The 253396-nt window shown below is 33.5% G+C and overlaps 11 protein-coding genes and 5 long non-coding RNA genes across 33 annotated transcripts; 10 read left to right on the top strand and 6 right to left on the bottom strand.

Moving 5' to 3' along the window:
* Positions 1-24047: 24047 nt before the first annotated feature.
* Positions 24048-85880, bottom strand: LOC140666602 (GAS2-like protein pickled eggs). Its single transcript, XM_072893952.1, has 8 exons — positions 85421-85880; positions 74188-74377; positions 62367-62864; positions 37986-38187; positions 37804-37888; positions 36607-37009; positions 34989-35358; positions 24048-28772 (listed from the first exon to the last, which is right to left on the bottom strand). The coding sequence occupies exons 2-8, from the start codon at positions 74356-74358 to the stop codon at positions 27829-27831; spliced, it is 2673 nt and encodes an 890-aa protein (XP_072750053.1). The 5' UTR covers positions 74359-74377; positions 85421-85880; the 3' UTR covers positions 24048-27828.
* A 1632-nt stretch (positions 85881-87512) lies between these two features.
* Positions 87513-90051, top strand: LOC140666742 (uncharacterized). Its single transcript, XM_072894259.1, has 6 exons — positions 87513-87739; positions 87847-87950; positions 88216-88473; positions 88791-89430; positions 89635-89856; positions 89930-90051. Exons 1-6 carry the CDS (start codon positions 87513-87515, stop codon positions 89997-89999), a joined length of 1521 nt encoding a protein of 506 aa, XP_072750360.1. The 3' UTR covers positions 90000-90051.
* A 791-nt stretch (positions 90052-90842) lies between these two features.
* On the bottom strand, positions 90843-116050 carry LOC140666738 (Nipped-B cohesin loading factor). Of its 3 annotated transcripts, none has more exons than XM_072894250.1 (3): positions 116029-116050; positions 103813-103995; positions 90843-103593 (listed from the first exon to the last, which is right to left on the bottom strand). In XM_072894250.1, exon 3 carries the CDS (start codon positions 103585-103587, stop codon positions 96913-96915), a length of 6675 nt encoding a protein of 2224 aa, XP_072750351.1. In that variant the 5' UTR covers positions 103588-103593; positions 103813-103995; positions 116029-116050; the 3' UTR covers positions 90843-96912. The 3 variants fall into 3 exon arrangements, with proteins under 3 accessions (XP_072750351.1, XP_072750349.1, XP_072750350.1); XM_072894248.1 differs by lacking the exon at positions 116029-116050 and adding an exon at positions 104822-105563; XM_072894249.1 differs by lacking the exon at positions 116029-116050 and adding an exon at positions 104822-105563 and having other exon boundaries at positions 90843-103995.
* On the top strand, positions 106122-140171 carry Tgo (Aryl hydrocarbon receptor nuclear translocator homolog tgo). 6 transcript variants are annotated; one of them, XM_072894256.1, is made up of 13 exons: positions 106122-106330; positions 107206-107254; positions 123447-123527; positions 132103-132263; positions 136612-136929; positions 137136-137339; positions 138412-138603; positions 138690-138848; positions 138928-139078; positions 139233-139390; positions 139477-139655; positions 139730-139874; positions 139954-140171. In XM_072894256.1, exons 1-13 carry the CDS (start codon positions 106294-106296, stop codon positions 140169-140171), a joined length of 2052 nt encoding a protein of 683 aa, XP_072750357.1. In that variant the 5' UTR covers positions 106122-106293. The 6 variants fall into 6 exon arrangements, with proteins under 6 accessions (XP_072750357.1, XP_072750354.1, XP_072750356.1 ...); XM_072894253.1 differs by lacking the exons at positions 106122-106330; positions 107206-107254 and adding an exon at positions 109132-112358 and having other exon boundaries at positions 139248-139390; XM_072894255.1 differs by lacking the exons at positions 106122-106330; positions 107206-107254 and adding an exon at positions 109133-112358 and having other exon boundaries at positions 138451-138603.
* Positions 140172-140808: 637 nt separating this feature from the next.
* LOC140666741 (U3 small nucleolar ribonucleoprotein protein MPP10) lies at positions 140809-144706 on the bottom strand. Its single transcript, XM_072894258.1, has 4 exons — positions 144510-144706; positions 142907-144242; positions 142586-142694; positions 140809-142498 (listed from the first exon to the last, which is right to left on the bottom strand). The coding sequence occupies exons 1-4, from the start codon at positions 144581-144583 to the stop codon at positions 142128-142130; spliced, it is 1890 nt and encodes a 629-aa protein (XP_072750359.1). The 5' UTR covers positions 144584-144706; the 3' UTR covers positions 140809-142127.
* Positions 144707-145930: 1224 nt separating this feature from the next.
* Positions 145931-209303, top strand: Kst (spectrin beta chain, non-erythrocytic 5 kst). 4 transcript variants are annotated; one of them, XM_072894247.1, is made up of 30 exons: positions 145931-146319; positions 168951-169201; positions 169464-169631; positions 188900-189125; positions 189434-189711; positions 190188-192791; positions 192877-193193; positions 193468-193845; positions 194015-194680; positions 194831-195116; positions 196066-196284; positions 196469-196911; positions 197250-197303; positions 197733-198138; positions 198215-198415; positions 198526-199126; positions 199227-199570; positions 199699-199983; positions 200511-202244; positions 202583-202951; positions 203077-204159; positions 204270-204496; positions 204602-204702; positions 204831-205061; positions 205143-205420; positions 205570-206050; positions 206310-206459; positions 206565-206639; positions 207142-207173; positions 207477-209303. In XM_072894247.1, exons 2-30 carry the CDS (start codon positions 169082-169084, stop codon positions 207717-207719), a joined length of 12600 nt encoding a protein of 4199 aa, XP_072750348.1. In that variant the 5' UTR covers positions 145931-146319; positions 168951-169081; the 3' UTR covers positions 207720-209303. The 4 variants fall into 4 exon arrangements, with proteins under 4 accessions (XP_072750348.1, XP_072750345.1, XP_072750346.1 ...); XM_072894244.1 differs by lacking the exon at positions 145931-146319 and adding an exon at positions 164070-164294; XM_072894245.1 differs by lacking the exons at positions 145931-146319; positions 197250-197303 and adding an exon at positions 164070-164294.
* A 471-nt stretch (positions 209304-209774) lies between these two features.
* On the top strand, positions 209775-211000 carry Thoc7 (THO complex subunit 7). The gene is made up of 3 exons (XM_072894458.1): positions 209775-210082; positions 210303-210727; positions 210824-211000. The coding sequence occupies exons 1-3, from the start codon at positions 210073-210075 to the stop codon at positions 210998-211000; spliced, it is 612 nt and encodes a 203-aa protein (XP_072750559.1). The 5' UTR covers positions 209775-210072.
* Positions 211001-211132: 132 nt separating this feature from the next.
* On the bottom strand, positions 211133-212473 carry LOC140666903 (alpha-ketoglutarate-dependent dioxygenase alkB homolog 6). The gene is made up of 5 exons (XM_072894456.1): positions 212224-212473; positions 211960-212136; positions 211705-211812; positions 211470-211568; positions 211133-211390 (listed from the first exon to the last, which is right to left on the bottom strand). The coding sequence occupies exons 1-5, from the start codon at positions 212269-212271 to the stop codon at positions 211133-211135; spliced, it is 690 nt and encodes a 229-aa protein (XP_072750557.1). The 5' UTR covers positions 212272-212473.
* Positions 212474-212506: 33 nt separating this feature from the next.
* Positions 212507-218994, top strand: LOC140666902 (lisH domain-containing protein ARMC9). Of its 2 annotated transcripts, XM_072894454.1 has the most exons (16): positions 212507-213074; positions 213197-213358; positions 213456-213585; positions 213662-213735; positions 213912-214142; positions 214275-214516; positions 214588-214960; positions 215029-215202; positions 215280-215528; positions 215691-216002; positions 216162-216292; positions 216549-216633; positions 216693-216934; positions 217866-217933; positions 218418-218448; positions 218720-218994. In XM_072894454.1, exons 1-16 carry the CDS (start codon positions 213042-213044, stop codon positions 218838-218840), a joined length of 2658 nt encoding a protein of 885 aa, XP_072750555.1. In that variant the 5' UTR covers positions 212507-213041; the 3' UTR covers positions 218841-218994. The 2 variants fall into 2 exon arrangements, with proteins under 2 accessions (XP_072750555.1, XP_072750556.1); XM_072894455.1 differs by lacking the exons at positions 218418-218448; positions 218720-218994 and adding an exon at positions 217117-217219.
* Positions 218995-219378: 384 nt separating this feature from the next.
* Positions 219379-221512, bottom strand: LOC140666780 (uncharacterized). The gene is made up of 3 exons (XM_072894318.1): positions 221403-221512; positions 220898-220952; positions 219379-220712 (listed from the first exon to the last, which is right to left on the bottom strand). Exons 1-3 carry the CDS (start codon positions 221409-221411, stop codon positions 219511-219513), a joined length of 1266 nt encoding a protein of 421 aa, XP_072750419.1. The 5' UTR covers positions 221412-221512; the 3' UTR covers positions 219379-219510.
* Positions 221513-224191: 2679 nt separating this feature from the next.
* Positions 224192-229166, top strand: LOC140666986 (C3 and PZP-like alpha-2-macroglobulin domain-containing protein 8). 3 transcript variants are annotated; one of them, XM_072894553.1, is made up of 6 exons: positions 224194-224362; positions 225255-225421; positions 225584-225723; positions 225900-226024; positions 226153-226298; positions 226497-228965. In XM_072894553.1, the coding sequence occupies exons 2-6, from the start codon at positions 225412-225414 to the stop codon at positions 226985-226987; spliced, it is 912 nt and encodes a 303-aa protein (XP_072750654.1). In that variant the 5' UTR covers positions 224194-224362; positions 225255-225411; the 3' UTR covers positions 226988-228965. The 3 variants fall into 3 exon arrangements, with proteins under 3 accessions (XP_072750656.1, XP_072750654.1, XP_072750655.1); XM_072894554.1 differs by lacking the exon at positions 224194-224362 and adding an exon at positions 224782-225139 and having other exon boundaries at positions 226497-228966; XM_072894555.1 differs by lacking the exon at positions 225255-225421 and having other exon boundaries at positions 224192-224362; positions 226497-229166.
* A 3384-nt stretch (positions 229167-232550) lies between these two features.
* On the bottom strand, positions 232551-237054 carry LOC140666743 (uncharacterized). 4 transcript variants are annotated; one of them, XR_012046832.1, is made up of 8 exons: positions 236830-237054; positions 236423-236596; positions 235687-235785; positions 235145-235480; positions 234828-235017; positions 234333-234631; positions 233601-233734; positions 232551-232991 (listed from the first exon to the last, which is right to left on the bottom strand). It is a non-coding gene; the product is annotated as an uncharacterized lncRNA (long non-coding RNA). The 4 variants fall into 4 exon arrangements; XR_012046829.1 differs by lacking the exon at positions 235687-235785; XR_012046830.1 differs by lacking the exon at positions 235687-235785 and having other exon boundaries at positions 234562-234631.
* A 319-nt stretch (positions 237055-237373) lies between these two features.
* On the top strand, positions 237374-239627 carry LOC140666524 (uncharacterized). 2 transcript variants are annotated; one of them, XR_012046770.1, is made up of 5 exons: positions 237374-237425; positions 238047-238130; positions 238223-238269; positions 239306-239389; positions 239537-239627. It is a non-coding gene; the product is annotated as an uncharacterized lncRNA (long non-coding RNA). The 2 variants fall into 2 exon arrangements; XR_012046771.1 differs by lacking the exon at positions 237374-237425 and adding an exon at positions 237735-237796.
* Positions 239628-241731: 2104 nt separating this feature from the next.
* On the top strand, positions 241732-242903 carry LOC140666434 (uncharacterized). Its single transcript, XR_012046754.1, has 3 exons — positions 241732-241834; positions 242036-242082; positions 242852-242903. It is a non-coding gene; the product is annotated as an uncharacterized lncRNA (long non-coding RNA).
* Positions 242904-243403: 500 nt separating this feature from the next.
* Positions 243404-244551, top strand: LOC140666433 (uncharacterized). The gene is made up of 5 exons (XR_012046753.1): positions 243404-243478; positions 243663-243745; positions 243930-244013; positions 244198-244280; positions 244465-244551. It is a non-coding gene; the product is annotated as an uncharacterized lncRNA (long non-coding RNA).
* A 2714-nt stretch (positions 244552-247265) lies between these two features.
* Positions 247266-248666, top strand: LOC140666426 (uncharacterized). The gene is made up of 6 exons (XR_012046751.1): positions 247266-247325; positions 247510-247593; positions 247778-247860; positions 248045-248128; positions 248313-248395; positions 248580-248666. It is a non-coding gene; the product is annotated as an uncharacterized lncRNA (long non-coding RNA).
* Positions 248667-253396: the final 4730 nt, after the last annotated feature.

Raw genomic sequence — 253396 nt, 5'->3', positions numbered from 1 at the left:
TATAGACTTATATTAAATTAAAAATATGTTTTAAATATATAAACATAATGCCTTCTTTTCAAATTATCTTTAAAACATAAGAAACTTGTAAATTGTTTTTATAATGTGCATAAGAACATATTTTATCTTATTTCACAGATCTTTTTCTAAAAGAACTTGTGGAAAGAATTTGAAAAGTAAAAAATTTAGTACAATATATTTTCCTCGACTGCAAAATTTTAGCATAGATTTTCCTTTTTTTAAGTTAGTTATTTTCTTCTAAATTAAAATATTTCTTTCGCATTGTTCTCGCACTATTTATCTTCGTCATGTTAAAGTACATTTGAACAAAAAACGAGTAAAAGTTAAAGTATATAATAATGCGTTAGTGTAATTTAAACAGAAAAACACTATAAAAAAGTTATTAGATGAAAAAGCCTTTCTCAAATATCTTTAAGATGATTCAAAAGTCATTGTAAATTTGACTACCAATCTTTTACAATTAGAAAGACCGTAAAAATAATTATTTAATACACTTATATTAAAATTGTCTTTTAAAATATGCATTTTATAATATAAAGGAAAAAAATAAAGTTATCCTGTAATTTATATGTAATAAACAAAATTAAATAATTTCTTCTCTCTCTCTCTCTCTCTCTCTCCCCCCTAATAAATCAAAATTTGTTATTATATAATGTCAGATAATATTAGTTGGTCGCTAAAATATATATAATACCTGCATTATATGTGTGTGTATAAAATCAAAAAGGTGAGATCAATAAGTTTGTTACTAAAAGCAAATTTTTAAATATACAAGAGACATATATTATTTAATAGTTCGTTTTAAAAATTAGAATAGTTAATTAATCATTTAAAAAAAACTAATAACTCTAAAATAAATAATAAAAATTAATAACTCTAAAATAAAATTTGCATAGAAAAAACAAAATTTTTCTTGGTCTTTTATCTACAATAATAATTATATAATTTATCATTTTTTTCCTTTTAAATTATTATGTCTTGAAAAAAACTCGCATTTTTTAAATAAAATGTCAATAATATACCTTTTTTTAAAGAGAAATTAATTTGAAATAAAAAGTATAGACATATACAGTGTATGTTATTGTTGTCACAGGTGTTTAGCGTGTTGCCATTTGTACGGCGGCACTCAAGCAGTAAGATAATGATATAAAACATTCCAATGAATTTCTTTTCTAAACGCGACAAATATTAAGAAGTAATTTGCTATAATTAATAGGATTAATGATTAATTATCATACATATACGTCAAATAATATATCGTGATAATAGATCTGGAAATGCATATTTTGTAAATTTTATTCATTTAACAAGTAAAAATTTTAATGATAGAAATACTAATTATCAATAATCATTCTGTTGCGATCTCTTTACAAACAATAATTATTTCTATAATGATATATAGAATAAAATATATTTCATATTTTGTTAAAATATATAAGCATATTTTGTTTAGTTAATTATCTTATTTTTCAACTATTTAAATATAATTTGAAATAAAAACGTACAGTTCCTAACAGCACACATGTTCAAAAGATGTTTACAAGCTATCCATAGAATGTAAAACATGTTTTAACATACACGTTTATACGTTTTGGTCAATCTATAATTTGTTTAATAAATATTTTAATAATTTTTATGCATAGAACTTTTTCTAGAAATTAAAAGTGATTACAGACTAATACAAAATTTCATTAAAGTCGATAAAACTATAAGTTAAATACGACCAGTATCTCATCTTGATATTCATACATTTGGCGTTTCGAGAGCGATCTGATTTGTTTAATAATATTCTAATAATTTTTATGTATAGAACTCTCTCTCTCCCTCTCTCTCTCTCTCTCTTTCTCTCTCTCTCTCTTGATCTCTCTGTAAATTAAAAGTGATTGCAGAATAACACAAAATTTCATTAATCAATATAATTATCAAAATATGACCAGCGTTTAATGTAATTTTAATATTCTAATAATTTTTACGCATAAGACTTTTTGTAAAACTATTGAAACTTTCAAGCATTTAAAATCTGGCAAGAAATAATTAAAAAATCGTTGGCAGCCAAAGTGAGACATATCGTAAACTTGGCGTCTCAGTTTGTCTTGAACAATTTTTTTTACTTAATGACCAGAAATTTTTATTTAATTTGTTTAATTTATGAAGAACTTTAGGACTATTAACAATAAAGCCAGAACTCTCAACAATTAGTGAATTTTCACAAAGTGAAACGTCAGCTTCACATCAGTCAAAAAATTATGCGTTTAAAATACATATATCATAATATATATATATATATAATATGTAGCTTAAAAGAATCAAGTTAGAAAGAGTGTAACTAGGAACAATGAAAGGTAGCGCGAACTGACCTGAAAAGTGAATAGATACATATAAGCTTCGCAAATATAGTACATGGCCTTCGTTTCCTATGCATATACCAGTTCAATTCGTTTGTACTTGTGCAGCTACAAATTGAGCTATTCACATACCGAATCAGTAATGAGCCCATCTCATTTTTCTATTCAGTTCATTTTACTGGCGACAACGGGTTTTTCTTCAAGTAATGTCTGTTTTTGCTTCAACTTAATGTGTAAGAAATACACATGTAATTATTTTTATTCGCAACAGATTTCAATTTAATTGAACAAATAATCTTATAAAAATTATAAATCTATACATTGTGTACTATATACTGTGTGTCCTTCAAAATTATAATATCTCTTTATTAATCTATATTTTTAAAGTTTACGTTTCTTTTTCATTTACATTTTTATTTTACACCGTACCATTTGTCAAACTTTTGAGTTTCCACACATCTCATCTCCTCTTGATTCTTCTCAACGTTAGATAAACTTGCGTTAAATTATTAATGCATGCATTACAAATGTATGGATGAAGAAACGCTAATAGCACTCACCTCGTTGTTATCATATTTAGCGCTAAACGATGATGATTTCACAACTCGTGCGGAAGGCCAGCAATAAATGATTGTCTGCCGCTTTGTAGATTGTTAAAGCGCAAGCATTTTCCAGCATATATCGGTATGCAAGGCTACAAACATTTCTTTACAATTATCCGCGATTTGATACGTAATAGAAACATGTTAGTCCAGCTTAGATCAGATCGTTTTAAAAAACATATTAAATTAGATATCGAGTGAAAAACGGTAATGTTTGAGATTATGGTTTGACACGACTATAATTTTCTGGGCGTATATTTAAAGAACTATGATTTCTATAAAAACATTATTAGAAGCGCAAAGTGTAGTAACATGTATAGACAAACCACTTAATTAATGTTAATTAAAGCGATTGAAAGATTAATATGATATAATATTAATGCAATAATAAAATTACAATAATTACATTTTTTAACTTCTAAGTTTCTTTAGTTTCTTATATTTTGCTTACATAAATTAAATGTTAATTTTAAGTCAACCTTTTAAAAAAGCTTCAACGAGATAAATGAAACTATTGATCAATTGATTCGGCTAATTTCACGGTCAATTCTTTTCAGTTTCTTTACAACACATATTCTGGCTTATCTCTCAACTTGTATACGAATATTTTTACCGAATAAAAAAACTGGAAGACACGTTTCTCCGCACTCTCATGTCTCTGTATACGTATAATTGGAATTTAAAGACATTGGCAGACATTGCCAAAATGCGTTAACATAATAACATTATAATATTTTTAAGAAACAAGTTTGTTACTTTTTTTTAACTCGTTGTCGAGTCACTAAACTCGCCGATCAGAGACATGTTAAACGGGATAAGACACGTGAATCCGATTATGGCAATATACAATCTTCAAATGTCGCGTTTTCAAATTAAAGATTGCCGTCGCGCTCATTAAGACTCGGCATCAGGTGTACGCCGCAATTACATAGTATGACAAAAGCGAAATGTCACCTCTGATATTCTTTACACAGCAACAAAATTCTTTTCACATTCTATGTCACTATCTTTTTCTCTCTTCAATATTTTTAAATAATTTCTAAAACTTTTTTCAAAGTTCTTTTAAATCGCTAATTAACTCTTTCGTCACTAAATTCTGAATATCAATAATATATTAATTCATCTTATATAAATTAGTATAACGTGTGTTAAAAGTAATAACAAAAATGTATATGTACATAAAATCAAATATTACCAAATTTCTAATCCTACTTGATAAATATAAATTTCCAAATTAAAGATTGCCCTCGCGCTCATTAAGATTCGGCATCAGGTGAAATTACTCCGCAATTACATAGTATGACAAAAGCGAAATGTCACTTTTGATATTCTTTACACAGCAACAAAATTCTTTTCACATTCCATGTGACTATCTTTTTCTCTCTTCAATATTTTTAAATAATTTCTAAAACTTTTTTCAAAGTTCTTTTAAATCGCTAATTAACTCTTTCGTCACTAAATTCTGAATATCAATAATATATTAATTCATCTTATATAAATTAGCATAACGTGTGTTAAAAGTAATAACAAAAATATATATATGTATATAAAAAATCAAATTATTTATTACAAAGTTTCTAATCCGACTTGATAAATATATTAATGAATACCTTGCCGACCAAAGAGTTAATTGAGAGTACATCGTTGTGTAGTCAGCTAAAGTACAAATACTAGAAGTTTGTTGTAAAGAGAGAAATTTCTGGTATTCCTTGAACACTCTATATAGTGCTTTGATTTACCCTAATCCTCCTTGGAGCAGCTTATAGAGTATATCGGCGCGCGACGTGACGACGATCGGAGTCGGCGTTCCGATATCGCGAACAGTTTCGCGACATCAAGGCCGCCTCCTTACCCGAGATCTTGTCTCGCCTCGATGACTCACGTCTTAGCTTGGCCGCTTCCTTCCACCTTCGAGGTTGCCCGAGAGACCGACACCGCTTCTTGCGCTTAGTTTTAGCGTACCTTGTAGAACGACGGCGATTGCGGTGCCGTTGCCGCCGCGGTCACTTTTTTATCCGAGGAAACGGAGCCCGCGATGGGAAGAGGAAGCAACGTTAGCCCTGCATCACCACGCGTGCGCGGAGGTCTTGTTTTTCTCGCGATACATTTACCACCCTTTGGAGGATCGAAAACAGATAATAATAGTTCTACCCGGAAGAGTCGCCCTTCTGAAATTCTATCTGGAGTCGTTAGTGCTCTGAGATTAGATGGTTTCACGTTGATACTTGTCGCACTTTGAAGTAACAAGTCGGTAAACGTTGCGATGAAGCCAAGATGACGATCGATGACATTTAACCTTTGACACTAAACATACAGCTGTGCAACTTGTATTAAGTTAGTCAAGGATCATTGTGCAACCTGTCAAAGAATAACGCAGTGTTTTCTGTAGCAGAATTATTACAATAATAAAATAACTGTCACAATAATAATAAATACAATTGCGATGTAACATAATCATAATCTCTTTCATTGATATAACTTTTAACAATTAGAAAGATAAAGAAGAGCTTATTTATCACTATATTTTTATAATAAATTCGTTGAAGTTAAAACTTTATATATTTTTCATATTTTCTAACAAAATAAAATAAAATAAAAATTTTATCATATATTTTTTATCATTGCCTACAATTATATCACAATAAAATAAAATTTGAATTAACCGAATAAAAATTTCGGTTTAATTTTTCAATAAAAAAAATTGGATTTGCACAAAGAAATTGATGATATTGTGTTTTGAATTATTAAGTAAAAGAAAGAGTAAGTGATCAGACAGGTATTTTATTTTTAATTTTTGCGAATTATTAAACAGAGAGCGATTGTGCCAACATGTTGGTGTAACTATCTAGACACAACTTTGCGTATACAATACGAAAGTAGACTTATACCAGTGGAATAACGTACAGAATGAGAAGAGAAGAGAAGACCGACAGGCGAGTCCTTCTCGTGTGCACGTTCATTCGTCATAATGCACGCGCCGCGGTAGGTATAATAGGTACACCCGGAGCTATAGCGATGCTTAAAGGCATCGCCAATTATCGCTGTGCATCCTCCCGACGAGAAGCCTGCCCATGAAGGCGCACATACAATCCTCCCCTCTTTCATGTTCCCTTTTTTATTTTTCCTCCCCGACCATACAGCATAGTCTGTCCGCGTCATGATGACGGCCCGTGTGTATCCATTAATCCGTCCGGTACTGCTGCGGTGAGCGCTCCGGAAAAGGCAGGATGACCGGTTTCTTAATCCTTTCATGTACTCCGAAAATATGTATCTACTTGCGGATTATGAAAAAAACTGACCAAATGAAAAATCTGCTAATTGTTTTTTGTTTTGTATCGCTTTCGTATTTTTTGTTTTCATCGCGTAAACTCAACTTGTAACTTTGTCATGCTAGAGATTCTGTTATATTAGAATCATAAAAATTTTCCTACTGAAACAGAAGACTTAGTTTCAAGATACACAAGTATTTTACATTATTATGTTTATTTTTTATTGTGACATTGTTGTAGAAAATGATAAAAAATATATGATATAACATTTGATGTGAAAATTATCAAGTTTTTTAACTTGAACTAATTATTATAAAAATATGATACAAACTTTCAAGATCGTGTTAAAATCGATAACGCTTTAATTTACGCTTGTGTAGAGATTTGTAATATTCTAACACTAGATACATTATATTATTTTAAAAATATATGGTTCGCTTAATGATTACGAAAGAAAGGTTTGAAATGCACGAGCGTGATTGAAGAGTGCGATTTCTGGACCTCCCACGAGCACTACCGAAGAAACTTGTGCAGGTGCATGTCTTTCCAAGAGCCGATGCAGGATTAAAGCAGATCATCTTCTCTCGGCAAGTTAATTGGCCGCTTGTACACGCACGCGGAAGACGATATTCGCACGCCAACGGTACGGTGACACGCACGTGGCAGTCGTTTCACACCGCTTCCGGCTGTCTGGCGGATGACGCGGTTTATCGTAATAATCGAGTGTATCGATTCGTTGCGATGCTCGAACGCGATTACGTCGGGCAACCGATGGAAACCATGAGGAAAATATAACGCTATTTGCAGGTTCATGCGCGTAAAAATACGTTGCGACGTTTTTACGGCGATTTTCCTTTCGTGACGAAGAATTCTAATAGCTTCCGGCGGAAAAATTCAAAAGAAAGCCGCAGAATTACGCGCGGTCATCCGCAAAGACGGAAGAAGAAACACACGATATCATATTTTGTGTAAACCGACGATATAATAATCGTTTCTGCGAAATTTGATTGGAAAATTTTTTTTTATTATTTAATTTTTAACGCTCAGTTGGTTAACTAAATCTGAAATTTCTTGTCTAAAACAATGTAATATAATTGAAAAAAATGTAATTGAAATTAATTTTATCTTTTTTAACAATATACTCAATGAGTTTTTTCATTCAAAGATTTTTGGGGAAAATTTTTTAATGTAATATTTGTACTATTAAAAAGCAAAGACAGAAGAAGAAACATACGATATTTTGTGTAAACCGACGATATAATAATCGTTTCTACGAAATTTGATTGGAAAATTTTTTTTTTATTATTTAATTTTTAACGCTGAGTTGGTTAACTAAATCTGAAATTTCTTGTAAAACAATGTAATATAATTGAAAAAAATGTAATTAAAACTAATTTTATCTTTTTTAACAATATACTCAATAATTTTTTTTTTTATTCAAAGATTTTTGGGGAAAATTTTTTTACCTAATATTTGTACTATTAAAAAGCATTATTACTCAGTAATAGAACCTAACTGAATCACATGTTTCAGATATTTAAAAGGTTTGGCCGAACTTTAATATTCTTTGAAAGTGCTTTTTATACTCGAATATAATATCGAAATTTCTCGAGAGTGTCGGTCCCTGTACTTGTTAGGAAAACCGACGCAATGAAAGTGCACGGTGCGCTCAGCCATTTGTACAGTAATCACTTGCAGCGAGCATTCCGCAGTTGCAGCCGCATATGCAGTTTCGCATTCTTATTCTTGGGTACCGCTTTGTCCACCACAGCCGACGTAAAGCGATTACGGCGGACGGCATACGTTATTTCGGTCCAAATTGCAGAGTTTAGCGAAATGATAATAACAGGGAGCGGATAATCACAGCGTTACGCGCGAATGAGTGATACCCGAAAGCGAGCATTACGATGAAAATCAAAGTGCCAATAATCAATGATAATCAGCGTATAATGATTGGCGAAAGCATGGCCCGCGAATAAGTAAACAAAGATGCTGAATTTTATCAACCTGTCTCTTACAATTAGCTTTGACAATGTTAAAGGACACCTGATTCTTCTAATATAAAAACTATTTAAACTATTTTGTTAGAAAAAATCAGTAATTTTAAGAAATACAAAATACATCATGTTTTTATCTTCCGTAATGTATGAAACAAAACAAGAAAGAAATTTCATTTCTTGTTTACTGATTAATAGTTTAATGAAAAAATTATACGACATCTCTAATGTAATATTAATTAATATTTCTATTGCAATATAAAGTGCAGTTTAAAAGGTTTATAATTTCGTTTAAAGAAAAAAATACGTAGCGTCAATTACTCCAATTAAAGACTTATTATAAGCTAAAATAGGCAGCAATTATTTAATGATCAACAACACTGCACTGTGATTTATCTCATAAATGAATTTAGTATACGCGATTGAAATCCCTTTTGCGGTACGATAGCGAGAGCGGCGATTCTTTTCGCGTTTCGAAATCAGCAAGCCGGATATTTCGGAAGTGACCTTGGGATTGTGCGGCCAATGCGAATCTCGCTGCGACCGGTTAACCCGCGAGCCAGAACGCCTTAAGCCATATACGGCGAGTCATATGGTGGTGCTAATAGGAAGTGTATCCTTGCCGAGTGATCCGTTCTCGCGGCCTCCGCGTCGGATAATTCCGAATAAAAAGTTTTGCCATCTAAGGGAGTCCTAAGGACCCCCGCGATCGGCCGCATCTACGGGTTCACGGCGGTTCTCCATAAGTCGTATTAACGTTGTCGGCCCAAAAGCGTCGCCGCGAACCTTAAAATTAGTCATGCACTCTCGACAATGAAGGACAATGTTGATGACTCGCGCGAATGTTCGGACGATTGGACGACAACTTGGCTCCTTTGTGAATTATCTATTTTTCTTTCTGCCTTTCCCGCACGATAAAGACGTGCATTGAACGAGCCGCATTATTCGCATGGTAGATAGCTTTGAAATAATTCAATGATGAATTGAGATAATTTTAAGCTCTCTTTTGGTCTCAGATGACTTTTAAATTAATGAAAAGTAAAAAAGACGAGCGTTACATTGAAGGTTCTAGAGAGAGATTGTGGGGAGATCTTATAATAATTATAGTGAATGCCGCAAATGGTTATCGAAAGAAACGGGAGATATAAATCATAATATCAACTGCAGTCCTTGAAACCACGATACTTAACAAAATTTCCGTATAAAATATTTCAAAATATTTAATATTTAACGTCTTTCCTATATCTCTCTCTCTCTCTCTCTCTCTCTCTCTCTCTTTTCCTCCCTTTTTCGAAAGGATCTTTCACATTTAACGCGCGCAATCTCAATTTCCCTCTTGCAAAAGCTGCAGCAGGAAGCTGAAACGTCGCGTCGCGTCGTGTGCATCGCGCACCATTAATTTCCCGTAACATCCAGAAGCGGCGAGCAACCGCTCGTGACATCGTCGTCGCGCCTTCCTCTTGAGCGATTTCGCAAAAATCGAACACCTTACATCGCCCGATCGTGCGCGAAGGCGACAATGCTCGTAGCCGGAAATGCACGGCGCATAGATGCTTCTCTCCCTCTTTCAATCTCCGAACGCGATAAACATATCCCTAATGTTAGACGCGACTTGTCAGAATCCGTTAGAAAAAAGTCTCAGATATGTCCTCCTACACATGTATATATGCATACACGAGTAACACACCGTTACAATAAACTCGATTTTATTACTATTATTAAATGTTGCATTCGCAAATATTGCGGCTATTTATATACCGACTTTTGCTTTTTTCGTCTACTATACTTGAGTAGATTCACGTATATGAAATATGCTCGCTTGAAAATTGTCTTTCTATTTTTGCTTTCTTTTAAGATTGAAGAGAGATAATCATGTAGATTATCATTAAGTGTTCTCCATTATACGTCATATGTCTTCCATTACTTCTATCATTATCGTCTCGTCTTTTATTAATGTGTAATGCCAGCTTTTTTTATTGCCAATGTAAATAAAAAGAATACTGTCTTTTCTCATAACTAGCTATATAATTTGGAATGTTCGATCGAAATCGATTTGATCTATAAACGATTAATCCGTGGTAGTTGAGTCTCAAATTTTTTTTTGAAATTATACTCAAGAATTGACTTTAAATTTGTAAATTTCTTTTATTAAGCTGTTAAATGCCAAATAAATTATGATGATAATTACATGAATTTATTTTATATTATTAGCACACAAAATAATTACTTTATTTTATTAAATATTTAATGTTCTATTATTATATAGATGTGTAATGCGCGTAATTATTCACCTAGGTATGCTAAAACTGCGCTTGTTCCGGGTTGAAAATAATCGACATCAATCGTACGAACTTTCGACCTGCGGCGTATGCGGGGCAACTAAAATCAGAGAGAGCCGAAAGCAGGCCAAAGCGTGACTGCATTCTATGAAAGCTTACAGAGCTTTCACAACTTTTATGCACTTTAAATGTATTTAATCGCGTTAAACTCTGAAAGAAAAATGTACCATCTCTTAGAAAAATAGAAAAATAGAATTAAAACACGCTGACAATAGACAGTTGTAAAAAAAAAGACATTTACTTTAAGAAATAAATCTACGTGACAGTATATTTTTCTCTTGAAATAAATCCCTTCATTATAAAGAAGAGTTTTATTTCTACTGGCAACACACAAGATGACCATTATTATCGATTTCTGGTGGGTTATTTGCGTCGATATACGCGTGTCGGGCCTTATATGTTTCCGCAAGGTTGCTGGACCATTTTAAAAAGTGACACGTCGATACTCGCTCGAACCAAGACTTAATATGCCCGCTTTACCCTTATCCCTCGGATAATATAATATAATTCTTTCACGATGCAGACTTCATTCATCCTCATTCTAAAAGCGGCGCGCGTCTATCTCGGCATGAGTCACATCTCGCTCTTGAGAAAGCATAGGTGTCTGCTCTCGCGTGTCTGCGTAAATCAGCCTATTCTAAAAGTGTTCACGACCGCCGAAATGCGAGTCACGCTCGCGAATCGTGCGGTTTGCGACAAAATAACGTACGACTCAGATGTACATTCAGACTACATTCCGCGAAGAATCATTATCAAAGCATAAAAAGATCTTTTTTTCAAAGAAATATAAAAGATATTTCTCGCATGTCTCTTTAGACAATATTGACAAATTATGACGTAAAATTATAGTGTACAAAATAAATATATCGGGCGTATTTTCTCGTATTTAAATATGAACACCAAATTAAAATCAATGGATAATAAAATAACTGATGTACCTAAATAAAATAAATATAATTAAATAATTAGAAATAAAATAAATAACTTATTAGCACTCATTTTTCTTTGACAAAAGATCACTCAAAGAAGCATAGCTCTTTATAGATCACGATTATTTGTTATCGAGTATAAATCACTAGACATAAGGAGTTGTATTTGACAATGTCAAATTTGCATAAAAATTTCTGAATTGTACTTTAATTATCACTTGTTCGCTAAACACGTTCAAAGTGACACAAAAACTACGTGATAAACATAGTTATCGAATCGGTCGAATCCAAAAAAATGGAAAGCCCTAATCGCGATTTGCTGTGACGTTACATCGAATCTCTATTATTCGCATACAAATTTTTACGTTCTATTGCGAAAATGTTTATTCATGACTCGCATCGTTTTCTTATGCTGACGCGATTTATGGCTCGCTATCAAATTACTCGCCATGTAGCTTTGACAGCGTCGTGTTTACGTGCGCGTGCATTGATCGATCGCGCAAATTCGATCGATGGAGTAGCGCGCTTTATACGGAGCGATACGAGGACTCGTCCCAAAATGGCAACCTCAAGGCTCCTCATTTCCGCGTGTGTGTCTCTTCTCTTTTCTTTCTCTCGTTATTGCTTCGCTGCTGGCGCCAATTCACTCGTTCTTCCGCATCTGTGATTTCTGCGCATTTATCGTAGTGAACGTTATTGATAGAAAAATGATTTCAGTTTCTGCGTCAAAAGATTTGAATTTATTAGCTCCAACAAAGTGGTTCAAAAGTCAAAATTGCATTTCAAATATTTTAAATGTGAATCCAGCAATAAATCAATTTTTTCCAATTATGAAGTAAGTGCTTCTGCCTTTAAATTTTAAAATACAGCAAATAAAGTATTTATTTCTCCAAATAACTCTCGAATAATTATATATTTTACGCAGATATAAAAATGCACGATTTTATATATGTAATAAGACAGACAATATTTTCTCATATAATCATTATATACATAAACGAAAATAATTAAATCATTGATCAGGTTTAAAAAAAACAAATCAATCTTTCTCCATTGTATTTACTTAAACAAAAACTATCGCATTTCTTATCAGTTGAATTCAAAGACTTGTCGCGACAAATGCGTCGGAATACCATTAAATCGACATGGTACAAGTGTCGCCCACAAGAGTCAGAGTTTCGAACAATATACGACCAGGATGCAGAACGGAAATGTCGTCGCGCAATACGGTTGTTCCGCATGTAGGTATATAGAGAGATAGCCGCGGCTATATTTATATATCCGGAATATATCCGGGGGATAAATATCGCGTCATAAAATCGAGGCGCGCCGCACCGCATTCATCGTCAATCAAACCATGCAACGCGGCTGCGGCATAATTAAATGCATTGCCTTATACGGTTATCGAGTTTATATCGTTAATAAGCAATCGAACAGAACGCGGTAGGAAGTCGCCTTTTCGTAGCTTTCCGAGTGCGCCTTGAACGAGCATTCGAATAAAAGTCATTATTATTAATTAGTGTATTGATCATTATGTGCACGCGGTATTTCTCATACATATATACCCAGTGTCTTTTCCGTTCCTGATCTTTCCGACAAATTTTAAATCAACTTTCAAAAGGAAAAGAGCAAAATCGCGTCTGAAAATTGTTATATATCGAAACATAACAAACTTTTGTGTTTTTTTAAATTTTAGTAGAAGCTAATAAACATCAAACTCTAATAGTTGATAATTTTGTTCTTCAAATAACTTTCAAATAATTATATATTTTACGCAAATATAAAAATGCACGATTTTATATATGTAATAAGGCAGGCAGTATTTTCTCAACAAGTAAACGCTTCGTCATTAAAAGAATTTTACATAATTATCTTATGACGGATACGAAAAACTTTTGTCGCTTTTTATTGTAACATGACTTGCAACAATTGATCAAAAATAATTTATTATTTGGATAAAATAGCATACTAACACGATCTCTGTAAATACTCGACACTCGACAAATCAATGATTCAATTACCGCAGCTTGTTAATTCCACGCGTCACGTTCGATTACACGTCGACCGCCGATCCGCTGGCCGCGTCGATCTCTCGATCGTGGAACATACAGGAAAACGATCAATGCGAACTAAATCACGACATTGATCGTCGTTTGAAAAATTCTAATCCCTGCGTGGGTTTTGTGGCCTGCTTGTTTCCGTTATTACCGATTCCCGACGTTTGCAAACAGCGTTCACCATTGTTCCGTCCGTCAAGTCTAATTGCACGTAAGGGACGTCGAACGAAATGTCCTACGTTTGGAACTTGCTCGCTTGTTCGCTCGCTACCGGCGGCGATCTCGCGTAATCGCATGAGCATTTATCGCGCACGTAGCGATTAATCATTCCCAAGCATCTGGCGAGAGTAAATCACCGTGCGAATTTTGCGACCAACGAGTAAGTCGAATTATTTAACCCTTTCGCTTTCAGCATTCTCGATCATGAATACGTTTTTATCTTTTGTCTGCGATGTATACATTTATATGTATAATTTATTGTTGTGAAATGTTTTTCAAACAGTTTATCGTTCTTTGTATTCGTACAGTCATATGTGTTCTGAATTATAACTTAAATCTTTTAACATTGTCCACAATTTTGAAGCCAAATTTTCTTGATGCATATTTTATAAAATACTTGATTATTTTTTAATATCCTTTTGCGATCGATTGTTTAAAATTTGTTTGCACTTAAACATACCGATACATTAATATATCTTATCTAATTTATTATTATAGATTCTATATATATATATTTCCGATTTTATGATAAAATATATATATATAAGATATAATATAAAGTCCAGAAATGAATTTTTCTAATTATGTTGTGTCGATTATTATCTGCCGAGGCTATAAAATTTGTTCGAAGAAAATTTCGCAAGATATTCCTGAATTGTCTAGCAAGTACATGCACAATTTGTGTGCTTACAATTTAACTTCTCTCTTATTAATTGTAAGTAAGAAGGCTAGTTATTAAAATAATTTATTTGCTTATTTTACGAATTCTCCTCGGACGGCTTGATTACGGTCGACGTGTGCGGCGTTTCGTTCTCCGCTGACTCGCTTGTATGCTCGGCGATTTATGTTTATTTAATTTTACGTAATGACGAGAGGAGAGCGCGCGGTAAACGCCTAACCACGTGTCAGCGCCAAAGAAGTCGTGTTGTGCCGTGAGGTGTTTAGTAATCCCCGAGACTAGTTTCTTCCGCTGCGTTTTTTCTCTCTTAACGAGCTCGTGCGAGCGGGAAACACCGTTCGTGAACGATAGACTCACGAAGAAACGTCAGGGTTCATTTTGCGTCCAACTGAACTTAATCGCACTACCTATGTGGAATATTTCAGTAGCTTAACATTCAGTAAATTAACACAATTTCAATTATTAATATAATGCGCATAAAATAGCAATTTTAATTCACGTCGATTAATAAAATTATTATTTCGCGATTAAATAGCATGTACTAAAGATAGTCTCTTCCCCTTTCCGCGAGAACAATTTGGAACTACCATCATTTCGTGATTTTTAGAAGCCGAAGGAAGATGGTGGTACAATCTTGAGATCAGCTGTTAACAATTAAAAAAAAATTTGAACTATTCAGTGAGAATTGAAAATCAAATTGTTTTTGTTTTACTTTTCGTTCGACATATTAAAGTCCTCCAATGTTTCACACATAGTTCACTACGCAGAAGAGACGCGTGAATTAATGTTAACGAGAAAATACTTTCTCCGGCGAGCCAATTTCGCGAATGCCGACGACTCATCCATCTTTGAATTAAGAAAGAAACGCGGAGTGTGTGCGGCTCCCTTTGCGTTACGCGGCGAGGAGCTCTTTAGCAGCTCGTGTCTGAAGACACCCCCTCCAAAGTGGTAACGTCGCTTCCACTTCAGACAGACACCGGCTGTACCATTAACTTCTCATTAGCCGACCGCGACGATGGGCGCCGGTGTCTTTGTCTTTCGCGAAACGTACGCCGGCGAGACGCGTGGGCATTGTATGTATTTACCAGGGATTTTTCGTAAGTTCACTGGGGTCAAGAACTTAATTGTAAGGTCATAAACTCGGCTTTTGTTATACGAAGACGTTCGATAAATCGATTAATAAATTCGCCAAAGGATATATATAGATCTACAAAAATAATGCGATAATTATATTTTTTTTATGACAAAATTTAAAAAGTTCTCGCGTGTAATCAAAATTCTAAAATTAAGAAATGCGATGATGTGTAAATAAATCAACTACGGTTTTTTTGAACTCAACAAAATCTTTGATCAAATATTCTTTTTTCAGAAGAAGCGAATAAGAGATGCGTATCATATGTTCTTATTTTAAATCCATCGAAATTATGCACGCCGTGAAAAGCGACGATGTTTCTCATTATCTTTATCGCCGACTTGACTTACGAAAAAAAGAGCTCGCGTCGATGCTCCTCTTCGGCTATTAAAGTAACATTATGCCGTCGTTACACATCTGTCTGCGCAATTCAATCTTTCGCACGTGCGTGCACATATTATTATATCGTAATCAATTTTAACGAGTCCGCCGTTTTGCTCCGCGCGCGTCATAAATTCTGTCTCGCGACGAACGCAGTTCCCCAACGAAGGATCGTTACCTGAAGGTCCTGACGGGATGCGGGCGATCACGAACGATAACCATCCATCTCCCCGAAACAAGGACACCCCGGCCTTATTCGCGCGGCGAAAGAATGCGACGCCGCTCAATAAAATTTCGAATTCGCAGTATTATTTCTCGCAAACCCACATATACACATATTCGCATGTATAATTCATGCATGGATGCTCTCGCGAAAGGGTTTAGAACGCCCATATTTATACATGTATCTCGCTGATGCGGTGGGCGTACGCGATCCACCTTACGAATCTTCGCGATGCAAGGATCTCCAAGGTTATCTACCGTTGTTATTTCGACCAATATGGCATGCACGTAACCTACTAAGTCTCATCCTTCAGGACCTGTCATCGTTGGCCCTGAGAACGAATGCCCGAACTGGTCCTGACGAATCTTCTTTGTCTCTCTCTCTCTCTCCTTCAATTCTTCGTCTTGCAAATTCCATTTCGATATAGATACTTGATAAAAAGTGCAAGAGAAGTTACGTACATAATGTAAGTAGTATATTTTTAAAAAATGTGGAAATAAAATTGTTACAATTTAAATTTCTAAAGCTTGTCTAGACATAAATGTTTTCAATTAATATTTTCGAGAATTATGTTCTCATATTTAAACTTGGTTCAATACAACAAGATCTGTAAAAAAAAATAACAGAATGTGCGTGTGCAGTAATACGATAAAATCTACATTGCGCAAAAAGTATACACTTTTCGTAATATCGCATGCTTCCACGATAATCTGTTAGTCTTGTCCTCGATAATGTTTCTGGATCTTTATTTTATTTCCCTTTCACTACCTCTTACTTCATCTCGCGTCACACGTAGCTCACTCGGACCTGATGAACGTAAATCGCGACGCACCGCAAAGCAGGTAGTATTTTCGTACAAGTAATTAAGAGAGAGTCGCGTCGCGACGACTGCGGCAAACATGTTTTTCCTCGTACGATGACTAATGATTCGTCGCGCCTTTTGTAGGATGATAAAGAGTCAACTTATCCCGTGTATTTCTATGGGACAATTGTAGCGAATTTTTTTGTATCAATTTTAAAACGTCGCTATTGTGTTAAAATTGATCGCGACCGCTTTCTGAATTAATTGCAGCGCTAAAATGAAATTGGTTATTAATTTATTGTTATCGACGATCGTACATGTGTGACGAGGCGGCTCCGACAATCTATTTCGGCTGCGCTTTATGCCCTTGTACCGATTATTGCTTATTAACGAAGCGACCGGTCGAGCGTTATTGGAAGCGCGTCGTGATTGCATTTAATCGTCATTTAATGAATCCCGAGAATCCATCGTTGCGAATGAGATACACCTAGCAATCGGAGAAAACTATCAATTTTGTCGCACCTAACATTCAATACATATTTTAGTATTAGTGAAATACAGAATCATATAAAAGAAATTATCGAAAAAAGATTAACAGCAAAAAAATAAAAATGTACAGAAATTTTTATTTAATATAATTAGAACGTTTGCGGAAAATTATTTTCGTCCAAATTTCATTGAATTTTTTTCTTTTCGAAAAATTACCAAACCACCAACTCTAATTTTCTTGGACTATTCCTTTTATTTTTTTATATATTATTGCATCTGCTTTCTTTCTTCAAAGAGTCCTTGCTCTCGATATTGGCGAATCTCGATTTTCCCAGACCATGTTCGACAAAGATGCAGTACCGGGAAGATGCAAATCGCGCACGACCAGCCGTCGCGTCCCGTTCCCGCGGCGATTTGCATATTCTGTGCTTTTCGATATCTGTCCAAGCGCGTACCACATCTGGCGTTTCGAGGTCAGTATTACACTCTCCGCGAACGTAACAGGTCCAGCGGTGCCATTTCCCACTGATCTGTCTACATCACAGTTCGCGATACTGGCAATTCCGCGTGTAGCACGGCGATTTTCCGACAAATGCGCCGCAGCGTTTTTCCCTCGCAATTTTTTTTTTTTATACACGCAGAGGTCACGTCAACGAATAATTTCCCGTCCTAAATTAATCGCGCTAACGATGAATTTTCATGTGAGATTTTCCGCACAACGCACTCCCGCTAATGATAATTTCACACGCGAGATTTTCTTCGCGATGATTTTCTATGCGAATTCCTTTCTTTTTTCACAGAGCGATTGTCGATGAAACTGAATGTTCAAATTGAATAGAATTTGGCACGCGAGACTTTTCTTCGGCAACAATCGCGCCTTAATGTTGATACGACCCGCTGAATTTCTCGCGCGAAATTTTCCGAGCTGCGAATTTTTCGCGATCTCGCTCGCGAAAGGTCGTCAAGCTAAAAGACCGCGCGTTGTCTATTCGAGCACTAAGAACGGAGCGAAGTCAACGACCGGCGTTAATCGACTTTACATGATAATAGGCCGAAGAGAATCGTGCCACGGTTGCCTCCTCTAGAAAGTTCGATTCGTGTGCAGGAAAGTCGATTACTCCGAGAGACAAGAGACCGCTGCTTGAAGACCTACGACATTCCGATAAAGTCCCTTTTAAGCCGTACTTGCCGCAATGAGTCTTGGAACGAAGGAACGCGAGCATGTCTCACGTTCTCCAACTTCCTACTTCTCTACATATCGAATCTTTATTTATCAAGTGCCTAAGTCATTCACTGATTCTTGAATTTTTTTAATCTATATAATAATTCCGTCGATATTTGATATTTTTAAATTTTATGATTTTATCAATTTTTTATCAATTTTTTTTATAAATTATAGTAGAAGCAAATATATATTGAATATAATTTGTGTTTCTAAAAAATACCAATTATCTAGTTTTAAGATTTAATCTATAGTTGACTACGAACAAAATGTTTACAAAAATGATTGAGTTAATAAAATAAATTTTCTGACACGTTTTATATAAATTTGCTTTATGCAATAGCACCTAATTCACGGTAAAAAAATTATTTACGCAAAGTTGCAGAAAAGTGCCATCGTTTATTTTTTTTTACTTCTAACGTCATAAACCAAGACTCTTAACTCCGACGAAACGAGGTAGCTCGTAAACATCGCGTAAGGAATAAATTTGTAAATTAAGGGGTAGGTACTAAGTGGAGATCTTCTCTCGAATGTATGAAAAGCATGCGTTTGCGTAATTTTGCAAGGCCGCTGTACCATTGTGCTACAGAAAATATTTTTTCTTTCTGATTTTTATTTTTCAGCTTGTAGTTTTCCATAGCAATTAACAGTTATGCGCGCGTTAAAAATACATTTTTTATTAGCGTAGCTAAAGGAGCTGTTCTCGACGATAGTAAAATCATTTAAGTTACATCTTATAACATAGGTACTGTTAATAAAGCAAAATTTATTAATAATTTTTGAATAAAAAGACTAATCGGATAATAATTTACATATCTCTAAATATTATTAATTTTATTGACAATTACATTTTTATTGACATTTATTTATATTATTATTATATTATTATTATTATTAATAAGATGTAAAAAGTTACTATTACATAATATTGTTACTAATATTTTTAACACCTTTTATGATTAAGATTTTTTATCTTCGAGATAATTATAAACAAAGTGCGCGGCGTTCACGAGACAAGGAACTTTGACGTTTGAGTCAATCGCCGATCTCGCTAGTATTCAGTCTGTCAGTTACTGGACCGTGGTGAGCACCAAGCATCAGGTGGGCGTAGGTAGTGCGTACCTACGCACTCTCGGGAGAACCCGGAGGCACCTGCGTGCCGCCCACGAGTCAGTCAAGGCACATCGGGCAAGAGAGTCCCGGACAGCCGTTATCCATTCGATTCGATTAGCCGGCGTGCGATGAAGATCTTAATGTTATTCGCCGCGTAATCGCCTATCTGAAATCTCTGCTTCTCTGCGGAGATAGATAAATGGGAAAAGCGCGCGCGCAGATAATGAAGCTTCCGTATAGACTGTGACAGATGGCCCATAGAGAATGACAAGCCTATCGTCATTTCACCTATTTGTCCTTTGAAAGAAATATAATTCTTGTATGCAATGTTTTACTTAAGATGCAATCGTCATGTAAATCATTTTAATATTATTACAATTACATTTTGAAAGCATTTAAATTTTTTAATTGACGGATTGAGGTTTATCTTCATATTTTCTCCATTTACATAGATATTTAAAGAAATACATAGATATATATTTAAACAAATTATTTACTACAAAATATTTAATCTCCAGTACAGAAATTATGTTCTAAAATATTAAAAAATATTTAAAAATTATCTTTATGCTCTATTATTTGTGATTTATTAATAATTGGAATTTACAAGTAGTTTGCATTTTTTTATCTATCTATATATATATATATATTATATGTCATTTTCATGTAAATCACATTAGTCAGTTAAATATGAAGAGAAAAGTGTCCTAAATTTTACGGGTTTGATTAAAAAGAAAAAATACGATTAATGCATTGATAACTTCGACTTTCAAAATACATATAAATTCATAACAACTACGGGATGTAGTATTACAACGATTAAACTTTGCGTGCAGCTTTCGCGATTTTTGACGACTTGCCGTTGGTTTCGGTCTTTTAGATTCTTTCTCGTGACTATTATTGCGCGAAGAACGCCTATCCTATCAAATTTGATGAATGTACGATCGGCTACTTAAGCACAGATTTCACTTCTTAATAAAGTTTCTATGCAAACGCAATAAACATCATTGAGACTTATGAACTTTTCTAATTTCACACTTTCCAATTTCTATCGTCTGTTTCGATGAAATGTCGCTTCAAAAAAATTAATAACGAATTTTTTGCAGCTCCAAAATTATATCATCTTAAGATTTTACTTGTATATTATATTTATATATGTATGTGTAATATATATATATAATAAATTTATATATAAATTTATATATAAATTTTTTTTATTTTTTTGTTGATGATTTTTGTTATTTTATAACTATTGTTAAATATCTTATCTTATACCGAGACATGAAGAACTCTATTAATATATGCATCATTTTTGAGAAACAAGAAAAATATTCGCATACAATGCATATACGGATGACATAAGATATAATGATTCCAGGAATCATCTTTCTAAAACCAAGATATAGCATCTACGTCATTTCTTTAAATTATGAATCATATCTTCTGTGATAGCTTTAGAATCGTAAACCGCAATTGGATATTTCAAGGTATTTTGTTAATCGTGTCATCGTTTACTTCATTATCTGCCGCGTATTACATAAGTCTAAAAAGCCTTAAATAAATAAACAAAAGAATGACTGGTCGTTTCATACATGTGGGCTGAAAGTCCCCGACAAAAATCACGATTACGCTATTTCTCGAAATTACAAGTGTTTGAGTAACCTCGCGTCTTTGACTGGTGAACGGCTAACTCATATCGTCCATTAAAAAGATGTTTAAACTACACCATTAATATGCACTTTGTATTCTAGAGTCTGCCTTTTTCCGCCCACCTTTGATTATTTATCGGCTATTGGTGTATAAATTTGAAGCGACGTTCATATCAAGGCAATAGTGCGTTTCAATCATATGTGTTTTATGCACGCATTATGTTCGTTCCTTGAACCTGAAGATACATTCAGCATGATAAAATGTAATGCAAAATCTATTCACATAATATTATATTTAATATATCTCCTTCTAAATATTTTTAAATTTGCGTAAATAATTATAAATGTAATTACAATAGATAAATATTGTTAAACCTATTAATAAAGAAATTACGAAATATCTCTTTTATTCCATCAATAAGAAATGGCATTTAATAGTAAATTGAAAATTAAAATTTTGTAATCTTTACTTATAAAGAATATATATATATATATATATATATATATATATATATATATATATATATATTTGTTCAACAGAATAAAATTATCAATACAAAAAAATAAAATTAGAATAAATTTCATTTTCTTTTAAATGTAAATTTTAAATATAATGATTGGCATATTTGTAATTTTATTTGCAACACACAATACAAAGAATTTCATATTTTTAAATATTTAAATTTTTATCATTGTGTATTTTATATTTTATATTATTCAGCCTTTCATGGCACAAGGATATCTCTCTCCTCTCTTTTTGATATCTTATTTTTGTGTATAAAGTATAATATATGTGAAAAAGTTCTCTTGTTAAGAATTAAGATTTGCTCACGCGTCGTCGCGTAAATAATTCTCCTTACGACGAGCTGCATGCGTGAGCGTGAATATGTGGTGCATTCTATTTATACGCAATCCGCGTGTCCGCCAGCAATAAAATCGTGGCGCAAATTCGGATGAGGTAAGGTCATCAACGTGGGAGCGTGGGAGTACTTTCACCGCGACATTATTACAGCTAAAAAAGAGAAATATAATACTGAAAGTGCGCTGGCCTCTCTGCAAGAAGGATCCGTTAAAATTCCACGCATTGATAAATCACTTGTTCTTTCTGTGGTATTCGAGATAACGATAAAACACGCGATTCGTGGCCTATGGACATTAATCACGATTGAGCGGCCAGTCCAGTGCAAGTATTATCAATTAATTAAATATTACAATCGTTTGTCGAGACTAATTTTTACATCCTATTATGGGTTTTACATACATCCTCGTTTAATTCCCCTGTGTCTATCTAAATTTTATGATTTATATTTATTATTGTAATATTTACATAAAATTATTATTAGTCATAAAATTATTCGAATGTTGAAGGCAATTAAATCTTTGATGCTAAAGTTATTTTATCAAAAGATATATAACATATGCCTCCAAATAATCTATAAATAAGTTGTCTCCTTAAAATAATTAAGACTAATGTATATAAATGTGACTTTCATGTGACACCATTTAATGATCCTTGAGCCATTATTAATATAATACGCGATAGCTAATTAACAATAATAAAATTTTATAAATGACAGAAAAATATTATATGACCTATGCAAAAGTACATGTAATAGTCATAGTAATTAATAGTTAGACACATAAATTTCTTATAGTGATTATAACAAATGTATATAAATAATAATATTAATTCTAATTAACATCTGATATTCATATTTCATTATATTATTATATGTATATTAATGTGTCTATTATTACTTCATATATAATTTAATCTTCAAACATTTGGGTGACTATAGATACATATCATTTAAACTTATAAAAAAATTCACACGAAATATATTTTTCGTTTATTTAAATGCGAAAAGAGTCTATGAGTATCGCTTCGAATTGACGAAAGGAATAAGAAGGTTCATCGATCAGAAAATACGCACGTGCAGCTTTTATGCTAATACCTATAAACTCTGGCACAATCGTCGCTGTTATTATCGAGGCTACTACGACTGATCGTAAATCTCACGCGCGACGGCTGGACATTTCAAAAATGGCTCCTTCCGAGATTCGCACACTCGCTCGTAACCGAGAGGAGAAGCGTGCGCATGTTGAGATGCACACACGCACGCCGCTCGTATACAGTACACCATTGTTGGTCGTGTTGTGTTGTCGGTATTCTCGAGGAGAGCCGTCTCGCCATATGTGGCAAGGCCGCTTGTCCGTGTGGTGTACTGGACCTCATAACAGGCCCCTCTCTCACCGTCGTCACGTGGAAAAAAAAACGGGAAAATACGGCAAATTTTCACATCTTACGCTTCGATTACTTTGTATGCAAATACTTAAAGAGAGAGTCCTGTTTTTTTAACGAGAAATTTTTTTTATACATAATTACTTCTAAAAAATATAAATGTAAATTACAATAGTTAATTAACGGAAAACAAAATTCACAAAAAATATATAATTCAATGATGATACTTTATGAAAATCAGAGTAATATCCATTTTTCTGTCATATCGTAGAATCTTGTATAAACGAAGAAGAAGATAATACAAAGGAAAATTGGCATGAACGACGTGATGCAACGCTTCTTGTTAAGGTCTTTTATTAATCTTTTTATATAGTTTTTGGTCAATTTACAACTGTTCGTAGATAAAATGATAACGTAACATAGGCAACGTTGCGTATAATAATCATAGCAATTAATCTTTATTAATCTTGTGATGATAATAATAATCTCGTAATAATATAATAGAGAATAATCATCATTATCATCATAGCAATAGCTGTAATAATAATATTAATATTGATAAATCGTCGATATATTGCTTAATCATTAACGCACGGCCGTGATATCGTTGGGGTTACAAAAAGCTTAGGCCTAAGAATTAGTCGCCCGGCGCCTAAATTAACGCGCAATGTAACGGGAGAACTAATATTTCTCTTATCTTTCGCTACCAGATCGTTCTGGTAAACGTTGTTATACCTGTTAAGAAAAGCGGAACCGAGCGCAATATTTTTGAACAGAAAAACACAGAGTTTTAACAATCGTGCTAGATCATCGAATTGATACACGAATACTCGAGACTTTACTGCATCATACAATTTTTCAATATATGAATATAAATATTTATATATTGCTCATTCATGAATGTGCACTTATTCTTAGGATTGGAAAATATGTAAGTGATGAGATTATCGATTAAAATAATGGATATTTTACAAAAAAAAAAAAAAGATAAAAAAAAATAATGTTATGTGGGTTTTGAATCCTGCATATTCTGGAGAAATATGCTGTGGTTATGTGCATCATGCGATCATGCGATATGTAAATTTCTGGAGCGATCTATCTCTGATTTTCGCTGAAAATGGTGTTTGGTGATTTAGTCTCTCGACATACTTAGCCCTTCAATAAAAAGTAAGTGTCGGGTAAAGACAAAAAACTTTGTCACGTAATATCGATTATTCGCAATTTTTTTCATTCAAGTAACGATTTTAAATTCACGTGATAATTTTCGAGAAATTTTTCACACATTATCCTAGTATTTTTCATACTACGATGACAATCCAAAGATAAAAATACGCGTTTTATCGCGTGAATGAGACGCAACAAATAACTCGCGTTAATTGCGACGATTATCGAAGGGTTAAGTTAACTTAGCTTAACTTAAATAGAACATGCTTTACATGATAAAAACGAAGATATGCTTCTATAACAACGTACTCGTTATATTTACAGAAGATAAAACGCTATATTTGCGCAGCACCGAACTTCAGTAGCAAATCCGTCGTGTTTTCTCGGCCATCTGTTTTGTGTGCATTTATTTATTTAAATGTCATCGCGAACTATTTCGAAGTAAAATAAATGGTACAACACCATGGCCGTCTAGACTAGAGATCAATTTAATTGCAATAGCAGAGAAGATTTTTCACCGAAACTGCTCGCGAATATATTTACAGGCAATGTTATATACTTGTGTATCTATGTATGTGTACATATGTGTGTGTGTGTGTGTGTGTGTGTTGCGTATGTGTGTAGAAAACACGACGATATTATGTATACGCGTAAGACGTAGGAAATTGTTCGAATAAGGCAAGGTGGCTCGAGTTTATCGCGACTAATTCTCCGCACTTTATATCAGGAGATTCGCCATGATTTTCGCGTACTGTTTCCTACATGATTGACGTATATAACACGCGTACAACGTTAGCGAATTAAAGAAGACTTTCCTGAAAGCTCCGGCGACGAAGAAACGCGAACGGAGAAGGAGGATCGGCAACATAGTGTCGTCCGAATATTCGTAAAACGCTTCTACTCGCGGTTGTCGTACATTGACCGTTTACTATCTAACACCACGGTACTAAAAAATATCCCTCTTTCATATGCTAATCGCGTCGACAAAATAAATCCTTTTCTCTCTGTCTTAATCCGTTACTAAGACACTTGGTACAAAATTTGGCGCTACGCTCGCGTTTGGTATAAAAAACAGTTAAACACTGGAATGGCATTTGTTCGACGTCACATGTCATTATCTACACAATGCAGTCTGTTTCAGGTTGGGGGAAACTGAGGGGAAAGGGGTCGTTTGATTTTATATCCGATGGATCCGAATGTGTGAGATCTTCCCGCTTTTATTCGATCCTCGATTTTTCATCAATTCTTTCTCCCGTATCTTTCTCGTTTCTTTTTCATTTCTTTCCTCTCCTTCGTGGCGAGGCCGTAACGTATAAATAAATTATCTTTGATAAATATAACCGATAAACTATATAATTAAATAAAAATGATTAGGCGTTACCGATCGGCAACGGTGAAACGCGTGCAATTGCAGCGGTCTCTCGACAATTTTCCACGATATGTGATTTTGAAAATCGACATCACTAATCGTATTAACTCTTTAAATACCACGTTCGTTAAATTATTTAATTAGTATTTATATTGTATGTCAAAAAATTTAAAAATTTAAAGAAATTTTATATACAATTTTATATATATAAAGAAAAATTAATTTTTATAAAAAAAATATCACAATACATGCACGAGATAAAAATAAAAATAATTTTTTTTTACGTTTTTAAAAAAGTTTGCATGGTAATTCAAAGATAATTATTGCGAACTCAGCAATTGATAAACATATGATGCAACTAAATGATTGGAAGTGCGAATCGATTGGGAAGCCATTAATACGAGACTCACTGCATGTAATTGCACACTTTTGATTCCGTATTAATCAATTGAAAACTTGTCCGAAACGAGTTTCCCTTTTTTTTTCTCTCTCTCTTTTTCTTTGTTGTCTATCGTAAACGTCATCTCGTTCTTCAGCACCATCTAAGCACCACCCCGATACGTGACTACTAAGAGCTACTAACTGATTGACCCCGTACCGTTAAGGCCCGTTAAGTTACTCTCTAGTCGGACGTCTTCGATCTACAACGTCGTTGAAGGCGTAGGCGAAGAATAGAAATAGAAAGCAATAGTCCAAGCGTCAAACTGTTTGTCATGATGAAACGCATACAACAGTAAAACAAACATTTAATGTAGAATTCGAATTTTTTGAAGGTTAGATCCTAGAATTTCAAATAAAAAATTCAGATTTTACAATTAAATTGTTTGCTTTTGATAAGTATAATTTCTCTAAACTTTTAAAGTTTTAAATATTACAACTTTATAAATGTGTGTTTTCCAGCATCAAAATTTGTCTTTATTTAATAGACGTTGATTTTAAATCCTGGGGTAAACTTTAAAAATATCAAGTAGTTGTATACTTCAAATTTATAAAAATAATTAATTTATAATTTTGTAAATTTCTGAAATATTTAGAAAAGAGCATCTTATAAAAAGCATCTTTCAATATTAAAAAGAAGAAATTTAAAACATAGTAATTTATTAAATAAATTATATTTTAACAATTCCTTCTTAATTTTATGGAAAATGCTTTTTTACGATACTTTTCGAAAGTAAAAAAAATTTTATTTCAAAAAGTGATGCTTTTAGTATGGAATAATTTAATCTTTATTATTATGGACTCTTTTTTCTTTTCTTTCGCCTTTAAAAACCTATAAACTTTTTAAACTACAGATCTCTTTTTTAAATCTCCCTTTAAATACTATCATTTTGAGTCAATTATAAAACATATTTTTAACTATAAAACATATATACACTCCTCCATTTTTTATCGTGATTAAGACGTCCGACTTATCAATTAAATCGAATCAAGAAATAAGCACAGTAAGAGGCACGATTATTCGCGTGCGCAGTAGTTGCTCTCGCTAACGTCAGCACTGACCCGTTCAGCCTAATTTAGCCTAACACAGGAAGGCTACCTGATTTACCTTGATCCTCAAGACTCGATCGAAAAAGAAAAACCACCCTCAAACGGTATCTGACGCCACAGACATCGGTCTTTTATAGGACACGGTACGAGGCACCGGTATCCTCGAGCAACCTTCCTGAGGTTTCGGATCTTTTCGAGGAGTAACTGATACCTGAACATCCTGGGGCACAGTCATCGTCCCGTTACTGTCCACCCACATTTTGGCGAACTCCATATTCGCGGCACCGTCGGTCGAGCTAGCCTGATAGTCTCTCAGAAGGCCCTGTAGTTTCTGCACCATTTGGCGCTCGTCCTTCAAATCACCCAGTTTCTGTAGAATCTGATCAAGCAGTGGATTCGTCACCTTGGTAGGCGATGACTGGAGGGAAGCGGTTCCCGTAGCTGTTCTGATTCGCCTGCCGTTCCTATCGTACTGGATCCCACTATTCAGATTCGGCCGCGACTGCAGACTTTGCCTACCTGGACTCTTCCTCGAGAAACTCGGCGTCGTGGCACACGTGGTCGGCGTCGATCTTGGATCCAGGAAGGTATCTGTCTGAATACTGGCTCGCCGCCTAGTCTGACGACCGTTCCACGTGGCACTACCGCCGACGGACGTTTTCGTGGAATTGTGTATCGGTACTGGTGACAGCGCTTTGCTAAGACTCCCGGTCGGCGTTGACTTGCGTACCGTCCCGTAGCTTCCGTTGCCCCTGCGTATCGAACCACCTCGGTTTAACGGGCTACCCTCCGGGCTAGAATTGCTGTCTTTGGGCGTCTTACTACCGGACGACGCCTTGGATAGATTGCTATTCTCTCGCACGACAGAACCGGCACGTGGCGTCCTGTCGCCGGTCGACGAGGACGCCACGCTCCTGGACGGGGATGAAACTCGTAAAGGACTCGCCAGTCTATCTTTTCGATTTACCTTACGCAGTCCGGTCTCAATACTGTCAGTCTCCACGCCAGATCTTTCCTCGAGCTCCGTTTTTGGCGGTTGCTCTGAAACAAAAAACGGAAAGAACGCGCGTTCTGAGACACTGGATTTGACATTTGTAACTATTTGTTTCGACATTGCTTGCTATATGTCATATGAGACCAGCATAAGAATAACTTTGAAATATTCATGAAAGATATAGCAGAGACAAATGCTTAGTAACTTCTTTTTCAGAGTTTGTAAAGATGAGAGAGAAAGAGAAATACATAAAAATTATATATAGGTATTATAAATATAATTGTAATTAACAATTTTAACAATAAAGAATACTGTTATAAGAGCAGAAGTAATAAAATACAGAAACAGTCTATCACACAGTCAATTTTTTTATATTTTTTCTTAAAACAAACATTTGCATTTTTTATCATTCTTACGCAAATGTAAATCTTTATAACATATCTTTTTAATTTATATATGTATATATATTATACTATTTAATCGTTATATATAACATTAACATTATTACCGTAAATTTATTGTAATTTTGAACTTAACATGTACATGTCTATTTCAATTAATACACTTAGCGAAGTTTATTAATTAACCACGACTAGATTTTTAGAAAACATCATATAATGCCATATTCCAAGCATTAAAAATCATTGAATTATATAAGCAAATTGTTATACAATTATGTAATTATCATTCTTATATCTCGGTTTCCCGTTGTGTGACGATCCATTAACATTGTCATTATAGTAACAGTTTCGACGACGAATGCATGCGTGCAGCAATCAATATTATGGGGCTCAAGTTTTTGTTTTTTTTCATCATCACGAGGTGTCAACTTTCGCGAATATATGTGATTTAGAATCCAAAAAATATTTCGACAGTCACCGAATTGGTCGGTCGCGTTTAGCATAATTAGCGTAGGCGAAGTGAAGGAACGGGCCGTGACACAATTGAAACCGAATAGTGGGTCCTGTTGTGTGATTTACATCGGCAAAACGACAATTCTGTAAAAGGTCGAAGGCAACTATCTAATCCAAAGACAAATGGATTCCTTCATCGGAAACTTCCGCACGAGTTGTAATCATAAATCTTCTGCTGCTTTATATAACACACAAGAGCTTGAATTTTTCTACATAATTTTTACGTAACCAATTATGTAAACCTCTTTGTCATATATATATATATATCGTACAAATATTCATTTCACGTTATTTATATTCTATTACATAGTAATTATTGATCATATATTTTATATTCATTATACAATTATTAATATTATTATTGATCTGATCGAGAGATATATTATCCGGATGATTACATAAAAAAATTGCTAATTATTAATTTCCATAAAAAGATGGTAATATATTTAAAAAAGAAATATCTCCCGCGCGATAAACTGAACAAAAATTTCTCAATAAAATTGATACAATTTAATATTATATAAGAAGTGCATATATTCAACAACATTATTAAAAATTATACATTTATATGTGATAATTTTACGTTTTTATCCAGTTTTTGATAAATTTAACATATATGTGCATATATATTTTTCTTTTCTTTTTGCCTTAAAATTTATATCTTGATGTTATGAGCTATGTAATTAAAGTATCGATTTTCGTGTTTTTTCCAATCAGCTGCTCCTTCACCAAAACGTCGCATGTCGTTTCATATTTCGTTTTTGTGTATTGCGTACACACCCACGTATAAACCACAGAGAAAGCCCAGTCTTCGCAAAGAAGAGAAATTAGATTTTTAAATTCATGCATCGATGTCACGTGTATACACGCGGGAATGATAGAATAGCGTTGTCTCCATCGGGACAAATGTAAATGAGAAAATGTTCATCAAATTCGAATTTAAATGAAGAAGGACTCCTCGAAATACGGCTCACTGATCACATTGAATTTAACCCTCATCAGTTTAAAAGAGTCCATCAGGTTCTCAATAACATATTGCGTTTTTTAATCTCGTCCGCGAACGCAAAAAACATCGCATAAATATTATGGCGTTTGATTATAGATTTATCGAGTTATAGCAGATATGCATACATTTACGCTCGAACGCAATTCGTAATTAAAATCTGGGAATCGAAAATCTATTTCGAGATCTCGTCCTAATAACGTGCTACTGGTCAAACCGGATTCAGCCTTCATCGATCTAACGAGAACCTTGGAACTTGTTATTAAAATTACGCAAATGAATTACGAATTAAATTTGTTGCAAAGAAACCTACGTTGACGTACTTGCTAATATTAGATTCGATATCATGATTTCGTATTCGTTCAATATTGTATATGACATTTATGGCATAAAAAAATAAGTATATATAATTTACTAGGTTTATAACGAGAAAATTATAGATTTCCTTCACACCTAGCTTCTGAGCTTTTCATATATATCATTGGATTTATAATTCTATTTTTGTAAAACATATTTAATCCGTTGTAAGTGAATTTATTTTTGTTTTAAAAAGAACACTAACAAGATATACATATGAATCGATGAAGGAAAATTTCTATTTATAATATCTAAGAGAATAACTGTAGCATAAAAATAAGCATAATAATATAATATAATATATAGCATTATAATAATATAATTCCACTTACACAAAACAAAACGTAACAAGGCAAATTAGCCGCTTCGGCTAATTTATCTTATTATAAGAACTACTGCAAAGGAACTACTGCGTTACGTTGAGCATTGCCAAATAATGACGACACGCTCAGGAGCGCTGGAACGAATCCGGTGAAATCGCGAAATTCATTTCGTTGCTTCAAAAAATTGCACGTCGTTGCCAGGCTCAATTCTTTCGGACGGTACTTCATTTACGACGTGACGAATGAACATACTTCAACAAAGTTAAAGTAGTTTAAGCCTTTGCGAGATAATTTCTTTATATAATTTTCAGTCTTTCTCTTTAATCTCCTTCTCAGATCTGATTTAATTTGCGATATTTAGAACACTTTACTACATATCTACAGAACGTGAGAATTATTAAAATAATTAAGAAATGACAAATTTAATTAATTATTTACATAATTCTTTAATCAATAATCGATTCTTGATTCTCTAAGGATCTAAAAAGATTTCGTTGATGTGGTTTTAATGTAAACTCTTTCACGTTTTATTTCAACTGGCCAGCAATCTTAATCATCGCGCAATTTTATTTTTACTCTCGACGCCAACAAGAAGTTTTCTCGCCTGACTGAACACAAACCTCTCCCTCGAAATCGAAGCAAGACGCGCAGCATCATATAAATGTGCCGACACGAATCGGAAAGCAGATCGCATACATCGTGTTAAAACAAGTCAAATACTTCGATGCGCATCTTTGAAACATATACGCGCTCTAGCGCCATTGAATAAATTAAAGATATCAATGTAAATGAGTGAGTCATTGGGGATCGCCTTCGGCGACTTTGCGTAAATCTCGATAGGATATTTGTTGTCTAGAACGCCCCCAGATCGTCCTTTCATTTCTCGCGAAATGTAACATGAAAGTTCATCTCGACCGTGAACCAAGAATGAAAGACAGAACAAGATGCATGTAATAGCATGAATCGATTTTAACAAGAGAAAATAAATTATTATACTCTGTAAAGAGTAATTATAGATAGAAATATACATATACTGGATATAACAGAATATAAGTATATAAGTAAAAATATGAGAAAAAATAAATATAAAATGTACAAATTAAAGCAAATGTCATAAATGTTTCGATATAAAAATGTAAATTTTGATTCATAAAAATCTAATCACAGATTTCTCAATGATTCTAATAAATAATTTTATTTGCTCAAAAGAAATATTCAATACTGCTAAGTATCTGAATATTGCATTTATCATTTATTTATGATCTTTTTCTCTTATTTAAGCATTTTTTTATATTAATTATATATGTATTTAGATAGAGGATATAATTCAGAAATCTGACAAAATTAGAAATTTTTATTTTCTATAAAATATAATATTTTAAATATTTTATAGAAAATGAAAATTTCTAATTTTTTCAGATTTCTGAATTGTATCCTCTATCTGAATAAATATATAATTAGTATAAAAAATTGCTTAAATAAGAGAAAAAACCCATAAATAAATGATAAAATTATTATGACATTTCATTAAAAACCAATAAATGGTGTGTAAAATAAAATAAATAATGTGATAAAATGTGTATTTTAGATGTAACATATACTTTATATATTCTTGAGAAGATTTAAAAATACATTTTAATTGATTAATTATACGTAACTCCAATTTTAATCACAATGGAAAAACAGACGCAAATTCTGCTATATATCAGCATGTTTTCGCACAAATCCTACAAGCTTTAGCTTAAAGCAAGTTTCTTCTTGAAAAACTTGTTATTTCTGCGTCACTCTAAGTGAAAAGCGTTCAGGTCACCGGGTTATAAGCTAGAACTATTCCAGTCCGTTCAACCCATAGAGAAAAGCATCGGGACGATCGAAGCGAGTCGCGTCGAGCCGCGGTTGGCCGCGGCAAACTTTTTCCACTTGCGGCAATGCGTCACAACCGCGTCAAGTGAGTCGAGTACACGGATGCGTGCTTGCGTGTGTTCAAGGCGAGAGCGTACGACGAGTGTTATCGAGGATCGACCAGCGGCGATTGTTCCGAGGACAGGTTGCTGGAGATCGCCCACGCTTCGAGCGATCTCCCTCGCGTATAATCGACACAGCGGCTAAATGTCAGCCCGACCCGATGCGGAGAACGCGATCTTACAACGCGTACTGCGTGCCTGTATACTTGAATATTTCCTGCCACTTTGAATATTTAATCGCAATATTTAAAGTGATCCAAATGTCCGATCTTAGGCACCCACGCCTTGTACGATTTGTAGAGAGACATGAGAGATTTTGCTAGGGACAGTTTGTCCTCGCGCGTTCTCAATATACGAGACACGATCGACATGAGCTACCATCGAATGTCGAATGCGACGCTTTTGTCATGTTTGATTAACAGGACGGTTTCGATGAATCGACAAAAGCCCGCCCGACCACCATGTCAACGGCGCGTAATTAATGCGAGACGTTCAAATAGTAAACGCGCGTATATGTGTATGCGTGGATTCGTATAAATTCCCAATAATTTGTGCACATTGTATGTAAATCGTATTGGAATTTATACGACAGTTCGATCGAGCTAGAGATGCAAACTAGACTTTCATCGCAGGATCGTAAGATTGCTATTACCAGCTCATTTAAAGCGTGCGTATAAACTAACGGGACTTTAAAATCTCTATGATTCCTGTCATCGTTGAATCATTTCTCGACTTAACAAAGGCATTAAACATTTTTTTTAATCGTGAAAATACACAATGAATATGGATTGCAACATTATATTTAAATCAAGCTGCTGTTCTGATGAAATTTCTATGGATTAAATAAATATAATATCTATAAATGGTTTTAGAAAAAAAAAAAAAAATGGTTTTTTTCGGAAAAGATAAATTAAAGAAACAAAAACATTTCGTATCTTAATAAATAAAAAATTTTCTACAATTGTGATATTTCTCTCATTACAGTCAAATAATCGATGTATACAAAAGTTTATTATCTCGATAATTCTATTTCTTTCTTGCGAAATAACTTTTCCTTTTGTATACGTACCTATTACGTTTTTTTCTCTGAACAAAGAAAATTTATCGTCTCCATCTATCGTCGCGCAAAACATCGCCGCTTCAACGGATGAATTAATTCGTCGTTGTCGATACGCACGAGATCGACAGGCCGAGATAAACGTCACTCGCGCGCGCCAAAGTATTAAATTCCGCTCGCGCGTGATCTCGTTCTCTCTATTTTCACGGACAAAGCTCTCCTTCTCGCAATCCACCGCCGTAATCGAATTTAATCTATCGATTCGCATCGGCACACGGCCGAGAGATTTTCTTTTCCGTCTGCCGTACCTCGACACGCGACATCGTCCCGATCGCACAATGCCCGCGTTTGTGCATCCACATATCTCTCTCCTCCTCTTCGTCATCTCGCATTCTCTTATTAAATACGATGACTCGCTCGCTGGCAAGCGCACTTTAAATGCTGGACACTCGAGAGTCTGATCAGTGTGTCACCACTCGGCGGACAATAAGTCGGTGGAAATAGTCGCGAATTTTTATCAGTTTTTTTTTTTTTTTTTTTCAACCGATTTATTTTATCGTTGGATAATGTCTCAATTTTGGAATTCCATTTAAATTTCACGCGTAATTTGCATACGGAATATATACAGCGTTATTACACACTTACTTTGACAATCGGCAACCGTGGGCGAGCTCTGCGTACTGGCGGAATTCCCGTTGGCGGTGGACGATTGGACGGCACCGAGGCTTCGGTAACCCTCGTCGGACACCTCGCTGCAGTTGTCCGAGTGCTCTCCATCGCCGTGCGGTGACTTCTGGGTGTTCGCTGTGGTGTCCTTGCCGAAAGTCTCGATGGGTGGTTGCTCCTCTTTACTCGGTGTGGGGCTTCGACTGCCGCTCGAGTCCTCGCTGCACTTGTAGTTGTAGATGGACGGCTCGTACTTCGGCGTGTCGTCCTTCTCGACGGCACGACGCGCCACGCCACCCTCCACGATGTATCGTTTCGTAAACTCGCCTGGTACTTTAAGACCGCTCTCCTGAACAAAGCAAACAAATCCGGTTCCGATTACATGACTTCTCCTTTCTTCTACGTATTTTTCTGAGTGACTCATAAAAAAGAATCGTTATTTCGTTATCGAATTAAAAGATCGTCAAAAGTTTCGCGAAATGTTTAAAAACATATTATTATTAGTTCAATAACATCATTAATTCAGGGCTCGTACTCTCTATTTTTTTTTTTATTATAAAGGAAAAGAGGAATTTTTTAATGAAAAAAAAGGAAATTGATTTAATTGATGGAAAAGTCACACATATATATAAATCAAAGAACTTTAAAATAATAAAATTAATGTATTATTTTAAAAATAGTATTTATTATTGAAAATAAACAACATTTTAGTTATACAACTTTGATAAAATCTATATTAGATTTGTTAACGTTTTAACGTTTTACATAACTGTTTATAAAACTGATAAAAATATGTTTCTTTACTTTAATGATCTACAATGCAATAGATACCTAGAAATGCTACATTTTACATATCACAGAATTATACGTACACTGCTCGCTATTCAAATTACATTTATTTAATAAGAAAAGCAGACGAGATAAGAAAAATAAACGAAAAGCAAAAAATTAAAAATTATATATTTATAAAATAACTAATTAAGTAATTTAAAAGATGATAACTAACTCATATTATATTACTCAATACATATGATAAACAAATTTTTTTTTTTATAATTATTTTTTATTACTTATTCTTTAATTATTTTTAGACCTTAAGCCTTTTGTTTACTTCAGTCTCAATAAGTTGAGATTTTCTTTTTTTGTACTTTTTCTCTTAATTTCTCAACTTTGATTCTTTGTTCTTTTTCTTTATTTCTGAAATTTTCTAGACTCGATATCAATTCTTGAAAAACTATTTTGCTGATCATAGATTTAGCTGAATCTTTCAATATTGTTTGCATCAATTCAGATTCTTAAGACAAATATACTGATCATGTTAATTATAAAGGAAATAGAGGAAAAAGGGGAGAACAATAAAAAAAAAGAGGAAAAAGAGGAGATAAGGGAAAGAGTACGAGCCATGTTAATTTCGACAAATTAATAAAAATAATTTCACTAAAAATTTGTTATAATGACTATCGCGCTGGAATCGCAAATACCTATCTTATGTTAAGTTTAAACTCTCAAAAGTTATATTAATATTTGTAATATTTTTCCATAATTCAAGTATTATACTAGTATTTAAAAAATATATAGAATAAAAGAGCAAACTCACTCGGCCATTTTCATGAAGTTTTCCGTGATGAGTTGGCGATCTCGCCTCCTCGTTTCTTCTGGACGAATCTATATTCTTTCGTGGCGTCGGGCTTCTCGATCTCAGGTTCGCCCTAGGTGTCGGCGACCTCGATCTCTGTTTCGCCAAATCGCTCTGATGCTGATTCGGACTCGCCAATAGTTTCCTATGTGGCGTGGGACTCCTCGAGCGCTTTTTTAGCTCGTCGTTCGATTGCGGCTGATGCTGTTGATGTTTGCTGCCGGCCGTTGGCCGGTGAGGTGTGGGCGATCGCGAGCGATTGCTAGAAATGCTTCTGGGTGGTGCGTGCAGCTGCGCCGATTGTAGATTCTGCACCGAACCGACGCTCGACGCGGAACTCCGCCGGGTTCTCGGAGGTGATGATCTGAAGGTGGAAACAACGACCGCGGGCTTTATAGCAGAATTGATGTCGGTCGTTATATCGGGTCGTGTTTACCGGGTGTGCACCGGAGAATTTCCAGTTTCCGTATTCGCGACGAAATGTCACGACGTGTATAATACCGTACGTAAGAGTTCGCAAACGTAGATAAGATTAAAGAGATTTATAACGAAAATCGTTGACGTTAATAAAACTTCACGCTTGTTTAATAAAATTAAAGATGTAAAATGTAATATAATTCCTATTTTAAAAGAAAATGAGAGAAAAGTTATTTTTCTCGCGTAAGTCTAATGTATTTATGAACAGTGCTGTGCACAATGTTTGTGTGTTTATGCATCCATATATTTTACTATCCTATACAAAATATCTTGCGATAGAATGTCCATAACAATATCGCTAATGTCATACCGGATTTACGCACCAGCTGGTATTTATATTCAAAATATAGAATAGCGACATAGCGATTAATCATAATGATTAACACTAAATATCAGATAAAAAATATAAATTTGAAATAAAATTCTATTGATCAATTATTCAAAATTAGATTTAAAAATAATTCATGTAAGATGAATAATTAATTAAAAATTAAAATAAAAAATTAGCAAAAATAAATAAAGCTCTGCAAAATTGAAAAGAAATAATAATATACAATAATAACTATACAATATTCTATATATTATAATAGATCCGTTTTTATCGCCATCAAATGTATTTTTTGCATTACATCTGTATAATTAAAATTGCGCTGTAGTAAAAAAAAAAAAGCATGTGCTCACCGTTCATAATGCACCTGCGCATTACCCAGGTCGAAGGATCCGCCGGCCTTTTGAATGAGCTTCGCTGAGACCATCGAGCGATGCGCTAAAAAATTCGAAAAAAGATTGATCGTTAGGATCATTAAGTTGTGACTTGTCTAGAAAGAAGGATTCGGTAAAAACGTGATGCGCGTGATTCTTACAGTTTCTGCATCGGCACGGATCGTGTTTCTCTAAATAATGACTGAGAGTATCCCATCCACCACCAACACGCACCATCACGTGACTACGTAGGACCCGGACATAGATCGTGACCTTGGTGTCGCCGATCCGGTACTTGCCCTCAGCCACGTGAATCATCGGAAATTGCGTCGGACACGTGCACTCCTCCACGATATCGCGAACCTGAAAGCAAAACATAATCAATTTTAAAATTTAATGTAAAACATACTCTTACAATTATTGATTACTGTTTGAATTTTCCCTACATTTATGATATTAAAACGAATAGATTTCCTGTAAGAAGAATTCAGATTAAATGTGAAAAGATTCTATTTCGAATATTTTTTTTTTTCTACTTTTAGAACTCAACATTTATTTAAAGGCAATGAAATGTAGGTAAATTTTCTGGAAATTTCTAAACTAAATTGCAAATCGCTATTTTTCGCGTTGCATTCTCCGCAACTGGAAAAAAAAAATATATATATATATATATATAGAGCTTTCTCGAAGAAGAATATAATATATAACGTGAACAGAAAAGGTATCAATGTATTTTCGGATTCAATATTAACTAAAAATACTGGGAGGAATACATTTATTACTTTTTTTAACATGAAACCTGGACCAGTTTCTGGTCAAGCGGTGCATTGTTTCGCGGAGAGAAACATCACCGAACCGAAAGGCGGGAGAATATAGGATCCGATAATTAGTAAGAATGAAACAGAATTCTCGGAAGCCGTGCCATGGTTTCAAACGCACGCTCATCGTTTCGTTAACAAGGCCGCGGAGAACAGGTAAAACTGTCCGACTTCGTCTTCCGAGTCGCTTCCAGTGGCGATCGCCCGCTGAATCACATTGGACAAAAAAACACCACAGATGCATGCTCGTATAAGATCAATTACCAACTCGGAAAACTTTGTTTTTCCTCACGAGAAAGTCGCTTCTGTTACCGGCAATGAAGAAAAAGTTTGCATTTATTTTGCATTTTGCTCCGATTCAACGAAATCGTATCCATGTAACACGAGTTGCAACCTCTCATCAATTTTTTTTTTTCATTCAATTAAATAGATACATCTTTCAATAATTTCTCGTAGAACTGACGTTGAAAATGGAATAATAAAATAATTTTTAGATTGTCCATTGATTCCTAGCTTTTTAAACTTATTGTTAATTAATTCACAAATATTTGATTTTTATCCTAGCGACTTACATTTCATTTTATTTCTTTATTAGTACGTTTAAAATTGAAGATTCGAAAGTCTCTGAGATTATAAATTCCAGAAAGGGTTATTCATTTAATAACGCGGCGAAAGGGACCATTTTCACAAGCGTCTTCGCAAGCGCTCGAATTAGAAAGCAGAGATAATTGCGCGCGAGTTGTTCGTATTAAAGTCGATTCTCTTCAGCATTGAAGGAGCGGCCCTTATTATGAAACAAGTTCGTTTCACCTCTCTGAAAGAGAGACGCGTGCGACTTCTTTTTCCCTATCTCGAGCGAAAACTTTCGAAACGTCGGCGAAATCAACTTCGGAAGGAAGAGATAGGCAAGCGTGTCGAGAACCTTTTGCGCGTCTTTGTCGCCGAATAATAAAATAAAATTGTCCATGTAAAAGATTACGCAACGATTCATGCTCGTAGTTTCAGGTCGATTCATCTCGACATTTCAAGAACGTTACACAATCTCACTTAATTTCCGAATAATTGCAGGTCACGCGTGTGCATGAAAAATGAAGAATCTACTTGGTAAATGATTTTTAATTCAGCAGATTACTGATGCCAGATATCGACTCGAAAAAAAATTAAGTAAACATATATCATGAAAAAAGGTGTATATATTATACCATTTATTGAACTCATTTACTTTTATTTTTAATTTCTTTTTTAGATGAGAGAACCGAAAAAAATATTCAACATAATCTTACTTTTTTTTTAAATTCGATAAAAAGTCGAGAAGTATTATCGACTGTAGACTGTAATTTAAAAATTATATGTCAACGTACGTGTTATTCCTACACGTGCTGCGATACTGGCTGCAACGCAAAAAGTTACAGAACCACCTGGTAGCATACACACGAGCCCTTCTACCACTGACCGATTCAATTCCTCGACACCGTCGAAGTGACGTCGCCGTCGGCGGTTGACGATTTATCGGCCCGCCGTGTAGGTAGGTACACGCCCGCGGTTCATGTGGACCGATCGCGCGAGACTTCCTTTCTCTCTCCCCGCGCGCGCATTATCGATCGGATCGACCGATAAACAGCCGGTGGATCGATCGATCCGCCGGCGTAATGTCGCAGAACGAGTGCCCGGTGAACGAGTGCACGGCGGCTTTCGCTTCATATTGATCGCCGGGCCAGCCCGGCGGTATCGCGGTCGCGGATCTCGCGGCGATATAACACGCGAACACGCGTGTCCTTCACACGAGGCGGCCACCCACCGTAGCCCGCGACGTCACTAACGTAATCATTTATCAATGAGCGCGCCGATAGCGTAGAGCCCGCCGGAAGTGGTCATTAACCGGGGGTATCGATGATCGAACTGCCGATCGCCAAGAGATCAGCAGTTTATCGCGTTTTTACATGCTCGCGCACGTGCTTATCGAGTCATCGAGAGCGCGATTTACGATGCCGAGAGTATTCCGTTCTGTTTCTTTAGCCGCCAGCGGTGGCACGGGGGGAGGTGTTCTATTTCATTGTTACTTTTCATTTTTATGTATCTCGATGACTGAAGGAACTGTCTGTTTAGCAATTAATTATATTTATCGCGAGAGAATCGTGAAGCGTTCGTGAAAGACTTCGTGCTACTTCCTGGATCTTTTAAGCAGAAATTAGCTATGCTTCCTTGGAAGCTGAGAGATATTTTTTTTTCTTTTCTCTTGAACTGACTTACACGTTTAATTTTAACTTTTTCTATTCCAATGTCAAGAAATTATTATTAAATATTAATATTAATTATATGTAGTTAATCATTATAAATATTAATATATATTATATATAATCATATTAATCATTAAATTATTTCTTATAATTTGTTTTGAGAGAAAGATAAACTTGATTAAGCCTTGCAATTAATTTATTAATATTTAATAATTTTATTATTACTAGATCTCCCATTTACTATAATATTTAGTTTCGTTAATCTACGTGCCATCTATTTACTAGTTTTTTATCAACGTTCTTCATCATCGTCTTTATCAATAACTTCGTGAGTCGGCTTCGTTTTAAATTGCTTCTCGAGTTCGAAGATCGAAATTTACTCTATGACGGGCGTTAAACCGACCGTGTTATCGATCACTCTCTCTTATCGCCGAGTCGGATCATCTTAAATATACAGAGTGTTTATGAGAAATATCCAATCTAAATCTGAGAACGTGTTCCATTGGCTCCTAAGATCGACCCAGATCCGAGAATGCATCATGTACCATGTCCATATTTACAGTCAATTACGACTGTTTGAAATTTAACGCTTATATGCCAAACAAATTGTTCAGACAGTTGAGAAACAAGCGGTAAAGCTATGTCCGTTCGATTTATACGCGCTTTGATGCCTTCCAGGAATTCTAATGAGAAAGTCGATTTATATTTAAAGAAAAATATATTTATAACGAGGATACTGACAAACCGTCTCTACGTCATAAAATATTAATTTAGACATACAATTTTAACTGGCAAAGATGACATTGTCAAATTTACTGTTGCTTGTTATTTTATCAATCAATCAATAAAGTTTTTAAAGATTTCTTAGCTAGAGCTTAAAGGCATTTCCTATACCGTTCGCATGTATGCATATAATAAGTGGTATGCTTTTGACACTTGGTGAAAATTATTTATCGATACCGTGCCGTGTCATGCGTTCGCAATGTATAACACAACACCAGCCATGCTATGTGAAATTCTTAGTCACGGACCGCTGAGAAGCGCGGACACGTGGCCAGAATACCGCGTTTTCCTCCGCAATTGCCGGTGACATTTTTTTTTTCAGCGGACGATTTATATGAACTGCTCGATAAATTAACAAGCATATACGGCGTGGTTATGCTCGTAATTGTCACGAGCGAAATTTTCTCCATGATATAAGACGACGCAAATTTTTTGCTCGTTGTATCTCGAGGTGTTAAATAATCCATCGTACAGAACATTATGTCGCACCAAACGCGGCAAGAATGTTCGCGGCAAAGATATAATATCCCGTAGTTGTGTGATATTGCACGTGATGCATAGCCGCAAGTTTACGGAGAAACTATATATCGTAGATATATCGCACGTGTATTATATATACATGTATATATAATATAAATAGATTTAGAAATGAAGAAGAATATATAGGTACGCCGTTAGAACATGCCTTGTTATAAAATATTCTGTGTGCGTTGGCTAAAAATAATCTTATACACATTTTATTATAAATTAATGATAATATATTACATAGAAAAATATATCCAATTTAGATTGTCAAATATGTCAGATGAATATGTTCTCAAAAATACGAAGAACTACATTAAGTCATCATATTATAGCAACGAGTTTATTACGTCTTCTGTCCCCTAATTATCATAAAATATCGATCGATCTCGTCCCTGTCCTCGATTTGTTATGCATTAAAAGCCCGCACGCGTTTCTGATGCCACAAATCTGATTTAAATTGCGATTGACAAATTGATACGTTACGTAAGATAAAAATAAAAATCTTTGCTCGAACGAGATCTTCGTGGAAAAGCAACGATGGCTTGGTAAATCATCGTAAACAAGCGTTTCATTGCGGATTCCGAAGGCATTCCGACTGACGTCGATCGTGAGCTTCTACTTACGTCACGTTGTCTCTCCTTTCAAATATTTAATCAGGTCGCGCAGTCGATTAACGAATCCAGTCGCATCGCAACGGCCGTACCGTTCGATAATTAATACATTCTACCGTAGGAGGATATCAACAATCGTACTGTGCTCCTCATGAGTCATACATTTCTCACAAAACCCGTTACACAAATGTCACATAATTTTCTAGAAAATTATTAAAATTCTATTTATTTAAAGAAAGATATTTTAACATTTATTTTCTCACTGTATATTAATATATATTATATTAAATATTTAAATTATCATAAGGCTAAAATAATATTATTTTTAATTGAATTCTTTTCTCTTTTTTGAAATCTTGAAGGAAAATTGCTAGTATTTTTTATTCATTTCGTGATATAACATTTTCGTGACGCAAATTTAAGATAATAACATATATATCTGGTGCTAGACAGTTATATCGGGTGCTTTTAATGCAACGTAACACGCAGGGGGTTTAAAGCGACCAAGAAGCACGAAAGAAGATAAATCGAATCGAATTATGCCGAGTGACTTTTGCGTGAAATAGTTGGATAATTCGCGACAACTACCAACCGATATATTAGCGGTAAACATATGGAAAAATTTGTAGTTAGGCACGTTAACGAAGTACAATTTCACTGGCTTACGATGAATGCCTTGACACAACCAATCGGCTCATTGTCAGCCCTAATGGCACATTATAAGGCTCGACGCGCGGATTTATTTACTTCGCCGGTTGCGTTATCGTTCTCGTCAAGAAGAACCCGTTCCAAATGCTATTTTAAGAATTAATTATATGGAGTATTAACTCATCGTCATTCGCGTATCATTAACGCGTCGCATTAATTGCGCCGTAAATCGAAACGAAGAAAGGCATAGCAGCCTTCCAAATGAAGGAGCGAATGGCCGATCAAAATTGTGAAATAGGCTATAAACTACGCCCATATAGAAGATTGCGATACATGAAATCGTTTAAAAATATGATGTAAAATAATTATTTTTTCGGGTTGCAATATATGTGTAGATTCCTTTCGACATTTTACAGCATATTTTATTATCGTAATTCTGCCGATTACTTAATTTTATACTCTTTGAAATAGATAACTCACATTAAGTTACAAAATTACAGTTTTTAAAATTAATAAAAAGAATAGAAATCTTTTATTATGATATGTTACTTTGAAAAAATTCGCATTAAATTATACATTTAATGCGAATGTTAATATAACATGCTTGTTTTACATTAGATACACGCCTTTTGAGAATAAAACGCGATGCTAAGCAACAAAAGATTGCTTCGACTGACACGTTGACGGTATTTAGCTCATCTCAATAAATGGAGAAATTATCATTAGACGTTATTGTGTTTATGAAACTAACGCATCGCAATGCATGGCCGCGTTTGCGTAACATTTCCAAGCCTTCGTTTACTACAGAATAAGTATCAATGACGATAATGTAACCGGTTCGACAACGATTTTCTAATGGCCATTAATGTACGTTGCGGCGACAGGCGAAATTTATAGCGTTTATCAAGCAAATCCAAGCTTGTTGTCCTTTTAGTTGGCAAATGTTATGGCAGCGAGACTAATGGCGTGATATTAACACTCGTAACGAACACCAAGAGTCGAGATTGCGAAGAAATATATCGATTGATTATGCATTTAATTGCGCTACGATCGAGTTATTAGATGCGGAATTATATTAATAATCGTCAATCGCGGAATCAAATCCAGGACATAATCGTCATCTTCACCGACCTCTTTCGTCGTCCTCGACCGTTTTGCGACAGACCAATTGTCTACGAGCTACTGAGTTTGTAGGCTACGCGTTTCCGGTTTGTAAGTGCGCTCAGGCATTAGCGAACTAAACGCGATTTCATTTCTGTCTTGCAAAAGTGACGAAAGACGAAGAATTAATTCTTCAATATACAACACTTTCCACTTCCTTTGTTTTCTTTTCTTTTCTTGTATTTCATACACTTTTAAAATGCTTTTATTTAAAATTTTTCTTTAATTAATATACTGAAAGTACAATATATTCATTTTACAATTTTAGCTATAATTATAACTTTATTAGATTTTAAAGTTTTGTAATAATAATATGAAGATTTGTAACTAAATTCATAAATTGTTACATTTGAGTTCGTTCATTCGATTAGAAATATTCTCAGAAATCGTAAAATATCAAATAACGCGTTGTAAATTGAAAATATCTAGCGACGATTAGAAATCAATAGATTGATTTTATGAATCCACAGCATTTCTCTTACATTTCTCGAATAATCCGCGTGTACAGAACACTATTCACTCACCAATAAATACGTATGATTAGATATATATGGTGTCCCCAAACAATATGTAGCTCTTGTCACATATTAATCAAATTAAGAATCGACTATTAATTCAGAAACTATTAATTCAGAAAACTATTATCTCTCGGTGTTAATTAATCTTTAAATTAAAAATTTGTCAATTTTTTAGTTCGGAAAAAGCGTAATTAAAACAAAATAATATTAATAAATATTATTAGAAAAAAAAAAAGATTTATTTTTATAGCTTGTATCTTAATTCGCGAAAGCAAAAGTGCTTTCATATTTTAGTTGAAATCATTTAAGATTCAAAGTTATCGATTTCTCAACATCGAGAAGCGACGCTTTTTTCAGTTTGTTCTCACAGTTAAAAAGAAAGCGCACATGATCGGGACGCTGTATATCTACATATGCATATCTATATTAGTATATCGCTCGCTCTGGGACAAATTGTGTGGCGCATTGCAGGTGAACGGACAGGATGAATGGTTATGATGCTATAATGCAAGGCCGCCATGGCTTACGTAACGCGACCCAACCTACCGATACGGAATACGGATTATTATCGGTGTATTCGTTCGGAGAGAACTAGGGGAGGGGGCGAGAAAGGGAGAGATGCGAGCGATATCTCCCACGCATATCCAGATTCGTTGCGATCGGTTGCGACAATTTTTTTGGATATCCATAATCCGAAATGACTTCGCGATGTATGCTGCGAGCGATTCTTGTAAAGCAACTTTCTCGCGCAAATCGGATGCAGATAGAGATCTTTGTGCACGCAGCGTGCGCACTAACGAATTGCATGTAGTGCATTTGGATTTAAAGTGTTTGCGATAACATCGCAAAATTTTGTTAATCTCGTTTACGCAAGAATCGTACATAACAAGAAACGTCAGTTTTTATCGCTCTCGTGAATTGATAGAGAATTTCATTAATTAACAAAAGTCATGAATCACAGAAGTATTACTATTACTAAACAAAATATATATATATATATATATATATATATATATATATATACATTATTTATATATTAAAATGCAAAGTTAATATTATTAAAATTAAAATATCATCAAAAAGATATACTGCTATTATTCGTTGAATTGTTACAAATTGGTAGTTAAAACTGACTGTGTGTGTGTGTCTCTCTCTCTCTCTCTCTATGTATGCTGTAGTATAAAACAACCTATATAGATAAACGGATAATTTAATATAAAGTATGTAAGTCTAATCGTCCTATATCATCAATCGATCATTTATAATAATTCGTATTACATATTTATTCATTTGCCCGCAAGTAATATACGAGCTTTTTCATGCACATTTGTTCAATTATTATTGTAACTGCGATTATTCTGTTATATAAGATTTCCATTAGCAAGTCATAAATAAACTGTAGAAACGAGATATCATAATTGTTATTCGCAAATCTAATGAATTAATTTGAATTCCTTACATGTTTACAACAAAAGTAACGACGTTACTTTTATATTTACTAATTATAATATATATCGTAATTTATGTTATCTTAATAAACAGCTGTGTGCGAATCACTCTCGTTTAATTGCTTCTGTACGTTCTATTAAATTTCGCATCTTGTAACTGTTGTACCACTATTCCGCATAGGAGTTACATTCTCTTAGAAGGAAGTAAAATTAATTTTAACATTATTATAACCATGCACGTTATAATGGAGTTCTTGGAAAAGTTAAGGAATTTGATGAGAAGAAAAAATGACAACCCTGTGAAATAGCACTTCTCTTTTCTCTATTGCCTGCAGCAGCTCGATGACTTTCTAATTCCAATGGCAAATCGGCGCGACGTATCAAAGAGACTTACAGGGCGACGAATTAAAAAACTGCGCGACAGGTGCACTTCCTGCGATGAAACGCGCCAACGAAAGAGCCGACAGCGATCGCGGCAAAAATCCTTTCCTTAATTGACGACCATTAAATCTTTTCACGGCGATCGATCAACCGTCCTACCCTAACTTGCGCGACCGTTTCTTGTGACACTGATATGCTCCGCGTATAACGTCGAACGACCTAACAAAACATAAAACCAATTTCGTTGGGCTCATCTTATGTATTCAACAAATGCATTCTGACGATAAGAAATTTATGACAATTTTATTACATTATCAGATATATAATTCCAGTGACATACCTTATTTCTTGTGTCATCCAATATTATCACTTCGATATAACTCAATGAGGAAAGCAAATAGAAATAAAGTCCACGTGTAAAATTAGTAGTAATTTTCCATTGATTACGTAATATTTTTTTAACAAAGAAAAAAATTTTTTTGACAAGTAATTGCAGTTATTCGAGACGATTCTGCGATATATGCGACGAAACGGAATATGCAACATGGATAGATTGTCGAGCAAAAAGCTAGAAAAACATGTCTGACTCGGAAAAGGTTAACACGCGGCGAACACGTTTCCTCTATGCGGAAAATAAATCGCTAATTGCCATAGAGTATCTTCTTTTAGCGCAATTAATTTATAGGCTTGCATAATTGCCGGCTGCCGAGGTGCGATCGTATATTTCTTTAGACAAGCAGAATGATACCTAATTTTATATCAGGTATGCTTTATTGGCATGCGATATTAATAATCTTTCTTTATTACCCTGTATTTTAATGTTAACTAAATGTTAAATATAAAGAATAATTTGTCTTGCTTGTCTTAGAATGATTTAAAGCTACAATCTTGATTAAATAGCTTATATCAGCAATTCTTTCGTAAATTAAAGTTGCAGTTGTAAACCGCAAGATACTTTAAACAAGGTAGTTAAATTAAATATAATATAAATTCGATATGCCTGTACCTAATTCTTAATATGCACGTATTTATTTATAATTAGTAAAACATTAAGATTAATTCAAGTATTTTGCACGAATGGTAATTAGGAGGATTTACGTCAAAAAATTACAAAAATACAAAACGCAAAATAAATAACAAATATCTGTAAATTATTACAAAAATACATAAAATATTTTAAAATTTTTATGACATGTGCCATTTTTCTGTTATATCGATTTAATTATTTTACAAAAAAACGACGAATAACTTTTTGAGCACCAAAGTCTGCGTCCTGTGCGCGCGTTCTTTTTCACGGGAGTTGCTTTTGCACGGGACGACAGTAATTTACTCGCAAGACCAGGAACGTCGGCATGATCTGCGTAGATTGCGCTGCGGATTGCGCGGCATGCGCCGCCAGTATGCAGTATGCAGCTGCATTTAAGAGGACGACATTGCATGCGAAGGAAGAGGCACGCGCGCCGGGGTCACGTGAACGTGAACCTCTCGAAGACGATGGTAGAGGAGGAGAAATGGTAGAGGAAAGTTTCCCCGCGGGCCCCGGTGACGGCGGCGGGATTAATTTTCCTCGCGTTGTTATGTTAATAGATACGTCGGGACACGCGGAAGTATTGCCGCGGTATACGAAAGGTTGTGCTGAACAAACGAGAAGTGTCCCGGGGCCTTTTAATGCGCTTGTCAGCGACGTTACTGCGCTCCAACTGCCATCGATTTTACAATGTTACGCGTTCACGAGGAAAGTTGCCGCGGATCGAATGTACAGGGTGTTCCAAGCCTAGCGCGTGGTCCTTGAGAAACCATGAGAAACTTGGTTTCCACGTAAGATTTATAAATTTATCAGATATAGAGATAATCATTTTATGTATCTCTCTTGTTTTTTCCTTCGAATACATAAATATAGACCGATTTTTTTAATTAAGCGCAAATAAATTTCAAGAAAAATCTAATATAACATTTGATAGATAAACTTTTTGTTATAAATTAAAAAATTTTAAATGAATAATGTAAAATCGATCTCAATCTCGCAAAAAAAAATTCCTGGCTAAAACTACTTATGATTCAGTGGATATCAGACATCTTATGTGTAGGTATTGGAATAATAAAGATATAGGATATGGTTTCGTGTAATATGCCGGAACTCTCTCTGAATACGATTACTGAAACGTGATGCGAAAGACTTAATTGCGTGGACATAGAGCAATACATTGAAATACGCGAATTTGAAGTTTGGTGACTGAGAGAAATAATAGTCGGACAGGGCATGCAAATACATAAATAAAACGTGAAAGTTAACAGTGTTCTTATTTTTGTGACGTGATATAATAGTATGTATTGTATATTTATGGTTAGAAAATATAACTGTGTGTGATAGAGAAACAAGTTAAGTATTTATATATACTAATCATATGTGCGTGCATAAATTAAGATTGATACTTTAGGAATAAATACAAATTCGCAGAGACACACATGACGATGCAAAAGAATCGAGCGGCGAAAAGATCGTAATGAATTAGCGAGGTGTCGAGAATGATCCAAGTTGCAACATGATTATCAGCTTCGCGGCTCATTTGCGATCAGTCGAAAGACTTGTCTAAGAGACTCGAAACGCGATCGAGCTGAGTCGACTACTATAATCGTGACATCGCTATATCATACGTAGGAGTATCTACGCGAGCAAGCGAAAGTGGTGGAAATTTCATTTATTTCTCGCGGTTTTGCGGACTGACCTACAACTCGAGGAAACTCGAATATGTCGTGGTAGTCGTTTGCAAATCATCTCAGTTGTTTCTATTAATATGCGTCTGCAGCTAGAACTTGCATCTTTAATATATGTAGAGAGAGTCCTAGAATAGCGTTAACTTTAAAGACAGAAATATATATTTTATCAAAGCAGTCTTTAAAATAAAATAAAATTTTTTATTTAATGTAAAAGAAATGAAAAAGATAAATTTATTGCCACTGCAGCCAACTTTGATATAATTTAATTATTTTAAGATCAATGTTAAATATATATAATTATTTGTTTTTTTTTTCTTTTTATTATACATCAATAATTCAAATTGCGTGACGTAAGTACTTATTATCTCTTTCACTAATTAGATTCGCTAATAAATATAAGATAAATTTTAATGTCTATTTATCGTCAAGTAACATGATATCTCGTTTATATAAGAGATTAATTAGATTAAGTCAGTTTATATTAATAACCAATATTATTCATTTCTAATTCTGTGTCATGTCGATTGCTCTGTATTACAAATTCTTTTAGCCTCTTTATGGCATATAAGATGATCTAAAAGAAGAGACTGAATATGATCATAAATAAATATAATCAATATAGAAATTTTAAACAGGATATAACTAAAAGATTTTTTTAATTAATTTTATGTATGTGTAAAAATAATTTAATATAAATCCTTAATTAACAGTTAATATACTATATCCTTCAAGAAAAATTTCGTCATTAATCTGGTAATATCTTCCTAAAAAGGAATAAGATTATATTCGATAATCACACATCGCGCGAAGAAAGTAAGTTGTACCTGAATTCCTTCTCATCATTGCTGTCAAGAAAATATTCGTGACACTATTTAATATAAAGTTGCACATCACACAGTTCCATCACCGCAGAAATGCAATTATACGAACTTTTTCTCCGAAACAATATCTTGTTGCTTCCGCGTATATGACACTTCTTCCTGAAACACTGTATAATATAAGTGTATATAGCGGAGAAAGTGATGGAACCTTCGGTCAAGATACGGATCGCTTTATCGTGACATTATCATCGCCGACCGATCTTCCCAGGGTCGTATGCGCGGAGGAGACCCTCGTGGGAAGGAGACGAGCATAGACGAGACGAAATCACAATACATTTCAACGACACTGGATCTTGATCGCGAAAATAGTGTCCGATCTCATCGTGGAGCTATTTCGCTTTTTGTCCACCAGTAATGTTTTGTCTACCAGCAAAAATAAGAATTTGATTTCCGTGAAACATGGATTTATTTACAATTACGCCTTCATTTTAGAAAACTAACTTCTTGTGATTGTAAATACGAAATTAATATTTTTTAAAATCACTTATCCCTTAAATGTGTGTTAAATAAAGCGTTAGAAAAAAAAACATTAATTAAATTAATATTATAAAAGAAGTTTTCACAATACAGAACAATCGACATTCGAATTTTCACAATACAGAACAATCGGCAGAAACAGAAACAAATAATGTTAGCTTGATATAAATTGACCTAATCTATTTAACCTCTTACATAAATGGATTTATCTGCTATTATCGCAAATTCGATTTATATAGCTCATTGAAGAAATTAATGTAGCTACCAATTTATGCTGTCCATAAAATAAAGTCTGTAATATTTACCAAGATGTTTAAAGTTTCATATTTTAACAAATTAATAATAATTAAGATGTCAATCTTATACAAAATAAATACTTTTCTCTTGAAACATCTTTAAAGTGAAAATGATCCGACGTAAATGAGGCCTTAAATAACCTCATGACTATATGAGTAAATTTCCCAGGAGAATAACACATTACCGCGCGTAATCCATTGCGATTTATGGCAACGCAATTGTTGATCGCCCATTACGCTTTCGATACATTGTCTCGTTTCCGTCTTTTGCTCCATACATAATCCAGAATGTGAAACTACGCACGGGTGAAATTTATATCTAGCAAACCCGCTTTATAAACGGCCGCTGTATGTATTTACCGAGCGTCGATTAGAGGCGGTTACACGATCGAGGAAATCGTTTAATGAAACGCTGTGAAATATTTCAACCTATCGCCACGCTTATTCTCGTAATTGATGAACGCGCTTATCGCGCATAATGTTAAGATTCGCGTAACACTCGTAATGCCCTGACAGTTAACTATGAATTAATCCTTTTCGTATCAGGCCTCTATTTATCGAGAGAAAATCGTGCATTTTTATAAATTATATTTTTATATAATTAAAGATATCTTAGGCATCTCTAAAATTTTAAATTTTGTACTGGCGCTAATCATAAACAAAATAATATAAAATTTATTTTTACATACTTATATTCCTACAGTTTAAATTATACAAAGTTAAATAATAAATAACTTTATACTAAGTAATTCAATAATTTTTATAATAAAATACTCCCAATTATATAAGATGAAAAATAGTGAAAGTTTTTCATCAGGATTTGCTTTGTTCGATTATCTTGTTTGAAAATCGTGGACTATGCTAAATGACTTCAATTAATTCAAAACGTGTTTCTAAACTGGGACAACAATGCTTTAAAACTGCATATAATGACTTTAACCAATTCAAAACGTGTTTATAAACTGGCACAACAGTGCTCTAAAATTGCTAAATATTTGCGCATTACAAATGAAGAAAAAGTATGTCCATGATTGAGGACACTGGTAGCGAGAAAAGATTAATTAGTGAGTCAATTGATTCTCCCGCGATTATATTCTACCTTCGGCAAATACTTGCGGTTTTCACGATGTGTAGTTTGCACGTCATACGATATGCATAAGTAGTATGAATGTAATCTCTTGACATTGCTATGCGTATTATGTATTTGCATAGCGATGTGACATTTCAAAATAAACATTGTCATATGCTCGAGATCTGTTAAATTTTTCTATCCGTGACAAGCTATATATTTAACAATCTTTACGAAATATTATTTCGCAAGAAAAGAGGTATAATCTGAAAAAATTTTCATTCGTTCAAGAAATTATTAAAATACATCTCAAATAATCCTTTTACAGAAATTACCTAAATATTTACCTATGCAAGCAAAAATAATGTGAAATCAACTATAAAAAATCGCTTTCTCACTCTTACATCTATCGTTGATTTTTAAATAAAAACGACTTTGACTCAAACCATTTTCGTTTAACGACGTCATCTTTGACATTGACCATTTGTTGATAAAAAAAAAAAAGATAAAATTCGATTAAAGATATATGTAGACTTTTCTTATCTCTGAGCGTTCTCGAAATACATGCGTATCACTAAAAAAAAAAAAAGATAAAATTCGATTAAAGATATATGTAGACTTTTCTTATCTCTGAGCGTTCTCGAAATACATGCGTATCACTATCAGTTGTCTATATTAATTATATTTATGATACCACCTACAGAAATATCTTTTATAATATTAATTGTATCGTTAATATTAAATATATCGAATCTAAAACTGGACAAATATTAATGATCGTTAAATAATCAAAATAATAAATATCAATTCGTGCTCGTTCGACGACAATCAATCGATCGCTAAAGCAGATCGAAGCAACACTAACTCAAATGTCCCAACGGCAAAATTACATAACCGGTAATGTGTAAAGAGAAAAAAAGACGAGAATTCGAAAGGTGATTGCAAACGGGAAAGAAAACAGTTACGTGGGCGGTCCGCTTCGTCGTGTTCGCATGACTTTTAATAATCGCGCCGATTTGTCAGTGCACCGAATCCTAATTAGAGCGTCTCCTCTCAAGATATGCATTGTGCTATCTTCTTTTTTTTTTTTTGCAAACGAAAACGAGGGAATCAGCTCGCCGTGGTTCTTTTCAACGGTGTCGCTAAATCAAAAAATACCGCATCGCGCGCCCTTCTTGTCGCCGAAGGCGCATATTGAGTTACTCGGCTGAAAAGTGCATTGAACCATCGCGCTTTCTCGCAACTATGAAATGCAGTAAATTACAAGTACCGAATTCCAGTCGATGATTGATATTAAGCAGTCCGCTACGCGACGTTGCAATTTGAAATAAATTTAAATTTGAAATAAACTCAAGCTGATATAAATATTTTATCAGTTTACCAACAAAAAAAGAGACAAAGACAGGTTCTGTGATGCTTAATGTTATTGTTATTACGTTATTATATAAATAACGTAATATTATTTAAATACTAAAGGAAAAAAATGTTTTGATAATTATATTATGTAAAAAATTATTATACATGTTAAAAAATGTTAGCAAGAAATATTGAAAGATTAATACGCGAAACGTCAGAATTTCTCTCTTTCTTTAAAAGGATGTCTAATTAATCTCAAAGAAATTATATAAATAACGTAATATTATGTAAATACTAAAGGAAAAAAATGTTTTGATAATTATATTATGTAAAAAATTATTATACATATTAAAAAATGTTAGCAAGAGATATTGAAAGATTAATACGCGAAACGTCAGAATTTCTCTCTTTCTTTAAATGGATATCTAATTAATCTCAAAGAAAAATCATGTAGATTCAACATTCTAATTAAAAATACTCGACAGCGTGAATCCTCTCTCCAAGCAACATTTGCAACTCGCATCTATCTCGAGACATTCCGCACTTCCCAAAGATCTCTGGAACACACCCTAGAGCTATCCAATTAGCCCAACGAAAGAGCATAACACGCGGCAAGCATCATCCAGATCTCACGTCGGCGCGTGAACATAAACACACCGCTCACGCGAAAGGAAAGGAATAGAAAATGCGCGAATTATTCTGTTGTGAGCAATTCTCGACGAGTTGAAGCAGCGATTCTTCTACACACATACACACACGCACACACACACACACACATACCCAGACACACACGTGCACGGCAGGTGAATTCCGGGGAATCGCGGCGCTTTGAAGGCGCAGCTTTTACGGCGGGCGTCCCGACGCCGAACCGCGCCGGCGTCCCGGGAATCAATACACGAGAGAGACGACGTCCCATAGAGCTCTCAGCTGTTCCGTCCGCAGTGATGGAACCACACCGTCCCCGCTTTTCCGTCCTCTCCCCGATAGTTTATTTTTGTGATCCCCGTGATGCGTGATCCCGCAAATGTTTACGATAATTGAAAGTCTCGGAGAAACGCATGCTTCGTCGAAGTCGCCTCATCGAGCTGTTTCGCGGGAATGACTTGTCACGCCCTTTATATAGCGAATCACGTCTGGTCTTGTGCTTTAAGAGACTGCCTAAGATCATTATTACATTGAAGATATAATTTAATTAGTAAATAAAATAGAAATTATGAAGTCATTCCACAATTTGTTGTAATTTCGTAATTTTTATACAGTGTTTAATTAACTAATTAAAGAACTAGATTTAATTATTTCAAATCCAAAAAATATAATATGTATCACATTCAGTCTGAAAGATATTTTAAAACATCAAGAAGAATAAAATGAGATTTTTAATAACTCATGCTCTTGTTATATATAATATGTATATATAGATTTTGATCCGTAAAAAATAAATCAATGATGAATAAAAGATTTTAAAGATCTGAAAAGGAAAAAAATATTTTGTTATTTTTGCTTTTATATATAAAATTTTAAAATACTCTCAAGGAAAAGAAAAAAGAAAGAATTCGAGACTCGGATTGTGTATCTTTGCGATTATGACGTGTGATTTGATGGAATTGCAACTTTGGATCGATATGCCCGACATTGATATAGTGCTTCGGAGTAATTGACGACGTTTAGAAGCACTTGAAATGCATTTTATCGGAGTAACCTACATGCATTTTTATGAAAGTCATGTGAGAAACCATAGCTTAGGATCCCCACAAGGATTTCTACCGAGGCGAGATTACTGAGGCGTACGCCCCGAAATTTTCTTTGATCTCCCTTCCGTGCAAAGCTTGATTATTGACATATCGATTCGACGTGGTACGGTTCTCGTCCAAATTTAGGTGACTTGTGCACGACCGTGGAAGAATCATCTATCCGGAATCTTGCCGAGAATATCTTGCCAGCAAAATAAATGTTCCGAAATAACGAAATAAATTCGATATAGAGCATTATTTGTGTATTATAATTAATAATTAATTAAACAAATATATAAAAACTCATGAAATAAATGATTAGAAAGAATATTATTTAGCATATAATATTTAAATATATATACATATATATAACATTAAAATGTATACTAAATACATACAAATAAAATATTAAAATAATAAAATATACAAAATATTAGAATACACAAAATTTATATTATTAATATTAAAAAATATATAAAATATTAAAATATATTTAAAAAATACAAATAAAAAAATTCTAGATTTAACGTTCGAATATCACGATCTTAACTGCTTGTAATATAATTTGTGAAACTTTCGCATAATTTAATCTGATATTTTATGATTTAAAATTCTCACAGCTCTCTCGAGAATTACCTTAAACCCTTCATAAAAATGCGTTCTCTAGTTGTTAACCAATGTCAATTGCCCAATAGATCAACGACCAACCATCGCTACATCTATAATCTCGACTCTCATATACATATGTATATCAGATATCCCAGTCTAGAAATGATCAATTCACCTACATTACATGACCATGTATAATTACTGACCAAAGTGCTACCGACCTCGGTATTAAATTTCTAACCCATTTCTTTGCCTCTCCCTGTCTCTCTTTCTGTTTAATCCGTGCTCGACAAACAGTGATTAGCTAAGACTCGGACCGCAGGCAGACCTTGCGCGGCTTCAGCAACCATCTCTCCCGTCAGCATCTCGGCTAATTGTACATAATAACTGACACGGAGACTCGAAGGAGAGCTCAACGCCATTTATGGCAGTTCTATGTGAAGGCGCGCGAACGGATTCCTCTCTTGCTCTTCTGGATAAATAGTAACTCTTTCTCTCGAGTCGTAAATAAATCATACGATGATCGAAGGTTGATCGAGCAATCGGCGGAGAGGATTCTATCGAAGGGATAACTATAGAAGAATCGGTGAGAAAGACACTCGACTCCGGCTTCCACCGTATTTAGTTAATAATATAATATTAGTTATTTTCAATAAAGGAAAATAATAAGAATTACTGACTGCATTGATTCTGTCGACATAGTGGTTCTATCTCATGTAAAAAAAAATTATTTAAAAACGCGTGACTAAAATATCGTTATTCTTTTGCTATAAATTAATTTTATTAAATTTTATCTTTATTTTTAAATATGACGCGACTGTGTAATATCATATGTATATAAATGACGTGTATGCAAATATCGAATACGTTAATTACTTTTGGACAATTCGAGGATATATCCTGAATCATACCTCTTTGAAACACACGTCACTGTCAATAGCCATGCGTACTTAGAAAGTAGCTTTACTATCTGATCGTATATCAAGCGAAAGATAAATATAATATAAAATTTGCTGAGTAATTTCTGCATGATTCCGATAAATCTGCTAATTACATTGCAAACATAATATCAATCATCATTAGATTAAGAGGAAACTATTAAATATTATATATGCCTACATATACATATAGAAATGTGTATCGAAAAGTGAAACGTAACCAATGTTTTTTCTTGATAATGAAATTTCTTCTTATTGTTAGTATAGCAAGATTCGACAGTTAACGCTCTAACAAGCGATATGAATGACGAAGAATTATCTCGAAAAAATGAAAAAAAGTAACCGTACGTCGGTATAGATAGGAAAAGGACTTTGTCCTTCGGTGAAGTAACTTCATCGTCTTTGCTCTTGAACTTGATACGAAATGGGCTAACAGCGATCAATACAAGCTTTCGGCGCTCGCGAGGCGAAGCTCCGTCTGGCACGGTAGAGGTAACTTCCCTGAATAGAATCTACCGTGGACCTCTTAAAATATTTGCCTCAATGTTCTTTTTCCTTGAATGAATTTATTTGCATAACTATTTTACATGCATATGTAGGAAAATTTTTTACTTTGTCCGATTTTTGTATATTCTTTCGCAGTAATTAAAAACTTAATTGTATAAAACAGAAAGTTAAGCAAAATCTTTTGGTAAAAAAAATAACAAACGTAAAAAAAAAAAAAACATAATTAAATATACTTATTTATAATCAAAATTAATGGAATTGATTAACATGTGCGTAAAAGTACATAACTTTTAAATATTCCCTCGATAGATATATAAATAGAAAGGAAACTAACTATATTCTCTGTGCAAATTGCATTGATGAGGGATATAAACGCGCGCTAAAATTGCACGTTTGTTAAAGTGACACGAACAGCGAATTCGTGGTGGGCGAACGGTGCGGCTCTAACTGTTTTGCAATATAAAAAAAATATTACTGAATATAAATTTAAGAAAAGATAAAAAAAATCTCGTCTTCGTGCGTTGCTAATCCGCTTCCGCGATAACTGAACATGCTGGCGGCAACGATTTCGCATTGCGCCATTTACGGCAATCGCCTGTCGAGGGAACGAAACACACGCGTGGTGCCGCACCATGGTAGAATTGTACAGTTTACCTCGACTATCGATTAGATTCAGCCTTGTTAAACGCGCTATCTTATCGTGGACCGCGGTAGGACGCGGAACGCATCGACCCCAAGTCATTATGAATCAAGGAAATCACCCGTATGAGCCAAAGTTCCACACAAATACGTCATTATATACGATTAGAAATTTTATTTCTCAGAGATATCAAGAAATGATTGCATGAATAATCGAATGACGAAAAAAGATATAAAATTAAGAATAAAATTGTAACTTGATAAATAAAAATTTTATATGTTATCGATAAAGAAATTAACCAATTTCTCTGGAATTATCAGCTGACTATTGTCATAAATATCAATGACATAAAGGATTATGTAAATTTTGTGTAAAATCAGGAAGCTTTTCAATTACTCGCTCTAAAAAAACAATTAAAAATTTATATTTTACTATAAAATATTAAAAGTGTTTGATTAATAATTATTATTCAATGACAGATAAGAGTTATTTGACAAGTAATTACTTATCGTTAAAATTGATGCAACAGGCTCACACGAGTATCATGTGTTAACCAATTCTTGCTATACAATTGGCCATAACAAAGTTCGTGATAATCGCATCTTGTATACGATTAGGCAAATCGGTCGCGGAGTTGTTTATATCAAACGCGGTTAACAAAGTCGTAACGCTCGCGATAAGATAACGCGCGTGACAAGAGCGAATCTAATTGATAGCCGACGTAAAACACGCTCTTATACTCTTACTCGGTCTTCTCTTCTCTCTCCTTGAATCACCGCCGCATCGCCGCGAGGAACGGCTTTAATGTAAAAGCAAACGCTTCGGAGAATGTGCCTTCGTGTCGTGGTGTCTCACGGCGTAAAGAGAGATTAGATTAATTATCAATAAAGCGGCGAGTTGCCGCTTTGAACACTCCGACATTTGACACGAGACGACGTAATCGTCACCTCGAGATTCATATCGCGATTCAACACATATCCCTCAGGATTGACTCTAACGAGCAGGAATCGCGATGCAAGAGTATTAATTTCTTAGTAATTCAAAGATTAAAATCAAATTAGTGAGCCATTTGGCACTAACTGTAAGTCCTTTCTATTATAAATCATATATAATTCTTTTTTTAATCTTCTAAAATTCTAAGATACATTTTAGATATCTAGATAATTAAAAATTGCATTACAAAAATCAAGAAAGAATTTTATTATTATTCGACATATTTAAAATTTTTACAGTGACAACATGGAAAAGCCAGATCCGATCCTGGTACGTTTTGCTACTTTCGTGGTTGGGACGCGATAAATATTTCCGTTAATTACGGAGCCGACAAAGCGGCTTCCCTCAGCTCGCTTCAACTCGCCTCTACTTTATTGGAATCGGTGGGCAACGCTTTCACGGTATATTACTACTTGAGACCGGCGCGCGGCGTCGCTCGGCCTCCCCGCGGCGCAAAGTGAAATTTATCCGGCGATATCGGCGGCCGATCGCGAAAATCGACGCACAATACGCTTGAACGGCGGCTGTAATCACGCTCCCACGAGATTTACGGCGGTAACACGCGCTCGATTCAACCGCAAACGCTGGCAGCGCTTACGCTATCTACTAGGGGTGTTAATGATATTACGATACACAATCCGCAAGTTATATTGATGCCCTCGCCTTGATACTTCCCGCTTGATACCGAAGGCTACAAATAATTACTTCTATCAATATCGTAATATCAATGTTGCGATTGCATAAGCTTATTATCATATTACATGTATCATGAATGATATCATGTTGTTGTTTTTTTAAAACAAGATATCACTTATTTATGAAGCCAGTTGCGAATTATCATTTTATTATTATCTTTGATAGATTTCGAAAAGTAATTTTTAAATTTTAATTTAATCCTATTCATTGCTCATTATTTCATTTGTCCTTGTTTTATCGTTATTAGAAAAATTAATGATCTTCATTAAAAGTATTAATGTTTAAATTGATGTGTAACGCGATATGGTTATTTATCTAAAAAATATTAACATCTCTATCAAATGTAAAATCTGCATATTAATGTGATAGATTTTATTTCTACCAAATGGTTAAAAAATATTGATATTTTACACTGGTAAAAAATAATATTTCAAATTCGTCTTTTATTTTCTGCATCACATCCGTCTTGGAAAGCAGTCTTTTATGTCATGAACGTATGTGTAAGTAGTCTCGCGAACGAGTTTTTCCCATAAAAAAAAAAAAAAAGAAAGGATTTATCATAAGGAATAGATTTATCGTAACATTCGATTATGTCGAAATTTTCTTTCGGAACAGATAATGCATTCGTATACCTTCCGCGAGTGTATACGCCACGAGCTTCGACCTCGCGGGAAAGCGTCCTGGAATTTCTATACGGCGAGAAGCCGCGCGCCGCGACGTTATCGTTCGCCGTGGAGCTGTAAGCCCTGGGGAAGGAATTATTCCGCTTCGTGAAATGCCGCGATTTAGCATCGCTTACACGTATACCGGTCGCGTGTATCGCCACCGGTAATCGCCGCCGTTAGACACACTCGCGAGTCGACTATAATCCGATATTTTTTAGTCGATCAAGCCGGTCGCTCTCAGTCAAATAAAATTTTCATTACTGCCTTTCAAAAATAACACGCAAAGATAATAAATATATAAGTAACAATTAAATATGATTTATTAGGCAGTTTATTAAATAATAATTTACTATTATCATTATATGAGTAATAAATATAAATGTTATTTGTGTATAATAAATATTATTTTAATATACACAAATTTAATATCAAATATCTATATTTTTCATATTATTTTTCAAGCCTAATAAATATTATAATTGAAATTGTTTGCAAAGATAAAGACTAAAGCTCCCTTAACTTCCTTCGTACGAGACCTTCCTTAGTTATGTCACTGCTATTGTGTATCATTGCGTCTAGAACGGAAGTGTAAGGAAGATATGAAATGTCACCACGAGACCGAGAAATATAGAGAATATTATATTTACACCATCGAAGAAAGGGGAAAGTGTCAGTCGATGTGTCGCGTTCTCCGCCAGCGGCAGTACAATTAACGGCGTGACGAAGAAATTATCGCGACGCTGAGCCGATTCGCGCGCACGACGGGACATTTAACGCGCCACATGCGCGCGTGATCGTTAACCGTTAATTTATAATAATCGGTCGATAATAAAATGCCGGATAGGTCACACATACCGCGACACGGTGGGAGCGGTCGGTCCTTTCTCTGCCAAAGACTCTGCCATATACGAGCGCAGAAAAAAACAAAGTAATAAGCTGTGACGGTTTATGATGTAAAGTGATTTAAGAATAATTGACCTATTTATTCCATCATTTAATAAATCTTTATCTTAGCGTTATATTCACACGACCTTTGGCGTAACTTGAGTTATGAGTTTGTCGTTGCAATATATAAAAATTCGAAGAACATAATAAGCATTAGGAAAATTAAAATTAATAACTGAAATTAATCAGCATTATAAATTGATTATGATTTTGCGATATAAAATTCAATTTAAAACAAATCACGTAATTATGTTAACTATTGCAAAATCCATTCGTCTTTTAATTATCTTTCGTGATATTAACATCAATAAGTCATTGCAGTATCGACATTTTGCGATATCGAATAAGTAAAACTATCGACGGTCTATTAGATTTAAGTATCTCGCATATCCATTCTTCTATTCTCGATCGCGTGAGATTCACGGCTCGGCATGAGTTTGGGACCGCCATAAATACGCCCGGATGTGCACCGAAGGGTGCGAGTTATTTTCATAGCTGTGGCACGTTTACGATCACTGTTGGCGATGATACGCGACGAAACATGCCATTGGAATACATACGAAGCCGCCGAGATTCGTTGAGCCATCGCAAAATCGACGCCGCGAATCGTTGAGAAAAAGTTACTGCGGAAAGATTTCGAGATTTCGTCGCAATCACACATCAGTTCTTATAACAATCGTTATGATAAAGCTTCGGGAAGAACTGAATTCAGAAAAAAATAAAATTGACTTGTATTCAAAGCTTAGATATTAAATGAAAAATTGTGTTTCTCTTAACAACATAATTTTTGCATCGCGTGTATCTCTCTCCAGCCATCAATGACGAAACTTAATAGCGTTCTTTCTCGCGAGAGCCGCTTAAGCAACACAAGATCGTATACATTTTCACTCACCAACTCGTGGAGGGTCTTGAGATCGTTCGTGACGATCTGCGGCTGCGGTCCGTATATGAGACACGGCTCTTCCTCGTATTCGTCGTCGCTTTCCTCGTTGTCCGCGCCGTTCGCCGCCTTGTTCTCGGCGGCGATCTCGCGATCGATCTGCCTCTCCATCTGTACCAACAACGGTGCGAGCATCCCGAACTTGGCGCCACGACGGGCCACCTCCAGCAAGCACAATATCACGTGTCGCTCGTTCTTACGCATTATCAGGTCCTCGGTCTCGAACAGCAGGCACTCGATGATACCGAGACTGTTGCGGCACCAGTCGATGAAGTTTGAGACGTTGTCGCGGGCGAAGAAAGTGCCGGCTCTGGCATTTGGCAGGTAGGGCACGTCACCTACCTGGCTCATCGGCAGCGCCAGGGAGGTTATCGAGCGTGTCATCGGCATTTTACGGGCCTGACGTCGCGCAACATAGTCGCCCGCATATTTCCGCACGTTGTTTGCATGCTGGAAGATGAAAAAGAAATCATTCCGGTTAGTGTATCATCTCTGGTGCAGAAGCAGAGGTATAATTCATCGCCGCGAATGGACCAAGTCAGTAAAGGGAAAGCAAAATCGCACTTTTGCCAATTCCAGTAATCTAAGAGATGTGTATAATTAGGAAAAAAATGTTTTTTTAATTTTATAAATTTCAGGTCAAATTTTCTGAACTTTATTTTTAATCTGCTCGCCCGGTTAGGTTCGTAATTTGCAGTGGCTTGTCAATTTTAATTTATAATAATAGCGATTTAAATGTGTATCGTGTAGCCTTGTGTACATCAATGTTTCATGACGTTTATAACAAACGTCGATACTTTATATCCGACGCTTAGAGAGAATATATATATGCGTTATACGATATTTCATTTCACGCCATTCAACACTTTCCCACACACGTAGTCTCCTCTTACACGGTCGTGAACACACATACGTTATTCAGATACGAGACTCGACGCGGCATCAAAATCCTGGATTTACCATGAGTAGTTGAAATGACAGATGGCATCTGATGACCGTCATCCCCTCAGAAAAAAAGTTTTAATACAATATCACACTATTGATTTAGATGAGTGTACCGCTTAAGAGAGATTCGAGATGCGTACGCCCTTGTATGCCAAAGATCAACGGGGACCATTTTGACAGTTCAAAAGCGATGATGGACAATGAAGGATTCAGTCTAGTCGCGTAGTTCACAATGTGAATTAAGTGAGAATGACATAATTTTCTTTTTTTAAATTTCTACAAAGAATTTGATAAATCGCAGTTTAAAATAATATTACAAATTTTACTAAGATTCTTTTATTGTTTTTCAATTAATTTTTGACCTAAAACATATTTAAGATCTACATAATATAAAGTGAGAGAAAAGAATAAAGAAACTACGTAGATCCCTTTCGTTTGCCGTATAATTTCTTTCGTCCAATTTGACTACGATCATTCACCAAGACACATATCACTGGCGATAGTATTTCATCCCTTCAATCCCTTTCTGTTTGTTCAGCGCTCGTTTTCCGCCGAACATCTGCTCAAACGATTGCGCTAGCCTAACTGGGTGCTCGTTTTAATGACAGTTCGTTGAACCTATATGCTGCTCAAACAGAGTTGACACGAGAGATGACTCGTCAGGAGGATATTTGGGTTAACATTGGAAAAAGAAGCTGCTACGTAGTATGACCCGGAACAGTCGGTCCGTTAGAAAGTCGCCGATGTTTAAATAAAATCGTATTTCGTCTGAACAAACATCGCGTTGTATGTGCAACGTGCGTTTGCTCGCGTGCGACGCGACGCATTAAATTTCGATGTCACGTATAGTCGGAGTGTCTTGTCATTAATAACTCTTATTCTTTAGCTACAGCTTTATTATCGGAAAATTTATAAAAATATTCAGAATTACAAAAAGCTTGATTATTAATTTTTCGATCTTATCCTCATAAAACATTTTATGTAATATCTACAGAAATTTTAATCTTGAATTTCTTATTAGCCTCGATACGATAGCCTTTCCTTTCATACGACGTTTAAATTTTATTCATTTTCTGAGAAATACGAAACTCATTAAAAATAATTATCAGATTAAAAGTAGTATAAAAAAAAAGCCTTAAAGATTTGTAGGTATAATGACCGGTTGTATCAGGATCCTTGTATCCCTTTTCCTCTTTTGCTTTATAATAGCCAATTAATTGTATCATAAAACTCTGAAATTGTTGCATTGAGCGGTGGCTGTTCTAATCTTTATCATTCTTAATGCATGCTCGAAATCGAGCCTTCTGAAAAGTTTCTTTCCAGGCTCCAGCAGGACAAACGACACATGGTTTTCTAGGGCTCCCAACAAAATATATATGTCGTCTACACGTGGACGCCATAAGGCTGTTTACGCGCGCACTCTTCCCTTGACGCACACTCGTAAAAATCATATCTAACGGCATCCGGTTATCTCGTCGGCCCGTTTCAATACTTCCCGAGGGATACTTTGAGAGATTAGACGAGTCTACCAACAAGCAGTTATAACTAACGCGAGCGACGACGATAATGACGATTCAACGACTGGAGTGTTTTGTCGAGAACACTTAAAACTGATGGAGAGAATTCTCTTTTCATCGGGAGATAAAAATGGCGAAATTGGTCTGAATTTGAAAACAAAAGTGATACCAATACAATTTTTTCTTTCAATACTATTTATGACAAAAAAATAAGATAACTTGTTATACTACGTTACATTGTTACATTTTGGTCACTTGTATAATGGCGAGTGAAAATTGATAGAAAAATAAATTTTAAAAATTGCACCTCCGTAAAAATTAAACAACATCCTGATTTTATCCTATTAATATGATAATTCTCTCTATTCGGTTTCTTGTATCGGATATTGAAAAGTGATTTTTATTAGTGATCATCTCATTAATATATTATACTTATCTCTTGCTGATCAACTGGCAATACTTTTTTATTAAATTGGAGCATATCAATCAGGCAACAAGTCTCCCGATGATGTGCATGATTGAGCGTCACTGTGTACGAGAGGAAGAGTCGCACTTATAAAAGACGAGAAGCGGCGCATATGGTAATACGGTCGACAGATGAGGCGACGGCAGGATGTCACATTACGTGGCCCCTGACTCCCTTCTCACTATCGTCGTTGTCGCTTACCATTACGGACGAATGTGCCTAATGAAAATAGCCGTTGCACATTCTACGTTTATAAATTGCAGCGTTTGCGAGACGTTTCATTGAGCTCGAGGGGAAAAAAAAGCTTAATGCGTATGAGTTAAGCGTAATGCCGACACGATATGGAAGCAAACCAATGAGACGTAAGCAACGAGAGCAAGTAATCATAACTCACAACCGTGTAACTTAATTTAGTTTCTGGGGCCGGGCCTACGCGATAAACCATTGCCGAAATTTATGACTTACTTACGACGCTCGCCGCTGAAGCAACGAAAACGCATTATTGAAAGCACGCGAACACGCGTGGCGAGATTTCATTTAAATAAGATTATTAAAGTTGCCCGTTCGAATAAATGTTGTCACAATAAGGAAGCATTATTGATTAATAAAATAAAGATTTTATAAATTTATCTTCCTACCGTCGCGTATATCATCGAAATAACTGTTAATGAATGATCTTGCTGTCAAACGGATCACACATCATACGCAATTGACAAGTACGCATTTTACAACGCAATGGAATTTAAATGCCCGCAAAATCGAGGAAAATTAATTATTATACTTTCTAATGTCATTCTTACAGCTGTGGAGAAATTTTTTTGCTCGGCAGAAGCGCGAAGAAATTCCCCGCTAAGATTGTTCGCGATCCTGTCGTTCTTGTCCCCGCTAGAGGTTAATAAACCTCGACCGCGCGTTTGTACTGCTAACAGTAAGACCTCGGCCGACACAAAAGCGTCGTGAATCACGGCGTGTTCTACGCGCGTTGTACGATACCTTCCAAAGCGTCGCACGCGCGAACAAGTATGTAAAATCGTGCGAACGTGCTTACAGTATCTTTATATATTCACAGTTCACGACACGTCACAAAGTACTTTCCAGGAAATGATTCGCGTGTCATCGTTAAGACGCACAAGAGTGATGAAGTGACTTTAAACGTTCCGCGTAATGAATACTTACAACTTTGAGTAAAATTAGTCTCAACAAAAATAGAAAAAAAAGATACTTTCCGAGGAATAATTTTTATAAAAATAATCGGTTAAATGATTATGTTTGTAAACGTTAATATAATATTAGTATAAGATGCAATCTAATGAAATACCAATATCCGTAAATAGTATAGATCTATCAGAGAAAGCCTATCAGGGCATTCATTACAAGAGAAGGAATATCTTTCATAATTGTCCTGAATTGCTTAATAGACACTTAATGTTGATTAACTAATGATCGATAGCGAGGGAGAATATCTACAACTATTATCTCAATGAGTTATTATCTTGTTATCATCATCTATACTGTAATTTGTCTAACAGTTATTCCAAAAATCGTAAATGAGAATCGATCTCATTTTAACGTTAACATATGATTATTTTGTATCTTGCTTAAGAATAATTATGTTGAATTTTAATTATCTCACATGATATTTTATATGTGATATGATATGATATGATATTTATTTTATATTTTATTATTTCATCAATTTATTTTATTACATTCTTTTTCGCTCCTAGAAAACAGACGTTTCGCCGCCTATGAAGTAACCCACAAAAAAGTACAATGAACCTTTTGAGATACCGCCAGTTACGTCAATGGACGTCGACATTGGCATTAAAATGCGTCTGGACTATAAAGGCGATCCCCGAAGTAAGATCCTAGACCGCCCGTCGCGTCTTGTGGTCGTCGGCGTCGCGTCGCATCGTGGCGCCCGCTCGATTTTTCTCCGTCTATTTCCGTTCCGTTGTTTTTATAACGCACACCCCTGGCATCGCAAGTTTCGGAAGCACTGGCATGCGAGAGTCACGATATATACATGCATATATATATATATATATATATATATATATATATATAGATAAAGAAGGATGAAAAGGGCCACCCCCGTAGCACTCCGATTCCAAGAAATTATGAAAAAAAGCATCCGGCTGCTGCATCCATTGACATCCCTGAGACAAAAAGGGACCGTTGATTTATAGTTCCCGTTGCTTGCGCTCAAATGCATCGGAAAGACCTTTCTGTGTCTAATATTTCCGGTAAGACCGAAAGATGCAGAAATATAAACGCTCTGTTTTAATTAACTCAGATTCGCAGATATACAACTCTTTTTATTTTCTTCATAATCCACAATCATTTATCGATTTTTATTAAAAACATCTCACATATTTTTAATATTATTTATACCTCGTATTTTTTATATTTTATGTTAAACTATTTTATTTTATTTTAATTTATTTTATTAAACTATTTTATATTAATATTTTTTATATTTTAAATTAAATTATTTTATAAATTTAATTATTCACTAAATTATATGTATTTTTAATTTTTTTAATTAGCATTTAGAAGAATAATAATTTTGAGATCAAGGTACTCTCTCGATTGTAAGCGAACAGACACTTGTGTGAATAGTCCTTCGTGCTCTCTACCATCATTTCCGAGTACACGCAAGCTAGATAAAGGAATAGGAACTCTCAATAGAAATGCTAATAGAAGGCGGCAGGAAACGCTCTTGACCTGGCATACGTAATGTGTTTCCTTGGTGTAAAATACGCAGAAACATACACAGCGACGCATTCATTTTTACAATCAACCTTCCCAAAAGGATATCAGCTTGCAAGGACACGCAGGCTATTTTTACATGTGTACCTTATCTTACTCGTATAGACATTCATCTTTAAAGTGTCATATGAACATGTAAAAACAAATTCTAATTTAATTCACGTTAAGGCAGATTGATATTTCTCTATTTTGTTCTATTTCTCTCGTGTTTAACAATTTTATTAATTAATGTAACTTTCTCTAAAAAATAAAAGTATTGGACTAATCATAAAAAAATAAAATTAATTTTTACAGTCTTTATAATTATGAAAATTACAACAGTTTATTTCATAGAAATGGAATGAATAGAGATCCAACTCCTTCCTCCTGTCCTTTTACGCTTTTCTACATTTCTCGACGTCATAGAACGGTACTAGTCATCATGCCATTTACGATAATTCAATGGCGGCATCGAGTTTCATCAGCTTTCCACTCGATTTCAATTAACTGCAAGAAATTTCAAGGCCGCCGACCTTGATTCCACTTCCTTCTAATTGCTTTCATATTTATGTTACGCATTTGTATTTTCTCCTGTGATTTCGATTAATATAACCTGAATCTTCTTCAATTTCATTATCGTTACAATAACGTAAAACATAAACATGTTTCTAAATTAATTAATGTGCATATATATATATATATATATATATATATATATATATATATATATATATATATATTATTATTATTTTTATATTAGTGAAATTTTCTACTTGATTAATAATAAGAAACTTTTCTGATACAAAGTTATTTCTGCAAATACAATTTAACCATTAAAATTATATTAACATCCTTCAATGCGTCAACAAGACTTAAAAGATTCAAATTATTCATCACGAGATACGAAATTTATTTTCATTTAGCAAAAAGGATTAAATCAATCATGCGTGCTCGATCGTACGCATGACACAAAATTGCCGATCGGATTTGCATTTATCACAACGTGACCGATAACGCCAACTCACTCGAAGGAAATTGCCGATCCTATTCGCGTTTAATAGCGCTTTAAGGTAACTGATAGAATCGCCGATAAACTCACTTAACGAGCAGACTCGTCGCCGAGAGGTAACTCGCTCTGCCACGCGCGTCAGAAAAGTCGACGGACAATCGTGTTGTCGGGAAAGTCGAGCTCCTAACTCTCCCATTAATTCGCTCATTAATATAGCCAGCTTCCTTGGATCCCCGGGATCGACCTCGATCGCGTGCGATCTCGACTTGACGCATTTGATCGCAGATCCAGTTAACAAGTAAAACTCCATTTAAACATATCGTTTTAAAATTGTGCCATTGCTTTTTACAAGAATACTGTCTACACTTCCGCACGATAGAAAATTGTATATTTTTTGTATAATTATAGAATATAAATATAAAAGCAATTATGCATTAGAGTCAGCATAATTTTTTGACAAGCTTTAAATAGTGCGTTTTTTACGTAAAATCAACAATGTAAATATTTCAGTTTTATTTAGGGTCTATATATACGAAAAAAACATTTTTATTATATTTACGAAAGAAGAATTTTATTATCCTAAAAAATTCTAGGTAGTCCTAAATTATGGTTGTTATCCACTTTTTTACGATACGATATTGCTTGTCCAAATGAGTCTTAAACTGTCTCGTTTTAAATAGGCTTTAAGGTCTGCAAGAGGCAACATAAATTCTAATTCCGAATGAGAGAGGAGCGAGAGAGAAAAAACAGATAGCGACAATTGCGGTTAATTAATCGCGCACGCCGCGAATTCGCCTGGAATTCCACGACATAATCCAGAATCCGCGATATAAGAACCGCTCTTCTATTTATGTAAAGATACCTATGCATATAATGGGATTACCATTGAAATGACGATCGGTGCGAAGCAATATCGACCCGGCGTCCTTGCGAGGAGAACATCGCGAGGTCTTTTTTACCGTGAATTTTTGCGTCGCAAATAACTATATTTTTCAGAAATAACATAGATGATTATATATACTATTTTTAGGAATAAAAATCTCAAAATTTTTTACCTCTAGTATATAAAATAAATGAAAGATTAAAACTTAAAAGATCTTTAAAAAAATGAACACAAAACGGTGATTGAATTATTTTTACTGAATGACTGTAACATAATTGAAGAGTTAGTATTTTAACTTGATATTATGTCTGGTGGCAATGCTCGAAGATAGTGCTAACCGACTATATAAGGCCTACCATCGAGGCGCCCGGTATTTGTCATTTCCGACAGGAAAGGCCATGTGCCGTCGCTCTTTCGAGATATCATGATTAATACGGAGTGTCTGTCAACCTTTAACCGCACGCATGACAAGTACTATTCTCTCATTTGTCTTAAAAAAAATGCTTTTCATGAAGCTATAATACTTCAATATCAAAAGCCTTCTTTTGCGCATCATAGAATTCATGGTTTAACAAATTGATTTTCGGATGATTGAGTGAAAGATACCTTTTAATTGATTGTAAAATTAAATTATTATTACTATAAACTAATCAATGTTGGCAGAAATTAATGGCGTCAAAATGTAAATAATTAATGATAAATGCATATTATTTTTTTTATGATGAATTTTCGCTTCAAAAATTTGATATTTTTCGGAAATTAAATCTGTAATCTACAAACTAATCTACAATCATCTATTAAAATCTTTTCAATTCTGAATATTTAAGCTTGTATTTACCATATTTTTCTTCTGTTGTCATTTGAAAATATAAATAATTCATGATGAATATGCAAATCATATTTATAGGCTGCCGATCATGTACAAAGATATGTAAAATATTATGTAATACTATTTCCAATTAAAGAGAAATCAAGTCAATGTAATGAAATTTTCAAGAAATCGAATTTTTATTTAACGGCTATAAATTAATATTCGCGAAGATAATACTAGCGTAAAAATTATTATTAAAATATTATTCAAAGAAAATATATACAGAAACTCCACATAGAGTTAAATATTTCTTCCATCGCTGCATTTCATTTACTGTTAAACTGACGCGATGCATATTGCATGTAGACGCCTGCGCGCCTCCCAGACCGTATATAAACAGAGTGAAAAAAAAATCATAGTCTGTAAAAACCGCTGCAAACGATAGAAAAGATAAAAAATGCAGAAAAGAGCTCCCAGAAGTGCCAGTATCGAGAGCACTGGGGTTCCTTATCGTTTCTTGTCGCGTACCTTATTATGCTCCCCGCTTGGCCACTCGTCACGGCTCGTAAAGTCGATATATGCAAAAGCACTACTGCCTCGCCCTCCCCCTGTTTCTGCTTACTGCTACTACCCAATCTACCCCCTGCACAGGTAAGAAATTCCAGCACCTCACTTCGAGATTTGTCGTAATCCTTAAACCGGATTCAGACTAAAGTGCGTTGCGCTTCGTTCTATAATCCAAACATCTAATACTGAATATTGAGGCTCACACATGTTCATCACCCTTCAATCTCACTTAATTACAATGTTTCAATTAGACTTAAGTATATAGTACATCATATATCATCGATACAATCTGCATTATTTAATTTTTTCTGCTTTCATTATTTTATTTTTGTACAAGATTTAAGCTGTGAATTAATCCACGAAAAGAATATCTTAAATATATTTCATCAAATCTATCGAATGAAAATAGATGAATAGAAACTAGTATTTATGTATAAAACATGATTTTTCGCTTTTAATGTCATAATTAAATATCCAAAATCAGAGGCATCAATAGTTTATAAAGATTCGCGCAAGATTCGACACGATCGTCTTACCGTGGTCTGAATCCAGCTTTAAGGTGCATACCCGATGCGCCGCGAGCCAGTGACTTTCTCCGGGTTGGCATATAGGGAATGCACGCACTGCATCGCGAACGAGCTGCCGCGATTTTATCGTCCTTGCCTGCCTACTCTAAATATTTCTCTGGCATGAATTTATAACGAGGACGCGGGCCGGCGCGGCGCGTTTCTAATAACGAGCGCGATCCGGCCGATACTTGGGCATTTATACGAGCATCGCACCGCGCCGTTCGGATACTTACTCGTCGCGAATCCGGTGGGCATTATGAGCGCGCGCGATGGGGCCCGTGGCGATGAATGGAGCTCGTTTCGGTGCCCGACTCGAGCAACTGCGTTGGATCGTCGTCGTAGATCAGTGAAAGTCGGCCTGATCCGTTCCGTTCCACGATCGGCGCTGGATCGCGATCGATCGCGCAATATCGTTCCGGGAAATATTATATCCGGCGTCACGTTGTAAAATACAACCGATAAAAATTTAAGAATCTCTACCTAATATATAACATATGATCCTAGTGTTAAATGTATCTAAAATTTAAGATTTCTGATATTAGATAAGATCATGTTATTGAGTACATTTTAATTAACGAATCAGTAATGATATTATGTCATTTTGGTGATTGTTGATTTTTTTTGTTTCTCCAGTAAAAAACTTAGGTACTTGATGATATTCATAATCGCGTTCCTCTATATGCCGTGACACTTATCTCGGCTGGTATAGTTGCCTATAAAAATGCACGAACCTTACGCTCGTTATTTCCACGCGACTCTGGCCTGACATGAGAACGTCACGATTTCCGACCGCATTAATCGAGTAATTAAAGCATTATTCATTGTGTCCCGCATTTTTTTTAACGCCCTAATTTGCCGTGCCCTTAATGACTTGTTAAAATTGCTTTAATAATGCCTGAGCTAATAAGCTGACCGTGTACACCGTCGACAGTCGATTGGTCATGCTAAGAGTGACTACTCTATTCATTGTTGCAGTCGAGTAGTATAGTCATGTGTGGGAGGTACATTGTATGTACATTCCTTTTTATTTTTGTTTCAACATCATGTCCATAAAAGCCAGTAACTTTAACATACGAATTTTATTTACTTGCTTGCCGACAAAAAAAATATGCATACTGTCACAAACATGTAATATCAATTTCGCTCAGGCAGACATCTGTGTTAGTCATCGAGCATTTCACAATCGAACAAAAATACAATCATAATCATAAATAGAAAGAAAAAAAATGAATATATTTTGCGAATCAAATGTGTGTGAAACTCACTATCGAATTATCATTAAATATGTCGATATTAAGTTTAATTCGTTTAATTATTATTTAATAATTAATTGAAAATTGATATGAAGTTTTTTATAAGATCGCAGAACGTTAACATTAGAAAAAAAAAATTAATTTATGTTATTTATGTTTGAATTTGTACAGATGCATTAACAGAATAATTGCGATAATGGCATATTTTAATGTAAATTTCAAAAGAGCTCTTTTATAATACTACTCTTCCCACTTTCCATTAAGCTCAATCGTAATTCACACCACGCAGGACGAAGAGCTTCCGCTGGATGTCATACACATCCTTCTTCCTCCTCGTCATAATGCACACGTGCACCTTTAATGCGTTTTTAGCGCATCATGTACGTTCGTGAATGAGGAAACAATTTTGACAGGAAATCGAATTTTCAATTTGTCTAGCATCGGAACTATTTCTACATTTTTAATTTGTAATCAAATTTCATGCTTATACTATTAATATAATAATGTTCGTTTTATTTAAAATTTAATATTTTTAATTTGTACTCAAATTTCATGCTTATACTATTAACAGTAATGTCTGTTTTATTTAAAATTGAATATAATATTTTAATGTATATAAAATATTTGAATATAGGAAAAAATTTTTGCAAGTTATATATCGTTTCGAGTAACGACTTGCCATAAAATGTACGACGGAAAAATTATCTGCGCATATTCTAAAAGAGTTTTATTACTTTTTGGGTATGCAACCATACTTTCACGATACTGTGTATAGGCGGATGTTTACGAAGCGGCGAGAAAATAAACGCGGAAAGAGCCGGAGAACGTGACAATCGTGTTCTAGAATTGAGGCCAATGGGTATCTCGATCGCGGGGGAATTTTTCGACGATGATAGCCGCGCGATAAGGATCGCCTCGTTATGACTGTACGAGCGCTTAACCGCACGGATAATCGTGCTTCCGCGATAGTTATAGCTTAGGCAAATCATTCGTGACACTTACTTTGCATAGAGCGACGCCGGTGTCCAGTCTGTCCATAAAATTGTCCAGATTGATCCTGAGCTCCGGGTACAGGGCATTTAGCCATTCAGCCAGGTCCTCCTTCATCGCTATCAGATATTCCTCCGAGGACTTGAACGGCCTGTACGATCTACCTTCCAGTAGCACCGACATGATTTCAACAATTCGAAAACTGAAAGCACAGAGATGTTACATTGTATTAAAAATTTGATATAATTTATATATTAAATTTAAATATTGAATTTAAAATTAGAGTCCTTTTGTTTTTTATTTAATGTTGACTCTTCTCTGATTTTACTTTTGTATCTAACAAATATTTATTTCAATAAATAAAAACTTGTGAAAAATTTTTCCAAATTATATTATTAATTTTATTTTATCTACTACTATTTAAATTTAAATATCACCTAATAAATCAAGTTATTCATTTCATTTTCAATTTTATATTGACACGTTTCATATTAATCAAGTTAAATTTCCTGTAATTTTACACTTTTGATTTACCCGGAATTCCGCATCTTTTACAATATTTTTCCACTTCTGCTTGCCTAGAGCATTCGGAGAGAACTAACGTAACTGAAGAAACTTCGGTCCTACTGTGACAAGGGAGAAAACTCCCACCCTTTGAAAGTCCCAAAGGACTAGGTTATTCATAGATATAAAGTGGGAAGCTGCACTGACAAGTAGACACTGAGTACAATTCGTAGAAATCTAAATTTTTTAACTCTGAAATTTTATTTATTTGCTTCCCTTTACTTTTATATTTTAACCAACATAAAAAATGTTCTTGTATTAATTTATTTTTCTCTATTTTCTTTCAATTTTTCCTTCTTTCGTTTTCTTCTTCTCTAACCATCGCTTGACTATATTTTATGAAATACATCTGTTGTAAAAAAGAAAGCAGGGAAAAAAAACTGAAAGAATATAAAACTGAAGAATATAAAACACATACATGAACAGTAAGTGAACAACTTGTTTGTTGGAATTAAAAGTGCAACAATAAAAAATGTTTAAGTCAAAAAATGCAGATAATACAACAATAAATTCGTTACTTATTAAGAAAAAAATAGGTATGTATTTCATAAAATGCAAAGAATACAGTACAGTTAAAGAAGATAAATTATCTTATGTCCTAGTTTGCAATATACGCATTCAATTAAATTCTTATAATTCTTCGTAAAAAATATCGCGAAATGATCGCTTGAAATATCGCGAGAAGATCATGATCAACATTATTTATCGTCCCGATGAAAGCTACATTCGTTATACTCGAGAACTGCAATGCCGCTAACGGAATCCCGATTCGTTTTCTCACGCGATATTTCCACGTCCAGATACCGTTGCGTATGCAAATCCGCAGGCATTATTTCGCGATGCAAGAGGCAGATTATAAACATCCGATGAATAAAAAAAAATACGAAGCCAGACAATAGCCACTCCGGGTGTCGTTGTCGACAATGGCGCGGTCAACCCCATGATATTTTCCCCATCGTCGTTCAAACACCCTGTATATGTATACATATCAATATGTGTCTATTTCAGTTACATTCTACTATATTTTTCATATATGATAGAATCTCGATTATATACGCGACTCGGATTAGTCAAATATAAATAAATGTTATTATTTTGAACTCAATTGTGAACTTAATTATCAGGTCACGTAATTTCTTTGATTTACTTTCTGTCGATTTTTTTTCTTGATAAAAAACGAATTTATTGTTGTATTATCCGCATTTTTTGACTTAAACGTTTTTTATTGTTGCACTTCTAATGTGTATTATATTCCAGAAAAATTTTATTTACAGATGTGTGTGTGTGTGTATACACATAACATCATCGATAATTTCGAGCAAAACAAACAAGTTGTCCACTTACTGTTCATTTATGTGTTTTATATTCTTTAGTTTTCTTTCAATTTTTCTTTTCCTGCTTTCTCTTTTACAACAGATGTATTTCATTTTTAAATATATGAATGCTTATCTTTTTTGTCGTTCATTTAGTCATTCAGTCCCTATTTCGTGTCAGATAGTGACGCACATAAATCTCCATCAGCACCATGTGTACAATTCATCGAATAAAGCACAGGTTAATAGTATTGAGAGCTCGCCAAGTCGCGCAATGTCGCAAGTGAAATCACTGTAAGATAGTGCTCGGATGTACTTTGAATAGCATCGCGTCAATCACAGAATGACAGCCTGTTCGGCTTACATTGAATGAAATCTCAGTGCAACGCGACGTAACAAACTTTAATATTTGATAAATAAACTTGTATCGCGCACTCGAATTGGTGAGCAAAAAGTCGAATAAGTTCAGATAAATACGTCTACATTATTGGATTTAATAAGAAATTTGGGACAATTAAATATAATTGTTAACGAATAGAAATTTATTCCACAAACATTTTTAACAAGTAATATTATTTTATTATTTGAAAACAGATAGAACAATGAATGCATTTTTCTATAATTCTGAGATCGTTGACCGGTGTGCAAAAAATTAAATACTCTCTCCCATCCTCCACATTTTATTATAACTTTCCAACTGCATGTGTTAACCCGAGAAAATAATCGTGAGAAATGATCCACACACACGCCTCGCTGGGATAATATCTAACAACGATAAACTGTTCCATTCATAGAACCCCATGAAGCTTCATTTCGATGTGGTTTGAGCCCCTCCTCTAATTCAACGAACCTTCGTCAAGGGTTGGACGTTGGCCGAAACTGGTTTGAAAATCATGGTTCAATAATATGCAAACACATGACGAAATTTAACTTGGCAAATAATTTTAATAGTTTAAGCAAATTTAGAAAGTGAAATATGATGACAACTAATCAACTTTTCGTCAAAAAGTTCGCTATTGATTTCAATTCTTCAATTATAAAATACTTGAAAAGAAATTTAATGACTTTCTGGATTATCGGACTCTATAATTATTTAACTATATAGTATAATTTTTTAACTACACATAGATAGAACGATCAAAGAGGCAGAGAAAAATAAAAAGATATCAAAAGAGATCAAACAAAAAAACCGACGTACAAGTCGAGGGAGTCGATCGTGAATAAAAGATTCGTGCGCCAACAGCAACGATCACGGATTATGATTTATAAAAGATTTCAAAATGTCATCGTATCGCGTTTCCCACGCGATGCTCGCCTCATATATCGTTGGCGCCTATTAGCCGCATATTATGTATACACTGTTGAAAAATGCTAAAGTTTAAATCGATAACGAATAAGTAGAACGATTCGTCGAAACGGTTCATTTGGAGTAAATAGATTGAGTGTAGCGCTCTATCGATTCTCCTTCGAAACGGTAGTTAATAGTTTACGATACAATTATCTTATATCTGGAATGTTATGTTCCGGATATATAGGCTATAGACTTATGATAAAATGTGTATTATAAATGTATGTAGATTATACGGATATAGATATTTAGTTTGACAATTTTAATTAAACGCAAATGATTCAAACATACTATTTTTTATGACCTTAGACGTTAAGATAAATATTATAAAACCATGTTATTTTAAAATAAAAAAGAAATTAAAAACGTTCAGCAATGTACACAGTGAATGAAAAACGAGGGTGCGTCTGTCAACGGCTGGTGGCTAATTTACGGGCTAAATTACAACCTTTATCGCCACCCGCGAAGCCGAAGGTCGCTAAATCACAGCGGGGTTGCGAGCATGTAAAACATCGTTACACTCCGCCGGAGTCCGCCGTGGGTTTTATAAATGTCAGTGCAGCGTAAAGGAATCTATTAGAGATTCACGCGGAGATGCACCGTGAAATTTAATCCTTAAACACGCGCGAATTCCGCTATCCTTTTCGTAGTCGCGAAAGATGCGTTCAGAAATTGATAGCGTCCTCCTTTATTTCACGTAAAGTGAATTTAACGGGATTTTGTGTGTATTTCTTCTTTCGCGCGATCCTGTGATAAATAATCGATAGCTTTACGTGTTGGAAAGCGAAACGCGTTTCCGCTTTGATACCGAAGTAACACGGGTGCCGATTACAATTTATGTTATCAACGTATGTGTAGTAATATGTGTAGTATTTCATAATTTATGACATAGCTACTTTTACGATTATATTACATTACCGTACAATTGCATTTTACAATTGAATTTTATAAAATTTATGAAAAATCTATAAAAAGATCATAGACTATTAATAAAGAGATTATATAATACGTTTTCGGATTATATTATACATAAATATTTTTCAAATTTTTTGTAAAAGTATAATTGCATTTCCGACATACGAAACTTTTCGTGACACTGCGTACAAATGTCATGATGCACCGTTATGTCACGTGTAGCGCGTCTTTAAAGTACGCTCACGTAGGTAAACTTACGAATGCGCTTTCATAGGGAACGAAGCGTGCGCGCGATATCCATAGGGCAACCAACTCTTAATATTCCATCTCTTTCGTGTCGCTCGATGGAATAATAAAGAGCCGACGGGCTCGTGGAACCCTTTCTCGGGATATCAGCGCGAATAATAAAGTCGCGCATTCGAAGGAAAATACAAGCGCGGTTGCGCTTGTATCGTGCGAGGATTTTCAAGAAACTTAGTTGATACTCGCAGTAAGTTACACAAAGTGAATTCAATCTTTCGAAACACATCTTCCTACGCTAAAATTGTAACAGATACGATAGAGCGGACAAATGGGATTAAAGATAAGCGCTGAACCGGATTAAATGAAAAAATAAAAAGTTTACTTTAAAATCGAAAGTTACGAGAGTCTCGGCAACGTACTTTATTATCTTACGAGTCGTCCTAATTTATAGACACGCAAACGCGTGTACAATTTTGATCCCCACGACTTACTTAACCAACTCTCCTGATCGCCAGGAAGCAGTTACTCTTACGTTCTATTGCTGTAATTTCTCTGGGGCGCGCGCGAGTTTACTTTAATTCGATTCTCATCCTCCACTCAGTCTCATTCATCGCCGGTTACGACGAACGTTATGCATGTCGTCAGCAATTATGTAAATAGGAATAATATGTAACATAATATAAACAGTATAAATAGTGATGTTTTACAGTTCTCCATGTTTTTATTGCGCAAAAGTAACATTTCTTTATATATAATTTATTTATATCAGATTCTGTTTTAAATCAAGTTTTTTAATAATTATGAACACAATTTCCAACGCTCTTTTCTCTTTACATTACTTTATGTCCTCGTAATCTTATCATATTTTTTACAATTTTGTGATTTATAAATATGCTGATATATATATAAATATATATATATATATATATATATATATATATATATATATATATATATATATATATATATATATGAGAGGATACGTAAGTACTGCTCGGCTGCCGCTGGCCGCAATTTAATCGCGCACGTTAAAGTAATGTTACGTTATGCACGCTCAATGCGACGACAACATTCTTGCGTCGGACCAAAGATAGCACCGATACGTTATTATTAAAGAAAAACAAGATCGCGATAAATTAAAAGTCTCGCTGCGTCGTAATTATGGCGATGGTCGATGTGATAATTTCGCGAAAGGTAAATATAGAAAACAAATCCGCTCGGGACGTATAATGCTCGTTTCATACAAACGCAATGAGGCGCGCCACGCAATTAATGGTCATTTGCTCTTTTACAGCCCATTAAATATCAACTATCATGTCTTTTTTTTGTCGCAAGAGTCGTCCCACGACAGGATTCCGCATAATTATTTATGACTCGATAAGACGTATCACAATTTCATTTTCAATAAATGTATCTAATAACAGAAGTATCTATAAAAATAATAGTACAAAAAATGCTCTATAAACAATAAAAAAATTGCAAAATATCCATATATATGCAAGCTCCTCATTAAGATAACGAGAAAAGCATACGAGTCATAGAGACATTCAAGAAAAATCTGTTAATTTTGACAGGCTTGGCAAATTTATTTTTGTAATTAAATATAAATACGTCAAGTACTTTATAAATACGTATTTTTTTTTTTTTTTGCAAAAAAAATATTATGAATTATCTGTTCGCGTATCTTATGCAGTACGCGAACAGAATTTTCGCAATAACATGTAACGACTTTCGCGCGAGTAACATCTCGCCATATAAAATATCTTCTCTTATATTGTTAGAACATTTACTGTAGCATAACTATAACACTCTGCTTTTATTGCATCGTAACTGCAAACATTCTACAATTATCCAAGTGCTATTTCAATGTACCAAGAAGAAATTTTCAGCGGAAACGAAGAGAAGGCATAATAATCACGTCGTGAGGTAGGAGAGAGATTGAGATTCGAGATATTATCGTTGTCGAGATATCAAGAACCCACTCACGCGTATAAGAACGAGAACGTCTCTTTGTCCGCACGAGAGAAAATTCGTTTTAAAAATTCTTATTAATATAACGATGTTTAAAAATATAAACATAATCCTCTATACAAAACACATCGGTTTATAATGGCATCTATCTTCAAAATAAATAAACACAACCAACTAATATGCGTCATTTATGTTTTCCTATCTAAAGTTAAGTATTCTCCAGGACGTACATTATATTAATGATAGATTTTCCTAAAATTAATTTTTTCAGACTCTAAATATCCGGTAAATATCATAAATTATTTATTCATAATTATATATTTCGTAAAAAAATCATCGATAAATAACTCATTCCAATACATCGAAAGAGATACAAGTATATTATTTTTTACATTCGATAGACAATATGACAATTATCCCGATAGATACTATATATATCTATATCCGGGAAACCGGATGCATAAGCCGGCGCCTTCTCTCTCGCGCGCGCACACGCATCTAGTTGTTACGAGACGCATAATTGCGTTCGGGTGCGCGCGCAGATAAACGATCTGGAGCGCAGAACGTCGGCGTGTCGTAACGCCTAACGATTTCATTCATTTCGCGTGCAAAATGAACCTGTTCCCGACGACCACGACGACGATGATGGCGACGACGAGTCCGATCGCGATCCGACTACGCCCGCGCGAATGCAAATCCGTGTCGCGCATGGTCGCCCATGGACCACGGCGTTTCCAACGAGAAACGCGATATCTCGACTACGAGCGGTCCGATAATGTCCGGAACATACCGACTCCGAAGTCGTTTATCATTACGCGCCGGCCCGTAAAGTTCCCTTCGAGCGCGCCGAGATTGATCACCTACCGCCTTGACTGGACTTATTGCCCACTCGCCTCTCTCCCCTCATTCACCATACATCTTTCGTCTCTATTCCTTATTCTACTCCTTTCGTGGAGGGCAATTTCCATAACTGTATCGCGTGCGAGCTGTGTACTTGAGGCCGAATATCGAGAAAAAAAGATATTGCGTCAATTAAAGATAAAAATCGATAAAGAAACGTCAACTCTACATCAGATTCAACATGATCAAAACAAGATTGGCAAATGAGAGAAACTTTGAAAATTTAGTTCAAAATCAGTGTAAAACCATACGCTTCTGACATTATAATTTCTCCTCCTGGGGCAATTCGCGTATATGCCTAACAAAACTAGCGGCACGGTTAATTCTCCTTCGTAAAAATTACATGCTTGTTGATTGCTCTAAGGATCATGCTGTCATCGGAATATCAGAATGTATGTAAGCGCTGAAATCCAACTTAATCCGATGCGCAAGAGCGCACGTCTCTCAGCGAACGCATCTCGACAGCACATATAGCTCGCGATACGTGCAACTGATTTTCCGGCGATGCGATGACAGCCGTTCATTAATCGCGACGTTTGCAATGTTGCAATCGTTGCTGGTCGAGAGCAAACGAGAGACCGAGATTTAACAAGAGAAATGTTTCGACTACATTATCGCCTTGTTAACGATATTAAACCTTTAACAAATTGCATAAGGGCCGCATGTTCCTTCGCGAGATAAATCTTTTTCTCCCTCTCTCTCTCTCTCTCTCTCTCTTTTTTTTTCTCTACTTCTCTACAGCTCTGATTTGTTGCATTATCGCGAATTTACGATTCGTGTATTCTCGTGCATATACACATTGACGAGATAAAGCCAGTTTGCGAGTCGGCTGTCTATTAATCATTTTTTTTAAATATGTCAGTCAGTTGTTAAATTCCACTGCTTTATTTTGTCGTTTTTATATAAAACTAATCCTGCATTTAATTATTATTTAGAAATCTAAAACAATGTAAAAAGATTATTTTTATAATTCCTTGTTATACATAGACGACGAATCGATAAAAATGTCTGCGCAATCACTAAAAAAGTAAATAATAATTTCGTTACACCTTTTAATATTCACTGTTATTACCAACATAAAATTGTTACCCATTTCTCTCAGTCGTTATTGAATTTATTCGCTTCGCGTAAAGTAAAGTAAGCGAAAAAGATTGCTAATAAAATATTTATTCGCAATCTCCTTTTTCGCGTGCTTCGCATCCTTCGATCGAGAAATACTCTGCTTTAGCGGGCAAGTGATAAGTTGCATATCCAGTCGCTGTATGAAGTGCATTTGCTCTGCCGAGGCAAGTAGCGAGCGTGCAGCTGTTTGCTGCCCCTCTCGGAAGAAAATCTTATGAATGAGCGGGTTCCCCATTCACTTTTAACCGAGAGAAGTCGTAACGAGCAGCACGCTATTCTCAAGTCTTGATGCTCGCGCAGCACGCAGCAAATCCTCGCATAAACGCGTGTGTTGGCGCAATAGAACTCATCCATGATCGAGCAGTAGAATAGCAATGGTAATGCAAATACTGATTGTCGATCGCGTAATTTTAATCCTGTACCATGTGCTAGCGTGATAGTCATTTATTGTATTTATATTACCATAGAATAATAGTGACGCGAGAATAATTGATACAATTTACTGACATAAAAATATATCGATTATTATAAAAATATAATATTATATTAAAAATGTAGAAATTTTTATAGAAATATTAAACGAAAAAAAAAAAGGGAATGTATTTCTACGACTTTTTTCAATTGCTGCAAGAGATGTCTCTCTACTTAAATCAGATCAGTATTATTTTTCTTTCAAATGTGTTATGCAAATTTTTTTCTTACGCAAATGTATAAATAAAAATGCTCTTAATATGTGTAATATTTTGCGTATGCAAAATCGATAAAGATTAAAAAAAAAATCAATGTCATTCAATAGAATAGTCGGGATACGCAAATATCGTCATGTCCGCCGTTTATTATGCATCATGCCTATGTTTATTACTTATTACTGAAACAAAAGAGTAAGAGACAGAGAAAAAGACGTATCTTGTTGCGCATCGCGCGTGGTGTACAGTTCGCGGGACTGACTTATCTTACGCGACAAAACGCTTTGTCTCCATCCACTTATCTCGATCATCTTCGCTCTGAGGATGTACTCGCGCCTCCGGCGAGTAATTGCATCGGCAATTCAATCGCCGCGAAATTATCGCGCCATTTACGCGCGCGCGAATCATCCCGTGGGCGAATATTACTCGTCAATCGCGAACAAACTAATCCGTGTATCGTCGGTCTAAATTCTTCAAATTTTCAATCTTCATTTTCTGCTCTGCCTTCCAATATATTTGCAATTTAGTATATAATTAATATGTAATTATATACGTAGAAATTAAAATATGTGAGACGTAATTGATAATAGTATTGATTTTCTTATTAATTTCTTTGAAAATAAATCAGTAACTTTAAGAAGTCATAAATGTCAACAACTTATTCGCTCTACTTCATTTCTGTAGTATACAATGTGTTATTTAATGTAAAGAAAGTCGCACGATATATGATTTAATTGCACTAACGACTTCTAATTAGTTACTATGGTGCAATATTTCCTTACAATTGCTAGAACAATGCAGCTTTCTATGTAAAAGTGATTTTCATAAGAGATTAAATAAATGGAATGTAAAAAATATACTATATGTGAATGGTATAACATAAATATTGATTAATTATTGTTAATTATAACGTACTATTTTTTGCGAATAATTAGTTATATTATCGTAAGAGCAATCACTTATAATTAATGTGATTAAATGATTATGAAGCAGAACTTCCTTATAATCGAACAATGAAACTTTCTCTAACAATACTATTCTAACGGATGATTAAGTAGCCAGAATAGGAAGGTATAATGGCACAAAATTATATAAAATAATCTTTTAATTAATTATTGTCCATTACAGCTCTATGACGAGATTAGCGCACTGTACTCTGCGTAGTATCATAATGCGTTATTATTTAAATATAATATTTTAATGATTTTATGATACACATGTGCGATAAGATTAATAATAAAAATACTTGATCTTATATACGATAATTTTATATTCAATAACTTTTCAAGAAATTTATCTATTTTTTATTATTTGAAATCATTTTGTTCGCTTGATTATTGTCTGGAATATCCACATTTCAAGTTAAAGTATAACATTAATATCACGTGCTATGATTCCTTATCAGTGTCACAGCAAATAAGCAAACTTGCCAATGAATCATCTGTGCTATGCAACAGATGTAATTCAGTTATTCGTGTTTTTTTTTTTATATTTCTATTTCTAATTTAAATGACAACTTCCTAATTATAGAGAGTGCGTTGTAAAAAATTTTGTAGAAAATTATATATTACAACAGGAAATCCTACACAGTTATCAGGTGATATTTATATCTCTAGAGAGATAATTTTATTCAAAAAAACATAACGATTTAGGAATCTGAAAATGTCAAAGTTTGTATAATAGATGAGCTACAGACTTGTTTTAATAAATACTTAAACATTTAAAGATAAAAGAAGAATAAAGATTTTTTTCAAAAATATTCAAAAAATTTAATTTCTTTTTAAAGTTTAAAAATTTATAAATAAGAAAATTATATAATATAAACTTTCTTATGTTAATATTAAATATAAATCTGTTTATTAAGATACATTCCTTCTTAAAACGTTAATCTTTCATCGCGCATAAATAAAACAGTTCGAAGTACATCAATGACAAATGCACCTGCTAATTAATTCAAATCGATCGTTCGCCTTTAATGTACTTCAATGTCAATTGAAATGACGTATCTCGATTTCCTTTAAGGATTCGTCCGCGGGACGAATCAATTGATACGTATCTCCAATCGCATTCGTAATAAGCGTCGCAAAAACGCAGTGTCAATTTTACATATCTGACCGTTCAAGCGCATATATATATATATATATATATATATATATATATATGACATCAAATTCGGTACTTACATTTACTTCGCGAAAGGAGATCTATCTTTCTTTCCGAGTCACCAACACCGGATCACCACAATCGCGGAGAATCCCGCCAAGATCCCCGATCTCGTTTCACGGTAGCGCTGCGAATCTTTCACTCATCGAGCGCAAAATCGAATCGCTGTCCGGAGCCGGTCGGATTTCCCGGCGACATACGCGATTAGGCGCGCTCGCGCCACGGACTGCGTTGTCGAGGAGACTTTTGTACGAGGAGCGTATATCGAGAGGAGCGATTTTGTAGCCGGGGACGGGGGAAGAGGTGTGTTTGTTCTTCTTATCTCTCGTCGAAATCGTTTCCTGTCGGAATCGTCGCGTCGTTTCGTTGCTCGTCGTCCAACAGTTCAAAGCGCAATGCCATACGATACGTCTCGCGGGGTATTGCGCGCGCACCCCATACTTACGCTGCCGCGTCTCAATCATAGACTGAGGCGCCTAGAGACAGGCTGCCCGTATAAATGCGCCGCAACGCGAGCGGTCGGGGATCGGGGAGCCGCGGGCGGAAAGGAGAGGGAAGGGATCGAATTGATCCGCGAGGGGTCGCTAACGGTCGGAGAACGTACCGAGACACATGACGACAAAATGTTCTTTTCTCGACGAAATTTATTTCTATTATTATTTGTATAATATGTAAATTATATTTGGTAATTTTACATTTTATACTTTTTGTATAAATAATAATATGAGCTATCCCAGTAAACGCTAGATATTCCTGAAATATTTACAAAATGTTCCTAAAATCCAAAATAAACATCCGAAGATTATTCCAAAACATTCCGGAATATTTAAAGAATATTCAAATAAGCACGAAATGTTTTGATTTTTTATCATTTTGTATACTCTGTTTATTCTATTTTTTATTTCATTTTTATGTTCCATACATATATCAAATTTTATTTATTATATGTTCCTTATTAAACATACAAATAATGTTCATAGAATATTCTGAATATTTCACAATTATTTGACCGTTTTATGAACATTTCTCTACTATTCCAGGATATACAGAACTTTTGGAATATGAATGGAATATTTCAGCAATATCTAGCGTTTACTGGGATTGTTCAACAATATGTATATCTTTTAATTTTTCGAAAACATAGAAACGTGTATTTTTCTTCAAGTATTTTAGCTTTCTATTATTTATAACAAATGAGACATTATCTATAACAAATTAGCAATTTTTTTTATTTAAAATATCTTTATTTTTATTATTATATTTTATATCATTATTTATTATATTGTATTATATTTTATATCATTATTTAATATGATTATCGACGAAAATATATCTTCACTTTTATGCAACAGTTGATAAACTTTTATTTATAGGTATCAATCTAATCGACTTTAGGTAACAATGGATATATTTTTGTATCTATATCTTTATATTTTCTTTATATAGTATTATATATAGAAATTTTATTTTCTTGAGAGAATCATTATTACATATACACAAGATAATTGTTGAAGTAATGTAAAAATAATTGCAATACATTTTCATTAAAATCCCACACTAAATAAGAGTTACAAATATATAATTTTAATTTGAATTATAATAATATGATAATGAAATAAATATTACTTGTAAAAGTTAATAAATAAATAAAAATTTGATATATTATATTGAATCAATTCTAAATCTTTTATGATGTGAACATAATATGTATTATGAAAAAAAGATATACTTCATATAACAAAACTTGAAATATAACATGTTAGAATTATAAATATATGTAATACTTTTTGCGTAATACAATGTTTATACTTGAAAAAATTATGTAGTAAAATCTTTGCTTTTTGCATATTACACAATCTGTGTAATAATTTCCTATGTTTCAATCAGCAGGTGCGATTACATGAGAAGGGAGACAGTTATGTGGTGAATTACTATGGAAACCCACATGCGAAACTTTGTCAGGACACAATGCCCACAACGAATGTAAATCCTTGATAGAACACACGAAAAATCCATAAAACTAATTTTTAAAAAATCTTGGATTTTTACATTAAATTATTTCATTATAACAAACTTTGATTATAATAATTAATATTGCAATTGCATGTAATAATGAGTGGAATTATTCGCAAGGAAGATAAGAAAGAAAAGCGAATCCCGTCATGTGGAAAAATTTCTACTGAAAATACGGGAACTCAATACAAGAAGTCTCTATTGAAGTTAAAGCAGCAAGAGTATTTGATGGAGAAAAATCTCGCTAACTTGATGGAGAATATGAAACTGGAACCAGAAGTTCTACAACCCCTTTTGCATAAAATGAGTGACATCTCGAAAAACAGGTAAGCAGAGAAAAACGAATTATTCGATCTTAGATTGCGTTATACATATTAAGTTGAACTCACGCGATATTTTATTGTACCGATTTAATTCGTATATTTTTTTAAAGACACATTTTTCTGGGTACTATACGAAGTCGTTTGGATGAAATTGCCGAAGAACTTCGATCGGTAAAATCTGTCACGAATTGTCCCGAAAAGATCCAGAAGTTAGGTAAACTTTTAAATTATTTTATTTTCAATGGATAATGTTATTCTCGTATTTTTTACAGAATTATTCTTGCATACCCAATTCTCTCTTGAATTGCTTCGGATTTAAAATTTTTATTCTTAGTTAATTCTGCCGCAATTTGTATGTTTAAAATTTATTTTAAAATTTGAAAAAAAGATCAATTTTTTAAATAAATATCAATTACATGCATTTTGACATTAGAACAAGAAATTGTTGTTCATTATTTACAATACCAATTTTTATTTAGACACAAGTGCGTACAAGCAACGGCTCGTAAAATTGTCGCAAAAAATTCGAGATTTCAAGAAGTCTTGCCAACTGGAGACTTTGTCGCAGGAACAAACAACTCTCGAGTCTGAATTACGCGAATTTGAATCGAATTTGCATAAGTATGAGAGTGCAACCGGTAGCAAACCGACATTTGCCACATCTTCTAACAAGAAAAATAAAAAATGCGACGATTATAAGGGGATCCAAGATTACCACGCGTTAATTGCTAAAACAGGTACTCGACACATTTGCATTCGCCTGCGCATAATTAAAGTATGCTGCTAAATATAATTCATATGACGTTATTTTGTAACGCAACATGTTTGAGTGTTAAATGGTGTTCTATTACTTAATTAAAAATTCATATTAATCGAATGAAAGAGTAATAATAGTAATATAAAATATCTCCTTTTCTTAATTTTGTTACTAAACTATATTTCTTGTATGCAAAACTTGTGTACGACTTTTTCTTATTACCATAAGTAATTTATTATAATTTGTTAAATTATGCATATTTATAAATATACGCAAAGTGACACGTACCTTTTGCAGGCTATACCGATAACTGGAGCAATAAGGATCACTTGCTATTCCTGAAAATGCGTAAAAAATGTAACAGCATCACCGCTCTTGTGAACGCTCTTCAAGTCAAATGTCCGGATTTAACTGTGGAAACCATAGTGAATCATGAGGCCTGGTACAAAGTTTATTTGAACCTACGTGAGAAACAAAAATCAAGTATTAAAGAATGGCGCAAACAGAAAGAAATGGAGAAGATGAAAAACTGCGAGAGCGAAAAAGAGATCAAAACCTTGGAAGACACTTCACAAGAAAAGAGAACTTCCGATACCATGGAAAAACGCCCGACACGTATGACTGACAAAAGCAAAAAAACAATAACGAAGACTTGCGATTTCGTTGATGTTAATAACACGGATCAAAAGAAGGAATTAATAAAGCAATGGAAAATTGAGAAAGAGACTAAACGTTTGATTGAAGAAAAGCAATCGAAGATTCTGACCGAGTCGAAATTCGCCACACTAGAAAAACATAAGAGAGAAAGATTGAAGAGCATTCAAGAAGCTTTAAAGGAGTATCGTGAGAGAAAATCGATAGAAATTTCTTCCAAAGCTTCGAAAGACAACTTAAGAACGAGAGTAAAATACAATCCGATGTTGATCAAGGCTTTTAGGTAATATCAATTATTTTCAAAATTAAATGGAGGATTTGAAAATAATAATATGCTAAATAATGAAAAAATTGCAATTTTTTTCAATGTTTATCGGCAATTAATAATATTAACAGGAAAATTCTAATATTTAAAAAAATTAATCTCAATTTTAATAAAATAATTTAGCTTGTAGAGTTGTTAATATGTTATGAATATAACCAATAGGAAACAAGATGAAGCGTATACAAGCAGAAAGAAAAATTTATTAACGAGACAAAGATTGGCCAAAAATCGAATGGTGAAAATGACAAAATCACGATTAATGGAAAAGCGAGATCACTCGACTCTGTTGAATTCGACTAAAGTGTGGACAGAACGATGCAGAATACAAGATCTTAACACAAATGGGCCGAAAAAATTGCAATATATTAAGGATGTTCCTCGTTTGTACGTTTCGTAGGGGAAAGAATATTTATTTTTATGTATCTAAAAAATATATCTAATTGTCCTTACTTTTCAGATATGTTCAATGGAGAAACAAAGAATCGATAGAGATTAAGGATGTCCTAGAATTTCCTAGAAATCGATAATATTCTTCTTTTAATCAAAGTACAATTATAGCTTGACGAAGAAGAGGAAATACAAAACTAAAATATTGGTATATACTTATGTTTATTTTTCTTTACGAACGTACCTTTCTGTTTCTTTCAGACGATGTACATAATAAATTATGAGTAAACGAGTGTTGATTTTATCCAGGATCGTCCATTGCAAGTGTATATTCTTGGCTTTACAATTATATTATAAATTGCTCTATAAATCTCGTTAGTTTTTTTATTTTCAAGAGCAGAAAGAGGATGAAAGAAAGAGAAAGGAAAAGAGACTATCATCAACGTCGTCTCGGATAATTCCAACCCTCGAAGCTTTTATATATATATATATACTCAAATATATATAATATACTTTCTATTAATCTTCTGTTCGTTCGATAATTCGATATTTTTTCGTTTTTAGATTACCAAATACAAAAACATAGGTGATAATATATATATATATATATATATATATATATATGTATAATTGCTATAATACACAAGTGTGTCTCGTATCGCGCCGAGTACGATAGTCTGTTTGACGGTTCGCCCGCTATTTTATATTTTTAACTTCTCTTCTTATCAATTATTTTACTATTATTAATTACTATATTTGTTTACATGTCACGGGTTAATCTTACGCGACGCGATATGATGGCACTTTTCGTTCTTTGTCAGAATACGCGCAAAGACCTTAAAACGCACTCTTCTTTTCATCTTTCTTAAACAATATTTTATATATATATATATATATATATATATATATATATATGTATATACATACACACACATATATATATATATATATATATATATATGTGTGTATGTATATATCTATGCTTTTTATTTATTTATATATATATATATATACGTAGAAATATAATTATTTAGAATTTATAATGCGCACCGCCTAAAAGAGTTTGTTTATTATAACAAACAATAATCATATTTAACTCACACTCTCTTTCAATTACATTCTTCGTCTCGTTCGACACACGTGTCATTCGATTACTTATAACGGCTGCTGTAATTTCTATCACTAACTCTTCGAAATCTAGACGATAAATATGTACATGTGTGAACATTTGTACAGCAGAGCAGAGTCGTCTTTTCGTTCTCAGTAACGTATTCATTCTAACATTCGTTTACTCAGTCAACGCAAAGATGTGTAATTACGCCCGATTTTATGCGCTTTCTAATATTCTTTGTTTCATTAATGATACTTTATCATCCTTCTGAATAATAGTGATTCCTTTCACAACGCGTGTCTTTTCTTCTCGACAATTAGATACAAATTTTGACTTTGAAAATCTAAATATAGATTAAGATTTTTATAGAAAATAATTTTCACCGAATAAATCAATAATACTTCTTTTTTAACGAATGTTTCGTAAGAATATCTTACAAAAAACGAAAGATTGTTGTGAATTACATACGCTGATAAAATAAAAATTTGTAATCTATTCGTAAACGAACAAAATATTTAAATTCTTCCGACTGTATTTAGTGATAAAGTTAAGTAAATGTTAAATTTTTTGCGATAACACGTAAAAAAGAGCTCTCGGCGCAGGAAAGTTTTCTTTCGTGAGAGGATTTTGAAAAACGCATAAATTATTGATAAATTTTATTAGAATCTTTACATTCGTGAATTATTTACAGATATAATTGCATATGTATATTATATACTATATATATATTCATAATCATAGTTATATCGTTACGGTTTAGATTTAGAAAAGAGACTTTCTCGAATTTTTCGTGACAATACTGAGGAGGCTGACTTCGGAAAAAACTTTCCTACTACCGAGATCGCATCAAAATCATACAACTCTCGGTTTAGCTTTTTTTACATCCATAGAGAGTACGCTTTCATATAAACGCGCAGTAGAAAAACATATAAAAGAACCACTAATATTCTTATAATCAATATCATGACGGATACGATACTATATTTAAAAATCTTCTTCATATAATTGCCGAGTAAACTAATCTCTTGTCCAGTTTTCTTTTTCTTTCGTCAGTAATTTAATTTTATTACTTATTAATTTGTCAGTTTTGTAAATATTGTTGCAGACTTTTGCTATTAGATTTTAGAGATAAGCTATTACAAAATTCAAAAATAACTTAAGGGAATCGAGTAATCTCCTGCTTTTCCTCTCATAAGACTCGCCTGTGCATATTTCCCGAAGAAAAACAATTTAATGAGAATGTGATGAATAAATTATTTCTTCTGAGTTTTCTTAAAGGGTTCTTCCTAAAATTTTGGGAAAGAAAATTGTACAAGAAACAATCCTCGCTTAAATTCTAACATTGCACGCTTCGGAAACGGTACAAATTTTAAAACGAAATCTTATAGTTTATGTGTGCAGATGTTTTATATGTTGCGCGTTTTACAAGAAAATTTAGTTCCTTTGCGATCAAGTCTCTCGCGGCAAAAACTGATTTTTTAAACTGATTAATAATAATAATAATAATAATAATAATGAAATAACGGGAGTAAGCGAATCTATCCCCTTATAAAGCTTGATAAATTATACGAAACTAATAAATTATAATATTATTTTTTAGAGACCTCTCATGAAGCAGGATTTTGGGTTTTATTCACACCGACAGTTTCTAAGATAAGCGACACTTTCTTTGCAAATGTTTAATCTTTAGCGAAAAAAAATTAAAGAAATAAATTGCGAATAATTACAAACGAGAGCAAAATCAAATCAAGTTTCAAACTCTCAAGAATTGGGAAAACAATTGTACGACAAATCATGATTTTATGCCATATTTGCATACATTGCTTGGAATAACGTGACGATTATTATATCGATTTGTTCACGTTTTTCGAATTCAACAGTCATAAAAATCTGGTGTGCTACGCAGTCTTTTATATCGAGTTTCGCGATATTTCAAATTTGCAGCAAAGACGAAGCAAGTTATTTCTTTTTTCTTTTTAAAGCTAATCCGAGAAACACAGTTAATAACCAATTTTATTAATCTAAATGTCAGAAACGCACGTGAAATTTGTCTAAACACATCTGCATACACAGATAAACTTTCTTCAAAATATAATCACATTGTACAAAAATATAAATAACAAATTCAATCATTGCACTTTTTGTTTGTAGAACATAATTTTGAAAATTGTCTCAAAATAAGAAAAGTGTGAAAAAACTGTGACAAGCTTCTTTTTCTGCAGAATTTCCACGTGCGCTTCTAAGATCGGCGCATATCCTTAAAGCTAGACGAATGAATTCATACAATCTTTTACTGCCAAATTTATTGACGTGATATAGACGAGTGTACATCTGGGCCTCGGTAAAGCGCAAGTTAAATTAAAGTTATGAGAGAATGTACTTTCTAAATTCTGCGTTCGTTAATATAAGTTATCAAATCCGCACAATTGTAAAAATTTACGCCTCATAGTCTCTTGTGATCGAATATAAATGCATCGCAATATCAATGTTTAAACTATTTTCTCAAAACACAAAGGAATAATGTTCTTTCTATGGAAAATCGCGGGAGAAGCTCGTAATTCATAAAACTCTTGAAAAATTTGATAGTTGTATGTAAAATTAAAATTATAGTTTTTTTAATTGAGACAATTTGAAATTAAAGTAAACGTAAAAGTAAGAAAATTGAATAGAATTTAATACAAGTTAAATTTAATACTTTTCTTTTATAATTTAACGAATCTGTTTCTTTTATTCAGAAATGAAAATATTCACAAATATTTATGTAAAAGTCATGTGTAACAAATATTTTCTTCAATATTTCAAATATCTGAAAAAAATTTTGATAGATAATATAATGAATCGTCGGTCATATTTTTTGTAGAAAAAAAGAGTAAAACTCATCATTTTTTAAATCATATTTCAATGTGTATTAGTATTAATTCATTTTCTTCTCTACGTATTTCTTCTTCTTTCTACTAAGATTTTCAAAGCGTATACTATAAAAAAAAACATTAAATAAATTCGCAACAAGAATGAGGCGTTTATTTGGTCGAATCGTCGTAGTCTCCATTTCCAACTCCAATTTTCTGGTCGGAGATGCGTGCGCTCAACTAACGAGCTAAGATAAATCACGATTACTCCTGCTACATTCGATATCGATAAACAGGTACCAAATATATTTAAGTGGTGTTCAAGTTTGATTTAGATGGATAATGGAGGGAGAAGAACGATCTTGGATCAACACAGTCTGCGCTCGCATCCCATCCCGTAAGAAGAATGCGACGATATCTTGCCTTTCTTTTCATTTTTTTATCGTATCTTGTGTACGTATCTTGATAATTATAAAACAGATTAATCACCTTGCAACGAAAAAAATTTCATAGATCCTTTATAATTCTCGAAATTATAGCTGCCTTGAGTCTAGTCATATCGTACATTTAAATCATATATTTGGATTTCTATAAATATAGAAAAAAAAGATATTTCTCTTGTATTCATATATATTGAACGACTGATCGTATTTCTTTTCAGGTGTAGCAAGAACTGTCATACTGGCGATGGGAACAGAAACGAAAGGGAAGAGTGCGATCTCAAAATTCAATCTATTCATAAAACATTATACAGAAAATAATAACTATGAATTTTTCAATTATATTTTGAATCACGATGTATTATATATATATATATATTTATTTATTTATTTAAATATATTTAAATATATGTTTAAATATGAAAATTTGTTCAGATTGTAAAATTTTCAATGTGATTCGTATAAATATATATTATATATATTTAAGTATATTTAAATGTATATTAAATTTAAAAATTTTTTATATTCTTCAAAAATAAATTTATGCAAATTTTAAGGATTGACAAATGCAATTCAATATTATTTTAAATCATTACTTCAATTACAGAATGAAATATTTAAGATTGCACTCTTCTCAAGTGTATCACATCGCGCCGTGAATTTCTCCCGCGTTTCTTTCATGTTAACAAGAGGTCCCTTTTCTACCGTTTACCTCTATAAGTTTGTATAAAAAAACGATTCCTTTTTTTTATTTTATTCCGTTCTTTTTTTTTATCGTATTCGTACATCAAGGACGACTGAGTGCGTGTATGTGAAGCAAACTATATTGGGACAACATATGAATTCTGAATAAATACTTAATATTATAACAAAATTTTAAGTATTCTTCGTAAATGTCACCGCTATATAGTTTGTACGAAAATAAGATACTTTACTTGAAGATTTTTATATGTACAGATATTACAAACAATGTTTTTTTTTCGTAATGCATAGGCAATGCGTCCTGCTACACACCTCTATTATTATACATACTGCAGGAGAGGATCTATACGGGTCCGCCCTCCATCGAAGTTCGTTTCGTATCGTTTGCCGAATTTTGTGGACCTTTGATATTTGGTACAGTTCCTTCAAGGCGAGTAATTACCGCTTATATCGATAACACTCTGGCCTTACTTTTAAAACTCCCGGATATGCTTAAGGATTAATCGTGTAATTTTCTCTAATTACTTTTGCGTATCATTTATAATTATAGTGTAATTATTTTTTAAACGTAAGTTTTGTATTACACTTTTGAAAGCACAAAATAATTTCTTTTGAGCCTGTGTGTTTTTAATAAACGTTGTAATTAATATAAGTAATATTTGATATCACATCCTTTAAACTCTTTCTCTTTAATATTAGATAAATATTAAGCTTGAAACATTTCTCAAATAAATTTTATAATAGATTTGTTGTTTGTTCTTTTAAGTAATCTCTTTATTAGATTAATATTAGACCATACATTTAAATTTATTTTCTTTTTTTTAACTTTGTTGTATTTGTCAAATGTCTTGAAGCAGCACTTTATTTTTCTACCTTTTTATTACAAAGATTAAATTATTACTACAGAATTTACTATAAGTATTATAGTAATCGTCGTGGAAATGTTATTCTGTGCACAGTTACATGTGTGTACATACTTTAATTTCAATAAACTTTAAAGCACAAACACAAAATATTTTTAATGTTTACCTATAAATCACCGTTAGCATATGTATCTAAATTTTAATAATTTAGCATTATCGAAATAAGCAGTGCTTACTTTTTTCAAATTCAGTCTGAAAAAGGAAAAGAGAAAGCAACGACGAATCAATTTGATATTTTGCGAATCTACATGTTATTTCTTTAATGTTTTTTTTTTCTCTTTGCGCTAATTTCTTTCTCCATGTAAAGAAAAGAATTAATCAACAGTTATATTAGATGTCGTCGTCGCTATGTGATATTATTTACAGATGAATTTTGTTCGCAACATAATTTATTGTACTTGATTTCTCTCGGGAAACTTGTTCATAGTATCTTTTCGGGGATCATTCATAATCTCTCGCTTTCTGCGGAATCGCTATTTCGGCGGAATCGAATGAATGATCATCTATAAGCTCCCTAATCGACGGGAAGAAAGCAGAAGCTAATTTTCAAGTGAATCAAGTTCCCGAGTCGGTCGCACGAAATATTTAACGAGCCGATCTCACTAACAACGGCATGGCGGATCGATAAACCTCGGATGCCCGCCGCTTCGGCCAACAACACGCTAATCCTACCTCAACGTTCGATCGCACTTAAAAATCTCTGGCTATCATTCTTCTCAAAGATCTCTCTCTTTCTTTTTTTCTCTCACGCTCACACGCATTCCCATATCATTATTATTATAGTCTCTATGTAGTTTCTTGACCTGAAACAATCTCAGTGAACTGTCTTCAAAGTCGCAGCATAACTTTGAGAGGCTGGGAAAGAGAATCGTTTCAGGAGAAAGGGATCAGGGGAAAGGACTGTCGCGCTGCAATAGCGTCCAAGTATCGGCCGTGCGGAACGTGAGTCATTCCAGCAGGCGGATCACACGCGCACACACTATCACGGATATTTATATGTACACGTAGGATAAGATATACCACTGCACTCACACGAGGAAATCAGGGTCACTGTAATCCTCGCCGCTGTCACTGGTGTCGGAGATTCTTCTCCTCTTCTTCTTCTTGTGCTTCCTTACCGATTTGTCCGTCTTGTGCGCGCGGTGCTTACGATGCGACTCCCTCGCATCCGGATGGGCATGTATCGTCAATTTTGGTACTCGTGGCAACGTCGTCGTTGGTATTGCTGCTGCTGTCGCCGGCAGCGAATTCACCGAATTGTTCGGATGCTCTATCGGAGCGGAGTTTAAATTCAGATTTGATTGTGGTAGTAACTGAAACTGTTGCTGGCCGTCCGTGGCAGCCAGGGTGGCGTCTCCTACGACAGTGCCGTCCGCTATCGTTCTGCTGCCATCGATTACAGGATGCGGCGGTATCCTCGCCGCTTGCGGATTCTCCGCATTCTTGCCACCACTGATATCGCCTGCATCATTACCTCCATCATCATCTGGTTCTTCAGGATCGAATTTGAGCATCAATTGCTTGAAGTCCAAATATTCCTTCACGAGCTTCTTCCTACCGTTTGTATCTAGCTCCTCAGTGGTTACACCTTCCCGCAATTTTTGTAGGGTGGTCTTGGGTTCAAACAACAGATTATTCTTGCGATTAACCGCTTTTTCATAGACCTTGGCCGCTTCCGAAGGTGAATACTGACTGATTTTCGCGTCAGAGAAACCATAAAGATCCTTGAGGTGCTGCCGAAGTGTCAGTAAAAGTAAGAAGCCTTGACTGGCGGTGATATATTCCCTGAGCAAGGTGGTGTTATCTGGTAATCTAACCAAAATAGCTTCTTCATCCTCCTCATCGTCCTCTTCATCTTCTAGAGCCGACAATAGCTGATTTGATTTTGGTTGGCCCTCTGGCCCCGTTGCCGTTGTCTGTACCGATGGCAACGGTATTGTTTGTCCCATCATCTGTCCTGACGTCAGTTCGGATTGCCCGCACTGCGACTGCGTGCTGCTTTCTTTGGGAAGCAAAGCTTCTTTGAAAGACTGCAACACGTTCGTACCAGACATGGAGATAATAATATCAATGTGATGGATGATGAAGAGCGGCTCGTCCTGCACCTGATATGTAAAGTAAGCGAGATTGTCCGCCAAATACAGCATCTGCGACAAACTGGTTTTGGCAGTCTCGTCAAAACGTTTGAGAAAAGACAATACGAATGCCCGCCTTTGCTGTTTCGTGCTCCGCAGAATCGTATAGAGGAAACCGTTGAGTGCGCCTGGAAATTCGCCCTCCTTTATTCGCATGCCTCTTACCGTAATATCATTTTGCAAAATTTTCTGCAGTCGATAGCTCAACTTGATACCAAATTGCGACTTCATATGAATGAAACCCGGGTATTTCTTTTCAATGTCCTGCAGCCATTTGTCCGCGCTGTGACTCACCGCCTTCTCGCAATCAGTACTCATGCATATCAGGTAGGGCACTATCTGAACGGGATGCACCAAACCTTGCGCCAAGATCAATTGGATAACTTTGAGAGCCGCGTGTCGTACACTTATATTGATGTGTAGAAAAGACTCGAGAATTTCCTTGATGTAGAGCTGAATCACAGTGCTCGCCATGCCCGATGACACGTCACCCATTTCTTTTAGATTCTCCTGCTTCGACATTTTCGCCCATTCGAGATCTTGTTTTATCATTCTCTTTTCTTCCTCCTGCAGATATATTTCGATATTATTGAGTACCTGGATTCTCATATTAACCAGTGCGTGTTCAGATGTGAGTAAATGATGATAGAGCTCTTTCAGTTCCGGCAGCATCATAAACTCGTAATGCCGTATGCAGAGAGAACCAATGGCCGACAGAGTAAAATGCCGGATGTCGTCGTTATCTAAATGAACAAAATAGTTGAGGGTCTCGAAGACCTGATCCTTAATATTGTCTGCTAGTCCTTCTATCACCTCCGGATCTGTGAAATTAAAATGACGTAATAATAAACCGACAGTGAAAAGTGCTCGTCGGAAAAATGGCCTGCATTTTAATAGCATAGGATTGGTCGGGTCCTTCTCGTAGAACGATTTGTACTCCGTTAAGTGTCCGTAGTATTTCTTGAAGCAGTCTCGTATCAATTTAAAGTTTCGCGTGACGTTATTGACTATGGATCCCAAACACGACAGACAGCTCGCGACTACCGATCTATCGTGTTGCAAAATCAATTTCACTGAATCTTCTTCTAGTTGCGCTAAAAAGGTCTCACTAGGATGTTCCATCAGAGGTACCACCAATTCAAGAGTGTGTGCGACGCTACTGATGATCTGATAATCACCTTGCGTCTGACATTTCAAACTCAAGTAAGGCTGTAGGGTGATTGCATGATTGACCAGAAGCCGCGGCCGAATCTTTGCAAATAAGTAAAGCGTTGTCAGGCACGCAACCAATCTCTGCGACGAACCTTTCTTTCCCAATTTTTCAGAATCTCCCAGATTTGTCTCTTCAAGTCGCAACACGTTTTCGATTAGGCAATCTACAATTTGCTTGCACGCCGTCAGCAATGTCCGTGGAGGGTCCGCCTGCATCTTCGTACTGTCCTCCTTATCTTCTTTCGGCTTAAACAGACTTACCAAAAGCTGCTCAAACCATTCGAGTCCCATATCCTTGCTAGCCGCCACGACGTCCGTGATATTCATGACCTTTCTTAACAATGATTCTGAGTCAAGAGTGGGACGCTCTCTGACTGGAGTAAACCACATATTTTGAAAAACTTCCATGACGAGCTTCCGGATGCCCTCTTCGTCGTTCACTCTTCTTATCATTTTCACGCATATTTCTGGAATTTTAGGAAAATCTGGGCACTCCATACAAATATCCTTAAGAATCTTGATAACGCGTTTCCGCACGCTGACGCCGGTGTCAAGGATTCTAGCCGATAGCATATCATAGTATTTGTCAATCAGTTCAGGTCTACTCAATACAAATTTTCCTACCAAGTCTACCGCTGCCTCTCGCACGGACGTAGAGTAATCGAGGAACGAATGCTTCACGCCCAACTGCATGTCCACTCTCGCCAGCACGCTCGGATCAGCCTCGACGATCATTGTGAGGCATTTCATTGCCTTGGTTCTAATGGCTATTGACGATTCCGTTAACACGTGAAGGATCTGCTTGAGGTACTTATCAAAACTCTGCGAGAATGGTCTCTTGGATGCGAGATATTGCGAAATCAGTTCCGCAGAGTTGTAATCGATGTACGTTTGAAGGATATCAGGTTTCGTTCCCGTACTGCAAGGTCTTATTCTACTGATAATGTACTTCTTCTTCTCCTCGATGATCCGGTAAGACTCCGAATTCTTCTGTTCATTATTGTCATTTTCATCCGGATCTTGCTCGTCCAATTCGGACTCGGTGTCCTGATCGCTGCTGTGATGCCGGTTTTTCTTCTTTGCTCGTTTTTTATGCATCTTCTTACTTGGACTGTTCTTCGACTGGCCTACCCGAGATTTCTCCAGCGCGCAATCTCGATACCATTGAGCCAGATAAAAGTGACGCGCGTATCCAAGAGCTGAATCCTTCGTTCCGTTAACGGCCAAATAATCCAAAAGTACTTTCTGCAGAAAAACAGTTCTTTCTTCGTCCTCGCTCAGTCCTGCAATCTCTTTATCCTTTATCTGGTCATAATCCGAGTCCTTTTGCTGTTCGAGTTTAATATCTCGTATAATCTGATCGATGGTCGATAACTTGCAATGGGAACTGACTGCATCCTTACGCAATCTAGCTGCTACCACGCCGAGATAATCAATGGAAGCTACTCGAAGTGACATATCGGAACTCTTGTTAGAAAAATGTCCTACTAACAAGTTTCCGAGAAGACTAAGCAGCAACTCGGCGGCGGGCCATTCAGGTTTATTCACCGTCGCCAATAAGTCTTGTACGAAATTTTCAAATAACGGTCTGTAATCGATTTCTTCACCTTTGCTACCGCATTTGTTGAGAAATACCGTTAAAAAATTACCGGCGATTCTGGTAGCAGTCTCATATCTATTAATAATAAAGACGTCGGAGTCTATGTGACTGGGCTTCTTCTCGTCTTCCTCCTTCGAAGATTTAGAATCTGATAGAACTACCACACATTGGATAAGCTGCAAGACTAGCGCGGTCAACATCTGTATATGATCTTCGGAATTGAGTCTGTACGTACGTAAACTCCTTTTGCTACTAGGTAGTCTCGCTATAGACGCCAGGATGTCGTCCAATAGTAGTCTCCTATGCTTCTCATATTTAGTGAATATTACAGTGACGAGTTTCAATGCGCTCAATTGAAGATCGCTTACCGATTCGACGAAAAACGGCGCGACACCCAATGATGATGCGTGAAGAACGCTCGTATCTGTTAGAACCTGTATGTTCAACAACTCAGCCAGTAGACCTACCAATTCGTGCATCTTGTTGTAAACCTGCAGGATACTTTTTTCGCGCACCTCCTTCATGTGACCTCGCTTCTTGCGTCCGCTAGAATTAAAATTGTCAGTCTTGTTCTTTGTATCTATCTTATAGACCGGATCAAATGAGGGATAGATTGTATTCTGCAGTTGAAACTTCATAAAAAGAACTATTCGGTCAATTACGTCCTCCAAGTAGACTGTCTTCGGCATATTGCTAGAAGTCATAATATGTAGCGCGATCAACGATGCGTCTACGGCACGCTGCACTCGTTCCATTGCCAACTGCATCCATAATCGTCCTTCCTCAACATCATCGTCTGGGTCTACAAGCGGCGACACCCTCGCGCCGTCTCGTATATTCTTTTCCAGAATATTCAATAGCCTTACTAATCTATCTGTGGGTATCGATTCCATGGCACCCAGCGTTTTAAGTTTGGCTGCTTCTGTACAGAGATCGTGTAACTGATATTTGGGAATAAGTATTTCAGGCGGTACATCACCATCGTCTTCAAAGTCGGCGTTTGCTATTTCTTCGGTGTTCTCGAAAATCGTCTCAATGGTAGAATTAAATCGCTGATAAGTATTGGTCTCCATTAACTCCTCCACGCTTAGTTTGGCTAACACAGGCACTAGCTTTTTCTCGATCTTGCGTATTTTTGGTTTCGTAGGCGTGTACGGTGCATCTCGTTTATCATCTTCCTCATCATCATCCGTTATCCTTTTTCGCCTGCGGTTCTTATCTTCACTCTTCCTTCTTTCCGCTTTTTCTTTCTCTCGTTGTACTTGCCGCTCTTTCGCGCGAGCTTTGAAATGCTTATTGTTCTTACCGATCTCCTCTTCGCTTTCGGAGTCAGTCTTTGACATGTCGTCGCGATTAGAGATGCCCATTTTCGCAGCACGACTCGGCGATTTTTCCGCAAACGCCGCCAAACTCTTCTGCATAAGTGCTTGATCAGCCAGTGATAATCTATTCAACATAACAACAGGCTCTTTCAACTTTTCCGTTAACGTCCCAGTAAGCTTCATATTCTTTTCCGAATTATTATTCTGCTGATGTTGCACATTAAGCGCCACATTAGTCTCCGGATTTAAAACATTAATCATATCAGTGGCATGTACACTCGGATAAGATGTAGTTTGAGGAGTCGGTAATAAATGTTGTACCGCATGATCAATGCCTTGCTTCACGTCGATATTCTCCATAGGCAAATCAATATCGGAAAGAGAACTCGCTGGATCGAGAAGAAACTGTTGATTCTCCTGCACTGCACTATCGATGTCCAACGAATGATGTCCACTACTTAGCGCATGAACTTGCTGATTCAGCAAAGGATCGTAAAGATTCTGTTGCATACCCATTGCTGGATGCTGTTGCTGCAGAGGTATATTGGTGCGCATGGGAGATGTCATGTGCATGTTGTGTTGCGGAGTCATACCAGCCATGTTATGATGCTGAGGCGTCACATTGCCAAGAGACAGTGGTGCATTGGGGGAGCTCATGTGAGCCGGCGAGTACATGTTCGGTTGAAGAGCTACGTTTGATAAAGGATTTATACAGTTCGTGTCCTCTTGCATATGCTGGGGCGTTGTCAACGTTCTCGTTTGTTCGGTCATAACGTTACCTCTGGGCGACGGGGAAGGCACAGCAAAGGGAGACATCTGCGAGATGTCCGCATGATTTTGCGGGGTGATCGGCATTCGTGGATGTTGCGCGTGAGCGATACCGCTAGCTACCGGTGGCGGAAGTACGGATCTGGCCGCTGCAGGATGAGCTGGACTACCTTGAGGCGTTTGCCTTGACCCTGAAGAGCTTGAATAGGACGGCGAGAAACGACCATAACTTGCCGGCGACTGATTCGCGTGCAACATAGGCGCACCCTGCGCCCAATTTCTTGGAGAATTGTGTTGGGGTCCTCTGAATACATGAGGATTTATCTGTAAGATTGCCTTGAGTAATTCAGGCGTATTTTGCTCATTTTCTAACGACTGTTCGGTATTCGCATAATTATCCTTGAGTTCAATGTGATCCGACGAGGTCTGTGACAGAGACATTATCAACTGCGGCACAAGATTCTCATCGCGAACGCTTAACAATATCTGCGCTTCCTCTGCCACTCGTGGATGAAACAGCAACGACTTATTAGTCAGAGTTTGTGGCAGCGGAGTAGGTAGGGGCATTTCAGGTAACAAGTCAGTGAGACTCGCAATACCAGCGAGGGTAGTTATTGGCACACTTGGTACAACCCCATTCATTTTGAGTTTGATTCGTTCTGGCATTACAGCCTAGACAAAAGAAAGAGAATCAAAATCAACATTCTTAAACTGCGCTAAGTTCGTGAGACAATACAATATGTTGAGCATGACACAAGCATGCTACGAGTACTTGTTCATGATATACAGTAAATATAAATCAATGAAATATGTCTAAATGCACTGTCTCCACAAACGTCTAAATAAATCATTGTTAAAATTTTTTCACTATGCATTTTAAAATATACTAACACAAATATTTCACCGTTGAACAGAATAGTCTCTAATCCTCTTTGAAAGACACTAAGGCAAATATTGGGAACTTAATAGAATCTCGTTTAAGTTCCCATGTTGCACATGAAAGTTTCAACCAAATTTTGATGAAGCACGTGGGTCTTCCAATAAACGATCCATGTTTATCAGTACTTTGATGTCCTGCAACAAAAATTTTCCTTATGTAGTATGTCACTTTTCAAATAAATTTTTATTATTATCATTTTACATTTTAAACGTATATATATATATATATACACGTTCCTTTTTTATTGAAAAAGTCTAAAAAATCTAACAAAAGACAAAATTAGATTTATATAAATAAAAACAACATTATACATCATATAAAAAAGTAATATGTATCAAAATAAAAATAAACTTTAACTATAACCTAAAAGTATGTTATAAGTTAATACTTGTATAATTACATTGTCAGAGTCTAATATATTATTATTCACAAACATAAATATAACGATCAAATAAAAAATATTTTTAAAAAATTACAATTAAAAATTATACATCTTACAAGAATCAAAATTAAATTTATTTTGCATCTCCTTGTTTTAAAAAAATATGTTTTCTAGAATTATGCATAGTACAAAGATAAATATTTTGAATTTTGACATAACACATTTGTATAGAATTTATATAAGATTCATATTAACAATTGATATTCTTTAAATTGTAGTTTTGGTACACTCAAGGTACAAACATTGAAAGATTGCTTTAAAGAAAAATAAAAATATTATTATAAAATATAAAAAAAAATGTCTATATGTTTGCAATTGAAATAACCATTTCTTCTGACAGATACATAGCATCATCAGCTATTACAATCCATATGATTTAATCAGAATTCCTAGCAACACACAGCGAGCCACTGGAGCAATCACACAACATTCATCGCTAAAGTCAACTCTCTGTTGCTTCCAAAGTAATCTCCTAGTCTGAATAATCACCATGGTTTAATGCAGCACATCATTTTTACCTTCTCTGAATGAACGTCGACCATCCAACATCATACGTTGTGCAACATCATATCCTTAGAATGACCGAGAGCAGATGTAACAACACAGTGGGTAGGGGGGAGGTGGAGGGGCAGAGAGACAGAATCCTCCCGTTGACGTCGAGGACGTTGGACTCTACTGGGCGCTTGTGAAAATTCACCGGGAAAACTCGTTCGCGATAGAGTGCCGTAGCCGACGCAGCGCGTGAAAGCCTGCGACGCGGCTACGGCGCGGCAGCTCCGTGTCACCCGGACTATTTACGTCGCCGATCGGTCCGTCCGCTGTCCCCGCGGTTGGCGGTTTTGGCGGGAGGCCGGGCGCCGTTTCGCGTCGCTCGTGGCTGCCGGCGGGATCCTCAGGCACGTCGTGGCGATCGGAGCGGCGTTTGACCGTCGCGAGACTCACCGCGGGTACACCGTCGCCCGGGCGATGCTCGCTCAATTGTCATCCGCGGCGGCTGGCTGTACAGTTGGCCTACTTGGTTGGACGCGTTTCCACGTCGGTCACGGCAGCTCACGGGCACGACTCGCGTACACGACACTGCCCTCACACACGTTTCACGCGGCGTCGCGCAAACATCGCCGCCTCGTAGCCGCTGCGTCGTCCCGTAATCCGTATTTATACTGGGAATGCGAAGAAAACAGACACAAAGGCGTCCATTTTGCTCAGCAGCGAGTTAACGGAAGTGGCGTAGTGGGATATCGCTCCGGCCAGACGCAGATATTACCGGCGGGGCGCTACGCGGCGTCGCGCGATGCGCGATCAGCGCATCGCTCCGACCTTACGACGGGCGTGTTTACATGAGGACGACGAGTTCCTTTTTTCCATGCTATATGCTATTCAATTGCCATTATTTAATATGTACCACTAAATGCTGCAATACAAACAATCTACTGTAATCAAATAGCTCACGTGTGAAATAAAAATCCTTTAATGAAATCACATCTACGTTCGCGTACTAACCAATGAAAACACTGGATATATACATATTTATAAATGTCTGTTGGTTCATTTCTTCGATGTTACAGAAAAGGTGTTTCGCCAAAAATTAATCGAAAGCCAGAAATTATTTTTGCGAATCTAGATATGTAATCGAAAATTTCACGAACGGATATGTGGATCGATCCAGATATTTGGTCATCGGATGTAGATATTCGTAGATTTCTGACGTATCGACGGATTGTTTACTAAGCGGCTTGCGACGCCTCACTGACAGATGGCAGCTCACGTGGTCTTCATCGGCGGTCTCGCGGCGCTCCCGTAGGCCCCGTGTGCGAAAATAAAAGCCCGGAGCGGAGTCGAAACTCCAAAATGGCGCGCCTGCTAAGTGTAAACACCCAGTTTTGATGTCGGTGCGGAGTGTGGAAACCGCTGTTCGCTCGCGTCGATATCCGCTCGCGCCCCGCGCGCCCCATTTTTCCGTCGCACCGTGGCAACAGGAAATTCCGGCTGAATGTTCACGGTATCCACCATCGCCCATTCTATTCCAGGTAAACCAAAGCCGCGCTGAGTTTATTGCCGTCGCTTCGACGTAGGTCTGCCGTCGCTTTTCCGGTCGCGCGACCGAATCAACAATCGCGCCGTGATCGGAAATCGCTACTTTTCTTCCAGAAAACTCGACGTATTTCTCGAAAACAACGTTTTCCTACAACTTTCCCAATACACTCTCTCACCCGCACACGCATACACAATTCAGATGAGACTATTAATGTGGTCTAGGTAAATTAGTACACAGTTTACCTAGTACAGAGTACACGAGCTATAGAATTAATTGTGTACAATACATTTTTCTTCAGCAAATCGAAATATTGATCTTTTGGCTATTTTTGAATCACAATACAATTAGATTGAATGAAAAGCTACTATCATTGGTATGAATTAATGCTAAGTATTTGTTGCAGCGATGGTTAATAAACTGTTGCCAGAGAACAGAGAGAATTCTAATTTTCAACTCAAAACTATAATTATAATATACATAAAAATAGAATAAGAAGAGAAAAAATTGTAGTTATCATATTTATCCATCATTAAAATCAATCAATATTGATATAATTGATATACTAATTATATCAATAATGATTATCTATCTGCAATTATATTATTAATATTAATATTAATGTATATATATTAATATATTAAATATTAATTTTTAAATAACAAATTATATAAGGGAGAGTTTATTCAAAGAATTACAGATACGTATTACGTTGATTAAGGAAATTTAAGTAAAATGAAAACCTTTCCATAAATTCTGTTAACCACTGGTTCATATCTAAATTTTAGGCTATTTTATATAATTAAATTAAGTTTCATGAGAGAAATTCTTTATCAGATACAATACTCATGTGTCTTTTTTTCTGTACAGGGAGTGACCCAAGCAAAATGGCACAAAAGCGTAGTGCTGCCCACATAGGGTAAGTTATCAAAACATACTTAACTTTTGCTTTTTGATGAAAATGATTTTTATATCAATTTTTATATTATAATTCATATGCATTTAAAGTTCATATATATTCCAGTGTTATGTCTTAACATTGCTAATATGCAAATTGAGAACTTAGACTTTCTGAACTAATGATATATATGAATAAAAATTTTGACGTATAAAAAGCATTAAATAAAAATTTAAAAAAAATACTTTTCTCTACATGCGAAGAAGTTTGCTCATAATACATAATTATTATCCATCTATATAAATGATAAAAATATTTATCTACTTAAATAATAAAAAGAAATATATTAATTTTCATACATCATAATTCATACATTTAAAGTTTACATATATGTAAGAGTATCATATCTTAATATTATCCATATGCAAATTGAAAACTTAGACATTCTGAACTGATATGGTTCTGAATGATATATATATATATATATATATATATATATATATATATATATATATATGTATGTATGTATTAATTAAAATATTCCTACATCTAAATTTTATATAAATATATAGTTTGTATTTACACAATATATTGTTCAGTAATATCGAGTCTTCGAATATCAAAGAGAACGGAAAAAAGATCGGGCGGGAAGGCATTTAGTGACGAAAATAGCCGCATCGGTGTTAACGATCGAGGTGAAATTTCGCCGTGCAGTTGACATGCACGGCGAACTTGGTGTCGCGCTTGATTGACGCAGTTCCGAGAAATGATGCAGCGCCGGGATCAGTTACGGCGTTCGCCACACATATAACACGGTAGGCAATTCTCCGCGCTACCTCGGGCTTACAATATACTGTTGTTACTCGGCTAATATACGCCGCGGCGAGAGCAGCCGCGTATTGCGACATCGCTCAAGAAAACGTTTCGTTATCGTGTAAGCGCCGCGTTACTTTTACTCGGTGCACACACGGGTCTCTCTTTCTCGAAAATGCTTTTCTGCCGCGCAGCTTCGGCACGCGAAGCAGCCGCAAATGTCAACCGCGCACATTGTGTTAACACACTCTCGCGCGCGACCCCCTTTATAGCGTGAAAATTTCCGATTTATCGGGCCGCAGCCGGCACGATTCTTTCAGCGCGATAAGCGCACATATCCGCTCTGCATTCTATTACTTCCCCCCTACTTACATACATTTATTTCTTAATCTCATTAATTTTTCTTCGTTTCATTGTATCACGTATATAATCGCATAAAAATTTTCTAAAAGTATATAAATAAATGTGAGGAATTTAAAAATAATTAAAGAATAATATATTATTGGACCGTGTGTGTTCAAAAAAATTTTTAAAAATACTGTGCATGAAAAAATATAAATATATACCGGACGCTTGTAACTGTTTTTCTTGCATTGAATTTAGAGCGCAGTCACTTGGAATATTAAGAAGTTCTGATTCTCCAATTTTGTCCCCTTATTCATAAAAAGAGTGACACGATGTATTTCGAATGAAAAATTATGTAACACACTATATGTAACTTTAAATATATATTAAAGTACTTTTTATGTAATAAATATGAAAAATTAAAACTATTTATAAGGCAAAAGTCTTTTTTTATCTGAATAAAAAAAATCTAAATTTTTTAAAGAGAGAGAGAGAGAGAGAGAGAGAGAGGAATCAGGGCTGAGGAATAAAATTTTCTCTCGAATCATAATCAGAAAAAAAAAGTCCCTTAAAAACCGAAGGGTTCTTGTCTCCCGTCGCGAGCGAGCGAACGGTGCAATGCATCCCGGTTAAAAGTCGTGCTTCGCAACGGTGGCTGTCCCGGGCTCTCTGGTGGGAGAAGTGATAGTCCTCACCGGGGTATACCGCAGCAGCACATTATGCGGCTATGGTGGAATCAGTCACTGGCGAGTTGTGGGTGGTGGCTAGTCGGCGACCCATCCGTCCCCGTCCGTCCATCCCATCCGTCCACACGTTCATACGTATGTCCGTGAAACGTGCTTCCGCGTCAGTCCGCGTCGCCAGCGTCGACAATCTTCATCGATTGTGATCGAGACCGCGCCGCAACGATCACGCGTCATTATCCGCGAGTACATATGTCGCGACGAGGATTTTGGCGCCGAAAATTGGACACCCGGACTGCTTTCAACACATGTGTTACCGAGTAATCTCTCGTTCACCGATTAAATTAAGCATTGGCGATTTTTAAGAATAAAAATCGAACAGAGTTTCATTAAATATAGCTGAAGAAATTCGAGTCGGTTTTTCTTACAAGAAGATCAAAATGTCGATTATTTTAGTACTGGATTTGAATCTGTACAACTTGTTGCATTAAAAAATACAAAAGTTGTCATCGAATGATTTGAATTTTATAATCATAATTTTACATTTTTTTATGATTTTTAAAATACACAGCTTCGACTGTATATATATTATCATAGCGAAGATCTTAATAGCTATTTTATAAAAATTCTTTTCGGATTTTATTATCGGACACTGAATTTTAAACGAACAAGAAAAACACGTGTTCCCAGTGTGATTTTATTATAATTCACCGTTGAAGATCTTCAGAGAAACTCTTCGCTAGATAAGAATATCGCGTTGGAGAATATTGTGGCGCGGTTTTGCACGCGGGACCTCGACGTATCCGTGATTTGCGTGCGTTTCTCGTTACGCGAGCTCAGCCGAGTTGATTTAGAACGAACGACGAGTTCATTTCACGGTGGAAGAAACGTAACACGAACTTTCAACGTCGACTGCGTAAACTAGACATTTCGAAAACGAATAATCATTGTTACGAATAATCGTTGGTCATGTGATTTTCAGTGCGACGAAGATTCCTGCAATTAGTATTCTTCATAATTGACTTTCATAAAACTTTAAAAGTGCAAAATGACTAAAATAATTCTGAATAAAAACTCGCAAACGAATCATGTAAAATTACAAGACTTGGACACTTATCTTCGATTACGCAAAACATTATTCCGTAGTGATTTTGTTTGAAAATAAAGTAATTCGTTTCACTTAACGCGCCGTGCGCTCGATCAAACGACTTTGAACCGAGTTTTTCAGGATATAAGTGATCGCGACGCTTCAGCGATGGCCGTCGCTTTGACAAAACGAAGCGAAGAAAAGATTAGCGCGATTTTCCTGTTGATTATGCACGATAGTGCGACGAAAGGAGCATGGAAAATTCGGCGTGATTGTGACGGCGGTCCAACGAGGATCTCGTGACATTTTCGCAGAGATACATAGCCCGAGACTCTTTCCCGAGACTGGTACCGCGATCGATTCTGGAAGAATCGGGAAAGAAAAACGAACGATAATTTTTAATAGAACGTAAGCATGTTCTTGTTGGGAAATGAATAGAATATAGTTTGCCTCGTGAAAGTGGCCGATCTGACGCTTTCCAAAATCGAAATCGGAGGCGCACTTCCGTAACACATTTTGCTTCTCCGTGCTTTCTTTCTTGGTCAATTAATCGAGCCATCGGTGACTGGTAGAACGATAGAAAAGTGACTCTTTCCATAAATCAAGTGGAATAACAGAGGTAAAATTGGATTTTATGTGTATATCAAGAAAAGAATATATCGGAAAGCTCGAGATAAAGACAATTCCGGGAAATAGAGAGCAATTCCAAATGATAAAGCGTTTTCGCTTATCTGTTTTCGTTGAAAGACTTGAAAAGCTTGATATAATTTTTGAATCAGGCATGCGCAGTACGAATGATTAAATTTTAACAGAAAATTCCACTCACACACACACACACACACACACACACACATACACAAGTACAAAAGATTATTATAAATTATCAATAGGACAAAACGCAACGAATATTTCTTACATCAATTATCATGTAATATGGACAAATTCTCTAAGAGCACAAATAAATAAGCACGAATAACTGTTGATTGAAATATAAATTATTAAGATATATTTCGCTTTTTTGAGATTGGTGAAGTACACGAGCGTACGTGAGTAGAATTCAGATACAAAAAGGCCTTCGAAACTCTGAAGAATCCTTAAGTAACGTTGAAGAGGCAAACGCGAAGTACAAAACCGCTTCGTAGACTGCTTGATAGATCTACATCTTGCTCCAGGTAACGAGATGACAAGATAATTCGGTGGAAGGCGAACGCAACATAGTCGAAGTTTCTATATCAGGAGTCTTGAAATCATACATCCGAGCTATTAAACCATCAAGATATTTTTTTTTTTTCATTTCACCGAAAACCAAAGTACAAAATGATGGGTTGCGATAAAGAAATGTGGATGAAAATCGCGTTTTATCGTAAATCTTGTCACGCGATCAGGATTAGAAGAGATCGACGCGTGCTTTTAACTTGTGTTTTGCTAGTTTGAAGGCTCTAATAAATTACGCTAACGAAAGTAAACATGTCTAGATACAAATTCTTCTTGAATGAAAAAAAAAAACAAAATAAATATTGTTTGTATAAAAAAGTTCATTGAAATTTAAAACAGATCATAACAGAAAGAATCATTTAAAGTACAAGATGACGAGACCAACTGATTAACTTGGACAATGGTCGCAAACAAGTTATTCTATGAAGAAATATAAGAGCGCATCAGCGGATTATCTCGGAATAACAAGACGACATACATCAGTAATTTAAGAGACCGATTCGATAACGATATACAAGAGTGTGCAGCGATACGTCCGTGAAACTACGATAGTGTATCGACGAGTAATCTCGGGGCAATAATATGACGAATTAGCTCTTCCACCGGTGACTCAACGGTGACTGTTCGAAAGAGTGTGATACGTTTTATTTGTCGACATAATCGAGTGGTTGAACCGAAATATATACACGTACCTATACAAACACACCATCAAAATAGAGTATCCCGGTAGCAGCGGCATGTACGGGGGCGGGTCGGCGGGAAGCGCGGGTTACGGGGTCGGTCTGGGCCCGGGACCGGGCCCCTCGCACTACGCGGCTCCCTCTGCTACGGTGGGTTATCAATTGGGCCCGCCACCTCCGCCACCGCCACCCCCGTCCGCCTGCCCCACCGCCGGAAGTCAACTTCTGTCTTACGGCTCCGACTTATCGCCTCATCATATCCAACAGACTCACACGGAAACCCAGCAATCGAAAAGACGGAGGTAAAAAGCTACATCCACCGTTACTTTATCTCTCTCTTTTTTCGGTCTATCAATATGCACAGTGAGTTTTTTTTTTTTTTTAATTTGCATACTTGATCGATTTATTAAATACATACGCATTAGAGAATTATTTATCATCCGACGAATTATTAAATTATTATTTTCACTACTTTTTTGTGAACTCTACAAACTCATTTCACAAATAAATATAAAAATATTTTTCACGGCGTTATTATCAACCTGATAGTTTTCAAAATGTTTATTTCTGTTGCATTTTACGCGCGTTTTTATTGCGATGAAACTTTTTCGCCTAATAATCGCGAGTACAGATTCTAAAGCGTATAAATTCTTTGCCGCCTTAATCACGCGTCTTCAATTAACACTCGCCACATCGCAATTCATCAGTCGACGAGTCATTCTGACGCGGCCTCAACAATTCGCAGAATGCGCTTGTGCTAATGCACGAAAAAAAGAAAATAGAAAAAAAGGAGAAACGTGTAGGAGAGCCATTTTTCTCGAGATAGCCCGATTATCGACGGGTCTTCGCATAAAAATGCACCATACTCTCGTAAAAGCAAACTAATGTATCACGTATGAGGAAATACTTATCGTGACGGAAAGTTCAAAAATTCTATAATAAAATGACCTAATATGTTTTCAAAAATAATAACATTGATCGATACATTAAATTCCAATACTTAATTTGAATTAAAGTTTTAAAATATCAATGAAAAAAATAAGTAAATTGATTTGAATGAAAAAAACTTTACTCTTTAAAGTCAATATTATATTTTATATAATTCCTTATTTATAATATTAATTAGGAATATATTGTGTAATTTTGTAAATTATATATCTTACACAATTTAATAAAAAGATAAAAGTAGCTTTGCAATTGTTTTACGATACAACAGGAATATTAAAAAATGTAAGTATAGTTTTACATCAGGTAATTTTATTCCATGCTGTCATCATCGCGTATTATTGTTGGTCTTTATATGGAATGTTATTGCAGAATCAGCAAGTTTTCATCCGCATCAGCATGTCAACCGACAGCTCGCGTAACGATCGTGATTTTGTTTTTCACTGTACTAAATTGGCCAAATATTTCAATGCAAATTAACAATAAGTAGAGAATCCAATACACATATAATAATTTAGTACAGATATAATTGCGTAACATAATTATTAAGAATTTTGCAAGAATATTTCTCACTTTAAAAGACTCATTTTAAATTAAAAAAAAATATATTAATTTTAATTTCTCTTTATCACGATGAATTAATTTTGATGTCCTAATTTTTTTATTTTAAATAATTCGATTATTTCTCTACATTCTAACTATTTCATTTTCAATCTAGACGCATCCGCGCTTTGGTATTTCTGCGATCGGATAAAAAGTCGATCCATCGAAAATAGCTGCCAGCTCCATTCGGGAGGGCGAGCGAGCGCAAAGGGAAACGTTTCTCTCTTTTCTTCTGTTTGGCCATTATATCTCTGCCTCACTTTCGTCGAACCCGACGCAGTCACGCTCCATTGAATAGGCTTCATCTTTTAGCGGTCGGGCGCGTACGCGTGTCACGACATTCCTGCCATTCCGCTGGCAGCTTTGGGGCGCGTTGCTGCTCGATTAGTTCGATCGCAAGACGCCGATTTGCGCGGACTCGAGGATCCGTTGCACGGATGTTTGCTCACTTGTTGCTCTCCCTCTGGAGATATGCGGCGGAAACGAGAATTTTCAATGGATTCACGCTCGCGTGGCGGAGGTTTCGCGTGTGTCTTGGCAAATAGTTTGATCCAAATTATTTTATTAAATATTGAACCAGCGTTTTGAATTTCTGTTAAGAGGCGGTACAGGAATTCATGCGAAAAGGAAATGCAAGAGTAAATGTTTTGGCAAATTGTTATATATACAGTCTTCGATTTAGGTTTAAAGCACAACCGTGTTAAAATATCAAATGTAATATCTTGAAGTAGAATATATATTCCGATAAAGATTATATATAATTAAAAAAAGGAAACATTACATATGTATATAAATATGTTTTTTTATATAATATTGCGCTCTATTTTTTTTGTTTAATAAAATAAACATGATAATTTTCTTTTTTTTTAATCGTAATTTTCTTTTTCTCAATCGTGTATTTTTTATCTATATGTATTTTTTCTCCCGATTTTAGAAACTATTTTATATAATAATTTATTATATTTTATTATATAACGAATTAAGGCGATACGGATGCATTTTGTTTCTTGTAATAATGCAAGCTGTATTTTTAAATAAGTCCCTCCCATTTGTTTCTTACAATGTATTTCGCACATAAAAGATTGACACGTGTGTATCTTGTATAAAAAAACTTTTTGTGCGCGGCCTTGAACGGAGCGATACTTGGGTACAGTCATCGAAACATTGATAACGATAATCTCTCGAAACCATAACGAAACTCGTGGCAAGCCGATATTACGAGAAGGATACACATAATTATAGTCCTAGGCACGTGCGCCGCGATAAGTCCAAGATATCTAAAAATATATATTAACAAAAAATACCATCACACAATAGATGTGAATTTTATCAACAACTGCAATGGCATTTTTGTGCTGTGATTAGTCGATAAATTATATTCAATACGAAACGGGATTAATTAACAAAATTGACAATGTAATCTGTTAAGTGTCAAATCATATATATATCTTGTCAGAAGATAGTTTGCTGGAAATGTTTTTTTACAATGTAAATGTAATCCAAACAACATTCACATAATTGGAACGTATGTTAAAATGATAACTGTGTGCAATTAACATTAAAGCAACAGAGAAAACATGCATTTGATACGTACATCGTTGCACGCACGCAATACAAAATAAACTACAGTGATTACGCATGGGCGACTTCGAATCTCGAAACCATGAAGATAAGAGTTCAGTTTTTCATGAAAATATAATTAAAAAATACATGATAAAAGCAAGTTTAAAAACGGTGATTAAATCAAATAAATATTTTTTTTCTTCAATGATACTCTCTCTCTCTCTCTCTCTCTCTCTCTCTCTCTTGATTAAAATTAGAAAAGCATCTTCTCTGAATATAATTAAACATATTTCTCTCGTCGATATATCACATTCTCGAGAAAGAAAAACTGTGAACGATGAAAATGGTCGGTGAAATAAATCTTTAATCAATATAATTAAGAACCGGAGGTAAATTTTTCAATCGAGTGCTATTGTAAAAATAAAAAAGGTCTCTTTCGCTCTCTCTCTCTCTCTCTCGCGCGCGCGCGCGATTAACAGTCTTATTTTTTCGAGCGCTAATGAGGTATTACGCAGTGCTGTTATGCATTCGATTCGCTCGTCCTCGTGCGGACACAAAGTGCGACGCACTGTTCGCCACGGGGCAAACAAACTGCGTCGATTGTAGAAGCGCGCGAACTAATGCCAAGAGCTTAGTGCTACGCGTGCGAACAATGCATACACGTGCGAGTGCAACACGCGGCAAAACCCACTCGTCGCGGAATTCGTCACGTAGCGGAGATTTGCGGCTGGTCCAATCCGATGCAAATCCACGTGACCGATTACCAGATCATTACGCAATGATGTCGTTTCTCGAATTTTCTGGCAGATTTGACAGGCGAGTGGATTTTACCACGTGCGACGCACGCTAAATCCCACTTACTTGTAGATATATTGTAGGCTGGAGCTCGGGGAAAAGAGAATTCGTCAAATCTGAAAAAGACAGAAAATATTTTTTATTCGTGACAGAAAGCTTGGATCTCATATACACTTTATTATAATCGTAATTCAAGACTCTCTTTCTGACGCTCTTAGTTTAAAAAATGAAAATGTGAAAAAGATTACGTTGTCCATTCAATTCTCAGTCGAAAATTTAATCTATCGGAACTAAAGCCGATTTCAGATACGAATACCATCGTTGTGCGACTGAAAAAAGTACGAACAAGCGTACAAATTGCTCTTCCACTCTCGCCATGGTTATCGACATCATATTCGTTCTCATGCGCGCACGATACTTTTCCGCACAGCACGCTTCTACTACAACAGGCAGGAGTCGTTGAACCGGATGGCTTGACGCCGAGGAAAGTGTGTTTCGAGATTGAAGCGCGTATTATTTTCATTCATAATTAAGGTCCTGTTAGTAACGCTCCGTACGCGCATAGCGGCCTGCAATGCATATTTATGTCATACACGATCGACATGCATCTGAACGCGCACACCGTTCACTACGCGCGTATAAGGCAACTGTTGAATGACTCTTTGCCAGAAAAAAAATGCTAACGGTCAATCGGAATTTTTATTTGTCGATCTTGAGACTATTGCAATAGGAGAATTAATCTATATATATTTTGTAGATCTTCTAACCTGTTTTACAATTTTTTTTTATAGACAAAATATAAAATTTTCGATGGGAGAAGATTCGTCCAAAACATTATTTAAAATAAAATCCAGAATATATTTTATTTTTTTTTCGATATTTTAAAATTTGTATGTTATTTGTTATTTATAATCGATATTTATATAAATATTTACTATAAATATACTGAATATTAATTATAACGTGAAAAAATTTATGCCAGGAAAATCCAGGTCAGAAGAAAAGCGAATATAACAGTCAGTTATGCATTGCAATCTGTTGTACGCACAAAAGTATCAAACAGCGTGCACAATTAAGTCGATTTCTCGTTTCCTCTTCCTTGTGCGTCAATTCGCGTGACTTTCCGCTCCAGGCGAGCTAGCTTGTCCCAGACAATAAGGATTTTCTCAGGCGTGAAAACGGTCGAGTTTCTGATCCGTTCTGACGTGCCGCAGGGCAAAATCGAGTGAATCTCAATATCTATCGCTATCTCTATCGATATCTCTGTCACGCGATGAGACAAAAACATAAAATCTCTTTTTGCGTGTAAATTAAAAACTTATCCTTTTGCAATTTAAATACATTTACAGAATTTAAAGAACTGGCACAAGGAAATTTATATACATATATATTTTAGATGTGTGATGAATTTATGAGAGGGTAGTAAGTATTTAGAATCTACGATATTACTATACGATATCGAAGTTGAGATCACGAATCAATAAGATCAGTATTAATGACATTGGGACTCTCTAGCTTGTGACGTTGAATTTGAGGCAGCGAGAGTCAAGTGTAGTACCAGCAATCTATGATCTGCAGTTTCGTGAGTCTGTGATATCGCGAATCTATAATAATATCTGGCGATGTCAAAGACTTCTAGAAATGGAGATCTATCGTATCGAGGATATATTGCATTGAGAATTTATGATATTCCTTGTAGCACAATGAAGTCAAGGCTACAGATATCGATCACAATCTCCTAAGAATTTACCTCGACAGAATTTTACGAGGCCAAGTGTGTAATAAAAGAACCTTGAAAATTGTTCAATAGACGAGAGAGCTAAGAATAATAAGATAATTAATTTATTTTAAAAATTTTATTTTGTTTATCGAGGTCTTCAGTATCGTAAAGAAACGTAAGAGCTAAAGTAACCGAGTCATTTTAGTCGCGCACATTAGTAACTCATTTCACGTATTTCCATATACACATACAAATTCTCAACAAGTTCAAAACAATACATTTCCTCCAGATCGAATCGATCATGCCGCGCCTTTAGGCATTCAGATCGCCTTGGCATCGAGTGACGTTCAGCGATGGTGCGTCTCCTCATAGCGCTGATCGGCTATCTAACGCTTAAGCAGTAGAGTGACGTAATTTTTTTCATTACGAGGACACAGTAATGCCGGCGACCAAGTATCGTATATTAAGGAGAAAGAGCGTGGCCATTGGCGGGCTTCACCACACTGTCGCCGCAACGAGGGGCGGTCCATCGCTCTTCAACTCCGCGACTCTTATCCGTTCTCCAGCGACCTTATTGGTCACCACCTCCTCGATCGTTCCTGTCGACCCTCGTTGTTGCCGGTCGCCACGACGATTTTCCACGGCTAGCAATCCGATCTCGATGCTCGTCGCGCCATCAAGATTTTTCGCCCTTCTTCCCTTTCCCTTGTCTCCCTTGCTTCCGCTTATTTGTTCGTCAGAAATACTTAGAAATTCTTCCTCTATTAAAAAGCATTTGACAGTTGAATAAATAAAAATAATTTATTTATTCTCTATAGAATTGTCAAGTGTTTGGTTTAAATCGGAGAAGAAAATTTTTAATTATTTTTAACGGGCAAACTTTTTGTTCCCATTGATATTTGAATTTAGATCATGCTAATAAATTGGGAAGAATAATATATGAATAAGTTGTATTTATAAATAAATTATTTATTATTAATTTATTTACTAATTATATATTTAAAAATTAATTACTTTTCAAATGAAAAATATATGAATTTCATATTCAGATTTGTATTAATCTTTCGTTGAACGCGATGGTTTTCTCTTTCTCTCTAATTAATATTGAATATATTATATTTTATATGTAAACATTTTATACTCTTTTACTGCATATAAAATAGAGTATATTTTGGAAAGGTGTATTCTCTCTCTCTCTCTCTCTCTCTCTCTTGATTCTGTAAGTCGGACGCTATGCAAGAAAAATAGTTGTGACACGTGGACCTTACGAAACAGCAAATATAAAATATAAAAATGTAAGAGGGAGAAGAAGAGATAGAGAAATGCAGGAGAAAAAAGGAGGAGGTCAAGTCGTGACTCTGATGTCATACGGAAAAATACAAAAAAGCGCCACCATAAACTGGACAGTGTGCTACGTCACACAAACTCCTTTTCTTTTTCTTTTTTTCAGGGATATCGCGTTTCTTTTTCTTCTGTTTAGCTCTTTAAACTCTCAAAAGGCATGAGTGATGACAGAACATTCGGAAGCAAGTGCACCTTCATAATGACTAAAGTCTATCAATTTTTCATTTTGAATAATGAAATATTTATAAACGAATACATGTATATTTCTCTTATTGCTTTGTTATATAATTAATAATTTAAATACTTAAATAAATTTAATATTCACTTTTAAAACAATCATTAAAAAATATAGATTTAGTGACATGGTGCTATTAATCAATATAATAATTATCTTATATGCTTATACAGCTTTCCTCATAAAATTCTCTTGTAAGATTATGAATTTTTTTTTACTTTTGAATAAATAATTCTCGATTTAAACCAATCTTCTTTCCACTATTTATTTATTTATTTATGTATATTCTGTAAAAAAGATATACTAATTATAGAATTTTAAATTATTAAATATCATTATTATTTCGCCATTATAACAGGCAATTATATTCAATCACACACGAAATCGCTCAATTACATATTAAATATACTTGTATCTAAATATCAACTACAAATTAGAAAGAACAAATAGCATACCCATTTCGTTACATTCTAATGCGAACTGCTTGAAAGTTCGCGAGCAATTGTCTCGTGAAATTATTATCCCATTATATCGATCGACGGTTCGTTATTTCTGTAATATAGCTACATTAAAAGATACGACAGTTTATGACGGTATCTTGATAGCGAAGATAATGATCGCCACATACCTACCTACCTACGAACATATCGGTGCTTTTGTTCCCACGGTTTTCGCGACGTATACAAATTATCGGGCGTTCCGGGGCGCGAAAATAGAGCGGAAGGTTGCCCCTTTTCCTCTTATTGCGCTACGAGATCTACTTATAATGTATGCGGACAAAACAAGAAAGAGAAAACGTAAATGTGCGTCCGTTCGGTCTTTCAATCGACATCGCCGAAATTCCGTGTTTGCCTGTCCAAATCACTTCATGGTCAAGGGTCAAACTACCGTAATGGCAGAGCAATCTCGACATCGCGTATTTTGTCTTGGATTTGCGTTTCAGAGACGCATTCTCCGCAACCTATAATTTTTATGGGTAACTCTTAAGTTTTCCGAGAATTTGCTAAAAAATTTAATTGTAATTAATTCAAGAAAATTAGAATTAAAAAAATTACTTGTCTTGTTGAAAATTGTTTCAATAAAATAATTTTATTGTAAACATATCAAACAATTTCACGTTCAGTAATTTACATATTTTGTCTCTTCATATTATTATAAAGCAAAAAGTATCACTGTACTAAATATATGCTTCTATCGCATCCATAAATCAAAATGGCAAAATACTTTGCTCTTCTAGAATTGCACAAATGTTTTGTTATTGTAATTTTTGCAGTTACAGAAAAAAATATAGAATGTTGAAATTGCTAGAAAATGTTTCTCATTGATTTTTGTAATCGTGGAAAGTAGTCAATGAAATTTTCTTATTTACAATCAGTAATACATCATACTTGTTTATATTATAATCTCTCTGTAAGATAATCTGAGCCTAGAATTTTCAAATTTATGATAAATGTCTATTAATATCTAACGATATGTAATGCAATCATGGAATATGTTGTGAACGTGACATTTAATTATAAATTAATACTTTCATTTATACTCTCTGGACAGGGATATATATCAAATATCCATATATTATAGACTTAATATCTGACAATTTAATGACTATAAAACTATGTGATAGTATTTCTATAAAGGTTAACTAGAGAGTGTTTGACGTATCTTATTATTTTTAAAGTATTCTGTTCTTCGATAAATTCATTTTTTCACGAAAGTATATTTTCTCAAAATTTTTAACCTTTTTTTTTAACTTTTAGTTATCGCAGGATGCATAGACATTGATTAGATATTAAAAGACTATGCTTTTCATTCGCATTAATCTCGAAACGAATAGAGCCACTGAACCGACTGCGCGAGGTTTTCTATTTGCGAAACGCCTATTAAGTCGATGTAATACCGTGCTGCGCATCATTATGCGCTTCATACATCTCTCTGTCACACATTTATCTCTCTCTCGCCTTTGGCTGCCTTTTCCCCATAATTTTCACTTATCGTTGGTTTACCTGGACAATGTACTGACTCGAACACTTTCCTCCATCAAAAAAAAGACAAAAATTAAAATATATCTTCATTTTTTTTCTTTATATCCATACGATATATGTCAAGAAATTTACTGGATGGATAAACAGTCAATATTTAATAAATGGAAAATATTAAATAAAAATATATTATTAAAACAATGAAATATTAATATCTCATATAGGTACAAAAAATTATAACTTCATACTTTGATCATAGCAAATGAATTTATGGTCAATTTGAATACCTTTTTCTTTCTTCTTCCAATACTTCAAACCCCCGTGCCCCTTTCCCCGTCTACTACGAAGATTTCTCGACGTCGTCGACTTCATCGCTTGCAAAGCATGCATACATATCCGTTAAGTCGACGTAATACCGCGGGGCGCATCATTATGTACTCCATAAGTCTCCGTAGCTTTCCCCTCGTCCCCTTCTCTTTTAGATCTTTTCTCTTTATCTCGTACTTCTCTCGCTCTCTTGCATGGAGGGAAGAGGAGCAGGAGAAAAAGAAACACGGAGAATGTGGGGACGAAGGGAGTCCGAGAAGGTTCCCGCGCAGAGAAAGACGACGGAGCGGGGGACGAAGGGGTAGAAGGGGGCCTCGCTCACCCCTCTTAAGCGCAATACCCGGATACACTCGCTGCTGCTGGACCCTACACCATCCCCACTTCTAGTCGGTTGGATCCTACGAGCTTCGCGACGAGAGGGCGAAAGGGGAAAGAGAGACTGTATGCCGTCTCTTCAACGCGACGTTCACCGGCAAGCGAGCTTTGCGGAGGGGTACAAGAGAGGAGGGGGCGGCATAGGGCGAAGCAGAGCGGCATAGCAGAGAGGGGAGGGGGCAAGGGAAGTAAGGGGGTTCCGCTTTTTCGCTCAGGGTCAGAATCGTACATCACCCGCGCGAACGCTGTGCAATATAGACTGACAATCGGTCGGATTTCTGAGCCTGCACTCTCGCAATGAGAACATAATTTTCTATCGCGCTTAATGTCGTTTAGTAGAGACGGTATACAAGCTCGTCTACGATAATGAGACGGTCGGTGACGGATTTACGGTACTTTTCTCCCCCCCCTCTCTCTCTCTCTCTCTCTCTCTCTCTCTCTCTCTCTCTCTCTCACACATATATTCTTGTCTGAGGCGGCTGCTCTTAAACGTTCTCGCTCCCTTAAACCTTCTCGAGCTCCTGTGGCGAATTTAGCGCGATCGATCAATATCGGCGCGATAATCATATACCTTGTTTAAGCCTTTTTAAAGATACGATAAATAATTGTTAAATATATATTTTTATTATAAAAGTTGTAATTAAAAATTAAGAGAGATATGTCTGATATTTTTTTTATTCTCTTAAACTGAATCTGTCAAATTTCATTAAAGCAGTGATAAGATTTCGAAATATTCACTGATCTTCAGTGAACATACTCACCCTTTGCTCCTCCGTCATGTTTCAATGATTATAACAGTAAAATTTCATTTTTTCAAAATCAGAGACTACTAACTGATTCTTTTCCTGTGACATTTCACTATACTTATAACTAAAATCATTGTTTATCAGTGAATAATATATTGATTTCATTTAATAAGGACATAATGTGTCATAATACATAATAGAGTGATAGATAATCGATTTTAGTTTTCTCTTTGAAAAATTATGTTAATCATGAAGTTATTTGAATGAAAAAGCTGGTCACTGTAGAAATGAATGATGGGTGATATCATGAATATCGTGTATAAGAAACTTTCGTCGCTTATATAACGTTTAAGATTGGGAGGGGGGATGGAGGGAGAGGTTGGAAAGCCAATGATAATTCTGTGACGACCAATTTTGGATCGTACGCTCACGTTTGGTAATCCGGAAGCGATTATAATTTACGTATCGGTGAGACGCGACGTACGCGGAATTTTTATCGTTTATTTCTTTCAGGTATTGAACTAGCCTATCCATGATCACTTATTTTTAACAGACTGATTGATATCGCGAGAAGACAATTTTTGTACTTTATTATCAATGATCACGCGATGACTTTTAGGTGATGATAATAATAATTGCCTTTTCTATCTTTATCCGTTAAATATCATGACGTAATTAATGTTATAACATTCGATAGATAAAAATTTATGATTGCGCAAACTGAAATGATTAAATGTTATCTTTGATTTATTTTGCAGATCCGACGAGGATGATCCGAGCGGCTGTAAATATAGAAGACTGGACGATGATAACGTGCAAGACAAGGAGAGGTTTGCAAGGTGAGCATCAGGCTTAATTCAATAACATTAAAATTCCCTCACCGTATGTCTCTTTCACATTTGACACTCGAACAACACGTGCTCGTCGTTTGATGTATTTTTAATCTATTCTATAATTTCTCCGTATCACTTTCTTTTCGGACCAGTTAAACTCGATTACGATAGTTTAGGTCTTACGAAAGTTATTTTCGATGCGCGCGAACAGTTTTCTCTGTCGACCGTTTCTTTTTCTCTTCGACGTTGTTAATTCGCCTCACGAAACCACGGTCCAATATGTTTCACCGGTACACCCTGTACATGCGCCTTCTCCTTCAAGTACGAGAAGGTTACATACATACCTACATGATACTGGGCAATGTGAAGAGCCGATAGCGGAATGGGAAGCCCTCGAGGCTGCTCCAGCGTGGGAACATAAGGCACTTATACGCGCATCGGAGCGCGCGCGTCCTTCAAGTCCGTATACAACGAAAGAGACACGGTATGTACTTTGATTCCCTTCCGAGATATTTCGGCTGGCATGGGCATTAAATTCGCCGGACAAAAGCCAGAAAATAATGTACAATGCGTGAGACGCATAACTTACGTATAAAATATGGCTACTCCCCAGAGACGCCACGAATAAAAAAAAATCTACATCAAAATCCTCAAAAAACCTTGTCTACTTTCACAATAATTATGCGGAATTTGTCAAAAATTGCATATTTCTTATTCTCCCTCCCTCTCTTTCTGTCTTTACATTCTTTGATATACCTCTTTTTTTATAAAACTTTGACGGTGTATTTAATTATAAAAAAAATTATTTAAGATTGAAAGTTAAAAAATTAAATTAATGCAGAATTAAAAATATTTAATCTTCTATAAATATTATTTGCGATATTCATGCAAATATTGTATTTACATTTCATTAATTAGAAGTTAAAATATAAATCTCACTGTTATATTTATAAAACAAGTAAAGATGATCAATCTCAATTGATTGACTTATCAATAGACAAAAGACAAAAAAGGGCTTGCAGATTGAGCTTACCGCGTGTAACGTTGATCGGTCGTGACTCAACCCCCTGCTTTGTGTAACGTGACTGTGTATGGCGTTACGTCTCTATTAAGTAGCAGGCCCACGGTGCTTTCCTACCTGATATAATCATGGTGTAAAGCTGATCATAGGTAACGTACCAAAGACGAGCATGTACATACGCGATTCTGTGCAATTTCAGCCATGCTTTTGCATTAATTATAAAAATTTTTGCGTGTACTGTTTCATTATTCATACATTTATATCGAAAATTAAATGAAACAATGATAAAAATAGAAATAAAATTATTTTTGATTGCACATAACATAAGATATGGACGATTCGAAATGAATAAGTTTTGAATATATAATTTACTTCTTATATTTTATTATTATGTAGAAATACAATTTATTTCGATGCGCGTTATTATATGTAAATATTGCATTTATGTTCTTTTTAATATATAAGATATATTATATCATATCTTTACTATGAACGTCTACTTAAAGTCAGGGTGTAATAAAATTACATCTCTCTCTTTCTCTCTGTCGTGCAAGTGGGATGTAATCATCTTACGTTTTATTGAACGAGATTAGAATGCCGCATTTCTCTCTCTCTTTCTTTCTTTATGATTTTTGCAAGCGCAAATATACCTGCGAAATGATAGTACGGAATTGCTCGCGAACGTTCCCTGCGAGCTAGCTATTTGTTTGCAGCACAGGATTAGCTATATACTTTTTACTGTTTAACTTCGCGCACGCGAGGGTAAATTGCACAATTTAACTGATTTATTTTATACTGTATTCGTATATTACTAATTATTTATTACACAATTAATTTTGATTACTAAATATAATTAAATGTGTCGTTTAAAATATTTGATATATTTCTTAAAAATCACCACTTTTTTAAGGATTTTATTTAAAAAAAAGACAATATTTAATGTTTGCCTGCAAATTCATATAGATATTTAATTTTGTTATTAAAATAGTTTAGTTAAAATAATTTGCGTAAATATCATCTAATTTGAATCTAGAAATTTCTCACTTTAGTCAAGTCGATTATTTTCTCAAAAGAAAAATGTTCTATTACTTTTTAACGCCGACCAATCTGATGACTGACTGTCGATCCGCCGTAATAGCAGTAACGATATCTTATCCACGGTCTCTCATCGCGTGCCGCCACGGGTGGATCCGCGGTGGTGGTTCACCTGCAATTCCATGTCCGCACTGTCGTTTCGCAGGTATATACGGTGCCGCGAAAAAATACGCGCGGACTCTGCGGCAAAGACCGACCGGCAACATTCTGATGTCGCGCGCTCTCTCTCTTTCTCTCCCTTTTTCTTCCCTTTCTCGCCCCCAGTCCTCTCTACAGAGAGAACCTCACTTTTAAGTTAATAACGCAATTACTGCTTCCCTCCTGCCGCAAGACTCTCTTTGCCGCTCGTCCGTCGCTTCTCTTCTCCTTTTTCTCTCCTTCCCGCTTCTACCTTAGATTTTCCTGGTTCTCGTGTCTTGCATTTTCTCGACATTAATACAGGCACCGGCACTTTTGGCGTCGCGATAACTACGATTGTTGTTGTCGCATGCCGGCGGTTAACCAGAGGGAACGTCCACCCCCTCTTCTTTTTACTTTATCATCCTCTTTATCCCTCTTCTTACGATAACGGTCGATTACTCGTCAAAGAACTTGGGGAACATAGCCCGTTATATAGTTTATCTTAGATACGACATACTAATTTCTTAGTGATTTCCATAAATTAATTGAATAATTAAATTAGACTTTCTATACATACATAAATCGAATCTTTAAAAACATTTCTTTTTTTTTCTTTAGTTGAAAAATTTTATTTTTGAAGAGCCCAATTTGAATTCTTGTTAAATATATAGGATTTTCTAGAAAAAAAAAATAATGCGTCAAAGAATTGATAATGGAGAACGGAAAATCTGTATATAAACGTGTACTAATTAATCTGTGAAATCGCGCAAGAATAATTTTCACTTCAATTTTCTAATCAGGCATGAACGCATCATGTTCATGACGAATATCGAACATTGCTTAAATCATTCTCAAACGAAGACATTATAATCGTACGCGTGAAACGACAGTGTGCCGAGCCATAAATTTCCACGCAACATATTTACTGCCACGAACGAGTAATCGCAAAAGCGCAATGTTCACCGGACATAGACACGTTATAAATGTACTCGGATTTATTGCGCACTGTGTTGACACAATCATTCACCGACAGTTTATTCATATTTTCTTTTTACTTTCTGTTTCAATTGACGTATCGAAAATTTACAGAGTATCTTTAATAGTATATATTATTAATATATTAATAGAATATTAATTAAATTCTGTTTTGTAAACGTGTGAAATAATATTGAGATGTTAATTGTTTATATAAAAATGTTTAACATAACAATTGAAAGATATTAATAATGTTTTATTTTTACATGTTTTTATCTATACATCATAGTAATTTTTTATTTTGGTGTAAAGTAAGACAGTCGTAATTTCTCTTAAAAAATGTGTCTATCAATCTTAATTTTGTTTAAATAACACGTGTAATCTTCTTTAGAAATAATTGTTCTTGAAATCATTAAATATATTATAAAGAAGCTAAGGGAAATAGACAGAGAGAGAGAGAGAGAGAGAGAGAGAGAGAGAGAGAGAGAGAGAGAGAGAGAGAGAGAGAGAGAGAGAGAGAGAGAGAGAGAGAGAGAGAGAGAGAGAGAGAGAGAGAGAGAGAGAGAGAGAGAGAGAGAGAGAGAGAGAGAGAGAGAGAGAGAGAGAACAGACATTGGAACTTCTTCGGTAGAACGATAATCAGGCGATCATGATGCTGAGTCTTCGCAGTTGGCAAAAGTTTGCGGGAAGATATTACTCGCCAAAGTAACTCGGAGTCACCATAAGAAGGCTCTAAACGGTGGAGAGATTATCTTGCACCGAAGTGAAAAGCACGTGCCTTAAACGCCGTATAAGGAAAGTCAGCGGTGGCTCACTAGAGATTGTCGTGTAGATTGTTCTCATAGGCCAATTAATTAAAAAGCTTCTTCTCTGGCGTAATAAGTTGCAGAGTGAACGTACGGAGAAATTAACGTAAGAGGGTTATATGTTGGAAATCTTTTGAATCGCGCGTTGCAACAACAATTATCGTGATTAAAATTTTTTCAAAGTTTATCTTTTATTATATTTGACACGTAGAAGAAGATGCGAATATCAATTAAAAAAAAAATGTAAAATATAAAAAGAATGAGGATTATACAAGATTCGATAAGATATCAAATTAGAATATAAATTGAAAAGAATAGCAAACAAGATGGAAATACAAAATAACGAAGTTATATTATCATTAAAGTTTTTTCTCAATCGCAAATAACACAGTTGTAGTCGGATCATGTGTTTTATAAAGCTAGCACATCCGTTCCTTTATCTATTTCAGTAATCAAAATAATACAAATACACGAACTCTCTTACGTACATTTGTTATTCTTACATTCTCCTATTACTGTCATACAACAGCGCATCGAGTGATCCTTAATTTCATGCATATTGATGCAGCGTGTATTTGCGGCAAGCAAATCGTAAAATAAATTATACAACGGCGATTTATGTAGGTACAACTATGTTTCATAATTTCATAAATTCATGCACACGAGATTTCGAGAATATCTAAAATAGGCAGGGGAGAGTCATTAGAAAATCTTATGGACCGACGTTATAAATCGCATTGTAAATTGTATTATAAAGCTTTATATAAATCGCATTGTAAATTGTATTATAAAGCTTTATATAATCATGTATTACAACTCGTTATCTAATATCAAAGATAAAGCATGTTGCGACATCGAAAGTACTCAGAGAGATATGGAGAACAAACTATCTATCGCAGCGTCCCTAAATGCGGAGCGATTCGATGATAACTCGCTTTCTTCGCAATCTTCCCTCCTTCTCGTACGTTGAGATAATTTTTCTTCTTCGTGGGACTTCGTATGTGTAGCACGTGTATTTCTGAACCAACACTAGATCACCGTGACATAGAAAGCCATGTACAGGGTGTACAAATGCCATTCAATATTTTTTATCGACTCTAATAATTCTGGAGCAGTATTTCATAATTTAATTGTTTTGTTAACGATCGATGATTATAAATATAAAAATTTTAGATTATTTGTTTAAAAGAGAAACGTAAAAAAATTAACTATTTCAAAAATTCAAAATTATTGAATAAAAATCAAATGTTTGAAGGAATCAATGATATATGGGCGCCGAACTTTCGAAACAAGATAATTTTTTACAAATGCGATTATTCTATAAATAATAAATGTACATCAGCAAGTGTGTATATGCCAAACATTCTATTATACAGATTCGCGTTCAGTAATGTTCCTTATTCTATAATTTCGCCATTTTTTATCACTTTTTATTATTTTATTGCTTTTGATTAATTAACGCGAAATGCATTAGCAAATAAATCGCGTGTTACATTTCGTCTTATGTTATAGTTTTAAGTTTCTTACGCGAGATACATCGTATTTTACGGTTGAAACGAAGTCACGGCGGATAAAAGGATCTACTATCTCAACCTTCAACTAGTATTCTCTTTTTCAAGTAACGTGACCGGTGTCACGGGGTCAGTGTTGATCTCCGGCCTAGGGGTCAGGGCACTTTTACCATGTTGTCTACCGCAGCATCCGACGAACTCTGTGTATCAAATAGTGTGGTAAATGCGGTATCTCGGTTCATTGTGGCTCGCTTTCGGTGTAAATAATAATCATTATCGATTAAAAAAATATTGCGGCCTTTTGTATTTTGCCACTTTACATATATTTTGTAAAAGAAAGAAATTATATTTTTTATACAGTTCGTTGGTGAGCATTTTTAGTATATTTTATATTAATATGCACTTAGCTCTTTTTGCAATTAAATAGATATTATTGTAAACTATATAATTTGTATTAACATTTATGTTAAAGATAATGTTAGAAGGATGTTTTTTTTTCTAATGAGGTTCTAAATAAGAGACTTTACTACATTCAATTGAAAAAAAAAATCCGCATGGAGATTAAGTTTGTGCGACAAATAAAAATATACAAGATAATAAAACATATAGTAATAATGCCAATATATCGCGAGGGTACTCAGGCTCAGAGAATCGTATATGTGGGACTATCGAGACACCCGGTATGCCTCGGTACTCGGAGCTGGACCCACGGAGCGAGCGGGCAACTTCGGAGCGTCTGACCTCTGACCCAGGAGTTCTCTTTCCGTTCTCCTCTACACGGATCGCGTTCCTCCACTTCTCCAACCCTCTCCTCTCCTGTACATCTCTCTTGCTCTCGCTATGCCGCGGTGCATACTCCGCTTTATACTCGCGCTTTAAGCGTTGTGGCCTCTTTTAAATAGCGGGCCTCTGCCGGGGCCATCTACGACGTCGCCGAGCGTTACGGATCCCTTTGGTCCTCGGGACGAGATAATAATAATGATAACAACCGCCTGTTCAACGAAAAAATTGCACGGAATCGTATAATGAGAGGGATGCGAAAGGCAATCGGCATTGACTTGCAACGTGACTGATTTGACTTTTTATTCGACTTATTATTTTGTTTTGAAAAGTTCCGAATTGTTACGTTAGTGATTTTTTTTTCTTTATAATATTCATATTATTCAATTTAGCGAGAATCACTATCATGTTTTTTCTGTCATCTTTTTTACAAACACACACACACACGTTTCTAATCACACGTTACGATACGGCAAACGACAACAATATAAAAGAAAGATAAATTATAATATTATTTTCATTTTTTGTATGAATTGTGTTATATTTAAATAATTATGCATATATATTTAAATATTCAAATCTAGACAACCGATTTAATTTTCGAAATTAAGCTTAAGTTTCATAAACACTGCAAATATTAAGAACTTTTCGAGGGGGTTAATTAAAATTATAAAATATAATTAATTTTCACATATAAATGTAATATATAAATAAGTGTGATATATTTCATTGTGTCCAGACGACATTCCTCCCTCTTCCCCATTGAACGGATCAATTTTATTTTTCAATATTTCATGTCGCGGCCGGTAGACACCGAGAAAAAAAGGTTAGCGCAAACCAATCAGCATATCGATATCAAATTTTAATCTCGCATTCTATCCATCCGAACGGGATATCGATGTTACAGTATGATTGTGAAACTACCCATTCCGTGGAGCAAATTTTTTATCATTTCATGAACTAGTCTATCTTTCCTTATTCTCATTTCAAAGCAGACGTTCAGAAAATAGCAATCAAACTACTCAGTTTAATAAAGAATTCGTGATACAATAATTCTTATCAGGAAATGTAGTTTTTAATTATTTCAATTCTATAGTCATTATCTTCAAATAGATATGATGATTGCAACAGTCGAGATCGTTACAAGTTTTACACTTATAGGGAATATAGGGAAGAAAATATAAAACTTTCTTTGCGTCTAGATCTGTAGCTTGTAGATATTTATTTGTGTTACTGACATTTGCTTTAAATTAATCATATTGTGCTATGCGGAATAGGCAAGAGATAATTGAAATCGAACTAGACCATGAAGAAGGCTCATTGTTGGCGAAGCTGACTTGGTGAAATGAGCGGTTTCGCGAACGTAGAGACGTAGCGTCGATAACGAATTAACCGGTCGATTTGCGCATCGGGCGGGAATCCGACTTACGTGTTGCGTGCGCGGATCCCGCGCACGGGGTCTGCCCTTCACGAACTTTCCTGGAAAATTGTCGCGAATTAAATGCCATTAAATTTACGATTTGCGCGCCGACGATTACGCAGCTCGCCGTCGAAGTAAAGGGAGACGTGCCTTGCCGTTATCCGCGGCGGTTACCCTCTGGTAGCGTAATTACAGGGGAGGCCTCAAATTGTGGTCTCGCCCCGATATCCTCTCCCGGCTAGATGGATTACTCGAGAATTTATCGAATCGATCATGGCGCCAACGACGCCCGTAGTTGAGTTAATTTTAGTTAGCGTGTCTTATATGAAGTTTTAATTAGGTGCAAGTTAAGTACGATAAATTGACGCAAGAAATTTAAGACAACTGCTAATGAATACAAATATGATTATAACTTTATTTCACATGAAACGTAATGAAATATATTATATTATTACTATATTTAAATACACTAATAATATTATATTATTATAATATATTTATAAAGATAAAATAGACATTATTTATAGTAGAATTATATACGTAATTTCAGTTGAAACAAAGCATACGCTGATACACAGTGTTCGTAGCCGAATGATTTGAGTACTGTGTTTTACGTGAAAAGAATCCGGGATATGCGTAAATATAAAAAGCGCAATTCGACATAAATTGGATACCGTATCGCGAACGTTATTTCACGCTATTTCCTCGACTCGTAGTCTCTCGCGTAAGAAACTCCTGTCTCTCGGGCTATTCCGGCATTGACTCTTTGTTGTTCGCGCCGTTTTTAGTCCTCGTAGGAGAAACCGCATACTCGAACTATGCAATTACCTTGGTTTTGTCTTGCAACTTACTGTAGGGAGAATCATTGCGAGATCGAGCGGCGGCGGCGGAACAAGATGACCGCCTACATCACCGAGCTCTCTGATATGGTACCGACTTGTTCCGCCCTGGCCCGGAAACCTGACAAGCTTACGATCCTGAGGATGGCGGTGGCGCACATGAAAGCTCTCAGAGGTGAGTAGCCTTCTTTGATTCTACAGAAAGTTATTTACGATAAGATCACCCTTCTTCCCCCCCCCCCTCTTCCATCCTTTTACTTTATGTGCCTTGAGAAACTCAATTATGTTTTCTGTACGACGAGTTCAAAGGATCTTAAATTAATCCTTTGAAAGTTAATTCCTAAGAAAGTTAATTTATTTTTTGATTATCGAAATATTTCAAATTTGTTGAAATATTATTATTATTATTTATGATTACATTTGGTACATTTTTTCTCTTCTGGGATAAAAAAAAATTCAAATAAACTTTATTTTAATAGTGAATCATTAAGACATTTAATATCTAGAATATTTAAATTTAAAAAGTTAGAATAAGTTTTAATGAAGTAATTCCTAAAAAAATTGATCTTTAAATTCTGTGGAATATATTCATGTAAGATATATATGTCGTAGAACAAAGTACAAAAATATCGTGAAAAATATGGTGGCAAGATGTTGAAGAGCCATCCGATTATTTAAAGTAGAAAGTTTTCTGGCAGGTCTTTCGCCGAGAAAAAATCTTGAATGTCGATAACTTACAGGTTACTCATAAGCCACTTGAATTTAACTTAAGTTTCGAGTGCTCGAATTCACATGCGTTGTGTGCAAAGTTGGTAAATCCTATTGAAAAGTTTTCTCCTCTCTTCTTTTTTCTTTTTATAATAGATTATGTTCATACCATATTTTTTTCGTAAATCTAACTTTCGAATTTTAATGACGCATTTATTTTCGAAAAATAATTAAATTTTTATGTTGTCAGTTCCTTTATTTTATTATCAATTTTTATTTATTTAGCTACGTTGCTCGTTTTATGTTTTATCCGCTATAATTGCATTCCAGAAAATTTTTCTCCGAGTGAAACAAATTTCTCTGGCTCTTTCTTTTTCATTCTTTCCTCCTCTCGATCGTCCCTTCGGACGCCATCGATAAGAAACGGTGCAGTTTTCGACGCGAGACGTGACGATTAAGTTGCAGCGATGTTTGAGTTATCCGGCACGAGCGGTGCAATAACTTGGACGCAACGTGAAATCTCGAAGCCTTAACATGAAGGCGATTAAATTACGGCCGTAGTCGACTCGCCATACGTTATGTTACGTACCTGCCTGCGACTATCGATTACGCGGAATACACTAAGTTCCCCCGGGTCGGCGCGCGAGAACGCGGTTAGATTTCCGTCTTGACAGAGGCGAGAATTTACGAGCGCTTTTAGGATACTTATATACCACTGACAGTCGTGTGACTTTCTTGTTAGGTCAAAGACGAATCGGAGACCGATATTGTGCAGAAATCTTTTCCAAAGACAGTTTGCGTCGAAATTTAAAAGCCTGTACACCTAGGCACCTATATCTTGATCTTTTAAAAATAATTTTATACACATTTTAGTGTTAAATGAAATTGTTATTATTTTTCAAGAAAGTTCAGATTAATCCTAATAAACATTTCTTATTGATCTTGTATCTGAAAATTTGTGTTGTATTCTTGGAGAATTTTATAGGAAGAATATTGATTAATATATATATATATATATATATAAAATTATATTTTATACATAATAAAATTATCGATTCAAGAACTAAGATAATTTTTCAATGCGCGTGCAAAAAAAAATTGATCTTGCATCTGTATTTTTAGAGAATTTTGTAAGAAGAATATTGATTAATAAAATTATATTTTACGCGTAACAAAATTCTCGAGTCAAGAATTAGGATAATTTTTCAGTGCGCATGCAAAAAAAAAAAAAAAAAAAAAAAAAGAAATCAACTTCTGCTAAAATGGTCAAGAGTTTCGAGAAAGAAATTTAAATGAAACTTTGCATGCAAAATGGAAAAGTTGCTCAGAGAAACGGTGATGCAACCTTAAAAGGCCCCGCGGACATTCGCGTACAGACAAACTCTCAAAAATATCTGTACAACTGATTAATGAGGATATTCGTTCAGGTAGAGGTAGGAGATGGAGGAGAGGAGGGGGATGCACCGTAACGTCGTGGCGGATTTCGAGAACCCCGGTGACGGTCATATCGAATGCAGCGAGCGCGATATATGCTTCCGGTGTGCACGATGGGCGGAGTTGTGAGTCTCGTTCGTCGGCGGCTGTCTCTTTGGTTCTGCCGGATACACCTAGCTATCTACCTGAGTCCTCCGAGAGAGAGAGAGAGAGAGAGAGAGAGAGAGAGAGAGAGAGAGAAAGAGAAAGAGAGAGAGAGAAAGAGAAAGAGAGAGGAGAGCCCCGTAACCGATGGACGCGTGCTGCGTATTGTGCGTGAGCGCGCGCGTGCATATATGCGTGCGCCAGCTTCTGCCGTGATTCCACCTAGGTATTGGTGATGCGTCGCGTTGTTTATAGCCGCTTCTCCTCTTTCCCGACGACGAAGGCCGTTGAATACAAATCGCTCTCTCGCTCGGAGGCGGAGAGGAGGGCCTCTGTCTCTCCTCTCTCACCTGAGGGAGGGAAAGGACACCCGTTTACGCGCGCGAAAACTTTGTGCATGCGCTACGTGGACGAGTATTATGCAGTTGCGACGAGACGCGTACGTCAGTTACCGAGAGAGCACCGAGCATTTTTTACGACCCCGGGACACTAGCAATAAAAATTTCTAGGAGGCTGAAGAACCGTTCAGCGCGAACGATAGGAGAGAACGACGCCATTCTGTCACGAGAACAGCGCTTTTTTACGTTCACGGTGCACCTCATGGATGCTTAAAGCTGAGAGAGAATATTCTTAGTCATTAAATACGCAAAAGCAGCACTTCCTGATTCTGTAGTAAACTCTTCAAAGTAATACTTAGACAATATAAGGAATGCTTAAAATTTTATAGAGACTATTTGTAACCATTTGATTTAAATATCGAGCAAAAAACATTTAATAACAAGACTGCGGTATAAATACTTCGAAACGTCATTCTTTGTTCTATATTTAATGAAAATAAAATAGAATAATTTTCGAAGCATTCGTAGCACAACCTTGACCACAGCTTGATATATATATATAATAATAATATATATATAAAAGTAATGCATATTTCTTCGTGATACTTCTTGAGTAATATCAAAAGTATCCGTGGCAAGAGAATTCCCGATACACCATCGATGTTAATGTTGTTTAGTGTTAGATAGTAGTGCGTTAGGATGCATAGGAATGACAATTAAACGGCTACTGTACGTGAGGATTGCATACTAAAAATGTAGAATGTATCAAATGGGTTTGCATCGATTTCCAGATTCTCTTTTAATAATTTAATCATATTTAGCCTAATTTTTTATTGACTGTAAGCACGCGTTATTATTACGAAAAGAAAATAATTGTATGAATTCTATACTTATTGTTAGATATACGTATACAAATATATTATGCATTTTGATATTTATATTTAATATACTTATTTATATATTCTCTAAATTATTAAAAATAGTTATTTTAAATGGTAAAAGAATTAATATCTGAAACTGTTATCCGATAACCATCGTTAACCATACAGCGGTTTTCCCGATAACCACACGGCAATAACGTATCCGACCAGCAGACATATACCACGTGGAAAATAATGGTAACGAAGGTCACCGAGGGTCTTCCATAGATCTTGTTTGGAAGTCGTTAAAGTATCTCTTCCCGGAATTTCTCTGTATATCGAGGTAAAGATCGCATCGCAGCGCTCTTTCTTTCTCTCTCTCTCTCTTCTTCTCGCCTTTCTCTTTCTTTCTCTCTCGGGATCCATCGTCCACTTTGCAATTCCGATCTTGCACCTCGATAGTTACCTCTGTTGGCGAGGTGCCTCGTCCTCATTTTTGGTACCACACTATGGCGTACAGACCTCGCGTCTCTCCGGAGGTCGACTTCGAAAGACGACTAGCTGTGTTATCGAGAGGCGTTATTCGATTTCAATATTCGATAGGACACGATTTGCTTAGGAATTCGCCGGAGTGCTTTTCGAGATTTGCATGACGCTTCAGGAGTAACTTTCTTTGATGAATTTTACGCTAAATTCCTTTTTTCTTGAAAACTTAAAACGATATTTTTATAAATTTAATCCGTGTTATAAGTTTTTTATTATTTATTTTCCTTTCTTCAATATGTTTTATGTGTAAAAGAATTTTTGTATTTCTTTAATAAAAATCTTTTATTAATACACGCGAGAATATGAAATCTCATTGCATTAAGTAAAGAATTCATAAGTAAAAAAAAAAAATGATAAATTTGAGACGCGTTATAGTGTTCGTAATGAATCTATATAAGATTTAATAATAAATCCGAATCAGATATATTCCGATTTTCTTCCCTATCCTGTTTTCACGATGAACATTGTCAAAGCGAAATTGAACGTGTCGTAGGTACCGGAAATACTGCCACGGACAACGCTTACAAGCCTTCCTTTCTCACGGATCAAGAGCTGAAGCATTTGATTCTCGAAGCGGCTGATGGTTTCCTATTCGTCGTGAGTTGCGACACAGGCAGGATCATCTATGTGTCCGACTCGGTCGCGCCCGTGTTGAACTATACACAGAGCGATTGGTACGGCACCAGCCTTTATTCGCAAGTTCATCCGGACGACACCGAGAAGGTACGAGAGCAGCTTAGTGCGGCGGAACCGCAGCACGGTGGCCGAGTACTAGATCTTAAAACCGGAACGGTGAAGAAAGAGGGCCAGTGTAAGTAAACAATAAATCACTCATTTCTATCAAATTTCGATTTTATCACGGATGCTAATTTTATGTGCGCCAGAGTCATTAGCGATCTCTCTTAATATCATAATGCAAAGAGCAAGTCGTCCAAGATATAGCTAATAAAATACTCGTAAAAATAATTTAATTTTTATAATAATCTCTTACGGGATTTTTCGCTATTTTGATTACAGCCTCGATGCGACTGTGCATGGGTTCGAGAAGAGGTTTCATTTGCCGCATGAAAGTCGGCAACCTGCAGACGACGGGCGACATGGCGGCAGCGCACGGGCTGCACCGTATGAAACAGCGGAACTCCCTGGGTCCGCCAGCGCGGGACGGTCAGAATTACGCGGTGGTACATTGCACCGGTTACATCAAGAATTGGCCACCCACCGGTGAGTTCGGTATAGGTTTCAATGTGTCTGAGAAAACCCCGCACACAAGATCGTACAATGTGTCACCGTTACCGATCTCTCCGTCTCTCTTCCTCTCGACATACACCGGATCTCGGTTTTCTATTTTAAAGCGGAGAAGACGTCGCGCCCGCGAGGAATACGAACGAACCGTTCCTGGAACACGGCGGAACGTGTGTGTGTGTGTGTGTGTGTGTGTGTATGTGTGCGCTACGTGTGTACTGCAAATTAAGAATCACCTCGAGTTATCGCGGCTGAATCTGTCGACTTTGCGTTTTTCATTGTATTTATCTGTCTTCTATATCTTTTTCTATCGCATTTACTTTTATCAAATTTCAGAGACACGATGACTGGTGTTCACTATTGGCAGGCTTGAAATAATTAATATCTCAAGTTATTTCTTTTTTACGTTTTGTCATTTTTTATGGTTTGTTTAAATAATAATGAAATTAATTTACTAATTAGAAAAAAATATCATATACTTTTTCGCTTATTGTATACACATTCTCCGGAAACTTATTTTCAGAATATTCATTTAACCTGAATGGAGAATCGTCTATAAAGACTTAAGTGATAGTTTACCGGTTGTTAACATATTTGTTTAATATTCATGGCCACGTAGTTCTTTTTATTTCATCGATAGCTTTGTAACAGCCGCTAGTTAATTCATTCTTATCGATTACGTTAAAAAATGCAGTGACGCTTTTTGCACGCATCTATAATATAACAGAGATGCAATCGACCTTTTCGCAATTTTCGACTTTCCCTCAGTTTTACACGTACATTAGTACTTAGAAATAATAGCATATACATATAATGTGCACACGCGTAATGCGAATGAATGAATGAAAAACCGCTAAATTTGTGGCTAGGAAATTTTATATCAAATTTTAATATTCAAATTTTCCTTAAACTCGTGAATTATTATTAATATATTATTATATTTTAACGTACTGCACATAGTATATATATAAAGTTCTTTCTTTTAGTATATAAGATTTTTACAAGCCGATCAACGGGAAATCATGGACTGATACATGATTTTACGCTGTAGGTGATTTTGTTCCCCCATGTGTACCAGGTGTGGGTCTAGGTGACAGAGGACCCGGGGGTGTTCAGACCGGTCCAGACGGTGTAGTCACGGACGAGAATGCCACCACGCATTGCTGCCTTGTCGCCATTGGGCGATTACAGGTCACTAGCACACCAAATAGTAGCGACTTAGCCGGTTCTAATAGCAATAGCGGTAAGTATATACGTTTTTGTTAGCTATTTTCCATTTAATATTACGAAAAAAAAATTGCTCATAAATTATTTTTGTTGTTGTTGTAGAATTTATATCACGTCACTCTGCAGAAGGTAAATTTACCTTCGTGGATCAAAGAGTCGGTGGAATTTTGGGTTACACGCCATCGGAACTCTTAGGTCATCCTTGCTACGAATTTTTTCATCCGGAAGATCTGACACATATGCGAGAAAGCTTCGAACAAGGTATTATACTCTTACATTTTTACAATTATTTACAATCATTTTACTTATCAATATTATTAATACGTGGCTTGTTTTTTAGTGTTGAAGTTGAAGGGACAAGTCGTTTCTGTCATGTACAGATTTCGAGCAAAGAACCGCGACTGGGTGTGGTTAAGGACATCGGCATTTGCGTTTTTAAATCCGTTCAACGAAGACGTCGAATATATTGTTTGCACAAACACGCATGCAAAGTAAGAATGCAATTATGAAAATTATAAATGCAAATATTTAATATTTATAGTAAATTAAAATAGATTAAAAATATGCTTCGATAATTAAAAGGATAAGTTCTACGGATTATCCCTTTAATTCGTATCGAAAATATTCGCATGCTTTAATATTCAGATCATTTCATCCAAGCAACGACGGTCAAACGGAAAGCGAAGCTGTACCTGCATATGGACAACCTGGTTTGGATTATTCCCTTCAAAGACATACTGCTAGGGATCCGTTGTATTCTGCGCATCATATGATGCAACATCCGGCAACTGTAGCTACAGCCAGTAAGACTATAATCTTATATTTTATTTTTATTTTATATTAACGATTTGTTACGCAGTCAAATATGTCTAATATACACGATTTCCAGGTCCTCAACAACCGAGGCCGTCCAGCACGCAGAATGTCTATCAAAGCTACGAAACGACGCAATCGCCGATAGCTTATGGATCACCTGGGCAGCAAAGCGCATCTTCGTCGGTTTTAAATAGGATTCAGAAGCCGGCTAATACATCGCCAACCCCGCAAGCGTGGGCGATTGGAAGACAGGTATTTAATTCTTTGTTATTTCATATTTTTAAAAAGTTACACGAATCTAAAAATTTTCCTACGTTCTCCAATAGCAACCTGTGACAGAGGGCTATCAGTACAGTCAATTAAGTCCGTCGAGATCACCGAGCGGGCCAACATATACACAACTCAGTAGCGGCGCTAGGACACCGGCTACACAGCAATATCATGCAGTCACAACAGTGCCTAATAATCCTGGTAAGAGCCTGATATACTTTGAACTTTTACAAAATATATATCGAGTCGAACAGATACCGAGCACTTTTATATTTATTAGCAGGTATGTGGGGTTGGCAAAATCAACAACATCAAACGCCGCAGCCGGATGGGCAGACTGGTGCTCAGGTGACTGCGCAAACGCAACCACCGCATCCTGGACAAGCCGGACCCGGCACACAGCCGCAAGAACTATCCGACATGTTACAGATGTTACAGGATCAAGGCGGCTCGTCCGGTTTCGAAGAGCTAAATATGTTCAATACCAACTTCGAGTAGCAACGAGAAAGGCTACACGCCTTTGGAAAGCAGTTTCTACTTTAGAGGAATTCTTTCTCGGGACTTTCTCCGACTGTTCGGTATCACTATGGGGATTCATTAATCCTACCTGATATCACAATTCGCACCTTTGCGTCAGCATCCAGAGGATCGTTTACGGAGAAAGGAAAGACGCGATTTAACAATTTAGCACCGCATATATAGACTACGCAAAAAAACGATCGCACTGGGATTAGGTTTACAAGCCTAGTCTATCGGGTTATTTACATATAATTCATACGTATATAAACGAGAGGTTTGATTCATTATTGTGGGTATCAGACGCCGTCGGTACGATCGCCGCATCGTACGCTCCGATTGTTCGAAATAATTATTCAAATTGACGAGCATGATTTCGCAGCGAAAGTGCCATTAAGACATCAAGCGCGACTGTACCTTCATGATGACAAGCGATTATTGACTAGGGCTCGAAATAAATTATAATACGCACAGATGTGTTACTCACGTTTGGTATTTAGCACAAGGCATTAAATATGAAACGAGCACAAGTATATCGTTTGAAATCAAAAACGCGCAACTGATAAAGATATCAGTAATTAATACAGAGTGCTTTAACGCACTTAACGCTTTGAAGATATTTTGATGATGATATTTTAATGAATTTGGAATATTATATTTAGAATTAAATTGATTCTAACTTACTTATGTCTGTGAAAGCTATTTAATCACGTAATAAATAGCCTGATTTGAATAAAATAATAAATAGCATAAAAATATGGATATTAACAGCCTTGTTGCAAATGTTTTAAAGATATGTAAATATCTTATCTGTGCTTATTATACTAAGCAACATAATTTTAATTTACATGACAATTTTAATTGGAATATTGACGAATATCATACGATTCGATAACGATATTTAGAAAAGGAAAAAGAAAAATGAAAATAACGAAGATGTACTTTAAACAATAAGAAAAAAATATTTTTAAAAAAACTTCTCAATCAAATCTATACACAAATCACGGTAATTTTAATACCAGCTTATCGTTAGATTCATAAGGTTAGCTTAATTATTTTAATTTAGATCTTTGTAATTATAAACAGTGCAATCATAAACAGACAAGAAATCGTTAATCCTCAAGACATTGAACATGTACAAAAATTGTGTAATCCACCTTTGCTTCTCTGTGCAAGACACCGTTTTTAGAAATTCTTAAATGAAAAAGAATATAGATAATGTTACATATACGAATAATTGCATTTATAAGTAACCACGTGTGACTTAGCGCGTTTGTACGTGTTTTAGCAAATTTTGATGAGCACATTGAAACGAAATTGCAGCATATCATAATGAATTGGGAACATTTTTCACTAATATATGAACTATACATATATGCATGATTTTTTTTGATGATCCTACATCGTGGCGAGAGTAGTACCATCACTTTTTGACAATAACTAATATATTGGGCCTCTAAATGCAGGCATCAGTATTTATGCGCGAATGTTAAGTACGGATTCGTCTCTATCACAGAGAGACTACTTCACAAATCCCTTATCCACTGTTACATATTCCTTTGCACAATATCCACCTACATATTATAGCTCCGCAAGAAGAAATCGCAAAATGATTAATATGATTTAAAGAACGAGAGGTGTTAGAAATGCATACATATATCATGCAATAAAGCTATAAAAAAATACTTTTAGTGTACATATCTTATATTATGCATTAAGAGAAGAGTGTATGTTGCTATAAGTTCTTCAATAATTTTCACTTTTTATGTTCCTTTGCACTGAGTATAATTAATGATAATAGAAAAGAGAAAATAAGATTTTTTAGAATAAAAAAAAGAACATGAAATTTTTTAAATAATAAAAAATATTACATTTTTTATTTAAATCTTTTTTTATTAGATATTTATTAAATATAAACAAATTGAAAAAATATATAATTTATAATTTCAACTTTACAGCTGAACCTATATTATTTTTTTTCTTGGATGAGCTATCTTTTCTTTTAATTTTATTTTGAGTTTGGTTTTGTAACTGTGCAAAGAATGCAGTTGAAGATTTCGCGACTTTATGCATTGTCTCATCTAATGTTGTAACATTTCTATCTTTAGTTACTTTCTTAAGCAACGTAGCCCTTTCCTTTTTATCTTCATATTTTTTGGAGATTCCTGGTGATTTTAGTGCTTTTAATTTCTCTTTCTTTTCTGTTGCCTGCTGTTTACTTCGTTGCTTCAATTTCTTCCGCCTTCTTTCGCGTTTCATATCGGTTTTAGTCCTTTCTGTTTTACTGATAACATCACCACGTGGTTTGGCTAGAAATGGATATTATAGATAAGATAAAAAACACTATATCACACAAATCAAGATATTATATATAGATATAAATATACGATAGATACTTTTAATTTCCTCTGGTGCTAACAAAGTAGCATCACTGGTTGTGATTGGTGCCACTTCTTCCATTCTAATTGCAGGCACATTGCTAATAATTTTAATTTCAGGTTTAGCCTAAAAAAATAAAGGAGAGGATATATAATATTCATAAAAAACTATTAAAAATACTTCATATGTTTTGTAAGCAGAGTAGAAAACCATTCATACAAATTGCAGAATAATTTCTATTTAAAAATTCTATTATAAACATTTTTGTTCCTAACTACTTTTTGCAGAATATATTTATAAAAGCTTTCGTTTGTTATGCAAAGTATGAAAAGTCTTACCAATTTGGGAGTATAATGGTAATTAGATAATGCATCCAATTTCGACATTAAAAATTGCATCTTTTGTCGAATTTCACTATGTAACTGTGATACTTCTTTTTTTTTTTCATTATTCTCAGGACGTAATGTTTGTTTTTGCTTCAAGTATTCTTGCTCATAAATTTGTGACAAACTCTCCTTGCTCTTCTCTTGATCTAATATCAGCTTTTTCTTATATTCCAATGGAGTCTCGACTGGCTTGAATTTCTTCTCAACATCGTCCCAAGCCTTATCCTTGATCCGCTGCCTGATTATGTCCTCCAAGTTCAGAGTAGTTTCTTCAGTAATTGCAGGAGCTGGCTTTGTGTTTATATCAATTTCCACAAATTCTTCCAGTAAAGAGTTCTGTGGTCGATTTGGACCACTTACTTCTCCCTTTAATTGCCAAGGCTTGTCACCAATTGCTTCCTCTTCCAGCTCCTTAATTCTCATCAACAATCTCTCTTGACGAGTCTCTAAAGTAGATTTCGGTCCCACATCTGTTTCTATTTCTTCTTCCTCTTCTTTATCTTCCCTCCCCATATGATTTGCCTTATTCTCTAAACTGTCTGTCTCATCTGAGTCATTAGTAAGATTGAATCTTACTCTTTTGACATTTTGTTCCTCTTCGTCCTCTTCATCGTCGTTCATTTCTTCATTGCTTTCTAATCTTTCCTCCTCAGACTCATTAATACTGTCATCGTGATCTAAATTTTTCTCACCAAATTGCTCATTCTCACTTTCTGGGCTGTCAAAAAAGTCTGTATATTTTATATATTTTCCTTCAGCATCTTCATTTTCGTCCTCGGAAAGATCGTTAAATAAATCTACCGATTCATCATCAGATTCAGTATCATTCTGTTTTTCTTTTTTTTCTTCCTTAGTCAAATACTCATCCAATTCTTGCAACTTAAAGAATTTATCGTCTACGATAGAAGACTTTTTCTTCTTTTTATCATGTTTTCGTTTTCTTAAATTGCCTTTGATCTCTTCTGTTTCATCATCTGATTCTTTGTCATCATATATACCTTCTTCGTTTTTTTCCTCTAAATTATCATTTTGAATCTGCATAAGTTCTGGTTTTATAGAGCTTATTGGAATTATTAATTTCTTATTGCTAGCTAAAACTTTTGAGATCTCATTAGAGAAATGTGTTATTTCGTCTTCATTTTGCAACTCCAATTGTTGCCAAATTTGCTCTTCATCAAAGCCTTCCGTAACTAATTCTGGTAATGCACTCGTATTTCTACAAGACTGCTCCTTGGTGAAATCATAGACACGTTTTGTAAGATCTGTTATATCAACTTTAGTTTGCCCACTAAAATTGAAAAGAAAAAGATTACATTTCCTATAGAATCTAAACAGATTTTTATATAAGCTTAAATCAGAAAGTACAACTTTAGTTGAGTCTGATAAATTTTCGTTAAGAAAATTATTTTAGCAAAATTATAAAACATCTCTTATTCTTTTATTAAATTCTTTTATAATAATTTTCTCTTCGTTCATAATAAAAAATATTTTTTCAATTTTAACATTTTATAGAGGTTAAATTATAAAAAAAAAACTGTTAAAATTTCATATTCACCTCTTCACTCGTTCTAACGATTGAATATTATCAAGCGTGGATATGACACTGTCAAGAAAATCGATGCTAGCCATTTTTTATTACATTTATAATAAATTTATACAACAGATATTTTATAAATTATAAAGGTTAAATCTAATCCATGTGCACATGATACAAGAACACTGCACACTGCATTACTGCGCATTATGTAAGCGCCATAATTGTTTGAACTATGTTGTCAAAAATACATTTGCAGCTGTAGGTAAATCAAGTGGTTAGTTTCAGAGATATAAGAAAATTATATCGATTATATTAATATATTTATATGTAATTCAAATATTTTATGTAAATTTATATAATACGTTTTTATTTTTTGCGTGAGGTACTTTCTTAAATTTTTAAACAATATTTAAATTTTTTATTAGATATATATGATATATATCTATATATGATATAAGGTTATATATTTTTATGAAATATTGTGTTTCCATAGCTATTCTCTATTCTCTCTTATTTAAATTATTGTCCCTTCTAGTCACAGTAAAAAGTCACGATAAGATACATATAAATTCTTGCAATAAAAAAATTCAGACTATTTTTTATTTATATACTTATCAGAAATCATATTTGGAATAGCGAGGACGAATTCTACATCCTTTATAAGACTAATTGTTTCCAAAATAATGTTTAGAGACCATGAAATCTGAAAATAATGATATCTATCTTCATTCTCTATACTTCATGATTCAGTAGCGTATTTATGTAGAGTGTCTTCGATATTTAATATCTTTAGGCTGTACACATGAGTTGTTTGGCAAATATTTCTTATTTTTATTTTTCCTTTCTTTCAATCCTATCATATTATATATTTAATAATTATAATTTTTTATTTAAAAAATTTTTAAATTTACAATTTATTAATGTTTAATCTACAACTAAACATTATCTCTTTCCATGTGAATTTACAAAGATTTGACTGACGTGAGTTATATTTCTCATACATTTAAAATTGAATGTGTTTGCCCAATTTTTAATTTTATTTATTCAAAGTGTTTAAACCTCTCATTCAATGTAAATAATAAAATGCAATCATGACATTGCTTTCTTCGAAATTAAAATCTGACCGTTATTATATACAGGGAAAAGAAATAAATAAAAGAAAACTGGAGAGGATCCAAAATGCGCGGTAAACACGGCAGGCCCCCGAGGATCCTCTACTCCGCACGTCACAGCAAAGTACGATGAAACGTGTTTGCCACGTGGAGTGGGGAAACTCGTTCGCCAGGCGAAGAAGGAGAGGAGGCGAAACTCGTTCGCCGGGCGGAACAAGAGAGGGGAAACGCGTCTGATGCGAAACGGAGAGGGGAGAGGGAAAGAACGTCGAGGGCGAGACCGAAGTGAAGGGAAGGGCTGCGCGAGCGCGACTCGAAGCGAACGAAGAGCGGCTGCCACGAGCAAGTCAAGTCTGTGGCCGCTCGGGCATTGGCGCAGATCTCACGCGTTTGGTTCACGCCGGTTCACGCGACGAGAGTAACGCAACTCTCCGCCAACCGTTCAGAAGTGTCGTGTACACGCGCGCGCACGCCGTTGACGTACGTTGTTCTCATACGGAATTTTCGAATATCGCGAAGGACTCTTCCAAAAAAAAACTGTGCGCGAGTGTTTACGAGAACGAGGAAAAAAATTGCGAGAGGAAAAGAGAGAGAGAGAGAGAGTGTGTGGTTTCTTTTCTATCTGGCGGGAGTTCTCTGGTGCGTGGTCCACGCCATCGATCGAGAAAAATCGCCGGTTTTTGGATAACTCGCACGTGGATACACAAGGGAGCAAGGTGTGTATTATTATTGTGTTTTTAATCCAGCGTGACGATGACGAGGATTACAGCGGTTATCGGCATACTTTGCTGAAGATCGATCGTTCTCCAGGTCAAGCCGACTCTCGTTTGTTCGCACCAACGTACGCCGGTGTGGAATTTAAAATTGCGAAATCGGCGAACAAGTTTCACGATTTGCCATAAGAGCCGGTAGTCGCGTGTAGTATATATTTCTTTGCTTTCAGAATACTAACGAGAAATAATCGTCATGAATCCGAGTTGTATTTAATCTACGTCCAATCAATTAAATAGATCTGACGAAATGACACGTAATTCTATTTATTGTTTAATGACAAAAACGTGACTTCACAACCAACAATCTATATGAAAAGCGAATATAACTAGAAGATGAAAGAAAAATGTATAAAATAATTAATGAAAGATTTTGCTAGCCAGACTTTATATAGTGACTCATCATTATTAATTGATTGTAAAGTGTTGTTCGTTATGGAGAAAATATTAGCTCTGTGAGTTTTTTATAATGGTGTTATCACGATTGATATCGACAATTATTCGATAATGATTTACAAAGCTCTAATTGATTAAATATAAACAAGTTTAAAGAAAACTTGATTAATAAAAATTTATGTACAAATTGACAACTGTCATGTTCTTTCAAAAAGAAGAAAATATATTTTGACATTTATGACAACTGTAAATACATATTCGTTCTTAAAAAAAAAAAAATAAATAAATAAAAGTACATACATTATATATATATTACTATTAGTATACAAGCATCTCTGGCATGATTAAGAAATGTAATTTGATAATAACAATTGTCATCGGAATTTTTTAATAGATTGTCGTGTTGTATAATTGGTTGAAGCATAAAATCTTTCACGCCGATTTTCCGTAACAAATGCTGCGGCGATTTTAACGGAATAATCCATAAGAGAGAATTCAATGTGATCTAAACAGCCACGCAACGCAAAGTTTATTTTTCGTATCTAATTGATAGATTTGGTAAACGTTTTACTTACTTCACGTGCAAATCAGCGTGATATAAAAATTTTACATATTGATATTTTAAAATCAAACTCTATAAATAATTTTTAAAAAGTGCATATTCTTTTTTTTTCGTAGAAAAAGCGTAATCGAATTTTCTTGATGTCTCCATATATATACAGATTTTATACGTTTGCTATCTTGTGAAATCTCGTACGATTTCTACAAAATAAACTTGATAACAAGTGAGCAAGACACACCATGAGTTTCCTTTTTCCTAGTCACGCTTGAATTTTTCTTTTGCTTACAACACGTTCTGTTGTCATGATACAGACTATAAATAATTACAAGCATGTAAAACTTATAATACTTTTGTACAGATATTTTAATGAGACCCGTTGTATTTTATCTTGAAGAAACTATTCTACTGCCATTTACTGTTCGAGTAATTACTGATCATTACGCTAATGATCCTCATGTTTTGTGTATCGATAGAATGTAACTGCAGCAAAGGACGTTATTTTTACAAAAAAAAAGCAAGACATTATTGTTTATTGTATTCAAATATAGAATACACATATAATTTTTTATCTACTTACATATCATGCGGAATGACATAAAAAACTTTCCTCTAAATGTCAATATTATCAATTATCAATTTTCAAGTAATTATCGTAGGAAATTAATTGTAGGTAAACAAAATCTGAAATGCACGCTACACATGCAACTTCTCTAGAAAAGGAAGAACATTTGCCGTCTCTCTCGGCCAGACGATATCTCGTTTAGCGCGGCGCGCCGCGACGAACCGCGGACGGTATGGAATCTAGAAAAAATATACCGGTCCGCGTGAGTTTTCCTTTTCCTCGCCTCGAACGAGTTCTCTCGGCGGTGATTATAACGGGTGCGGATCTCGGCTTGGGTGTACATAAAATTGGAGCGGTACTTCGATCCTTCCGTGAACGGTACTCGCGTCGTATCGATATCAGCCTCCATAAAACGCACAAGGAGGAACAATGAGTGATGTAATCGCAAATTACAGATTCCGAAAAAGAGAAAGAATAATGACGAATATGTGGGTGTATGTATGTGTGTGTAATGAAGCCGGAAATATAAGTGACTCAAAAAAAACTCGTCATTAATATATATTAATCATAATTTTTTACCAAATATAAAACCACCGAATAAATAAATTTGATTTGGATAAAGGAGTGTTAGAAACGATCTTGCGAAATAAAATTAGCTAATAAATTTATAAAGTCCATGTAGTATAATAGAGTATAGTTAACTTAATAAATTCATAGAAACGTTCAAAATTTTTAATCTAAGATGCGCGAGTCGATCAGTCGATAGACTTGAATTTTAAAATTTGACGTTTTTAAAATGAATTTAAAACTCGATGCTAACAACAAGTCTTATATCGAGAGTTAGAAACCGAGAGAGCTGCGAGTTTGAGAGATTAGAAATAAAGAGACGAAGAGGTGGGGAGAAAATTGAAGACAGAAATGTGATGGTCGGAAATCAAAGATCGAAGTCGACAGTTAAATACAAGCAATATCAAAAGCCAAATTGGAAGAGAATTTACACACATTGCAGTTTATATTCCGACACATTGCATTCAAACGATATTAGACGATTCTCTCCAGGGTGCTCCCTCGTGGCCCTACGATATAATACCGTAACTCTCAATGGACCTTTTTTTCGCCAGCGGTACGCGTCTCCGCATTGATGCAGTAACTATCCCGTGAGGCGGAAGTTGTGTGTATGCGTGCGGTAGCGTGCGTACTACCGAGCGGGAGTAACACACACGCAACGTGCGTGTGTGCGTGCGTGCCTGCAACCGCATGCCTGTGTTTTCTGTGGAGTTGCTGGACCGCTCTAGGAGAGCCTGTACTCTCGCGCGATTCCCCTTCTCCCCATCTTCAGCCGGATCCGAGTCGGAGGGATCCTTGGCGATCTACAGGGGCCCCGAGACGACGACGACGGCGGCGGCGGCGGCGGCGGCGGTCGACTCGGGTTACGCGGTCTTCAAGGCCCGCGATCGACCAACCATCGCCTTCCGTCAATTGATGGTTGTTCGCTAAGAAAAAAATTTCGTGCTTGTTTCGAATACTTTTAGGGAGGAATTTTGCGGCAACGTGTTATTGAAATAACCGATTTTGATATGTCGCTTAATTTCACAGTCGAGAAAAAGATAGAGTTGTATCTTGAATTATTTTGATTATTGAATTTTATGTATTTCGTAATCGATTTGAAATTAGATATAATAGAAGCTCGAGTTTATCGATTAAAAATATTATTATGTTCTTTGAAAAGTTTGGTGCATCATGTAATAAGTTTTGACATCTTTGGCTTGCAGTTACAATTTTCAGTTGTTTTACATTCCTTTTTGACCTAATACATATATTTCTGTTCTCGTGTTCACTTTCAAATTCCACGCATATCGACACAGTGGTGGCAATCCTATTCGTATAAGTTTGCACGCGTCTAGGTAGAAGTTAAATTGTTGATAAACATACCGGGAGAGACAGGTATCAACGGTTAGTTTTCTTACGTCGGATTCCAGACGCCAGAAAGGTCAAGCAAGCTATCGAGACTACTTTCAACGCGCGCGTTGCAAACTGTCGAGAATTATCATTATTATCATTATTTTTACTCTGTCCGTCTTATTAAAATTGTTATTATATAATAACATGTCACGCGATCAGCAAGAATTCAGTGTTTAAATTTTAATTCAGACGTAACATGCTCGTATTTTATTGCCTCGCTACTGCAAGATTATTCTAAAATAATATTTGGTACGAGCCTTCGATAAGATAGTTGTACCTATATAAATTTCCTATCTAAAATATATTTTTGTGTCGCTATTAATAATGAGACAAGATGGGAGTTTCTTTACCAATAAATACAGAAAATTAAACAAATAAATAATTTATAATGTAATAATTTACTAATCTCTTCGTTAATCGATGGTACGAACCAAGTTCACAGTTCGATGTATTACGCAGCTGTGATTACATAATTGAATACATTATTTTGAATAGTCGTTACCGTTCGCTATGACTTATGGTCGAAGGGATACCCGGTGGCGACACGGAATTCCGAGAGAGATTCGAAAGCGACCACAGTTCCATTAAACGTGCTGCACATTCCAAGAGGCACGATAAACTCGCGACCTCGCGAAACGACCATCGATCTCGTCGAATCTTATGCGAGGTTTCCAAGTATTGCCAGTGTCAGGAATTCAAGCGATTCGTTGGCCGATTTTCACAATCACCGCGTGATTAGACCATCGAGTATAGTTGTATATTCGAGACTTTTGATTTTATTCTATATATTTTTATTGAAAGACGAGTCAAGGAAAACTATTCTTAAGCTTGACTATTCTCTTAAGCTTAAAATTTTTATGCAATAATACATTTGATAGTTTTATTTTAGTGTTACATGCGATACACAAGTAACATATGTATCTAATAATCTATATTCTTAATAGTTTGCAGAATGATAGTGTATAATTAACAACAATTAGCGCTTTCTAATTCTCCACGAATATTAATTAATATGATTTTCTATTGCGAATGAGAACACGTGAACTAAGAAACTCTTGACGTATAATTTACCGAGCACTCACATGACAGGTATTTAATAATAAATGATATACTCGTAAATGTTTTCACCTCTTTGACAAACCAAGTGGCAAATCTCAAACACGGGGCACAGTGTCAAGAAAGAAAAGAATTTGCTTCACGTAACATGTTTGCTTCGTGATACGTTATCTCTTGCGGATTAAATGAATTTATGACGAATTATCGTGGTCTTTGTCAGTGCTGTTTTGTACGTATGCTGCAATTGCAACAGCTGTGCTACAAAGAAAGACGTCGGTCTCGTTATATTTATTCACTACGATAGTAAAAACTTTATTATAAAGACAGATCGTTCGCGTAACAAGTATATGTAATACAAAAACTTTTCATGAAATAAGCGTCAAATTCAATTTATTCCAGTATTATAATTCTATAAAAGTTCTCTGAAATATACTATTATTGCTCTCCGTGACTTGCGAAAATAATCCCACCGTGCAAAAAAATTATATATATTTAGTTTCTTTATTCTTAAATAAAAAATAAGGATTAAAATAAAATTAAAATTAAAATTAAAAAACTAATTAACAGATCAGCTACTCTCATAAATTTTCCGTTAAAATCGGAATCCGATACTGGAAAGATAATGTCGCATAGATCCCGGCGATTGTCACCGATAACATTTTATCAGCTTTAATTAGCGATGAACCCTTTCGACGTGACCCTTGGCGCACGAAGATGGAATACGATATGAAGAAGCGACGCGACGCTTTATTTGGCTCACGCGGCGAGCAGGTTGAAGCCGTTCGCTAACATAGTGGTGAATGTAAAATTGCCGAGACACATGCAGGAATGTAGATTTTTCTTGTCGGCTTTCTACGTTCGTGACGTCACGGCGAGAATCATTGTTCGATGCATTTTAAATTGTATGTTGGCCATATGAGACCAATAAGAAAATAAAAGAGAGAAAACATTTATAAATTTATAAATATTCTAATATGCAATCAAGTATATATATATATATATATATATATATATATATATATATATGTGTGTGTGTGTGTGTGTGTGTGTGTGTGTGTGTGTGTGTGTGTGTGTGTGTGTGTGTGTGTGTGTGTGTGTGTGTGTGTGTGTGTGTGTGTGCGTGATACAATTACAAAACAAATTTTTTTATATTATTTTTAATAACAGAACATTCTTCACGCATTCGAGACATGAATATCCAGCAATGTTAAATGCAGATTTAAGAGTACATATTTCTTGGTAAAAGGAATGTTCCACTGGCAACAGAGTTTTTTATGTATAATCATTTTATGGGATGAAAGCATATATGGTTCCAATCTGACGTCTCGCCAACGTAATTGACATCATATGAAATCATTCGTGTAAGCACAACATAAAAAGTCAATGATCAGCCATCCCTTCACATTTTTTATCAAATTCAAACTTTGGAGAATTAAGCGCTTAAAATAAAATTTTTAATAAAACTGTATTGATTCTCATTTTTATTACACATATAAACATTTAAAATAGAAAACTTCTTATTGAACATATTTCCTCTATTCTATTCGGTTTATGAAATGATTGAGAGAAAAGTTACTCTGTCCGCTGATTTTTGATGACCTTAGAAAATAAAATGAAAAGAAAGAGACAAATTTATGACGATGAATAGCTTGAGAGAAAAAAAAAAGTACGATTGCGGAAGGAGAGAATAACCCACATTCTCATCGCATATTTAGCGCTAAATAAGGCCGTCTGAAAAATGTATTCAATGCAAACGCTGGGTGGGAATCGGACGGCGGCGCCTCATCGTAAGCCGATGAGAATAGACGAGAACAGGTGGTTGATTCGCGCAGTCTAGATATAATTAACGATGCCACGTTGACAAATCGATGTACGGTGACAAATTTCTTCGGTATTTTGCGCGCTATGAAATAGTGAACAAAAGATGGTCAGCAGTTGAATTGCTGTCGCTAATGCATTATTCAAACAATTTATCGGCATGCAATAAGTTAACGGTAACGGTCACTGTCGATCGCGACAGTCATAAATTAAGGATACGAAACGCGCGTGCAAAACATACATGCTAAAAAAATAGTGCTTACAATTGGACAAAACTTTCACATAAATGAAAATACATTATACACAATATTTCACTTTTTATCATCCCTATTTTTTTATAATAAATTTTTTGTCGCTTTATTTTGGTGTCAATTTTTTTCTTGAAAATATTAAGACATCTGTTATTGAATATAATTAGCACTTGAAAGTTTGACGGATCAAGTTTCAAAAAATTGCAAAATATTTTTCAATCAAATTGGAAAGTAGGTTTTACTTTAATAGAATTTTAATCTATTGTGCCTAATACACAAATAAAAATGTATGAGTATAAAAATTCAAAAGTTGTTTACATAAAAAGACTTCTTCATTTTCGCTCTCTATAAAAAAAAAAACCGATCCTATTTTGATTAAAGAATCTTGATAAAAATAAAAGTGATTTACAATCTGCATATTCTACATTACATAATAACATAAATTATTTATATATCGATTTCTAGTAATTTATTACGGTCAAAGCTTTTTTCCTCGATTAATGCGGATGTCGTGGATACATCGTAATGTATTTTCAACATGAAATAATCCAAAAATATCGATACTGCAAAATTGAAGCGCCCTCAATAGCGACGGGCGGCATAAAAGCGTACACTCGTAACTGTATCATCTCGCGGAATTGTTCGCATGCACGTAAAGCTAACGGTCCCCCGTCCGGATACATCTCTCATTCTTTCTCCCTACCGGAGAGATGTTCGGTCGCGGAATGCGCATTGGCGCGTGCATCCTTATTCATATCGCGGCGTCCGTTCGGTGCAGATTTTCCGAGGGAATTAAGTCGACGGAGCGGAAACTTAATCGACGCAAACATCCGCATCGATTACTTAAAGCGGTAAATCGTCGTTCGGATTCCGCGAACCGGGATTGCGAGAATGTTTTTCCGTGAGCAGTGAATCGTGTAATCATCAATTTCAAGGCGCACGGCGTATAGGCGAACATACGATGCACTTGAAAGATATTAATAACAAAGGTAATAATCTTTTGATGAATTTGTGCGAAAACGGATCCGTTTAATGAAAATTGGGTGAGAGATGATTTATAATATTTTGTGTTTGTATTCAGTACGTATCAATTTATCTAAAATTTTTCTATTATAATATCGTAATTATTTATAATTTATTATTAGTTGTGAAGAAGTGTAAAATTATATTCTACCACTTTATTGATGATTTTGCCGTTGGTTATGTCGATAATCACGTAACGATTATGAATAATCGGTAATAAATCGAAGTCACTAGTAACGTATGCCTATACTTTTTGAAAGCGACGTTGAAGAAATTATGATGGATATGTTATCGGAACGGGGTGCACGATGTATCTTTTACTCAATTAATTAAGAAAGCCGCGCGTGTAACGGAGCTGCGGGTTGCCGACCTCTGACTTAAAAACGTTACGTACGTGCATTCATATATACATATATATGCGCGTGCGTTACGTGCAGAATCTTCATGCGGTAGAATCGTTTTTATACGACGATACGATCTTCAAAGTAGGTGCTCGCCACTTTCACTCTAGTCTAAGTATTCACAATATAACGATGATTTTAGATGTTTTTTTTCTATTCGTTCATATCGATATTATTTATCGAAATTAATCATTACAAAAAAAAAAGAAAATTATATACAAAAAAAGAAAATTATATACATATATATATATAGAAATGATGTGTGAATTTTGATTCATGATTGAGCACTGTTATCGTCATCAGTTGCATATTCGATAATGTAATATAAAATAATAAGACGACTATAAATTAATGCAATTAATTGTATTTTGCAGAAACTATTGAAAAGTTATTATATATATATATTTAAAATTTGGTTAAAGTTACTTCAAAGTATCAATGTTTCATATGAGCAGAATATTCCTGGATAGTTGTCAATGAAATAATTTTAACATTCGATACAGATGGGAGCAAAGCATCGTTAACTTTAATGAACGCCTTTAAATTAGAAACTATTCAAAGATACTCATGCATTGTGAGAAAATCTGACGTGCTCTTCGTTAGATCAGATTTCTATTAAGAAACTGGCTTCATTAATTTCATGTTATATACGGTCTGCTTCTTCGAGCAGAGTTGTTAATTGTAATTAGTTCAACGAAAAATAGTGATGCTATGTCGCGAGACGCTAAATTGGCATCAATTCTTAGCGATTTATCAATACCCCGACTTCCGTTCGGTATGGTTCTCTATTCATTGGACTTTAAATTATCTGTTTATGTTCTCCGTTCGCGTTATTCTGCTCTCTATTGTATTCATATCGAGCAAAATTTCATGCTCGGATATACAGTTGTAATTCTTTCTTCAAGTATAATCGTGCCTTATGCAATTCTAAAATGCGAAGTTAATATTACAGATGTCGAAAAATTAACCGAAACAAAAATTGATATGAATAAGAAACTAATTTGTTTTTATCCAATACTATAATTATAAAATTTATTAAATTTGGTTATATATATTAAACATTTTTTTTTATAGCAAGTTATCAAAATGTTGTCAAGTAATCCATATTTTAATTTTAATATAAACTTATACTTTTTACAATAGTTCTCAGAAAGAGAGAGATACATGGATATTTTTATTTCACGGAATGCATTAAATATTACTCGGAGAAAGGAGAGAGGGCGGACACAATAGTGCGGTAAATATAGCTTTGTCGAAGAAGCATTAGGATAGCGCGGGATTCGCATAAGAGAAAGAGAATTAAAGACGAATGTGGCACGTGGGATTATGAGGACTATTAAGTCGAAACTTACAAAGGACATCTCTCATACCACGCGGCGCATGTTCTCGTGCATGCGTGTCTCATGTGCAAGCGCTTAAGATACCACGACTAGATACCGCTGCATTGTTGTTGCACCACATTTTCGTGAAATAGCATCTTCCATTCATGTCCGCCAGCTGACTTCGTCAGCCAACCTGTTGCCGTACTATATATATATATATCGCCTAACAATATATCGGTGAACCGTTTTTATTCGTTAATTCTCTACTCGTCAAATCATTATGAAATATTTAAAGCAAATTAAAAGATGTTACTCAAAAAAAAAAAAAAAAAAAAAAAAAGAGAAAAGAATATAAGCGCCTCATATCGAATAGCAGTAATTTCCGCGTTCCATTTTTTCATCGTAACATATTTTCTCATTCTTCCAACTGAAACGATTTACGGTATAATTTTTTTATATTACTTTGATGAAAAGTTTTAGACGAAAACATAGTGTACAATCAAAGCATAGCGTATATAAATTATGTAATTGATGCATATTGCATATCGAATTGTATATGTCCGTTTTAATAAAAAAAAAAAAAAAGAAAAAATTATGTTAATTAATTCCGCGCTTATTCCGCTCGTTAAACACTGGGAAAAATAATTGACCAGTTTAAAATGTACGTTACATTTAAACGAACGTTTTGATAGAACGGGGAATCTTAAATTCCGCAATATGTATCGTGAAAGCTAATTCTTAATGCTTGCAGGAAACATATAGCAATGATTCATTCACACGCTGTAATAAGTCGTCTAGCGAGAAGTCGTTCGCCGCAGTAATTACAGTTAATCGCCGTCGTAAATTTAAATCAAATAACGTTATGTCCCTTTAATTTTGTATTGTTGCGTTTATGAAACGCACCGCTATACTCGTTTGAAAGTTTAAAAGGAAAAAGGATGTTGTTTCGGTGGTTGCAAGCCGTATAGTATTGCAATTTTTTAGAATTTCTAATTGATCATTATTTCAAGCAATGTTACAACACTCGCCAATTAAACAAGAACGGGAAAGGCGTGGTACTTTTACGGAATCAACTCCGTAACAAGTGCTATTTTTGCAACGGAATCATAAATCATGGATATATCGTTATATTCTGTCTGCAGATATATGTATATAATAAATCAATTATAATATACATAATATAAAAGATTCTATGTTAATTTATTAGCGTAATGAATTTTTAGCGAAGTTGCTCTATGAATAAAGCTCACATTTGCAATATTAGATCTCATTAACCTGGCCATCAATTTAACCTAAAGCCGACAGCTATAAAACATAAGAAAGATTATACATTTCCTCTTTATACGGCCGTCCTTCATCTTTCACGTTATTCAACGTACGACTTTTGCGGGTTTCCTTACAGGAAACGTCGTCGCGAAGATACACGATTCGTGTCGTGCCGTTCAGAACTTGTTCTGCGTGTAATCTGCGTGTCGGATTTGTTTGTATTAAGCGATTACGTTACCGACGCACCTCGTGAAATTAACAAGCTATTAACGCAATACCGACCAGTCTGCCGACCGATGTTCGCGCGAGAGAGGAAATCGCTGTTCGCCGCATCTACGTGGTAAACGCATAAATTTTACTGCGAAGTCGCGTCGTAATAAACACAGATGCTTTTGACGATAATCCTGAATAATTATATATTCTGCATAAATAGGAAGAAAAACCTATTATAATAAAGTACAATTTTAGATACGGAATTAAAAACGAGAAAAGATATTTTCGAAGTATTTTTTTTTTTTTTTTTTTTTTGCCAACACATTTATTAAAGATGATCACATACGATGTGATAGTCGGTATATGCAACACCGGGAGATGCATTCAAATCGACTCACGAATCTAAATTTCAAATTTTTCAAAATAATATCATATAAAAAGATAATTTGTATGGATTAATGCATATCCGAAATTGTCGATTTGATTTAAAAAACAGATATGGTCTTTAGTTTGCATTTGACGCTCTTGGTGTTATATTTCGTAAAGAACAAAAATGAGACCGAGATAAACGCGATGGATCTTATTAAAATCATTATAAATCTCTTCTTGTTTTTACCGATTACCGTAATAAGTATTTCCTGCAGCAAACCACAGCGGCTACTTTGTTTCTGCGGCGTTTCTGCATGCGAAGAACTTTGAGAGATTACGGAGCTGGCAATAAACGAGTCGTTGTGCAAACATTACGGCGATTACTGAGTGGATTGTCGCGGTTTTCTATCGCGTATGATATGCGATCATAGATATTGCAAAATGAGAGAGCGCTTCTTGCAAAAGAATAAAGAGTCGCGTTATCATGTAACCTGCGAGGAAATAAATTACACTTTATAGTTCCATAAGCCGCAAGTAAAGTATTTTCATAAATTATGTCATGCAATTATTTTATAAAATTGCGTTTTTTTTTACATATACCACATATTTTTTTATTTAATTTGGAATTATCTGCTTTAAATACACTTAAAACTCGGGATTAATACTGATGGAGTCTAAAAAGTAAACGGACAGTTAATCCCTAGTTGCATATAATGATAATAAGATATAATGATAATATGTGATAAGACGATATAAAATCAGATAATAAATCGCAATCACAAAAAAATAATAAAAAATATCTTGAAAAAATTTCTTGCACATTTGGTTACATTTGTCCATTTAAAGTCTTACGTAATTTTAAATACTTTTTTTTAGTTTTACCCGTTACTTAAAAAGAAACATCACGCAATGATCCGTTTGACAAATGGACTGTCGGCGCGTGCTTGCTTACCGGATATTCAAACTGTCTCTTAATTAGGCAGAATAAAGTAGACTTAATGGGGTCAATTTCACCGATGGTCAGATTGACAAGTGGAAGATCGTTTTGACCTCGCACGGTGGCGTTATCTCCGGAGCTTAATTAATGTTGAACAGCAATTAGAGATGACTTTAATGAGAAATAAAAATCACTATTCATCAAGAAGTCGATCATATTGATACGTAATTATGTGCGCACTATTCTGGAGATAATAAAAGCTTGTCAATTCTAATTGATGCAATCCTTTCAAGATTAATTGAAATATTATCGCAAACCTTCATTTGCATTATTATTATATGCAAATAAAAATTTAATATGGATCCATTAATAAAGAATACAAAATTGTAATACATGTTTAATTATCAAAAAAGCTAGTGATCTTGATATTAGAAAAAATCTATTAATATTAAAAATTTTTTATATATTTAAAATTTGCATACGAAATTTGCCGCGGTTTAAATTTTATATTTTTTCAGTACTTTATTATTACACAAAACTGTTGTAAATAATATTATACCAAGTATTTTACTTTATGATTCATCCATTTGGACAGAAATAAGATCCTACAGTAACAGAATAACTAAAACTGTCCCAGTCTTTCGCTCAAAGCGTTGACGAAGCACGCAAGATAAATATTTAGGAACATGAGGATATATCATCACACAGTCGAGACATCCTTGTCTCGAAAACGTATGGCCATAAGGCAAAACGGAAACCAGCCAAAGTACCGACAATATTATCTGTGATGTTAAGTCATCACGCAAAATAAGATATTTACATATTCTTACGTAACATTTGTTTCACGAGATAAAGTTCAACTTTATCTTCGTCTAATTGAATCCGGAAATAATTGGAGAATATATGAACCAAGCTATACACATTCGTAAAAATAAAGTGATATATTATATTATGTCGGAAAATCATGAGTAAAGTAAGAAAAATGTGTTATATAAGATATGACATAGTTTCACGAGATTTTATTTGACATCACAAAGTATCGATGTAAGCTTTATATTTTGTGCTGAATATTAGAAATTTCTGTTATCTCATTAGCAAAATGGAGTGTTATTTGTTTATGCACATCGGCCTTTTTTTTGCACCAGTCTCTTATTGCGGTCTTATCAAAATAATAATCTCGCATACCAAATTCAATTAGACCGATGTAGATAAAATGTCAGTAGATTTAATTTAATTTATAAATCGTGTGAAAAAGTAAAGGATATTCCGTCCGGAACACACACACATACACGGAATAATCTTCATCTAAATTACCGCGATGTCTGAAAATTTATTAACGGCGATTACAATCGCCATTAAAAACAGATTTCGAGTACGCCGTAGTGACGTCTTAATATCGATGGATCCCGCTGATGTTCAGCGATTCTATTGCACAATTCGAATTCGGATGAGTATGCAAGTCTACCGGCAACGTTCTTTTCTGCGTTCCACGATCTAATGGCTGAGTCACTTGAAGCGTTTTCGAACTCTTAGAAGAGCACTAAGGTCGTTACGCGTCGGCATGAGCTCGCATATGGCTTCGCGTCTGCTTCGAAAATTTATCTTCGGTCGCTACGATTATTAAATCCTTATATAAAATAGTAAAGAATAATAAAATATAGATTTTTTAAATTTCGCATTCTCAGAATTTCAAGGAAATTTTAATTATGGCTCTAAAGTACATGTTATAATTAATACTGTTAATTATATGTATTGATATCGGTTTTTATAAGTATGCGTATAAGCTGTTACTTTATTATTTCGTGAACAATCGACATAATTATTCGCAGTTTCATTTTAAATTCATCAACAGAAATATCAAAATAGACTATGTTTTTTTATGTCTACGAGTATCAGACTACGATAAACTATTTTTAATAATATTCAGATTTTTATTTATTTTTTTTATTAAAATTGGCTTCATTAAAAAATCAAAGACATTACAAGAAAAAATAAAATTACTTTTAAAACATTAATGAAAAATATTACATTGAAATGTTTCTAATCATTAGTGCAATATTTAATAATAATTTATAATATTTAATTATAAATATTTAATTATAAATATATAATTATAAATATTTAATAATAATAATTTCATCCTTTTCTTTTTTTCTCACTTCTTTGAGCTTTTTAGAAAGTGACATAAAATTTATAGAAACCTGAATAATTTGATACACAATATAAATAATTCCACGAAAGGCTGCGTGATATTTCATAAAACTGTCTATGACACATATGCCCAATAAGATACGATTCTATAATCGTTGTGGAATGTTCAACAAGAGATTATTTCATCGCACAGAATAACGTACATGTATAATATTTATATGTGCTGAAAAATTTCTGTTTCTGCGAGAGTAATAAAATATTTCAATTTCTTTTCTATTTCACTTCCGAGATATACCAAGTGCAAAATAGAGATGACTCAACAAGCTTCATCATTTGTGACAGAGGAGCAATACACGTAATACAAAATATATATTCTCTACATAATTTGATTTATTTCAGATAAAAGTAAGAAATCAAAATAAAAATGATTTTTTAACAATAATATATATTAAATAATTGAACGCAATTCTAATTTTAATTTTAATTTTATGGCAATTTTATAATAATTATTTAAAGCGTGTGTTTAAAGCTTTAATTATTTATAAGACTAGATCCACACATGGGTGTTGAAATGCGAATAGCTGTACAATAGTGCTACAATAAATGCTCAAAAAGTGGCATCAGTGTTTATTCCTATAATGTCATAGTCCAAAAATAGGCATGTCGTCATTATGTTTGAACTTCAAAGTCGTTATTGCGTATTATTTATTTCCTTGTATGTACACGTTGATATGAATGTGAATCAGAAGATATTGCACAAGTTATCAACATCGATAGAAAAGATAATCGTAAGAGACAAAACTACATGATTACTAAATGGCAGATTATTATATACTTTGACAGTTCAGCTGATGATTGACATTTTTATTGTATTTATTTGATAATTGTTAAAATTAGAGGGTATGTATGTATTTCAGTTACTTCTTCTATTACGCAAAAATAAATGAGCTACTAGTCAAATTAACATGGCTCCTCTTTAAAAAATTATTTCTTATATCTAATATAATACTATAGAATTAATCATTAATCATCTCTCGTAAATCTTTAATTCATGTTCGTTATTATGTACACGATTCGTGTTCTTTATTATGTGCTACTCTAAAACGAGTCTTCAATCAAAAAAAACACGGTTCTGTTTCATGAAAATTCTGAATGCAACTGCTTAATTACATCGTTGTACTTTAAATCATGTTCTCGCGAGCGATTAAATTTCTTCGTTCGCTCGAGAGTAAGAAGAAGGGGACTGAGTGTCGCTATAAATTCTACACGGTACGTTTATCACGAAACTCGCTTCTGCCGTGGATACGTGGTTACATACGTGCGTATGACGATACGAAAATGAATTAATGTTTGCCTCAGCTATCAGTGTCAACAGAACGGGCCAGCACTTTCCAGAACGAGCGCCGATAATAATACGGCTCCGATTTCACCTGGTCTGCTAGTCTTGCACATACAGCTCCTCTCTCGGCTCTTTCGGTGCGTTCACCGTATTTCCGGTGCAATTCCGCGCTTCCTGCCAGCAACAACAATGCCCTTTCGAACAGTATCGGTATCATCTTCATCACGAATACGTTCGATTTCTAGAGCGTTTCAATCCGATCGAGTAGCAATTTGGTATTAAATATAAAAATTCATTTTAATAAATCTTTGATTGAAAATTTTCTTTGCAGTAAATATTAAATTAATTATTTTCGGAGAATTACAAAAATATTTTTATCAATTACAATTAATAAAGTATGACATAAAAGTCATGTGGAGCTGTAAAACATATTTTTTTTTAATCTTTTAATTTGTTTAGAGTTTATATATAGGTAATATGTAATATTATATATATATATATATATATACACACACACATATATATGTTGTTTACAGTGGTTTTATTTCTGTATCATCATCGTTATTTTAGAGCTTTTCTTTGTACACACAGGTATCAATTATCTTGATCTAATCTAATTTAGTATAAGCAATAAATCGATCTTCGCATTTTCGATAAGATCAATAAAAATTTATTCGCTCGCTTCATTGGCGCAGCTTTGAGTTAATAGTATCTCATATTATATGCGAAGATGACTTCTGGCCAAAAAACCGAACTCACTTTAACGCAATCGCCGTATTTCCGGTGCGATTCCGCTCTTCCTGCCGCATTGACGGCCCCACGATTAAAGGGCCGCTCTGTAATTAACATACTATCAGTCATATTAATGTTGCTGATTTTTTTCAGACGAATATTTTTATTTGATAATCAATTACGTAATCTAAATTCATTGCTAGTTTTCACAAAATTCAAGATTCGTGTAGATATCTTGAGTCAGTAAAAACATGAAATTGAACTCATTCCTTGTCTTTCTTTCATAATTTACTCTTTTCTTAGGACAGGATACACAAAGAATATCACACTAGCTACTAGGAAAGCTTCGTGAAAAGATTTACTGACCCTAAATATACAAATTCAGGCAAGTTTACCCCAACAGATATACGAGTTTACCTTCGCTTAAAAAATTATTATTTACCTATAGAATACTCCAAAATCTTGCCATTTAATTAAAAACATTAAATGATGAAAAATATAGACGATATTTAAAAGATACAAAATTAAAATATGTAAAAATTTTATTGCAAATTTAAATAAATGTTGACATAAAAAGTAAAACACTGAGAAAAGTCGAGAGATCAAAAGAAACAAAAAATTATTATAATCTCTAATAGTATAATGAGATAGATACTTTGATGAAGACGAGATAATTTTAAGCTCATGTTATTTTGCTCGGATTCCCGCTGGAATTAAATTTAAGAGGTTAGGCTTATCATTACGCACGTGTTATTAAAAAACATTCCGTAAGAGGTATCTTCTTAACGGTGCATTCTTTAAGTTAAAAGACCCGGATTAAGTTCCACACAGTTCTTATGCAATTGTATATCCTTTGCATTAACAACTATAATTCGCCTGTTTAGTCATATTTCATTTCCTTACATATTTCACATAGTCTATATTAATCTCTTTGAAATATTGTTGTTCAAATAAATATCGTCCAAAACTTGCTACATCTAAGTTCACTCAGGTTAAAAATTTAAATTAATTTTGAAAGTTAATTTAGAAATCATAACACTATAGAATATTATACATTGTAATGTATTTTTTAACATAATATAATATATAACAATATATGTAAATAATATTTTGCATTTATATTAAATTAATTGAATCTTTCAACAATTTCCTATATTCTAAAATTTAATTATTATCAATTTTATTTTCTTCTTTACTTTAGTTTTTCTTTTTGCTTTACTTTCTCATTGCGAATTTTAGTCCATTTTAGTTTACTATACTTCTACGCCTATGTGTGTTGCCACACACGTATATGTACTTAGCTTCTGCTACATAAATAAGCCAGCCGACATAATACACATGCGATACGTGATAACAGTCCTGTCAGTGGTCTTCGACTGGTGACTGAATCAGTTGGGTGTCACCGTTCGTTCGTGTTTCATCTCACGTATTAATTAAATATAATTAATGTATTTATAAAGAATTCGAGGATGAAAATCGCAATTGAAAACACGAGATCAAAATATTTTCGTACGTGAAAACATTGGTAATTCTATGGCGTACAATCAACGTTATTATTCTGGTAAATATATGAGAATTATCATTGTGCATGTTGCTCCGTAAATTCCTTCTCACCGTGTATATTCCTTTGTTACATAAATAGTTAATGTAATGGAATGATTCTAGTCGTTATAGTTAAGCTTGAACAGTGTCTAATCACAAATGTGTTAGGATAATTTAATAATAACCCCACTTGTTTACACCATCTTATCTTCGCAGATAAGACAAGCTAAGTGGAATTTCTAATCTACCATTCGCCATTAACTAATCTATCAGAAAAACTTTGGATTATCCGACAAGTCATGCATTAAAATAAACTGCATTAGTTAATTCAAATGAATATTGACATTTCATACACGTCATATTATGTATTATAAATTCTTCTTAGCGTTGTCTTGTAATAAATTCGAAAAATTTCTAAATAATGAAAAGAAATTTTTAATATGCATTTACAGTTTTATAATAATTATAGCAATGCAAAAAAATTTATGAAATAAATTTAAAAGATTTATAAATTATAATTATATTTCTAAATATATTTACGTAAAAAAATTAAAAATATCTTTTTTCTAAAAATATTAAAATATAATTTAGCATAATAATTAAGACAGAAATAAAGAAAAAATTGAAAAATTATATTTTTCAATACTGAGATTTATCAAATTGGCAGATGTGAATTCGTTTCCATGAAGGATTAAGCAATGTCACCTTGATTAAGATATCGTTACTAATATATATATTATATATTATATCTCCTTATTGTAAGCCGTATGAAACGTACTTAACACGTGCGAGAGACTATGTATTGCGTGTCACGCTCAAGGAATTCATGCTAAATATATGTCACGTCATAGTCACTAACACACAATTCGACTGTGGTGTAAGAATACTTCGTACACATCTAATTATCCAAGTATTCTAATCAAATCCGCCGAAATGTTGTCATTACCCCTTTGTGTGTCTGTGTATGCTGCGTGTGTGTTTGAATCTATAAATTTTTTTATATGAATTTTTAATTTTATAAATTTGTTGCATTCTTGTTATTCTAGAACTTTGATCTTCATGAGTCTGATATTTTTTTTGTCATCAAAATTTTGATGTATTTCTAATTGATGCTCGAAATAATAAATTTTTAACATCGTAGATATTATTCGCTACCATCATTATAGACACTTGATATAATAAATCTTTAACATCATCTGCAATACCATAAATCGTTGATGGATCCTTGGTTACTGGTTAGGTGAGACCATAAATCATTGATATTATAGATTCTTGGTAGCAGAGATATAGATCCAGGTACCGCTACCTCAGCTCTTCGATACCGCAGACCTTTGGCAATCAATATTCTTGTTATTAGATCCTCGGTACTAGAAAGTTTTGATATCGTTGTTCCTTGATATATAGATCTCTCAATAGATCTCTAGTATCAACATATTACAAAGGATTGTATTTTACTATCTCGGAAAAGCTACTTTCTCACTTAAATTGCTGCATTTGTGAATCCATAAATTTCCAACTTCCATTTTGATAATCGATATCCGTCACGTTCTGTTTAATATATCAATATGTGAAAGCGTTACCGTTCAAAACACAATTTATCGCGAAGATGTCGCATTTAATCCACTTTCGAAATGAGCGTTCCAGACAGCGGCCGACGCGTGCGCAATTCGGGGTGTGACATCACAAACCAGACGATGTGACATTTAAAATTTTCGTATGTAAACGAATTTCGACGATTTGTGAAAGCGTGTCCTTTAATTTGCATTCACCGAGACACGTCCTTGATCCTTCTCTTCATCTCTTTGCGAGAAGAGAAAAAAGAGATAACACATTTTCTATTAGCGAACTTTCTAATACCTGTTTTTAGTGGTCATTAATATCAATTTCAAGAACACAATTCTTGAAATGCCAATTAATTAATATTGCCCATTAGTATTAGAAGTATTGACATATTATTTATTAATCGAGAAGTCTCAAAAGTATATCAAAAAATTTAAAAAGAGTTGCATACTATTGAAATTAATATTTATAATAATAAATTTTATATATGTAAATTTATCATATACATTCTAAATTTTTAAACTTTAACCTTCAACTCTTAATTCTGAACTTGCATGTTGCTGTAGCATTCCAACTGGAGTTAATTAAAAGTCTAGACTTTTCTCTCTCTCTCTCTCTCTCTCTCTCTCTCTCTCTCTTTCTCTCTCTTTTATAATAGAACAAGTAAAAGTAAAAATAAAAAATACAAGGTTTCCAGACACATATAAAAAAGATTCATCCGACAGACTGACAACTTCAAACAACGTTCGGCGGTCTAGCGTTAAATCGCGTGGACACGGAATTACAAGCGCGTCACGCACGTGCAAGTACACATTAACTATCATCCCGCACGTGCAGTCGCATGCGCGCAGCTGCCATAATTGACACTTCAAAGTTGTGCGTGCTTTTTCCAGCATACGCATCTCTTTCTTTTGCGCTCCTCACATTGAGCCAATTTACGCTCGTGCTCACATTCCTGCTGCGTTCTTTTAAAGGTTGGAAGAAAAATTTACGACACAGCATCTTTGTAGTCAAAGTAACAATAAGTGAGGACAATAATCTCGTGTCACAAATGTAAAAAACAAGTCGCCTTGTCGGCTGTCGTATATTTGTACTTATTATCAAACTGTCGAAAACTGTATAAAATGCGAGTTTAGCATTCTCGGATAACTCTGGAGAAAATTAAATACAATTCATTCTTCCTCTTTCGTTATTTTTTTCATCTTTACGTTATTCTGAGACTGCTGATTTTTTTTTAAGAGTGTCACTACATGTAGTGAAAACTAATTATGTATGCTAATTAATTATGTATGAAGTATCTTGCATCATTTTCTATTATTAAAGAAAAATTTATCTCATCGTAATAAATTTCGACACAAAATAAACGCTAATATTCTTAAGAATCTCTAATTGATTTGATTCTTAAATCAAATAAATTTGTCAAATCAAATAACCGATCGAAACGTTAAATTAATTAATTTACTTTTATTAGTACTGATATAATAGCTATTTTGTCTAGAAATATAATATTTATGAGTCTCATCATCTCTATAAAGAAGTTAATTTGTGATATGCGATGATCCTTGTTCAAATTTATCACCTCGTCTTCTGAAAAATAATTTTTTCGCAACAAAGTTGATTAAGTATTTACGTTCCTGCGCATTTTAGATCAATTTAATCCACGTAATCCCGAAAATTCGGATTAAAATTGTCGCGAATATTTTTATACGCTTCGTTCTCGAATATTGACTTTGGCGCATACGAGTTTCGATTCTCCGCTTATCTGCCTGCTGCGTAAATACTACTACTCGTAAAAGTTATCACGGCTCGTTAATCCTTCCAAGAAGGAGATGCCTTATTGGTTGTACTCTCGCGCGAGAAAAGTCGACGTATGTGTTTTTATTTTAAACGCTGTACAATGTCCACTCTTTCAATTAAAGCAATCAGTCTCTTTTATGATAAATACGCCTCATTACCTTATCGCATAGATACCAAAAAAAATGATAAAATGATACATATATACATGTATACTTTAGCTTTTACTTCTTTAATTATCTAAAGTACAGAGTACATATTTTGAAAACAGCTTAGAATAAGTGTAATCGTTAATAAAAAAATATTTTCAACTATTTACTATATTTTTTATTTTTTGATATTGTTTTATATTTTTGTATTTTATGAATAATAAAATTGATCGCACAAACGATATACGTTTTAATCTGACGAAGTTAAATTCTGTGGAGAAAGATAGTTCGATAGTTTCTTATCGGCGCATAGCTATTTAATACGTCATGATGAATCGACAATGCAATATTGCAGCTTTAGAATGTTATATTTCAAGATAATAAAAGATCGTAACTTACAGAAGTTATCGAATCTTTGTCTCTTGGTTTTAATTAAACTATTATCCCGTCCGTGAATCAATATCCAATAGATATAAAAAACATCTACTTAATGGAATCGGAATGTGAAGTCGATTAATGAGACAAATATTGATATATTATATGATTTTCCTTAAGATCACTTGCAGCAATAAAACACTATGCACAAAATGCAATACTACACTATAAATAATATTTGGAATTAAAAACACGCGTCGCGATTTTAAATTAACACGATAATTGATTTATGTTTCACTTTTGATAAAAACATGATAAAAACTTTATATTACAAATTGTTAAGATCTATATTTTTAGAAAATTATTCAATTATAAATAGAATCTTTACAAATATAGTACTTTACAAATGTCTATAATATTTTCATTAAAATTTTAGTTTTCAAAATAATTAATTTCTACCATTTAGAATATTAGCAGAAACTTTTACTCGATTTTTAAGAAATTTCGGCTCGAGTCTTCAAAAATGACTACTCAGAGAGTATCCTTTTTGATTTCGTTATTCGTCGCTGATTAACTTCAATGTCTATTTATATTTGCGTGACAGGGACGTGGGAACAGCTGCTTACGAAAAAAAGATCTTCAAGCACGTGCTCTCCAGAAAGGAAATGTCGTGCACGCTAAGGCTTCTGGAGAACATTTATAGTTCTGTTTCCGATTTATGCATTTATGCATGTTTACACTACGTTTAACAAAATGCTAACAGAACTAGCTTTAAAAGCGGATGTTTTTTGTTCTAGGGGCGCAGTATGTGCCCGGCGCCGGGCCCAGCGCCGCACCCCAACAAAGGACCCGTAGTCTCGAATACGCCTCCGCATATCCGCCACCTAGAATTGACAGATACAGGGGTGGTGCGCAGATACAGAAGAGAATGACTCAGAGGGAGGACGTTCTCAAGTTCGAGCAGGGCCGTATCAAGGCCCTGCAAGAAGAACGTCTTCATATTCAGAAGAAGACGTTCACAAAATGGATTAACTCATTTTTGTTAAAAGTAAAAAATTTTTTCAAAATTTTCTATTTTATATATTATATTATATTATTATATATTATTATATTATATATATAGATATTAATATATAAATAACACACTTTTATTTTGTCACCTCAAGAATGTTCTCTCTTAAAATATTTATATGTAGCATTAATAAGTTTTGTGTCTCGAAAAGTTATTTTCAATGAATATTAATTTTTCATAATTATATTATCTGTATCTTTTCGAGTTGGATGATATTAATTTGAAATTGACGTTTTAGGCGCGCATGGAGGTGGACGATCTGTTCACCGATCTAGCAGATGGCAAGAAGTTACTGAAACTATTAGAGATCATCTCCGGCGAACGATTGGCCAAACCCAATAATGGGCGCATGCGAGTTCACAAAATCGAAAACGTGAACAAGTCCCTGGCGTTCCTCCACACTAAGGTAATGTGTATTCCCGAGAGCATGGCTTGCCTCTTTTCTTTTGTTCTTTCTCTCTCTTTCTCTCTTTCCCTTCTTTTCGGGTCTCGAGTGTGTGTTTCTTCGAACGTTGCTCTCACTCTCGAAAACCTCTCGAGAGCGAAAGATCAACTAAGGTTCAGCGTGGTTGTATGTGTTGGCCGCACGAACAACTTTGTTTGTCGAGGAATAAATAAAGGCCCAAGGCGAAAAAGCTCCCAAGAACGAAGTCGAGTGCCGGATAAATTAGCGGGGCAATAAGCAGGCCCGTTAAATCCCGCTCGTAACTTTTCCGTCGGACTGTAGATCGTCGTGACAGTGTACATTTCGATGCAAATGTGTTAAATATATTACCCCAGTCTTAAATTTTTGCTACAACCAATCTAAGTACAATTTAAGTAACTTAAATATTAAATAATCGCTTAACATTACAATATTAGGTATTAATATCTAATTTGTTACAGTATGAATATATTTTTTGGCGCTATTATCAACGTAAAATATCATTCAGATAATTAATTTAACGACACTATTTAAGCACTATGCCGTTTTCCCTTTCTTCTGTTCACTGTTATTTTCTATCTCTCGTATCTCCTCACACATTCACGCTATTTATCAATGAATCTAAATTCTAAAGTCTAAGTTGAGAAATTAGACACCTAGATTTTCGTGGATGGATTAACGGATGCAAAATAATTGAGAAATTATGACGTACGGTGCGTTTCTTCCGATCATAGAAGAATTGGAAGATCACGAGATTTCTGTGACTTCCTGGTTCCTTTAAGTTTGACGGATTTAATGCAAATGCACCAATGCATCATCGGGCATGCCTTTGCCTGCGCAGATCTTACGTTACGGTTCGAAATTTAAAACTTCTTTCTCGTGTTCCATTCGGTTCCTCTCGACATATATATGCCGTGAAACTATTATGTCATAAGTCACGAAGGATAGAGGCCATTCATGAGAATTTACACTTGCCGGGTTTCGTCGAGCTCATTGCGACGTACCGTTGGCTTCCGCAGTGAATTGCTCGAAGAGAAATATCACGAAATACGCGTGATGTCAGGACGCAACTGTACGAATGTTGCATGAAAGTTTGTTTTTTATAAAACGACATCATAAAATTGGGATATGGATTTTATAGCGAGATAAAGCGAGATTGTGAGCACGTGATAATGGTAGTTATCGATAAATAACTATTTTTAAAAGCTTGGATTTGTCTAATTTACAGATTAAATTTACTGACGGTATTGATATAAGATTTACCGAAATATAGATTGTACGATATCAATTAAAGATAAAGTAAATGTCAGTTTTCAATTAATGATAAAATAAGTATTCTTGTCATGTGCAAAATATATTTTACAGCGATACTTTTAGATAAAGATTTTAGATAAAATTTACAAATAGAGTTTTAAAATCAAATTAAAAATAATAAACTCACGCATTTGAATATTTTGATCAATAAAATAGCTAGTATAAGATACAATATTTTTATGACGCTGATTCTTCAAAAATATTCACGAAGTGATAAGTATAAGAATTAATTGAATACAAGTAGTGATAAAAACATAGACGTTTATGTTATTTTCATAACAATTCTTAGATTTCAATGAGAATATAGTGATGTAGGCTCAAGATATTTCTACTTGCGGTAACATATTTCTGTGAAATGATCATGATGTTCTGCTATATACTTTTTACCGGACAAGTGTTTTACTGACCACGGTAAAATGAACGTAATCATTATAAAGTCTTATGTTAAATTGTCGAGCGTATAGCAGTCGTCTATCGCATGCGATGAAAAACTTGTCTTTCGACATATTTCAACATATATTCATCGACATATAAAAAACTATGTGATATCATTGTTTGTTCAAGTAGAGAAGTTTTCATTTCTCTAAATACTTTCAAAATGCCTAGTGAAAACGCTTAGATAACTTTAAAAAAGTAATTTTATAATTTATTTCTTATTTTTATATATCTATCTTATATATGTGTATGTATATATCTAATTATCGTAAATCCCCATTTCTTCTAATTATAAAATAAAAAATTAATCACTCACCGGTACGATGCGCAACAATGAAGTTGATGTTGTCTGATGTTGTAATCTGTAAAATACAGATATACATATCCAAATTATATAAAAATTGCGCTGTCCAAAATAATTAGTATTTAAAAAAATAATTATTACACAAAAATGAATTTTTTATTTGTCCTAAATCTTAATAAAAAACTGCATAATTCATGAAAAAGAATTTTTTTATATAAAGTTTCATAAAATTTAACCAATAGAAACTAGTATAAATTATCTAAATCTGAAATACAATGTTTTAAATATTTTACATGTATCTACAAAAAATATTAAATTATTTAAATATTTTAAGTAATTGAAATAAAATCTAGAATATTTTATATACATTCGGTTACGCAATAATTTAAAATAGACTATTATGGGAGATTAATGAGCAATTTTAGTAACAAGTAAAAAATACCAAATTAAATAAGTTATATACAAACTTACCTTACAATTGCTCGCCGTCATCCGATGCCTCCCTGAGCTTCCTCCTCTTTTGTTTATTCATTGCTACATGGCACTCACTCGCAAAAATATGATTAATTACGAAGCGCGCACTAATCGATAGAATACAACGATCGCGTGACACTTTGTACGGCAGTCTTAACTGCACGCACTTTATTACATTGCGATGAAAAAATAAATGCCAAAAATATAATCCGCTCGGCACTTGAGAACGCGGTCGAATTTATGTGCCATTCGCCACAGCTATCTTTGTCAGTAATAAAAAGAGAGTGTATATTATGTTAGGATATTTTTATTATTTAACATTATAATGTAAGTAGATAAATATACAAATTAAAATTAAAAATAAATCTCAGCGGATTATAATATTCGAAAATATAGTTACATTTTCCGACTACTATTTATTGAACAAATTTCGATCGCATGAATCTTGTGAAATGCTTTTTGACTACGACGTATAAACGAAAATTTATGTGGTATTAATAACAAATCTACATATCATACATGATCAATAATAACTGTATTTAATGAAATGCGTTGCGATGTTGCTTGACTAGAAATCGATCCCTATTGTATTCGTGATGTTTTGTTAATGACCGAAAACAACATTGATTTCTTGATAGCATGAAATTACGTGAGTCAAACTTAATATGCGATAGATCGCTAGAAATTATATAATTAAAGTTCAACATAGGAAAAACAACGTATAAATCCGGGACAAAAGAAAAAAAAAATATATATATATATATTAATAAACAGTATACGTCTTTTCGTTATTTGGATCATATAATCCTATGCGGTAATTTTACATACCGCTCATCGCGGGATTTAATCAATCATTTACGCGAATTGATAATCGCTAATTGAAATAATCATAGAGAATGATCGCGTTTCGAAACGTAACGTTACGACGGAGCAGCCTTCCTTGTTGCCTGCTCGCTCGAGTGTCACCGCGCGAATGACATCAAGGCCGCGGTATGTAAACACTAAAGTCCCTACGTCGCACACAACACCGCGTTCGTGTTATAATTTGGTTTCAATGTCACGAAATATTCAACGTGTTATAATATAAAAGTATGTGAAATATTCTGTTCTTTTAAATTTCAAATAATTATTGATAAAGGGTTAATGTCACGGCTATTTAGATTACTTTAATCACTCGATTCTGCAACTCATATATTATTACGTATTCTCAATCCGAAAATGATTATATTTTATTCAGCGAAAAATTATTAAAGTAACGAAAAGTCAATCAAATATTAACAATTCATTAATAATAAATTTAAAATTCAAGAAACACGGAATATTCCGTTTGCTTTTATTTCATAAGTATTAAATATTTCTTAATAGTAACGAATTAAATATCGCATGATATAGAAATGGGAATATAATAGGAGTATAGTGTTCATTCCTATGTCATAGAGAATAGTAAAATGGGGCTATTATTTATTTTTGTGGCATACAGTTATTATTTATTTATCTGTTTTAAAAATCTTATTATCATTCCAAATCAAGTAAGCAGACAGCGTGTTCTTTTCGAGAGAGAAAACCGTGATCATTCTCTATTTTATTATAATTATGACAGCTTGTAAAATTAATTTTCTCACGATAAATCTGAAAATATCGCGACTATTTGATCCAAGTAACAGAAAGATATACAACTATTTATTGTATATATTAATAATAATTTCGCAAAATTTGTGTTAAAAATGTACTATATTTACGATATTAAATTTCGATTATATATTTTCTAGCAATTTATTTTACGTATTAATCTGACTCATGTAATATCGCGTGATATAAAAAAAAAATCGATGTCATTTTCATGTTCTTCGATGATTAACAAAAAAAAAACCATCATAAAAAACAACTTCGATTTTGATGTCACAATGTTTTTAATTAGTAAATGCAGTAATTATATTAATTTCGTATATCTTAATATTTATCAATACCGAAATACCACATAAATTTGTTTGTGCATCGTTGTTAAAAATATATATTTTGTGATTTATTCGATCGAAATGTGTTCAAAATATGTTCCTCGAGCAGTTAGCAAATTTGACTTTCTTTTCAAATATTGTTCTGCCTATATTTATCTACTTATGTTATAACGTCAAATTATAAAATACTTCCACGATAGGCGAACGCATTTTATTCATTATAGCTATAGAGATAGCATTGTCGGAACGAGTGGCGCATATATTTGATCATATAATTTTCATATACCGAGCAAGTTGTAATTTTTGTATTTATTTTCTTGTCATAATATAATAATGTATCATGTGTGGTCATAACCGCCATGCAAAATAATGCGCTATCACAATATTCTCTAATATTGATTAATGTACGCACAATCGTAGTTAACTATATTTTCGCGAATATCAATGCCATGAAGAAGCAATGGAGAATAAATAAGAGAGAAGGAAGAACATAGAATGACAGCTGAGAAATCATACGCTGAGCAATTCATAACTTATTTAATTTATTCTTTTTTGCTTGTGAAATTAAAATTATTTATTTATTTTCGCAATAGTGATGTATTTTAAATTATTGCGTAATGTAATGCATATATAAAAATACATTTTAGAGTTTATTTTTAAAATATTTAAAATATTTTATGAATGTTTTATATAAATATTCATAACATGTAAATTATTTTGACATTATACATGTGTTCAAGATTTATAATTATTTAGATTGTTTATATTAAAGAAAAAATAAATTTTTGTTATATTTTATAAAATTATGTACCTAAAAATATTGTTTTATGCAATCTTTTTTATTAAATATTGCTTAAAAGACGAATGAAAAATTCAATTAAGTAAAATTATAACAATTATTTTTTGATATACTAGTTTTGGACACTGCTCTCTTTCTATTTAATTTGGATATATTTGTATTTTACAGATTTACATTGATCAACTCTGCTATTGCACATCTTATCGGTAAGTATTAGAGATTATTTTCTATTTTATAATTTATATAAAAATAATAAATTTATACAAATTTAATAATTTATATATATGAGACGTAAATCTTTTTTGTAAATTATATATTTATATAGGTTTTACTCTCTATATTAAATTTTTCCATCAATCATAAGATAACGAAATAAAAAGATCTCCATCTCGTCAAATTATTTACACGAGCTATTCGCATAATTTCGATAGGCGGAATGCGACTGCATCTGTGAGCAGTGATCCATAGCTTTTGCTAAATAATGCATGACGTCGTTTACCGCCGTGTCTTAACATCGAAGACCATCATGGGAAGACGGGACAGTGTGTGCGCGTTTTTTGCGGTGCAACTTTTTGCGACTCCAATCGGCAACGGTACATCGCGCGCACGGTACCGCTTGCAAAAGACGATTTTCACCGGTTTCTCGTTTCCCTCTTTTAAAGAACGCAGGAAAAGTTTGAATAAAAGTCTAAAAAATTTACTTGTTTCTACCTTCAGAATCTTATGCCAAACACATATATATACACATAACAAACACTTCTTTATAATCAGAAGAAACTGGTGCTTTAATTATAAATTTTAAATCATTTAATTATAATGAAAACAAGTCACTAAGTGATGTAACAAGTTTTACTGTGTAAAGTCCTGTGTATTTATCACATAGATTTTTTCTCAAAAGATAAAGATTTCGTACAGCTAAATTATAATGAAATTAATATAAATAATAGAATTTAATATAAAAATAATTATAAAAATTCTTGCTTAAAATTCTTTCTCATTGAAAAGCATTTCAATTATAATAATTAAATCTTTAATAAAGAATTTATTTATAAGTAAAGCCTGTTTTTAAAAGTAAGCAAAAATATTAGTCTCTCTAATCATTTATTTAAATCTCTAAAATTTGATTCGTCAAAACATTTTAATTATCAGACTCAAATTCAAAGACTCGATGTCGAAAAGCGACCGTTATCTCAATTTGTCCTTTAGCATATATATAACTTTTCTGCGAAAGGAAAAACATTTCCGAAAGGCATTAAGCGCAAAAGGATTAAAGGCCACACCCAAATGTCAAATTTACTTTATGCATTCGAGCACCGCACAAATTTATCGAGGTATAACGCGACTGTCTTTAAAGTGACGAGCTCACCTCCCACCGAAAGCCCCGAAAAAGGACACGAGTTATTTCTGGAAGATGATATGACTATAGCTGTCCGTTATGAGTAAACATTTCGCGAGCGAGCGTGTGTCATGGCGAATGCTTCCTTGCTTTCGCCTAAGTATGCTTTGATATTATCAATTTTGCTTTTTATATTAAAGGAAAGGCAAAGTATAAAGAGAGAGGTTTACATGTTTCACTAATTTCGATAATTGAAATGATGGCTGAAATGAATCAAAAGTGAAAACGATTTGAAAAATGAAGTTTATTTAGAGTGTTTAGTATATCAATATCGAATTAGTAAAAATATCGATAGACCTTTAAATTTAACTTTTGACTCTCATTTTTCTTACTATACGTGCGTGTAAAAAATCGAAGAGATTTTTACACGCGCGACGAATTGATGAAATGCGCGTTTCTCGTGCGTGGAAAGTTATCTACGAAGAAAAGTCACGATCCGGCACGAGTTTCTTCCTGCTATTCGCACGTTTCGTAATAACGTACGGTCGGTAGGCGAACGTAAGTTTAAATAATGAGCTCTCGTTACGGCGAATTTCTCTGCATCGTGCTGTAATATCTGCATGAATTTTCTTTTGAATGAATGTCTGAGAATTACTTAAATCACATTTTTATACATTGAAGACATAATGTATACTAAGTAAGATTATATATCAAGATTGCAATAAGTTTTTTTTTATAAATATAAATGAAAGATTCTCGAGATTTATAGCGGATGCAGTATTTTTATCAAATTCATTTGTGAAAAATATTTCATCCCACACAATTGTCATCTCTTTAAAGAATTATATTTATTTTAATATATTAATTTATAGCGGATGCAGTATTTTTCAAATAAAGAAATAAAACTTTCAAAAATTTAATTTAAAAATTCTTATCTATATTGCGTTTTATGCTTTTTTAATATTTTTCTAAAGCCTCTTTACGACGTAATAATCAAACAAATATTAAAAAATCGCTATTGTGATACGATACATGTTACATAAAGAATGAAAAATTATCCTAGGAATGTTCGATCAAAATATCTGAATGTATAATATATTATTTGTCGTTATCATATTATAAAATACAAAAACTCGAAAGAACGCCAAGAAGATTTGCATTGAAAAAACAAGGCAACGCGACTCTTTTATATCGCCCAAGGGTTCTTCCCAGGCACCCGCAAGAATTCAACCCCGAAGTAATTAGGAAGCTATCTGTTGGGGATTCTGAGAAGAGAACGATCCCGCTTGAGTGGTCAGCGCACATTACACGCAGACAGAAAATCTGTGAGGAAGAGATGGGAAGAGAGATGAAGCAAAAGACGATAAAGCGAAAGAAAAAAAGAGAAGAAAAGAAGCAAATCGGACACTCCTTGATTTTTCCTGTTTCTTTTCGACAAATTTTCGGCGACTCACAAATCGGATGGCAGGCAAGAGGATGGTGGGTGTGACGAGTAAGATTGCGAACTCCATAAGAAGAAGAAGAAGAAGAAGAAGACAAGAGCGCAAGGTGGTCGATGGAGGACGAAGGAGAAAGAAAGACGAAAGGTGGAGGTCAGCGACCGGCAAGCAAAACTTGCTAGACCGTCGCGAGGCTTTGCAGATGTGAAGTGAAACCAGACAGCACCGTCATAGACAAGAGAATACAATAGAACAGAGTACAAAGTGCCTATTTAAACAAAGGGTGTGAAGGATACGAAACCTGGGAAGCGGTAATCATTGATCTTGTTAGAAGTAAATCGCGATTTTGAATATCGGTTCCTTTCATGGATCATTTTATTCTGTTTTCTTTTATGCCTTTATGAAAATAATCGTATCTGATTATGATTTTTAAATATCTTTTCTTTTCTTTCTTTATGTTCTATTTTCTGCTATATTTTTATTAATATTCATAGCGATATCCATGGGAGATTATATTCTCAATCTGAGAATCTAATTTGCGGTGGCTCTCTGGTGCCTGATTTAAGATTTAGACACGTTGCTGTAGACCGCAATTTCCTGCTGCCCCTCAGGCTTCATTCTTCCAACACTATTCTCTCGCTGTTCTGTTGTACTCTTATACCTATGTGGCAGATCTGTTCTGATCTTTGCGTGTTAGACAATGGCGTTTAGAACCGTTTAGAGCTCGACCTCGACTCAGCTAACGTCCGTTACGTCTTCACCTTGGTGAGACGTCTCCATTGCAGTTGCAATCTGATGATCAGAGCCGAATACAACGGAAGAATTTTATTGAAGAGATTATCAAATTGCCAATAACGAGTACAACAAATATTGATTTAATTACTGCATGCATCTCTTGTCGTAAATTTTCTAATGCAAAGGGGTAAAACAGGATATAATATTTTTTCTTCTAACAATATGTATTAAAGAAGAAATTTGCAGTTTTAATTTAAACATCTTTTTTGTCATTTATTTTAATCTTATTGACACTGTTGTTAACTATATTGATTAGCAACAACATATTACATTTTATCACTATACATTTCATTTATTTTTATATAATTTTTGCATAATTTTTGTACAGACCCCGTTTTTATTATATTAAAAATATGTGATTCACATCATTTTTATTACTGTAATAAAAATTATGTGATCCACATCATTTTTATTACAATAATAAAAGTTATATGAGCTGTAAATAATTACGGCCGATTCAGCAGATACATAGATGCAATAAATCCTACTATATAATCATTTAGAAAAAAATATCCCGGTCACGTAAATCGAAAATTTGTTGAAGAAACGCAAAGTATTTCAGTATTCAAAAATCGATTGTTGTGTTAGATAAGTATTTAGCAGAACCAACCTTGAAAAATCATTACTAAATCCTGATCATCATGAATATTATTATGAAGAACCCACATTAATAATGACACGTAATCGATCATATAAGAAATAATAATTTCTACTGAAAGGAAGCTTTGATTGATTATAACATGTATCAACCAATCACTCTTGTAATATCAAGTGCATCCTGTGTAATCTGTTATTAATGCTAATATGGTTATCCAATTTTTTGAAATCTAAATTGTTACAAAAATTGTTGCCTCTAAGATGATATTTATGTACATATAAATATTATAATTAATTTTTTTACTTTGTCAAAGTAAAAATATTAAATCTATTACGAGATATGATATAGCAGAATCTGCATTTCATTATCAGCTGAAAAAGATTGAACTAAGCAAGTCACTGATAGTGAACATTGCAAAAGGCAGAGGTGAAAGTACAGCAAACGGGTTCTGTGTTAGAAAATTACTTCAATAGAAAATTGATACGACACGTGAAACTGATACGAGGCTGAAAATATCAATGAAAAAGAGGATATTACTGTTGATAACTCTACGCTCCCGCACGATGACAGTAAGAGAGAAAAGTGTTGTTTGCCTGATTTAACGTTTTATCAAATAATATGTACGTATTTAATAATCCGTAGATAGCGTTATCGTCGTATGAAATTGCGGCAGTGTCGATCCAAGAAGTACAAAGATTAAAATAGAGCAAGCCATGATCATAATTTCAACTTTTCGATCAAACATAAAATCCATAAAACTAAAGTTTAGAAATGTTGAATAATTTAAAGATTATTCACTAATATTATTACAATTAAAAAGTAAGTATTTAATTTAATTATTTAAGAACTATTATAACAAATTAAAAAATTAAAAATTTAATTTTTTAATTTAGAATTAATTCATTAAAAAAAATGAATTTTTTTTTTAAACCGTTATTGCACTGAATATTTCTTAATTTTGTAATTATTTTTATGTTTACGTGAAATTTCAAGAAAATAGAATCATGAGTCGCGATTATATAACATTCTCAACTTTCACAATTTTTCCGACAATCTTTTAGTCCACGTGAATGAGAGAACAAATCGAGACTTTAATGCGAGGAAATCGCATAGCGGAGAACGGAACAATCGGCAGTCAATTATCGCAAATACGTATATTATCGTTGATCGGCGCATCTCTGAAGAAATTCGATAGCTAGCCTTCTGCCCTTTTATCTGGTAAATTGCGTGTTAGAATCAGCCTCTTCCTTACATATCATATGCGCGCATCGTTCCCACAGGACCGAATCACGCAAATTAAAAAGAACGCCGCTCCGAAGTACCATCGAAAGCCATGATTATGTTAATTTTGCATGATGGACTGCATAGCTATGCACGATAATCGAGATATTTAATCTGCGTTTACACGTGTTGATCGCAATTGTGAAGTACAAATGAGAATCAAAATTATGAAAAATTCTGAAATAAAAAAAGCAATATCATAGATTCCGGCATCTTTCTATAGTTATATTTACATTCTGATTTTATATAGTCGTGCAATGATTTTCTAAAAATGATTCATAAAGGAGGAAATAATAAATCATTCGCGAAACGCTTTTATCGTAGATCGTTAGAGTAAATAAACGGATCCTCTTTTCCCAACAGCATGCGTTTTTATTTAAATAAGCGAGCTATTGAGTCGAAATTTGTGGAAGTTATAAATGTTCAGAATTAATTCTGCATTCGCACGTTATATAGATGTATAAAAATAATATATTTGATTATCCTAAATTATGATCATTAAAAATAAGAAGACATCGAATATCATCTCAAAAAACATTTCAGAATACGCATCTTGAATGGACGCGATGTTGATGACGCCATTAATGGAAAAAAGTTGTACAGAAAAAGAGAGAGAAAAATGTTACGCGATAATCGAGAGATTTTTCTTTCACAATGTGAATCATTAATTGTAGCGTGAATCAGTTCAGGTCTTATGAGCACGACAGTGCTCATAAAGATGATTTTGAAATGATAAGCTGGATAGACTCTGACTCATATTAAGTGCATCTTGAGAAGGAGCTGATAGATTAATCGGTTAAGTTATTCATCTTTATTTTTGAAATTCGTAAGCGCTCATTAACTTTAATTGTAGTTGCCTGTAATAACTCTTAATCTCTCCAACTTTATCGCAGAAACAACACACTCATATTATTATAACGAAAATGTAGGTTAATGTAATTTTTTCTCGAACTTTTGTTACAACTTGTCACCATCGGCCATAAATCATTAATTGAGGACATGATATTTTGCACGATAGCTTGATTTGATATTAATTAATTAACCTCGAAAATACTAACTTACAGATTCAAACATCTAAATTAATTAATTTTTATTTTAAAGATATGAGACATAATAATAATTGAATAAATATAGAAAAATTTAAGACAGTCAATTCACTATCTACGATATTGTCGTCTTTCAGACTACGTATCTAATATTTCACTGTGGCATGTATTGCGAATTATGATCAGTATTGTCTTTTGAGAAGTGAAAAATAAAAAAGCAAGAGAATAATCACGAAGAAATCGACAATGTCACGAGATGAGAGAGAAAAAGATAAATTGATCGAAAAAATATCCAAGATTCTGAGACACTTAACCACCGGCCATTTTCGAGAAATTTTCGACAATCGATATCTCGAGTTTACATATGTTTTGCTTTTTCTTTTAATATGCTACACACGCACTTTGCACGTTTCTCTTTTCGTTGTCGCAGAGAAAGCTTTCTACGCGTTCCCGTTCGATGACTGCGGCTGTGCCCGCAGGATTTCCCCGATTTTACGATTCCGATTGCCATTTTATGGGCTCTCTCTCTCTCCTAGAAATTGCACCCGTGATTCTTTATGGGAGAAGAGCAACAGACCGCGAGTATGAGATACGGCCGTAAAAGTCGAGGGACGTCTTTCCTAACGGATTCCGCGCCTCGATATCCCTCTGCCCGCTACATCCCCGCGGCTGCATCACGTGTCCTTCGCAGGCGGACACGTTGTTCAACCTTGTACTCCATAACCATTCACGGAAAGCGCGAAAGCCAACAAGCGCACACGTGTGCACTCCGAGACTTGAATGACGTCCGAGCTCGTCGACGGATTATACAAATGTCGAGACATCCGTCGTCAAGGATGTCTCGACACAGTCGACGATGATTGAGCTCTTTTAAAATTATTTAATTTAAAAAAAACATACATTCATAACTGTTTGATAGTATAAAAATGACAAGAGTTTATTGTGTGCAATATCTTAGTTTAAAATACCAAAATTGATAACATAATTATTAAATACTTAGCTACTCTGGTTTCTGAGAATACTTTTATTTTGCGTGGCTTTTGATATTTTCGAAGTAATGCCTATCAAAATTTGTGCGTAAGAAAAAGAGAAAGAAAGATATTTATTATAAAGAAAATATAGACGAATTAACACACAATCTAATTTTATAGAGAGAAGGAAAATATATATGTATAATAGTGGATATAGTAATATAGTTAACATAAATTTGAATAACTAAATTTTTTTCTTGTTGATTATATATAAATCAATCTAAAGAGAAACAACTTAATTATCTAATTTATTCTAGCGCGATACCGATCAGTGATTTAGAATTATGACTTTAGGATCATGTCACTTTCTTCTCGGCAACGCGACATGATGTTTACAAGATTTCTTCATGGCACGTTGTTTTGATAAAACGAGGGATAACGATGTAATCAGCCTTTTTATTGCCTCGCACTTTATGGTAGCATATATATAAATCTAACACATTCGGTATATTATATCGAAGTCACATGAGTGTATCGACCGTCGAAAGCCTCGTTCCGAGAGCTTCATTAACCTACTTAGATGAAGCAGCCAAGAGTTCTGCGGGACTCATTACGTGCGTTTTCTCGAAACGATGACGAAATACATTGAGAATCTCATGGTTGAATATCGTTGTGAATTAGAAACGGGAGTTTCCTTTTTCAGATGTCATTCTTATGTACCTGCGATCGGCATTCCTCAGCTCTGCCAAGAATGTGCGGTCAATTGCCGTAAGAAAATCATTATCTGCGACCCGGTTTCCTGCACTTTCCCGACAGAGTCTTTAAAAATAGACGTTAGCACTAAATTCCTTTTTTTTTTGTAAAGTCATAATCTTATCTTAAAGTAAAGAGATCGAAGATATAAGTTAATCAATCTTTAGCCCTATAATTGTCTTATATGAAATACAGCCCTAGGTTTTAAAATTACGTTTTTATAAATTTTTCTTTACTTTTATTTATCTCTCTATCGCTTCTAGAAACTAATAGTTTCTTAATAATTACTCATTCTCATAAGAAAAAGGGAGCTTACTTAAAAATGTGTTAGTTTAAAATATTTGGAAAAATAAAGTAAATTACAGAAAAAGTAAAATATATTTTTCCTATTACTGATCGCTATTCTTGATGCTACTCTATCAAAGGAGTCTAAGTTAACCGTGTGGTCTTATAAATGCATTTACTCGTTACTTTTCTACGGTACAGTTACTACACTCTTCGACAAGTAAACACGATCGAGCGATTGCTTACAGTGCGCCGAATGATCCAGTGAATGTCCGTACGTAGGAGTCGCATTCCACGGTAAATGCATTAGAATTGCTATTCTCATTCCGTCGACTTTACGAACCTTACGACCGTCCGGCGCGACCGACCGTGTTACCGCAACCCTCCTCGCGAAATTAATTCCCGCAAACATTTCCATTAACTCGCATCGAGTCGCGCCGCGAATACGATAACGATAGGCTCGCGATAATCTTCCCTCGAGTAACTGTGAATCGGAAAATTACTCAGAGTCATATAGTGATTACTTTCTATCGTGATGTCACATTTTCACATCATATAATTATTAATAATGTTACTATCAAATCTTATAAAACTTGTGGAAATTTTATATTAAATATTGTGTATTATTATTATTATTTTTGTAAAATTTGCCCGCACTCAAAATGATTCGATTTTGTTGAGACCAGTCTGTACTTCTGCGGCGCCGAATCATATAACGACTTGGCACTCTTTCGTACAAAATGCCACAGGCTCGCGCATTATGCAATTATCAATTGAGGCGATCGTATTTCATCGCGACGACGGGATCGAGGCTCGAAAATTTAATCGACTCGATCGGGCACGCTTCAACACAATACGTCAATTAGGGAAGGGAGGCAATACAAGAGGCGCTCGAGGCGCTTTAAAATCTCGCGTAAATTGCGGTCGGCGTGCAACGCGCAAAAAGCGATCGCCGAGAAGAATGGGCGGCCGCGCCGCAATCGGTCGGTTAAGTTATTTAATGCTGTTGCCCCTTATCTGTCGACGCCGTGTGTCTCTTCTCTTGCACGAGTTTTAACCGTACCCAGTATTTTAACGCGACGACGCATAACAGTACCGCGCGTTCCCCGGCGCTTTGCTATGCACTCATTCATTATTCATACATCGCTAAAACTCGGCTTGCAACGTGAGTGCACGCGTCTCGTCATGGCGAAAATTTGAAGGTTCAACCTTTCTTTCTTTCCTCTCTCCTCCTTTTTAGACGCGCTCCGTGACTTTATTGACTAACGAACTGTGTCTACATTACTGTTAAGATAAAAACGCGATGAAAAAAATATATTGAAAAATATCGACCTAGAAATTCCTTTGACAATATTTGGTTGTTTGAAAATTAGAAACGTATATTTTATTAATAATAATATTTTGCGCTATCAAAAATAAGATAATGTAAGATTATCTATTTTTAGAATATTCTTTTCCTTCCAGTTTTATAACGTGTACGTTACGTTTTATTTTGTAACAAAATAAAATTTGGATGTAATTTAATTCGCGCGTATTTGTTGCATTTTTTTTTCTAGCAGAACCAAAGAGAGAGAGAGACCACAACAAAAAAATTTTTGTGAATTGCGTTATTTACTATTCTGCACAGTTTCGCGCTATTATCTTACTGCGCTTTGCTTCGGATCCGATTTCAGTTTACGATGCACCGTTGAATGACAGCGTATCACGTATCGTTGACATCGCATTAGTTCCAGAGTTAATGATACGTTCGCGGGGGAGAGGGGGGGGGGGAGGGGGACGCAATCAGCTGATCGAGCCAGCTACCGATCATTGCACCGGTCGACAGGTATGTCGCACATCGTTATACAAGGCCTTGCTCTATCATTATCGAGTGGATACCGCTCGTAAATATATTATCCGCTCGGTGTTATTACGAACATAGATGTATAATGTTCACGGTAGCTGCAAATTGCACGGTGACAGCGGGAATGCGTTTGCTCTGGCGTTCTCGCTACGCTATTTAAGCTAAGTAGATCATTAGTTCGTGCGTTCTGTCCCGTTATCACGTGCGATGAGTCATGTCACGAAGGGATACTTCTTTTAACGTACGACAAATCGACTGCGACATTTTGCGCGCGTCTACTTAGCCTAATGCACCTCGTTTGCTATTTATCAAAAGCCAGTCTTTCTGAGAAACATACGTGTATAAGAGCATCGAGCATATTTATCACGAATACAACAATAATCGGTAAGAATAATAAGATAATATTTAAGAATATTTTCTTTCAATAATTATCAGATTTATCAAGAAATAACTAAAGTCAAAGAGAAAAAAAAAAAATTCATAAAAGTTAATGTAAAGTAATAATTTTTACTATTTAAAAAACATTTTATATAATATAATAAAAAATAAATATATAATATAATGATGTAAAAAGTGTGTGTGTGTAGATGTAATAAAGATTTTGTTTTAAAATAATAATGGCAAATATGAAGCAAAAAATACAAATTTCACAACCTTGTTTCCGTATGTAATATTCATAAAAAAATTTGTCTTGCTTTTTCAAGTCAAACACGACACTGAATTTTCACCGATGATCTAATTTTAAACTAATTAGATAATAATAAACCAGTTTACCTAGATTATACTCTTATCTATAATCAGACAAGAAATCGAGATATTCAACGTTGGCCGGGAGCGGTAGTCGCCCTGCTCAGGCATCTGGCAATCGGCTGTCGCGAAATAAGTCGAGGCGAGCACGTGGTTGAAAGTCTGCGGGACATGAGGAAGTCCGGTCTGATAGGCCGAGATGACGTTAAGATTCAGCAGCACTCGGCTCGTTAACTTCGTTCACGACAACGTTGTCCGCGTCGGCTGCTTAACGGTTACGGTACGCGTTCTCTTTGTTTTGGATTCCGCGGGCTGTCAGCCGTCCCGACCGACACAAACGCCATAATTTCCATTTCCCAGCGGCCTTGATAGACCCTCTGGCACAAGTGATCGGACTGCATTCCAGCAGCAGCCGCGCGCGAGGAACGTCCGCCGACGGGCGTGCGCCCCACGCCGCGATTAACTACAATAGCATGGCGAGAAGCGCGAGCAAAACTGTATCGACCCTCTGATATTTTGCGGCCAATATCATCGAACGAGCGAATTTACAGCTAAGAATCGAGCGTATAAAGTACCAAGCAAATAACTTACTCTGTTAGCCAAATCTACGAATTTGTCCGAGTGAAAGGGAGGCTCGCGGTTCCTGCAACATAAAATATATTTGATCTTGTAATATGTTGTACTAAACTAAAAACTTTATCCTAATATGTATGATTTTTTTATACAAATTATATTATTATAATGTATTATGTGTGCCACAATGTACAAATCAATTTTTTTATAATTTCTTAAATTTTAAACTTAATCTAAATTAACTAGGTATATATCAAAGATATAATATATAGTAGTAAAAGCAGTTCTTTAGAAACTCAAGATTTTTTAAATTATTTATTACGTTATACCTTCTACTTCATATGGATTTTGATAACTTCTGATATCACGATCTAGTTGCTACAAAAAAAGTAATCCTCTCTGAGAAGGAAGCGCTTACAAGTACCTTGTTAATCTTCTATATGTGCCTCTCATGCATATACGAGCGCGCGATACTCACAATTATATCATCAGAACTTACATCCGCGAGCGTTAAAGCGACCATTAAAAACGCATCGAGTATCATCGCAGAATTATTAGTGATCGACAAACATATAAAGGCACAGACGATCTAACACGCTACTTTCACCACTGTCGACAAGAGATTATTAATAACGGCCGGGACCCGCCGTCGCTGCCGATTGGGAATAACAAATGTTGCGTTATCAATAAGACACCCAATTACGACTGAATGAACCGTAATGTAGTGACACACACGGCAATCGGTTGCCACCGGCTGTTCTACGCACGAGTATAATTTTGCTGACACGAAGAGATTCACGACCGGAATAATTGAACTACCATTTTTGGAATCTTCTTCGGTGTCAAGTCTAAATTAAAATTTATTATCTTTACAACACACTTACATTTTTTCTACTTATTATTCTAATTCCTTATTGCTATTCGATTATCAAGTAGCAAGTTTCTCTGCGTGCCATATAATAAGTTAAATTTTATTCCAGCATGACAGTTGTTACGCGCCGAGGAACATATCAAAGATATCGTTCTGCCTGTGATTCGGACTTTAGAGATTTAATATATAACGGCCAAGTTCATTACTCTGAATAATTATGAGACGTAAGGTCGTAAAACACGAAAGCAGGTCACGCGGAGAAAAAAGACCAAAAAAGTTCTACCGTCCGTTCCGCATGCGTTCCTCCTCGATCACGCGGAATAAAATGCAATTATTAAATCGCATCGCGGTTGTAATTCATTACACGGTCGCATAATTATTTCCGCTGAGTCGGATCCGTTCTCAACGGGATTTTACGCGCTTCGAAATTAATGATCCGAAATAAATTTCATAACCATGCATGACATAAATAAAATTTTTAAAAATCTCGCGAAGCAGTACAGATACTTATATTCGTTTCTTCGATCGCGCGTGCGATGTAATATCCGAATATATATTGCCGTTAAAATTTCACGCCTTATAATTATATGTTTCAATGTTTTTTAAATTTAATTTTTGATATTAATTCAAAAATTAATAAGCAAGATAATTTTGAAATTTGATTACTCATATATCGAGAGATCATAATTCACGGAAGAACGAGATGCATATGTACATAATTAGAACTATAAACAAAACAGCGAACACGTCTCCCGACGCGTTCTCAAATTTTTAATATTACACCATTCTCGGTAGCACTTTACAATCTTGTTACAGCGTAGCGCCTTATTACTCTCGATTACTCAGAATGCACGGCATCTTGATTACGCTACGCGTCTTCTCTATTTTTACGAATTACTCATCCGTTATTATACCCGGCCTGTTATTTATGCAACCTGTGTTGAACATTGTATCGACTACGCATAGACACACATGCAATAGATAGGAATGTAAATAGTAATGCGAACGGTACGTCGCATTATATGGGCGCATTATTCATTCGCTGATCGAATCCTGCAAAAAAACATGCAATCTTATCGCACAATTTCTAAGTAGAAAAACTTAACCTTGCTCTGTTAATACAGAAGTCGAGAGTGAATCGTGAGAGAGAAGTTTCGAAGAGAGAAAAAAATATACTTAGAAAATTTTATCAAATTTTTCTCTCCTCTCCTGTGTTTAAAAAATATTTTAACATCATACGAATGTGTATATAAAACATAATTTTAGTTTCTAAAAAATATCCATATTATTTATTAAATATTACTGTTCAAATAGCGAGATTGTTAAAATATTATCTGATGCTAAAATATTTTTTTCGCGACAAAAATGTACGCAATAGACTTAATATTATTGCTTTTTTCAGTATCTGAAGAATTCTATTCTTATTTTCAGGTTCGTTTGGAGAGTATTGGTGCAGAAGATATTGTAGACGGTAATCCTAGATTGATTCTCGGTCTCATCTGGACTATTATTTTGAGATTTCAAATACAAGAGATCGAAATCGATGTCGACGAAGAAAACGACAGCAGCGAGAAGAAGTCTGCCAAAGATGCTCTGCTACTCTGGTGCCAGAGAAAGACAAATGGCTATCCTGGCGTCAACATTCAGGACTTTACCGGTGAGTTCTTCATCTTGCATACGATTACGCGGTATGAATATTCAATCTTCGAATGTCGCAAAAAAATTTAAGAAAATCCTATGATATTTATGAGTTTAGAAAATATTTACCGTAGTCTTGCACATATGACATATCCATCTATAAATTTTATTCTATATTTTCTGAACGATTAATAATTCGTACGATGTGTTTGAGAGTAGTAATTATAAACCCTGTAGTTTATATAAATAAAAATTATATATTTTTTTTTCATAAAATTGTATATTTAAAAAATTCAAAATAAAATATTCTAAATATTATTTAAACAGGGTCCTGGAGAAGCGGTCTTGGCTTCAATGCTCTCATACATGCTCATCGACCAGACTTGGTCAATTGGTCGGAATTGCAGCAAAACAAGAACATCGATAATCTCAATTATGCTTTCGACGTTGCCAACTCAGAACTCGGCATACCGCGACTCTTGGATGCGGAAGATGTGGATACAGCCAGACCCGACGAGAAGTCCATTATCACTTATGTTGCGTCTTATTACCACACGTTTGCCAGAATGAAGAACGAGATAAAGAGTGGCAAGAGAATAGCAAACGTACGATTACTTTAAAATTTTATTCAATATGTACGAAGACAACTATGAATCAAAATATATTTTAAAAATCTAAAGATTTGATATATATTTCTCTTTGATAATTTTGTTTGAAAATTATATTGAAATATCTATATATATATATATATATATATATATATATATATATATATATATATATATATATATATATAGAAATTCCAATCATGTTTTATATGAAACTTGAGAAAGCATCTTAAAATTTTTAAATTTGAATATCTTATATGTATATCTTAATATATTATCTCTTAATATTTTATATCTTATATCTCTTGAATATCTTATATCACAAAAATGTGTCAGGATTTAAATATCCATATATTTCGGAATTAAAATTATTTTTATGTTTCGAAAAGAGTTAAATACAGGACTCTAAGAATTAATTAAATTAAATTGAATAACTCGACTAAATTTTTTATTTTTCTTTTCTATTCGTACAGATCGTTGGCCAAATGATGGATGCAGACAAGATGAAAATTCATTATGAGAAGCTGACGACCGATCTTCTCGAGTGGATCAAAATGAAGATTGAAGTCCTAGAAAATCGCAATTTCCCGAACTCGCTCGAAGGTATCCAACGGGAACTCTTAGCCTTCAAACAATATCGAACTGTGGAAAAACCGCCAAAGTATAAGGAACGGTCCGAAATAGAAGCATTATACTTTCACATAAATACCCGATTAAAGTCTCTGAACCAGCCAGCGTTTACTCCGCAGGAGGGCCAATTGATTCATGACATCGAGAGAAACTGGGTGGAGTTGGAAAGAGCGGAACATCGTCGCGAAGTCGCTTTGAGAATTGAGCTGTTGCGACAAGAGAGGCTTGAGCAATTAAATTATAAGTTCGAGCGAAAGAGCGTGCTCAGAGAGGGCTACCTGAAGGAGATGATCCAGGTGCTGACAGATCCTCGATATGGCAGCAATATGGCACAAGTGGACGCCACGGTGAAGAAACACGAGGCCATCAGCGCCGACATCTTGGCGCGTGAAGAGCGTTTCCACGATCTGACAAATATGTCTGAAGAGCTTGTGCGAGAAAATTATCACGGCCTCGAAAGAGTCCGTAGCAGAGAACAAGAAGTGTTGCAGAGATGGAAAGATGTGTTGGCTTTGCTAGATCATCACAAATCCAATCTAGTCGCGCTAAGCTCTTTGATGAGTCTGATGAGAGAGATCGACACGACGCTAGCTTCAATCCAGGAGCTTCAGCTGAATTTCCAGAGTACCGACGTGGGTCCGCATTTGTTAGGAGTTGAGGATCTCCTACAAAAGCATAGTTTGCAAGAGCTACAAGTTACAGCTTTGGGCGAAAGCCAGAGGCGACTCGGTAGACAAGCCGCTCAACATTTGGCACAGCCACAAAATAAGGAAGTGCCATTGTTACAGCAAAAATTAGAACTGCTGAATCGCGCTTACGACGAGCTCGTGGAGAACAGTAAGGAGCGCAAGGCTAGACTGGAAGATGCTCGAAACTTCTTCCACTTTCTTCAAGATCACGAAGACGAGGAGTCATGGCTAGTGGAGAAGCAACGAATCTGCAAGGCTGGCATTTCCGCGAAAGATCTACGAGCTGTCATATCGTTACAGCAAAAGCATAAAGCCCTGCAGGACGAGATAAAGGTGCGCAGGCCGAAATCCGAGCAACTCTGTGACGCCGGCAGAAAATTGATAGCCGACAATCACCCGTCGGCACTGGAAATACAGAATCGAATAGATTCATTGCAGGAACACTGGAGGGTCTTAGAAGAACTGGCAGCGTTACGAAAGAAGCAACTGGACGATGCGGCCGAAGCGTTCCAATTTTATGCCGACGCGAATGAAGCAGATTCGTGGATGAACGAGAAAATGGCATTAGTCGCTTCGGAAGACTATGGAGTGGATGAACCAAGTGCACAGGCTTTGCTGCAGAGACACAAGGATCTGGAAGGCGAATTGAACGCTTATAAAGGTGACGTGCAGTCTCTGAATGCACAAGCGGAGAAACTTATCAAATCCGGTATCTCCACTCTGGAATTAACTGCCGATCCGGAACCGGTTGCCGAATTAGAACAAGAAGAATGGAGTAAGGAAGTCAGACTGATGCCGCAAGATGAGTGGGTAGACGAGGTAGTTGAACGAATGGAGCCGAGAACTGTTCACGAGGATAGAATGGTGCCGCAAGTAAAGAGTTTATATCCATTCGATGGCCAAGGTATGCACATGGTGAAGGGCGAGGTGATGTTTCTGTTAAATAAAACGAATCCCGATTGGTGGAGCGTCAGAAAAGCCGACGGTACGGACGGATTCGTACCGGCTAATTACGTTCGCGAAATTGAGCCAAAGATCGTGCAAGTGCAGGTACGCAAACTCGAAAAAATCAAGACGACACAACGTGTGAAGAAGACGAAGATGGTTAAGCAGGTGGTGCCAGTTCGACGACTAAAATCCATCAAATCTACCGTGAAGCCAATCAAGCGAAAGACAGTGAGCGATGGCGACAGCGTGGAGAAGCGACAGAAAAAGATCAACGATACTTATGGCGATCTGCAGGAACTTGCTGTGAAACGTCACGCATTACTGGAAGATGCCATCAGACTCTACGGTTTTTATCGGGAATGTGATGATTTTGAAAAATGGATTAAAGATAAGGAGAAGATGCTAAGAGTCGAAGATCCTCAGGACAACGTGGAAACAGCGAGAAGAAAATACGAAAAATTCTTAACGGATTTGTCAGCTTCTGGAAAACGAGTAGAGGCAATAGATGCAGCAGTTAACGAATTTATTCGCCAAGGTCACAGTCAACTGGACAAGGTAAAGGCGAGACAGAGACACATTCATCAGCTGTGGGATCATCTAAATTGGTTGAAGACGCAAAAAGAGAAAAGCTTGGAGGGTGCGTCAAGCGTCGAGTTGTTCAACAGAACCTGCGGCGAAGCTCATGATTGGATGTTGGAAAAAATCACCCAGTTGGACACGGCTGAACTTGGGCCTGATTTGAAGACTGTACAAGCTCTACAGAGGAGACATCAACATTTAGAGCGAGAATTAGCACCAGTCGAAGAAAAGGTAAAATATTTTAGCATTTTTTTGGATAAAAATTAACAAAGAGAATATTATTAATATCTTAATTCTTATAATACAACTCTTATAGGTACGAAAAGTAAACTTGTTAGGCAATAGTGTCAAGAATTCATATCCGCATGAATGCAACAATGTCAACATAAAACAAAACGAAATCAAAGAACTCTGGAACAAAGTCCAGACGAAGGCTAAGGAGCGACGATCTCGTTTAGAAGATGCGGTCGGTCAACAAATATTTATGAATAGCTCGAAGAACTTGATTAACTGGGCTACAGATATACAGGAGACGATGAAGGCTGAGGAACCAGTCAGAGATGTAGCCACAGCCGAGCAACTCAAGAAACAGCATATGGAGCTTGGAGAAGAAATACGAACCAAAGAAGATGAGTACGTAATTTTATAATATCCAATTTGTCAAAAATTTTTATAAAATTATATAAATAAAATATATTGTTAATTTATTGAAATAATTTTTTATAAAATATATTATATTATATTATCCAGGATATTTTATAAAATAAATAATTATATATATATATATATATATATATATATATATATATATATATATATATATATATATATATATATGTATATTGATACGATAATAAAATATTGAATATAATTTTTATGAAATGTATTTTTTGTTACGCTTATATAGATTCCGTGAAGTCGAGGATCTCGGTCGAGAACTGTTACGTCGTAATCCGAATTTAGCAGATGTACGTGAACGTCTAGATAAATTAAATGGATTATATCCAGCAGTAACAACCAACTGGATGACAAAAGAGGAATGGTTACGGCAATGCCTAGAATTACAACAATTTAATCGAGAAGCCGATCAAATCGAAGCTACTACCAGTTCTCATGAAGCTTTCCTTGAATTCACTGACTTGGGCAAATCTTTGGACGATGTCGAGGCTCTATTGAAACAACATGACAAATTCGAGAATACTCTTCACGCGCAAGATGACAGATTGAAGCTATTTAGCGACACCGCCGATAAATTAATTGCCCAAAATCATTACGACAAAGATTAGTAAGTATCAGACAACGATTAATCAATGACTTAATCGTAAATATATTCTCTCTCGTTCTCTCTCACGAAAAATAATTAGTTTTAATTAAAAGAATTTTAATCGTAATTTTTTAATTTAACATTAATGAAATGTTATAGTATTTTCTATATAAATTTAATTTATATCTAGCATCAATGAAAAAAGAAATCAAGTGCTAGCCCGTCGTATGGCAGTAAAAGATGCTGCTCAACGCCGAAGAGCGGCCTTGAAAGCATCTGAGCATTATCAACAATTCTCAGCCGAAGTGGATGACTTGCGCGATTGGTTGGGTGACAAGATGAAGACTGCGGCCGACGAAAGTTATCGTGATTTAAATAATCTTAAGCGCAAACTGCAGAAGCACGAAGCTTTCGAACGAGAATTACGTGCCAACGAAGGACAATTGAGAGCAGTCAACAAGGCGGGTAAAGCGTTAATATCTGAAGAAAATTATAAATCGGATGATGTGGGAAAAACCTTGAAGGACCTAAATGACCAATGGGATCGACTTGTATCATTATCGTTGGAGAAAGGTCGAAGACTGCGACAAGCCTCTTCGCAACACGAATATAATCGTACTATGGAAGATGCTAGGTTAAAGTTGGAAGAGATAGAGAGCTGTTTGCAGGGTAAACAAGTAGGCCTGGATCTCCGTAGTTGTAAAGAATTGCTGAAAAAACACCAGACTCTCGAGAGCGATATGTATCAGTGGGAGCAGAAGGTGGATGATCTTGTGGCCATGGGCCAAGAGATGGCGCATGAAGGTCACTTCGATGCGGTGAATATTCTGAAGACTAGTCAAGCTACGCAGAAAAAGTATGTGAGAACTCCTTCTTTATCATTTAAATTGTACTACCTTTTTTTATCTAATTAAATTGATCTTTTTAATCAAATTAATTCATTCCTGAAGTAAATATAGATAATGATACGTATACATAAATAACACACGAAATTTCATATTTATAGATTCCGCAGCCTAAAGGAACCGGCTAAAAAACGTCGAGAAGCATTGGAAGAGAGCCTGCGCTTCCATAAATTTGGCTTTGAGTTGGACGCAGAATTGCAATGGATCAAAGATCACTTGCCACAAGCATCCTCGACGACGTTGGGACAAAATCTACATCAAGCTCAGACTTTGCATAAGAAGCACAAGAAGCTGGAAGCGGAAATCGCCGGACATCAGCCTATGATAGATAAGACTTTAACTTCTGGACAGGCGCTTATTGATCAGATTCATCCTGAAAAGAAAAAGGTAAATTGCGAAAGATTCTTTTAAATAATATTTTTTTTCGTGGACTTGCATGATCGAAGTTGACACGAGATTGGAGTAAGAAATTATAATTTTTGCACAGCTGGAGCGTCTCGAAGAGTATTGGGTGTACAGAGGTAAGGTGGATGCACCGATGCATGAGAAATGTTATATTGTCACATATATCTGTCGCTTTTCCGTATTAATTGTTATCAATCGCGCATCTGATTTGATGTTAATTAATAAATTATTTTTAAAATCTTAATTGTCATTGTATTTTTATAGCGCAGTCTAAAATAAACTATATTTGTTATAATTGACTCGTAACACAAACTTTTTCTATTATTAAAAAAAATATCAGATATATAATACTTCATAAATATTATATAATAAAATTTTTTTGTTTCGAAATATTATTTTAATTATTTCGAATATTAAATATTTATAATTTAATATTGTATATGTCCAGAGTCAATTATATCAAAATGTTCTTTTTTATACAGGAATACTGGACGAATATTGCGAATATAAGCTTTTATTTGTTTTTACTAAAGTCTGATTTGTTTTACAGCTTATATTTCAAACTAGGAATATAATATTAATCATTAGTATAATTTATGCGATTCTAGTTGCAATAAACTTATCTATTTTATTCTATAGCTTAATAAATAAACCTCGTTCGAAATTAAGAAGTTAGAAAACGTATATGTATTGTGCATGCAGATATAAAATAATATTTCTGCCACAGCAATAAAACTCTGGGCAGTGTCAGCATTACTGTCAGCATATTCCATATTGAAATCGAAAGCTTTTGCAAACAATATGATAGCAATTAATTATTTAATAAATCATTAATTTGTATTTGTTTCGCGCAAGTAACATATTGGAAATGTAATAAATTGAGATTATAGATGAGACAATAAATAATCCGTTATATCGATGCTTTTAATAGATTCAAGAACTATGCGATATTTTGGATGATGCGTGGAAAGACTTGCAAGATAAAGCAGAAGAGCGCAGTAGAGCATTGGATTTGTCTCTAAAAGCACAAGAATTCCTTTTTGAAGCCGGTGAGGTCGAGAGCTGGCTCAACGAGAAAAATGATGTACTGAGCTCCACCGATTATGGCAGGGATCGCGATGCTGCCACAAAATTACTGACGAAACACAAGGTATGTATTTGTAAAGCGCAATATAAAACATCATGATATCAATAAAACTATTCTATTATTTCATTAATCTTTGCGGTAGAAATTTTTATTAATTCATATTAATTTAATATTAAATTTTCGTATTAATTCAAATTAATACAGTTTTTGTACCTAACTGTATAATATTCTGCTTTATAATTTGCAGGCTGTTGAACTCGAATTAGATACATATAATGGTATCGTGACAGAAATGGGACACACTGCTTCTACAATGATAAATTCAAAGCATCCTGACAGCAAGGCGATAGCCAACAAGCAGCAAGCAATCGTTCAACAAATGCGTGCTCTGCAACGGCTAGCTACCGTGAGGCAACAGCGTTTAATGGAGAGCATGTATCGCCACGAATATTTTCTAGAGAGCAGAGAGTTAGAACAATGGATTAAAGAACAAGAACAGGCAGCCGCGTCAGAGGATTACGGCCAGGATTATGAGCATCTGTTATTATTACAAGCGAAATTCAATGACTTCAAGCATCGAATAGAGGCCGGCTCCGAGAGATTCAATCAATGTGAAGAATTAGCCAGAAAACTGATCGCGAACGAAAGTCCTTACATCCAGGATATCGAGAAACGCCAAGAACAATTAGGGTAAGTCTTTAGTTAATCTTTGGCTATTTTAGCGATAGATCAATAAACAAACTTCTTTAAATTTTTATCTCTGCTACTTTTTTTGTTACTTTCATACAACATTAGTATCGCATTATTTGCATGAAATAAATTAAAAGATGATGTAATTGGTACATAAAATAATATCGCTTTCCCTCTCTTTCTTTCTCTTTTTCTTTTATATGTGTGTGGAGGGTACAATTCACATAAATAAATATCATCATGGTATAACTGTATCTTTTAATATAGAAAAATCTATTTCTATTTTTTCTTGGTGTTGGGTTGCACTAACATTCTTTCTATGTACATATTTCATGCAGATCAGACGAAGATGATCCAGTGTTTCAAGTACAAAAGCAACACACGGTAATGAAGTGAGTACTTGCTTGCGGAATAACTATCATACAATATATAAGTTATCACACATGTATAGAATTAATCAAAGCTGTTACATATTTTTTATATATAAATTTTTTGAAATCTTGCAATTCTTATAACTCTACTTCATATTATGTCTTGATTTTTTTCTAAGTGAAATATCTCAATTTTAAAACTTTTAAGTTTTAGAGATTTCTTTTAAAATGTAAATATTATACTATTATTATTATATATATTTATAAATTGATGCAACTTCTGCAAATTTTTGATGTTTATTGATATTACATAAACAATAAAATTATTTACAATTTAATATGATTAATATAATTTAATAAAATAAGTTGGTTACTCTAGATTAAAAATTTTATATAATTTTAAGAAGTTATAATAAAAATTAATAATTTTGATTGACTCTTGTTTACCAGGGAATCATGGCAACATCTGTTAGGTCTCATTCGAAATCGTGAACAGCGATTGCAGGCGGCAGGCGAAATTCATCGGTTTCATCGCGATGTTGCTGAAGCGCTGTCACGAATACAGGAAAAAGAGGCTGCCTTGCCAGAGGATTTAGGTCGCGATTTGAATTCCGTTCTGGCGTTAATCAGACGTCACGAAGGATTCGAGAATGATCTAGTCGCACTGGAGGCTCAACTGCAAGTTCTAGTCGAAGATGCGTCCAGATTACAAGCTCATTATCCGGGCAATAACGCGACGCACATCGATCAGCAGCAACGAATCGTCGTTATTCATTGGGAGGAATTGAAGAATAGATCCGCTCATCGAAGGGATCAGTTGCAGGCTAGCTGCGACTTGCAACGATTCCATGCTCAGGTATATTTGTTGTTATCGTGTTTATATTTAATTAATATAATAATTTACATTATTTCTAACGGGAAAAAATATTCAGGCCAGAGACTTGATGAATTGGGCAGCTGGATTACGCGCTACGATGTCGACGGAGGAGAAGGTTCGAGATGCGGCCAGTGCACAGACTTTGAAGGCGGAGCATGAGGCTTTGAAAGGAGAAATCGAAGCGCGAGAAGAAAATTTCAGTTCGGTGCTCGATCTAGGCGAAGCCATGGTGCAAACTGGTCACTATGCTGCTATGGTAAGAAATTCGTTCATAAATTCGTCTGTAGTAAGTCCATGTACTAAGTCCGTTAGAGATCTTGGTGTCTCATTCGCGATATCTGTTAATCACGATAATGTATTTTTCAGGATGTCGAAGAAAAATGCAACCAACTCTTGGACGAGCGACAAAAGTTGCATACTGCTTGGCAGCAGAAAAAAGTGCATTTAGATCAATTGATCGATTTACACTTCTTTTTGCGAGACGCTAAACAGCTCGACACTTTATCCAGTACTCAGGAAGCCGCGCTGAGTGGCGATAATTTCGGGATCTCAGTCGAGGAAGTAGACGCGCAGATGAAAAAACATAACGAGTTTGAAAAGCTGCTGGTTACGCACGAGGAAAAATTGACAGCGCTGCATGAACACGGAAACAAGCTTTTAGCGCAGAATCATTTCGATTCTCCGACGATCGCCCAGCGAATGCAGGATGTTATTCAAAGACGTGAAAAAATCCGAGACCTGTGCGACGTGCGAAGAAGTAAGTTGGAAGCCAGTCTACTGCACGCGCAATTTGTCAGAGATGTAGGCGAGGCCGAATCTTGGATTGGTGAGAAGCAGAAGAAATTGGAAGCAGAAGCGTCAAAAGGCGAGGTATCTAGTTTGGAAGACAAAATCAAGAAATTGCAAAAACATCAAGCATTCCAAGCGGAACTGGCGGCAAATCAAAGCAGAATCGAAGAAATCAAAGGTAATTGATTGATAAATAAATTTGTAACCTTGAATCGTGTAATTTCCTCAGTTGTATATTAAATTGGTAATAAATTTATTAATAAATTTGTTAAAAATAGCGAAAGGAGAGACGTTATTAGCACGAATGCACCCGGCCAGCACAGAAATTCGTCAACAATTGGAACATCTGCATACGTCCTGGCGAAAATTGCTACTTGAGTCTGGAAATCGAGGCAGAGGTTTAGAAGAGGCTCAAGATATCTTAGAATTTAACAATCAAGTGGAAAAGATCGAGGCCTGGATCAGAGATAAAGAAATGATGGTCCAAGCTGGCGATACCGGAAAGGATTACGAGCACTGTTTGAGTCTTCAAAGAAAACTCGATGATGTGGACAGCGATATGCGAGTGGACGATTCTAGAATAAAAACAATTAATGCTTTAGCGGATAAGCTTATAAAACAGGTAAAAATCAAATCTTTAATAGAAAAAAACACATAAAAAAATTTTTTTTTCGTATACACATTAATTCAAATGGAAATTTCATTACTGAAAAATATTTTTTCATTATTTTGTGCTATTTTAAACAACAGGGTCGCGATAATGAATCAAAAGCAATTCAGCAGCGGCGCGATAACTTTAACAATAAATGGAAAGGTTTGCAAGGGGCGCTAAGTATGTATCGTGAAACATTAGCGGGTGCATTAGAGATCCATCTATTCAACCGGGATATAGACGATACAAACCAAAGAGTTATTGAAAAATCAGTGGCCATGAACACAAATGACACAGGAAAAGACTTACCTGCTGTTGAGCAGTTACAAAGAAAACAAGAGGCTATGGAGCGAGATATGACAGCGATAGAAGGAAAATTAAAAGTAAGTAAAAAATGTGTTAATTTTCTATAGTTATTTACTTCACAAAATTAGAATAATAATAATATTAACTATTTATAGAATAATAATAATATTAAATATTTATTATTTTAATAATAATAATATAAATTTATTAATTTTATAATTCGAAATTGATAAATGTATTAATTGTTAAATTAATAATTTATAATTTTATATGGAATAATTTGAATAGAACGATAATAACAATAAATTTATTAATTTGAGATTCAAAATTAATAAATTTGTACGCAATAATCAGTATAATAATAATTAGAATTTTATCTCTTTTTATTCGAAAAAATATAATATAATTATTATATATAATTATAATATATTATTTATATCAAAAAATTTTATCATTTTATTCATGTGTGTGAATATATTGTAGTTTGCGTGCGCATCGAAATATAATTAATCAAATTGTAATTATTTTAAATACTCATATTTATTAAATATAATTTAAAGCATAAATAACATTTTATATTTTAATTTTATTTTGTCTTTTTTAGGAACATAAGGCAGAGGCACAGAAATTGTCGCATAAATATCCTGACAAGGCATCTGAAATAAATGGAATATTGTCCGAGCTCCAATCTAACTGGGATGATTTACAACGTCTAACTCGACATCGACGCGATGCTTTAAATCAAGCTTATACATTGCACAAGTTCCAAGCTGATCTGCACGAATTAGACATTTGGGTGGCTGATACTATAAAACGTATGGATGAATCTGAACCACCGACCACCATATCTGAAGCTGAGGCTGTACTAGAATTACATCAAGAGAGGAAAGCAGAAATCGACGGTCGACAAGATACATTTAAAGGTCTGAAGGAACATGGTCAGAAGCTGCTATCGATCGATGCGGATATTAAGAATAATCTCGAGCATTTGCAAAAACTTAGACAAACATTGGGAAATGCCTGGGACGATCGTAGGCAGAAATTAACGCAAGCGCACCAGTTGCAACTATTCAAGGAACAAGCCGATCAAGCTGATAGTTGGCTGGCGACGAAAGAAGCGTTTCTCAACAACGACGATCTTGGTGAATCTCTATCGGGCGTGGAGACACTGTTGCGTAAGCATGAAGAGTTCGAGAAAATGCTCATGTCTCAATTGGGACGTATCGACGAGCTCGAAAAGTTTGCTAATGACATCCTATCGCGTGAACATGCGGACTCAGGTATAATAAAGCAGCGTATCGCTTCTGTTTGTGCTAGAAGAGACAAATTAAAGAATAGCGCGACGGCCAGAAGGAAGAAACTTTTAGAGAGCCATCACTTGCACCAGTTTCTTAGGAACATATACGAGGTGGAAGGTTGGCTGCATCAGAAGCAGCAGGTAGCGAGTGATGAAAATTATAGAGATTCATCAAATCTGCAGAGCAAGATACAGAAACATATCGCATTCGAGAGTGAACTGATGGCGAACAAGTCGAGAGTCGCGTCTGTGGTCAATGAGGGCGAAGCGCTTATCGAAGAAAACCATTACGCCTCGAAGGAAATACAGGAACGTTTGGACGAGCTGGAAGCAGAATGGCGTCTTCTGCAAGAGACCAGCGAGTTAAAGAAGAACAGGCTGAACGATGCATATCAAGCTTTGTTGTTCGGCCGTAGTTTAGACGAATTCGAGACGTGGATGGACGAAGTAGAGACTCAGTTGCAATCGGAAGATCATGGAAAGGATCTCTCGAGCGTGGCGAATTTATTGAAGAGACATACTAATCTGGAGAACGACGTGCTCGGTCACAACGAGGCGTGCGAGTCCATCAAGGAGACTGCCGGTAGCTTCCAGAAATCGAATCATTTTATGTGCGACGAGATTCAAGAGCGAGCATTAGTTACGATAAACAGGTATCATAGTCTCCAGGAACCAATGCAAATACGCAGGGACAATTTAGAAGACGCGAAGTTGTTGCATCAGTTTGCGAGAGACGTCGAGGATGAGTTGCACTGGCTGTCAGAGAAAGAACCATTAGCCGCAAGTAATGATCTCGGAAGCTCTCTTACTACAGTGAAACGATTGCAAAAGAAACATCAAGCTTTAGAAGGAGAATTATTATCCAGAGAACCTGTAGTAGCTTCTTTGGTTAGCAGAGCGACTGTGATGATTCGAAGTGGACACTTTGCAGGAGACAAGATTGAACAATTAATTAAAAAATTGCAAGAGGAATTGTCGCATCTTAGAGATCTAGCGAGTGTCAGAAAATTGAGATTACTCGATGCTGTGGAATCGCAAACGGTAAGCTATTATTATATATAAATGTACCTTTATTTATATAATAAAATCGTGTTATTAAGTTATATGAAATATTAATAATTTTCAAAATAAAATAAATATTTAAGTTATATTTTTTATTTCATTCTTTTATTTTATTTTAAAAATTGTCAGTTTTCCCTTTGACTCACCCTAGATTATAATAGAATATTAATATTAATAATAATATTATAAATTTTAATATATAAAAGAATAATGCACAAATAATTTTAATAATTTAAAAAATTTAATTGATAATCATAAAAAGAGAAGTGAGTGATTTCTATAAGTAACGAAATTAAAAAATTATGCTTTATGTACAGTTTTATGCCGAAGCGGCGGAAGCTGAGCAGTGGATTAGAGAAAAACATCCGCAACTAACGTCCGTCGATTATGGCAAAGACGAAGATTCCGTGCAGTCTCTATTAAAGAAATTAGAGGGTATCGAACGTGATTTGTCCGGTTTCGAGAGCACAATCGATAACTTGAAGAAGCTATCACACGGTCTTGTCGAGCGACATCACTTTGACAGCAAAAACATCGCTCAAAAACAGACAGATATTGAGTTGAAATTTAAAGAACTGCAAAAATTGAAAGAATATCGATTGCAAAGATTATCGGAGAGCGAAAAGTTTTACAAATTCATCAGACAAGCAGATGAAGTGATTGAGTGGATCGGAGATCAAACAACGGTAAGTTCAAAGATAATTAGTTAATAATTATATATATATATATAATAATTTATATTCATAATTATTAAACATCAGATAATATTAAATTTATATATATTATACATTAAATGATAACACATGATTAGGTTGCTGCATCAGAGGACTATGGCCGCGACGTGGAACATGTGGAACTGCTGATTCAGATATTCGACAATTTCTTAGCCGGCTTGACGACAAGCGAAGGTCGTGTATCGGCTATACTTGAGGAAGGACAGAGATTGATAGAGCAGAACAATCCCGAGAAAAACAAAATATCTCTTAAAATCGAAGAAACGAAGCAACAATGGGAAGATTTGAAGGAATTGGCACACGCTCGACAAGACGCGTTGGCAGGCGCCAAGCAAGTTCACATGTTTGATAGGACGGCCGACGAGACTATCTCTTGGATACAGGAAAAAGAAGTGGCTCTCAGCTCGGACGGCTACGGCCACGATCTGGAGACCATTCAAGCACTGGTGAGAAAGCATCAGGGATTCGAGACTGATCTGGCGGCTGTGAAGGAGCAAGTGGAATGTCTGACGGAGGAAGCGTCCAGGTTAATCGAGCTGTTTCCAGACGCGCGTGTACATATCGACGTGAAGCATCAGGAAGCGGAAGCGGCGTGGACCGAACTATTAGAGAAGGCAGCACAGAGACGAAGTAAACTCGCTCAGGCGGAACAACTACAAGCTTATCTAGGCGAATACAGGGAGCTAATATCCTGGATAAATGAGATGGTAGCCAAGGTGACGGCGCCGGAACTGGCACGTGATGTTCCTGGAGCCGAAGCGCTGATTTCCAGGCACAACGAGTACAAGTCGGAGATTGATGCCCGTGAAGAGACCTTCGAAAAATTCTACCGAATCGGGCAAAAGTTGATCGAACAGGGACATTTCCTAGGGAAAGAGATTGAAGACAAAATATCAGTGTTGCAGCAGCGTCAACAGATCTTGAAAGACACATGGCAGCAACGGAAACTCATTTACGAACAGAATTTGGATACACAGTTATTCAAGAGAGACGCCGAAACTTTGGAGAATTGGATAATCAACAGAGAGCCAATGCTGCACGACGAAAAATTAGGAGAGAGTATTTCGCAAGTGGAAGAATTGATTAGAAAACACGAGGATTTCGAGAAAACCATAGAGGCACAAGAAGAGAGATTCAGCGCGCTTAAACGAATAACGATGGTAAATTTGCTTTTATATATATATATATGATTAAAATAAAAGAGATTGTTTTTCAGTTACTAATGACTTGTGTAATATGCATCTGTTTAATATTATAAATATTTGCACAGCTGGAAAAAGCCTTCCAAAAACAGCAAGAAGCGGAAATGGCCGCGCGCCAAGCAGAGAAAGAGCGTGTGGAACGTGAGCGAATTGAAGAACGCAAACGTAAAGAGGTACAAAGGATAACCGAAGAGCGAAAACGTGAAGAGGAACGTAGACGATTATTAGACAGTTCTCATCGTGCGCAACACGATGAAGTTAACGGATCTGTCGACGAACATGAATCTGTGAACATGTAAGTAAAAATTAAAATTTAATTCAAGACTAAATATGTTGAGATATCTGAAACATATATATAATAATTTAATGTTTTATAAATGCTATTGTTTGTATCTGTCAGATTATCTCCGCTGAAAGGTGCTACTTCCGAAACAGCAGAACCTGCAACATCTCAGAAATCTCACGGTTTATCGCACGTATTTGGCGAAAAATTAAGACGAGGTATGTAATTTTTATGCGAAAAGATCAATTGATAGTTTGCACTTTTTTTTGTTAATAAAAATTTTATGACTTTATGATTTATTAATTGTGTGATTTTTTTATTAATATTTCTATCTAAATTTTTTCAGCAACGTCGGATATCAAAAGAGCCGAAAGCATGAAAGTAGATACGAAGAAACCAAAACGGACTCCGAGTTTCACGACTAGACGAAGAACGCAAAGTTTCAGAAAACTACAGCGAATGGAGAACATGGACGCATTGCGGCCGGTTGAAATTCAAGGTTTTCTCGAACGGAAGCACGAGCTTCAAAGCGCCGGCAAAAAGGCAGCCGTTCGATCGTGGAAGCAATATTACACCAGTACTTATAATCATTTATCAAATTAAATAGATGTAAATCTTTTATATCCGGAAACATGTTTTTATTTTTCAATCATTGCAGTACTATGCGGACAACTGCTGTGCTTCTTCAAGGACGTGGAAGATTTCTCATTGAGCAAAGCAGCTACTGCTCCGATAACGATTTTCAATGCCATATGCGAGAAAGCGGACGATTACACGAAGAAGAAGAACGTGTTCCGATTGAAGTGTACGGACGGCTCGGAATTTTTGTTTTTAGCACCGAGTCAACAGGAGATGGAAGACTGGGTTAACAAAATTTCGTTCCACGCAAAACTGCCGCCAAGTCTGCAGCTCTTAAGCTACGACGAGTCTCAAAAGGTTTGCAATAAATAAATTTATTTATTTATCACTTTTATATATGAATTTTGGGAATATTATTATTTATAATTTATAATATATATTTTAATTCCTTTTTTATATCATTTTTATTATCTTAATTTTTTTAATATCTTATAATTCAAATGCAGCAAGAAGGTTTGGAGAGACTGCAGAGCTCGGGACCGGATCATGTAGATGATAACGTGTCGACTGGAAGCAGTCGCGTTTCCACACCGGAGATGGAGCGCAAGAACTCTGTGATTAGACGTGATCCCACGTCGCCAAATCAGCATTCGCCAAGCACTGTGCAAGTAGAGTTCTTGCAGGCGCATCGGCAGAATCAGCAACGGCACAACGACGCGCAGAATGTCGATGCGTTCCTCGCATCGCAGAGATCCGAGATGCCGCAAACTCAAACCGAGTTTCTGCAAATGCACAGGCAACAACAGCTCCTTGCACAACAGCAGCAACAACTGATGCAACAGGAGCAGCTGGCGGCTCAGTGGGATCAGCATCAACACAATTCCACGATGGAAACTGATAAACCACCCATACCGCCGCGAGGCGCTCCTCCACCTATTCCCATGAGAACACCGAGTTCGGAAAATATGATGCAATATAGGCGTAATGGTACGCATGTGGATTTAAAATTTTATCTCGAAGTATTATATAGCAAATCTAAATTTTTAGATACATTTAAAATCGACTTTTTTAATAAAATTTATTTGCACACATCACTTATTTTTTTTTATCTCTTTACATGCATTATAATTTATTTTATAATCTCTTATATATTATTAATTAATGTAATATTTAACAGAAAATAATATATTTCATGTGTTTAATATAAGAGATATTTAATATATTTTTAAAAAATGTCTCTGTACAGATGTGGAACATCATTTGCAACAAGGAAGACCTAACGTCTATCAACAACGCAGTGCAACCTTAAATCACAATGGATCTGGCCAATATTCATCGAACGAGCCACCGACATGGCACAGACAAAGCAGCGTGGAGCTTCCTCCACAACATCAGGGTACGTTATTATGTGTATAGTGTAATTTGAAAGAATAATTCAAATGCTTTAGGAAGATTCTACTCGATATTCATGAACGCGTGAACATTCATAATCATTTTGTAGAATTAGCACCTCCATTGCCATTGAGTGCCCCTCCGCCGACTAGAATGACTCAGTGGAACATTCCTCAGCATCTTGGTCAGTCATTACGAAACACTCACATTTGATGATGTGCAGAAAAGATCGATAATATGAAAAAGTCGCATGCAACCATTTTATATTGACATTTTTTTCAATACTCATCTGCATTTTATAAAAAATTTTTTTTATCTACCAAAATGCTTGGCCAGGAATGCAAAATGCTAAAGCAATGTGAAAATTATAGATCATACATTTATATACATATATTTTTAACCAGAACACAAAACATCTGTATCTTTTAAAATATTAACAGATTTTTGTTATTAACAGCTACTAGTTTATAAGCACTTCGAAAAATATAATTTAATATTGCATTCTATGCTGATATCTGCACTTTGATTTTCTAACTCTACAATATTCACATTTGATCGGCAGTAACAATTGTAAATAGCTGTTTAATGCATAATAGCAATAGCTGAATTTTGCAAATGTTGCATCAATTTGTGATATCAATTTAACGAAATAAAAGTTTCTTAATTATATTTTTCTTCTGTTACAGCATACGGAAGTACGCCAGTAAATATTAGACAAGTAAGCTTTTTTAAAATATATTTAATTAAATACTTGGAATTTAGTAAACAATTTAAAGCAATTTATTTTTATTTTGAAAGACGAGCCCACAATTGTTATTATAAAATTTTTCTTAAATTTCTTCCAAGATAGATGCTTTGTAAAAAATATTGCTCTAAAAAAATTATTATGTTGTATTCAAATCAGATTATATAAAATAGCTGTGTGCTAATAAATCTAACAAACGACCATAACAATTTCTTACGTTATGATAAATGTATCGCTGTCTTTCGTTTATAAAAATAAGATTCACATTTTTTTTAGGGTATGCAGCAACAAAATAGTACTTTCACCGGTAGACCAACATCGTTGCCGCCTTATGTTGCTCCACCAGCGGCTCCGCAAACATCTCCTCCGAATATCACAGTGGTAGATGGTAGAAGAACGTCGGAGAGCGGATCAGAAAGCGAACAAAGCTCAGGTGGCAATCGCAAAGATCGCGATTACAAGCGAAGTTCCGTGTTAAGTAATTTATTCGGAAGACGCAAAAAACCTTCTCAATCGTAACGCTAATTCCAAGAGCTCTTACGAAGCGTGTTTATAACTATATTTTATGATCGTTGCATATGAATCTTATTTAAATGTGATGCAAAAAATACGATCTTCCTCGTATAAAACGAATGATGAAGTTCGTTGAGAACATTGGAGATTTTTAATATCATGGCATATTTTTGTTAAGCAGTACATCGATAGTAACTTATTACTTGTAAATTTTATAACAATTTTATTTGTACGCTTATTATGATTATTTTAATGTGCTTCAATAATCTTGTATTTGAATTAATATACATATAACAAATTTTCAAATATTTGCAATCATAATCGATGATTAATTAAATATAAATATAAATTTGAAATATAATTTATATCAATTAAGAAAAATTAGAAGTTCAAATTCATATTTTTCATAAAATTTATATTCGAAAATATGAATTTGCTTATTATTCAAATCCTTAGACACTGTTGCAATTATTTGAGAATGTTTGATTCCTGATGTTAAATAATATTTTACTGTATATGTAAAATGCTTCTCAAATATTCGTAAAAATTAAAACTGTGTAATTAACTGTCATAATCCTAAGGATTAGGAAGAATTAACATATATTGTTAACTTATTAATTTTGAAATATTATAATTTTTTTACATATGCTATTGATTACTATTAATATAAAAAAATACTTTGAAAAAACTTTTTCAAACTATTTTTATATATTAAAAGTAATATAACGAAAGAAAATATACAAATATTTAATTACTCTATTTATATATGTATACATACTTTAATAAACATTTATATATATATTAATAGAGAGTAAAAAGTTTACATATACATATATGCAAGCAACATCTTTAAAGATTATGACAGCTGAAAATTTTCAGTTATATTGTAAAGAACAACTACACAATGAGGTTCAGTAAAATATCATATAAATATATCAATTCATTATGACTTTTTATATTTAATTTTAGTTTCGGGTCTATTAATGATGAATTTTTCGAAATTTTTGAATCACTGCTGTAAGTAATAACATAATAAAATTGTTAAACTGAAAGCCTTTGAAAATATCACAAATAATGATATTTTATATTTTTAATATAAAAAGTTGCAATCTTATAAAAATAGATGATCACAGATTACCGAGTTTAAGATGTACCTGACTTTAAGAACAAAGTGTAAAATGATTTCTGTTTTTGGAGAGAGGGAAAAAGAAAGGGACATCCCTTTTCTTTTTCTTTTAAGTTAAAAAATACCAGCAAAGACGGTAAAATGCCAGAAGAGTGTAATATTAAGTTGTAGATGTCATAATATATATTGCAAATATTATATATTTGTAGACCCATATGTGGGACCAATGATCTTAATGTATTAAATGCCAGAGAGATATGACGACATATTTTCTGATGTGGGAGATGAAATATTATATTCTCGAGTGTTATACCATTTTTACGATAATGGTGATGTTATGAAATGTAAAGTATATTTAATACAATATAAAAATTGTATACTATGCAGAAAGAGATGTACCGTCGGCCTGTGTTGTAGTTACAGAGAGAAAGAAGATCAAAATATATCATATGAACAAAAAATAATGTGTGTGTATTTATTTATAAAATCCGAAATAAAAATCTGAACTAAGAGATAAGTTAATCGTTTATAGATATATTGTTCAATTATTTTCGATCATATATTAATAAGTTTTTGATATTATTTAGATAACAATCCTTTAAAAATAGACAGTTTTGACAATTGAATATATTAATTTGAATAAATGTATCACATTATAATTTAAACTGAAATATGCAATTATTATAAATTTTGTTTAAAAAAAATAAATACCATGTTTCTCTTTTTATTTCTTTTTCTTTTCCTCTCGGAAAAAGAAACATCTCTATTATAAATATTAATTTTAACAGTACAATGTATAAAATTTGTCATAATATCTATAATTTTTATTTGCAATAATTCTGATATTTCGTGAATATATACATATATATATTTTCGTTTTTTTCGTAACTATTTCCTCCGTTATCATCTGTGCTTACACGTGTTAGTTTATGGTTTCTCACTTACTTGCCGAGATGGCGTATTTCATCTTAAAAAAAGGCTGGTATTACATTCATACGACAAAACGTTTTCGAACGTAGCGATTGGCTATCAAATAGAGAATTGCTAGAGTTTCTATGAAGATTCTAAAAATTCTCTAATGGATAGCCAATCGCTAAGTCCGACAACATTTTGTCGTATGAATGTACATATCAGCTGTATAAGTAGTAATTCGTAAAACCGCGCATACGTGTACACCTCGTACATCCTCACATATCAATATTATTCACATGGTTATAAACATAAAATTACGAGATGTCTGATGGTAAATAGCATATTTTTAACAACACTCTACGATTGTAATACTGCTTTAGAAAATAATAAATATAATTTTAACAATAAATGCAATTATAAGATTTTAGTATATGCATACACAAACACTTTTTATTTAATAATCAAAACTTAAAGATCTTATAATCTTAATGATTAAAAGATGTTGTACAAGAGTAATATATATAATTTATATTATAAATTTGAATTTGTAGAAGAAGTAATACGCCGGAGATTGCTTATAGACGGCGATGGAACGGGAGATGATCGTAGGATCAATATGCTGTTAAAATCATTTATAAAGTGGATTAATAGCCCTGATGTGGACAATACGCTACATGAAAGAATGTTATCACAATTGGCACAGTGTGAATTTGCACAGAAAAAATCCAGACTAGTTTCAAATATGAGTCGAGAAGAATTAGATAGCTATGAACAGCTGTCCAGAGAAATCGAAATACAAATAGAAGAAGCTAAAGAAGATATAGAAAAGACTAAGATAGAATTGCAAGATGCCAAACGTGTGAGAAAAAATAGAATAGAATATGATGTATTAGCCAAAGTTATCAATGAACAGCCAGATCGTTTGGAAACAGATATCAAGCTTGCTACATTACAACAAGAGTTAGCCACTTTAAAGGTTTGATAGCATGTTTATATATTGATCTATATATAAGTTTTCCTCTTAAAATAATTACAAAGCTTATTATAATTTTGAGTAATTTTTCACTTGCAGAAAACATCAGAACAGTTGGAGCATAAGTTAGAAATGCGTCGTAAACAATTCCATGTTTTGATATCATCGATACATTCACTACAAGGAATGTTAGATAAGTCTGATGAAGAAATAATTGATGTGAGCCTTGAGAATAATGTAGAGAATACAGAAGTGCAAATGTGTGATAGTCCATAAAGTAATTTTTATAAATATTTTAAAATAAATGATAATAGAAATAGGCAATATTTGATCAAATTCTATTTTTATTTTTCCAGTATCATTTAATGTATTTTCCTCAGATTTCGACAATGTATCAAAATACATGTATCAAAAAATCTTTAATTTTAGTTTGCTAGTTTTTGGTACGTGTCTAATAGTTAAAGACAATCTAGTATTACGTTTTATTATTTCTCCTTCCATAAACTTTTCTGCGCACATATTTAAATTTTTTATTGAAGATTCTGATATAATATCCGCGTCTCTTTCTGCTATAGAATGTAAATAATTATAATACAAGTCCTTTTGTAGAACTAATAGACTTCTGCGTTCTAATAATAAGCTGAATTCTAACTTGGGCTGTTGTTGCTACAAGAATAATGTACATTATATATAAATATATATTATATAGCCTAGAGTAGCCTTCATTATATATTGCAATATCTACCTCTGTCGTATCGAGTCGTTTGTAAAAGTCAAGAAATGTATGGGAACCACAACTGATAGTAGTTACAACAGGATAAAAAAGTGGGCCATCTGAATGTGCCTGGCGAAAAAATTATATTACTGCTTACAATATGTACAATATCATGTACATACCTCTACATTTTCTATTGATTGATACAAATAAATATAATCTATATATAATGAAGAAAACTAGTTGTCTTTTGTATCCAACGTACCATTATTCCTTGTCCAGATAAATATTCATTAATTAAAACGTGATTAGGTAACACTCCACTTTCAAAAGCATTCAAAGCTGTCACTTTATCGATATATTTCTGAAGCCACTAAGATATTACCAATGTTAATGTTTAATATATTCATTTAATCTAATACTTATTGTAAATGTTAAATACATAAATGTTGTCATAAAAGCCTGCAGTTTTTTTTATGCTTAAAATAACTCTAAAATATTTTACATTCTTGTTACCTACACTAGGAATCTCTTCCGCTATCATTCCCTTAGGATGCGGTATCCCACCCCAATTTTGCAATCTACGGTGACTTAATTGCGTCCATTTTGGTTGTGGTACGCTATTTATGCACCTTATAATTTGCCTCTCTTCGTCTTCGGTGATAAAGTTTGGTATATAACACGCAGTATCTGGTATCTATGATTTACACAACATATATTCTCTTTTAATTAAAGTACAACCTCTGAGTAAAGAGTGTATTAGAATTAGTTAGTGAGAATAAACCTGTGAAACTACTGCATTGGATAATAAAGAACACTGTTCCTCATTCATTTTCACAATCTCCCTAAATTATATGCAGATTGAGCACGCCGTATGCCGTGCTAATCTTGCGAATGCTTACTAACAATTTCAAGAATCGATAAATGTCGATGAACGATAATGTAAACAACTGTGAACTATAAACAGCTGAGGGACCGCGTGCTCGTACAATACGTGTATGCGCGTGCGTATACGAGAAAATTGATGCAACTGACAGCTAGCAGAAGCTTCCTCAGTCATACGCAGTCGTAAACGTCAAACGTTTGTTTTCTTCCGCGGGTCACATGGCAATGGCAAATTACTAATTCCGTTACACGGATATCGGAACTCGAAACATTGTAATAAATATTGCTCACGGCAATATATTGCAAACACTAACATGTTTAACAAGCGCGAATTTTAATCGTAAAAATTAGAACCTTTTACTACGCGTTATTATACTAGAACGCACGTTTGCCGTAAAGTTGGTTTGCTGTATGTTGATCAATAGCGTATTTGCATAAAATCGATTAATGACCTAAACTAACACATTCTGCGAGTGAGTTTCTACGAGAAAAATACCTATTAAATCTGTGTTGAAATAGATTGAACAATAAGTGAAGTAAAAGCAAAGTGTAGACAGATATTAATAAAATAAAATGTTTCAATTACACTTTGTAAAATACACAGAAGTTATTTATAATTAAGTTGTAATATTTTATAGAATTTTCTCTACAGTAATTACACTTTTAAACTAAATAAAAGAGAATGTACTAATTGGAAATCCTTCATATGAGAACTAAATGGCTGATAAAAACATCAAAGTAATTCATCAGGTATAATTTATAATAATATTCTTAATCATGATAGCTTTATACGCTTTAATATTAATTTAAAATGAGTAATATCCTTGTTTTTCAAAGAAATTTCATATTTTAAAGTATTGTCCTTTTTACAGTTTCTTCTGGAACATAATTTTGAAAACACTGCTGAAGCTTTAATTCAAGAAGTCTCAAAAATGGGTTTTCATAATTCATGTAAATTAGAACCTAATACTACAGATCCGTATGCTCAATTAATATTAAATTTCAATATTGGAGATTATTCAACCTTTTTTCAGGTAAAAAATTATCTGTACAACAGGATTAAATGTCTGCAATAAATCATATATAAGATTGGAATCAGATAAAATAGTTACAACATTTTATTCTTTTCAGTTATGGAAAGATTTGTTTTCTAACAGCATTAGACAATGCGAAGAATATAAAAAGTTAACATTCTATTTACATGTGCATTTTGCTATATTACCTAAGCGTAAATTATATGCTGATCAGTATAAAAAACATGGTAAAAAGATAAATTATGTAATGTATAAATAATTTATAAACTTTATATAACATATTCAATTTTTGTTATGAACTAGAATTGACATCAGAAATAAATACTCCAAAATTGTCTTCAGTAAAAAGAGATTCTGTTTCAGAAAGATACAAAGAGGTAATTTAGATTTTTTTGAATTATCTAACAAATTATATTTTTTGTGTATTTATTTTTCTCAAATATTCTCGCGCTATGTTACGTTTAAAATAAAATGTTAATGCTTAATGTAATAATGTAGTATGTAAAATATTTTAAAAAGTAATTAGCCTAAGGATGTTATTAATAATAAACAGAACAATGCAACTGAAATCGAAAAAAATATAAATAACAGCATGAAACAATTACAAGATTACTTGATTGGAGATGGCAAGGAATTTGAAAATGACATAGAATTACAATCGTTTTATGCACTACCGTTTATAGAAGACATTCATGCGGATATTTTTTTCTCTAAAATATTAGAACAGCGTTGGTTGGATGAGCTATCAAGAAATCTAGATTTATTTATTACAAATTATAAACAAGTAGGTAAATTCAATGTGATAATTCGAATTGTATCATCGATTTACATCACGACATTACATGTTCATATTTTATAATACAAAAAGACGCGCAATGACGGAAAATAATAAATTATAATTATTATAAATTTACAGGATTTGGTCGACTTGAATAATATAAATCTTAATGAAGTGCAATCGCGGAATTTAGTACAACTACATACTGTGCCGGTAACAAAAATGAAAGTTGCAGAGTCAGATGCTGAGCCAAATAAGACTACAAAAAATAATATGTTAATTGTACCTAACGATAGAGATATACCCATATTTTTAGAAGATCATGACGATGAAGAACAGTACAGTTTATCTCAGAAAACAAATCGTAATGTGAAATCAAAGTAAGAAAGTCTTTTTTGTATGATTTTAGCAAAAAAATTAAAACACTTCATATACGTGTTATTATTTGCAGAGATACACAAACACATATTACTGGAGATCAAATTATAATCAATAATTCGCGAGATGATATACTAAATCCGAAAGAAAGTGTTAATAGTTCGCTAAAGATGCACAAACTAGATAAAAAATTTATTCAATGTAATCAGGAATTGACAATGACCAAGACTCATTTATGCAATATTCATACAAATTATGAGAAATTAAAAGTGAGATTTCACAAATTACACGCGGATTATCATAAACTAATAAACGTTGCCGGAGAATTAACAATGGCATTGGAAAATTCAGTGAAAGGGGAAATCGTCGATATACAGCGAACGCTCGAAATTTGCATGAAGATATTTCCAGATTTATTTAATCAAAATATAAGAGAGACTCCCTACGTAAGTATAAAAAAAAATCACGACTTTTTCACAACTTTATATTTTTAATATTTTGTTATTTTCAACAGCCATCCTTGTTACAATTCGGTCATACTGATGTAAAAGCAATTGCCCAGTCTAAACTTGATCACATCGCAGCACTACCGGTACCTCCAAAATTATTGGATTACAAAAAAATCAAATTACATCTACTTAACGGGGATGTGAAGACAAAGTTATTGTTGTTGCAAGCATTGCGTTGGGTATTAAAATTGTCAATATATAAAGTGATATATAGTACATATTAATTATTTTAAATAATATATTTATATTTTTATAGAAAATAACACTCGCGCAGCTGAACGATCAGGATGATGTCCTGCACGAATATATAAGCCACGATTTATTGGGGCTTCGTGGACAAATTGCTAGTGACAGCGGCAAGCCAATTTTACCGTATCTGTTGACTGCAGGAGAAGCTTATGCCAGGCATCTTTTACAACAGTTCACTGCACGATTACTAAACACATTGGCATCCTTCAGATGCGGAAGAGATTACTTGTCAGTTGGATCTACTGTCGTAAACGTGGTATGCTAAATTAATAATCTCTGTATGTGCGTACGTTTTTATAATTATTCATAATATTGAAATCAAATAAAAATATTTTAGTCAAAATTATAAAACTAAAAATAAATATAAAGTTATACGTTAACAATATGTTAATATAAATTACGATCCTCGATATTTTAGATTTTTACCTGCCTCGATACTAATTACGCTGATGGAGTTGACATTTTCGCGTGTGATATGATGGTGGCGATGTTACAGAAATTATCTTTACGTAGGCAGCAACGGATATATATGATAGAAAGCGGATTGTTGGAATGGTTAATCAACCATTTACACGATCAATGTCGCGTCATAAGTTTGTACAGACTTGAATATGCTACCGCACTTTTAATGAATCTGTCATTACATCGATTAGCACAAGCTAGAGCATCTAAAATATCTTCTTTGCTCGTTTCTACATTACTCATTCTTCTCTCGATAGATCATTCATCTGTGAGTGAAGTTGCATGCATATGTTTAATGAAAATATAAATTTATTAATATAAAAATATAAAATATATTTAATGAAAATATATATATATATATTTATGGAAGAAAAACTTAGATTAATGTAAAAAGTCTTTTATATAAAGCTTTTATATTGTTCACTAGTCTCTACCATATATCAATGGAGCGCTAAACAATTTTCTAAGCAATCCTGTGATCAATGAGGAAGCAAAGAAAATGAAATGTTTGAATATATCGGATTATGTTGGTAGCAATCAGAAAACTATGAAAATAAGGTATATGCTCGGACACAATATAATATAATAACGTTTCTAAAAGAAAAGATTAAAATTTTCACTATATAGAAAATGAGAAAATAATTGCAAAGTCTAATCCACGTATTTATATTTGATTAATGTCTTCTTATAAATTCTTCTGTAAATCTCTGGCTTTAAAGTAGTGGTGATTTAGAAAGTTCACATTTGTATTATTAGAAAATTCACAGCAATTTTCTTTTATTAAAAAAAATAATTTAAACGATGATTTCAATAGAAAGCATCTAGAGCATATATTGAAAATACAAAGGCGTGAAAATGTTAATACACCGCAGACTGAAGAGACTGGGGATGATGATAACGTAAGTACGGTGTGAATTTACCAAATGAATATTGTATGAGCATCAGAATATGTTCGTAGGAAGAATTGGATGTGTTGGAAAATGAATTAGATGAAAACGATCCACTGCAAAATTATGTCGGTGAATTGAATGGAGAAACGCTGCTTGCAATGTGTTACAGCGTTTCTTCGAAAATTCCTCAGGACGCTATAACCACGGATACGACTCTACAAAAGATATCTATGCTGGATCCTATTAACTTTTATGATAATCAATACAATAATCATCTTTACAATCAGCGCCCATCATGCCCTATGTTAAGGTATTTATGCATACAAGTTGTACATTTCAAAATTATCACCATTCTTTTTATGTATAAAAAATAATAAACTTAGCATCGATTTTTTTTCGTAATGACTCATATATGTTACATATGTCATATACACAGCTATGTATACGTGTGCGCGTGGAAAACTAATTTGATATAATAATAAATTGAAATAGTAGGTATAATATGAAGATGAAAAATAAGCTGTCGAAAGAAAGTTGTATTAAAGAAGCAGCTCTTGCTAAACAAGTATTAAATTTATCTGATTCCTCTTTGAAGGTATAATATTCAAATATATCATATTCATCATGACGAATTCTTATTGACTGAATCTTTTCTTTTTTCATATAATATATCGATAATACCTTTAAGGAACAGCAAATTGTCACAAACGGCACGAATAAAAAATTGCTTTCTGTAGATAAAATTGAAAGTATTGCAAAAAGATTTGTCAGTACCGAATCTTCCTTAATTATGAAATACGAAAATCGACCATGCAAAAAACAGAATGAAAACTTGCATGTATTAAAAAATATAGTTTGGCCATCAAGCATGATCAAAAACAGAAATCACAATCAATACGAATTTGATTACAATAATCGCGTCAAAACAAATAATATAGAAAAGGATCTATTAAAATTACGCAGGTCACAAAATAGGTTTGATATAGAAAAATTCTATGATGGAAGATGGAAAACAGAGTGGGAAGAATTACCTTTAAAAGCTATAAAATCTTTTAAGCAAAATTTTTCTCAGAAAACAATTTCCAACGATGCCATTTATTTATATGAAAATCGGACTGCCAAGTGCGTTATTAATTAATTTAATTTAACTGAGTCCGATATAAAATGAAAACGATAATATAAAATCTCATACATATAATACGTTAATTTGTAATTTATAATTAATAACTATCATGTTATAGGGACAGTAGTGAGACTGCAATAACATCTTCTGTGACACTTGTATCCGGTCGCGAGAATGGCCAAACAGGTACGTGCGTACTTCACACTTCTAACTATTGTTTAAATATTCAGAACAGGAGACTCTCTTATTATTTTCATCTTGTAACGTAAATATTGACTTAAAAATGAACTTGGCATTAAGAGAATAAATCGCAAGTGACATTCAGTGAAAGCTTTACGACTTTCCCTACACGTTCAGAACACCATGGGAAAATTAGAGCACGTAACGTAACGAAAGCGATGGAAACTTAGATAAATATTAATCAGTTAGATGACATATGATAACTAAAATTAGTAATTATTTAAAAAAATTATCATGTATTATTTGAAATAGTAATTTAAGATACTTTAATTTATATATTCACATAATTTAATAGAAATTAATAAATTATGCAAATGGTTAACAAATTATTTCTATTACAATTAATTATAAACGAATAAAGTAAATAATTATTTCTTGTTATTATCATTATTAACTTTTAATAGAATATTTATAAATCTGATTTTTACAGAAATGGAGAAATTTAGCAGTATAGCATCGCTGTGAGTAACTTTATGTATTCACATTGCAGTGCACCTTCACGACTTTTGAACATTTATTTGTATTGTTGAAGCACGCGTGTTTTATATTATATACACATACTTTGTCTACATTACGATAATTTATGTATTTTTATATAACAAATTATATTTTAAATAAATTATATGTATATATTTATTAGATGCTCTCTTTTTTATTTTAATAAAATGCACTTTTTATCTCTGCAGATTATATACATAGCTCTTATAAATCTAGCAACAATATTGTTTGTAGGAATAGTAATAACTATGATAGCAATATAGTTAAGGATAATTTATGGAGAAATGATCCAGAACTTGCTAAAGAAGAAGAAGCATTTTTGGCCAAGCCTAAACTATCAAGGACACCTCCATAAATATTATATCGAAAATTCCAGGATGAAGTGTATTGAAAAAAATGTTAGTTTTTCATATATATATATAATAATATTAGAATTATAGTAATTAAAATTTTTATTATAAAATGACAATTATAGATTTTCCCACAGTGTATTTAACTTAGATAATGTACAAACAATTTTCGCGCATTAATATTTAAAAAATATTTAAAAAATAAATATGAATAAATCTAAAATATATGTATGTGTTCTATTGAAGAAAGGGTTTTTAGTTGAATAATATTAAATGAATATAATTAGCTGTGCTATTTAAAAAACTCTTGTATCTAATAACAATTTTTTTCTTTATACCTGAACTAATAATGTTGATTCTGTTGAAAGAAAAATCTTTTAGACAGATATATAAACATAAGAATATTTCCTTTTATTCCTACATCCATAATGTGTATATTAAAAAAAAATTTATAATATTTTTATACATGATCGAAGGTCAGAGGAAAAATAATAGAAACATCCATATTTCAACATTTATAAAAAACTGATCGGAATGTTTATTGCATAACGCAACAAAGTGCAAAAATTTCTATTAAAATATACTTATAAAATAAATATATATATATACATAAATTTCAAACACATCTCGGTATGTGTATATGTTATACTTTTTAAATATTACCTTACAGAAATATTAAGCAGAAATAGTTCTTTTCACAAACGTTGGATTACCGCTAGTTCTATATCGTCTTGACGCAGTGGGATTGTCATTATAGTTACTACTACTGCCACTATATACATCGAAATTCGGTGGAGTAGAATAACCGTTTATAAAAGCGCCGGTCTTACTTCTGTAACCACCGCTGCTACTGGCGTAATCAGATTCATCGGAATAAATACGACCGGCGTAACTCGGTCTGTTGTCTTTAATTATGATGATTTTTCTAGTACCTTTACCGTAAGGAGCGTAATAACCATCACGTTCTCTCGTTGAGTAACTTACGCCGCTATTCGGAGCGTAGCGAGACAAGTACTTGTAGCTATATTTATTCGTCGGTTTTCCCGTGGAGTAAATACCAGAACTGTGTGTCTTCGAAAAATAACTGTTCGTGCTCGGCCTAGAACCTGATATATACGGTGAAATATCGTAATTATGGCTCATGTGTCCCACGTTTCCTCGCGTGAAGCGCGTCTCAGATGGTATCGAATAGATATCACTATACTTGTTGCCTTTCAAATTATACGGGACGTCTTTCTGTTTTCCAAAGGAATATTCGCTAGTCAGACCGCCTGGCAAATAAGGGGAATAAACCTGATCACTTTCAGAGTAAGTTGAGGAGCTAGGATATCCTTGTACATCGCTATTAACCGAATCTCCGGAGTAATTTTCTACAGCTGGTTTGGAATATTCAGAATAAGCGGGCACTCTTTTACTGCTACTGCTGCTGCTGCTACTAGTTGTGTACTGGCCAAAATCGGAATCTTTATAAATCGGACTGCTTGAATACGCGTTAAAAGTTGATTCTGCATTGTTGTTAGAATTAGAGTATCCATTGAACAATGCATTAGTTGCTGCACGAGAGGACGAAGAATAAGAATCGCTATCAGAATTTTCGTAAGTACCAGAATATCCTGCGTATCCGTTATAATTGTTTCCAATGTCACTTCCTATACTACCCTGATTACCAACATTGCTGTACGATAGAGCCTGAGTACCGACATTGTTGATTAATGAAGAACTGCTGACGTGGTCCGATAATTTGTGATTGCTGTCTCCAGTACCGTAAAAGTTTCCATCAGTTTGATAGCTATTCTTATTGTTAGATCGTAAGTACGGATTATTAGTAACGGTGTTACTATAATCATACCCATTGCTATCTCCGGTAAAAGGATAGCCTACAATAAAATAATGTTTCGATTAAAATGCGATTTTTAATCTATTATTAAAAATGTAAATTTCAATAATATTAATATATACGCTGAGTTAAAAATCTTATTTATAATAATTAATTTTAATTATATATATAAAATTTTATGACAACACATAAATAGAAAAAACACAAAACCTTATTAATACGTACTGTTAAGAGGTGGTTCCGCATTTACAACTATCGTACAACAAATTATCACTGTTCTCTAAAAAAAAATAATTATCTCTCATAAGAAACTAATAAAAAAAATATAATTTCTCTACTATAAAACTGTTAAAATTATATATATATATATATATATATATATTATTTACATATTATTCTAATATGATCACTTTTAAGTAAGAGTTTTAGAAACAATATAATTTATATATTTTTTCTGTCAAAATTAAAGGAACAAAACAAAATTTCACTTAAAAACTTTTTTTCAAACTATAACATGTAATAATAACAAATTACATTAATTTATTATGTAATTTTTTAAAAATTGAATGTATTATAGCACGTCTTTTATATTCATCGCACACGACATGATAAATATAATATACTAAATTATTTTTACTTTTTGAAATTATGAAATATTTAATAGTATTAAATTAAATATCTTGCTTTTACATTTTTAATATTTGTAGCTTATATATTGATATTTACTTACTAGTAGCATGCTGATTGTCTTAACCACGTTTTAACAATAACTAATGTCAACCGGATAAAAACTTATGGATCTCTGTTGTCTACTAAAATGGAACTACACATGTATTAGCTGGTAAAAGCGCTGTTTTCTGTTTTATATCCCTAGCAACCCACTCCCTCGCTTTACAAAAAGGTAAAAGCTATCTCGGTACGCACATACTGATGTGACATTGGTCGGGACCCGACCATACAGAGTAGAGAGAAACGAGCCAGCCTGCTTTAGCTCTTCACTTTTACAGGGAAAGCAATGGGTCACCTCTCTATGCAACTACGTAGCGAACTACACAATGATACGATGTGACTGACCTACCTAACATACGAAGGGAGTTCTATGGAAATACATCTACGACGAGCTGTTCGCCTTTATTCTATTGCAATAATCAGCCACGTATATTACAGTACTCTTTAACATTACAATGATTGTGCGATAAAGTAACTGCGGACAGTACGGCCTATGAGAACAGATATTTTCTTGGACATGTTCGCCATGTCTCATTAAAATGCACGTATAATTTGCAATATTATTATTAATCTATAATATCCATTTGCATTGACAAGATTTAATTTTTAGCAAATACTAAAATTATTTTTGTCTCTTCTTTTTATCATAAAAAATAATGCTATAATTAATCATAAAATATATAAAACCTTATATACGTATAAAACAATATAATTAAAATTATAAATATTTTAATTTTAATAATAGTATGTAAATATAGTTGTGATTTAATTAAATAATTTTAATAATAAATTTCAATAATTTTTCAATATTATATCACACATATGTATATGTAGATGATACCGAAAGTTTACTATTTATAGCATTTGCAAAAAAAAATATCGAGATACGTATATAAAACTGTTCTAAATATAAACAAGAATTTATTTTAATTTTAATTGTATTGCAACATGTATAATTATAGGCACTTAATTGAATTAAATATAAAAATTCAAATATGTATAAGATGTTAGATAATGATACTTATGCATCAAAAGTAATTTAACATTATCAAATTAGATCAATTTTTTGCTGATATTTAAATATGCGCTTTTACAGAAACTTTGAATCAAAATTGAAATTCGTGACTGGAGTCGAAGGATATTTTAGACGTATTTTACATACATACTTAAACCGAGTGTCTTGCCTGAATAATAATGCTGCTATGTAGAAAAGAAAGTTTTTCGTCGTTCCCTTAAATATAGCAAATCTAACGTGGGAATATTTACTTCTCTTGGTTTGCAACTCTTTTATAGAAAGCGTTGAAATCTTATTTCATTAAGTTTAATCTTTCTTTTATACATATATTATTCGCAAGTAGAAATATATTATAATAAACACCGGTCAAAAAATTTTATTATCGTAACTATTATAAAAGACATTATGTTATGTCAGAAATTTATTCGATTCCCAAACAAACTAAAAAACAACAAAATTTAATAACATAAATATTTTTGATATCAAAATATTAATTAACAAATTACAAAAAAAATTAGAAAAAAATGCATTAAAGGTAATCTCGGTCAGAATCATTAGATTGCAATTGCTGGATATATGTGAAGTTTCAAGTTCATGCATCAATTCTGAAAGTTCGAATAAACGAAGCAGAAAAGATTACAGTCCCTTGCTATTTAATCGCGGAAATGGGAATAGTTCTTCGCGTACGCATCTATGTACATCTAGGCTTGGCATTTATAGTTTTGTATCATTTTGTATGTCCTTTTTAATGCTTTCTACTTTCCGCGTACGCGCGTGCACTCACCCATATTCATTGAACCGCGTACTGTGATATCCTAAGTTAATTAGATGTATTTCAACCTTGGATGACAATGTGACCCAGCTAAACGTACCTAAATGTCAATGTTTCTATTGACTTGCATATATGTGATATTCATCAGTGTTAGCACGTGAATAATATTTGAATGAATTTTTTTCTAATGAAATAGTTATGTGCGCGTATTATTTCTTGCGTGCTTAATATATATCATTAATATTTAATATTTTTTTTAATGTAAATAATATTTTTAACGTAAAATAAAAGAAAAATACATGCGCAGCATTGAGACAAGGATTTGCAAGAAAATTTTACTTTAAGTGATTTGTTATTAAGCTATTATGTATTATTTACTATTATTATAGATGCATGTGCGTGAATTAAATTTCTTGATCATAAAAAAGATAAGAATTGTGCGTGTATGTATAATTTATTGCCTTTCTATAATCCTATGGGAATGTTTCTGTGCATGTTATAGAGTACAGAAAGTAAAATCAGAATGGAAAGTCGAATGCAATTAATTCTGAGCGTGCTACTCTCTTTGACACCAATGTAAGTAAAATCTTGACCTTGAAGAAATGGATCTTATCTTCAAAGGAATTAATGATTAATGGAATCTTATCTTCAAACGAATAACACTGCATGCATATAAATGCGATATATCTTTCCAAGACTCTATATCAGATTTAATTTGGCGCGCGATATATCGCAAGACCATACTTTAAGATTCTTATTGCAGATAAAAATCACTCTAATTTTTAAAATGTATTATATATAAACACTGCATATGATTTAATATAATATATCGAGCTATATAAATAATTAATATAAAAGATATCTTTGTAAGTATGTATTTGTAATATTGAAAAAAGTAATCGATACTTTTACAACATCGAACGAAAGATATCAATGTTTCTAACTTATCATTAGAATATCGAGATGAAAATATCGAATATCGCAATATCGTTGGCATCCTGACAACAGTGGAATGTCCATGCAGGACTGCGGGACGCGGGACATGAGTACGGAATCACAGAATCTATAATTTGCGACGTGACAAACGCATCTTCTCGATTGTCAGCGAATAAAGAACTCTTTATATCGTAAGCATCCTCGAGGGGCAGCACTGATTAAACAGTCATGCATTTCAGTGAGTAAAAATGTGAATTTTGTCTTCGAATCAAATATTCTCGAGTGATTTTAGATCGTGTTGATATTTCGGGAGCTGTCGACTACTGTGCACGTGTTCGAGTCTCAATATTGCATCATCTGATATAATTTGTACAGTCTACGCGTTCTCATTGGAGGCAAAAAATCAGCATCAATAAGAAGGAATAACATTCGAATGTTTTCCTTGCCTGATTTTCCAGTTGATGCAAAGAATATCAGACAAGGAAAGCATCTGCCTATTGTCCTCTGTTATTGATGCTGATTTCTTGTCTTTAGGGAAAAGTGCGCAGCCTATCAATGCAAAACATGATTTACACGATGCTTTTTTTTCTACTACTACATATGCACAGCGCACTGACACACATGTTGAAAAGATGTTTTATCTGAGCATTTATGGACAATTCCTGATTTAATGTTAATATGCTCATCTACTATACGCGATAAAATATCTTTTTATTACATCGTATACTAATACTAGTAGGAAAAAAGCATGATGTAAACTTGAGTCTATAATCTAGCAGTCTAGCATCATCTGCATTATCTTATTGTTAGATGCAACGTTCAACACGTCACTTCGACGCTACTCGAGGAGTTTCCGAAAGAATTTCGATATATGTACAAAAATTCAGTTATTTTTAGTAGAGATGGTCCTACATTGTATATTATAATATTAATATTTCTTTGTTATATACCTGTTCCTCTGACATGAATATATTGATACGTGATTATTATTGCAAGATTAAGTTTCGGGAATAAGGTTAGCGAGAAAGTAAACAATGTTATTCTCTACACTCAAAGCACACTATTGATTACTGATAGCGAATTATTGAGTTGTATGAGGAGTTTTAATGTGATTTTATATTTGTTTTAAGCTTAAGCGATAAGTGAATGTGAGATAAGAGAGATAATTTATTGGAATCTTAAACGGTGGATAGCACATCACGTGCCTACGAATGATATATGACATATAGTATGAATCATTTTGATATTGATTTATGCATGTCGGAAGAATTCTAGGCATTTAGAAAAATGAGTCCGAGTGAGTTTATTTATATTGTACAAATTATGTCTCATATTTTCCTTCCTATTATTTCTCTGGAAGGAAATAGATAAGATTAGCAAATTAATTTTTCATAAAAAAGTGTTATTTTATTTTAGACTTCTAATTTTCCCACTTGTACTGATTAATAATTTATTTCAGTTAGAATTACTACAGTGGACAGTCTTGATTACCGTTACCTACCCATCACAAAAAACAGCGTTAGTTTAGGTATAAAAGCCAGCCACGATGCAAGGATTGCTTTACGAACACATCTTGGTGGTGACTCCAATGTGTACGAAGTATGTTAATTTACTATCACATTTATTCAATAATTTATTTTTACTCTATTTTTGTATATATATATATATATATATATATATATACGTTTCATATATGTTAACCATAAAAAGAATGTTTTCTTGTTATATAATATTAATTTTATTGTGCATTATAATATTAATTTGTCTTGCTTTAGATTATTATCGGTGGATGGGGAAATACTATGTCAGCCATAAAAAGAAATAATGCAGAACCAGATGTAGCAGAGGCAGATACTAAGGATATATTGAATCCTGATGAAATGTGTGATATTTTTATACAGTAAGAAAATTATATATATAATTTTTTTTCTATTTTTGATAAATCTACAGATATGAATTTATGTTTGCATCTCTCGTTTTAATCTCTATTCTATTCTACAGATATTATATCTCTAAACTATTTTACAGATGGTCCTGCGATGGATTATTAAGTATTAGCCGTGAAGATGATTTTGACATGCCATTCATGTCCTATAAAGACAGAAATCCATTTGTTATAAATTATATAGGAGTTAGTACTGCTTGGGGTGCAACTGGACAATGGATAATCGAAGGTATGTTAATTCATTCCTGCCATTATAGAAATTTTAGACAGAGAGAAACTTTATTTTAGTCACACATTTTAAGATTGACACTTGCTAAACTAATACAATCAAACACTATAGATGTCTTATGCCAAATTAATTAATTAAAATTCTACATAAGAGAAAATTGCCTTAGAATCTTTTTTAAAAAGTTTTTGTTATCATCAGAATGCCAATTCACGTCGCCAGCCATCAGACAGCAATTGGTGGACACATGCCATTTCTGGGTGGATTTCAATGAGGCTTTTGGACTGCCACGAAATGCAGTGATGGCTTCTGAAGACGGTTTATACGTCGGTCGGGCACATCATCAAAGCACCGTTACACCAGGTGGCATTCGCGATAATATCTGCGTGCTCGCGTGGGGCGGCGAAACTCACGAGAAATGCGAATTCCAAGTATTGTGCGGCAAGGATGTGAACTGGGTGAAATCTTGGGAGGGTAGCGTGCCTCTGAACGCATTACCTGCCGGGGAGACCGAGGACGGTTATGCTCTGTTTATCGGTAGGGTGTTACACGAAGGCGTTTACTACATCGGCAAGATACAACCGAATCACCAGGTGTGTTATATACCGTTGAATGGCCAGGAAATGCCCTATCTGGAGTATGAAACTTTAGTCATACACGATAACTACGGAGTCGAATGTATCGGAAGATAAAGCGACAAGCGACTTAAAAATAGAGTGTATTTATTTTTCCACGAAATATTGACGTAATATTTTCCGTACGCTTATAGTTAAAGATGTGATTCTCTCTGTAAGATTTTCATTGTAGTTGCAATATATATTAAAACTATAGCTTTTCTTCTTTTATAAATAAATTTCTTAGCTGAAGCAAAAGAATAAAAAAAAATTTAAAAGTTCTTTTTGCTATCTTTCATAAGATAAAATTAGTGAAATATATGTGACTTCAGTTGAAATGTTAAAAGACGACTCAAATCAATTCAAATTAAAAAAAAAAATTAATTGTAAATTATGAAACTCTCTCAGTTAGAATTAGTGGAAATTATTTTCCAGTATAAATAAATTTACTATTTACAATTAATTAGTAGATATTAATTCATAAAATGAATAAATAACATTAGATTTATTATTAAATTACATATATATATTGAGACATATATATATAGAAATGAAATAATCAACATTATTTATAATAATAATTTTTCATACAATATCTATGAAAATGAATTTTGCTCATCATAACAATACTACAAAATACAATTAATCCTTAGCTGTTCATGTATAACATATAATTACTATACAATCACATATACAGGATGGTCTATTTTAAATGACGTATATTTTTTTAACACCAAGCCGTCTATCAAAAAATGTTTTGTAAAAAAGCTTTGTGATTTGAAGGAAATATAAGAGAGTGCCATTGGTTTTCGAGAAATATTAATGTGTTGTTTAAAATGTTCTATCTTGTAGATATATTACATTAAAAATGAAGTGGTGTTTTATTTAAAAAATTAATTCTATTTTTAATACAATATATACCTATAAGCAATTTTTTTCTATGATAACTAATAACAAATATAATTATATATTATTATATTATATAATTATATATTATTACAATTATATATCAATAGCTTCAGAGTTAATTATACTTTGCAGTACAATTACGATTATCATAACTATAAAAAGACATTACTTTTTATAGATGTGTGGAAAATTATTATTGTAAATAATGTTGATTATTCCATTCTTCCATTCAAACCCAATGTTACCCACAAAATTTTGTGAATTAAAATCTATTAATTAATTGTAAACAATTAACAAATAATACTTGTTGTATTTTTTATACTATTAAATTACTTATTATTTCATGAAAGCTAAAAAAAGACCACCGATAAAAGTGTATTATAATTTATCGCATCATATAATTATATACTATATATTATATTATAATAAGTAACGTTATTCAACCGCGAAATTTACTTTTCGCATAAGTACAAAAAAGAAGATTTAAAGTATTATTCTATAAAGTATTCTGCTAAATATTTTGAACCGTACTTATTTATAGATTCTTCAACAATAAAACTAGTAAAAGTAGTTATATATATACTTCTTTAATTCAGTGACTACTCAGGGTTTTACAATTAATCTGCAAATGATGGCCAATTTAAAACATAAAACATGTAAAATCATAATATTTTATCTATAATATTGTGATATGATAATAAACCAGTTGACAATGGAAATAATATGACCAGAAGAAGCATTTGCATTTATTTAGACTAGAATTATTAGTGACAAGTATTCTATAGTAAATTATATTCTGCAGTATCTCTAGCAAATGCTTCTTTTTCTTTGGTAAACACATGCTCAGTTGTTAAACACAACAGAATTGTAATTGTATTATAAACAAAGGCTGCACAAGTCCCTAAAGTATAATTTTATTTATTAAAGGTACCATTTCAATAAGAGCATCCTCTATTTTCCTGTTTTTATTGTTTATGTATAAAAATATATAACATGTAACATAAGAGAAATGTGTATGATATCAATATGTAATGATATTAAAATGTAAATTTTTATAAAGTATGTACTGTAATGATTCTTATAATCATGTACTTGATAGAATAGCAAAATTTTTATGAAATTTCTAATCATGTAATATTAATTTTAAAAAATCAAAATTTTTGTCTTATAATTGGAAAATTATAGAAAATAAATGTATGAATATATATATGTATTGTAACTTTTGAAGTTTTGTTATGAAAATAAGATATTCTTAAAAAAAAATTTGTCAATAAAGACAAGCATATGTAGCAATAAGCATTGTTAAATATTTTAGAAATATTAGAGAAATAGAAAAAAAATGTTTTACTTGTACGGACATGTGATAGAAATATTAATTTTTTTTAAAATGAAAATAGATATACAGTATATTCCATAATGTACCCATGTGGTATAATATTATAATATTTTGTTAATATATCATTGTTGCATAATTAATAAGTTGTTAAAGGATATATATCTTTCCATTATGTTGTAACATAGTAATTACATTGATATATATTTTCTGGTAATATTCTATTATATAATCAAATTCATAAAATACATATAGTGTAATATCTTTCATTATGAAAACAAAGGCATAATTATTGTTACATATTAAATACAATATAATGTGATATTTATTTATTATTCTAATCATGTTATATATTAACAAAATATTGAATTCTTGATATTAGCATCTAATAAAAATAAAGTTGTACTATTAATAATTACTAGGCAAATAAAAAAAAGCATTTAAATAGATGATTTAAAGAAAAAAATTATTAAAAGAAAAATAAGTAATACTTTTGTGAAAAATACTCTTTCCTAATTAAATGAGATATTTTAACTGTTTTAAATATAGCTAAAAATAGCTGATCTGATTCCATACGATGTGTTCATTTGTCAATAAAATATATCACATAATAAACATAATATCACATATAAATTGATTAATAATTGATTAATTACATGATAATTATGTATAGTTATCAATAGAATTTTGAATGTGATGAATACATATGTGAAATACTTTATTTATAGTACTTCTTCTTTTCAATAAGTACTCCATATACCGAAATATATTTGTCAGATATAATTGTATTTATTATTAATTATGATAAATGAGCACTCGTTTAAAGCCGACTGTATTGGCAATTAAGATGTATATTATATGGAATATTGGCTTTCAAGAAAATAAAGTTGAGAATATTTACAGTCAGAGTGATCGTTTATGCTTAGTATTCCTGGGTAGCTCCTTTTTAATCCCTGCACTCGGTATATCTTTTTCGCAGCTCCAAGAATCGTTCCTTCCTAGAATCTCGTTCACACATTTTGACTTCGTTCCTTATCATTATTCACGCACGAAACATACCACAAACACCACTACATTTTTCGCGAAATGAATTTTAGCGATCTATCACTTATTCGAGCGCGATTTCGATGCACGACGTTAGTTATCGATAATTATTTAAGCGACGATTTATTTGCAATCTACACAATTCAGTGGCCGTTTAATAACTGACTCGAATGTTCAAAATACGCGTCGCTGATTGGTCGAGAATTCGCCCGCGCCTTTATCTATTTCAATTTTGTGTTGACCCATTATATCGTGCTCTATGATTTTCTTTTTCACTCTGAATGGAAATAAATCGATATTCAAATAATATTGACGCTTATATTAGTAAATAAAATAAATGCTATTACTATTATTATAATGCCAAATATTTAACACAGCTTTTATCAAGGCTTAATATTGATATAATTTTGCTGAACTTGCATTAGAATGAAGGATTATTATCGCATGCCTGTGATATGTGATAATGATCCTTCAGGTAAGTATAGTAAATGTACAAAAGGAATATTCTTGATAAAAATTTAAATAAATAATAAATTGTTCATAAAGAGATAAAATATATGTGTGTGTGTGTGTGTGTGTGTGTGTGTGTGTGTGTGTGTGTGTATGTGTGTGTGTGTGTGTGTGTGTGTGTGTGTGTGTGTGTGTGTGTGCTCTTCCTTTATATGTGTAAGAATAAAAAATTGTAATCACTAGTACTCAATAAATTTAATTTTCGAGGTAAAAAGACAAAAAAAGTAAAATTAAAATTTTTGCTGTAAGTAACGAGATCAAAAATTTTGAATTTGCATGGTTTAAAAACTCTTAAATAATTCCTCTTAAATAATTTTATCATATTCTTTTTTTATATTGAAAGGTGAGGAAGTCAGCACTGAACAAGGATTTATTGAAATTCAATATCGTATATCAAAACCACACTCGAAAAATGAATAAATCATTAAAGCTCATTTCATGAAATGCATAATATTTATGGTGTATTCCACGCATAATTAATCAAATGATTAAAAATCGAAATAAGAATTCTCTTTCCGAAATGAGTAGTTACGATGTATAATTCTTTAGTATATGACAAAGTAAAATAGGTCAGTGATCAAGGCCTTTTGTAAACAGCTTTTCCAGTAAATTTCGCGAAGAAAAATGTCCATAGGAATAACTGTTTGTCACTGCGTCTATTCTTATATATTCACAGGATTTCGTTATTGTATGTAATGAGTAAAAAAAACAATCATTATTAAATGCATAAAAAATGTAGAGAGTATGTACAAGGTTTATTTCGAATATCATCATGTTGACAAAATATAAATGCAGGTTTAAGAAAATTATTATTTTATATTCATCTCTATTTATCTATTTACCTCTCTCTCTCTCTCTCTCTCTCTCTCTCTCTATATATATATATATATATATATATATATATATATATATATATATATATAGAGATGAATATAAAATAATAATTTTCCTAAACCTACATTTATATTTGTCAACATGATATTCGAAATGAACCTCGTACATACTCTCTACATTTTTTATGCATTTAATAATAATGTCATTATATATATTGATAATTTTAATATCATGAAAATTAATTATATAATTTGTATTATATAATTAATTAATTCTCATGATATTAAAATTATAACTCTCTTATGATATTAAAATTTAAAATGTGAAATCGCTTTATGCATCTAAATTGCTTTGCAAATTCAAAACTTAAACATTAGATGCAATATTGTAATGTGTATATAATAATGTGACGCTTCCTTCGTTTCTGACGTTCCCTGACATTTTTCCAAATGAATCAGACACAGAAGAAACTTTACAAAGTTGACATGTGAAATCGAGTACGAGTGAACGAACCATGTCGACAATGACAGACGTATTGAAGATGTGGCATGATTTACAATCTTTGTTTTCGAGTAAGGGTTCCGTCTGTGTATAAAACACGCGAAACCAGAAGCTGTTGTCGATTAGATCGTAGACTGTCGAGCCACGAGTAAGCATATAAAGAGAAATATTAAAGTGAGTCTTTTGCTTTAAAATACGTTTTTTTGCACAATAATAACATATATATAAAATCTCTCGTGTCTAAATAAAATAATTATTTTAATTTATAACTATTGCATTTTGTAACAATGATTACTATATTGTACTATAGTGTATTTAAAATAATAGAGTATTATATGTGTTGTATATCTAATAAACACAAACTATACATTATTGCCGAAAGTTCAGAAAAACAAGGAATATATAAAATTCTCATGCAATTATTTTACGGATTATACAAACAAATTTTCTTACATATATATATATATATATATATATATATATATATATATATATATGTGTGTGTGTGTAGATTGAAAGAAAATATATATTATGTTATTATGCGCACGTTAAATCATTGATATATTATTTTGAAAAAAAATCTTAGCGACGGGACAGAATAAACGATATTTTTCAGCATTGTATCATTCATCTTTCTTAACAGCTACTTCAGCATGCGCGGAAGCTCGCTATACCTTCTACTATTATTTGTCATTCTGACGAAAGCTTATGCAAAGTCCTGCAAGTACTGGTGCAAGAACCATCATCGATACTATTGTTGTCCAAGCGGTAAAAGCGATTCCTCGCCGGAGCACCACAGCTGGCATTCCTACTTCTTTCCATGGTTTTGGTTTGGCATCCTCGAGCCACATTTTGAACATCCTTGGCACGAAGTCGAGATGAAGCCGAAAAAGCATTGTCCACCTTTGAGGGCTCACTGTTCCAGGTCGTACGACGTATGGAATATGCCACCTAAATTTTGCGACAGCGATCATGAATGTGAAGAAGAAGAAAAGTGTTGTTATGATGTGTGTTTGGAACATAAGACGTGTAAAAATGTGGAATAGAGCTTTTTATCATCGTGATTTCATGACTTGTTGATACTTGCACAGCCAATTACAAGTTATATTAAATTCTTGTTATATTTGAAAAATTCTATTTTTAATTTGATATCATTATTTCTTATAATGACTAATTATAAATAACGTAAGTACTTTCTATAATAAAATTTCATATTTATTTATACAGAAATTTCTCCTAATAAAAAAAAGAAAAAAACATCAAATTATAAAATTTTTAGATTAGAATATTACAAAGCGAGTGCTACACAAATGTCTTTTATTTCTTAATATCATTTAATTAACCCTGAATTTAAAAACAAAAATGTTTATGGATGAACAAAGTATAATTATATCAATACATATAAATATATTTTTTAAAAAAAGACATTAATTTTTACACATTTAAAAAATAAAAAGCAAAGAAAATAAAATGCATAAGATAAGATGTCAAATATAAGTGCAATATTTCGTTATTCTATACTCTATACTATATATTAAAAAAGACTAAATTATAACACACATGCGATTGAGATAATTAGTGAGAAGATATTCGTTCGAGTGCGATTTCATTATATAGTGTTTATTATCTCTCTTCTAATTTTTCTCTCATTTTAATTCCTTTCCTTTTACGTCGACTTTACTCGTGTTTTCAATCTGAAAAATAACAAATAAATTTACTTAAATTATTATCATTAATTATAATTATTTTTATCATTAAATTAAATTATTCTCGATGAAAAAAATTAACTATTAAATATATAAGTTATTATAAATATTTAAAAATTAATTGATATAATATTATTATCAATCAATATTTTTAATCAATAGACAACAAGCTTCATATATTACTTGTGAGACATAATTGCAAAAAGTATAGTTCATTTTCTGAATAATTAATAAGTATCACATTATTATTAAACTTGTTCGATTAAGTACTAGTAAGTGTATAGAGACAATGATTTTTTAAAAATAAATATTTGCGCATGAAAAAGATATCAATACGCCACATCAATGTAAATTACTGACATTGTTCTGGAATTGGTAACAATTAAAACGAACGTGAAAAAAATTTATTCTGAATCATGGCGCATTTAATTGGTAGACATAATTACTGTCATATTTTAATAATTTTTGGATATTATTTATGCGCATTCAAAGTTAGTCTCTAGTCTCTAGAGATATCGCGAACGACTGAGCTTCTCTCTCGTACGTGGTATCATAGATAAGAGTTTTAGAAGACTGAATCTCATACAATTCATCGTTCCGCTCAATGACTTGACTTGTGTTTTATTTTCCTGCGTTTGGATTCTTTTGCGATCGAATAGTTGACTTATCAGGACATTGATCACTTTGTCTCGAATGAATTTGTACTATTGTATCGTCGACAGCCAAAAGAGCTCTTGTAGCTAGTCCCTTCATTATAATATTTGACAATAAACTAAGTCCTTCGAATGTCCATTAAGGTAAGTAGTCAGACAAACCTCTTTCAAATCTTCACCATAAACTTCAAATATTTCCTTAATTTCCTCTTTCGTCGTCATAAGCAGAAGTCTTGCAAAATACAATATAGAAAAAAAAATTATTACGAAATATTTATAATTATATTTCCGAATAAATATTATTTATTCGGAAGATTTCACATTTTTGCATAAATAAATAAGATAATAAATTGTGATATATAAAGAGAGCGACTTTGCAACCATCATTTATTATATATTATGTAATTTGCATAAAACTGTTTACATACCTTTAACAAAGAGTTTATTCTTTTCGAGAGTATGTGCTATATATGAATCCAGGACTTTTAGTCTCTTATCAGGATTGTATCTTGAAACAAAAATAGGATGCCCTTTTAAAGACATCCTATCAAATTTCAAAGCTTCTTCTATAGTTTCCTGCATAATAGTAAATAATAAAACACTATCTTCATCTAAGTGCTTTAAAATTTGCAAATGAGACATGAAATAAGAATTAGAAATATTATAATGATAATTTATACTTATACATATAAGGTATACTTAAGGTATACTAAAGTATACATATTTTTCTAATCATAATTCTTACTTTTTTTAAATTTGCATGGTTCTGTTTTCATTCATCGCTTTCTGTCATTAATTAATATAGTAATATATTTCATTGTACAATTGTACATAGCAGTATGCTTTGCTATGTCCTTTGTAATCTTTAATCAACCTGAATAATGTTAACAATTCAACTTCCTATCTTTCTTTTTATTTTTTTATCAGCATTCTTCTCCTTCATTTTTGTCTTACAGAGCTCCACTTACTTTTAAGTTCCTTCATGAATCAAAATTTATCCATGCATTTACTTAACTTTCTGGTCAGTTTTTTGTGGAAGCTAAAGTTTCCTTAAATGTTTTGTATCTCTGTAGCATCTAAACTGAAATATCATAAATTATAAATAAAATTACTAAATAAAAAAATTAGTATTTTTTACAAATAAACATAATTATTTTGCTAACAAATACATATACTCTCACTAATAAGGCTCTGTATAAATATATGATCCATAGGCCTAGTTCACATAAGAAGTAAGAATAAGAGTTGGAGTAGGAATAAGGAAATAAAAATATTTTATTCGCTTACACTCTCTTATGCCAGTTCTTACTTCCCAATGCAACCTTTTACTTCACATATTGTATACATTTGCACAAGGATAGAATATGAGTTTTCCCTTCTTCACATCTATCATAAACAAATTTATATACATAATTTTTTTCCTAAGTAGTAATAATATATATCCAACTTCTTTAATAAATAGATATATACTTGAATGTTAAATTTATTAAAATCTTTCTTTATCTTAAAATATAATGAGCAAATTTTGAATTTATAAAATCTTTAATTGCATGTAAGTCACATTATCAATAAATAATATAGTTCTACAATAGATTTCTCTCTCTGTTTATATAAGTCTTAGTTATTAAATACAAAACACAGAATTTCTTTAAAATAAAATATGTAAAATTTGTACTATCGTACTAACTTCATATTATATATAGCTCTCATAAATATATCAAATGTATGCTTTATAGATTCGTGCTAAAATTCTTTTTGCATCACAACTATTCCTGCATAACAACATAAAATAACATATATAAATTTATTTTCAAATATAATAATTTATCAAATATTATAATAAATAAAGTATCAAATTTTAGATTTTGTTTATTTTTAAATCTCTATAACTACATTTATAAAAGTTAAAACAGTTTGTCAAACTTGTTACATATATCATGTGTTTAATTATTTGGATGATTGATTTGTTAATTATATATCATATATAAAATATAATAAGAAATATAATATAATAAGATATTACCATAGTTGTAAGTGTCCAAGAGTTATTGTATAATCAACGCTTTCTCTTAATTTTTCTTCTGGAAGAACAAGCTGAATACAGAACTACAGTTGAAGGACTTTCATGACAAAATCAAGTGCAATAATTTACATTATTTTATGTAATCTTCACAATGAGATATCCCATGCTCTTTATCTACAAATACAAAAGATTGTCATATATATCAATATACTCATATAATAGTTATATAAGAATAATAAATAAATTAATAAATTAACAACACAATATTTGTATAAATTCGAGTAATAAATAAAAAATAAGACAAGATTGAAACAAGTAATAAAAATGCTTTCTTTATTTAGATTTAATTAATAAAATAAAAGTGAAGCATGAATAAAAAGGATCGCTTTTACATATATGTAACATACGTGAAAAATATGCGAGATAAACGTGACAGGTTAGAAACTATCTTGGTTTGTTTATCAAGCATCCTCTTTAATTTGCAAATGAAACATCTGGATTCTCGAATATAGCTCAGTGAACATACAATCCTCGTGACAAATCTCGAAATTTCGAACTGTTTCTTGTTAAAAATTTGCGGCAACCATAACAAGCGAAAACTATTTTTCTCCATGTCGTTCCATGAACCGAAGAGTAGAGGAAATCGTATGCCTGAAAATTTGTATATAATATGCATATAATCGTATCAAATGCCCATTTTCACACGATTTTAAAGGCTGAGTATTAATTTTTCGATACTTTGTATCATGATCATTTTCATGCACTTTAAACGATTTTGAATTCTCGCGCCGAATTATCGAGAACTGTTCGGTGATGTTCGCTAGATACGATCTCATTGACCTGATTGGCTGATATTTATTACTAAGAAAGCTTGACCAATCAGGACTTCTCCCGCGTTTTCTCTCGGCAACATCCCTTATACAATGATTTCTTCTCCCTCTTTCCGCTCAGGAACGACTTCTCGTACAGTTCGAAAAATTGCGGGCGTCGATAATCCGCACAGGTAAATAATATAAATAGATAATCGGACCAAATAAATACGATTATTCACAATAGTATTGTTTCTTGCAATAAATTATGATATTATTTAATAGTTTTATGGCATATTTAATGTAAATTCAAAGATTTAAAAATCAAGCGAATTTTTCGAATCAGATAACCGGCCATTTTAAGTACTTTTTTCGTATCCGTTTATCAAGTACTTTGTATATTTAAAGACAAGTCTACACTTGTACATACATCATTTATAATCGAGTTTACTATGTTTAATGTCATTTTTTACGAGAATTTACTTAAAAATCATAGAGAATATTTTTTATTCGGTCAATAGAATGGCGCGACATTGCAATAGTTTTCGAGACGCGATCGCGAAAAGTATGTTTCCATTACGGCATCATTCTCTGCTAACGGATTAATAAACATTATTTTGTGCAAATATTTAATTTGTATAGTTGAATAATTCGTTAGAATATCGAGCGACGACTTCTCGCCATAATCAAATGCGCGCCGCCTGCTATTAGCGCTGTGCAAAGTCTCGCGTTTATTAATTATATTTGGATGTGATTATAGTATGCGCGTAATTATAATCAATTTATTAATTGTAACTAATTTCTTTTTTCTAAAGGGTATCATGAAATAACGATGAAATAAGAGAAAACAGAAAAGACCCCGAACAGTATTAAATGATGGCGAAGCAATCATGCATGAGGTGAATAATTTATCTTTTATATTATTATTTGCAAAAAATTAATAAAAGGAATATTTTATTTATTTTATTTATCAATTTTATTTATTTTACAGATCAACGCTGTATAACTTTCAATCAGTCTTATTTGTGCATTGCACCAGTAAGTTTAAACTACTTTCTATTTTAATTTTGAAGTAATGGATTTGTAAAAATTATCAAATATATGTAAAATATATTTATAAGATGACAAATATTGTACTAGAAACAAATTAAACAAAAAATTATAATATTCTTCTGATAATTATTACTATATAAAAGTGTGCATTTAAATTTGCAATAATAATAAATGTAACTACAACTCCTTATTTATTATTTGTTTGTATAAACTACTTGATTAGAAGTCATTATTTATTTAAAAATTATATTGAAAATAATAAAAATTATATTTAAAAATAATAAAATAATAAAATTTAAATTAAGAATATAAATATTATTGATATACAATATATATTTCACAAATCTATTAAATCCAGTGCTTTAAAATGGACAAATGAGGATAAATTTTTATATTTAATTTTATAATTAATTTAATGGAATATATATGAGACTCATCAAAGATGCACTCATACACAAATAACTTATAAACTAAACGTTATTTTTATTTGTACGTTATTGATTTATATAGTTATACAATTTAGTCATTTATATTGTAAAAAAAAAAATATTTCTAATGCAAACTTATATATATACATACAGTTTGAGTATAATTGATATAAAGTTATGAATAATAATAAAATAACTTTTATCAGAAAAGAAATTATAAAGATATTTTTAGTTTATATTAGACTTTCTATAAATCTGTATAGACTTTATATTAGACTTTCTATAAATCTGTATAGACTTTATATTAGACTTTCTATAAATCTGTATAGACAAATTTCTCAAGAAATATAACAAAAAAGACTTTCGTAAACTTTCGTAATTTTTATGTGTTCATTACTTGTTTATTATACGTATTAAATTAAAATTAATAAAATTATTTATTTATATTTCTGCTTACTATTATACGTATCGATTATAAAATTCAATGCGTATAATAATAAATTTCCGTAATATTAATTATTTTAAGCGCTATTACATACAATTTGGATTTTGTTTACATATTATAAATAACAACATCTACTTATAAATTGTAGGTAACATAGCTGACAACCATGATAATAAATAAGAGAAAAAGGTAGTCTAAAAGAAGCACCGGAAGTCGGCGGAACAATACTGATGTGAGTATTCATTATTAATATATTAAAGATATACGTATTAAATCAAAATTCAGAAAATTATAATTTTATATCTGCAATTGTGTATTGTATCAAATACAAAATTCAATACGTACCATAATTATTTTTTCGAAATATTATTTATTTTAGGTATTGTTACAGTTTGGATTTTATTTATGCTAATAAATCAATGTAGAGCCGATCCCTGACAACTTAAGAGGAGGAGGAGGTTTGGGAGAGGCATCGAAAGCTGGCAAAGCAACCCAAAGGTGAGAATTTATTGTTTATTCATTACTTTGATAATAAATAAAAATTCATTAAATCAAAGATTAGTAATTGTATTAAAGTAAAATTTAAAAAAATTGAATAATTATGTTTCTACTTATTATTGTCTCACTGGAATAATTATATGTTACAGATCAACATAGAACTGTCGATTCGCTGACCAGAAAGAAAGAAAAGATCTTGGAGAGGTATCAAACGTTGGTAAAACAATCTTAAAGTGAGAATTCATTATTTATTTATTAACTGTTTCTTACATCAAAATTTATAAAATTATTTACTATATTTTTGCTTGTTATTATTATTGAAAACATTAGACTTAAAATTCATTGCATACATTAATGATTTTTATTATAATATTAATTATTTTAGGTTGTCTACAATTTGGATTTATTTTGTATATACAGATTAACGTAACTGATGATCCTGACAATCTGAGAGGAGGAGGAGGTCTAGGAAAGGCATCGTGCGCCGACGGAGTAATCCTGGTGTGAGTATTCATTATCCGTTTATTTCATTCTTATTAAATAAATATTTAGAAAATTCTATAATTTTAAAACCTGCGCTGTTTGTGTATTGTATCAAATATGAAATTCAGTATGTGCAATAATTATTTTTTGGAAATGTTAATTATTTCAAGTATTGTTAGAATTTGAATTTTTTGTACGTTACAGATCAACGTAGAGCTATCGACTTCCTGACAATTTGAGAGGAGCAGGAGGTCTGGGAGAGGCATCGGGCGCCAACGGAGTAACATCAAAGTGAGAATTCATTGTTTATTTATTATTTTCGTATTAAATAAAGATGTATTAAATTAAAGATTCGTAATTATATCAAATCAATATTTTAAAAAATTATGTTTAATAATTATGTTATATTTATGTTTCTACTTATTATTTCTTTGCTGGCATATAAAATTCAGCGCGTACAACAATAATTTAAAAAAAAAATTATTTTGAGCACTCCTAACAATTTGAAATCTATTTGTATGTTACAGACCAGGGTAAGTTTAGTAGGTGCAATCAACTCCACTCTTGCACATCGGGTGGTAAGTCATAAATTTCATTTTACTATGAGGTGACGGTTTTGTAATGAGTAGAACTTTGTAGATTTAGATTGTAAAGTAATGCAGATTATGTAGACTGTTGATTATAGAGAATTATTTCTAGAATGAATGGATGGATTACACAACAAATTAAAATAAATATTTTGGTTGATAATAAATAAAAAATTTCTCATAATGAATTTATAATACTTAGATTTAATTTTACCTTATTTATTTTATAGAAAACACATAAATAAATATGAATTAAACATGTGAAATAAATTCTTTGAATATTTACAAAATCACATAACAATATATTATCATAATGTATTGATTAATTAAATTGTAATTTTGTAATCCATGCATTTATGTTACTTCATAATTTTGCTCTAAAGTAATTGCAAAGCAAAGTTATATTTAACTAACGCGAGAGCTCTAAAAGATATTTTACATTTTACCGCGACTAATAAAAAGAACAAAAGAATTATTGGTAACAAAATTTACAATAGAATTTACGGTAATAAGATAATAATTACGTAATATATTAGACATTTTAATGCAATTTTTAAACGTTATTTTGTTTTATTTATTTTCACTTTTAATATTGGTCAGTTGTATTACCGCATATTTCGGTGAAAATTAACAGAAATTGCGAATTAATTATATGAAGGTAAACTGCGAATTCATAAACACGCAAAAATTGATTATCGAGTTTTTGCAACGACGGTCGCGTGCCACAAACGTGCAAAATTTCTTTTATATTACATACATTATAACATTAATTCGTCAATTTATTAGTATTATCGTTAAAATCATTTATGAAAAGGTTGTGGAATAAGGGAAATGGGGAGGGAGGGAAGAAAAGTATTACAGGTATTTAGATGAATAAGCAAGACAACTAGAAGATTTATTATTAACGAAGTGATTATCGTATAAAACGGGATTTTTATCGTACCTATTGTTCGTTCGGGAGTGCCGAAAGTAACGCGCGTTCAAGTGCGGGAGTGTCGTTCAAAGTGTCGCGCGTGCAAATCCATGGACTTTGACAAGAAACAATACTGACTAACCTGAGAGGAGGAGCAGGCCTAGGAGGCATAGGGCCCCAGCGGAGCGACCCTGAGGTAATTATTTCTTTATTAAATGCTTCTTAAGAATCAAAATTTATAAAATTATTCAATTATGTAACTACTTATTATCATACACTTGAAATATAAAATTAAATGCAGATAATAACTATAATATTATTTTACAACAATATTATAATTATTTTAAACATTGCTATAATTTTGATTATTAATTTTACATATATTTGTCGATTTCAGATTAACGTAGCTTCGATGCAGTAAACTCCGCTGTTGTGCATCGGGTGGTGAGTGATAAATTACTTTTTACTATGAGGTAACGGCTTTGTAGTTAGTAAAGCTTGTAGATTTAGAGTTTTGTTGATTGTAGAGTAGTGTAAGCTGTAAATAGTTTCGTTACCTCAAACTGGATAAATGGATTACAAATTAAAATAAATGTTTCAGTTTAAAACAAAACGGGAAATATTTATTATATAATGTATATAGTAGATAAAATAATTTAATCACTTTTATCACTTCTTCAAATAATTGATTAATTATTATAACCTATTATTACAATTTATTTAATTGTAAATTTTGTAATCCTTTCATCCATGTTTACCGCTTTAATTGTAGAACAAAGTTTTACTAAATAGCGTACGTTTTAAAGAAGTTTCTTTGCCGATACTTATTTTTTATCTCGGTTAAAAAAATATTTGTGTATTTATAAGGGAGTATTATACATATATTTTACATTTGAGAGAGTACGGTTGCACTGGCTCGTTGCATTTGGGCAAAAATAGGCGCAAGAAACGCGATTAATTATTAAACTCTAAGATTGATTCTGACAATTCAAGCATTTAACACACATATGGATGTCTTGCAAAATCCGTCGCTTTATTCCGGGAGTGTTGTTTAAGGCGTCGCGTGATTAATAAATAATAATTTAAAGAATATGAAGGAAGAAGAAAAGGAATTAGATTAGCCAATGAAACAACAATATGGTAAGCTTTTATTATTAGTTTATTATTTGTTTATTGAATAAAATTTTATAAAGATTTGGATTTTATGTCACAGATCAGTGTAGCGTAGAGTTGTCGATCCTCTGACAACCTGAGAGGAGGAGGAGGTCTGGGAGAGGCATCGAGCACCACCTCAACAAATTTCAGGTAAGAATTCGTTATTTGTTTATTAGTTGTATTAAATCAAAATTTATAAAATTAGTTAATATATTTATGTTATTATTACTGCTTATTGAATCCATCAAACTTAAAATTCATTGTATGATAATATTTTATATTATTAATTATTTTTGATTCTCTGCTACAATTTGGATTTATTTTGTATATACAGATTAACGTAACTGATGGTCCCGACAATCTGAGAGGAGGAGGAGGTCTAGGAAAGGCATCGTGCGCCGACGGAGTAATCTTGGTGTGAGTAGTCATTATCTGTTTATTTCATTCTTATTAAATAAATATTAAGAAAATTATATAATTTTTAAACCTGCGCTGTTTGTGTATTGTATCAAATATGAAATTCAGTTTGTGCAATAATTATTTTTTGGAAATGTTAATTATTTTAGGTATTGTTAGAATTTGAATTTTTTGTACGTTACAGATCAACGTAGAGCTGTCGACTCCCTGACAATTTGAGAGAAGCAAACCTGGGAGAGGCATCTGGCACCATTTCAACAAATTTTAAGTAAGAATTCGTTATTTGTTTATTAGTTGTATTAAATCAAAATTTATAAAATTAGTTAATATATTTATGTTAATATTACTGCTTATTGTATGCATCAAACTTAAAATTCATTGTATAATAATATTTCATATTATTAATTATTTTTGACTCTCTGCTACAATTTGGATTTATTTTGTATATACAGATTAACGTAACTGATGGTCCCGACAATCTGAGAGGAGGAGGAGGTCTAGGAAAGGCATCGTGCGCCGACGGAGTAATCCTGGTGTGAGTATTCATTATCCGTTTATTTCATTCTTATTAAATAAATATTTAGAAAATTCTATAATTTTAAAACCTGCGCTGTTTGTGTATTGTATCAAATACGAAATTCAGTATGTGCAATAATTATTTTTTAGAAATGTTAATTATTTCAGATATTGTTAGAATTTGAATTTTTTGTACGTTACAGATCAACGTAGAGCTATCGACTTCCTGACAATTTGAGAGAAGCAAACCTGGGAGAGGCATCTGGCACCATTTCAACAAATTTCAAGTAAGAATTCGTTATTTGTTTATTAGTTGTATTAAATCAAAATTTATAAAATTAGTTAATATATTTATGTTAATATTACTGCTTATTGTATGCATCAAACTTAAAATTCATTGTTTAATAATATTTCATATTATTAATTATTTTTGACTCTCTGCTACAATTTGGATTTATTTTGTATATACAGATTAACGTAACTGATGGTCCCGACAATCTGAGAGGAGGAGGAGGTCTAGGAAAGGCATCGTGCGCCGACGGAGTAATCTTGGTGTGAGTAGTCATTATCTGTTTATTTCATTCTTATTAAATAAATATTAAGAAAATTATATAATTTTTAAACCTGCGCTGTTTGTGTATTGTATCAAATATGAAATTCAGTTTGTGCAATAATTATTTTTTGGAAATGTTAATTATTTCAAGTATTGTTAGAATTTGAATTTTTTGTACGTTACAGATCAACGTAGAGCTATCGACTTCCTGACAATTTGAGAGGAGCAGGAGGTCTGGGAGAGGCATCGGGCGCCAGCGGAGTAACATCAAAGTGAGAATTCATTGTTTATTTATTATTTTCGTATTAAATAAAGATGTATTAAATTAAAGATTCGTAATTATATCAAATCAAAATTTTAAAAAATTATGTTTAATAATTATGTTATATTTATGTTTCTACTTATTATTTTTTTGCTGGCATATAAAATTCAGCGCGTACAACAATAATTTAAAAAAAATTATTTTGAGCACTCCTAACAATTTGAAATCTATTTGTATGTTACAGACCAGGGTAAGTTTAGTAGGTGCAATCAACTCCATTCTTGCACATCGGGTGGTAAGTCATAAATTTCATTTTACTATGAGGTGACGGTTTTGTAATGAATAGAACTTTGTAGATTTAGATTGTAAAGTAATGCAGATTATGTAGACTGTTGATTATAGAGAATTATCTCTAGAATGAATGGATGGATTACACAACAAATTAAAATAAATATTTTGGTTGATAATAAATAAAAAATTTCTCATAATAAATTTATAATACTTAGATTTAATTTTACCTTATTTATTTTATAGAAAACACATAAATAAATATGAATTAAACATGTGAAATAAATTCTTTGAATAATTACAAAATCACATAACAATATATTACCATAATGTATTGATTAATTAAATTGTAATTTTGTAATTCATGCATTTATGTTACTTCATAATTTTGCTTTAAAGTAATTGCAAAGCAAAGTTATATTTAACTAACGCGAGAGCTCTAAAAGATATTTTACATTTTACCGCGACTAATAAAAAGAACGAAAGAATTATTGGTAACAAAATTTGCAGTAGAATTTACGGTAATAAGATAATAATTACGTAATATATTAGACATTTTAATGCAATTTTTAAACGTTATTTTATTTAATTTATTTTCACTTTTAATATTGGTCCGTTGTATTACCGCATATTTCGGTGAAAATTAACAGAAATTGCGAATTAATTATATGAAAGTAAACTGCGAATTCATAAACACGCGAAAATTGATTATCGAGTTTTTGCAACAACGATCGCGTGCCAAAAACGTGCAAAATTTCTTTTATATTACATACATTATAACATTAATTCGTCAATTTATTAGTATTATCGTTAAAATCATTTATGAAAAGGTGTGGAATAAGGGAAATGGGGAGAGAGGGAAGAAAAGTATTACAGGTATTTAGATGAATAAGCAAGACAACTAGAAGATTTATTATTAACGAAGTGATTATCGTATAAAACGGGATTTTTATCGTACCTATTGTTCGTTCGGGAGTGCCGAAAGTAACGCGCGTTCAAGTGCGGGAGTGTCGTTCAAAGTGTCGCGCGTGCAAATCCATGGACTTTGACAACGAACAATACTGACTAATCTGAGAGGAGGAGCAGGCCTAGGAGGCATAGGGCCCCGGCGGAGCGACTCTGAGGTAATTATTTCTTTATTAAATGCTTCTTATAAATCAAAATTTATAAAATTATTCAATTATGTAACTACTTATTATCATACACTTGAAATATAAAATTAAATGCAGATAATAACTATAATATTATTTTACAACAATATTATAATTATTTTAAGCATTGCTATAATTTTGATTATTAATTTTACATATATTTGTCGATTTCAGATTAACGTAGCTTCGATGCAGTAAACTCCGCTGTTGTGCATCGGGTGGTGAGTGATAAATTACTTTTTACTACGAGGTAACGGCTTTGTAGTTAATAAAGCTTGTAGATTTAGAGTTTTGTTGATTGTAGAGTAGTGTAAGCTGTAAATAGTTTCGTTACCTCAAACTGGACAAATGGATTACAAATTAAAATAAATATTTCAGTTTAAAACAAAACGGGAAATATTTATTATATAATGTATATAGTAGATAAAATAATTTAATCACTTTTATCACTTTTTCAAATAATTGATTAATTATTATAACTTATTATTACAATTTATTTAATTTTAAATTTTGTAATCCTTTCATCCATGTCTACCGCTTTAATTGTAGAACAAAGTTTTACTAAATAGTGTACGTTTTAAAGAAGTTTCTTTGCCGATACTTATTTTTTATCTCGGTTAAAAAAATATTTGTGTATTTATAAGGGAGTATTATATATTTTACATTTGAGAGAGTACGGTTACACTAGCTCGTTGCATTTGGGCAAAAGTAGGCGCGAGAAACGCGATTAATTATTAAACTCTAAGATTGATTCTGACAATTCAAGCATTTAACACACATATGGATGTCTTGCAAAATCCGTCGCTTTATTCCGGGAGTGTTGTTTAAGGCGTCGCGTGATTAATAAATAATAATTTAAAGAATATGAAGAAAGAAGAAAAAGAAATAGATTAGCCAATGAAACAACAATATGGTAAGCTTTTATTATTAGTTTATTATTTGTTTATTGAATATAATTTTATAAAGATTTGGATTTTATGTCACAGATCAGTGTAGCGTAGAGTTGTCGATCCTCTGACAACTTGAGAGGAGGAGGAGGTCTGGGAGAGGCATCGGGCACCACCTCAACAAGTTTCAGGTAAGAATTCGTTATTTGTTTATTAGTTGTATTAAATCAAAATTTATAAAATTAGTTAATATATTTATGTTAATATTACTGCTTATTGTATGCATCAAACTTAAAATTCATTGTATAATAATATTTCATATTATTAATTATTTTTGACTCTCTGCTACAATTTGGATTTATTTTGTATATACAGATTAACGTAACTGATGGTCCCGACAATCTGAGAGGAGGAGGAGGTCTAGGAAAGGCATCGTGCGCCGACGGAGTAATCCTGGTGTGAGTAGTCATTATCTGTTTATTTCATTCTTATTAAATAAATATTAAGAAAATTATATAATTTTTAAACCTGCGCTGTTTGTGTATTGTATCAAATATGAAATTCAGTATGTGCAATAATTATTTTTTGGAAATGTTAATTATTTTAGGTATTGTTAGAATTTGAATTTTTTGTACGTTACAGATCAACGTAGAGCTGTCGACTCCCTGACAATTTGAGAGAAGCAAACCTGGGAGAGGCATCTGGCACCATTTCAACAAATTTTAAGTAAGAATTCGTTATTTGTTTATTAGTTGTATTAAATCAAAATTTATAAAATTAGTTAATATATTTATGTTAATATTACTGCTTATTGTATGCATCAAACTTAAAATTCATTGTATAATAATATTTCATATTATTAATTATTTTTGACTCTCTGCTACAATTTGGATTTATTTTGTATATACAGATTAACGTAACTGATGGTCCCGACAATCTGAGAGGAGGAGGAGGTCTAGGAAAGGCATCGTGCGCCGACGGAGTAATCCTGGTGTGAGTAGTCATTATCTGTTTATTTCATTCTTATTAAATAAATATTAAGAAAATTATATAATTTTTAAACCTGCGCTGTTTGTGTATTGTATCAAATATGAAATTCAGTATGTGCAATAATTATTTTTTGGAAATGTTAATTATTTTAGGTATTGTTAGAATTTGAATTTTTTGTACGTTACAGATCAACGTAGAGCTGTCGACTCCCTGACAATTTGAGAGAAGCAAACCTGGGAGAGGCATTTGGCACCATTTCAACAAATTTTAAGTAAGAATTCGTTATTTGTTTATTAGTTGTATTAAATCAAAATTTATAAAATTAGTTAATATATTTATGTTAATATTACTGCTTATTGTATGCATCAAACTTAAAATTCATTGTATAATAATATTTCATATTATTAATTATTTTTGACTCTCTGCTACAATTTGGATTTATTTTGTATATACAGATTAACGTAACTGATGGTCCCGACAATCTGAGAGGAGGAGGAGGTCTAGGAAAGGCATTGTGCGCCGACGGAGTAATCCTGGTGTGAGTATTCATTATCCGTTTATTTCATTCTTATTAAATAAATATTTAGAAAATTCTATAATTTTAAAACCTGCGCTGTTTGTGTATTGTATCAAATATGAAATTCAGTATGTGCAATAATTATTTTTTAGAAATGTTAATTATTTCAGATATTGTTAGAATTTGAATTTTTTGTACGTTACAGATCAACGTAGAGCTATCGACTTCCTGACAATTTGAGAGGAGCAGGAGGTCTGGGAGAGGCATCGGGCGCCAGCGGAGTAACATCAAAGTGAGAATTCATTGTTTATTTATTATTTTCGTATTAAATAAAGATGTATTAAATTAAAGATTCGTAATTATAACAAATCAAAATTTTAAAAAATTATGTTTAATAATTATGTTATATTTATGTTTCTACTTATTATTTCTTTGCTGGCATATAAAATTCAGCGCGTACAACAATAATTTAAAAAAAATTATTTTGAGCACTCCTAACAATTTGAAATCTATTTGTATGTTACAGACCAGGGTAAGTTTAGTAGGTGCAATCAACTCCATTCTTGCACATCGGGTGGTAAGTCATAAATTTTATTTTACTATGAGGTGACGGTTTTGTAATGAGTAGAACTTTGTAGATTTAGATTGTAAAGTAATGCAGATTATGTAGACTGTTGATTATAGAGAATTATCTCTAGAATGAATGGATGGATTACACAACAAATTAAAATAAATATTTTGGTTGATAATAAATAAAAAATTTCTCATAATGAATTTATAATACTTAGATTTAATTTTACCTTATTTATTTTATAGAAAACACATAAATAAATATGAATTAAACATGTGAAATAAATTCTTTGAATAATTACAAAATCACATAACAATATATTACCATAATGTATTGATTAATTAAATTGTAATTTTGTAATTCATGCATTTATGTTACTTCATAATTTTGCTCTAAAGTAATTGCAAAGCAAAGTTATATTTAACTAACGCGAGAGCTCTAAAAGATATTTTACATTTTACCGCGACTAATAAAAAGAACGAAAGAATTATTGGTAACAAAATTTGCAGTAGAATTTACGGTAATAAGATAATAATTACGTAATATATTAGACATTCTAATGCAATTTTTAAACGTTATTTTATTTTATTTATTTTCACTTTTAATATTGGTCCGTTGTATTACCGCATATTTCGGTGAAAATTAACAGAAATTGCGAATTATGTATATGAAGGTAAACTGCGAATTCATAAACACGCAAAAATTGATTATCGAGTTTTTGCAACGACGGTCGCGTGCCACAAACGTGCAAAATTTCTTTTATATTACATACATTATAACATTAATTCGTCAATTTATTAGTATTATCGTTAAAATCATTTATGAAAAGGTTGTGGAATAAGGGAAATGGGGAGGGAGGGAAGAAAAGTATTACAGGTATTTAAATGAATAAGCAAGACAACTAGAAGATTTATTATTAACGAAGTGATTATCGTATAAAACGGGATTTTTATCGTACCTATTGTTCGTTCGGGAGTGCCGAAAGTAACGCGCGTTCAAGTGCGGGAGTGTCGTTCAAAGTGTCGCGCGTGCAAATTCATAGACTTTGACAAGGAACAATAGTGACTAACCTGAGAGGAGGAGCAGGCCTAGGAGGCATAGGGCCCCGGCGGAGCGACCCTGAGGTAATTATTTCTTTAAATAATGCTTCTTATAAATCAAAATTTATAAAATTATTCAATTATGTAACTACTTATTATCATACACTTGAAATATAAAATTAAATGCAGATAATAACTATAATATTATTTTACAACAATATTATAATTATTTTAAGCATTGCTATAATTTTGATTATTAATTTTACATATATTTGTCGATTTCAGATTAACGTAGCTTCGATGCAGTAAACTCCGCTGTTGTGCATCGGGTGGTGAGTGATAAATTACTTTTTACTACGAGGTAACGGCTTTGTAGTTAGTAAAGCTTGTAGATTTAGAGTTTTGTTGATTGTAGAGTAGTGTAAGCTGTAAATAGTTTCGTTACCTCAAACTGGACAAATGGATTACAAATTAAAATAAATATTTCAGTTTAAAACAAAACGGGAAATATTTATTATATAATGTATATAGTAGATAAAATAATTTAATCACTTTTATCACTTTTTCAAATAATTGATTAATTATTATAACTTATTATTACAATTTATTTAATTTTAAATTTTGTAATCCTTTCATCCATGTCTACCGCTTTAATTGTAGAACAAAGTTTTACTAAATAGTGTACGTTTTAAAGAAGTTTCTTTGCCGATACTTATTTTTTATCTCGGTTAAAAAAATATTTGTGTATTTATAAGGGAGTATTATATATTTTACATTTGAGAGAGTACGGTTACACTGGCTCGTTGCATTTGGGCAAAAGTAGGCGCGAGAAACGCGATTAATTATTAAACTCTAAGATTGATTCTGACAATTCAAGCATTTAACACACATATGGATGTCTTGCAAAAATCCGTCGCTTTATTCCGGGAGTGTTGTTTAAGGCGTCGCGTGATTAATAAATAATAATTTAAAGAATATGAAGAAAGAAGAAAAAGAAATAGATTAGCCAATGAAACAACAATATGGTAAGCTTTTATTATTAGTTTATTATTTGTTTATTGAATATAATTTTATAAAGATTTGGATTTTATGTCACAGATCAGTGTAGCGTAGAGTTGTCGATCCTCTGACAACCTGAGAGGAGGAGGAGGTCTGGGAGAGGCATCGGGCACCACCTCAACAAATTTCAGGTAAGAATTCGTTATTTGTTTATTAGTTGTATTAAATCAAAATTTATAAAATTAGTTAATATGATTATGTTAATATTACTGCTTATTGAATCCATCAAACTTAAAATTCATTGTATAATAATATTTTATATTATTAATTATTTTTGACTCTCTGCTACAATTTGGATTTAATTTTGTATGTTACAGATTAACGTACCTGATGATTCTGACAATTAGGAGAAGAGGAGAGGCATCGGGTGCCAGTGGAACAATCCTGGTGTTAGTATATTCATTATCTGTTTATTTCAGTTGTATTGACTAAAAATTTAGAAAATTATATGATTCTATATTTGTTGTTTGTTATACGTATTGAATATAAAATTCCCAATGCGTACACTAATTTTTTTTTTATATTAATTATTTTAGTTACAATTTGGAATCGGGCGGCATTACAACAACTTTGAAATGAGAATTCGTTATTTATTTTTTAATTGTGTTAAATCAAAATTTATAAAATTCATCACTATATTTCTGCTTATATATTATTGTGTGAATGAAACTTAAAATTCAATGCATATAATAATAATTTTTTTATAATATCAATTATATTAACCTATGTCTGCTACAATTTGAATTTAATTTGTATGTTATTGATTAATGTTACTGAATCTGAGAGAAGAAGGAAGTCTGGGAGAGGCATCGGCCGCCGGCAATCCTGGTGTGAATATTCATTATCTATTTATTTTAATTTTATTAACCCTCCGTTTAGGCGCAATGTGCCATAGCTATTACTTTTAAGTTGCTAACACATCGATTTCTTTATTTATTGTAATATTAATCAATTTATTTATTACATATGTAATATCTGGTTTTATTAGCCAAGTGCTAAAGAAATTGTTTTAAAAGCAAGTAAAAATAATGGGAAAATATTGCGCCTAACGGAAGGTTAAATAAAATTTTAGTAAATTATATAATTTGATGTCTTTTGTTTGTCGTATGTATGTATATCGAATATTCTCAATGCGTGCAATTATTATTTTTTAGAAATATTAATTATTTTTGCTGCTGGTACAATTTAAATTTTATTTATATGTTATAAATCAACGTAGAACTGTCGACTCTTTGACAACCTGAGAGAAGGAGTGAAGCATCGGGCGAGAGCGCAGCAATCCTGAAGTGAGTATTCATTATATATTTATTTTAGATATTATTAAATATTAAAATTTAGAAACCTATATAATTTTAAATGTAAAGGAAGTCTTTTAAAAAAATGTCGTTTATAAAAATCTTTCTATGAAAGCTTTTATTTAAAAAAATACGTTTTTATTTTTAAACTGTTCTTTTTCTATATTGTATTTGCTTTTTATTATACGCATTATTGTACGCATATAAAATTTGATGATCACTTTCTTAAGTATAATCTATAAGCTCAAATCTTAAATCAAAACTCTTTTTATATATGCCTATGATTTTAGAGGCACATTAATATATGTAAGAAAAATGCACATATGTTTTGATATGCAGAAATTCATATTAAAGTTTGGTCTTCGTGTGTATGTACATTCTTGTACAAGCGTTTCAAGATTAACTTTTAGGAAGCAGTATATCCATGTAAATATACTCAAAATTAGAGAATACAATAAATGATTATTTTTTATTTTTTTCTCTTTGCATACAAAATATGAGTAAAAATTCTGAATGCAACTTTATCCGAATAATGTTTCTTTTGTGTGTTATAGACACAAACATGCGCTGATTCATCAATAATGAGAAAATGTTTGCCAGGTGGGAGCCGTAGGCCTTTGAATTAGGTTCCGGCCCGCCCACGTCCGCTTTTAACTCTTGAAAGATTCCAAGGCCTACGGTTGGCTTTGGCACGCGTATAATTGGGCAGAAATTCGTCTGATCTGATTATTTCAATCTTGCGAGCTTAATAGGGGCCAAGGGCGCCAAAACAATTCAGATAAGGTTTGTTGGAGTGCGCATAACAGACATAACAGATGCTATGCAGCCTTAAAAAAAAACCTATAACTTTTCAGGGTTGCTCGACTGTTTACATTATTTGGCCTTCGTAATTAATTAAGTCTTCGATGACATCGCGATAAACCGAAAACTAAAGTGACAATTCAAAAGGATATCACAATATTTGATATATTATAATGTTAAATGACTATTTATATATATATATATATATATATATATATATACATTTGTTTTTATGTTTAAATATCTGATATGTTTT

The sequence above is a fragment of the Anoplolepis gracilipes genome, chromosome 6 (genome assembly GCF_047496725.1).
Source record: "Anoplolepis gracilipes chromosome 6, ASM4749672v1, whole genome shotgun sequence".
NCBI classification, from domain to species: domain Eukaryota; kingdom Metazoa; phylum Arthropoda; class Insecta; order Hymenoptera; family Formicidae; genus Anoplolepis; species Anoplolepis gracilipes.
The sequence above is the reverse complement of the archived record's forward strand: the minus strand, read 5'-3'. Positions and strand labels throughout refer to the sequence as shown.

Bases quoted from the DNA above. Each gene is read 5' to 3' on its own strand.
- LOC140666741 (XM_072894258.1), bottom strand. From the start codon at position 144,583: ATGGCTAGCATCGATTTTCTTGACAGTGTCATATCCACGCTTGATAAT. The intron at 144,243-144,509 runs GTGAATATGAAA...TTTCAATTTTAG, and splicing joins TCGTTAGAACGAGTGAAGAG to TGGGCAAACTAAAGTTGATA. The intron at 142,695-142,906 runs GTAAGACTTTTC...TTATTTTTTTAG, and splicing joins ACCATTATACTCCCAAATTG to GCTAAACCTGAAATTAAAAT.
- Tgo (XM_072894251.1), top strand. From the start codon at position 112,114: ATGTACGGGGGCGGGTCGGCGGGAAGCGCGGGTTACGGGGTCGGTCTG. The intron at 136,930-137,135 runs GTAAGTAAACAA...TTTTGATTACAG, and splicing joins GGTGAAGAAAGAGGGCCAGT to CCTCGATGCGACTGTGCATG. The intron at 138,604-138,689 runs GTAAGTATATAC...TTGTTGTTGTAG, and splicing joins CGGTTCTAATAGCAATAGCG to AATTTATATCACGTCACTCT.
- LOC140666986 (XM_072894555.1), top strand. The intron at 226,025-226,152 runs GTAAGAAAATTA...ACTATTTTACAG, and splicing joins ATGTGTGATATTTTTATACA to ATGGTCCTGCGATGGATTAT. The intron at 226,299-226,496 runs GTATGTTAATTC...TGTTATCATCAG, and splicing joins TGGACAATGGATAATCGAAG to AATGCCAATTCACGTCGCCA.
- Kst (XM_072894244.1), top strand. From the start codon at position 164,267: ATGGCGTACAATCAACGTTATTATTCTG. The intron at 194,681-194,830 runs GTATGTGAGAAC...TCATATTTATAG, and splicing joins AGTCAAGCTACGCAGAAAAA to ATTCCGCAGCCTAAAGGAAC. The intron at 206,460-206,564 runs GTACGTTATTAT...ATCATTTTGTAG, and splicing joins GCTTCCTCCACAACATCAGG to AATTAGCACCTCCATTGCCA.
- LOC140666602 (XM_072893952.1), bottom strand. From the start codon at position 74,358: ATGTCGGTGCTACTGGAAGGTAGATCGTACAGGCCGTTCAAGTCCTCG. The intron at 37,010-37,803 runs GTGAGCACATGC...TTCCACCTTCAG, and splicing joins GCGCAGGTGCATTATGAACG to ATCATCACCTCCGAGAACCC. The intron at 28,773-34,988 runs GTAAGTGTGTAA...TTTTTGTTTCAG, and splicing joins CACGGTTGCCGATTGTCAAA to AGCAACCGCCAAAAACGGAG.
- Thoc7 (XM_072894458.1), top strand. The intron at 210,728-210,823 runs GTTTGATAGCAT...TTTCACTTGCAG, and splicing joins AAGAGTTAGCCACTTTAAAG to AAAACATCAGAACAGTTGGA.
- LOC140666903 (XM_072894456.1), bottom strand. From the start codon at position 212,271: ATGAATGAGGAACAGTGTTCTTTATTATCCAATGCAGTAGTTTCACAG. The intron at 212,137-212,223 runs GTTTATTCTCAC...TGTAAATCATAG, and splicing joins CCAATGCAGTAGTTTCACAG to ATACCAGATACTGCGTGTTA. The intron at 211,391-211,469 runs GTAGATATTGCA...TTATTCTTGTAG, and splicing joins AACGACTCGATACGACAGAG to CAACAACAGCCCAAGTTAGA.
- LOC140666738 (XM_072894250.1), bottom strand. From the start codon at position 103,587: ATGCCAGAACGAATCAAACTCAAAATGAATGGGGTTGTACCAAGTGTG.
- LOC140666780 (XM_072894318.1), bottom strand. The intron at 220,713-220,897 runs GTACGTATTAAT...ATTTTATTGTAG, and splicing joins TGCGGAACCACCTCTTAACA to GCTATCCTTTTACCGGAGAT.
- LOC140666742 (XM_072894259.1), top strand. From the start codon at position 87,513: ATGAGTGGAATTATTCGCAAGGAAGATAAGAAAGAAAAGCGAATCCCG. The intron at 88,474-88,790 runs GTACTCGACACA...TACCTTTTGCAG, and splicing joins CGCGTTAATTGCTAAAACAG to GCTATACCGATAACTGGAGC. The intron at 89,431-89,634 runs GTAATATCAATT...TATAACCAATAG, and splicing joins ATGTTGATCAAGGCTTTTAG to GAAACAAGATGAAGCGTATA.
- LOC140666902 (XM_072894454.1), top strand. From the start codon at position 213,042: ATGGCTGATAAAAACATCAAAGTAATTCATCAG. The intron at 213,586-213,661 runs GTAAAAAGATAA...GTTATGAACTAG, and splicing joins TGATCAGTATAAAAAACATG to AATTGACATCAGAAATAAAT. The intron at 216,003-216,161 runs GTGAGTGAAGTT...ATTGTTCACTAG, and splicing joins TCTCGATAGATCATTCATCT to TCTCTACCATATATCAATGG.